General features: G+C 35.6%; 1 protein-coding gene across 1 annotated transcript; it reads right to left on the bottom strand.

Moving 5' to 3' along the window:
• Positions 1-134,677: 134,677 nt before the first annotated feature.
• LOC145243689 (cilia- and flagella-associated protein 45-like) lies at positions 134,678-271,096 on the bottom strand. The gene is made up of 8 exons (XM_080106749.1): positions 270,932-271,096; positions 230,611-230,897; positions 208,106-208,421; positions 199,674-200,021; positions 185,206-185,313; positions 162,174-162,481; positions 140,248-140,472; positions 134,678-134,887 (listed from the first exon to the last, which is right to left on the bottom strand). Exons 1-8 carry the CDS (start codon positions 270,932-270,934, stop codon positions 134,818-134,820), a joined length of 1,665 nt encoding a protein of 554 aa, XP_079962875.1. The 5' UTR covers positions 270,935-271,096; the 3' UTR covers positions 134,678-134,817.
• Between the last annotated feature and the right edge of the window lie 17,262 nt (positions 271,097-288,358).

Raw genomic sequence — 288,358 nt, 5'->3', positions numbered from 1 at the left:
TATGAGCACAATATTCAAGTTGAAAATATTTCAGATTTTCACCCTGTTACACCCAGCATCTTTGCACATATCATTTACAAACGAACTAAATTACTCCATAGACTCGAAAATTGGGTTAAGTATTCGGAATTTTTTCTTGCGTTATAATTTCGTTTTTAAATTTTTGGACTATTCCTATTTTTGAAAGGATCGGAGCAAAAATAATTGTAATAAACATAATGTGATGCTTGTTTTCTGAAACAACAAATCACATGGAAATTTTGAAATAATTCAAATTACAAAATGTAAACTTAAGATCCATATAGATGTTTTTAACGACGTTTATATGTGTTTTGGTGGAACTAACCAATGCTACCTACTAATAGACTATTCCGATCTCAATAAATACCGGAAGTCTAAACAGTAATGTGTAAGTCAAAAATCTGGTGGACTAACCCGACGGTCGTTCGTCGGCAACGACGAACGACCCACCTATTGCATATTGTTTCTTTCTTCGTTTCTTTTTCTCTCTTAGTTTCCCCTCTCTGTCCTGCTCTAAGTAAATCTGACGACCTAGTCCACAAATTCCAAAATTTCATCATGACAAGTTTCAAGAAAAAATACACGATTAAACCCGGTTCTCAAACCCCTACTACCATGTCTCCTTCTCCAACATCAGGGGTTTACGTTCTAACCTTCCAGAGGTTGAAGCCAAATTACAGGAGACTAAACAAGACCATTTATTTTTAAGTGAAACTGCCATTGGACAGGCTATTTCCCTAGAAGAGTTCGCAATTACAGGATACTCTAACTTAACTTCTAAATCTGACCCCCAAGATCGCCATGGGCATGGAATATGTGCCCATATTAAAGATAGCTTTCCATGTGGTAGGGACATCTCCAGGGAAGATCCTAACTTACCCTATATGTGCTTCCGGGTTGCTTTAGCTCACACTACTGCATTTATATTTACTCTCTATCGCCCCGACAACAGCGGAGTTACTATCTTTCAAAGCATATCTGAGAAAATTGGCCAAGTCCTATCTGCTTATCCTTCAGCTAACATTCACGTATGTGGAGACTTCAATGTTAACAACGTCGATTGGTTGACCCACTCAAACAAGACCGATGATGAGGGGAGGTTCTGTCATGATTTCTCCATTGCCTATGACCTCACTCAGATTGTTCAGGAACCCACCCGTGTGCCCGACAATGACGGCCAGTATGCGAGCCTACTAGATCTTTTTCTCACAACTTGCCCTGAACTATGTTCAGTTTCTGTTCTGTCGCCTCTTGGATCTTCCGACCACTCTGTTGTATCAATTAAGATAAAAATGAAATGTAATAAGTCCCCAGACGTACCTCTCCATCGTACAGTATATTGATACACTAAGGCTGACTGGGATAGCTTCCGTACATTTATATCTGATCTACCTCTGCATTCCATGTTTAAAAAGGATGTGTCCTCTATAGTATTAGACCTGACGGAATAGTTAATTGTAGGTATTGACCGTTTCATACCCTCTAAAAAGTTTCAGCAAAAACCTAACAGCCAGCCATGGTTCTCTCCAGAATGTGCTGCTGCCATTGTGCACAGAAATCACTTTTTCCACTGCTTCAAACGTAACAGATGTATGGAAACTAAAGCCGCTTTCAGGACTGCCAGCAACCATTGTAAGAAAGTAATAAAGAACGAAAGAGAGTTGTATGTTCAATCTGTTAAGTCCAAAGTAGCTGAGCAGCGGCTTGGTTCCCACCAGTTTTGGCAAATAGCAAACAGAATCCTGAAAAGAAGCGTGTGCTCCATCCCAACTATTATCAATGGACCTGAGGTAATCTCGTCAGCATCAGACAAAGCCAAACTCTTTGTCAAGAATTTTGCAGCTAATTCTACCCTTTGCGACCAAGGCCGCCAACCCCCAATATTTCCTCCTGTATCAGAAAACACGCTATGTGATATACGTATATCTGTACGTGATGTTGCCAAGCTAATCAAAAACCTTGATTCCAGTAAAGCAACTGGCCCTGACGGTATTCCAATTATAGTACTCAAAAAACTTCAACCTGAACTAGCGACCATACTTACAAAACTGTTTAAACGTTGTCTTAAGGAGAATAGTTTCCCATCTCCCTGGAAAATTTCATCAGTATGCCCTGTATTTAAGAATTCAGGTGATCGCTCATCCCCCTCTCAGTACAGGCCAATAAGTCTCCTGTGCGTCATGAGTAAGTTGCTAGAATCTGTGTTAAATACAGAAGTAATCAACCATCTCAACAAAAATAACCTTCTTAGTGACACTCAATATGGTTTCCGTTCTGCTAGATCTACAGCAGATGTGCTTACAGTTATATCGCATAGGATTAGCAAATCTCTCGACGGTGGCAATCTTTCTAGGGCAATTGCTCTTGACATATCTAAAGCCTTTGATAGGGTATGGCATAAAGGTTTACTTCATAAGATCGCTAGCTATGGTATAGCTGGAAATGTCTTCTCAATTATTAAATCATTTCTTTCTGATAGGTTCATAAGAGTAGTAGTTGAGGGGCAAAAATCAGAAGCTCACAGTATTAATGCTGGTCTCCCTCAAGGGTCCCAACTCTTTTCCTGATTTACATTAATGATCTTCCAAATCACATCCTTACATCATTTGTAGACATTTATGCTGACGACACTACCATTTATGGTAGCACATCTAAGACAGTAAACGACCAAATTCTCTCTGATTCTCTCTCCTCTGATCTTGAGCACATAGTACAATGGGGAAAGGAGTGGCTTGTTACTTTTAATGCATCTAAAACCAAGCTTCTCTCTTTACATCATCAACATTCTGATCCACATCTGGCATCAATTGAAATCAATGGCTCTCGTCTTCAGGAGGCCTAAAGTTTTGACAAGCTTCTGGGCTTGACCATTACTCCTGATCTTAAATGGAACATGTACATCAAATCTGTTGCCAAGGCCGCTGGAAAAATGGTGGGATCTTTCTATCGATCCGGTAAATATCTCACTGCTGATGCTATTCTCTATCTATATAAGAGCCAGGTACGTCCAAGGATGGAATACTGTTGCCACATCTGGGCAGGAGCTGCTAGAAAAGACTTGTCCTGCCTTGATAGAGTTCAAAATAGACTTCGTAGCCTCGTAGGAGATGTCCTTTTCTCCTCCTTGCAACCTCTATCTCACAGAAGAGATGTTGCGAGTTTGTCTCTGGTGTATCGTTATTTTCATGGAAAGTGTTCGACTGAGCTTCAATCTATGGTCCCCCTTCGCCAAACTTTCACAAGAAACACTCGTCTAGCTGTAAACACTATCAATAATTCCCCCCCCCACTCTTTATCTGAGCCTAAACCTAAACGTAGATTCCATGAACAAAGTTTCTTTCTTAGAACTGCACGCCTGTGGAATTGTTTTCCGTTTTCCTGCTTCCGGCTGACTACAATATGGTTGTGTTCAAGTCTAACGTAAATAAGTTCTTGATGAGCCGTTCCATATAAGTTATCAAATTTACCAAATTTTCATTACTAATGATTACTATATTGTCCAATTTCTACTGTACACTCTTTAACCCTTATCCTTGAGTGGCCTCTTGGCCTTGATAATGTGGTGATGCCTATGTAAAAAAAAAACTATGTCAGCGCACTTTTTGTTCAAAAAGTAAATACGGTTTTTAGTTTTTTTCGTCACGCTCAACATTTTTTCTCTTCAAAAAATATTTGCTTTTAAAAAATATTGAATATTTCTGTAGCCATATATATGTTGCTTATCTATCAAAAAACATTCTTTTTGGAAGAAATTATATATATTATATAAATATTCTTTTCGAGGAATTTAAAACAGTATTTCCACGTTCGTTTGTAAAGTTATTAAAGGAAACGAAATACTGTTTCCCATTCCCCTCAGTTGGTCTAAAAATACTAAAATCTGGCTAATCTGAATTTTTGTTAAATTTCTGTAAATTCAACATTATATAAAAATGAATCCCTTACAAAATACATTGGAATAATTACTAAAACTGCAAATTTAACAACAACAACAACAACAACAACAACAACAACAACAACAACGCGAGTAAACACAACAACAAACAAAGGAAAGACAACAATATTAACAACAATTATTTGAACACCTGTACACTCAGATGAAAGACAGCAAAAAAAAAAACAACAACAACTAATGAAGCTAGAGGTCCAACAATATGAAAATCAACAGCACATGAAATAGCTACTTACTCAAGTCATAAAAATAATACGTCCACCGATAATGCTACCGCATTTCCACAAGATTCAATATGGAATGCGATTGGAAATTTCTGCTACGGACCTGAAGGAGTTAACTCATTTGAAGCTTATTTTCGTTGCTATAAACATTTTTTGATATCGACTGCAAACAGTGGTCGGACCAGAAAAAGGTTCGTTTACTATTATAGAAACTAGAGACGGCAGAGCATAACAAGTTTGTGGATTCTATTTTACCACGTAAAACGTCAGAATTATCTTTTGCCGAGACGGTGGAACTTCTTACATAACTATTTAGCCCGAAAGTCTCTTTATTCCATAAGCTTTGGTCATGTCTAAATTTGCAGAAGAATGACGAAGGTGATTTCGCAACGTACGCAACCATGGTAAATAAACATTGCGACGAATTCAAACTTGCAGACAATTTTAAATGTTTAGTAAAACCAACACAAAGTCAAGTATCTGCAGAATGTCTTCTTGGTTCCTCCTCTTCTCTTTTCTCTCTCCCAACAATCGAACACAGCATATAATAACAAAACTCTAAAGCACGTCTGACAGCACTGACTTCTGCCAACAGTCTGCCCCTCCTCTTAACAACACAGGCTTTTTATATCGCAAAATCGTTCACCTCTATTTGCATATTCTTCTAACTCACGTGATCACTACTCTATAAATAAGAGTCTTGACCATTTCTTTTCTTTCTTTTTATTTATTTTTGGTGACCGACCCGCACGTGGTCTATCCAGGTAAGTCACGCATTTCTCCACACTCCCCCCTGATCTCATGATCACAAACAGGACATGCGGGCAATCGTCGTTGGCGGGTACTCCTTCGAAGAAGCACTTCCTCATTGCTGTTTTCTTCATTACCACCATCATTACTACCAGTCTGTTCCATTATCCCGTCTCGTGGTTCCATAGGCGGTGTCTCACAATCAGGGCAGGGGGGCAGTATCCGTCTTTATCGGGTACTTCTCCGAAGAATCGGAGGCGTCATCTCCTCGGTATGCTCCATCATCCCTTCTCGCTGGGTTTCGCAATCACGGGGGGTGGGCAGTATTCGTCTCTGTCGAGTATTTCGATGAGGCATTACTTCCTTGTGTCCATCGCTCTCCTCACTATTGTCATCAGTATGTCCCATCATTCCCTCATCTGGTTCTGTTGGTGGTGTTTCTATGCTCACCTGAAGGGGCAGTAAGTGATCAGGATCATCTCTGAACGGTGTGTGATCCTCCTCATCGTCCTCAGAATCAGAAGAGGTATAACAAGGGCGGATATCTTTTACGTGACGTGGTATGCCACCAATCAACATGGTCTGAGGACTTATGATTTCATCTATTTTTCCCCGGAAAAATTTCGTAGTGCACCCAGCATTTGGGGGTTTTATCCAAACAAGGTCTCCCACCTGATATGGTGTATTGACAACACTCACCACTGATGGTATGGCATCAACTCCTTTCACACGCTGTTCATATTGGTAAATCCCATTGGCTGGTGCAGTTGCTGGTGTTGCATTGTCCTTGGGTGTTATATTATACCAGTACACAGCTTCTGGAATAGAGCACTGCGTCCTGGCTGCAATTCTTTTGATGGTGCGGTGACACCGTTCTGCTATACCATTACCCTCGGGATAATATGCACACCGATAATGCATTTTAATCCCCCATTCGTGCACGAATTTCTGAAATTCTTGACATCGAAATGTGGCGGCATTATCAGTCAGAATTTCAATCGGGGCACCACGTTCAAAAAAGACGGCTCTCAACTGTTGTATAATGCTGGCTGCATCCTGTCGTGTCAACAGGCGCCATATTGTGAAACGCGTCGGGCCACAATCCGTCATGGTCAAAAAATGTTTGCCCCCATAATGTGTTATGTCCATCCCTACTCGCTGCCAGTTGCCCTCCACCTCGAGCTTCCCTTTTTGCCATTGGGATGGTGCCGGATCAATTCTCTGACACTCTTCACACGAACGTATGGCTGCTTTCACTGATGCTTTTGTAGTTGCAGGGCATACTCTTCGGACAAAATATGCAGTCCTCTGAATTCCAGGATGTCCAATCTGCTGGTGTATCATACGGATCTGGTCAGGTGTTAATTGATCCGTTACAGTCGCGCATGTTTGTTGTTGAAGATCGGATCCCTGCCTCATTGCATCGATCCACCTCTTTGGTACTCGAGTCAAGCTATCAGCCAAATTCTGCATCGACGAGACTAACGTAATGTCTACCTGCAAGCTGTATTCGTCAACTAGACGCTTAATTATTGCTAGTCTCCTTCGTACTAGCATTTCACTTGCAGCTCTAGTCTTAACTCGAGCCTTTCCAGTCAAGGTGTCGGTTAACCAATGGTAAACACACAATGAGTCAGTGTGGAGATGCACAACATTAGTCTGCCATTGCAATGCGAGATTAAGACCTTTTAACGTGGCATCAAGTTCTGCCAAATTTATATGTTGGGCATCATTTTTCGGACGAAGCCAGCATGCATCTTCCACAACAACACCTAGTTGCTCCAACACGACACCTGTAGCCAACGAACTTGCGTCAACCCATGCATTTAGTTCGTTTCCAGACACTTGCCACTCACCCCGGGCAGGGTCATTCCTATGCACTCTGGACAACATTTCAGCCATCATTTGTTGGAGAGAATCATCATCCGCAACATCGTCCCATCCTTTTGTTACTGTAGTCACTCGTCACCACTCCTGTTGCCGATCGGAGCCATCCACAGACAGGTAGATGTCCTACCAATTTACCACAGATAGAAAACACAGTACGTCTTGTTAATACATTGGGTAACTTTGGAAGTGGGCTCCCTCGTTTCCATCGCAACGTATTGCCCTCCTCCCAGACCTCGAGGCCTAGCACGGGCACTCCATCCTTTAGGCGCTTAGGGTCTTTGCTTATTAACCCAAACGCTTTCAGTTTTATTCGAACTGCATCCGCAGACATTATGTCCTCATTAACATAGATGTCATCTATGTAGGCTGAAGCAGCTTTTGCTGTGGTCTCATCCTGCATCAAAACAGTTTTAATAATGGTTGTCATAATCAAGGGTGCTACGTTTAGGCCAAAACCCAAACGTGTCAAACAATATAGTTTTCCCTTGAGTAGTACTGTCTGAAACGGCCATAATGACTCATGGACACGTATCTGCAGGTAGGCCCTCTTTAGATCCAGAAGTGCTACATTGCTCCCTTTTTGACGCCACTCTCTCAGTTTAGCAGCGCACACATCTGCGTTTCCGGTAAACGCATCAACATGCCGATTCAACTCTCGGTAATCCATTACGGGACGAATTTTTTCTTTGGTAGGTTGTTCAACAGCCATGAGCGGAATTAATCCCTTGGGTGGTCCCAGACGTTCCTGTGGGTATGGTATTAACAAACCGTTGTCAATCCACATCTGAAGTTCTTCTTCATATGCGGCCCTATTCTTGGTAGAAACTGCATACTCTGGAATCGTGTTGCACAGCCGATCTGGTTCCTGGCCCATGGCCCATTTCCACTTTGCAGTCCACACCCTTTCGTTGTCATCAAATGTAGCACAGAAGTCCTTTTCTTCAATCGACATGGCTGCACAGACGTCTTTCCCTTCTCCAAGCCTGATACCTCTAGCTGCTGTGATTGTAACGCCTCCTAGTGCTTGTATTGCATCAATTCCAAGCAACATGTCGTAGCCAAGGGGTTTCTCCTGCATCACCAGAACGTCAACTTTAGCTGTGTCACCCTTCTCAGTGCAGATTGTGACTGTCCCTTCACCACAACATACCCGTGATAAGCCATTGATGGTCATAACGCCAACTGGGTTCCTCCGCCACACCGGACAGCAATGGGCACTAACTATAGACCGGGAACACCCCGTGTCTATAAGTGCTGAACACTGCACATCATCAAGTTTAACGCTAATGACAGGCAATCCTGTGTTTATTGGTTGGCAGGGGGCAAGGGTAGCGATAGTACCTTGCCCCCAACTTCGTTTCCCGAACAGTTGCGAGATATGTGCCCAAACTTATTGCAGCGATAGCATTGCACTGGTCTCTTTGATTGTGGATATACACCTCTCCTATCACTCCGGCACTCTTTAGCAAAATGATTGGCCTCCCCACATTTATAGCACACTGGGGTGGCATGCTTATTACTATCTGGAAGAGAGTCCACATTGCCTCCATGTCGAAAACGAGCTGCTGCTGCAATTGGTTCCTGTTCCTTACAGATGTTTCGAGCTCGGGCCAATAACTCATCAGTTGACAATTCATCGATTCTTGATGATGCCCGCAACAGTTTACTGACCTCCTCGGGTAGGCCCACCAAAAAAGCACAGCTTAATATTTTATCGTTGACCCCACCAAACGGTACAGATAATTTTCGCAGGTCGGCTAGGTACACGTCGACTGTTTCCTTGGGTTGAAGTGTCCGGCTCGTGAACTGTTGCCACGCAACAAATGGATCTGTACCAAACGCTGTATACAGGCTCTGCTTGATTTCATCCCAGTCTGGTTCATCCCCGAGTTGTTGGTAGACTGCATAGGCCCCTCCGGTTAGCCTCAAAGGGATAACTGTGGCTGGTTCTTTAATTTTGCACAGTTTACAGATTTTCTCTGCCTTTTCAATCCATTCAACGACAGCCGGTCCAGTGGTAGATCCGTCGAACTCGGGTATTAAGCGAATGTCGAATCTGTCCATTGTTAGTAACCGCACACCAAGCGCCGAGATAGCTTAAAACCAACACAAAGTCAAGTATCTGCAGAATGTCTTCTTGGTTCCTCCTCTTCTCTTTTCTCTCTCCCAACAATCGAACACAGCATATAATAACAAAACTCTAAAGCACGTCTGACAGCACTGACTTCTGCCAACAGTCTGCCCCTCCTCTTAACAACACAGGCTTTTTATATCGCAAAATCGTTCACCTCTATTTGCATATTCTTCTAACTCACGTGATCACTACTCTATAAATAAGAGTCTTGACCATTTCTTTTCTTTCTTTTTATTTATTTTTGGTGACCGACCCGCACGTGGTCTATCCAGGTAAGTCACGCATTTCTCCACATTTAGTATTGACGCAAGGATTGAATTCTGGTCGAGATGCGGAAATTAGGAGAAAATGAACCAAACCTAACCCTACAAAAGTTAACAGAAGATTGCCACAAAATAGAAATTATTTTAACAGATTTGATGGATATCGAAGCTGGAGTCGAGCAGATAAAAAGTAGACAATTTAAAAAAACACGTAAAAATAAAAGACAAGTTAGGGAAAAAGGACACACATAGCCAAGAAAGAATTTGAAGAAAAAAATCCCGTCTCCGTGTAATCGATGCATTTGCCACATGCTTAATATGTAAAAATATAGGACACAAAGGTAATCATTGCAGAAATAAAATTAAATAAAACCCCGAGCGTGTTTGACAGAAACTGAAAATTATGAAGAAGGATTACGAAGATATGTGACTATAAAAATTCATGATAAAGAAATAACATCGATTCGGGTTCAGACTTTTCGATAGTAATTTAAAATACTTGGAAGAAATTGAATAACCCACAATGCTGAGAACATGGAAAACAGCAAAGGCCGATAACCGTACGCAAATTAACTTCGAAGGTTAATCTTTAGCGAACGTCACATTATTGGGAAGTACGAAAAATTAAAAGCTTATGTATTAAAGAATACTACTAACACACTCGAGGCGGACTGGATTCATGAATTTAAATTATGGAACCAGCCAATCAATAATTTTTGCAAAACGAAAATAAAAAGTACAGCAAACGAGGAATCGGCTCAATAGGTTGCATACTGAACCTAGGTCGCTGACAATAGGTCTTAATGAAATACTGTCCTTATGAATCTTTGAGACGCCGTATAGGTGTGGTAGCTTTCTGTCTGCCTTACTAGCTGTCTGTATTTTGTAGGTGGTATTAGGTTTTTGTTCTTACTGAGGATCTGTAACAGCTTCCTTTCCGTTTTCAAAGTCGGATTCTTTTTCACTTTACAGTAGCCACCAGATTCTAATAAATTTACCAATTTCTAAGAATATTCTGTTCTATCCATTTTGTAGCATTGCCTTTTTCTGCTGGTAGTATTATGATATCATTGTCGCTACTCAGTGGCTTGATAGCCAATACTTCTTCCTTTAAGATGATCGATTTTGGAGCCTTTTAATTCTCGAGCGCTTATTTCATTTTCCACTTCATCTCCTGCTTTGGGTTTATTCAAAGCTGCCTCCTCTATTGGAGCTATCATATTTAAGTATGAAATCCACTTGATGCTTGTGTCGGAGTTATGACCTTTGTTTAGCATTGATTCCTCAGAGGGAGTTAGCTGACGTTTATTATGGTTGATAATAGCTCTTATTGGTGAATGGTGGGCCTGACATCCTTAGCTTTTAGATTTTCCATTTTCTTTATTTAGCAATATTTAACTGCCTTAAATGCTTTCTTATAGGACATGTTTCGGTATTCTTGGATGCTGCTTTTGTCATCAATCCGAAATCTACAGTTTTCGATTCGTGATTGATGTTTCTTCTACCGATGTGGATTCTGTCTCGGACGAGTTCATGCCCCACTTGTTTTGTGAGCTTTTGTGTGCGCATAGAGATGACTGGTAATTTTAACGTTAATCCTAGTGGGATTAGTTTGAGGTCACAGCATCGGCATAGAAATGTGAGGTAGTTAGTCATCTTCGCCAGTTGTTGGTAGAGTTTCGAAATATATTTCCATTGCTGTATTCGGGTCCATATAGAATTGATATTACGTTTCTGGATTTTGAGATGCGGATTGGTTATTCGTATCATTTGGATTCATCGAATTACTGTTCTCATCTTGAGTGTGATTTTCACGTTTCGGTCGATGTATCTTGTCGAACTCGGGAATGTTTCTGTCGAAATCGGGAATTTGGATGGGATTTCGAGCGGAACCCTTTATTTACTTCGCGAGGATAGATTGCCTTTGTTTCGTCAGCCATGACTGGAGAGAGGTTCTAAATAATCCGCAGTTGTATTTTTCAGTTGATGAAACAGAGAATTAAACCTTCAACCTCCATGAGAATATCACTTTTACAATTGATTTTTTTCTACCCCCGAAAAGTAAATTCCGTCCAAATTCCCGAGTCCGACAGAAACATTCCCGACTTCAACAAGATACACCTGAAAAAGGTTGGAGGTTACTTCGACTGTAACGTGAAAATGACATTCAAGATGAGAACAGTAGTCTGATGAATCGGATATGCTTTGTTACATTTTTAGGAAAAAAATGTAATTAATTATTTTTTTTATATGTTCGAAATCGAGAGAGAATATGAGATTTTTTTTTATTTTCATCAATTTTGTTGTCGTCTGTCCTCAGTCAACAAATAATCACAACGAGAGAGGATGGGAAGAGATATATAGAGAGTGGACAAAAGAAGAAAAGAAAGAGAATAGCTAACGAGCGCTGGCAGAAGAGGAGAAAGAAAGAAAGAAAAAAGAAAGAAACCAGCTAGCGAACGCTGGCAGGCTGTATAGAGAGGGTGAGGTGAAAAAATATATATGGAGAGAGGGGGCGTTTTAACCTGTGCGCTTACGAAAGACACACACACACACACACACACACACACACACACACACACACACACACACACACACACAAAAGCAGAGTCTGCCCCTCGCTACCGAGCAAAGCAGTCGTCAACGGCGACACTGCGAACAGGTGTAATATTAGCAGTAATATAGTACTGTGGTTGATAAAGCCGAGGACGGCGCGCTTAATAAACATTGGAAAGGAGTCAACCTGATATATTTGGAATAAGTTTTTGCAGAAGGAAGCCGGATGAGACGGAAAAGAATTCGCTGAATATTGAAAAGGCGTCTACTTAAGCTATTTTGGAGCCAGTTTTTCGGAAGGAAATCGTATAAGAAGAAGAAAGAAGTAAAGACGCTAAGACAGTGAGTGAAACAAAATCTCTCTCTCTCTCTCTCTCTCTCTCTCTCTCTCTCTCTCTCCCTTAATCTCTTTTTTGTTTTGAACTTAGCAGACGACAATGACCAGTACGAAAATGTCGTATTTGGGTCTGGCATATATTTAACTTGAACATTTTCTCTCGATAGAGACAATTTATTTTTCTTTCACGCATTACATTTTAAACTATCAAAACAATTGCATTTTTTTTTTACATATTTCTTTTTGGCGTTGTTATAAATAAACTTTCATTCATAATTCCCATCAGCCTTTTGTTTGTTATTTCGGTTGTGTTTTTCTGTCTTGTGTTTTACCGTTGTCTCTGAAGAATTTGGATAATCCCTTCCCGTATTTATTTTTTTTTAATCCCGGGAAATTAAAAAAAAATTATTATTGTTGCGATCCTATCTCTACAGTCCCCAGTGGAGATATATATATCCAAACTCCTCGTCACTGACCGATTTTTCATTTTCATATTTTCATACTCTTTCCTTTTTCTGTCTAGCTCTTCTTGGAAGCAACACCGGCAACAATTTCTGCTTTTGATTATTGAATTTCGATTCGACAATATCTCCAACTAATGGTTTCTTTTATATCGACTAGAGAAACGACGATATTCTCAGCCCCAAAATTCGCGCGTATCACAAAAACTAAAGCAGCTTTCTTTCTCTTTCTCTTTGCAGAGACAATACAGGTCACAATCCTGTCTTTCGGATTGAAAAACATACATATGATGAGAGGCTTCCACAAACTAATAGACAAAGCGACAGTATCTACACACTGATATCCAAATTTTCCCGCACACAAGTTCGTGCACAAGGTGCCACAGGGCTTATGAAGAAGAACCTGAAATCCTACCTAACTAATATTCCTGGTGAACCAAGTGCAAAAGAGATCCAAACAATTGCACTTAAGGGAACAGCGAGAATACTAAAAAGAGCTCTCGGTTGGTTTCAATAAAAAGCAGGGTAATGTTAGCAGCTGTTTTGGCTGCCTCATGCCCAGCGTTACAATCTTCAAAGGAAGAAAATAAAATTTTAAAAGGCACACACACACACACGCGCGCGCGCCTATACTTCTATTCCATTCACACACATTTAAACGCACAAGATGCGAACCGAAATGAACATGTCTAGACATAATAACATTTTCTTTTAATTTCGTTCGTTGCCACAAACTATATCTAATTCATATATTTTTGGATATTTCAAATTTAATATAAAATATCCCGGATAGATAATATTTAACACATTAATATACCTTACTAAAACAAAACAAAAACAAAAAACTCTCTCTAAACAGAACTGTTTATCATGACATAGTGATATGCAACAAGAAGAAGAAAGTAGCAACCTTATCCTAAGGTCCACAGTGATACTTGTTTAAACAGAGACGAGAAGAAGAAGAAGATAAGTAAATTTTAGTGTCTTATGTACGACTTAAAGAAACTTGAAATTTAAGAAATATCATTATTATAGGAGTTAACATTACCTGGCGAATATACCCAGTGAACCAATTGCAAGAGAGGTCGTTACACTTGCCTACAAAAACGGTAGAATTCTAAAAAAGATCGCTTAATTATATAGTCTCTTAAGTAGTAAACGAATGTCAGACAAAAAGAAAAGGATATTAAAATGAAAATATAAAGTACACTGTGTGTATTTCTTTCTGTCTCTCTCTCTATCTGTTTCTCTCTCCATCTGAACACTTTACTTGTATTAACAAGTAAAGTGTTCAGATGGAGAGAGAAACAGATAGTAACTCGCCATTTTGCTCGTAAGCGACATCAGCATTCTTACACATTTTCTCAACGATCATTCTTAGCGCCATTTTTCGAATAATTGTATTTGCAAATTGCTTTCTAGCGACACCAGCTTAAAATAAATTTTCATTTTCGAGAATCCATCAGTCGTTCGTGCCATGCCCATTTTGTGCAGACACGCGTCCTCCCTCCCCATTTAAGCTCAATTGTCGCTGGGTTTGTTTCTCTAAATCTTTCTTCCTATGTTTTAATTGCACAAAATACATGCTTTATAGTTTTCGGATTGACTTATGTTTAAAACAGCTTCAATTTTAATTTGATTAATTAGTCGTCATTTGCCATCCAGAGTTTGGGCAACCACATTTTTAACTAATTCTTAATATCAAGCCATTCTGTAACGCGTTATCCTATTCGTAAGACAACATATAAATTAGAAAGAAAAAAAAATCTAAATTTAAAGGAAAAATATTAAACCATATCTTAACTCCTTCCAACTAACCTGTGACAAAAATAGCTGCTTCCACTGCATGAGAAACTCCAGAAACAATGTAATAGCAATGTCCCTTAATCACTTTGAGGAGTGTAATTTTTCGGTAGACATATAACATTTACATATTAACATTAACTACCCACGCTGGGTCTCAGAAATATCTGGATTAGGACCCAGGTGCAAGGCAACCCCTCTTGGTACTGATGGACCCGTAGATCTTCCCAGGTCATCCGTCTAGGAGAAGGAAAACTCTGAAGCTAAACCTAAGGGGAGGGAGGTCCCTCCAGTCTTGGAAGACATCATTCCTAGAGCTGGTGACTCAAATTACCGGTGTGCAAACCTAACCTGCTTAAGGAGTAGATAGGCACTGTCTATCGCCCGGCTTCCATATTCCTTCTTTGCCTATTAGCCAGACGTAGAGGTTTAATCACAGGGATTCGACAGAGACACGCAGTGGTCGATTTTGTTTCCTGACTAGGGCAATGAATGCCATTTCCCCATCTCCCGACACATATAATCCCCCTCTAAACTGGGCACTTATACAAGTAGATTGGGTTGACCATCGTCTGATGGGTTGAGGGTACCGGATTGACAGTTACTGGCTGCTGTTCCCGACTGGTAGTACAGGACCTAACTCTTTGGTAGCGCTTAGAGCGGCTGCTTCATCAACAGTTGAGTAATATCGGGATGTTTGTAGTGCCATGTCGTGCATGGAAGAGGACCCTGCACTTATCCCCGGTGGGCTTTCCTGAGGCCACAGTCCTAGTAGATGAAAGGTCAACTGATGGTGTACTTGTGTTGCATGCATAACCACTTGTTCAGCACACCTTACCTAAACTGAAACTCTTAAAAAAATGACAGTACAATAAAAAAATTACGCTTAAACCAGAACAAAACTCAAACAAAATCAAATTTCCTCCTCCCTTGAGGCTTGCATTTACGAACATCCATGAGCTTAGAACTAATTTAGCTGATGTTGAAGCATTTCTCCAAACAAATACCCCGGATATCTTAGCAATAAGTGAGACTACCTACACTCCTCCATCCCCTCTTTTTACATGCCCGGATATCTCCCACTCTGCCGTAAGAACACTGACAGACATATACACGGGCTTAGAGTCTATATTCGAAACACACTCTACTTGACTGCTTTAGATTTAACATTCAACATAACATTAGCTACTTTTATTTTCTCTACCGCTCTCCCTCGACCCAGGACTGTACCCTAATAAACAAAGTCTCTGACAGCATAGATACAGCACTTTCCCTCGACACTAGTGCACAACTGCATGTATTTGGTGACTTCAATGTCCACCACAACAACTGGCTTGGATTTTCTACTAACACAGACGCAGCTGGTAGCACAACACATAGCTTCTCTATAACTCATCCCCTATCACAGATGGTTACGTTTCCAACCCATTTCCCTGACCAGCAAGAGCAACACGCATCACTTTTAGATCTGTTTCTGACCACAGTTCCTGTTACGAACGCCCACAGTACACTTGGGAATGCTGATCATATAGTGATAATAGTTGAAATCACCTAAACGGAAGAACCATTGCTCAAAACAACGAGATATTATAAAAAGGCTGATTGGGAAGCTATCAGGGATCTCATCAGAAACGCCCCACGGCAAAATATCTTTCACTTCCTGCTGAACAGTGCGCAAATGAGACCACTGAATGGTTCAAAACAGCAATTGAAGCACATGTTTCCACGCGAAAATTTTATAGCAAGCCCCACTCTCCCTAGTGGTTTACTTCCACATGTGCAGCTGTCATCACGCAAAAGCAGACGCGTACCGCAGATTTAACCGGCATAAATCCAGTTCAAACAGACAGAAGTATATAGAAGCCAGAAGTAACTGTAAGAAATAAATAGTGACAGCTAAGAGAGAATTTACTGAAACCACAAAAAACCCATCGAAGCACAGAAATTAGGAACCCGTGACTTCTCGAAAATCTACAACAGTGTAGTAAATAATGGGCAATCAACTATTCCCACTATCCAACAATCATGAGGTTGTTTGCTCAGCAACTGAGAAATCTAACATGCTTGCCAGTCGGTTTGCCTCCAACTCCACACTGGACCCTGCTAACCACCCTTTCCCTGACTTTCCTTTGCGGACAGATGCCACACTAGACGATCTGAAAATCTCACCCCATCTCAGGTGCATGCTATCATAAGAAATCTTTACACTGCAAAAGCATGTGGACCTGATCTCATCCCGGCTGTGCTATTAAGAAAGTGCTTCGCCCAAGTAGCTCCAGTTCTCTCCAAACTTTACAACAAATGAATCTTGCTTTACTGCCTGCTGGAAAACTGCTTCTGTAGTACCAGTTTTCAAGAATTCTGGCAAAAGAACTGACCCAGTAAATTATCACCCCATTAGCCTCCTCCCACTTTTCGCCAAAATATTTGAGACCATAATTAACCAAGCTCTAGTCCATCACCTTACAGATGCTAAACTTCTGAACGACCAACAACATGGATTTAGGCAAGCCCGTTCCACAGCAGAATCCTAACTGTAATCTCAGAACGTATATACTAGTCACTGGACAAAGCGTGGGAGGGTAGAGCGGTAGATCTAGATATATCTAAGGCTTTTGACAGAGTATGGCATGAAGGTCTTCTCAGAAAAATCAGATCATATGGTATCACTGGAAGAATACTTAACATAATTAAATCCTTCTTAGATAAGAGAAAAATCCAGGTTGTTCTTGATGGTCGTACATCTAAACAATATGATATAAATACGGTAGTGCCTCAGGGGTCTATCCTTGGACCTCTATTGTTCCTGATATTCATAAATGACCTCACTGACAAAATTGTCTGTAGGATAGCTATATATGCTGATGATACCACGCTCTATAACAGACACGAGAGCAAAACAAATGCACACATATCTAAAGAAATGCCAGAAGCACTAGAGGATGACCTCCAATCTGTAGTGGAATGGGGGCAAAAATGGATGGTCACATTCAATGCTGCCAAGACTCAACTTTCCTTCAATAACTACAAGAAACCTTCTCTACCACCAATAGCAATGGCCAAAGACTCTTTATCTGAAAGTACATTTTTTAAACTCCTCAGCCTAACGTTCATAGGAAACATGAGTTGGAACAATTACATTGAGCGCATTGCCAGGACCGCTGTGAAAAAGGTAGATTCTGTCTACCGTGCTAGAAAGCTACTAACGCCCGAAAGTATCCTATACCTCTATAAGGCCACCATTCGCCCATGTATGGAGTATTGTTTGGGTCGGTGCATCTTCCACAAGTTTCTCACTTCCAGACAAGGTTTAAAAGAGAGTCGCTAACCTGATAGGCCCTGAACTGTCATCTAAACTTCAGCCTCTGTTCCCTCGACGAAATGTAGCATCCCTCTGCCTGTTCTACAAGTACTTTAACGGTGAATGTTCCAACGAACTGCAAGCACTTGTACCCCCTCGACGTTAATTTCCCTGTCAAACCCGTCAATCAGTAAAATCCCACCCCTTCACAGTTGAGATCCCTAGATGTAAGAGAGGCTTCTACTCCAGTAATTTCTTCCTCAGAACCGCTAGACTTTGGAATTCCCTTCCGGGTTCCTGTTTCCCCAACTGTACTGACATGTGTAACGTGAACCGACGTCTTGCTACCCAACTCCCCACATAGTACCTCTGTAGCTTGTGTCCCTAATTGTAGCCCCTACATCAAAGTGGCAATGTGCCTTGTTTGGGGTGAAAATGTAAAAAAAAAAGTTACTCATCAAGTTAGCCATTTCTTAATAATTTGCTCGTAAAAACGCATAACGCTGAGATTCGCCAGAAGAAAACGAATTACGAAAATTATTTCACTTAAGAAAATCAAATTTCATTGGTAATTTAGAATTTTATTTTTATCATTTTAATATTTTACTCTTTACAAATACAGATGCTTTTTATCAGATATTTAATAAAAAATGCGCTGTTGTACAAACTTACTAGTGAAAATATATTTGATAATTAAAAGTTTATTTTGTACATATGGTGCAAAAACAATATCGTTTTCTCACATAAATTACTTTTATATTGTGATTTCTGAATTAATTCATTGATATATATATATATATATCGCTTGGAAGTGCGTTTTTCGCTCTATCAAATTGTGTTATTTGTTACCGTTCTCAATCTGTTCATTCATGTTTTTGCAGCCTTTTCGACAGCATGGACAAAATTTAAATCAGCACGATTTTCTTGTTCCAGTTCAAACTAGGCCTAAAAGCTGTCGTGACAGCTCGTGATATCAATAATGCGTTTGCCATAGGTACCACTAATGAATTCGTGGAATAACAGTGTTTCAAGAAATTTCGCAATGGTGACGAGAGCCTCGAAGATGAAGACGGTAACGGCCTGCCGACTGCGGTTGATAATGTACATTTGAAAGCCTTAATTAAAGCCGAACCTCGCAAAACCACACGAAAAGTTGCTGTTGAAAATGAGGTCAACCACTCAACAGTCGTTCGCCATAGGGAAGTCAAAAAAGTTGGATAAATCGGTGCCGCATGAATGGAACAATAATAAAAAAAATCGTGACTTTGAAGTGTTTTTTCCTTCTGCGCAACAAAAAACGACTCCTTTCTCGAGTGGATTGTGACGTATGATGAGAAGTTGATCCTCTACCACAACCAGCGATGTTTGTCAGTGCTTGGATATCGGAGAAGCTCCACAACACTTCCCGAAGCTAAAACTGCACCCAAAAAAGTTATGTTTAGTGGTCTGCGGCCGGTCTCATCCATCACAGCTTCTTGAATCCCGGCGAAACGATTACGCAGAGAAGGACTGCCGACACATTGACGAAATGCACCAGAAGCTCCAATGTATGTGTCCGAAATTGGTCAATATGAAGGGATCAATTCTCTTCCATGACAACGCTCGCCCGCATGTTGCTCAACTGACCCTACAGAACATGAACGAATTGGTCTGAGAGTTTTCCTCATACATCATATTCACCGAACCTCTCGCCCATCGATTATCACTTTTTCAAGCATCTTGACAATTTCTTGTGCGAAAAATGCTTCAAAAACCGAAATGATGCCGAATCGGCCTTCAATGACGTCATCGCTTCCTGAACTCCGGATTTCTAAGCTAATGGGATGAATAAACTTGTTTCTCGTTGGCAAAAATGTGTGGATTCTAATTGTTCTTATTTCAGTTAATAAAGTCTGCTATGAAAGGAGTTACGATCTTTTGAAGTTCAACGTCAAAAACGACATTATTTTTGCACCAACATAATATATTTTATAAAGAAAATATGCATTTGTTCCAAAATATAAAGAAAATATGCGTTTGTTCCAAAATATAAAGAAAATATGCGTTTGTTCCAAAATATAAAGAAAATATGCGTTTGTTCCAAAATATAAAGAAAATATGCGTTTGTTCCAAAATATAAAGAAAATATGCGTTTGTTCCAAAATAAAAATTCTGTAATTGGAAATTTTGTATTTTTTGTCCATAGATAATCAAATATGTTTTATCTTTATTTAATGACGAAAATATATTTTTACCTCAAAATATTTTCCATGCAAAATTAGAAAGCCATTCTTATTTCGGGAAAAAACATGTTGATGTTTTCAGACCGTCATCTGTTTCGCTAAATAAGTATTTTAGATATATATTAATAAAACATAGCTTAGCTGTTGTAATTACTTCCCCAACAATTCTATTCCTATCACTTTGCTTATCTCTGCATAAAATAAAATAGAAACAATTATTTCGCTACGAAAAACAAAAAAACAAAGAAGAAAACATAGATTGATAAATGCAGACGTCACATAAATTCATTATGATCAGACAGGTAGCCACTATCTTATGGAAGTTTTGTGTATATTTTCAGTCCGTTATAAGAAAATCTTAGATTAATTTCTAGGAGTATTACTATCCAAACTACATCTTTGTTATTATGGTTAGCACAATTTTTTCTCTCTAATAATTTCCACCTGGCCAAGTAAGCCTCTGTTTCAATCCTACCCTAAGCCGGCCAAAGGCTTACTTGACCAAAAACGTTGTGAGACGACAACAAGTATGGATGGCAGTAATTGCTGAGAATGCAGTTAGGATATTCGGAGTTCCTATCCCATTGCGGTTACCTCCTGACGAAAGCCAGAGGAATAGTTGGCCGAAACGTCGTGAAACAACATCTAAGAAAGATCTGTATCCTTTTTCCCCCCTATTTCTTTGTTTCTTTTTCCTTTCTTTCTTTATTTTTGTCCTTCTTCTTCTTCTTCTTCTTCTTCTTCTTCTTCTTCTTCGCCTACGTAACACTGATAATTTCTTCTGGAATGCTTAAGAAACACGTTATTTATTGAATAAAGGATTTTCTCAAGTACCACTTTCGATTCTTCAGGTTTTTTTTCGTCTATTTCGTCTTCTTCATAAAAACGCTGTTTTTTAATGACTGGCAAACTTGTGGCTTTCTATTATTCTTTTCTGCTGATGAAAGTTGAAAGTTATATTATCCGAAACGATGAGAACAGAAGTCTGAAGAATCCAAATAATACATCCAAGAATTTACTAAAGATTCCAGAGTTTTGTAAAAATATCCGTCTGAAAATTTTTTAGAAGGTATATAATTATATATATTTTTAGAAGGTATATAGTTATATATATTTTTAGAAGGTATGTAGTTATATATATTTTTAGAAGGTATATAGTTATATATATTTTTAGAAGTTATATAGTTATATATGCCAACAATTAGCCAATCTGTCAAGTCGGATGCTATAGAGGATACATCCTTTTGGGACATGGAGGTATATCTGGTATATCTGGTATAAACATACGGAACATGTCCCAGTCGACCATAGCACAATGGTATATAGTGCTGTGAAGAGGCACATCTGAGGATTTGTTACTTTAGTTTTAATCTTCATCGAAGATCCCAGCGGAAACCACAGAGAATGAGCACAGTTTAGGGCAGGCGATTAAAAAAATTCTAGAAGACTTGGAAATCAGAATCGGGAACGCGTGTGGGTTCATCAACAATTTGGGTTAGATCGTAGGACACGGAAAAGTCATAAACTTCCTTCATAATTTATCTTATTTGAGTACAGCAGCTATTCAATGTGGACATTAAAATCTCCACAGGCGTGAATGTTGGCTGAGGCACGGGAACTTAGAATATGGTGAATTTGTTCAGCAATCCCCTTAAAAATGGTGACACCATCGTTATGGGGACGGTATAAAGCAAACAGGAAAACAGTGATGTAAGTGCTACTCCGAAGCACATACAGGAGTGCTTTGCATCTTCTTTAAAGATATCCCTGCCACGAGAGTTATATTTTAAGGTTTGGTTAAGATAACCTTTGATCAAGAAATGGTATAAAGAAGCTAATGGGCCAATGCCAGTTTCGCAAAGGAACAACGAGTCAGTTTTCTCTTCCGTAATTGGATTTCCATCTCTGGAAGGTTGGAATGTAGACCCCTGATGTTGGAGAAAGAGACCTGTTAGTGTGGGTCTACATTTGAAATTAGGGTTCTGGGTTCAATCTTTCTAAAATATTTTTTTTTCGGTCATAGTGAGGTTGTGAGTTTTTGTGGGAAAGGCCAGCAGAATTGTTTAGGGAAAAGCATGGAGAGATGAAGAATGAAAGATGAAGAATGAAAGATGAAGAATGAAAGATGAAGAATGAAAGTAGAGATTTTTGTGTTGTTGGGAAAAGACGAAGAAAAGCCGTAACAATTCCCACTAAAATGACATCGCATGGTCCAGGCTCCATTCACCAAATGACAATATAGCAGCCACGGTGTTTTGAACCTGCTGATAGGACAGTCTCCTTACACCAAGGTTCGAGTTCCTGACTATTACGCGGATAACGCCAGCCCAGTTTAAGACGTTTATCTCCCGCGCCCTTATTAGTGACATATAAACAGAAGTAGGGGTGAATTTAGAAAAATAGTTCAGAAGGTTACTAGTTGCTACTCATACAAAACTGCCGACCGTGTAGACAGCATTTTCTGGCTCCTTTTCTGAAACAGCGTTCATTAGCCGATTAGGACTGAGAAACAAAATAGGGGGAGCGAATATTATATGGCTGTCGAAAAAGTATTTACAAATGCCTTTTCTACTCTCCATTTGTGTAGAGACAACATATACAGGATGCCCCTCCCCCCAAATAGAACTAGTAAACCTTTTTTATTTCTTATACAAAAATAAAAGGAAATAATCCTAATTTTGTACACTCGAACCTCTGTCTCCGTAGTCTAGGATGCATTGCACAAATATTATGGTCTCTCCAGAATATGTTCCAAATGAACTGGAGACTGACTAGCAACCGTTGCATAAAATTGCCAATCACTCGCATGTCGTCCTCTTAAGGGATTTCCCTAGCTCTTTCTGCAACTGCAGTATTGAACTCACCAATTGTTTGAGGATTGTTCTGATACACATGGTACTTCAAATATCCCTACAGATAAAAACCAGGTGAATGAGTTACCTACCCGACGTCACACTTTCTGCTGCTGAGCATTTCCTGAAATCGCTCTCTCAGCCAGTCAAGAGTGTGATTCGATGTGTGAAGGGTTGCCCCATATTGCTGGAACAACCTGCGACGTCCGAATGATGCACAAAACTTCCTCAGCACTGCTACATAACGTTTGGCCCGCCTCATTTTCGTTCGATTATGCCATGTTTAAAAATGGCTACTCATGATGTGCACTTTACTGAGTGTAACGGCTTTGTAAACTTTCGCATGTGGTATTGTACTCCAATAAACATGAATTTTGCTAATGGCATGTCCTGACAGCAGAAAGTGCGCTTCGTCAGAGAACCAGACATGATCCAAAAAGTTTGGATTGTCTTCGATTGTGTCACAAACCAATCATAAATTGCAACACGTTTTGCTATGTCAGTCTCTTTGAACTTTTGCTTTATTTGATGCTGGTAAGAAAACAAATGAAGATCAGATTTGAGAAGACACTCAAAAGACTGTCGAGAGATCCCCAGTTTTTGACTACGCTGCCGAAGCGGTTTCTTTGGACTCCGTTCAACTGAGTTTCGTTCTTCATTGATGCTTCTTTCTATCCTAACACTCACCCTCCGACCAGAATGAACGTTCGTGATGTTTTTAGAATTAAAATTTTGCACAGTATCATGCTCTCTAAACTTTTTAATCCAGTCACAAATTCTGATATTTTATAGAATATTGCAACATCGAAACTCTCTCTTGAAATTTGTTTGCACGACCGTGTATGATTTGTTGACAAAATAGTCTTTCGAACAAAATACCTTTATTGATATCTCAGGACATGTTGGCAAAAAGTATGGCTCCAATTTTTCATGTTCAGTATCTACTTCATATCCTCAAAAAAAAAGGTTTGAACTACATTTATGAATTTCAGTCCAAAATATGATTTTTTCCTTTTTTATTTTCATTATATATATATATATATATATATATATATATATATATATATATATATATATATATATATATATATGTATATATATATATATATATATATACACAGTATCGGCCATAATATAACGAACGGAAAAAAATTACAATTATTCATGTATATTTCAAAAATTAGAACATGGATTTTTCTGAAATACTCAGAATAAACAAATAGAACCAATGTGTATAAACTAGTACCAAAAAAAAAAAATAAATAAATAAAATAAATAAATAAAATTACGATTCAATATTGAGAAATATTTTAGTTTAAAATTATAGCTGTGGATTTATCCTGGCCAAAAGTTAAGGAACGAAATAGAAACTTTATGTTTTTTTTTAATGCAAATGTTTTAAAAAATAAATTCATTCAATATTTAGTGAACATCCCTTTATTCTTTATGACCTCACTGCATCTTCGATCATAAGACTGGATTAGTTTCTTGCAAAATTCAGGATTTATCTTTTCCCACTCTTCCTCCAATAAATCCCACAAATGATTTTGATTTTGGGGATTCCTCGTCTGTGCTCTTTCTCCAATCATTTTCCAAACATTTTCTATCGGATTCAGATCCAGACTCTGCGCTGGCCAGTCCATTACCCTTATTTCTTCTTCTTCGAGGTAACTTATCACTTTTTTAGCTTTATGGCAAGGGGCGTAATCTTGCATAAAAATGCTTGGCTGATTAAGTGAAAGGCGTAAGCTCTCAATGACATGTTGTTGAAGGAGCTGCTTATAAGTCTCCGCATTAATCCTACCATAGATTCGAACCAGAGGGCCAACTCCTTCCGAGGATATCATTCCCCACACCATTACACTTCCCCCTCCGAATTTAAGTGTCTTTTTAACACATTTGGAGGATAATCGTTCACCTGCTTTACGCCGTACATGCTTCTTTCCATCAGATCCAAACAAATTGAACTTGGATTCATCGCTGAAGTGAACCTTAGCCCATTGTTCATCAGTCCAGACGACATGCCTATGGGCAAACTTCAAACGGTTATTTTTGTTCTTCTTGGAGATCAAGGGTTTAGATACTGGCACCCTGGCATGCAATCCAGCAGCTGCTAACCGTCGAGAAACAGTTTTTCTAGATATATTTTCCCAGTCTGTTCATTAAAATCACGAGAAATTGATGTTGCGGATTTGAATCGGTCACTAAGAGCCTGCCTTACCATAATCCTATCTTCTCTTTGAGACGTTTTAGGGGGTCTGCCGGTTTTAGGGGATGCTTCTAATGTATTTTTATTCTTATATCGAGCTATCACACGATGAACAGCACTTTTCGATCTTCGTACGATATTAGAAATTGTTGAAATTGATTTCTTATATTTGTAATTGTCTAAAATTAATTTTTTTCTTGGAGAGACAGACTTTTGCGAGTCGGTGACGTCATTTTTCTTAGTTGTGCTTATCAGCAGTTCCAATATTAAAAACTAGCTATTTTATGTAAAGCTTAGTCTCTTAAAAATAAATTTTCTATTTCGTTCCTTAACTTTTGGCCAGGATAAATCCACAGATATAATTTTAAACTAAAATATTTCTCAATATTGAATCGTAATTTTTTTTTTTTTTTTGGTACTAGTTTATACACATTGGTTCTATTTGTTTATTCTGAGTATTTCAGAAAAATCCATGCACTAATTTTTGAAATATACATGAATAATTGTAAATTTTTTTCCATTCCTTATATTATTGCCGATAGTGTATATATATATATATATATATATATATATATATATATATATATATATATATATATATATATATATATATATATATAAGATTAAAATTACAATTAAAATTACAATTAAATTTACCAAAATGATCCAAGATGGTAAAATTAAAGTATATTATAAATATTAAAGAATTAATATTTATAAAATTATCTCAGCCAGATGTAAAAGCTCAATAAAACCAAATAGGAAATAGAGCTTATAATATGAGCAAACAGTTAATAAAATATGTTAAAAAAACACTTTGAAATGAGTTAAAAACATATTTAACCTGAAAAGGAAACACTAGATAAATGGATAGTCCTTAATCCGCGGAGTTTCGAAGAAATACTTTCCTTCTCATCAGAGGAATTAGCAAAATGCGAGATCGGATTTTGCATGCAGAAGTATTTGATGAAACAACAAGTAAGTCAAAGATCTTACTTGAAAACAAAGAAAGTGAAGCAGAGGGAATATGGTGAAGAAAAAGGTGATTACACATGAATGGATAGTCTGGTGGAAGATAAAAAATCCAGTGACGGTAAAATCCAAATGTAAAACTTCAAGAAAGTTAAAAGAATTTCCATTTGTACAAGTAAAATCCAGGGAAATCCCGTAATTGGAAGAAGATGATCCATAATAATCCAAAGGCAGAAATCCATGGAATGATTCACAAAAATGTGCACAAGGAAAAAAAGAAAAGATTCCAATAATATTAATAAAAGAAAAATAAGATATGCATTTAACTCTACTTCCGAGACACAAATATAAATAAGAAAGATCCGGTAAGAGAAAGAGGAGAAAAAATGATGATAAAGTTAAATATAAAATATAAAATAAAGGGAAACACAAGTCAAAATGACACAGACAGGAAATGTTAAAGGCGCGAAAAAGATATATAGGGCAAAATGATATAGGTCAACTGAAATGTACAGGTCATTAACATGACATAAAAATGTCAGCAAGAGTTGTTAGACGACACTAAATTGAAAAATAAATAAATAACTGAATTAATAAATAAATAGAAAATAAAGAATAAATAAAGAATAAATAAATAAATAAAAAATAATTAAAAAAAAATTATTTAAGGGGAGAGGATGGCCGGTATCTGCAAATTAAGAAAAAAAAGTAAATGCATGTAGTAAAATATAAGTAAATATACATACAAGACATGAAAGTGTGGGTAGATAGATAGGAAAGTTTAAAGAATAAAGCAGAACATTTATTTTTTTTATTTTTATTTTATTTTATATTTTATTTTGTATTTTTTATTATTTTTTATATATTATATACTAACAGAAGCCTCCTACATTACTCGGGATTGAAAGATGATCAACAAATGTTTCACACTCCCATATTTTAATTGTCATCGAAATCGGTGAAATCGGTGAAAGCCACCCAATACCACTAACTCTTGGTGTTTCTATTAACGTGTCAAGTAGAACACACACCTATACAAACCGAAATTAAAAAAAAGAACTTTAAAAACAGTAACATTTTTAATAGAGAGTATACCCCAAAAACATTATGATTTAGGCTATTATTATGTATAGCATTTAAATAACTGATACCTATTTCGTCTGTATATATACACACAATCTCTTGTGTAAGAAAACTCGCGTAATAATGCATGCATCGACGATTTCAACATGCATGCTATTTTCACCCATTTCCGTTCATGTGCACTTATTTGCGTGCGCACATTCAGTTGGAGTCGAATCTTCAACATACTCCTTGCTTGCCTTTCGGTGGACGGCAAGCTAAATTACTTAAACTCGATTACTACTCTAATACAAGTTGGTCAAACCCTTTTGCTGTACATTCTTCTTTTCTTAAATATAGTTGATTTAACTATAGAGAATAAAAAATAATTAAAAAAATAAAGAATTCTAGTGAGTTTTTCCTCATTATCTCCAGCAAGTTGATTCTGATGCATACATTTCTACAACATAGCTATCTCCAATCCCGATACTCAATTTACCCAAACTCCTTTCGTTACATATTTTATACGTACAAATGTTTTATAACATAAACGAAATAATTCCTTTCGTTACATATTTTATACGTACAAATGTTTTATAACATAAACGAAATAATTCCTTTCGTTACATATTTTATACGTACAAATGTTTTATAACATAAACGAAATACTTGCTTAGACTTAAACTCAGGAACCCATGTGTACTGCGATGTATACCGTTGTTTTCAATCTTAAGCGTCTTACTAGTTTCTTTCTGTCACAATCGAATCTATTTCGATTGTGTGCTTCCGGTTCACGTCTGGCCTTCCTCTTCCAAGGCTACTGTTGGTCAGTCTATGGCCAATACTCCAAAAGACAAAAAAAAAAAGGCTCAGAAAAACGATAATCTCAGTTCAACCTATTACACCGTTACGAGTTTATTGCCGATTATAGAGATGAGAGATCATGACCAGAAAATATTTTTAAATTCTCGATAAAATATAGAACAATATTCCGTTCGAAGTAATCGCTAGGGCGACTGCCAGTCAGCTGTGTATGTCTATGTCATGCGATTGTCCAATGGAAAAACATATTGAACATGATATCTAACCTATTTTTCTTCTTTTTTAACAAGGCTTGTTATTACCAACTATTTGCAACAATGTATACGCGTTAATTGTAATGTTCATGGCTTTTAAAGTAACACGTTACATCTTGTCGGGTGAATAAACCTATTATAAGCATTGCTGTTTGCAGATTTTTCAAGCCTCAACCACTGTTTAATCAATTCATGCAATTCACAAGGCTTTATTATAATCGGAGTTTTATTGGCTTTAAAGAGTAAGAGATATGAATTGAGATATGCATTTAGATATGCATTCAGATGGATTAAGATATGCATTGAGATATAAATTGAGATATACATTAAGGTATAGATAAGATATGGAATGAGATATGGATTGAGACATGCATTGAGATATACATTGAGATATGGATTGAGATATGGATTGAGATATGGATTGAGATATGGATTTAGATATGGATTGAGATATGCATTGAGATATGGATGGAGATAGGGATTGAAAAATGAATTGAGATATGAATTGAGATATGCATTGAGATATGGATTTAGATATAAATTGAGATATGGATTGAATAATTGATGTAGATATGCATTGAGATATGGATTGAGATATAGATTGAGATATGGATTTAGATATGGATTGAGATATGCATTGAGATATGGATGGAGATATGGATTGAGATATGGATTGAGATATGCATTGAGATATGGATTTAGATATGCATTGAGATATAGATTGAGATATGGATTGAGATATGGATTGAGATATGGATTTAGATATGGATTGAGATACGAATTGAGATATGGATTGAGATAAGGATTGAGATATGCATTGAGATATGAATTGAGATATGGATTGAGATACGAATTGAGATATGGATTGAGATATGCATTGAGATATGAATGGAGATATGAATTGAGATATTTATTTAGATACATTGAGATATGAATTGAGATATGAACTGAGATATGAATTGAGATATGGATTGAGATATGAATTGAGATATGCTTGAGATATGAATTAAGATATGGATTGAGATATGCATTAAGATATGAATGGAGATATGGATTGAGATATGCATTGAGATATGGATTAAGATATGCATTAAGATATGAATTAAGATATGCATTGAGATATGGATTGTGTGATGGATTGAGATATGGATTGAGATATGCTTTGAGCTATGCATTGAGATATACATAAGGATATGAATTGAGATATGCATTGCGATATGGATTGAGATATGAATTGAGATATGCATTGAGATATGGATTGAGATATGAATTGAGATATGGATTGAGATATGGATTGAGATATGAATTGAGATATGAATTCAGAAATGCATTGAGATATGCATTGAGATATGAATTGGATAATGATTGTGATATGGGGTGAGATATGTATTAAGATATGGATTGGGATATGAATTTAGATATGCATTGAGATATGCATTGAGATATGCATAAAGATATGCATTGAAATATGCATTGAGATATGCATAAAGATATGCATTGAGATATGCATTGAGATATGCATAAAGATATGCATTGAGATATGCATTGAGATATTTATTGAGATATGCATTGAAAGATGGATTGAGATATGGATTGAGATATGCATTGAGATATGGATGTAGATATGTCTTGAGATATGCATCAAGATATTTATTGAGATATGCATTGAGATATGAATAAAAATATGCATTGAGATATGAATTGAGATATTTTTTTAGATACATTGATATATGAATTCAGATATGAATTGAGATATGAATTGAGATATGAATTGAGATATGCGTTGAGATATGAATTAAGATATAGGTTGCATTTAGATATGAATATAGGTGCATTTAGATATGAATGGAGATATGGATTTAGATATGCATTGAGATATGAATTGAGATATGCATTGGGATATGGATTGTGTGATGGATTGAGGTATGGATTGTGTGATGGATTGAGGTATTGATTGAGATGTGAATTGAGATATGGATTGAGATATGGATTGAGACATGAATTGAGACATGAATTCAGAAATGCATTGAGATATGCAGTGAGATATAAATTAAGATATGCATTGAGATATGGATTGAGATATGCATTGAGATATGAATTTAAATATGGATTGAGATATGCATTGAGATATGAATAAAGATATGCATTGTGATATTAATTGAGATATGCATTGAGATATACATGAAGATATGGATTGAAATATACATTGAGATATGCATTGAGATATGGATTGAGATATTCATTGAAATATGCATCGAGATATAGATTGAGATATGCATTGAAATGTGGATTGAGATATGCATGGAGATATTTATTGAGATATGCATTGACATATGGATTGAGATATGCATTGAGATATGGATTGCAATATGCATTGAAATATGCATTAAGAGATGGATTGAGATATTTATTGAGATATGGATTGAGATATGGATTGAGATATGCATTGAGATATGGATTGATATATGGATTGAGATATTTATTGAGATATGCATTGAGATATTGATTGAGATATTGATTGAGATATGGATTGGGATATTTATTGAGATTTTTATTGAGATATGCATTGAGATATGCATTGAGATATTTATTGAGATATGAATTGAGATATGGATTGGGATATTTATTGAGATATGGAGTGAGATATGCATAGAGATACTGATTGAGATATGCATTGAGATATGGATTGAGATATTCATTGATATATGGATTGAGATATGGATTTAGATATGGTTTGAGATATTTATTGAGATATGGATTGAGATATGGATTGAGATATGCATTGAGATATGGATTGATATATGGATTGAGATATTTATTGAGATATGCATTGAGATATTGATTGAGATATTGATTGAGATATGGATTGGGATATTTATTGAGATTTTTATTGAGATATGCATTGAGATATGCATTGAGATATTTATTGAGATATGAATTGAGATATGGATTGGGATATTTATTGAGATATGGAGTGAGATATGCATAGAGATACTGATTGAGATATGCATTGAGATATGGATTGAGATATTCATTGATATATGGATTGAGATATGGATTTAGATATGGTTTGAGATATTTATTGAGATATGTATTGAGATATGGATTGAGATATGTATGGAGATATTTATTGAGATATGCATTTAGATATGGATGTAGATATGAATTAAAATATGGATTGAGATATGCATTGAGATATGGATTGAGATATGCATTTACATATTTAGTGACATATGCATTGAGATATGGATTGAGATATACATTGAGATAATGATAAAGATATGCATTGAGATATGCATTAAGATATGCATTGAGATATGCATTGAGATATATATTGAGATATGTATTGAGATATAGATTTAGATATAAATTGAGATATGGATTGAGATATGGATTGAGATATGGATTGAGATATGTTTTGAGATAAACATTGAGATTTTGATTGAGATATGCATTTAGATATTTATTGAGATATGCATTTAGATATAGATTGAGATATGCATTGAGATATTTATTGAGGTATGCATTGAGATATGGATTGAGATATGGATTGAGATATGCATTGATATATGCATTCAGATATGCATTGAGATATGGATTGAAATATGCATTGAGATATGGATTGAGATATGGATTGAGATGTGCATTGAGATAGACATTGAGATATGCATTGAGATATGGATTGAGATATTGATTGAGATATGCATTGAGATATGCATTGAGATATTGATTGAGATATGCATTGAGATATGCATTGAGATATTCATTGAGATATGCATTTATATATGGGTTGAGATATGGATTAAGATGTGCATTGAGATAGGCATTGAGATATGCATTGAGATGTGCACTGAGATATTGATTGAGATATTGACTGAGATATGCATTGAGATATGCATTAAGATATTTATTGAGATATGCATTGAGATATGGATTGAGATATGGATTGAGATATTCATTGAGATATTTAGTGAGATATGCATTGAGATATTTATTGAGATATGCATTGAGATAGGGATTTAGATATGCATTGAGACATGCATTGAGATATGCATTAAGATATGCATTGAGATATGGATTGAGATATTCATTGAGATATGCATTGAGATATGGATTGATATATGGATTGAGATATTCATTGAGATATTTAGTGAGATATGCATTAAGATATTTATTGAGATATGCATTGAGATATGGATTGATATATGGATTGAGATATTCATTGAGATATTCATTGAGATATTTAGTGAGATATGCATTAAGATATTTATTGAGATATGCATTGAGATATGGATTGAGATATGGATTGAGATATTCATTGAGATATTTAGTGAGATATGCATTGAGATATTTATTGAGATATGCATTGAGATAGGGATTTGGATATGCATTGAGACATGGATTGAGATATGCATTAAGATATGCATTGAGATATGGATTGAGATATTCATTGAGATATGCATTGAGATATGGATTGATATATGGATTGCCCCAAGTGTTATAAGTAGTAGTATAGAGCGCTTTTGGAGTATGCGTCAAGTAATGGGTCTTATTGCCCCCTCGAGCTTAATGCTCCCTGTTACCCTAGGTGAGAGTTATATCATAGATGAGTGTTTTGTTAATTTTAACCAACCTTTTCTCCACCCAATACTTCTACTACTACTAGTCAATATTGAGCACTGTTGCCGGATGCTGAATATCTGTATACAATATATTATATCGTCTTATATCTGCATTTATGAAATAATTATATAATACACGTGATAACGCAACATTTTTTATTTCAAACATATTTCATTATTTTGTTTGAACAAAACTGTTAATCTTTTTATAACCTTAACAAGTCTTTTACGTATATTATGACATCACATTGTAGTCAGACTATATTAAATCTCTTGACTTCGTAATCCATATAAACCTATACTAATGAACAAACTTCAAAGTAAAAAAATATTTATTTAATAATATAAACACATATACATTCTTGAAAAAGTGTCAGATTCTGTTGGCAAGAAAAGCTAAAAAGATTATGAAATTATACTTTTGCCGGTTTTCTTTTCAAAATTGCAAACACTTCAACATTTCACCAAAATGGAAATTATTCTGTGTTTTTCTTTCTGCAAATTATTAGTGAAGTCGACAATCGATTAACAGTTTTGGTTTCGTTAATATAGGTAAAAATAAATTTGTTTATTTGGAGGTTGGTAGTAATAATGAAACCACTGTTTACTCTTTTTTGTTTTTCATACTAGTCTGTGAACTGTCTTCGAGGGTCCGGCTACACCCTCTGTGAAATATATCATATCAAAGAAGGCCGAAAAACTAAGGTCATGTAACCTGCTGACGTCATTGATTTTGGTCCTGTGAATCTGGTCACATGCCCCAAGAAACAACTGAAAGTAAATAACGTCTAATGACAAAATCGTTTTCGAGGATTTAGCAGAGAAGCCAACAAACGAAACAAAAAGGTCAAAGATTTAAATAACATTATATCATTATATTAAAATAATATAGTAATGTAGTAACAGTAAAACATATTACTACGATATTGTCCCATTGACTCCTACTCTCATTAACCCTCGTCCTCAACTGACCTCCGGGCCTTGATAAGCGATGATTCCTTGTAAATAAAATGAATGCTATCTAAAGCAAGATAAGTTACTCTTCTAGCTCCCTTTTTGTGTGTTTTAACGGAATTTAAAGCTTTTATTCGGTTCGAAAAAAAGAACTTGTGTTGAACTGCTAAAGTAAACATGCAATCGAAACAAAAAAAAACGCCGTTCAGGTGTGCAAATGCTTAGGCATTAGAATAAAACAAAATACTGCTAGAAATCCACCCAATAAATCTCATGAAATGCCACAGTGAAAATTTTTGGTTGGATTTCGATCAGTATTTTTTTTCCGAATTTTGAACACTTTTTGACGTCTGAAGACATGTTTTCGTTAACCGTTACATTTGGATACTTGCAATTAAAAGAGAGAAATTCTTGCAGAAAATTTGTATTTTTGATTTTAATTATTAAAAAGAACTGAAATTTCATAACGATATTAAAATGTGTACCATCGAATATATTAGTTATTTATTAAAGAAATCGTTACATGAGATGCTGCTGTTGCTATTATTATTATTATTATTATTATTATTATTATTATTATTATTATTAGATTTTCTAACAGATATTATTATTATTATTATTATTATTATTATTAGCTTTTCTAACAGATATTATTATTATTATTATTATTATTATTAGTTTTTCTAACTGAAATTATTATTATTATTATTATTATTATTATTATTATTATTATTGTTATTATTATTATTAATATCATTATTATTATTATTATAATTATTGTTGTTATTATTATTATTTTTATTATTATTATTATTGTTATTATTATTAATATCATTATTATTATTAGCTTTTCTAACTGAAATTATTATCATCATTATTATTATTATTGTTATTATTATTATTATTATCATCATCATTATTATTATTATTATTATTATTATTATTGTTATTATTATTATTTTTATTATTATTATTGTTATTATTATTATCATTATTATTATTATTGTTATTACTAATATTATTGTTATTACTATTATTTTTATCATTATTATTATTATTATTATTATTATTTTATTGTTATTAGCTTTTCTAACTTAAAATATTATTATTAATTTTATTATTATTATTATCATCATTATCATTATTATTATTATTTTATTGTTATTAGCTTTTCTAACTTAAAATATTATTATTAATTTTATTGTTATTATTATTATTATTTATTATTATTATTATTATTATTATTATTATTAGCTTTTCTAACTGAAATTATTATTATTATTATTATTATCATTATTATTATTATTATTATTATTATTATTTTATTGTTATTAGCTTTTCTAACTTAAAATATTATTATTAATTTTATTATTATTATTATCATTATTATTATTATTATTATTATTATTATTATTAGTAGTAGTAGTAGTAGTAGTAGTAGTAGTAGTAGTAGTAGTAGTAGTAGTAGTATTAGTATTATTATTATTATTTTATTGTTATTAGCTTTTCTAACTAAAAATATTATTTTTATTATTATTATTATTAGCTTTTCTAACAGATATTATTATCATAGTTGTTACTATTATTATTAATATTATTAGCTTTTCTAACTGAAATTATTATTATTATTATTATTATTGTTGTTATTATTATTAATATCATTATTATCATTATTATTATTATTATTATTATTGTTGTTATTATTATTATTATTATTATTATTATTGTTATTATTATTATTTTTAGCTTTTCTAACTGAAATTATTATTATTATTATTATTATTATTATTATTATTATTATTATTATTATTATTATTATTATTATTATTATTATTATTAGGAGTTAAACTAGGATAGAAAGCCAAGGACGAACTTTAAAGGAGGTATAGATTGCTGGGAAAGGAACGATGAACGTTCTAACAATGTTGAAAAAGAAGGTCCACACTGGTGGTATGAAAATTAGGAACTTTGTTGGAAAAAGTGTTGCATTTTGGCAGAACAACCTTTTCCGGAACAATCAGTCTCAGCTGTATAAAGAATTAAATGGTAGTAAACAGGCGGGAAATAACAACACTCCAAATGCAAAAGATGCAATGAAGTTCTGAAGTGGGATTTGGTCTGTCGAAGGGCGATATAATGAGAAGGCTAGTTGGTTGAGAGAGATCAGAGAAAGGCTATCAGAAATGCAGCAGTTGAAGAACGTTGAGATAACCATCGATGACGTTAAGGCTGGCATGCGAAGGATGACAAACCTTGTCCAGATGGAGTGATGAGCTTCTGGTTTAAACAATTTCCATGCCTTTATCCACCTATAGCTGCTGCTCTGCAAAGGGTTGTAGAGTCGGGAGATGTCCCTGCTTGGCTTGTGAAGGGAAGAACAACACTGATTAGGAAAAATCCTGCGAAAGGAACAGATGCCAATAATTATAGACCAATTACATGTCTGCCATTGATGTGGAAACTGTTGACTGGAATATTTGCGGAGAAAATTTATGAACATCTAGAGAATAATGGTGTTTTTCCTGACGAACAAAAGGGGTGCCGGAAAAGCTCGAGAGGTACTAAAGAGCAACTACTAATTGATAAAGCAATAATGCAGGATGCGAAGAAGAAGAAGAGGAATCTGAGCGTAGCATGGATCGATTACAGAAAGGTTTATGACATGGTTCCTCATTCATGGATACATGAAACACTATTGATGATGAAGGTTGCTGAGAATGTGGTAGGGCTTTTGGAGACAAGTATGGCTCAATGGAAAACGGTGCTGACAGCAAACAGAGAGGAGTGGGGCAGGTTGGCATTAAACGTGGAATATTTCAAAGAGATTCGTTAAATTTTCGTGTAAATTTTATAATGTTTTTCTTTATATATCACACAATGTAAAGTTCGAACATCTTTATAAAATACAAAGAACAAAAAAGCACACAATTCAAATCAGACTATTCCATACAAGTCCACTTAAGATATATAGCTAACCTTCAGTTAGAACCGAGGAGCACCCAACTAGATTCACAAATTTAAAAACTAATGAACACAAGTTTAAAAAAGGGTATTTCGCCAGATAATTATCTATTCACATATAAAAGGGTATAAATGCTTGAGAAGTTCACATAATCTACCATCCAAACTTTTCATGCTTATAAAATCTCTGGTGAACACCAAAATATCTCAGCTCCCTCGTAACCACAAGAACCCAGTGAGGTCAAGACTGTTATTATAAGAGGGACGAATTCAATCAATCCTGTGCTTAGGTAAGTTCTCCAACTTCGAGGAATTAAACAAAGCTGAAAACCAAATTCTGTATAAATTATGTAAGAAAATTACAGTTTTAAACGTTTGTATAAACAAAGCCTGGTGTAGGTGTCAGAAACACTCAAGTATCTGTAGATATAATACTTATGGAAAACCCTTATCAATGAGACTTCTAACCAAGTAAAATAGTGTCCTGCGATCCTCAGAAATATCCCAGCACAAATCGATCTTAACTTCAATAGCTCTTGCAATACTGTATGTCGAGGCCGGTTTTCAAAACAGGAAGCGTTTAACTTAAAAAGGAGCGACTTCATACAAAGATCTCTGCACAACCTGCAATCTCATACGTACTCAGAGAAGCTGAACTGCATACCATGTAGTCAGCAAATTCGACAACATCCATCGCAGGATTCTTTAACAAGTGACACTCAAAATGAATCTGGACGCGCCAATCCAACTTGGGTTTACTTAACTCTTTCAAAACCATTATCTCTTCAGTTGCTACAAGGTGGCATTTTGTCATATAGCCACCTATCAAGGCTATAGGATGACGGAGATTTTCTCTCCCACTGTAAGCATTAGCACTAAAAGTGATGCACAAAAGTTGCCCTTTCACACAAGATTGACTTCCTGTCTTTCACTCACTGGCCATTGCCAGAATACTGTTTCACTGTCATAACCAAGTCTCTCGATATTCTGACAAGGTTTCGGTAAATAATCAAATGTGTAAGTTTTTGAACTCGCATTGTTAACATTCCTAACATTCCACGGAAATCCTTCCATGAATTTCATAATATTCACGTGATTCGTGGCCACGCTTAACAAGTTGTGGACACGAGTGGTATCATTCACGATACATGGGAAGCTCACTTCCAATACAATATTTTTTCTGAAAATATCATTGGCAAACTCCAGTCAGAAAAATCAAACTTCAGCGCCTGACTACGCATATCCTCTGAAGTGACATTTGCAACACAGTTTTCAGATGGTGATATAGTATTTCCCAAGCCAAACTTGCCATCACTCAGCACACAGATTCAGAGTCTGGACATTTGGGCTTAGGGGTTGATGACTCGTCAAGCATCTCCCTAGGGGTTTCAAATATCACATCGTTGCGCAAAGTATCACACTCCACACCATCTGCCAACCTTGAAAGAATCAATCAAGCCTGGGACGAGAACACTATAACATTAACAGCATCCGCTTCTACAAGCGAACAGTTTACGTCCTCACGCAAGGAACGATCACCCAACAACTCAGTTATGTTATCTATCCATGATAACCATTCATAAACATTGACCTTCATTGTCATAAAGTAAGGCTTTGGTAATTCCCTCACCAATCGCAATAAATGTAAAACAACGATTATCTTCCCTAAATAAAACTTTTATTTCTTTACAAGAAATCCGAAAGAACGAGTGACTAATTTTTCAAAAGTAAGGACTACCTCCAAACAAAAACAAAACACAGGTGTTTCAATATTATACACAAAAATGCACGCAAAATGATATAACAACAAAGGTATATGTATAAAATTCCTTCTTTATGGTACAAAAAAAAAACAAACAAGTCCAATACAATATATTGAGCAGTGAAAATCTAAAGGGGAGGGGAAGTGGAAAGAGAGTTTAAATATACACCTACATTAGGGGGTGACTACATGCTTCCATCACATGTGTCACATGTGTATCTTCGAAAGAATCCAAATAACCAAATGCAAATACACGCCAAGGGCAAGAAAACGCAACTTTTATTCTCACAAAAACTTTCTTAGTATAACATAGTCTGGTAAGCAAATGGAACTCGTTATTGAAACTTTTAACTCGTTATTGAAAATGAATTTTGATTAAAAAAATATATCGTTTGTTTTGATGTTTAAAATATATTGTTATTCATTTTGATTAAAAAATATTTATCGTTTTATTTTAAGTTGATGTTTTATGTTTATGGCCTACATTCATATTTCATGTTTTGTAACATTTGATTGTCTTCTGCTTCAAACAAATATAAACAAAATTAATGACATATATTACGAAGATCATGACCTGGCTGAGTTTGGACTATTGTTTTTGGTGATCTTCTGTTAGGCTGATATATAGTTCGGTTCTAGGAGCTCCACCGTTTCAAGCTCCTTTTCTCTTTGAGAAAAGGCTAATTTATTGGTGATCGTCTAGCGATGGGACTGTTCAGGCATTTTTGCGTAGGTCAGAGTACGCTTCTTCTAGTGCGCTGGTTTTCCAACGCCTTCCACCGACTTCATATATGGCCTACTGAATGGCAAACAACAATGCAATGCAGTATATGTGGATCGATTGTAAATAATTGGCCAGTTTTGCGTTGTGGACTTGTGGACACAAAACAGCTGTTCGTCTCTATGAAATAATTTGCGATGTAACAATCGCAGAAATGTTAATATTTTTCTTTTCGTTTTGTGACTAAAGCAATGAAAAATAAAACAAAATAAAACAAAACAAAAAAACTACAACAAATAACTCTAGAAATTGTTCTGTTATTTTGCTTTACTTATTACGTTAATCAGGCGTCAAAGTAATTTAGATAATTTAGATAATTTAGTCAGAGATAATAAATCTCACAATCAGTTCTCGCGCGTTAAAATTATACAGTCGGAAGGATACTTAATTTTAATGTGTTTGGTAAAAATTATTTTTGTTGTCAATTTCTTGCCTGTTCACTATACTGCCTGATTGTCGATTTTGCTCTTGAAATTTAGGAATACTCCGACCCCCAACGATGGGACATGCTGTCACTTGTTTTATTTTTTCTGTTGCTATTGCTATCAGCAATGCACATAGAATCACCTTGGATACGCTTGGATACGCTTGGATACGCTAATGTTTAGCGGTGCGATGCTTCGTCTGAAGGCCATCTTTTATTTTTGTTCAACTGAGTATTTTTTGGCCACCCACACCTGAGCCTCTCCCAATTTTTCTCGCCAACGCTACTCCCAATATAATTCTTTTGTCCATAGATAAACAAGGGTGGGGCGTGATACTGTGAACAGTTGCCCTAGAAAAAGTAGATTTCGTTTATAAAAATCGGCCGTAGTCATGGTGACATGGAAATTCCAGTGACAAATTCTTTCTTTCTCTTTTTCTTTTTTACTCTGTATTTTACACCACCTTTCTTGCTTTCTCTCTCTTTCTCGATCTCTTTTGTCTCTTCTATCTTTCACCCACAAACTCAGTCTCACACCTCTTTTACTCTCTCTTTCGCACACACATTCATCCGTTGCTATCTCACACACATTTTTCTCACACACACACACTTTCCTGTCTCTCCCTCTTCTTTGTTTCCCATCCATTCCGCCTCTCATACACTCTGTCTTACACCTTTCTCTTAGTACACCCCCACTCACTCACTCTATCTCTCTCTCTCTCACACACACACACACCCACACACACCCACACCCACCCACACACACACACACACACACACACACACACACACACACACACACACACACACACACACACACAATCTCTCTCTCTCTCACACACACACATGGTTAAATCAGATTTTAATAACGTAAATAATGTATTAAATCAACTGGTGCTTTCTATTTGTTTTTATAATAAAATTCCTGTTGAAATAGTAAATGTCTGTCAAGTACGAAAAAAATAATTATTTCCATAAAAACAATTATTTTTTTCGGCTAAATATTTTTGAAATTAATAAAACACGTTTTAAATGTGTGTATTTAGAATTACACTGCTTTAGTCGCCAGAGCGACGTAATTTGATTTTGGCAACATTCATTTTAAAATGTAATGAGAATTGTTCCCAAAAGCAAATTATGTCGTCCTGTCGACTAAAATAGTATAACTTTCAATATATTTCAAAACGTGATTATTATTGCCAAATCGATGGTTAAATTTTTGCTCATTTTTGCATTGACTATACATCCATATTAATCCTTAATATTTAGTTCGCTGCACCTTATTATAGCAAAGGTCCACAGAAAATTTCAACTAGACCAGCACAGCAGTTTATGATAACAAGTGGAATTATAATACTAATCCTATTAATTCCTGTTAATCCTTTACTTTGCACGGAACCGACACCATACTGCTTAGTTCGATTCACCTTATCATAACTAAAAGAGGATACAAACTTTCAGCCAGATCGTCTCAGTAGTTTCAGAGAAAAACTGGAACGGGCAGACAGACTGCGAGAAATATGCTGTTGTATGAAATCATTGTGGAAGAATCGGATATTTTAATTTTACTTTGTTAAATTCGTTACTTTTTCTCCCCTCTCCCCATTAAAGATGACGAAAGGGAGGAGGCCAAGTTTCGATTGTTTAAACAATGCTTTTGATGTCTTAGTTTTACTTTTGGTCCTCTCACTTAAAACGGTTTTATATCCTTTTTTAAAACGCTTTGTTTTTACAATATGCATTTGTATTCGCTATGAGATTAAAATCGATAATGATTGCTTTGATCAACACAATTTATTTTTAAGGAAATTCATTTACGAAAAAATTCTTTTTGATTTACCTTTACTAATTTGTAACCTATTTGCATTGAAAGATTTTTTTTAATATACATCGACAAATATTGGATATGTGTTGTTTTCTATTTTATAACTCTAGCATATGTTCGTCATCTTGTCTGATAAGGTTGTTTTATTTGTATGTGTGAGAAATTTCAAAACTCATAGTTGAATCCAAAATGTCGAGTTCAAAATTACCGTATGCAAATGTATTGGATACATGACACTTTTCCGTATTTCCAATCGAAACTTAAACAGATTTTGAATATTCCAAGTATCGATCGTATTAAGATGTTCTGACCAATCAGAGAAGCACACTGTTGTTTTCAATATAATGCTACCATTCAGCTGACCTTTGATGTGCATTCTGCAATTCAAGGATTAAAAATGGCAACAACTAAAGAATTATCCAGAGAGATAGAATCATTGAATATCAGAAAGGACAAGGTTACCGAAAACCTAGCAAATAAATCAACCTGTAATTTAGAAAATAGCATCAGCAAGTATAAGAATTATTGGGACGCTACAGCAAATTTTCTAAGAAATGGAAGAGCGAGAAAAATAAATAAGAGTACTTCAAGGTGTATCAGCAAAAATGTATCAGCAAAAATGTATCAGCAAAACTGTATCAGCAAAAATGTATCAGCAAAAATGTTTCAGCAAAAATGTATCAGCAAAAATGTATCAGCAAAAATGTATCAGCAAAAATGTTTCAGCAAAAATGTATCAGCAAAAATGTTTCAGCAAAAATGTATCAGCAAAAATGTTTCAGCAAAAATGTTTCAGCAAAAATGTATCAGCAAAAATGTTTCAGCAAAAATGTATCAGCAAAAATGTTTCAGCAAAAATGTTTCAGCAAAAATGTTTCAGCAAAAATGTATCAGCAAAAATGTGAAAATAAATAAATACTTCCTTACTCGTTCTAAAATTAAAACGGATCTTCAGGGTACTGAAATTAATGTACGCTAATTGGGAGAGATCTATATCATATGTTGCAGACTTTCATTCAGAATTAGCAAGAAAAGTGTCTTTACTGAAAACCAAACATAGTAAAAACCGATTAAAGTTCGTCATAATATATGAAAAGAAAAGTATGTAGTTTGGGGAAAAGGTAACCTGATCGAATGAAACAAAAGTTGAACTATTCAAAAAAACAAAACAACAAAAACAATAACAAGTGTTTGGTGAAAAACTGGCACTGCTTTCAACAAGCACATTAATACCGCCCCCACAGTGAAGTTTATGATATGGCGATGCTTTTTAGTCAAATGGAGTTATAAGTTAGAATGGAAGGAAAGATGTATAGGGAGATTCTAGAGAAAAACCTTCAGAAATCCACAACTCATTTAAAACATTTCATGGTTCAACACGACAATTCTACCAAACACTGCAAACCTTACAAATGGACGGCCTGAAAATAATGGTATTAAAACTCTCAATTGGTCAAGTCAGTCTCTTAATCTGAATCGAAGTAAGAATTTGTGGAATATTTTGAATGTTAAAGTTCATAAGCGGTATTCGCAAAATATCAAGCAATTAGAAGAATTATGCACGTGGTAACGATCAAGTGTGAAAAACGATTGGAAACATATTCAATTGGTGTATCCAATACTTTTGCATGGGATAATTTTGAACTTTAATTTAAAAGAAATCGATGCAACCAAGTGTGTTTAATTTTTCTTTTACATAAAACAAATTTACAAGATATTACTTAACAAATAGCAAGCAAAATCGCGAACATAAACGAGATATAACGGAAAATCACATGTATCCAATACTTACGTCTCTCTCTCTCTCTCTCTCTCTCTCTCTCTCTATATATATATATATATATATATATATATATATATATATATATATATATATATAATTATTTTTTTACTATAATAATTAAATACCTACAGACACTAGTGTTTCATCCTTTCGGGAATCTTCAGTGCAGGATGTCAGGATTAACACCAGTCGACAGATTCGAACCCGGCAACACGAGCCATCTCTGTCTCGATTAGCAAAGACCGTATCCAATCGGCTACCATTAACCGAGAGAAATAACGTTGATTTTAAACATTTTAATTTTAAATGTTCTTTACGTCAGTCACAGTGATCTAATCGTACTACGATGATCTATGCATAAGAGTTAAATTGACCGACTTAATTCAACTGAAAGTGCTCAACGATAAGAAACGATTTTCTTAAAGGGGCTGACATAATTATTTTTTTACTATAAGAATTAAATACTTACAGACACTAGTGTTTCATCCTTTCAGGAATCTTCAGTGCAGGGTGTCACGATTAACCCTAACCCGAACCCGGAAATACACACACACACACACACACACACACACACACACACACACACACACACACACACACACACACATATATATATATATATATATATATATATATATATATATATATATATATATGAAACATCTTTAAAATTCGTGCACGTACTTATTCTAAGCCAAACAGTCTTTTATTGACGTTACTAAGTGACAATTTACTCAAAATCGGGATATACGTAAACTTTAAATGCTCATAAGATTCAAATAAAATAATGAATTCATTATAATCCGTGATCGTTATTTGAAAAATACTGAAAATTTCATTAAAATGTGTTAATTTCCGAATGTTTTTTTTTTAATTTTTAAGTAAAGGGAGGAGTCTAAGTGTTTATACATTTTGAGCTTATCATTGTATAAGTAACATTAATATTAAGCCTTAATTGTTTATCATTGTATAAGTAACATTAATGTTAAGCCTTAAGTATTTATCGTTGTATAAGTAACATTAATGTTTAGCCTTAATTATTTATCGTTCTTTAAGTAACATTAATGTTTAGCCTTAATTATTTATCGTTAATGTTTAGCCTTAATTATTTATCATTGTATAAGTAACATTAATGTTAAGCCTTAATTATTTATCATTAATATTTAGTCTTAATTATTTATCGTTGTATAAGTAACATTAATGTTTAGTCTTAATTATTTATCATCAGTATTTAGTCTTAATTATTTATCATTGTATAAGTAACATTAATGTTTAGTCTTAATTATTTATCATTGTATAAGTAACATTAATGTAAAGCCTTAATTATTTATCGTTGTATAAGTAACATTAATGTTTAGCCTTAATTATTTATCATTAATGTTTAGCATTAATTATTTATCATTGTATAAGTACCATTAATGTTTAGCCTTAATTATTTATCATTGTATAAGTAACATTAATGTTTAGCCTTAATTATTTATCATTAATGTTTAGCCTTAATTATTTATCGTTGTATAAGTAACATTAATGTTTAGCCTTAATTATTTATCATTAATGTTTAACCTTAATTATTTATCATTGTATAAGTAACATTAAAGTTTAGCCTTAATTATTTATCGTTGTATAAGAAACATTAATGTTTAGCCTTAATTATTTATCATTAATGTTTAACCTTAATTATTTATCATTGTATAAGTAACATTAAAGTTTAGCCTTAATTATTTATCGTTGTATAAGTAACATTAATGTTTAGCCTTAATTATTTATCGTTGTATAAGTAACATTAATTTTTAGCCTTAATTATTTATCATTGTATAAGTAACATTAATGTTTAGCCTTAATTATTTATCATTGTATAAGTAACATTAATGTTAAGCCTTAATTATTTATCGTTGTATAAGTAACATTAATGTTTAGCCTTAATTATTTATCATTGTATAAGTAATATTAATGTTAAGCCATAATTATTTATCGTTGTATAAGTAACATTAATGTTTAGCCTTAATTATTTATCATTAGTATTTAGTCTTAATTATTTATCATTGTATAAGTAACATTAATGTTTAGCCTTAATTATTTATCATTGTATAAGTAATATTAATGTTAAGCCATAATTATTTATCGTTGTATAAGTAACATTAATGTTTAGTCTTAATTATTTATCATTAGTATTTAGTCTTAATTATTTATCATTGTATAAGTAACATTAATGTTTAGCCATAATTATTTATCGTTGTATAAGTAACATTAATGTTTAGCCTTAATTATTTATCATTAATGTTTAACCTTAATTATTTATCATTGTATAAGTAACATTAAAGTTTAGCCTTAATTATTTATCGTTGTATAAGAAACATTAATGTTTAGCCTTAATTATTTATCATTAATGTTTAACCTTAATTATTTATCATTGTATAAGTAACATTAAAGTTTAGCCTTAATTATTTATCATTGTATAAGTAACATTAATGTTTAGCCTTAATTATTTATCATTGTATAAGTAACATTAATGTTTAGCCTTAATTATTTATCATTGTATAAGTAACATTAAAGTTTAGCCTTAATTATTTATCATTGTATAAGTAACATTTATGTTTAGCCTTAATTATTTATCATTGTATAAGTAACATTAATGTTTAGCCTTAATTATTTATCATTGTATAAGTAACATTTATGTTTAGCCTTAATTATTTATCATTGTATAAGTAACATTAAAGTTTAGCCTTAATTATTTATCGTTGTATAAGTAACATTAATGTTTAGCCTTAATTATTTATCGTTGTATAAGTAACATTAATGTTTAGCCTTAATTATTTATCATTGTATAAGTAACATTAATGTTTAGCCTTAATTATTTATCATTGTATAAGTAACATTAATGTTAAGCCTTAATTATTTATCGTTGTATAAGTAACATTAATGTTTAGCCTTAATTATTTATCATTGTATAAGTAATATTAATGTTAAGCCATAATTATTTATCGTTTTATAAGTAACATTAATGTTTAGCCTTAATTATTTATCATTAGTATTTAGTCTTAATTATTTATCATTGTATAAGTAACATTAATGTTTAGCCTTAATTATTTATCATTGTATAAGTAATATTAATGTTAAGCCATAATTATTTATCGTTGTATAAGTAACATTAATGTTTAGTCTTAATTATTTATCATTAGTATTTAGTCTTAATTATTTATCATTGTATAAGTAACATTAATGTTTAGCCATAATTATTTATCGTTGTATAAGTAACATTAATGTTTAGCCTTAATTATTTATCATTAATGTTTAGCCTTAATTATTTATCATTGTATAAGTAACATTAATCTTTAGCCTTAATTATTCATCATTAATGTTTAGCCTTAATTATTTATCATTGTATGAGTAACATTAATCTTTAGCCTTAATTATTCATCATTAATGTTTAGCCTTAATTATTTATCATTGTATAAGTAGCATTAATGTTTAGTCTTAATTATTTATCATTAGTATTTAGTCTTAATTATTTATCATTGTATAAGTAACATTAATGTAAAGCCTTAATTATTTATCGTTGTATAAGTAACATTAATGTTTAGCCTTAATTATTTATCATTAATGTTTAGCCTTTATTATTTATCGTTGTATAAGTAACATTAATGTTTAGCCTTAATTATTTATCATTAATGTTTAGCCTTAATTATTTATCGTTGTATAAGTAACATTAATGTTTAGCCTTAATTATTTATCATTGTATAAGTAACATTAATGTTTAGCCTTAATTATTTATCATTGTATAAGTAATATTAATGTTAATCCATAATTATTTATCGTTGTATAAGTAACATTAATGTTTAGCCTTAATTATTTATCATTAATGTTTAGCCTTTATTATTTATCGTTGTATAAGTAACATTAATGTTTAGCCTTAATTATTTATCATTAATGTTTAGCCTTAATTATTTATCATTGTATAAGTAACATTAATGTTTAGCCTTAATTATTTATCATTGTATAAGTAACATTAATCTTAAGCCTTAATTATTTATCATTGTATAAGTAATATTAATGTTAATCCATAATTATTTATCGTTGTATAAGTAACATTAATGTTTAGCCTTAATTATTTATCATTAATGTTTAGCCTTAATTATTTATCATTGTATAAGTAACATTAATGTTTAGTTTTAATTATTTATCATTAATGTTTAGCCTTAATTATTTATCATTGTATAAGTAACATTAATCTTTAGCCTTAATTATTCATCATTAATGTTTAGCCTTAATTATTTATCATTGTATAAGTAGCATTAATGTTTAGTCTTAATTATTTATCATTAGTATTTAGTCTTAATTATTTATCATTGTATAAGTAACATTAATGTAAAGCCTTAATTATTTATCGTTGTATAAGTAACATTAATGTTTAGCCTTAATTATTTATCATTAATGTTTAGCCTTTATTATTTATCGTTGTATAAGTAACATTAATGTTTAGCCTTAATTATTTATCATTAGTATTTTGTCTTAATTATTTATCATTGTATAAGTAACATTAATGTAAAGCCTTACTTATTTATCGTTGTATAAGTAACATTAATGTTTAGCCTTAATTATGTATCATTAATGTTTAACCTTAATTATTTATCATTGTATAAGTAACATTAATGTTTAGCCTTAATTATTTATCGTTGTATGTAACATTAATGTTTAGCCTTAATTATTTATCATTGTATAAGTAACATTAATGTTTAGCCTTAATTATTTATCGTTGTATAAGTAACATTAATGTTTAGCCTTAATTATTTATCATTGTATAAGTAACATTAATGTTTAGCCTTAATTATTTATCATTGTATAAGTAACATTAATGTTTAGCCTTAATTATTTATCATTGTATAAGTAACATTAATGTTTAGCCTTAATTATTTATCGTTGTATAAGTAACATTTATGTTTAGCCTTAATTATTTATCATTGTATAAGTAACATTAATGTTTAGCCTTAATTATTTATCATTGTATAAGTAACATTAATGTTAAGCCTTAATTATTTATCGTTGTATAAGTAACATTAATGTTTAGCCTTAATTATTTATCATTGTATAAGTAATATTAATGTTAAGCCATAATTATTTATCGTTGTATAAGTAACATTAATGTTTAGCCATAATTATTTATCGTTGTATAAGTAACATTAATGTTTAGCCTTAATTATTTATCATTAATGTTTAGCCTTAATTATTTATCATTGTATAAGTAACATTAATGTTTAGTTTTAATTATTTATCATTAATGTTTAGCCTTAATTATTTATCATTGTATAAGTAACATTAATCTTTAGCCTTAATTATTCATCATTAATGTTTAGCCTTAATTATTTATCATTGTATAAGTAGCATTAATGTTTAGTCTTAATTATTTATCATTAGTATTAGGTCTTAATTATTTATCATTGTATAAGTAACATTAATGTAAAGCCTTAATTATTTATCGTTGTATAAGTAACATTAATGTTTAGCCTTAATTATTTATCATTAATGTTTAGCCTTTATTATTTATCGTTGTATAAGTAACATTAATGTTTAGCCTTAATTATTTATCATTAATGTTTAGCCTTAATTATTTATCGTTGTATAAGTAACATTAATGTTTAGCCTTAATTATTTATCATTGTATAAGTAACATTAATCTTAAGCCTTAATTATTTATCATTGTATAAGTAATATTAATGTTAAGCCATAATTATTTATCGTTGTATAAGTAACATTAATGTTTAGCCTTAATTATTTATCATTAATGTTTAGCCTTAATTATTTATCGTTGTATAAGTAACATTAATGTTTAGCCTTAATTATTTATCATTGTATAAGTAACATTAATCTTAAGCCTTAATTATTTATCATTGTATAAGTAATATTAATGTTAAGCCATAATTATTTATCGTTGTATAAGTAACATTAATGTTTAGCCTTAATTATTTATCATTAATGTTTAGCCTTAATTATTTATCGTTGTATAAGTAACATTAATGTTTAGCCTTAATTATTTATCATTGTATAAGTAACATTAATCTTAAGCCTTAATTATTTATCATTGTATAAGTAATATTAATGTTAAGCCATAATTATTTATCGTTGTATAAGTAACATTAATGTTTAGCCTTAATTATTTATCATTAATGTTTAGCCTTAATTATTTATCGTTGTATAAGTAACATTAATGTTTAGCCTTAATTATTTATCATTGTATAAGTAACATTAATCTTAAGCCTTAATTATTTATCATTGTATAAGTAATATTAATGTTAAGCCATAATTATTTATCGTTGTATAAGTAACATTAATGTTTAGCCTTAATTATTTATCATTAATGTTTAGCCTTAATTATTTATCATTGTATAAGTAACATTAATGTTTAGTTTTAATTATTTATCATTAATGTTAAGCCTTAATTATTTATCATTGTATAAGTAACATTAATCTTTAGCCTTAATTATTCATCATTAATGTTTAGCCTTAATTATTTATCATTGTATAAGTAGCATTAATGTTTAGTCTTAATTATTTATCATTAGTATTTAGTCTTAATTATTTATCATTGTATAAGTAACATTAACGTTAAGCCTTAAGTATTTATCGTTGTATAAGTAACATTAATGTTTAGCCTTAATTATTTATCGTTCTTTAAGTAACATTAATGTTTAGCCTTAATTATTTATCGTTAATGTTTAGCCTTAATTATTTATCATTGTATAAGTAACATTAATGTTAAGCCTTAATTATTTATCATTAATATTTAGTCTTAATTATTTATCGTTGTATAAGTAACATTAATGTTTAGTCTTAATTATTTATCATCAGTATTTAGTCTTAATTATTTATCATTGTATAAGTAACATTAATGTTTAGTCTTAATTATTTATCATTGTATAAGTAACATTAATGTAAAGCCTTAATTATTTACCGTTGTATAAGTAACATTAATGTTTAGCCTTAATTATTTATCAATAATGTTTAGCATTAATTATTTATCATTGTATAAGTACCATTAATGTTTAGCCTTAATTATTTATCATTGTATAAGTAACATTAATGTTTAGCCTTAATTATTTATCATTAATGTTTAGCCTTAATTATTTATCGTTGTATAAGTAACATTAATGTTTAGCCTTAATTATTTATCATTAATGTTTAGCCTTAATTATTTATCGTTGTATAAGTAACATTAATGTTTAGCCTTAATTATTTATCATTGTATAAGTAACATTAATGTTTAGCCTTAATTATTTATCATTGTATAAGTAACATTAATCTTAAGCCTTAATTATTTATCATTGTATAAGTAATATTAATGTTAATCCATAATTATTTATCGTTGTATAAGTAACATTAATGTTTAGCCTTAATTATTTATCATTAATGTTTAGCCTTAATTATTTATCATTGTATAAGTAACATTAATGTTTAGTTTTAATTATTTATCATTAATGTTTAGCCTTAATTATTTATCATTGTATAAGTAACATTAATCTTTAGCCTTAATTATTCATCATTAATGTTTAGCCTTAATTATTTATCATTGTATAAGTAGCATTAATGTTTAGTCTTAATTATTTATCATTAGTATTTAGTCTTAATTATTTATCATTGTATAAGTAACATTAATGTAAAGCCTTAATTATTTATCGTTGTATAAGTAACATTAATGTTTAGCCTTAATTATTTATCATTAATGTTTAGCCTTTATTATTTATCGTTGTATAAGTAATATTAATGTTTAGCCTTAATTATTTATCATTAGTATTTAGTCTTAATTATTTATCATTGTATAAGTAACATTAATGTAAAGCCTTACTTATTTATCGTTGTATAAGTAACATTAATGTTTAGCCTTAATTATTTATCGTTGTATAAGTAACATTAATGTTTAGCCTTAATTATTTATCATTGTATAAGTAACATTAATGTTTAGCCTTAATTATTTATCGTTGTATAAGTAACATTAATGTTTAGCCTTAATTATTTATCATTGTATAAGTAACATTAATGTTTAGCCTTAATTATTTATCATTGTATAAGTAACATTAATGTTTAGCCTTAATTATTTATCATTGTATAAGTAACATTAATGTTTAGCCTTAATTATTTATCGTTGTATAAGTAACATTTATGTTTAGCCTTAATTATTTATCATTGTATAAGTAACATTAATGTTTAGCCTTAATTATTTATCGTTGTATAAGTAACATTAATGTTTAGCCTTAATTATTTATCGTTGTATAAGTAACATTAATGTTTAGCCTTAATTATTTATCATTGTATAAGTAATATTAATGTTTAGTCTTAATTATTTATCATTAATGTTTAGCCTTAATTATCTATCATTGTATAAGTAACATTAATCTTTAGCCTTAATTATTCATCATTAATGTTTATCCTTAATTATTTATCATTGTATAAGTAACATTAATGTTTAGTCTTAATTATTTATCATTAGTATTTAGTCTTAATTATTTATCATTGTATAAGTAACATTAATGTTTAGTCTTAATTATTTATCATTGTATAAGTAACATTAATGTTTAGCCTTTATTATTTATCATTAGTATTTAGTCTTAATTATTTATCATTGTATAAGTAACATTAATGTTTAGTCTTAATTATTTATCATTAGTATTTAGTCTTAATTATTTATCATTGTATAAGTAACATTAATGTAAAGCCTTAATTATTTATCGTTGTATAAGTAACATTAATGTTTAGCCTTAATTATTTATCATTAATGTTTAGCCTTAATTATTTATCATTGTATAAGTAACATTAGTATTTAGTCTTAATTATTTATCATTGTATAAGTAACATTAATGTTTAGCCTTAATTATTTATCGTTGTATAAGTAACATTAATGTTTAGCCTTAATTATTTATCATTAATGTTTAGCCTTAATTGTTCATCATTGTATAAGTAACTTTAATGTTTAGCCTTAATTATTTATCGTTGTATAAGTAACATTAATGTTTAGCCTTAATTATTTATTATTGTATAAGTAACTCGTCTTTATTCGTTTATTTATAGGCAGTCCTCTTAGGGCCGTTGGGCTTTTTCATTTGTTTTTTTTTATTTTTTACTATATTATTATCGAGCGTGTCTTGGTAGTTAATATTATTTATAGTTTAAAATCAATTAACCTCAATCACTTAGTCTTATTAGATATTATTCGTTTATTTTATTTATTTTTTTATTATTTTCTGTGGTTCTGTCATATTTTTCCTGCGGTTCTTTTAAAGTATTTTGAATTTTTATAATTTAAGAGGACGTAAATGTTAATATATTTATTCTCAGATAGTTTAAGATTTTCTTTTAATTAAGAGGAGGTAACATTTATTTCATTTAAAAAAATCTTTTTCGATTAAAAGGAGATAACTCTTTAATGATTGCGTTGATCTGTATTTGTTTTAGTGTTCTTTTTTCCTTTCCTTTTCTAATCTAAAAGCATAATTAATGTTAGATAATATATCTATTTGATGTATTGATTTAATATTCGTTCGTCTTTATTTTTTACACAGTTATTTCTTTATTATAATTTAATGTCTATTTATTTAATATTTTTTACTTCTGAATATTTACTTTTGAGGTGTTATGTGCATATTAAACTAGAGATGTAGCGGCGATTACTTCGCAGATTATTTATTTTTATTTCTTTATTTTTGTTATTGTTTTGCGGTTTTGTTTCATTTTCTGCGTTTTTTACTAAAAAATATTGGATGGTTTAACTTTTTGTAATTAGGGAAGGCAACTGCTTATAGATTTATTCTGAATAGGTTAAGATTTTTATTTAAAGGGGGATAACTTTTTTAGGTTAAAGGGGAATAATTCTGTAATAAGTTTTTCGGTCTGTATTTGTATGCGTTGTAATTTTTATAATTTTATTTAGTTTTCAATTATTTGTCTGGTGCAATGCATCCGTGATTCATGGTCTAATTTGTTCGTTTCCCTCTTGATGTGGTCATTTGATTATTATTATTATTATTATTATTATTATTATTATTGGCTCACATGGAGCTTTCACACAAGTCAACAAACGATCTGGTTGGAAACCTGTAGTGTTTGTTGGACTGTTGGTGTTCTCTTGAATCTGAGTGACAACAAGTCTCCCCAGACCTCCAGCTCTCTCCACCTCCTTCGATAGAATTTGCAAATGAATTTGCGTCATCGCAATAGCCTTTTACCATTGATTTCGCGCTTGTCCAGCCGAGGTCTGGCCAGCGCTATCTCCTCGGTCTTTCAATCCTTCTTTACCCTTCTCGGCTCTTTGGTATCACTTTTTTATTGGGAGGAACGGTGATGAGACAATGGGTGAGGGGGTGCATGGGGGTGTAGAACTTGTAGATATGCAGCTTTGGTGTTCTTCATTCCCTGTAACGCTTCTTCGTTATATTGTATTCTTGTATTATTCTCTGCATTCAAGGGGTTTCCTTAATATTTCAGTCGTTTTCATTATTGTTAGTCGTTGTATTTTTGCAGCTATTCCTCTGATTCCAATTTCTGACATGCTTTTTTCGAAGTTTTTCGGAATTGTTCCTAGTGCTCCTAATATAATCGGTACTATTTTAATTTTCTTCATCATCCAAATCCCTTTTAACTCTCTGGCTAGCTCTGTGTATTTGCTTCGTTTCTCCTTTTCTTTCATACTCACCCTGTGGTCAGCTATGATTTGACAGAATTTTTCTTTCTTGTTAATTATTACGACATTTGGTCTTCTTGCTTGGATGGGTTTGTCCGTCTGTATGTCCATGTCTCATAGGATTTTGTGGTTCTTGTTTTCGAGTGCTATTGCGGGTTTATGCTTGTATCATTTGTCTGTACGCTCAAAATGCAGTCGTTTGCACAATTCCCAGAGCACCGCCCTACCCACTTGGTCATGCCTATTTTTGTATTCCTTTTAGCCAGTTTGCTGCATTCACTTACTATATGGTTTATTGTTTCGTCTCTTTGTCTACATAGTCTGCATTTGCTGTTTTCTTGTGTTTTATCGATCCTTGCTTTGATATGGTTGGTTCTTATCGAGTTATTTTGTGCTGCAGTCGGTGTGTCAGAATTTTCGTGAAAAATAGTGAATAATTCCACCCCGTCTTTCCAAGCTTATAACTCCTCGAAAAATGTAATTGAAGCCCTAATATTTTTTTTCAATTAAAGGGGCATTAAAATTTCATTAAAAAAACATAACAAAAAAATCAAACAACGTGTTTTTTTTTAAAAGGTTTTAAACTTCGGACTTTACAGGTAAATTTCTAAAAAACACTACTTTTTTTGTTTTAAATTTGAATATATTACTTATTGACCTTTTCTCTTCAATTTGTGATATATAACATTTTGGTGAGTAAATTAATCATTTACTTTTTAATAGACATTTCAAAATGGGCGGCGTGAATTATTCGACCCCCTGTCTTTCCAAGCTTATAACTACTCGAAAAATGTAATTCAAGCCCTATTTTTTTTTCAATTAAAAGAGCAAGGACCAAGGTTTCATTAAAAAAAAAGAAAAAAACAAACAACGTGGTTAAAAAAAAGGTTTTAAACTTCGAACTTTACAGGTAAATTTCTAAAAATAAACACTACTTTTTTGTTTTAAATTTGAATATATTATTTATTCAATTTGTGATATATTATTCTTCAATTTGTGATATATAAAACTTTGGTGAGTAAATTAATTATTGGCTAGCTCTGTGTATTTGCTTCGTTTCTCCTTTTCTTTCATACTCACCCTGTGGTCAGCTATGATTTGACAGAATTTTTCTTTCTTGTTAATTATTACGACATTTGGTCTTCTTGCTTGGATGGGTTTGTCCGTCTGTATGTCCATGTCTCATAGGATTTTGTGGTTCTTGTTTTCGAGTGCTATTGCGGGTTTATGCTTGTATCATTTGTCTGTACGCTCAAAATGCAGTCGTTTGCACAATTCCCAGAGCACCGCCCCACCCACTTTGTTTAATATTGGTTTAATAGACACTTGAAAATTAGGAGGCGTGAATTAAAAAAAAAACGTTTGTCTAAAATATTATATTCGGTTTATTGGAAAGAGCATAAAATTTCACATTGACCCTGAAAATATCGTAAAAATAGAATCAATAGAAAACTTTTGATAGAGTTTTAAAGTTTAAAAATTGAAAAATATTGAGTTCGTAAAATTCATTACTGTTTTTTTTAAATTCTATTACTTTTAAAACAACTTTAATAGTTTATTTTGGAAGTATAACCCATAAAAAAATAAATAACCCACTTTTAAGAGAGAAATTACGAGTTTTTTTATATTTTATTCGTATTTTCGTGTTAGGGGTGTCAAAAATTCCTACAAAAATTCTGATAGATCTAGTGCTGCATTTATTAGAGATTCAGTTTCTCAGTTTATATGTCCTTTTCGCAGCCATGTCCAGGTGTTTTCGTTATTCTCATCTTTTGTCATTCTTATGAATCTTCCGTGGATTTGTTTCTCTTTCCAGGTCTCTTTTCTAGTTTTGTCATTTGTCTCTCTGTTTTCTGTTTTGTTGTTTTTTTTTCAGTGTCTATCGCTACCATAATTATTCTTTCAGTGTTTTGCATTATGTATTTTTCTAGTTCTTTTTTTTGTGTCCTTCACACAGTCTTCTATACAGATCAGTCCTCTCCCGCCGTCTTTCCTTTTCACGTAGTCTGTCAATATCGTCCTTTGGGTGTAGTGCATTATGCATGGTCATGAGTTTCCTGGTTTTCTGGTCGAGTTGTCTCAGTTCTTCTTTTGTCCACCCTATAAACGGTCCAGAGTATCTTACTAGTGATACTGCCCATGTATTTATACCTTTTATTAGGTTTCTGCTATATAATTTCGTTTCCAGAGTTTTCTTGTTCCCCTGTGGTATTTCTTTCCAATTTTCTCTTTCATTTCTGTTGCTCTGATGGTGTCCGCTTCCAGAATTCCCAAGTATTTATAGTCGTCTTGTTTCCCAAGTGCCCTCATCTGTTTGGTTGGGTAGTTCCACACCTTCTGTCGTTTCCAGTTTTCCCTTTCTTATAACTAGTTGTGCGCACTTTTCCATTCCAAATTCCATTTGGATATCTTGGCTTAAGATCCTGGTAGTGTTAATTAGTGTCTCTAGCTCCTTTTCGGTCCTTTCAAAAAGTTTCAGATCCTCCATGTACATCAGGTGTTTCATTTTTTCCTCTGTATTGGAGAACTTGTATCCGGCTTGGCACTTTCTCAGAATACTGTTCAAGGGCATCATGGCTATGATGAACAGTAATGGTGATAGTGAGTCGCCTCTTTGTATGTTAATTTTTGTTATGTGTTGTCCATCAGGTGTCAATATTATTGTTATTTACCTATTTATTTTAAAAATATTATTATGTATTTATTTTATTCATTTTTTTATATAATTCCTTTTATTTATTTTTGAGGGGTTATGAAGGTGTGTATATTAAACTAAAAATGTGAATCCTAATTTATGTCGACGATTTAGTTTAGGATGTAAGTTGAAAATTAAAATTTAGTCTGATATACGGAGGCATTTCTATCGGTGGCTAGGATATCTACTTTAATAGTCTTGTCCGTGTTGGTCTTATATATATATATATATATATATATATATATATGTATGGTTATGCATATGCACATAAATTAGATCAATAAAACAAAACTCCATGGTTATATCTTGATGCGTCATCAAACCTTTTCCTTTCTATAAACTTAAATTTTTTCATAAACAATGCTTTAAGCAAACTACTTTATTAAACGAGAAGTTGTTTTAACAGATAAACGACTCTCATTCGTTGAAGGGAAGTTTCATCGCTTTATTCCTGGTTGAATTTTGTGAAAAGAAACGGAATAATAAGAATTATCAGTCATTGATGAAAATAATAATTAATAATTATTTACTTATATAAAGCCAGGAATATATGAATGCATATCCATGTAGCTATTTCACTTCTAAACAAATAAGCCAATAATTATAAGTTCTAAAATACAACTGTTAAGTAAAGGGTGATAAATATGGGATCTATTTAGTTTAATTTGGCTTCATGCAACGAGGATAAAATCCAAATACCTTAGATGACGGACGCTTCGGTACTTCAGTTATATATATGACAAAACTGCTATGTTCCAACTTCAAAGATGCTATTCATCTTACAATTTATTTCTTACGTACCAATATGTTCACTTTTTACAACGCTTGTTTCGTTGCGCAGAAACAATCATATAATCATTATGTCAAATTTGAATATTTTCTGCACTGACTCATAAAAAAAGCAACTTTTAACTTTAAAAATAAAATAAAAAGAATCACATAACTCCGAAACAAATATTTGCATCATGTGTTATTGTATTAGATTCATGTTTGATTTAATAGGAAAGCTATTCACGCCTTATTTTCCGTATTAATATAACGTTTCCCTATTGTATATGGCATAATGCACGTTGACACTTAAGTTCTCGTTTGATCCCCGAAACTAAGCAACGTTGAGCCTGGGTGACCATTTGGGAATTCCAGATGCTGTATGTGCTTTCCGCTTATCTTTTCTTTTTTTTTTACATTTTCACCCCAAACAAGGTACATTGCCACTTTGGTGTACTATCAGGGGCAGCAACTACTGGGGCACTATGTAGGGATTTGGGCAGCAAGATGTTGGTTCACGTTACACTTGAACTTCTGCATGTCAGTAAAGTTGGGAAGCAGGGACCTGGAATGGAATTCCAGAGTCTAGCGGTTCTGGGGAAGAAACTACTGGAGTAAAAGGCTCTCTTGCATCTAGGGATCTGTACTGTGAAGGGATGGGATTTAACTGCTTGTCGGGCTTGTTGGGGGTATTTACGTCGTGGGGGAACAAGTATCTGCAGTTCGTCAGAGAATTCACCATTAAAATACTTGTAGAACAGGCAGAGGGATGCAACGTTTCGTCGATGGGACAGAGGCTGAAGCTTAGACGCCATCATGCAGCAGATGCACCAGCTCAGACGTGACAGCAATACTCCATACATGGGCGAATGGTGTCCTTATAGTGGTACAGGATACTTTCATGTGTCAGTAGTTTTCTAGCACGGTAGAGAGAACCTACCTTCTTCGCAGCGGCCCTGGCAATGTTTTCAATGTAATTGTTCCAACTCATGTTGTCTGTGAACGTTAGGCCAAGCATTTTGAAAGATGTACTCTCAGATAGGGAGTCACTGGCCATAGCTATTGGTGGCAGAGAAGGTTTCTTGTAATTATTGAAGGAAACCAGTTTAGTCTTGAAAGCATTGAATGTGACCATCCATTTTTGTCCCCATTCTACTACAGATCGGAGGCCATCCTCTAGTGTTTTTGCCATTTCTTTAGTTATGTGTTCATTTGTTTTCCTGTCATGTCTGTTATAGAGTGTGGTGTCATCAGCATATATACCCATCTCAGAGGCAGTTTTGTCGGGGAGGTCATTAATAAATATTAGGAACAATAGAGGTCCAAGATAGACCCCTGAGGCACTCCCGCATTTATATCATATTGTTTAGATGCACGACCGTCGAGGACAACCTGGATTTTTCTCTTATCTAAGAAGGATTTAATTATGTTAAGTATTCTACCAGTGATACCGTATGATTTTATTTTCCTGAGGAGACCTTCATGCCATACCCTGTCAAAAGCCTTAGATATATCTAGAGCTACCGCTCTGCCCTCACTCGCTTTGTCCAGTGAATGGTATATACGTTCAGAGATTACAGTGAGGATGTCTGCGGTGGAACGGGCTTGTCTAAACCCTTATTCTTTGTCAGTCAGAAGTTTAGCATCTGTAAGTTGACGGACTAGAGCGTGGTTAATTATGGTCTCAAATATTTTGGCGAAAAGTGGAAGGAGGTTAATAGGACGATAATTTGATGGATCAGTTCTTTCGCCAGAATTCTTGAATACTGGTACCGCAGAAGCAGTTTTCCAACAGCCCGGAAAGCATGATTCATTAAGGCATTTGTTGTAGAGTTTGGAGAGAACTGGAGCTACTTCGGCTGAGCACTTTTTTAATAGCACAGCTGGGATGAGATCAGGTTCACATGCTTTTGAGGTGTCAAGGTTTTTTATGATAGCATGCACCTGAGCAGGGGTGATTTTTAGATTGTCTAGCGTGGCGTCTGTCCGCAAAGGAAAGTCAGACAGGGGGTGGTTGGAAGGGTCCAATGTGGAGTTAGAGGCAAACCGGCTGGCAAGCATATTAGCCTTGTCGGTTGCTGAGCAAACAACCTAGTGATTGTTGGTTAGTGGGGGAATTGTTGATTGCCCATTGTTTACTACACTGCTGTAGATTTTCCAGAAGTCACGATTTCCTAATTTTTGTGCTTCGATGCGTTTTTTTAGTGGTTTCAGTAAATTCTCTCTTAGCTGTCGCTATTTCCTTCTGAACGTTACTTCTAGCTTCTATATATTTCTGTCTGTTTGAACTGGACTTATATCAGTTAAATCTGCGGTATGCATGCTGCCTTTGAGCAATGGCAGTTGCGCAAGTCGAAGTAAACCATTGGGGAGAGTGGGGCTTGCTTTAAAATTTCCGCATGGGAACATGTGCTTCAATTGCTGCTTGAACCATTCAGTGGTCTCATTTGCGCACTGTTCAGCAGGAAGACAAAAAATACTTCCCCATGGGGCATCTCTGATAAGATCTTTAATGGCTTCCCAGTCAGCCTTTTTATAATATCTCGTTGTTTTGAGCACTGGTTCTTCAGTTTTGGGTTTAGAGTTTAGGGCGATTTCGACCATTATCACTGCATGATCAGCGTTCCCGAGTGGGCTGTCAGCATTTTTAATACAATCCTCAGGAACTGTGGTCAGAAACAGATCTAGAAGTAATGCGTGTTGTTCTTGCTGGCAAGGGAAACGGGTTGGAAACGTAACAATTTGTGATAGCGAGTGAGATATAGCGAAGCTATGTGTTGTGCTGCCCGCTGCATCTGTGCGAGTAGAGAATCCAAGCCAGTTTTTGTGGTGAACATTAAAGTCACCAAATACATGTACTTGTGCGCTAGTGTAGAGGGAGAGTGCTGTGGCTATGCTGTCAGAGGCTTTGTTTATTATGTTGCAGTCCTGGGTCGAGGGAGAGCGGTAGAGAAAATAAAAGTAGCTAATGTTATGTTGTATGTTTTGTCTAAAGCACATAAAGGCTTCATCGTCCGTTTCTAGGTTTGTTTCTCTAGTCAGGGAGAGGGTGTTACGAATGTAGACTCCAAGTCCGTGCATATGTCTGTCAGAGTCCTTACGGCAGAGTGGGAGATATCCAGGCATGTTAAAGTAGTTAGAGGGGATGGAGGACTCACTTAGTGCTAAGATATCCGGGGTATTTGTTAGGAGAAATGCTTCAACATCAGCTAAGTTAGTTCTAAGCCCACGGATGTTAGTGAATGCAAGCATCAAGGGAGGAGGCAAGTTGGATTTGTTTGTCCCTAGGCCTGGTTTAAGCTTATTTTTTTATTGTACTGTCATCATGTTTTTAAGAGTTTCAGTTAGGTGAGGGGGAGCTGAACAAGAGGTTATGCAGGGTATCAGACATGCAACACAAGTAGACAATTAGCTGACCTTTCTTCAACTAGGACAACGGGTATGAGTGCAGGATCCCTTTCCATGCGCGACATGGCACTACAAACATCCCGATATTATACAACTGTTGATGGAGCAGCCACTCTAAGCGCTACCAAAGGATTAGGGCACTGTACTACCAGTTGGAAACCGCAGCTAGGAACTGTCAATCCGGTACCCTCAACCCATCAGAAGAAGGTCACCCTAATCTAATTGCACAGGCATGTGTGATACTCAAGCACTCCCAAGTGTCCAGTTTTGAGGGGTGGGATGTGTCGGGAGTGGGGAAATGGCATTCATTGCCCTAGACAAGAAACAGAGATCTACCACTAAGTATTTTGTCGATTCACTGTGATAGTGTCTCTACGTCTGACTAATAGGCAAAGAGCCTATCTACTCCTTAAGCAATTTAGGTTTGCAGACCGGTAATTTGTTTGAGTCACCAGCTCTAGGAAGGTTGTCATCCAAGACTGGAGAGACCTCCCTCCCCTTTGGTTTAGTTTCAGAGTTTTCCTTCTAGACGGGTGACCCCGTGTGGTTAGTTAATGTTACAGGGTTAGTTTGTAGAGGTTATATATCTAATGAATAGTTAGACTCCTCAACGTGATTTAGGGACATGAAGTGGAAGCAGTGATGTGAGCAGGCTTGTTAGTGAAGCGTTAGTGCAGATTAAGACTTTAATCTTTAACATTTAACTTTATGTTAGTTTAGGTACAGGATAACGTTATAGTGTGAGTAGGTATTAGGATTTGAGCTAAGAATTTTGCCCAGTCACTGTATATTTAGATTTAGATGTGGGTGCAGTACAGTAAGGGTATAACTTGAGGTACATTTTAAGTCATGGCGTATTCCATATGTATAATTAAGTAAAATAGATATTTGGGCAAGTTTTCTCGACATTTTTTCCAGTCATCTAGTACTTCTCATTGCTATTGGTGTCAAACAGTGCCAATTCAGAAGAGGTGTGGTTGGGATTGTGCAATCCTTGCTTCACAATTACACACGCGTCTACCCTTACAGGAATATCCATTCTTTCTTGACTCTGCACAGAGGCATCGATATAGTTATGGAATCTGTCTTTTAACCATCTCCGTAGATCCTCTGTATATTCTTGTTCAATTAGTATCAATGACTTACATTTATATACTATGTTAGAAATGATATATTTACCTTGCAAGGGACATTCATTAATATTTCTACAGTTACAAACCCAACCTCTTTTATTTCCTTATCTATTTTTTCATCGTTAGAACACATAGTCTTCGTTAAGTTAGTACTCGTTGAAAATGATAATGAAACTGTATTTCGGTTAATTATTGTTCCTAAGTTACTTTCCTTAGGGAAGTTTTTATGAATAATTTTCCAAAATTTCTCCGGTAAAACATTTTTTTGTGTGTGCTGTAAGGCGGATTTAACCATATGCAAATTCTACGTCTTTTAAAAAAAAATATTTTATTTCCGATATTACATTGTGAGTTTCTCATATTGTTTTGTCTGAGTTATTTTTACTAGTAATACTGGCTTTATTATTTATGCGACTATGATGAGCCATTGCCATAATGTATGAAATAAAATGTGATGGTTTCTTTTATCCTGATCTAACAAATGATGTGTTATAATATTTTTTCTTGTTTTGTGTCGAAATGTTCTTTTAGATATGCTAGGAGTAATTGTTTTCTTCAACTGTTATATAGTTGAGGAAAAAAAAGAGAAATTAGCGGTTGTTTATTTATCTATGGATCAAGCAATCTATCCATATTTGTATGTGCCTATCAATATATCTATCTACCTATCTATCTATCTATCTATCTATCTACCTACCTATTTATCATGCTGGCGAAGTAAACAAGAGATGAGATGTAAGGCTATTTTGATATATTATCAAAACATGTCAATATACATCAAACTTGGTGACCGATCGGGTTTACACCAGAAGCTCTTACCAGCTCATCGGCAGTAACTGTTTATCTTTCAGATGTTCTAGTAAGCTGGGAAAATAGTTAAGTTGATTGAGGACGTAACAGAAGAAAATGGTCTGAAACGTGTCTCCTTCCGAGGGAGGAGGGAATCTCAGACGTGAGGCGTATAAGAGCTAATCACCCAACGTCTGCAAATATCCACTACATGAAAGAAATAAAGATCTAAATATACGCAACGTCTTAGTTTCTCTTTGAAACATCTATGTTTATTATGTGTGTATGTATTTATGTTGACATAGCACACGCATCCACATCTAGACGAAATAGACAGTTATATATATATATATATATATATATATATATATATGTGTGTGGTTTAGATAGTGAAGAAGCCCACTATAGATATAAGTAAAATGTCACACATAATCACACAACATTGATATGAACACCACCCCATAATGTAACATATGTATGTTGGTATCGATTATACAACATACGTCTATTTGGTATCACAATGTAATACAACGATATTGGATGATTTGATTTATAGTCAATATAACATATTTGTTTGAGTTTATGGTTCCGGTTCATACGTATCGTTAATTAAGTTAAGGATGATACCTAAAAATTAACTATTTATGGTTATTTTTAAGTCAATATCTCTTACGAAGTTATACACAATTTGTTTTGTTTTCTCTAAAAGTTATCAAAAAATAGCGTATCATCTATATACCTGGTACCTTCCTAGCGATCTCCCTAAGAATATAAACACCAAGTCAGTTACCCAGGCTGAGTTTGGGGCATCATATTAATATCAAAGTTTTGTCTCCTTTCTCCAACAACATGGCAAGAAAGAAGAAAACAAAAAACAAAACAAAATTTAAGAAGATGATGATGCACTGAAATATATAAATTTCAAACAAGTAAAATACTTTTAAAAAATTAGCTTCACTTAAAGTTAAAATTCAAAAGTCAAGCATCATGGTTTTGTTGTGCTTTAAATAGAAACATGCATTACGAACGTGCTCCTGTCTTATCAAATAATCAACTGTGTATTTTATAAATTATTTTGACATCATCATCTGGCCGTACAAAAGTCAAGTATTATTGCTTAATTGTGCTCTAGAAACATTCGTTATGAACTATCTTATAAAATAATCTAGATTTGATTTTATAGACTTGGCTTTTTTAATTGTGTGCTGATAAAACTTCTCAAATGCACTTGTGATGTTAAGTTGTATAAACGTGTTAACTTTGGTCAAAACTGAATTCCTTCTTTAATCGGATTATTTTCGGACGTCGATAGAAAGCCCATGTAAGAACACTCCCGCACCCATCCAATACCCTCGTGTTGAATTAAACAAAAATCGGTCCAGCTGTTTCAGAGTCCATATGGAACGAACTCACACACAAATTCTGACGATGGTCTATTCCTGACGTCACTTCTAGTAACCAGTTTCTTCGACCTGAAACTCAAAGGGAGAAGCTCGTAACTTTACTTTGTCCTTCCGATTAAATGGTGTCTCACTCAGCCAATACACATTTCTGTGTTTTCTGTTAATATATATTTCATTTCACTGTTTAAATATCTTCTCGTTCTTTCTTAAACATTTAAACAATAAATGCGGAAATTCACAAGCACAATCCGGCTAGTGTTAATTTTGGGGGAAAAAAGAAGAAAAACATTTTCTCGAAGTTTCCACAAGTACAAGTCATAACGGACGTTGAAGAAGAAGAAGAAGAAGAAGAAGAAGAAGAAGAAGAAGAAGAACAACAACAACAACAACAACAACAACAACAACAACAACAACATCAACAACAAAAGACGCATAAAAGGAAACGAACGCATAAAAAGGGGGAAAAACGAATGTAATGAAGCAAGAATGAAAACTCAAATCGTAAGTTAAAATCCTTTTTTCTTTTCTTGAGAAAAAAATGTAAAAAACGACTCCTTTTACAAAGTGTTTTTGTAGGTTGAACTTCACAATTGTCCCCTTTAAAGAACAAAGAACCTGTCCATTTTAAAAGGCTGATCTCATTTCGCGCAGGTGTGTCACATTGATTCGTTCATTGATTTAATTCATTGCAAACTGGAAAATTGTAAAATAACATTTTTAATTTGTTCAAAATAGTTATTCTCGTCGAGTTTTTGTATATTTCTTTTCTGCCATTGGAAATGAACATTTCATTTTATGAAACAAGGAAAATAAATGTTTTTTGGATAGTTTATGTTCATTATTAAATATTTTGGACTCCCCCTTTTTATTTCGGCATTCAATGTTTTAGACCTAAAAATCTCATGTAATATATATATATATATATATATATATATATATATATATATATATATATATATATATATATATATATATATATATATAAAATATGTTTCCTCCCCGGATTTTTTCACAGTCTTCATATAAAAAAACATTTTTTTTGTCATTCGCTCGGATAAAGATAGAGAACTGGATGGCCATGTTCACACAGTTACTCAAGGCGCAGGTCGACCAAAAAAAAAATACAAATAAATAAATAAATAGGCGAACAGTTGGCAGAGTTGGTGGAAATTTTCTGTTTCTATGTCTATCCTTGTAGCCATGTCACTAGTAAGGGTGCTGGAGGTAAACGTTTTGTCTGGGCTGACGTTATCCGCCTGATAGTCAGGGACCCAAACCTTGGATTAACCACTAAGGAGGCTGTCCTATCAGCAGGTGCAAAGTACTGGGGCTGCTGTATTGCCATTTGGTGAATGGAATCTGGACCATGCAGTAGCTTCTGGTGGGGCCTCTCGATGCCATACTAGTGGGTGATTGTTGCGGCTTTACCTTATCATGTGATACAAAAAAAAAAAATTCTTCGTTTCTTTTTCTCTCTTAGTTTCCCCTCTCTGTCCTGCTCTAAGTAAATCTGTCGACCTAGTCCACAAATTCCAAAATTTCATCATGACAAGTTTCAAGAAAAAATACACGATTAAACCCGGTTCTCCAACTTCCAACGTAGACCCCTACTACCATGTCTCCTTCTCCAACATCAGGGGTCTACGTTCTAACCTTCCAGAGGTTGAAACCCAATTACAGGAGACTAAACCAGACCTTTTATTTTTAAGTGAAACTGGCATTGGACAGGCTATTTCCCTAGATGAGTTTGCAATTACAGGATACTCTAACTTAACTTCTAAATCTGACCCCCAAGATCGCCATGGGCATGGAATATGTGCCTATATTAAAGATAGCTTTCCATGTGGGAGGGACATCTCCAGGGAAGATCCTAACTTACCCTATATGTGCTTCCGGGTTGCTTTAGCTCACACTACTGCATTTATATTTACTCTCTATCGCCCCCACAACAGCGGAGTTACTATATTTCAAAGCATATCTGAGAAAATTGACCAAGTTCTTTCTACTTATCCTTCAGCTAACATTCACGTATGTGGAGACTTCAATGTTCACAACATCGAATGGTTGACCCACTCAAACAAGACCGATGATGAGGGGAGGTTCTCTCATGATTTCTCCATTGCCTATGACCTCACTCAGATTGTTCAGGAACCTACCCGTGTGCCCGATAATGACGGCCAGTATGCGAGCCTACTAGACCTTTTTCTCACAACTTGCCCTGAACTATGTTCAGTTTCTGTTCTGTCGCCTCTTGGATCTTCCGACCACTCTGTTGTATCAATTAAGATAAAAATGAAATGTAATAAGTCCCCAGACGTACCACTTCATCGTACAGTATATCGATACACTAAGGCTGACTGGGATAGCTTCCGTACATTTATATCTGATCTACCTCTGCATTCCATGTTTAAAAAGGATGTGTCCTCTATAGTATTAGACCTAACTGAATGGTTAATTGTAGGTATTGACCATTTCATACCCTCTAAAAAGTTTCAGCAAAAACCTAACAGCCACCCATGGTTCTCTCCAGAATGTGCTGCTGCCATTGCGCACAGAAATCACTTTTTCCACTGCTTCAAACGTAATAGATGTATGGAAACTAAAGCCGTTTTCAGGACTGCCAGCAACCATTGTAAGAAAGTAATAAGGAACGCAAGAGAGTTGTATGCTCAATCTGTTAAGTCCAAAGTAGCTGAGCAGCGGCTTGGTTCCCACCAGTTTTGGCAAATAGCAAACAGAATCCTGAACAGAAGCGTGTGCTCCATCCCAACTATTATCAATGGACCTGAGGTAATCTCGTCAGCATCAGACAAAGCCAAACTCTTTGTCAAGAACTTTGCAGCTAATTCTACCCTTTGCGACCAAGACCGCCAACCCCCAATATTTCCTCCTGTATCAGAAAACACGCTATGTGATATACGTATATCTGTACGTGTTGCCAAGCTAATCAAAAACCTTGATTCCAGTAAAGCAACTGGCCCTGATGGTATTCCAATTATAGTACTCAAAAAACTTCAACCTGAACTAGCGCCCATACTTACAAAACTGTTTAAACGTTGTCTTAAGGAGAATAGTTTCCCATCTCCCTGGAAAATCTCATCAGTATGCCCTGTATTTAAGAATTCAGGTGATCGCTCATCCCCCTCTCAGTACAGGCCAATAAGTCTCCTGTGCGTCATGAGTAAGTTGCTAGAATCTGTGTTAAATACAGAAGTAATCAAACATCTCAACAAAAATAACCTTCTTAGTGACACTCAATATGGTTTCCGTTCTGCTAGATCTACAGCAGATGTCCTTACAGTTATATCGCATAGGATTAGCAAATCTCTCGACGGTGGCAATCTTTCTAGGGCAATTGCTCTTGACATATCTAAAGCCTTTGATAGGGTATGGCATAAAGGTTTACTTCATAAAATCGCTAGCTATGGTATAGCTGGAAAAGTCTTCTCAATTATTAAATCATTTCTTTCTGATAGGTTCATAAGAGTAGTAGTTGAGGGGCAAAAATCAGAAGCTCACAGTATTAATGCCGGTGTCCCTCAGGGATCCATCCTTGGCCCAACTCTTTTCCTGATCTACATTAATGATCTTCCAAATCATATCCTTACATCATTTGTAGACATTTATGCTGACGACACTACCATTTATGGTACCACATCTAAGACAGTAAATGAGCAAGTTCTCTCCAATTCTCTCTCCTCTGATCTTGAGCACGTAGTACAATGGGGAAAGGAGTGGCTGGTTACTTTTAATGCATCTAAAACCAAGCTTCTCTCTTTACATCATCAACATTCTAATCCACATTTGTCATCAATTGAAATGAATGGCTCTCGTCTTCAGGAGGCCTCAAGTTTTGACAAGCTTCTGGGCTTGACCATTACTCCTGATCTTAAATGGAACACGTATATCAAATCTGTTGCCAAGGCCGCTGGAAAAATGGTGGGATCTTTCTATCGATCCAGTAGATATCTCACTGCTGATGCTATTCTCTATCTATATAAGAGCCAGGTACGTCCAAGGATGGAATACTGTTGCCACATCTGGGCAGGAGCTGCTAGAAAGGACTTGTCCTGCCTTGATAGAGTTCAAAATAGACTTTGTAGCCTCGTAGGAGATGTCCTTTTCTCCTCCTTACAACCTCTATCTCACAGAAGAGATGTTGCGAGTTTGTCTCTGATGTATCGTTATTTTCATGGAAAGTGTTCAACTGAGCTTCAATCTATGGTCCCCCCTCGCCAAACTTTCACAAGAAACACTCGTCTAGCTGTAAACACTATCAATAATTTCCCCCACTCTTTATCTGTGCCTAAACCTAAACGTAGATTCCATGAACAAAGCTTCTTTCTTAGAACTGCACGCCTGTGGAATTGTCTTCCGTTTTCCTGCTTTCCGGCTGACTACAATATGGTTGTGTTCAAGTCTAAAGTAAATAAGTTCTTGATGAGCCGTTCCATATAAGTTATTAAATTTACCAAATTTTCATTACTAATGATTACTATATTGACCAACTTCTACTGTACACTCCTTAACCCTTATCCTTGAGTGGCCTCTGGGCCTTGATAATGTGGTGATGCCTTTGTAAAAAAAAAAAAAAATAAATAAATAAATAAAAAACTCACAAAACCAGAGGAAAATGTAAAAAAACAAAACAAAATGAACAACTCTAGTTGCAATTTCAACAGCAGTTTCAGCAGCAACAATAACAACGACTTTTCCCGCAGTTGCACAAGGAGCAGAAAGAAATGCGACAAGATCGACTGTCAGAACAAGAAGATACACAGCAACAAATGCTGGAGAAAAAAATTGTTACTTCACCAAAAGGGGCAAGAGCAAATTTTCTTAAAAATGTTCAACAAAACGGAACACAATGATAACAGCGCAGTTTTTCGTTCCAAAACATCATATGGAATTCGATTGAAACGTTCACCTACGTAGCGGAGCAGGATAAGATGTTTGGCGCTTTTTATAGACAATACGAAGATTTATTCACTGTTAATTGCTAAGAATTGAGTTATGCCAGAAAGGTCCGCTTACTTTCAAGGAAACTAGGAATCACAGAACACAGTAAGTTGGTTTACTATTTACTATCCAGGAAGATGAGCGAACTGAAATTCTCCGAGACGGGCAAACTCTTATCTGAACTTTTTGGGCGGATTACAACTTTTTCACAAGAGATGGAAATGTTTCTGGCGAAATGCGATGACGAAGATTATATCATGTTTGCGTCCATTGTTAACAAGTATTGCGACGACTTTCGTCTGGATGAACTATCAGCGCATGATTTCAAATTTTTGATTTTTTGCACAGGGTCTCATCTCGACGAAAATCACCCACAAGTCTGTGCAGTCGTTTCGACGAGTAGCATTGGTCTATAGTTTGGGTTTTTACAAAATGAAAAAAATGCAATGCGTGTGGCAGAAAGGCCATAAATCGTTACAGAAAGAACAGAAAAAATAATAACAGAGGAAATAATAACAGAAGAAATAATAACAGAAGAAATAACAGGATCTGAGAAGCGAGATCCGACAATGAATCGCAGAAGAACCGGCGGGAGTATGTAACTGTAAACATCCTCAACAAGGAAGTAGATTTACAGTTGGATTTCGCTTCAGATCTGTCAATCATCAACATACAAATATGGTAAAGGTTGAAAAACTAACAAATAAGCTCGTGATAAGATAAAATTTGAAAGAGTGCTGATACTCCCTGTGGCATTGAATGTTAAAGTAAGGGTCTCTCTGACCAAAACACCCGAAAAACTCTTCGGAACTGATTGGATGGAGCAATTTAAATTCTGGGACCAACCGATAAACAATTTCTGCCATAAGGTAGAAAACTCGACTGTGGTACAGCAATTAAAGGATGAATTAAATAAACATTTCCGGAAGTTTTTCATTGGGACTAGGAAGATGTTCCAAGGCTATAGCCATATTTGAGGTGAAGGGAAACACTTTTTTCTGTTTTCAATAATAAGCGAAACTTCCCGTTTTCGGCAGTCAAGAAAATTGATAAGGAACTGGATCGGCTAGAAAAAGCCGGAATAATATCGAAAGTAAGCACCAGTGAAAAAAATCAACCAAATTCGTGTCTGTGTAGATTTTTCCATGAGACTTAAACGTGGCTCTGAAAGATTATCACTATCCCCGCCCACACAAGAAGAGATATTCAACAAACTCAATTAAGGGTTTAGTAAAAGGAGGTGTTACGTTTCCCTGCAGTATTATTAGGAAGATTGAGGGATTCAGAGCTTGGAAGTCCGAATGAATCCGTAAATAGAATTATAAAGATAGCAACCAAATTCGGGTCAGTGCAGATTTTTTCACAGGACTGAATGCGGCTCTGAAAGATTACCATTATCCCTGCCCCACACCAGAATAGGTATTCAACAAACTCAATTAAGAGTTTAGTCAAAGAAGGTGTTACGTTTTCAACGGTCTAATTAGGAAACTGAGGGATTAAGAGCTTGGAAGTTCGAGTGCATCCGTAAATAGAATTATGAAGATAGCAACCAAATTCGGGTCAGTGCGGATGTTTTCACGGGACTGAATGCGGCTCTGAAGGATTACCACTATCCCTAATCCAAAAACATTCAATCGTAAAAAGCATTTAATCGTCAAAAACATTTACGTAAAAAACATTTAATCGTCACAAACATTTAATCGTAAAAAACATTTAATAATCAAAAACATTTAATCGTCAAAAACATTTAATCGTCAAAAGCATTTAATCCTCAAAAACATTTAATCGGCAAAAGCATTTTATCGTCAAAAACATTTCATCGTAAAAATCATTTAATCGTCAAAAACATGTGATCGTCAAAATCATTTAATCGTCATAAACATTTTATCGTCCAAAAACATTTAATCGTCAAAAACATTTAATCGTCAAAAGCATTTCATTGTCAACAACATTGAATCGTCAAAAGCATTTAATCGTCAAAAACATTTAATCGTCAAAAACATTTAATCGTAAACATTTAATCGTAAAAAACATTTATTTACTTTTAAATCCACCGGTGGCATTTAAACGTCAAAAACATTTAATCGTAAAAGCATTTAATCGTAAAAAACATTTACGTCAACAGCATTTAATCGTCAAAAGCATTTAATTGTCAAAAACATTTAATCGTCAAAAGCATTTAATTGTCAAAAACATTTAATCGTCCAAAACATTTAATCGTCAAAAGCATTTAATCGTCAAAAACATTTAATCGTCAAAAGCATTACATCGTCAAATACATTAAATCGTCAAAAACATTTAATCGTCAAAAGCATTTAATCGTCAAAAACATTTAATCGTCAAACACATTTAATCGTCAAAAACATTTAATCGTCAAAAGCAGTTAATCGCTAAGAACATTTGATTGTCAAAAACATTTAATCGTCAAAACATTTAATCGTCAAAAGCATTTAATCGTCAAAAACATTTAATCGTTAAAAACATTTTATCGTCAAATCGTCAATAACATTTAATCGTCAAAAACATTTAATCGTCAAAAACATTTAATCGTCAAAAGCATTTAATCGTCAAAAACATTTAATCGTCAAAAATATTTAATCGTCAAACACATTTAATCGTCAAAAAATATTTAATCGTCAAAAACATTTAATCGTCAAAAAATTAAATCGTCAAAAACATTTAATCGTCAAAAGCATTTAATCGTCAAAAACATTTGTTTACTTTTAAATCCACCGGTGGCATTTAATCGTCAAAAACATTTGTTTACTTTTAAATCCACCGGTGGCATTTAATCGTCAAAAACATTTATTTACTTTTAAATCCACCGGTGGCATTTAATCGTCAAAACATTTATTTACTTTTAAATCCACCGGTGGCATATAATCGTCAAAAACATTTAATCGTCAAAAACATTTGTTTACTTTTAAATCCACCGGTGGCATTTAATCGTCAAAAACATTTAATCGTAAAAAAACATTCAACCGTAAAAATATTTAATCGGCAAAAACATTTATTTACTTTTAAATCCACCGGTGGAATTAAATCGCCAAAAAATTTATTTACTTGTAAATCCACCGGTGGCATTCGTCAAAAGCATTTAATCGTCAAAAGCATTTAATCGTCACAAACATTTAATCGTCAAAAGCATTTAATCGCAAAACACATTTACGTCAAAAACTTTTAATCGTCAAAAACAGTTATTTACTTTTAAATCCACCGGTGGCATTTAATCGTCAAAAACATTTAATCGTCAAAGTCATTTAATCGTCAAAAACCTTTGTTTACTTTTAAATACACCAGTGGCATTTAATCGTCAAAAACATTTAATCGTCAAAAACATTCAATCGTCAGAAACATTTTATCGTCAAAAACATTTAATCGTCAAAAGCATTTAATCGTCAAAAACATTTAATCGCCAAAAACATTTAATCGTCAAAAGCATTTAATTGTCAAACACATTTAATCGCCAAAAACATTTAATCGTCAAAAGCATTTAATCGTCAAAAACATTTAATCGTCAAAAGCATTTAATCGTCAAAAACATTTAATCGTCAAAAACATTTGATCGTCAAAATCATTTAATCGTCAAATACATTTAATCGTCAAAAACATTTAATCGTCAAAAACATTTAATCACCAAAAACATTTAATCGTCAAAAACATTTAATCGTAAAAAACATTTAATCGCCAAAAACATTTAATCGTCAAAAACATGTAATCGTCAAAACATTTAATCGTCAAAAGTATTTAATCGTACAAACATTTAATCGTCAAAAGCATTTAATCGTCAAAAACATTTAATCGTCAAAAACATTTCATCGTCAAAAACATTTAATCGTAAAAAACATTTAATCGTCAAAAACATTTCATCGTCAAAAACATTTAATCGTCAAAAACATTTTATCGTCAAAAACATTTAATCGTCAAAAGCACTTAATCGTCAAAAACATTTAATCGTCAAAAACATTTAATCGTCAAAATATTTAAATCGTCAAAAACATTTTATCGTAAAAATAATTTAATCGTCAAAAACATTTTATCGTCAAAAACATTTAATCGTCAAAAACATTTAATCGTCAAAAACATTTAATCGTCAAAAGCATTTAATTGTCTAAAACATTTAATTGTCAAAAACGTTTAACCGTCAAAAGCATTTAATCGTTAAAAAAATTTAATCGTCCAAAACATTTAATCGTAAAAAACATTTATTTACTTTTAAATCCACCGGTGGCATTTAAACGTCAAAAACATTCAATCGTAGAAAACATTTACGTCAAAAGCATTTAATCGTCAAAAGCATTTTATTGTCAAAAACATTTAATCGTCAAAAACATTTAATCGTCATAAACATTTAATCGTCAAAAGCATTAAATCGTCAAAAACATTTATGTCAAAAACTTTAATCGTCAAAAAAATTTAATCGTCAAAAGCATTTAATCGTAAAAAACATTTGTTTACTTTTAAATCCACCGGTGGCATTTAATCGTCAAAAACATTTAATCGTCAAAAACATTTAATCGTCAAAAGCATTTAATCGTCAAAAACATTTATTTACTTTTAAATCCCCGGTGGCATTTAATCATCAAAAACATTTAATCGTCAAAAGCATTTAATCGTCAAAAACATTTAATCGTCAAAAACATTTAATCGTCAAAAGCATTACATCGTCAAATACATTAAATCGTCAAAAACATTTAATCGTCAAAAGCATTTAATCGTCAAAAACATTTAATCGTCAAACACATTTAATCGTCAAAAGCATTTAATCGTCAAAAGCAGTTAATCGCTAAGAACATTTGATTGTCAAAAACATTTAATCGTCAAAACATTTAATCGTCAAAAGCATTTAATCGTCAAAAACATTTAATCGTTAAAAACATTTTATCGTCAAATCGTCAATAACATTTAATCGTCAAAAACATTTAATCGTCAAAAACATTTAATCGTCAAAAGCATTTAATCGTCAAAAACATTTAATCGTCAAAAATATTTAATCGTCAAACACATTTAATCGTCAAAATATATTTAATCGTCAAAAACATTTAATCGTCAAAAAATTAAATCGTCAAAAACATTTAATCGTCAAAAGCATTTAATCGTCAAAAACATTTGTTTACTTTTAAATCCACCGGTGGCATTTAATCGTCAAAAACATTTGTTTACTTTTAAATCCACCGGTGGCATTTAATCGTCAAAAACATTTATTTACTTTTAAATCCACCGGTGGCATTTAATCGTCAAAACATTTATTTACTTTTAAATCCACCGGTGGCATATAATCGTCAAAAACATTTAATCGTCAAAAACATTTGTTTACTTTTAAATCCACCGGTGGCATTTAATCGTCAAAAACATTTAATCGTAAAAAAACATTCAACCGTAAAAATATTTAATCGGTAAAAACATTTATTTACTTTTAAATCCACCGGTGGAATTAAATCGCCAAAAAATTTATTTACTTGTAAATCCACCGGTGGCATTCGTCAAAAGCATTTAATCGTCAAAAGCATTTAATCGTCACAAACATTTAATCGTCAAAAGCATTTAATCGCAAAACACATTTACGTCAAAAACTTTTAATCGTCAAAAACAGTTATTTACTTTTAAATCCACCGGTGGCATTTAATCGTCAAAAACATTTAATCGTCATAGTCATTTAATCGTCAAAAACCTTTGTTTACTTTTAAATACACCAGTGGCATTTAATCGTCAAAAACATTTAATCGTCAAAAACATTCAATCGTCAGAAACATTTTATCGTCAAAAACATTTAATCGTCAAAAGCATTTAATCGTCAAAAACATTTAATCGTCAAAAACATTTAATCGTCAAAAGCATTTAATTGTCAAACACATTTAATCGCCAAAAACAGTTAATCGTCAAAAGCATTTAATCGTCAAAAACATTTAATCGTCAAAAGCATTTAATCGTCAAAAACATTTAATCGTCAAAAACATTTGATCGTCAAAAGCATTTAATCGTCAAATACATTTAATCGTCAAAAACATTTAATCGTCAAAAACATTTAATCACCAAAAACATTTAATCGTCAAAAGCATTTAATCGTAAAAAACATTTAATCGCCAAAAACATTTAATCGTCAAAAACATGTAATCGTCAAAACATTTAATCGTCAAAAGTATTTAATCGTACAAACATTTAATCGTCAAAAGCATTTAATCGTCAAAAACATTTAATCGTCAAAAACATGTAATCGTCAAAACATTTAATCGTCAAAAGTATTTAATCGTACAAACATTTAATCGTCAAGAGCATTTAATCGTCAAAAGCATTTAATCGTCAAAAACATTTCATCGTCAAAAACATTTAATCGTAAAAAACATTTAATCGTCAAAAACATTTCATCGTCAAAAACATTTAATCGTCAAAAACATTTTATCGTCAAAAGCACTTAATCGTCAAAAACATTTAATCGTCAAAAACATTTAATCGTCAAAATATTTAAATCGTCAAAAACATTTTATCGTAAAAATAATTTAATCGTCAAAAACATTTTATCGTCAAAAACATTTAATCGTCAAAAACATTTAATCGTCAAAAACATTTAATCGTCAAAAGCATTTAATTGTCTAAAACATTTAATCGTCAAAAACATTTAATAGTCAAAAACATTTAATCGTCAAAAGCATTAAATCGTCAAAAACATTTAATCGTCAAAAGCATTTAATCGTCAAAAACATTTAATCGTCAAAAACATTAATCATCAAAAACATTTAATCGTCAAAAACATTACATCGTCAAAAACATTTAATCGTGCAAAACATTTAATCGTCAAAAACATTTAATCGTCAGAAGCATTTCATCGTCAAAAGCATTTAATCGTCAAAAGCATTTAATCGTCAAAAACATTTACGTCAAAAACATTTAACCGTCAAAAACATTTATTGACTTTTAAATCCACCGGTGGCATTTAATCGTCAAAAACATTTAATCGTAAAAAACATTTAATCGTCAAAAACATTTGTTTACTTTTAAATCCACCGGTGGCATTTAATCGTCAAAAACATTTAATCGTCAAAAACATTTAATCGTCAAAAGCATTTATTTACTTTTAAATCCACCGGTGGCATTTAATCATCAAAAACATTTAATCGTCAAAAGCATTTAATCGTCAAAAACATTTAATCGTCAAAAACTTTTAATCGCCAAAAGCATTTAATCGTCAAAAACATTTAATCGTCAAAAACATTTAATTGTCAAAAACATTTATTCGTCAAAAGCATTTAACCGTCAGAGACATTTAATCGTCTAAAAAATTTTCGTCAAAAACATTTAATTGTCAAAAACATTTATTTACTTTTAGATCCACCGGTGGCATTTAATCTTCAAAAACATTTTATCGTCAAAAGCATTTAATCGTCAAAAACATTTAATCGTGAAAAACACTTACGTCAAAAACATTCAATCGTCAAAGACATTTTATCGGCAAAAACATTTAATTGTCAAAAACATGTAATCGTCAAAAGCATTTAATCGTCAAAAACATTTAATCGTCAAAAGCATTTAATCGTCAAAAAATTTAATCGTGAAAAACATTTACGTCAAAAACATTCAATCGTCAAAAACATTTAATCGTCAAAAACATTTAATCGTCAAAAACATTTAATCGTCAAAAGCATTTAATCGTCAAAAGCATTTAATCGTAATACATAGTATTTGTGTATAATCTGTTTCACTTTGTAATGACGCTATTACTGTGTCTTTCAGCGGTTCTCTTGATTTCGGGATTAATCGCGACAATCCGTCTGCATGAGTTAACTTCGCAGATGTAAGAAATTCCATACTAAAATCGTAATTCTGTAGAATGGTCCCCCATCTTTGCAGTCTGTTGGCAGACCATTTTTACAGCCATGGTTATATGATGGTTATAAGCGGGTAATTGTAGTTTTCGATTTAAATTTATGATCAGTTTGTAATTTAAATTTTCGACCGTGTAAAATCGCTGGAATTTTGTAACACCGAATATCATCCCCAATGCTTCCTTTTCTATTGGGAGTAATTTTTCTCGGCAGGAAGTAAAGTTTTTGACGTATGGGCGATCGGCTTAGTGGATCAATCAGGCATCTTGTGTAGAATGCACGCCCCAATCCCATAAGAACTTGCGTCAGTTGCGACAATAATCTCTTGTTTCGGATTGAAATGAGTCAGGGATAAATCTGACGTTAATACATCTTTTAATTTCTTACACACTCCCTGACACTCAAACGTCCAGTACAATTTTTTGTCCTTTTTTAATAGTACATTCAATGGCGCACGCAATTCATGCATGTTCTTAATGAACATTTGATGATAGTTTATGAGCCCTAGAAAACTCTGCAATGTAGTTATATTATGAGGTTCTGGCATGTCTTTTATATTTATGGACCTGTCTGAATCTGGTTTTCTCCCGTCCTTATCTATGATATGACCCACGTATTTAATTCGTTCCAAAAAAATCGCATTTTGCTTCCTTCAATGTGAAACCGTATTATTTTATTTTGTCAAACACTTGAAATACATGATCTCTATGTTGTTCAACATTTTAACTACGCATAAGAATATCGTCCAGATAACCTATTGCGAAATCCAAACAGCTTAGCAAAGTATCAATTACCTGTTGGAAAATTGCAGGTGCTAATTTTATACCAAATGCTAATCTATTGAATTTATAAAGTCCTTTGTGCGTTGAGATGCACAAAAGTTTCGAGCTATCTTCCTCTACTGGTATTTGTAGATACGCCACGCGTACCTACAAATCTATGAGTCTATTTTGAAAAAAAAGTCTATTTTGGAAAAGTATTTTTCGCCATTTAACTTAGCGAGTATTTCGTTTGGGTTTGGTAGCGGCTAGTGATGGTCCTTGAACGCCGCATTCAATCCGATCGAAAAGTGCGCGCATACCCTAATCTCTTTAGATTTTTTTCACGTATACGGTGGGGGCTGCCCACTCACTTAATAGGGGGTAAAATCCCAGTGTTAACTAATCTTTCTAATTATTTTTCAATTTTTTCCCTCGAAGCGAACGGTACGCTCCGTGGCTTTTGAATATTGGTTTTACTTCGTCCAGCAATTCGAATTTACGCTTTATTTTTATGCATCATCCATATGACACTATTGGTGTCATGAATGCATGCAACGAGGTGCATATTGCGGTGAGAAGGGGTGTTTGACCGGACGGGATAAAGGAAGAGAGGGCAGAAGAGGGGGTGTTAATATCTGATTGGGACAAAACAGAAATGTCTATGGGATTTTGCCAGAAAGAAAAAAAAACAAATAATAATTGTTTTTATCTCATTGTCGTTATATATCTGTTAACATGAAAGGTTGTTTTAAAATCTCTGTTGAGAGGTATGTAGAGATCCAGAGACCCTTAGCTGATTAAGGCTGACAACTTAGAATGGGGGTCAAGGGTAAAGGTCGCCACCAAGCATTGTTCGACCTGGAATGACTAATCACTCCTAATTTGATAATAAGTAAACACCTCAGTGCAAATGAGGGTTACAATTTGGTAGAGATAAGCTCTAAGAGGAAGAAAGAAAAGGTTTTGTAACCACTCTCTGAAGGAGAGGTGGGGAAAAGGGGTTGGATTTAGAAAAAGGAATTCTAAAAAGAGTAGAGTCGTAGCCAGCAAACTGAACGGCTGGGCTGGTCAAGCGCTCCCGATTTTGGAGCTCTGGGGGCCTGATGTTATGATGTTAACTAGCCTGTGTTCATGGGAAATCTGTGACTTTACTGGTCTGGTCTTACATAGTTTCACTGCTATAGTCAGTCACCTAAATTTAGACAGTAGCTGTTATGAAGTAATGAAATTAATAAATAGTTGTTATTGTTATAAACCGGCGTTCTGTTTGTTTGTGGTGAGGACTCTTCATTTTGCAGCAAGCCGCAAGGACCAGCGGAGTGGTTGATGTACCCGGAGACTACCTACACAGGGTAGGAGACGATTAAATCGAGATGCAAAGCGCCACACCATGAAAACACAGTGGGTGAAGACGATCAATAGGCCAACTTGTGACGGGACAATGTACGATCGAAAGAGCACCTGTCATATTGGGTGGAATCCGATGAGGTTGAAGACACCCAGTGTGGTTGGTGCAGTATCAGTCTCGTTATATCCAAGATTTTCGGAGAAAACCTTTGGGAAATATTTTTTTGAAATCCTTTTGGGGTTTTTCGGCTTCGGTCGTTAGGTTTTCGACTTTGTGACAAAAATCACTCATTGGCGAGTCCCATAATTCTAATTCCTGAATAAGTTCGTTGCGTTCCTTAGAACGAAAACTTTTAGCTTTTTTTGTCGTTCTTTTTAGTAACACATTAATAAGTAGCTCACCCTCAAAATTTATTTTTTCACCAGTTACCGATCTTAGAACTTTATTCGTCTTTGTCATCGTGGGCTTTCCTATTCTCTTCCCCGTGTGAAAATTTATAATTGATAAATTCGACCCCGAATCGAGCGGCAGTTTTACTTCTTTATTTCTGATGATCACCGTAACATATTTCCTTATGTTCTCTATTGGTGAAGGGTCCACTTTTGTAGTTTTTACGTAACTTTTTTGCTACTTTTGCTCTGCAATATGAGACATTGTGCCCTGCTCGCTTGTTATTTTCCTTTGGTACTGACATGCATTGTACCCATGAGGTCCTCCACATTTGCTACAAGGGGTCCTAGGATTTTGTCTATCCTGATAATTTTGTGAAGGTTTTTTTTGCCTCTTCATTGGTAATTGCTGGAGGGCTAGTGTCCTTTATTTTTTAAGTGTATTTTTTTAATGTGAGCGACACCTGCGTTCTCTATGCTTCGGGAATCTTGCTTTATTGCCACGAGTCTTCAGTCAGTTTCTGAAGCATCAAATCAGGTTCTAATTCCAATTTATTTAGAGCACGACGTCTTTTGTTGCTATCAAACCTTGTGTGAATATTAAGCATTTGAAATTGTCCGTCGTTTATGACGACAATTTGAAATCGTCACAGTGCTTATTAATTTTAGACGCAAATGTCGTATACTCCTGACTCTCCTTACGTGTAAGATTCATGCATTACCATCTTTTATGAAAAAAGTGTCTTTCTGGACAGTATAACTCAATTAATAGTTTGACTGCCTCGTCAAACGACAATTCGTTGGTTTTTCTTGGTAAAATATAGTCCACGAATTTTTTATGTTCGGATGTACCTAACTTCCGTAGCAATAAACAAACCTTCTTTTGATCCGTCAATGCACTGCAATCAATTTTAAAAAGTCTTCAAATCTCCTGAAATATGCCTCAAACGTTAGGTTTTCCTCAGGAGCATAGTGAAATGTATCAATAGCTGACCAGATCGCATTTTGGGAAAAAGGCGCGCTGGTTTCTTCTCCGCTGTCCTTATTCACTAAGACGTGCGTTATCAAAATATTTTTTTATCTGACTGGTTTTGTTGCTCTAAATGCAATTTTTTCAATTCCAATATTTGTTCATTCATTTCTTTCTTTTCTCTTCTTCGTCTTTCTTCGATATCCTTTGTCATTTTTCAATTTTCGTAACGAGTAGGTACTGGGTTCAATTCCTTGTTTATCGTACACATTGTTTTCCTCTTTTTTCTTTAAAAAGAAAAAATAGTTACTTATCTGTGAAAGAGAGTTTATAGCGTTTATTTAATATTGGCTATTCTTTTGGATCTGTGCGGAAAAGAATCTCCTTTTCTCGTTAATACTTTATTTGTTATACTTAGCGAAATCGTTATTTTTCTGCGACGTGCAGTCCCGTCGATCAGTGAAAAATTATTTAAGGGGAGAGGATGGCCGGTATCTGTAAATTCAGGTAAAAGCGAGAAAAAAAGTAAGTAAATGCATATAGTAAAATATAAGTAAATATACATACAAAATATGAAAGTGTGGGTAGATTGATATATTAGATAGATAGGAAAGTTTTAAGAATAAAGCAGAAAATGCAGATAAAAATCGGCCATGCAAAGAAGAAATAAAGAATTGAAATAAAGGATTATTAAATTATAAAGTATTAAGAAGTATGTAGAAAAAACGATGAAGTTAAAGAAAATTTGTTATATATCTATATAAAAGTTAAAGGTAGTAACTATGTAATTTCCAAATTGCCATAATTAAATTTGGACTTATGTTTAATTTTTTTTAATTTTATATTTTATATTTTATTTTTTATTTATTTATTGTTTATTTATTATTTATTTTCTATTTATTTATTAATTAATTTATTTATTTTCCATTTAGTGTCTTCTAATAACTCTTGCTGACATTTTTTAAGCTATGACCTGTACATTTCAGTTGACCTATATTATTTGGCCCTATATTTTTTCCCGCCTTTAACATTTCCTGTATGGGTCATTTTGACATTTGTTTCTCTATTTTATATTTAATTCTATCACCATTTAATTTTTTTCTCCTCTTCTTCTCTGATCTTTCTTATTTATATTTATGTCTCGGCAGTAGAGTGAAAAGCATATCTTATTTTTCTTTTATTAATATTATTGGAATTTTTTCCTTTTTTCCCTTGTACACATTTTTGTGAATTATTCCATGGATTTCTGCCTTTGGATTATTTTGGACCATCTTCCAATTACGGTATTTCTTTGGATTTTACTTGTGCAAGTGGAAATTCAATTAACTTTCTTGAAGTTATATATTTGGATTTTACCGCCATTGGATTATTTATCTTCGACCAGACTATCCATTCACGTGTAATCACCTTTTTTCTTCTCTGCTTCACTTTTTTGTTATCAAGTAAGATCTTTGACTTAATTGCTGTTTCATCAAATACTTTTGCATGCAAAATCCGACCCCGCATTATGCTAATTCCGACCCTCTGACGAGAAGGAAAGTATTTCTTTGAAACTCTGCGGATTAAGGACTATCCACTTATCAAATGTTTCCTTTTCAGATTAAATATGTTTTTAACTCATTTCAAAGTGTTTTTTTTTACATTTTTATTAACTTTTTGCTCGTATTATAAGCTCTATCTCCTATTTGGTTTTATCGAGCTTTTACATCTGGACGAGATAACTTTATAAATATTAATTCTTTAATATTTATAATATACTTTAATTTTACCATCTTGGATCATTTTGGTAAATTTAATTCTAATTTTTAGTTTATATATATATATATATATATATATATATATGTATATATATATATATATATATTTATATTACATACATATCTATATATAATACATTGTATTCCAAAATTAATGATTTCTATTGTTTTATTCTACCCATATGGGTCAGGGGATATTTGCAAATTGTATTATGATGACTGAACTTATGCATCATGATCTGTATCTCCGTTGCCGATATTTACACTGTTAAGCTTCCAAAGCAAAGATGCCTCATTGAATCCTTCTATGCAGAAAAAATTGAACGGAACAGCATTCACCGGCGTTTGTTGAACATTTACAAAGCATTGGATGTAAGTACAGCTAGGAGATGTTTGTTCGTCGGATTCAAAGTGGCGATAGAGATATAAGTGACAAAGCACGCCCTGGACACCCATGCACAGCCACCACCTCGAGTAACTCATCCGAATTGATTAGCGGATAACGATGAATGTAATGTGCATAGATGTCATTCCTAGGATACAACAAAGTGCTATGTGGGCAAATAAAGGATCACTGACGGGATGCTTGTAATCAGGATTCCATGACCGCATCATCACTGGTGAAGAAACGTGGTGTTACGATTATGAGTCCAAACACCAATCGATGCAATGGCATCACTCACGCCTCACCCTCCGAGAAAAAGAAGTTCAAGATGCAGACATTTTTATGCAAATTAATATAGACACCGTTTTTAGATTTGACACTCAACTTTCTCCGTTATATTGAAACATTGAAAAAGCTGAAGTCCCGGGTTGCCTGTGTAAGGCCAGATAAAAGCGAAATATTCCATTTGCAACATGACACTGATGACCATACACAAGACGATGGAATGTGTGACTGGCATAGGGCCGACCGCTTCCCTAGATGAGTTCATAATTAATTGATACTCTAACTTAACATCTAAATCTGACCCCCAAGATCGCCATGGGCATGGAATATGTGCCTACATAAAAGATGGCTTTCCGTGTCGTAGGGAAGACCCTAATTTACCTTATATGTGCTTCCGGGTTGCACTTGCTTACACCACAGCATTTTATATTGGCCGTCTATCACCCCCACAACAGCAGAGTTACTATCTTTAAGAGAAAATTGCACAGATCCTGTCTGCCCATCCTTTGGCTAACATTCACATCTGTGGTGACTTTCATGTCCATAATGTGGAATGGCTGACCCACTCGAATAAGATGATGATGAGGGGAGGTTCTGTAATTGCCTATGACCTCACTCAGATTGTTCACGAACCCACCCATGTGCCCGACACTACCGGTCAGTATGCAAGCCGTCTAGACCTTTTTCTCACAACTTCCTGTTTTTTGACTTGTAATTGGGGTATGAGACGAATGGATTCGCCAATCATTTTTATAACCAACGGCTGTGCTAAACAACCAAGGAAAACGTCCCAAAATTATTATAAAAATTGTCGAATTTTGGATTCAATCAGTTCGCCGTTTACTACGTCAAGGATCTCATTTAATTCTTGGCCGCCATTATGGTTACTGATCTGAATTACGCCGCCATCTTGGTTACTGATCTGGACTATACTGCCATCAACTTAAGAAGTTAACTACGCCACGGACCGCATTTGATTCTTGGTCGCCATCTTGGTTACTGATCTGAACTACACCGCCATCTTTGTTCAACACAATGTCTCAAAACTAAACAGGTTATGCGCTCAGCCACCGTCTTTTCTTTGACGGATCGGAATCTAAATTTGAATTGTGGCAGGTAAAATTTCTGGGATATCTAAGGATTCGAAAACTACACAAAGTCATACAATCTCCAACAGAGAATCCAAACGACCCTGAATTTCTCGAAAAAAAAAAAAGCGACTGTTTTTGCAGAACTGATTCAATGTTTAGACGATAGAAGTCTGTCTCTGATTATAAGAGACGCTTTGGATGATGAGAGGAAAGCATTGAACATATTAAGAGAACATTGTTTATCAAAAGGAAAACCGAAAATAATATATATAGAATTAACGTCTTTGAAACGTAACGAGGATGAAACGATTACCGACTACGTTATAAGGGCAGAAACAACCGCCAATGCCATAAAACTCTCAGGTGAAATAATAAGCGATAGCTTGTTGATATCAATGACCCCCAAGCGACTTCCAGCCGATTTTAAACAATTTACAACTGTTATAACTCAGAAAAACAAATCCATAAATTTCAGCAAATTTAAAGTGGCATTGCGCAGTTACGAAGAGACTAATCTTATGCTCGTGGACAATAATAACTCCAGCAATATTATGAAGTTCAAAAATGCTTCTCGAAAACAGACACCACCAAATTACGCACCTCACCGCAACGTATTCTCCAAAAGTAATTTTCCCAAGAAAAAGAATAAAATTATCTGCTATGATTGTGGACGACCCAACCACAAAAGTTTCCAATGTCGATATAAACGCTCTAAAATGGACTCCGTAAAAAACGTTGAGAACTTTGAGGAAGAACATACATTTCTATTCACATGTAACTTTGACAATACCACAAACGATAAAAAATCTTGTAGATTGTGGTGCTACAGCGCACGTTATCACCAAGGAATGATTTTATTAATTTTGATTCAAACTTTAATCCTCATAGTCATTTTGTCGAACTTGACGACGGTAGTCAAATAAATGATATAGTCTTGAAAAGAGACGATGCTATAATATACCTAAAAAATAATAAAGGCGAAATCTGTAACTGTATTCTAAAAAATGCTCTGTTCATACCTACATTTAAGCAAGACATATTTTCCGTAAAGGTGCAATTATACAAGGCGCGAATATACAATTTGGCCAAAATGCATCAAAATTGACATACCCCAATGGAACTGTATTTGACATTAAAGGAAATGGCCGACTATATTATTTAAAAAGTATGATTCCCTCAAAAACTGCCTGTCACAACTTGGAAACCTGGCATAAAATTCTAGGACACTGCAATACAGCTGATATTAAAAAAATACCAAATGTAGTCGAAGGCATGAAAATAATACCTTCAGACGATCTCCCAAATTGTGATGTGTGTGCACAGGGGAAAATGACAAAAGATATAAGCCGAATGCCAGATAAAAAAGCTACGAAAATTCTCTCACTTGTGCATTGTGACTTGGCAGGTCCGATCAGCCCGATGGGGAGAAACAATCTAAGGTAAGTTTTGAACTTTATTGATGATTTTTAATTATGGTTTATTTTCTAAAAAACAAATCCGACACTAACCTCGCCACTAAGAAATATTTAGCTGATGTTGCCCCGTATGGTTCAGTAAAATGTATTCGCTCAGACAATGGGACTGAATTTACTAATAAAGACTTCGATCTTCTATTAATTAACCACTTTATTAAACATGAGAAATAGGCGCCGTACTCCCCCTTCCAAAATGGCACAGCTGAAAGGGCATGGCGAACTTTTTTTGAGATGACAAGATGCCTACTTATCGAATCGAAATTAGCGCAAAGTTTACGCTTTAATGGCAGCAGCATATATCAGAAATAGATCGTTCAATAAGAGGCTAGGAAAAACGCCGTATGAAGCGTTTTGCGGTATAAAACCTTAGATGAACAAAATGCATCTATTTGGTTCTGATTGTTTTGCATTTATAGAAAACACCAGTAAACTAAATACTAAAAGCGAAAAAAGTACTTTCGTAGGTTACGATAAAAATAGCCCGGCATACTTAATTTACTTCGCAGCTCAAAATGTTATAAAAAGGATTAGATGTGTAAAATTCAATGATACATTAAATTTAAAAAATGGTGATCCAGTGAATGAAAAACGTGAAATATTGTCTAGCATCTTAATCGATCACAATGAAAATATTAATAGCGACGACAATTACAGTACTTCTGACGAAAATATTAACCAGACACGTCGATACCCAATAGGGGAGGGAAAAAGGCCAGACTTCTTACAAATTGAAAAGATACAAGATTACGCCGTGGATTACTGTTATTCGTTGAACAGCGCCCCGAAAAGTTATAATGAGGCGATTAATTCAGAAAATCACCAAGAATGGGAACAAGCTATGGTATCCAAATTGAAAGCTTTATCTGAAAATAAAACATACGAAATAATGGCAAAACCAACAGATAAAAATATAATTTCTTCACGCTGGTTTTTTTTTCCAACAAAATCACAGCTTCTGGCAGTGAAACTTTTAAAGCAAGATTTGTGGCAAAAGGCTTCTCACAAATCCCTGGAGTGGAATATTGTGCAACATTTTCACCAACGACAAATTTAACGACAGTTAGAATTTTATTACAACTTGCCACTCAATACAATTTAAAAATACATCAAATGGATGTAAAAAATGCTTATTTAAATGCTCCGATTGACTGTGAAATCTACATTTATCCTCCAGAGGGATTTAAAATGAAAAATAAAAATTGGGTGCTGAAATTAAACAAATCGTTATATGGACTAAAACAAAGTGCACACAATTGGAATTTAACACTCCATAATTATTTAATAGAACGGGAATTCAAACAATGTCCCGTAGACGCGTGCATATATACCAAAAATGTAGGTAATAAATTGTTGATTTTGTTTTTTTGGGTTGACGATATATTACTCGCCTCAAACTGTGACAACACTTTAAGAGATGTTAAAAATGAATTAAATAAAAAATTTAAAATGGCCGATATTGGACGACTGTCACGATTCCTCGGTATAAAATTTACCTGTGAAAATGAAACTATAACTATGAACCAATCACGATACATTGAAAAAATTCTGCTCAAGTTCGGAATGCAAAATTGTAAGCCGCGTTCAACTCCCGTCGAAATGGACATAAATAAAAATATAGGGACCGAAACAAAATTCATAGATAACCGAATATACAGGGAAATGGTAGGGAGCCTCATCTACTTGATGACCACAACAAGGCCTGACATATGTTACACTGTAACAAAGCTATCTCAAAACTTATCGAAACCGACAATTAAAGACCTTAATCGTGCAAAACAAATCCTTCTTTACCTAAAAATAACCAGGGAACAATCTTTAAGATTTCAAAAAGTCTACATATCCTCTAAATTTAGAAGGCTTTTCGGATTCAGATTGGGCTAACTGAGGATAGAAAGAGTATAGCGGGGTATTGTTTTAGACTGTCAAAGACTGGACCTATGATCTATTGGAAAACTAAAAAGCAACAAATTGTTGCCCTTTCTACTTGTGAAACAATATGTGGCTCTTACTCATTCCGTGCAGGAGGCAATTTTTCTGAACACCCGTCTAAAATCTATTTTAAAACCAGATCTAAGTAAAAAAACCTATAGTAATTCATTGTGATAATCAGAGCAGTATCTTATTAACAAATAATTCTATGATTCATCAAAGGTCGAAGCATATTGATAGCAGATATCATTTTATAAGGGATGAAATAAGAAAAAAAATCTATTACTCTTACTTATGTGACGTCGACATTTTTACTAAACCTATAAAAAGAATAAAATTAAGACATTTTATAACCGAACTTTTTGAAATCTAATTATAAATAAATCTCTTTTCAGAAACCCAAAAGGAGAAGCATGAACAGTTAAAATCACAAAAAAAAAAAAAAAAATTGTAAATTGTCCCGGGTACGACGTTAAACTGCGACCATTTCTACCTTACTAACCAAATTAACCAATTAATACCTAACATAATGTTTCCAGTTTTTGTTACAAAAAAAAAAAGGAAAAAAAAAAGAAGCCTCTTGTTAAAACCCTTTTGTAAACTTCCTATTTGTCAAATAGTTCTTTTCGTATCTCTTTTTTTTTTTGGCAAACATTTGTTAAAACAAAACAAAAAATGTATATTTGTGAATTTTTGTGCATATGTTTGTATGTACTTGAAAAGTATTCTATTTGTATGTTTATATATATTTAAAAAGTGTTTATTTTTATATGTATAAAAAAAATGGCTTCTTTTTGCACACGTTATACCAATATATTAATAATTCTTTTTGTCCAATGAGAATAAAGACAAATTCCCCCAAAACCAGAAAAAGAAAAAAAAAAAACAAACAAAAAAACCCAATTATTTTATTGGTTTATTTTTCTTTGTTCATTTATTGTTATTTATTTATTTTTCTTTCCTTTTCTCAAGTGAAACCAAAATTGAATCCGAAAGGAATTTTCCATTATATCAAAAAAGGGGTGTGTAAAATATTTTCGACTTGTAATGGGGGTATATATTTAATTGATGCCCACATCAGCAAAATGTGGCACAAGGCTGGAAAGTGGGAACTCCGCAGGCTCCTCTAAAGAAGGGGCACTCCTGCAATTTTAAAAATTGCCTGAGTAACCCCGTCGGCATTCCCCGGTCGGGGCGCCTCAGGCAGAAAGCAATAAACTTGCCCCACCGGAAAGCGCGGTGGCAAGTCCGACACTTTTATAACCAACGGCTGTGCTAAACAACCAAGGAAAACGTCCCAAAATTATTATAAAAATTGTCGAATTTTGGATTCAATCAGATCGCCGTTTGCTACGTCACGGACCGCATTTAATTCTTGGCCGCCATCTTGGTTACTGATCTGAACTACGCCGCCATCTTGGTTACTGATCTGAACTACGCCGCCATCTTTGTTCAACACCATATCTCAGAACTTAAGAGGTTAACTACGCCACGAACCGCATTTGATTCTTGGTCGCCATCTTGGTTACTGATCTGAACTACGCCGCCATCTTTGTTCAACACAATGTCTCAAACTTAACATTTCCCCTATATGCTCATGTTCCGTTCTATCTCCTCTGGAATCGGTTGTATCAGTTGAGATAAAAATGAAATGCAACACGTCTTCAGACGTACCTCTCCACCGTACAATATATCGATGACTGGGATAGCTTCCGTACATTTATATCTGATCTACCTCTCCATTCCATGCTTAAAATCAATGTGTCCTCTATAGTATCAGACCTGACGGAATGGTTAATTGTAGGTATAGACCGATTCATACTATCCAAAAAATTCCAACAAAAACCTAACAGCCAGCTATGGTTCTCCCCAGAATTTGTGCTGCCATCGCGCACAGAAATCACTTTTTCCATAGCTACCAACGTAATAGATGCACTGTGACTGGAGCTGCTTTCAGGGCTGCCAGCAACCACTGTAAAAGAGTAATAAAAAATGCAAGAGAGCTATATACTCAGTCCGTTAAATACAAAGTAGCTGAGCAGCGGCTTGTTTCCCACCAGTTTTGGCAAATAGCAAACAGTATCCTTAACAGAAGTGTGCGTTCTATCCCAACCATTATCAATGGATCTGAGGTCATCTCGTCAGCATCAGACAAAGCCAAACTATTTGCCAAGAACTTTGCAGCTAATTCTACCCTATGCGACCAAGCCATCAACTACCAGTATTTCCTCCTATAACAGACAACACGCTATGCAACCTGCAAATTCATGTGCATGATGTTGCCAAGCTAATGAAGAACCTTGAAAGCAACTGGCCCTGACGGCATTCCAATTATAGTGTTGAAAAAGCTTCAACCAGAACTTGCAATACTGTTTAAGCGTTGCCTTAAGGAGAATTGCTTTCCAACACCCTGGAAAACCTCATCATTATACCCTGTATTTAAGAATTAAGGTGACAGGTCATTTCCCTCTCAGTACAGACCAATAAGTCTCCTGTGTGTCATGAGTAAGTTGCTGGAATCCATATTAAGTAAAGAAGTAGTCAACCACCTCAGCAGAAATAACCTTCTTAGTGATATACAATATGGTTTCCATTCTGCTAGGTTACAGCAGATGTGCTAACGGTTATATCTCATAGGATTAGTGAATCTTTTGACGGGGGCTACCTTTCTGGGGCAATTGTTCTTGACATATCAAAGGCCTTTTATAAGGTAAGGCATAAAGGCCTACTTCACAAGATTTCCAGCTACGGTATAACTGGAAATGTTTCCTCAATCATTATATCATTTCTCTCTCATAGGCTCATAAGAGTAGTGATTAATAGGCAGAAATCAGAAGCCCACAGTATTAATGCTGGTGTCCCTCAAGGGTCCATCCTGGGCCCAACCCTCTTCCTGATGTGGCACAAGGCTGGAAAGTGGGAACTCCGCAGGCTCCTCTAAAGAAGGGGCACTCCTGCAATTTAAAAATAAGATACTGCAATTTGTTAATAAGATACTGCTCTGATTATCACAATGAAATCAATGATCTCCTAAAACACATACCTAAATCATTCGTTGACATCTATGCTGATGACACGACCATCTATGGCAATACATCAAAGGCCATAAATGACAAAGTTCTCTCTGATTCTCTCTCCTCTGATCTTGAGTGGGTGGTACAATGGGGGAAGAGGTGGCGGGTTACATTTAGTCCATCTAAAACCAAGCTTCTATTTTTACATCATCAACACTCTGACTCCCATTTGGCATCAATTGAAATGGATGGCTTTCGTCTTGGGGAGGATCGATGTTTTGACAAGCTTCTGGGATTAATCGTTACTCCTGATCTGAAATGGAACATATACATCAAATCTGTTGCCAAGGTTGCTCGTAAAATAGTGGGATCCTTCTATCGCTCCAGTAGATATCTGATGCATCTATCTATATAAAAGCCAAGTACGTCCAAGGATGGATTACTGCTGCCATATCTGGGCAGGAGCTGCTAAAAACAGCCAATCCTGCCTTGACAGAGTACAAAATAGACTTCGTAGCCCAGTAGGGGATGCTGTTTTCTCTTCCCTGCAACCTCTCCCCCACAGAAGGGACGTTACGAGCTTGTCGTTGTTTTATCCTTATTTTCATGGGAAGTACTCGTCTGAGCTCCAATATCTGGTACCCCTCACCAATCTTTTACGAAAAACACTCGTCTAGTAATTTTCAGTAATTTTCCCCACTCTTTATCTGTGCCTAAATCAAAACGTAGATTCCATGACCAAAGCTTCTTTCTTAGAAGTGCACGACTGTTGAACTCTCTTCCATTTGCCTGTTTTTCACCTGACTACAGCTTGGATGTCTTCAAGTCCAACATAAACAAATTCCTGATGAACCGCCCCCTTAAGTAAGACACTTCATCAGATCTCCATTACTAGCGATTATTACGATATTGTCCCATTGATTACTGTACACGCAATAACCCTTATCCCCGAGTGGCCTCTGGGCCTTGATGTAGTGACTTCCTTGTAAAAATATGTTTCAGCTGACCGGTGCTGTCTTACCCACTGTGTAGTCAGCCTTCAACTTATTTGGACTTATGAAGAGGCATTACGTGCTGTCAATGTAATGCGTCCTGATAACAAGGTCATAATTGCAGCTGTAAAAAAAATGGACCGTTTCAGTGGGCGATGACTTTTATGACTGAGACATTAATGCTCTTGTTCATCGCATTTAAAATATTGGTGACTTTGTAGAAAAAATAAATTCTGAAGCACAAAAAATCGCTTGTGTTACATTATTGGTATCACTCCTGTTTTTGTAGCTTTTAAACATTTTGAGTTAAAAATAAGGGGCATTACTTTCTCGCATATATATATATATATATATATATATATATATATATATATATATATATATATATACTAGCAAAAGTGACCGTCATGGACTGGGTTCAAAAACAGCCTACAGAAAATGGACTCTGATTTATGAAAGTATGATAGGTTATGAAAAGGAAGGCTTGTAAAGAGATAGCTTCGAATTTGGGGGTATCAAAACCAAAGCAAAATATCATGAAAGTAAAAATAAAATACATAAACCCCATAATTTATTATACCATACTTGTTCACACTGAAACACTTATCACAATATTCTGTGGATCTATATTAAAAAAACCTTGTTAAATTTTGTGACATATTTCCATTCTATGGAGGTCAGGTGTGAACGAACACCCCATAATTGTATTATACCATATTTCTTCAAACTGAAACATAATTATCAAAGTATACTTACGCAGATAGATATGAAAAGTCTTTATTAAAGTTTGTGCCTATTTCAATTCTATGTAGGCCAGATCAAACATACCCATTCCTGTGTTTCGATACATCATTAGATGTAATCAGTTTTTTAAAATAGTCAACCATATAGGAGCCTATTCGTGACCACACACACACACACACACACACACACACACACACACACACACACACGCATTCAGCTTTATATTATATATATACATATATATATATATATATATTATGCATAATGTATTATATACTATTCTATATATGTATTACAGAAAAAGTATTATATATATATATTGATCTGTGTTGGTTAATAGTAATTCTTGTGTGTGGGGCATTTGCTCAGTTGGTAGAGTGCGTGCCTCGCATGCAAGAGGCTCGGTTTCTAATCCTGAGTTCGGATTGTCTAACTGATGAGCCCAAATGAAGGCGAAACTCGAGTCTTGGACTTCCGGTTTGTTGACTGTCATGACTCTTTTGGGCTGCGATGTTGTTTGGCTGTGGACTTGATTATATATATATATATATATATATATATATATATATATATATATATCCTCTATACTCCTATGAATTCGTTTTTCTTTTGTGTCTATTGATATTCATATTAAACACCCTCTTTTCTATTAGTATTTATTTTGCTTTCCCGCCAAAGCAAAATGTGACACGAGGTCGTTTTTAAAGTAGGGTTAAATGAGCTCCCCGAAAAAAAGGGAAAAGGGGCACTCTGGTTGGCACCAAAAATAATAATTGTCCTAGTATAGAGGGTTTCCCCTCCATTGACTGTCACAAATTACCTTAAGTGCAGCATCTGCAGAACAGATACTACACTTTGATCCCGGCCCGAAGGCCAAGAACAACAGAAAAAAGGCAAGGTATTTATTTGCTCCCACACCGAGCAAATTAGGCACAAGGCCGATTTTTAATGTGAGGAGTGAAGGGGAAATGGGGTCCAACTCCCCGGGGAGTAGGGGAGCTGGATAGTGACAATTGGTAATGAAGGGTTACCCCTACATTGACCAAGGTCTTATATGTGGGGCTGCCCCCACATATGGTCTTTGCTTGCAGTATCTGCTGGAACAGATGGTATTTATTTGCTCCCCCACCGAGCAAATTAGGCACAAGGCCGATTTTTAATGTGAGGAGTGAAGGGAGGGGGAAGGGAAAAAGGGGACCAGCTCCCGAGAGGTGGGAAATGGGAGATGGTTAAAGGTCAGGCATGTTGGGTTGCCCCCACATCTGGTCTTTGCTAGTCATAGCTTGCAGCATCTGCTGGAACAGATACTACACTTTGATCCCAGCCCGAAGGCCAAGAACAACAGAAAAAACGCAAGGTATTTATTTGCTCCCCCACTGAGCAAATAAGGCACAAGGCCGATTTTTAATGTGAGGAGTGAAGGGGAAATGGGGACCAACTCCCCGGGGAGTAGGGGAGGTGGATAGTGACAATTGGTATGAAGGGTTGCCCCTACATTGACCAAGGTCTTATATGTGGGGTTGCCCCCACATATCGTCTTTGCTTGCAGTATTTGCCGGAACAGATACTACACTTTGAGATATTAAAGCCTTTATTCATGTTAAAAATACATTGAAAATCAACAATGAACAAAAAACTTAAGCACATGGCCAACTCAAAAGGGGGGATTGTGGGGGTCGTTGGTCATCCTTGTCACTCCAGAACTAAACAACATCAAAAGTTTCTCCCAGCTAGCATATTCTTTCACCATAATACTGCATTCACCCTTTCATACTGAGGGACGTCCTACGTAACTCTCAATTTTTAAAACATTTTTTATTGACGTGTAAAAACAAAAAAGATAATAAAAATTGTACAATAATTCATTTGTGTCGAGGGCGGAGGGGGGAAGGGACAAAAAACAAAAAAAAAGTGATTAGTAGGACACTCCCAACCCGTCTAGTTGATAGACTGCCCGTTCCACTAGGTTTATAAAAGGAGCCTCGCTTCTGCGGGTCAGGCTCTAAGTGGAGATGCCCTCTAGATCGGGGTGACTGGAGAAAAGAAAATTTTGTGGGTAAGGAATGGGGGTTAGTTTGTATTTCTTTCTCTCCAAATGGGTGAAATTTAGAGGAGGGGGTGAAAACAAAAATTGCAAGAAGGAGGGGTGGGAATCTTGGAGGCTTCCTAATTTGGGAGGGATGGAACACACACTCAGCTAGCTGAGAGGCTACTTGTTTAATTTTACTTTACGGAACTGTGTGTTCCACACCTAGGCGGGAAACACATATTCAAATTTGGCTCCTCTTCATGTGCACAGACTTGCTACATGTATCCATCTTCTGTCAAATGCCGTGCGATGCAGCCTTCTTCTATCACATCTGATCTTCACCCGTAGTTGGTGTTTAAAGAAAGCGATCAGATGCTGATCAGAAAAAGACATCACCCCCTGGCAACCTTGCAGAAGCGACGTCCAAATCACCATTCTTGCCATGGTAACGTAAATCATTTGTCTTTCCCGGTCCCATGGCGGCCTCACGTTGTTCATGACATTGGATACAGTAATTGGGCGAGGATGCACAGGATCGATGTGAACCGTCACCTCGCTGGCATATGACCAGTACCTGCGGAGTTTGCGGCAATCGAAGAAAGCATGATCAGTCGTTTCTACGGCCATTGTCCCACAATGGGGACAACCAGGCGACTCCAAAAACCCGGAATTACATTGTATGTTGTTGAGTGGAACACCTTGATCCCGCCCCGAAGGCCAAGAACAACCGAAAAAAAGGCAAGCCTCTTTTCTATTTATTTAAATATTTATTCAAAAAAGAAATATTTCAGACTTTACAAAATTTTAAGATTAAAATGATATAAAATATGAAAAGATACTCTTTCCGAATGTGGCATGAGGCCAAAAGGGTGTGGGGGGAGAATGGGGGTCGGGGGTCGTCCACTTGGTCTATTCCCTATAACTAGTTGCAGTCACCACAATACCACATACACTCTAGGGGTTGGATCTACTTAAAACCCCAGATGATATGAACAATATTTACAATGACTTTTTTTTTTTTTTTTTTTTTTTTTTTTTTTATTTAATAACAATGATTTATTTTATAATGAAACAATGAGGGTGATGCGTATGATATATGAGGGGTGAAATTGTGATGCGTATGATATATGCGGGTGATGGGCGGGGGTAATGAGAGCCTTAAAACACCCCAAAATAAAGAAAAATAACAGTAATGGAAAATAAATGAACCAAATAAAACGTTAAGCGATGAATGTGTTAATCAGGACACACCCTTACCTATTTAATTTTGAAATGCTTCCTGTTTTCCGGTATCAGCCGAAAACAAGGGAGCACTTCTTAAGAGGGAATGGGCACAACTACGGACAAAATAAAGGGGGGGGGAAGGGGATATTCGGTGACCTCCAAGAAAAATACCATTGGGACAGGTTTGGACTAAAATAAATAAATCAGGACTGGGCTTCTTTGGAGGTATTCTAACACCTAAAATAAAGATTGGGGACCTGGAGCTCATTTATACCAACTAGCTAAGGGACTGATCCACTACGGGATTGTCTTAGTTTTGTCTGGGGATTGCTTATCCGGTCGGCGTGTGCCATGCCTAAGCAGGGAACACGTACTCAAGCCTGTTTCGTACGAACGCACATAAACTAGCGGTGTGAATCCACCTCCTACTAAACTGTGAGCGAGATAACCTCCTTCTATCGCATCTGATTTTGATTTTAAGTTGATGTTTAAAATACAAAATCAGATCCCGATGAGAAGGCGGCTCCCCCCCACGCCCTATCTCTATGCGTGAAACCCACACTACCAGTCTAGCTACGGCCAAGGTCGCTAGGAACACCATTCGTTCCTCCCTGGGCCACAAGGGATCTACGTTATAGACTACGGATGCTAAATCCAGGATCGTCACCTGATCGGGGACGATGCGAGCCGTGACCTCACTGACATACTCCCAGAATTCACGGAGCTTGGAACAAGTATAAAAAGCATGTTCTACAGTTTCTAAGCTATCTTCCTCGCACCGTGGACAAAAAGGACTAAACGTACTACCAATTCTGAACAATATGTCATTGAGGGGTAAAGCGTTTCTAACCAATCGCCAGGTCAGGGAAAATTCGGAATTATTAAGATATCCCCGGCCTGGCGCCCAATTCCATAGAGAGCGAACCTCCCCCTCCGACAGCTGCAGCCGCTCCCCAAGCGGGTCCGAAGCGGTCCCCACCACTAATCCCCGATATAATGCCCTTCTAGGCTGTGCAAGGTCTAAGGACCCTGGCATCGCTCTAAGCGCATTTCGGCATTCGTTGAGGAATCTTGACTGCCCTCTCGGCCTTCTTTGGCATTCAATTAAGTGATTGGGGATAAGGTTGGGAAAAGCCTCACCAACCGCGGGACCCCAATCACACTCCTCGATCAGAGTTCTACCCAGGAATGCCAACCTTTCGGCGTTTTTATGACTTGCCAGGTCAGGCATCCCCAGGCCCCCATCTTCAAGACGTTGAGTACAGACCTGTCTACGGACAAGCGGCCGTCGCTCATTCCACAACAGTGAGAAGAGCGCACGCGTTAAGGCCGCCATGCGGACCGCAGGCAGAGGAAGTACAGCCAATCGGTAAAGGATCAGCGGAAACACGTAAGTGGCGCATGCTTCCGCCCTGCCTTTAAGGGACAATCCCCTTCGAAGCCAAACCCTCACCGACGCTTCGACCTTGCTCTGTACTTCCGACCAGTTCTTATCTAGACACAGACCGGGTCCAAACCAAACACCCAGAATTCGGACCGGGCCATCCGTCCAGACAAATGCGCCAGGCAAAGCATTCGAGCCCCGCCAAGCGGCCAACCTCAGGCCAACGGATTTGCTGAGATTGACTACAGCCCCTGTAACTTTTTCATAACGCTTGAGAGCCTTAATCACCGTAATAATATCTACCACGCTCGAAACAAATACGGTGACATCATCGGCAAACGCGGAAACCCTGGCTCGCGCACCACCAGGAAGAGCAATTCCGCGCAGGGCCGGTCCAGCCACCCTAGTCCTCACGTTCCTAAGGAATGGTTCCAGCGCGAGGACATACAGCAAGGGCGACAACGGACACCCCTGTCGCACCGACCGAGAAACCGCGAACGGCGCCGACCGCACCCCGTTGACCTGCACAACTGCCGTCGGACGAGCATACAAAATGGAAATCCATCTGCAGAAGCCGGACCCAAAGCCGGCGGTCTCTAAAACAGCCATCAGGAAACGATGATCCACCCTATCGAACGCCTTGGACTGATCTAAATTGATCAGCGCGGCTTCAGTGTCGTCTTCTAGGTTTTCTAGGACTGTACGAATCAAATGCAAATTGTTTTGAATTGATCTCCCCTTCACAGCATAATTCTGATCCGGTTCGATCAAGTCAGTGATAACAACCTGCAAACGATTCGCCAGCACTCGGGCCAGGATTTTAATATCCGTGTTCAACAACGTGATGGGCCTAAAATCATCCAACCCCCCAACATGTGTGTCCTTCTTCTTCAGAAGTGTGACCACGCCTTTGGTAACCTGACTCGGGATAGATCCCGTGTCAAACCAGTGGTTAAACACACCCGTCAGAATCGGGACAAACATGTGCGACATCCTCAAGTATAGCTCGTAGGGCAGTCCATCGAGTCCTGGTGATCTATTATAGGCGACCTGCTTCATAGCAGCTACGACCTCACACTCTGCAACCCGACCATCGCAACTAGCCGCTCGGGCCGCCTCCAGGCGGGGCGAGCCAGCCAAATAGTTACCAAACTCCTGGACGCGGAGCCTGGACAGCTGTGCAAAACGATCTTCAAAGTGCACCCGAAACCGCTCGCAAATCCCCCGAGCCGACACTAAGGAGTGCCCTTCCGGGCTCTGAATCTTACGAATGTAATTATCCGATTTGCGCCCGAGCGAACGGACACGTTCCGATCTATCCACATTCACAGCTTCGTTGGGCATCTTTTTAATTCTAGCCCTAACTACCTGGCCCTGATATCGTTCGCTAGCCAAACGACTCAGGTCCGCCTTAGCTAGGCCTATTTCTAGGGAATCCCCCCCTGCCACCGCCCGGGATAGTCTATCCTCTAGACGCTTCTCTGCCTTGGCCCTATCTAGCGCGAGGCGTTGGCCATATTTGACAGAGAAGTCTCTAATGCTAGATTTGGCGTTTACCCACCACCTATTCCCGGTAACCGCCCCCACTAATCCCTTCTGAATGTGTTTAGTTAGCCTTTCCCGGAAGTCATCTATCTCCAGTAGGGAGGTATTTAACTTCCAGTACCCAGCTAACTTGGGGTTACTATCTAGATCTAATCTGGCCACAAGTAGTTTGTGGTCAGAGTGGCCTAACCAGTGGAACGTGGGACAAGATATGTATTCTATGTTGCCTCTTCTAACTAACAACCGATCCAAGTAAGTACTTGAAACGGAAGGCCTGCTAGAGAGCCACGTCCACATCTCCCGCCCCGGATGATCCACCCGATACCTGTCTACCAGATCGCATTTAGCCATCAGGTCCAACAGACTGGTTTCACACCCATCCGTCCCTCTAGTCCCGCCCACCTTATCTACCCTGGGATCAAGGATGGCATTCCAATCACCCACTAGAACTAACCGTTCCGAACCCCCGAGAAACACCTCCAACCGCCGGAAAAAGGAAACCCGCTCCCGTACGCAATTGGGCGCATAAACCACGACGACTCGAAACGCTCTATTTGCCACGGCAACATCGGCCACGATCAGTCTACCATCAGTATCCGCGTGAACAACGCTAACCGTTGCAGAAAGGGTGCGCCTAACTAACAAAGAAACCCCCCTACTTTGACTATCACCGTATGTTGAAAAGACATCATAATGCCCCTCCAGCACCCGATGATCGTCAACGGAATTGAAGTGAGTCTCTTGTAACGTAGCCACATCTATATTCATGGACATGAGGTCCCTCAGTACCCTAGCGGCTTTGCTTCGGCACCTCATGCCCCTTACGTTCAAACTACACAGGCTCAAGGACGTGGCCATTGTGCCTAGATATCCGCAACCACCGGCCTAAAGTCTTTTGGTCCAAGGGTGCCGCAGGATTGGGCGAGGTTGCCCGAAAGCAACTCGGACGTTACTCGTCCGTCCCGCGCAATACCTCCGACATCCAATGGGAAGGTCAATTTAAGGGCCCTATAAAAACAAGGGTGGACGTAAATAGGGACCCTCCCTTCGCACCTAGATGCCAGCTGTTTGAGGGAGTCGTGCTCCTCTTCCACCAACTTTAAATTCGGAATCGCCCCCTTCGCTTCCTCGATCATGTTCCACACATGGCCTTCGTGCGTCCAGTTCTTGTTTGACGCACAAAGGTCATGACTAAGGGGGCGTCTGGAAAGTTTTTGGGATTGGAAACCTTTTTCCCATCAATGTTCTTCATCTCCCTCAGCGGCTTTATTAGGCCCCTATGACGCTGAGTTATGTATGTGTCAGCGTGCAAGGGGTCTACATCGCAGATCCGGTCTCCAGGAAGGTAGGGGAGCTTTCTCGTTTTTTCTCTCCTTACCGGAGATGCAGATTTGGCTCTTCTGTTGTTGTTGTTTTGCATCTCTGGCCTTTCTCGTGATAGTGACCGAGCACCGGTTGGAGGGGTATCAAATAGGGATGGGGATTTTGGTTCAGCCGAAGGGGTTTGGGTGGGGGTTTTGGGTGGCTGAACCGTAGAGACAGTATTCTCTACGTTCATAGGGGACGGGGAACGGGACCCAGCCTCCTTATTCTTTCGAGCCTTTTTCTTTATTTCTTTTTTCGGCACTTGGCCCTCTGCCACAGTAGCCGGTTTTTCTCCTTGCTCCCCTTCTGAGTCGGACGAGGAGACCGGATGGTTTCTCTTTTGGCCGCTGGCGACTTCCTTGGTGGTGACTTTGGTGGTGGTGACGTTGGTGGAAGAACTCGTGGACGACCCTGTGGGAGCTGACCGACCTTGTACTTCAGGGGGCTGCTCTCTTGTGGAGGGGGTCTTCGTGATCTTCCCATTTTTCTTCTTGACCACGGTGCTCCAGCCTTCTGATGTTGTTTCTGTGCCCCCTCCGGCTGGCTTCTCAGGGGCTGCTGGTGCCACACCCTTCTGTTGTTCCGCAGCTGGTTTGGGGGGGGCTCTCTTAGGGCAATCTCTTGCCATATGGCCTACTTGTTGGCAATGCCAACAGTGCGGTCTCCGCCCCTCGACGATGACGCTCATGGTCCAGACATCACTTCTGAGCAGGGCTGGTATACTCTGAAAGCCCTCCCGGTCACAGCGCATTTTTACTGTGTAGTCCCCTACCATAAGGCTACGGGGGCCACGGGCCGGGAGGACCGCTTCGACGTCCCCATACTGGCTCATAATTGCGCCTATCTGCACAGAGTCCAGAAACCAGGGGACGCCTAAAATATTCACCGTTGTTTGACTCCTGCTCAGATACACTGGCTTAAAACGGATCTCTCTCCACTTCCAGTCACATTTGGAGAGCTTTATTGCGTCATCGACGGTCGGCAGCAGCAGATCCCACATGGCATAACTGCGACGACAAATGTACGTCGCAGGTATTTGGAGATCCCCCAGCATCTCCGCCATGATGTCTTTAGAGACCCCTGCCAGAGTTTTCTTTTTCCAGTCAGTGGTGACTAACGAAATAATCCTTGTTGCTAGTCTTTCCACGACACCTGGCAGGGGTTTGATGATATTACCGTCAGTATACTCCTTATATTTGGAGATGAACAGCTGACGGTATTCCTCAGGAGTAAGCTGGGACTGGGGTCCCCACACCTTCTCTGCTGCCGAGGGCGTTGGTGTTACTATTGCTGGAGAAATTGGAGGGGGCGGCGTTCTCTGCCCCGGCGGGATTGTTGAACACGTAGATATTGTTGCCTGCGTGCTGGTTCCTGGCAGTGAGGGCCAATCTGCTGGGCTTTCCGCCGGGGACGATGGTATTGTTACTGGTATGGCACCAACTGCCCCACTTTTTTGGTCCGTTCGAACAGCCCCCTTCTTCTTCTTGGGACGGGATGCTCTCGCTTCTCCTGGTCTTCCTTCTACACTCCCTTCTTGGCCGCTCTCGTCGCTGCTACACTGGAGATCCTGGCCCACTGTCCCGTTCAACTGGGAGTCGAAAAGCGAGAGCATATTAATGGCCTCCTCCCGGTCGTCCGGCACGTCGCTTGTAAACGCCTGATCCAGCCCGGTGGTTCTCAATGTGGAGAAATCAGCAGAGGTGGAAGGTCTTAATTCCGACCCTAGGAGTTCCGTCCTCCTATGGGCGGGAGGGCTGACAGTTAAAGCCCTCTTCCTCTGCCGATCCCACCGAGATGGATCACCTCTCGCAGCTGGCCTATGCCTACCACTGCCGGGGACAGCAGTGTCAGAGATACTCCAGGAGCCGCTGCCTAGTGCGACGGACTCCTCTACAGTGATGGTGCGGGGGACAGCACCAACTGCACCTCTACGTCTTTCTACCGGGCCTGAACCGGCGGGCGTGTCAGGGACACGCCCACCAGAACCCGGGCTAGGCAAAGAAGCGGAGCCCGGACCGCGTGGTGGAACCTTTTCTGGGCCTGATCCGGCCCCCAGATTGGGCCGAAGCCCCCTCTGGGAACTGGACCCCGGGCTAGGCATTTCTGCACTGGAGCCCGGACCAGCTACCCTCCCCCTCTGCGTCTTCTCCCTGGCTCAGACCCGCCGATTTGGCCTGGCTGAGGATTATGTTGGATGTGACTCCGAACCACCTCAGACGCAGACCGGCCAGCTATTTAAGTCGAGCCCGGGGAGAGAGACAAACCTGGAAAAAATAGAAAAACAGTTAATGGCCTCAACAGGAGGCGAAAAAACAATAAAACAAAAGCTTTAACCAGCCCAAGAGGGGCTGGTAGCTGGTCTTTGGATGTCGGGGACAGCCAAAGGTAAATAGAAAAGACAGGAGAACTCTCTTTTCTATTTATTTAAATATTTATTTAGAAAGAAAAAATTACAAACTTCACGGAATTTTAAAATTAAAATTACATAAAATGTGCAACAAGTCTTTTTAAATGTGGCATGAGGCCAAAAAGGGTGTGGGGGGAGAATGGGGGTCGGGGGTCGTCCACTTGGTCTATTCCCTATAACTAGTTGCAGTCACCACAATACCACATACACTCTAGGGGTTGGATCTACTTAAAACCCCAGATGATATGAACAATATTTACAATGACCTTTTTTTTTTTTTTTTTTTTTTTTTTTTTTTTGAACAATGATTTATTTTACCATGAAACAATGAGGGTGATGCGTATGATATATGAGGGGTGAAATTGTGATGCGTATGATATATGCGGGTGATGGGCGGGGGTAATGAGAGCCTTAAAACACCCCGAAATAAAGAAAAATAACAGTAATGAAAAATAAATGAACCAAATAAAACGTTAAGCGATGAATGTGTTAATCCGGACACACCCTTACCTATTTAATTTTGAAATGCTTCCTGTTTTCCGGTATCAGCCGAAAACAAGGGAGCACTTCCTAAGAGGGAATGGGCTCAACTACGGACAAAATAAAGGGGGGGGGGAAGGGGATGTTCGGTGACCTCCAAGAAAAATACCATTGGGACAGGTTTGGACTAAAATAAATAAATCAGGACTGGGCTTCTTTGGAGGTATTCTAACACCTAAAATAAAGATTGGGGACATAGACCTCATTTATACCAACTAGCTAAGGGACTGATCCACTACGGGATGGTCTTGATTTTGTCTGGGAATTGCTTATCCGGTCGGCGTGTGCCATGCCTAAGCAGGGAACACGTACTCAAGCCTGTTTCGTACGAACGCACATAAACTAGCGGTGTGAATCCACCTCCTACTAAACTGTGAGCGAGATAACCTCCTTCTATCGCATCTGATTTTGATTTTAAGTTGGTGTTTAAAATACAAAATCAGATCCCGATGAGAAGGCGGCTCCCCCCCACGCCCTATCTCTATGCGTGAAACCCACACTACCAGTCTAGCTACGGCCAAGGTCGCTAGGAACACCATTCGTTCCTCCCTGGGCCACAAGGGATCTACGTTATAGACTACGGATGCTAAATCCAGGATCGTCACCTGATCGGGGACGATGCGAGCCGTGACCTCACTGACATACTCCCAGAATTCACGGAGCTTGGAACAAGTATAAAAAGCATGTTCTACAGTTTCTAAGCTATCTTCCTCGCACCGTGGACAAAAAGGACTAAACGTACTACCAATTCTGAACAATATGTCATTGAGGGGTAAAGCGTTTCTAACCAATCGCCAGGTCAGGGAAAATTCGGAATTATTAAGATATCCCCGGCCTGGCGCCCAATTCCATAGAGAGCGAACCTCCCCCTCCGACAGCTGCAGCCGCTCCCCAAGCGGGTCCGAAGCGGTCCCCACCACTAATCCCCGATATAATGCCCTTCTAGGCTGTGCAAGGTCTAAGGACCCTGGCATCGCTCTAAGCGCATTTCGGCATTCGTTGAGGAATCTTGACTGCCCTCTCGGCCTTCTTTGGCATTCAATTAAGTGATTGGGGATAAGGTTGGGAAAAGCCTCACCAACCGCGGGACCCCAATCACACTCCTCGATCAGAGTTCTACCCAGGAATGCCAACCTTTCGGCGTTTTTATGACTTGCCAGGTCAGGCATCCCCAGGCCCCCATCTTCAAGACGTTGAGTACAGACCTGTCTACGGACAAGCGGCCGTCGCTCATTCCACAACAGTGAGAAGAGCGCACGCGTTAAGGCCGCCATGCGGACCGCAGGCAGAGGAAGTACAGCCAATCGGTAAAGGATCAGCGGAAACACGTAAGTGGCGCATGCTTCCGCCCTGCCTTTAAGGGACAATCCCCTTCGAAGCCAAACCCTCACAGACGCTTCGACCTTGCTCTGTACTTCCGACCAGTTCTTATCTAGACACAGACCGGGTCCAAACCAAACACCCAGAATTCGGACCGGGCCATCCGTCCAGACAAATGCGCCAGGCAAAGCATTCGAGCCCCGCCAAGCGGCCAACCTCAGGCCAACGGATTTGCTGAGATTGACTACAGCCCCTGTAACTTTTTCATAACGCTTGAGAGCCTTAATCACCGTAATAATATCTACCACGCTCGAAACAAATACGGTGACATCATCGGCAAACGCGGAAACCCTGGCTCGCGCACCGCCAGGAAGAGCAATTCCGCGCAGGGCCGGTCCAGCCACCCTAGTCCTCACGTTCCTAAGGAATGGTTCCAGCGCGAGGACATACAGCAAGGGCGACAACGGACACCCCTGTCGCACCGACCGAGAAACCGCGAACGGCGCCGACCGCACCCCGTTAACCTGCACAACTGCCGTCGGACGAGCATACAAAATGGAAATCCATCTGCAGAAGCCGGACCCAAAGCCGGCGGTCTCTAAAACAGCCATCAGGAAACGATGATCCACCCTATCGAACGCCTTGGACTGATCTAAATTGATCAGCGCGGCTTCAGTGTCGTCTTCTAGGTTTTCTAGGACTGTACGAATCAAATGCAAATTGTTTTGAATTGATCTCCCCTTCACAGCATAATTCTGATCCGGTTCGATCAAGTCAGTGATAACAACCTGCAAACGATTCGCCAGCACTCGGGCCAGGATTTTAATATCCGTGTTCAACAACGTGATGGGCCTAAAATCATCCAACCCCCCAACATGTGTGTCCTTCTTCTTCAGAAGTGTGACCACGCCTTTGGTAACCTGACTCGGGATAGATCCCGTGTCAAACCAGTGGTTAAACACACCCGTCAGAATCGGGACAAACATGTGCGACATCCTCAAGTATAGCTCGTAGGGCAGTCCATCGAGTCCTGGTGATCTATTATAGGCGACCTGCTTCATAGCAGCTACGACCTCACACTCTGCAACCCGACCATCGCAACTAGCCGCTCGGGCCGCCTCCAGGCGGGGCGAGCCAGCCAAATAGTTACCAAACTCCTGGACGCGGAGCCTGGACAGCTGTGCAAAACGATCTTCAAAGTGCACCCGAAACCGCTCGCAAATCCCCCGAGCCGACACTAAGGAGTGCCCTTCCGGGCTCTGAATCTTACGAATGTAATTATCCGATTTGCGCCCGAGCGAACGGACACGTTCCGATCTATCCACATTCACAGCTTCGTTGGGCATCTTTTTAATTCTAGCCCTAACTACCTGGCCCTGATATCGTTCGCTAGCCAAACGACTCAGGTCCGCCTTAGCTAGACCTATTTCTAGGGAATCCCCCCCCGCCACCGCCCGGGATAGTCTATCCTCTAGACGCTTCTCTGCCTTGGCCCTATCTAGCGCGAGGCGTTGGCCATATTTGACAGAGAAGTCTCTAATGCTAGATTTGGCGTTTACCCACCACTTATTCCCGGTAACCGCCCCCACTAATCCCTTCTGAATGTGTTTAGTTAGCCTTTCCCGGAAGTCATCTATCTCCAGTAGGGAGGTATTTAACTTCCAGTACCCAGCTAACTTGGGGTTACTATCTAAATCTAATCTGGCCACAAGTAGTTTGTGGTCAGAGTGGCCTAACCAGTGGAACGTGGGACAAGATATGTATTCTATGTTGCCTCTTCTAACTAACAACCGATCCAAGTAAGTACTTGAAACGGAAGGCCTGCTAGAGAGCCACGTCCACATCTCCCGCCCCGGATGATCCACCCGATACCTGTCTACCAGATCGCATCTAGCCATCAGGTCCAACAGACTGGTTTCACACCCATCCGTCCCTCTAGTCCCGCCCACCTTATCTACCCTGGGATCAAGGATGGCATTCCAATCACCCACTAGAACTAACCGTTCCGAACCCCCGAGAAACACCTCCAACCGCCGGAAAAAGGAAACCCGCTCCCGTACGCAATTGGGCGCATAAACCACGACGACTCGAAACGCTCTATTTGCCACGGCAACATCGGCCACGATCAGTCTACCATCAGTATCCGCGTGAACAACGCTAACCGTTGCAGAAAGGGTGCGCCTAACTAACAAAGAAACCCCCCTACTTTGACTATCACCGTATGTTGAAAAGACATCATAATGCCCCTCCAGCACCCGATGATCGTCAACGGAATTGAAGTGAGTCTCTTGTAACGTAGCCACATCTATATTCATGGACATGAGGTCCCTCAGTACCCTAGCGGCTTTGCTTCGGCACCTCATGCCCCTTACGTTCAAACTACACAGGCTCAAGGACGTGGCCATTGTGCTTAGATATCCGCAACCACCGGCCTAAAGTCTTTTGGTCCAAGGGTGCCGCAGGATTGGGCGAGGTTGCCCGAAAGCAACTCGGACGTTACTCGTCCGTCCCGCGCAATACCTCCGACATCCAACGGGAAGGTTAATTTAAGAGCCCTATAAAAACAAGGGTGGACGTAAATAGGGACCCTCCCTTCGCACCTAGATGCCAGCTGTTTGAGGGAGTCGTGCTCCTCTTCCACCAACTTTAAATTCGGAATCGCCCCCTTCGCTTCCTCGATCATGTTCCACATGGCCTTCGTGCGTCCAGTTCTTGTTTGACGCACAAAGGTCATGACTAAGGGGGCGTCTGGAAAGTTTTTGGGATTGGAAACCTTTTTCCCATCAATGTTCTTCATCTCCCTCAGCGGCTTTATTAGGCCCCTATGACGCTGAGTTATGTATGTGTCAGCGTGCAAGGGGTCTACATCGCAGATCCGGTCTCCAGGAAGGTAGGGGAGCTTTCTCGTTTTTTCTCTCCTTACCGGAGATGCAGATTTGGCTCTTCTGTTGTTGTTGTTTTGCATCTCTGGCCTTTCTCGTGATAGTGACCGAGCACCGGTTGGAGGGGTATCAAATAGGGATGGGGATTTTGGTTCAGCCGAAGGGGTTTGGGTGGGGGTTTTGGGTGGCTGAACCGTAGAGACAGTATTCTCTACGTTCATAGGGGACGGGGAACGGGACCCAGCCTCCTTATTCTTTCGAGCCTTTTTCTTTATTTCTTTTTTCGGCACTTGGCCCTCTGCCACAGTAGCCGGTTTTTCTCCTTGCTCCCCTTCTGAGTCGGACGAGGAGACCGGATGGTTTCTCTTTTGGCCGCTGGCGACTTCCTTGGTGGTGACTTTGGTGGTGGTGACGTTGGTGGAAGAACTCGTGGACGACCCTGTGGGAGCTGACCGACCTTGTACTTCAGGGGGCTGCTCTCTTGTGGAGGGGGTCTTCGTGATCTTCCCATTTCTCTTCTTGACCACGGTGCTCCAGCCTTCTGATGTTGTTTCTGTGCCCCCTCCGGCTGGCTTCTCAGGGGCTGCTGGTGCCACACCCTTCTGTTGTTCCGCAGCTGGTTTTGGGGGGACTCTCTTAGGGCAATCTCTTGCCATATGGCCTACTTGTTGGCAATGCCAACAGTGCGGTCTTCGCCCCTCGACGATGACGCTCATGGTCCAGACGTCACTTCTGAGCAGGGCTGGTATACTCTGAAAGCCCTCCCGGTCACAGCGCATTTTTACTGTGTAGTCCCCTACCATAAGGCTACGGGGGCCACGGGCCGGGAGGACAGCTTCGACGTCCCCATACTGGCTCATAATTGCGCCTATCTGCACAGAGTCCAGAAACCAGGGGACGCCTAAAATATTTACTGTTGTTTGACTCCTGCTCAGATACACTGGCTTGAACCGTATCTCTCTCCACTTCCAGTCACATTTTGAGAGTTTTATTGCGTCATCGACGGTCGGCAGCAGCAGATCCCACATGGCATAACTGCGACGACAAATGTACGTCGCAGGTATTTGGAGATCCCCCAGCATCTCCGCCATGATGTCTTTAGAGACCCCTGCCAGAGTTTTCTTTTTCCAGTCAGTGGTGACTAACGAAATAATCCTTGTTGCTAGTCTTTCCACGACACCTGGCAGGGGTTTGATGATATTACCGTCAGTATACTCCTTATATTTGGAGATGAACAGCTGACGGTATTCCTCAGGAGTAAGCTGGGACTGGGGTCCCCACACCTTCTCTGCTGCCGAGGGCGTTGGTGTTACTATCGCTGGAGAAACTGGAGGGGGCGGCGTTCTCTGCCCCGGCGGGATTGTTGAACACGTAGAGATTGTTGCCTGCGTGCTGGTTCCTGGCAGTGAGGGCCAATCTGCTGGGCTTTCCGCCGGGGACGATGGTATTGGTACTGGTATGGCACCAACTGCCCCACTTTTTTGGTCCGTTCGAACAGCCCCCTTCTTCTTCTTGGGACGGGATGCTCTCGCTTCTCCTGGTCTTCCTTCTACACTCCCTTCTTGGCCGCTCTCGTCGCTGCTACACTGGAGATCCTGGCCCACTGTCCCGTTCAACTGGGAGTCGAAAAGCGAGAGCATATTAATGGCCTCCTCCCGGTCGTCCGGCACGTCGCTTGTAAACGCCTGATCCAGCCCGGTGGTTCTCAATGTGGAGAAATCAGCAGAGGTGGAAGGTCTTAATCCCGACCCTAGGAGTTCTGTCCTCCTATGGGCGGGAGGGCTGACAGTTAAAGCCCTCTTCCTCTGCCGATCCCACCGAGATGGATCACCTCTCGCAGCTGGCCTATGCCTACCACTGCCGGGGACAGCAGTGTCAGAGATACTCCAGGAGCCGCCGCTTAGTGCGACGGACCCCTCTACAGTGATGGTGCGGGGGACAGCACCAACTGCACCTCTACGTCTATCTACCGGGCCTGAACCGGCGGGCGTGTCAGGGACACGCCCACCAGAACCCGGGCTAGGCAAAGAAGCGGAGCCCGGACCGCGTGGTGGAACCTTTTCTGGGCCTGATCCGGCCCCCAGATTGGGCCGAAGCCCCCTCTGGGAACTGGACCCCGGGCTAGGCATTTCTGCACTGGAGCCCGGACCAGCTACCCTCCCCCTCTGCGTCTTCTCCCTGGCTCAGACCCGCCGATTTGGCCTGGCTGAGGATTATGTTGGATGTGACTCCGAACCACCTCAGACGCAGACCGGCCAGCTATTTAAGTCGAGCCCGGGGAGAGAGACAAACCTGAAAAAGATAGAAAAATGAAGGCAGTTAATGGCCTCAACAGGAGGCGAAAAAACAATAAAACAAAAGCTTTAACCAGCCCAAGAGGGGCTGGTAGCTGGTCTTTGGATGTCGGGGACAGCCAAAGGTTAATAGAAAAGACAGGAGAACCCTCTTTTCTATTTATTTAAATATTTATTCAAAAAAGAAATATTTCAGACTTTACAAAATTTTAAGATTAAAATGATATAAAATATGAAAAGATACTCTTTCCGAATGTGGCATGAGGCCAAAAGGGTGTGGGGGGAGAATGGGGGTCGGGGGTCGTCCACTTGGTCTATTCCCTATAACTAGTTGCAGTCACCACAATACCACATACACTCTAGGGGTTGGATCTACTTAAAACCCCAGATGATATGAACAATATTTACAATGACTTTTTTTTTTTTTTTTTTTTTTTTTTTTTTTTTTTTTATAACAATGATTTATTTTATAATGAAACAATGAGGGTGATGCGTATGATATATGAGGGGTGAAATTGTGATGCGTATGATATATGCGGGTGATGGGCGGGGGTAATGAGAGCCTTAAAACACCCCAAAATAAAGAAAAATAACAGTAATAGAAAATAAATGAACCAAATAAAACGTTAAGCGATGAATGTGTTAATCAGGACACACCCTTACCTATTTAATTTTGAAATGCTTCCTGTTTTCCGGTATCAGCCGAAAACAAGGGAGCACTTCCTAAGAGGGAATGGGCACAACTACGGACAAAATAAAGGGGGGGGGAAGGGGATATTCGGTGACCTCCAAGAAAAATACCATTGGGACAGGTTTGGACTAAAATAAATAAATCAGGACTGGGCTTCTTTGGAGGTATTCTAACACCTAAAATAAAGGTTGGGGACATGGAGCTCATTTATACCAACTAGCTAAGGGACTGATCCACTACGGGATTGTCTTATTTTTGTCTGGGGGTTGCTTATCCGGTCGGCGTGTGCCATGCCTAAGCAGGGAACACGTACTCAAGCCTGTTTCGTACGAACGCACATAAACTAGCGGTGTGAATCCACCTCCTACTAAACTGTGAGCGAGATAACCTCCTTCTATCGCATCTGATTTTGATTTTAAGTTGGTGTTTAAAATACAAAATCAGATCCCGATGAGAAGGCGGCTCCCCCCCACGCCCTATCTCTATGCGTGAAACCCACACTACCAGTCTAGCTACGGCCAAGGTCGCTAGGAACACCATTCGTTCCTCCCTAGGCCACAAGGGATCTACGTTGTAGACTACGGATGCTAAATCCAGGATCGTCACCTGATCGGGGACGATGCGAGCCGTGACCTCACTGACATACTCCCAGAATTCACGGAGCTTGGAACAAGTATAAAAAGCATGTTCTACAGTTTCTAAGCTATCTTCCTCGCACCGTGGACAAAAAGGACTAAACGTACTACCAATTCTGAACAATATGTCATTGAGGGGTAAAGCGTTTCTAACCAATCGCCAGGTCAGGGAAAATTCGGAATTATTAAGATATCCCCGGCCTGGCGCCCAATTCCATAGAGAGCGAACCTCCCCCTCCGACAGCTGCAGCCGCTCCCCAAGCGGGTCCGAAGCGGTCCCCACCACTAATCCCCGATATAATGCCCTTCTAGGCTGTGCAAGGTCTAAGGACCCTGGCATCGCTCTAAGCGCATTTCGGCATTCGTTGAGGAATCTTGACTGCCCTCTCGGCCTTCTTTGGCATTCAATTAAGTGATTGGGGATAAGGTTGGGAAAAGCCTCACCAACCGCGGGACCCCAATCACACTCCTCGATCAGAGTTCTACCCAGGAATGCCAACCTTTCGGCGTTTTTATGACTTGCCAGGTCAGGCATCCCCAGGCCCCCATCTTCAAGACGTTGAGTACAGACCTGTCTACGGACAAGCGGCCGTCGCTCATTCCACAACAGTGAGAAGAGCGCACGCGTTAAGGCCGCCATGCGGACCGCAGGCAGAGGAAGTACAGCCAATCGGTAAAGGATCAGCGGAAACACGTAAGTGGCGCATGCTTCCGCCCTGCCTTTAAGGGACAATCCCCTTCGAAGCCAAACCCTCACAGACGCTTCGACCTTGCTCTGTACTTCCGACCAGTTCTTATCTAGACACAGACCGGGTCCAAACCAAACACCCAGAATTCGGACCGGGCCATCCGTCCAGACAAATGCGCCAGGCAAAGCATTCGAGCCCCGCCAAGCGGCCAACCTCAGGCCAACGGATTTGCTGAGATTGACTACAGCCCCTGTAACTTTTTCATAACGCTTGAGAGCCTTAATCACCGTAATAATATCTACCACGCTCGAAACAAATACGGTGACATCATCGGCAAACGCGGAAACCCTGGCTCGCGCACCACCAGGAAGAGCAATTCCGCGCAGGGCCGGTCCAGCCACCCTAGTCCTCACGTTCCTAAGGAATGGTTCCAGCGCGAGGACATACAGCAAGGGCGACAACGGACACCCCTGTCGCACCGACCGAGAAACCGCGAACGGCGCCGACCGCACCCCGTTGACCTGCACAACTGCCGTCGGACGAGCATACAAAATGGAAATCCATCTGCAGAAGCCGGACCCAAAGCCGGCGGTCTCTAAAACAGCCATCAGGAAACGATGATCCACCCTATCGAACGCCTTGGACTGATCTAAATTGATCAGCGCGGCTTCAGTGTCGTCTTCTAGGTTTTCTAGGACTGTACGAATCAAATGCAAATTGTTTTGAATTGATCTCCCCTTCACAGCATAAGTCTGATCCGGTTCGATCAAGTCAGTGATAACAACCTGCAAACGATTCGCCAGCACTCGGGCCAGGATTTTAATATCCGTGTTCAACAACGTGATGGGCCTAAAATCATCCAACCCCCCAACATGTGTGTCCTTCTTCTTCAGAAGTGTGACCACGCCTTTGGTAACCTGACTCGGGATAGATCCCGTGTCAAACCAGTGGTTAAACACACCCGTCAGAATCGGGACAAACATGTGCGACATCCTCAAGTATAGCTCGTAGGGCAGTCCATCGAGTCCTGGTGATCTATTATAGGCGACCTGCTTCATAGCAGCTACGACCTCACACTCTGCAACCCGACCATCGCAACTAGCCGCTCGGGCCGCCTCCAGGCGGGGCGAGCCAGCCAAATAGTTACCAAACTCCTGGACGCGGAGCCTGGACAGCTGTGCAAAACGATCTTCAAAGTGCACCCGAAACCGCTCGCAAATCCCCCGAGCCGACACTAAGGAGTGCCCTTCCGGGCTCTGAATCTTACGAATGTAATTATCCGATTTGCGCCCGAGCGAACGGACACGTTCCGATCTATCCACATTCACAGCTTCGTTGGGCATCTTTTTAATTCTAGCCCTAACTACCTGGCCCTGATATCGTTCGCTAGCCAAACGACTCAGGTCCGCCTTAGCTAGACCTATTTCTAGGGAATCCCCCCCTGCCACCGCCCGGGATAGTCTATCCTCTAGACGCTTCTCTGCCTTGGCCCTATCTAGCGCGAGGCGTTGGCCATATTTGACAGAGAAGTCTCTAATGCTAGATTTGGCGTTTACCCACCACTTATTCCCGGTAACCGCCCCCACTAATCCCTTCTGAATGTGTTTAGTTAGCCTTTCCCGGAAGTCATCTATCTCCAGTAGGGAGGTATTTAACTTCCAGTACCCAGCTAACTTGGGGTTACTATCTAAATCTAATCTGGCCACAAGTAGTTTGTGGTCAGAGTGGCCTAACCAGTGGAACGTGGGACAAGATATGTATTCTATGTTGCCTCTTCTAACTAACAACCGATCCAAGTAAGTACTTGAAACGGAAGGCCTGCTAGAGAGCCACGTCCACATCTCCCGCCCCGGATGATCCACCCGATACCTGTCTACCAGATCGCATCTAGCCATCAGGTCCAACAGACTGGTTTCACACCCATCCGTCCCTCTAGTCCCGCCCACCTTATCTACCCTGGGATCAAGGATGGCATTCCAATCACCCACTAAAACTAACCGTTCCGAACCCCCGAGAAACACCTCCAACCGCCGGAAAAAGGAAACCCGCTCCCGTACGCAATTGGGCGCATAAACCACGACGACTCGAAACGCTCTATTTGCCACGGCAACATCGGCCACGATCAGTCTACCATCAGTATCCGCGTGAACAACGCTAACCGTTGCAGAAAGGGTGCGCCTAACTAACAAAGAAACCCCCCTACTTTGACTATCACCGTATGTTGAAAAGACATCATAATGCCCCTCCAGCACCCGATGATCGTCAACGGAATTGAAGTGAGTCTCTTGTAACGTAGCCACATCTATATTCATGGACATGAGGTCCCTCAGTACCCTAGCGGCTTTGCTTCGGCACCTCATGCCCCTTACGTTCAAGCTAGCTAGGCTTAAGGACGTGGCCATTGTACCTATTCATCGTCAACCACCGGCCTAAAGTCTTTAGTTCCCAGGGTGCCGCAAGATTGGGCGAGGTTGCCCGAAAGCAACTCGGACGTTACTCGTCCGTCCCGCGCAATACCTCCGACATCCAACGGGAAGGTTAATTTCAGGGCCCTATAAAAACAAGGGTGGACGTATATAGGGACCCGTCCTTCGCATCTAGATGCCAGCTGATTGAGGGAGTCGTGCCCCTCTTCCACCAGTTTAATGTTTTCGAACACCCCCTTCGCCTCCTCAATCATATTCCACATGGCCTTCGTGCGACCAACTTTTGTGTGGCGCACAAAGGTCATGACTAAGGGGGCGTTTGGGAAGTTCTTCGGGTTGCTGGTCTTTTTCCCCTCAATCTTTTCCAAGTTTCTCAGCGGCTTAAGTAGACCCCTATGACGCTGCGTGATGTAAGTATCAGCGTGAAGGGGGTCTACATCGCATATCCGGTCTCCTGGAAGAAAGGGGAGCTTCCTTGATTTTTCTCTCCGTATTGGAGAAGCAGAGGCAGCTCTTCTGTTGCAGGGTGTCTCCGGCCTCTCCCGGGACAAGGATCTCGCAACTGCTGGGGGGGAATCAAAAAGGGGTGGGGATTTTGGTTCAGCCGAAGGGGTTGGGGATTTGGGTGGCTGAACCGTAGAGACAGTATTCTCTACGTTCATGGGGGATGGGGAACGGGACCCAGCCTCCTTGGTCTTTTTCGCTTTTTGTTTTCTTTTAGATTTCTGTTGGCCTTGGCACTCTGCCACATAAGCCTGACTGCTGCTGTCGTCTTTCTCTGCTTTCTCCTGCTCCCCTTCAGAGTCTGATGATGAGACCGGGTTTTTCCTTTTCTGGCCGCTGAGTCCTTCTTTTTCCGGTTTACTGGTGGAAGGTTTCTCACATAGCGACCTTGTGGGAACGGACCGACCTTGTTCGTCAGGGGGCTGCTCTCTTGTGGAGGGGGTCTTCGCTGTTTTTGAAGACTTCTTCACCACTGTACTCCAGCCATCAGTTGTTGTAGATGCTGGGGCGCCCCCTCCCGCTGGCTTCTCAGGGGCTGCTGGTACCACACTTTTTGGTTTGGGTGTCACTGGTTGAGGGTTCCGCTTGGGACAATCCCTAACCATATGGCCTTGCTGTTGGCAATGCCAACAATGTGGCCTTCGCCCCTCGACGATGACGGTCATGGACCAGGTGTCGCACCTGAGCAAGGGGGGAATCTTCTGAATGCCCTCCCGGTCGAGGCGCATTTTTATAGAGTAGTCCCCTACCATAAGGTTACGGGGACCACGGACCGGGAGAACAGATTCCACGTCACCGTACTGACTCATAACAGCCCCCAACTGTTTTGAGTCTATGTAACATGGCACTCCTAATATTGTAACATTTGTACGCGTCTTGCTCAGGTACTCCGGCTTGAAGCGCAGATGTTTCCACTTCAAGTCGGAATGGAAGAGTTTCAAAGCGTCATCGTCGGTTGGCAGCAGCAGGTCCCACATGGCGTAACTGCGGCGGCAAATATATGTCGCCGGGATTTTAAGATGACCGAGAATCTCCGCCATGTGATCCTTATTAATTCCGGTCAGTGACTTCTTAGTGGAGTCTATTGTGACTAGCGATATTATACGTTTCGCTAGTCTCTCCACGGCTCCCGGCAGGGCTTTTATCACATTACCGTCGGTCAACTCCTTATAAGTAGAATCAAATAACCGACGGTAATCTTCTGGAGCTAACTGAGTTTGGGGACCCCATACTTTTGCTGCTGCCGAGGGCATCTGTGTTTCTGCAGGCGTCTCCGGTGGTGATGGCGGCGTCCTCTGCCCTGGTGGGATTGTAGAACATGAGGAGTCCAGCGCCTGTGAACTCCCCGGCAGTGATGGCCAATCTGCCGGGTTTTCCTTTGGGGTCGAGGGCTTAGGGGCTGTCTTCCTACTTGGTGCGGTACCAACGGCCCCACTTTTTCGTTCAGGTTGAGCGGCCCCCATCTTCCTGGGGCGAGACATCCTACCAATTCCGTCGTGGATTCTTTGGGACTGGTTCTCGTCCTCGCTGCTACTGTCGCCGTCACTGCAGCACAGGTCTTCCTTGAGTGTCCGGCTCAAGTCCGAATCCATCATGACTAACAGATCCATGGCCTGTTCCCGGTCGCTTGGCACCGCGTCCTGTGACGCCTGATCCAGCTCGGTGGTTCTCAATGTGGAGAAATCAGCAGAGGTGGAAGGTCTTAATCCCGACCCTAGGAGTTCCGTCCTCCTATGGGCGGGAGGGCTGACAGTTAAAGCCCTCTTCCTCTGCCGATCCCACCGAGCTGGATCACCTCTCGCAGCTGGCCTATGCCTACCACTGCCGGGGACAGCAGTGTCAGAGATACTCCAGGAGCCGCCGCCTAGTGCGACGGACTCCTCTACAGTGATGGTGCGGGGGACAGCACCAACTGCACCTCTACGTCTATCTACCGGGCCTGAACCGGCGGGCGTGTCAGGGACACGCCCACCAGAACCCGGGCTAGGCAAAGAAGCGGAGCCCGGACCGCGTGGTGGAACCTTTTCTGGGCCTGATCCGGCCCCCAGATTGGGCCGAAGCCCCCTCTGGGAACTGGACCCCGGGCTAGGCATTTGTGCCCTGGAGCCCGGACCAGCTACCCTCCCCCTCTGCGTCTTCTCCCTGGCTCAGACCCGCCGATTTGGCCTGGCTGAGGATTATGTTGGATGTGACTCCGAACCACCTCAGACGCAGACCGGCCAGCTATTTAAGTCGAGCCCGGGGAGAGAGACAAACCTGGAAAAAATAGAAAAATGAAAGCAGTTAATGGCCTCAACAGGAGGCGAAAAAACAATAAAACAAAGCTTTAACCAGCCCAAGAGGGGCTGGTAGCTGGTCTTTGGATGTCGGGGACAGCCAAAGCAACAAACAGAAAAAACAGGAGACCGGTTTTTTCTATTTATTTAAATATTTATTTAGAAAGAAAAAATTACAAACTTCACGGAATTTTAAAATTAAAATTACATAAAATGTGCAACAAGTCTTTTTAAATGTGGCATGAGGCCAAAAAGGGTGTGGGGGAAGAATGGGGGTCGGGGGTCGTCCACTTGGTCTATTCCCTATAACTAGTTGCAGTCACCACAATACCACATGCACTCAAGGGGTTGGATCTACTTAAAACCCCGATGATATGAACAATATATACAATGACCTTTTTTTTTTTTTTTTTTTTTTTTTTTTTTTTTTTTTTTTTAACAATGATTTATTTTACCATGAAACAATGAGGGTGATGCGTATGATATATGAGGGGTGAAATTGTGATGCGTATGATATATGCGGGTGATGGGTGGGGTAATGAGAGCCTTAAAACACCCCAAAATAAAGAAAAATAACAGTAATGAAAAATAAATGAACCAAATAAAACGTTAAGCGATGAATGTGTTAATCAGGACACACCCTTACCTATTTAATTTTGAAATGCTTCCTGTTTTCCGGTATCAGCCGAAAACAAGGGAGCACTTCCTAAGAGGGAATGGGCACAACTACGGACAAAATAAAGGGGGGGGGAAAGGGGATATTCGGTGACCTCCAAGAAAAATACCATTGGGACAGGTTTGGACTAAAATAAATAAATCAGGACTGGGCTTCTTTGGAGGTATTCTAACACCTAAAATAAAGACTGGGGACATGGACCTCATTTATACCAACTAGCTAAGGGACTGATCCACTACGGGATTGTCTTGGTTTTGTCTGGGGATTGCTTATCCGGTCGGCGTGTGCCATGCCTAAGCAGGGAACACGTACTCAAGCCTGTTTCGTACGAACGCACATAAACTAGCGGTGTGAATCCACCTCCTACTAAACTGTGAGCGAGATAACCTCCTTCTATCGCATCTGATTTTGATTTTAAGTTGGTGTTTAAAATACAAAATCAGATCCCGATGAGAAGGCGGCTCCCCCCCACGCCCTATCTCTATGCGTGAAACCCACACTACCAGTCTAGCTACGGCCAAGGTCGCTAGGAACACCATTCGTTCCTCCCTGGGCCACAAGGGATCTACGTTATAGACTACGGATGCTAAATCCAGGATCGTCACCTGATCGGGGACGATGCGAGCCGTGACCTCACTGACATACTCCCAGAATTCACGGAGCTTGGAACAAGTATAAAAAGCATGTTCTACAGTTTCTAAGCTATCTTCCTCGCACCGTGGACAAAAAGGACTAAACGTACTACCAATTCTGAACAATATGTCATTGAGGGGTAAAGCGTTTCTAACCAATCGCCAGGTCAGGGAAAATTCGGAATTATTAAGATATCCCCGGCCTGGCGCCCAATTCCATAGAGAGCGAACCTCCCCCTCCGACAGCTGCAGCCGCTCCCCAAGCGGGTCCGAAGCGGTCCCCACCACTAATCCCCGATATAATGCCCTTCTAGGCTGTGCAAGGTCTAAGGACCCTGGCATCGCTCTAAGCGCATTTCGGCATTCGTTGAGGAATCTTGACTGCCCTCTCGGCCTTCTTTGGCATTCAATTAAGTGATTGGGGATAAGGTTGGGAAAAGCCTCACCAACCGCGGGACCCCAATCACACTCCTCGATCAGAGTTCTACCCAGGAATGCCAACCTTTCGGCGTTTTTATGACTTGCCAGGTCAGGCATCCCCAGGCCCCCATCTTCAAGACGTTGAGTACAGACCTGTCTACGGACAAGCGGCCGTCGCTCATTCCACAACAGTGAGAAGAGCGCACGCGTTAAGGCCGCCATGCGGACCGCAGGCAGAGGAAGTACAGCCAATCGGTAAAGGATCAGCGGAAACACGTAAGTGGCGCATGCTTCCGCCCTGCCTTTAAGGGACAATCCCCTTCGAAGCCAAACCCTCACAGACGCTTCGACCTTGCTCTGTACTTCCGACCAGTTCTTATCTAGACACAGACCGGGTCCAAACCAAACACCCAGAATTCGGACCGGGCCATCCGTCCAGACAAATGCGCCAGGCAAAGCATTCGAGCCCCGCCAAGCGGCCAACCTCAGGCCAACGGATTTGCTGAGATTGACTACAGCCCCTGTAACTTTTTCATAACGCTTGAGAGCCTTAATCACCGTAATAATATCTACCACGCTCGAAACAAATACGGTGACATCATCGGCAAACGCGGAAACCCTGGCTCGCGCACCACCAGGAAGAGCAATTCCGCGCAGGGCCGGTCCAGCCACCCTAGTCCTCACGTTCCTAAGGAATGGTTCCAGCGCGAGGACATACAGCAAGGGCGACAACGGACACCCCTGTCGCACCGACCGAGAAACCGCGAACGGCGCCGACCGCACCCCGTTGACCTGCACAACTGCCGTCGGACGAGCATACAAAATGGAAATCCATCTGCAGAAGCCGGACCCAAAGCCGGCGGTCTCTAAAACAGCCATCAGGAAACGATGATCCACCCTATCGAACGCCTTGGACTGATCTAAATTGATCAGCGCGGCTTCAGTGTCGTCTTCTAGGTTTTCTAGGACTGTACGAATCAAATGCAAATTGTTTTGAATTGATCTCCCCTTCACAGCATAAGTCTGATCCGGTTCGATCAAGTCAGTGATAACAACCTGCAAACGATTCGCCAGCACTCGGGCCAGGATTTTAATATCCGTGTTCAACAACGTGATGGGCCTAAAATCATCCAACCCCCCAACATGTGTGTCCTTCTTCTTCAGAAGTGTGACCACGCCTTTGGTAACCTGACTCGGGATAGATCCCGTGTCAAACCAGTGGTTAAACACACCCGTCAGAATCGGGACAAACATGTGCGACATCCTCAAGTATAGCTCGTAGGGCAGTCCATCGAGTCCTGGTGATCTATTATAGGCGACCTGCTTCATAGCAGCTACGACCTCACACTCTGCAACCCGACCATCGCAACTAGCCGCTCGGGCCGCCTCCAGGCGGGGCGAGCCAGCCAAATAGTTACCAAACTCCTGGACGCGGAGCCTGGACAGCTGTGCAAAACGATCTTCAAAGTGCACCCGAAACCGCTCGCAAATCCCCCGAGCCGACACTAAGGAGTGCCCTTCCGGGCTCTGAATCTTACGAATGTAATTATCCGATTTGCGCCCGAGCGAACGGACACGTTCCGATCTATCCACATTCACAGCTTCGTTGGGCATCTTTTTAATTCTAGCCCTAACTACCTGGCCCTGATATCGTTCGCTAGCCAAACGACTCAGGTCCGCCTTAGCTAGGCCTATTTCTAGGGAATCCCCCCCTGCCACCGCCCGGGATAGTCTATCCTCTAGACGCTTCTCTGCCTTGGCCCTATCTAGCGCGAGGCGTTGGCCATATTTGACAGAGAAGTCTCTAATGCTAGATTTGGCGTTTACCCACCACTTATTCCCGGTAACCGCCCCCACTAATCCCTTCTGAATGTGTTTAGTTAGCCTTTCCCGGAAGTCATCTATCTCCAGTAGGGAGGTATTTAACTTCCAGTACCCAGCTAACTTGGGGTTACTATCTAAATCTAATCTGGCCACAAGTAGTTTGTGGTCAGAGTGGCCTAACCAGTGGAACGTGGGACAAGATATGTATTCTATGTTGCCTCTTCTAACTAACAACCGATCCAAGTAAGTACTTGAAACGGAAGGCCTGCTAGAGAGCCACGTCCACATCTCCCGCCCCGGATGATCCACCCGATACCTGTCTACCAGATCGCATCTAGCCATCAGGTCCAACAGACTGGTTTCACACCCATCCGTCCCTCTAGTCCCGCCCACCTTATCTACCCTGGGATCAAGGATGGCATTCCAATCACCCACTAAAACTAACCGTTCCGAACCCCCGAGAAACACCTCCAACCGCCGGAAAAAGGAAACCCGCTCCCGTACGCAATTGGGCGCATAAACCACGACGACTCGAAACGCTCTATTTGCCACGGCAACATCGGCCACGATCAGTCTACCATCAGTATCCGCGTGAACAACGCTAACCGTTGCAGAAAGGGTGCGCCTAACTAACAAAGAAACCCCCCTACTTTGACTATCACCGTATGTTGAAAAGACATCATAATGCCCCTCCAGCACCCGATGATCGTCAACGGAATTGAAGTGAGTCTCTTGTAACGTAGCCACATCTATATTCATGGACATGAGGTCCCTCAGTACCCTAGCGGCTTTGCTTCGGCACCTCATGCCCCTTACGTTCAAACTACACAGGCTCAAGGACGTGGCCATTGTGCCTAGATATCCGCAACCACCGGCCTAAAGTCTTTTGGTCCAAGGGTGCCGCAGGATTGGGCGAGGTTGCCCGAAAGCAACTCGGACGTTACTCGTCCATCTCGCGCAATACCTCCGACATCCAGGGGAAAGGTTAATTTCAGGGCCCTATAAAAACAAGGGTGGACGTAAATAGGGACCCGTCCTTCACATCTTGACGCCAGCTGGTTAAGGGAGTCGTGCCCATCTTCCACCAGTTTAATATTTGGGATCGCCCCCTTCGCTTCCTCTATCATATTCCACATGGCCTTTGTGCGACCAACTTTTGTGTGGCGCACAAAGGTCATGACTAAGGGGGCGTCTGGGAAATTCTTTGGGTTGGAAATTTTCTTTCCCTCAATTTTATCTAAGTTTCGGAGCGGCCTAAGTAGACCCCTATGACGCTGCGTGATATAACTATCAGCGTGAAGGGGGTCTACGTCGCATATCCGATCTCCTGGAAGATAGGGGAGCTTCCTGGTCTTATCTCTCCGTATAGGAGAAGCAGAGGCAGCTCTTCTGCTGCAGGGTGTCTCCGGCCTCTCCCGGGACAATGATCTAGCGACCGCTGGGGAATCAAAAAGGGGTGGGGATTTTGGTTCAGCCGATGGGGTTTGGGTTGGGGTTTTAGGTGACTGAACCGTAGAGACAGTCTTCTCTACATTCATGGGGGATGGGGAACGGGACCCAGCCTCCTTGGTCTTTTTGGCTTTTTGCAGCTTCTTACTATTCTTGCGGCCTTGGCACTCTGCCACACAAGCCTCACTGCTGCCGTCGTTGTTTTCTGCTGCAACGTCGTCTTTTTCCTGCTCCCCGTCCGACTCAGATGAGGAGACCGGATTTTTTCTCTTTAGGCCGCTCACAGTCTCTCCTTTTGTTTTGCTGGTGGAAGGACTCGTGGACGACCCTGTGGGAACTGGCTGACCTTGTTCATCAGGGGGCTGCTCTCTTGTGGAGGGGGTCTTCACGGTCTTCCCTTTTCTTCCGACCACGGTGTTCCAGCCCTCAAGTGTTGTTGTTGTTGTTGTTGTGCCCCCTCCGGCTGGCTTCTCAGGGGCTGCTGGTGTCACACTCTTTGGTTTTTCTACTGCTGTTGTTATATTGACCCGCTTAGGGCACTCCCTCATCATGTGTCCTATTTGTTGGCAATGCCAACATTGCGGTTTCCGCCCCTCGACGATGACACTCATTGTCCAAGTGTCACTTCTGAGCAGGGACGGGATGTTTCTAAAGCCCTCCTTGTCGACACGCATCTTGATCGTATAGTCCCCTACCATAAGGCTACGGGGACCACGTGCCGGGAGGACAGCTTCGACGTCCCCATATTGACTCATGATGGCTCCTAGTTGCATCGAGTCAAGGAACCAGGGGACGCCTAAAATACTAACTTTTGTTTGCCTCCTGCTCAGATATTCCGGCTTGAAGCGCAGATTTTTCCATGTTAATTCTGACTTGGACAATTTGACTGCGTCATCTTCGGTCGGCAGCAGCAGGTCCCACATTGCATAGCTGCGACGACAAATGTACGTCGCAGGTATCTGGAGGTCCCCCAGCACCTCCGCCATGGTATCTTTCGGAACCCCTGTCAGGCCTTTTTTCTTCCAGTCCGTGGTTACTACGGACACTATTCGTTTTGACAACTTTTCAACCACGCCTGGCAGGGGTTTAATAATATTACCGGCAGTGTATTCCTTATATTTTGAGTCAAACAACTGCCGATAATCGTCTGGTGTCAGTTGGGACTGAGGACCCCACTCTTTCACTGCTGCCGAGGGCGTTGGTGTTGGTGTTGTTGGCATCGGCGATTTTGGTGATGGTGGTGTTCTTTGCCCCGGCGGGATTGTTGAGCAAGTTGACTGCGTGCTGGTTCCCGGCAGTGTAGGCCAATCTGCCGGGCTCTCAGCCGGGGACGATGGTTTTGGGGTTGGTGTGACACCAACCGCCCCACTTTTTTGGTCTGAACGAGCGGCCCCCTTCTTCCTCCTGGGACGGGATACTCTCGCTACTGCCACTGGACCTTCTTCCTGGCTGCTCTCATCACTGCTGCACTGCAGATCCTGGCTCACCGTGAAATTAAGCTGAGAGTCCAGCATTGATAGCATGTTGATAGCCTCTTCCCGGTCGTCCGGCACGTCGTTTCTAAACGCCTGATCCAGCCCGGTGGTTCTCAATGTGGAGAAATCAGCAGAGGTGGAAGGTCTTAATCCCGACCCTAGGAGTTCTGTCCTCCTATGGGCGGGAGGGCTGACAGTTAAAGCCCTCTTCCTCTGCTGATCCCACCGAGATGGATCACCTCTCCCAGCTGGCCTATGCCTACCACTGCCGGGGACAGCAGTGTCGGTACTACTCCAGGAGCCGCCGCCTAGTGCGACGGACCCCTCTACAGTGATGGTACGGGGGACAGCACCGACCGCACCTCTCCGTCTATCGACTGGGCCTGAACCGGCGGGCGTGTCAGGGACACGCCCACCAGAACCCGGGCTAGGCAAAGAAGCGGAGCCCGGACCGCGTGGTGGAACCTTTTCTGGGCCTGATCCGGCCCCCAGATTGGGCCGAAGCCCCCTCTGGGAACTGGACCCCGGGCTAGGCATTTGTGCCCTGGAGCCCGGACCAGCTACCCTCCCCCTCTGCGTCTTCTCCCTGGCTCAGACCCGCCGATTTGGCCTGGCTGAGGATTATGTTGGATGTGACTCCGAACCACCTCAGACGCAGACCGGCCAGCTATTTAAGTCGAGCCCGGGGAGAGAGACAAACCTGAAAAAGATAGAAAAATGAAGGCAGTTAATGGCCTCAACAGGAGGCGAAAAAACAATAAAACAAAAGCTTTAACCAGCCCAAGAGGGGCTGGTAGCTGGTCTTTGGATGTCGGGGACAGCCAAAGGTTAATAGAAAAGACAGGAGAACCCTCTTTTCTATTTATTTAAATATTTATTCAAAAAAGAAATATTTCAGACTTTACAAAATTTTAAGATTAAAATGATATAAAATATGAAAAGATACTCTTTCCGAATGTGGCATGAGGCCAAAAGGGTGTGGGGGGAGAATGGGGGTCGGGGGTCGTCCACTTGGTCTATTCCCTATAACTAGTTGCAGTCACCACAATACCACATACACTCTAGGGGTTGGATCTACTTAAAACCCCAGATGATATGAACAATATTTACAATGACTTTTTTTTTTTTTTTTTTTTTTTTTTTTTTTTTTTTTATAACAATGATTTATTTTATAATGAAACAATGAGGGTGATGCGTATGATATATGAGGGGTGAAATTGTGATGCGTATGATATATGCGGGTGATGGGCGGGGGTAATGAGAGCCTTAAAACACCCCAAAATAAAGAAAAATAACAGTAATAGAAAATAAATGAACCAAATAAAACGTTAAGCGATGAATGTGTTAATCAGGACACACCCTTACCTATTTAATTTTGAAATGCTTCCTGTTTTCCGGTATCAGCCGAAAACAAGGGAGCACTTCCTAAGAGGGAATGGGCACAACTACGGACAAAATAAAGGGGGGGGGAAGGGGATATTCGGTGACCTCCAAGAAAAATACCATTGGGACAGGTTTGGACTAAAATAAATAAATCAGGACTGGGCTTCTTTGGAGGTATTCTAACACCTAAAATAAAGGTTGGGGACATGGAGCTCATTTATACCAACTAGCTAAGGGACTGATCCACTACGGGATTGTCTTATTTTTGTCTGGGGGTTGCTTATCCGGTCGGCGTGTGCCATGCCTAAGCAGGGAACACGTACTCAAGCCTGTTTCGTACGAACGCACATAAACTAGCGGTGTGAATCCACCTCCTACTAAACTGTGAGCGAGATAACCTCCTTCTATCGCATCTGATTTTGATTTTAAGTTGGTGTTTAAAATACAAAATCAGATCCCGATGAGAAGGCGGCTCCCCCCCACGCCCTATCTCTATGCGTGAAACCCACACTACCAGTCTAGCTACGGCCAAGGTCGCTAGGAACACCATTCGTTCCTCCCTAGGCCACAAGGGATCTACGTTGTAGACTACGGATGCTAAATCCAGGATCGTCACCTGATCGGGGACGATGCGAGCCGTGACCTCACTGACATACTCCCAGAATTCACGGAGCTTGGAACAAGTATAAAAAGCATGTTCTACAGTTTCTAAGCTATCTTCCTCGCACCGTGGACAAAAAGGACTAAACGTACTACCAATTCTGAACAATATGTCATTGAGGGGTAAAGCGTTTCTAACCAATCGCCAGGTCAGGGAAAATTCGGAATTATTAAGATATCCCCGGCCTGGCGCCCAATTCCATAGAGAGCGAACCTCCCCCTCCGACAGCTGCAGCCGCTCCCCAAGCGGGTCCGAAGCGGTCCCCACCACTAATCCCCGATATAATGCCCTTCTAGGCTGTGCAAGGTCTAAGGACCCTGGCATCGCTCTAAGCGCATTTCGGCATTCGTTGAGGAATCTTGACTGCCCTCTCGGCCTTCTTTGGCATTCAATTAAGTGATTGGGGATAAGGTTGGGAAAAGCCTCACCAACCGCGGGACCCCAATCACACTCCTCGATCAGAGTTCTACCCAGGAATGCCAACCTTTCGGCGTTTTTATGACTTGCCAGGTCAGGCATCCCCAGGCCCCCATCTTCAAGACGTTGAGTACAGACCTGTCTACGGACAAGCGGCCGTCGCTCATTCCACAACAGTGAGAAGAGCGCACGCGTTAAGGCCGCCATGCGGACCGCAGGCAGAGGAAGTACAGCCAATCGGTAAAGGATCAGCGGAAACACGTAAGTGGCGCATGCTTCCGCCCTGCCTTTAAGGGACAATCCCCTTCGAAGCCAAACCCTCACAGACGCTTCGACCTTGCTCTGTACTTCCGACCAGTTCTTATCTAGACACAGACCGGGTCCAAACCAAACACCCAGAATTCGGACCGGGCCATCCGTCCAGACAAATGCGCCAGGCAAAGCATTCGAGCCCCGCCAAGCGGCCAACCTCAGGCCAACGGATTTGCTGAGATTGACTACAGCCCCTGTAACTTTTTCATAACGCTTGAGAGCCTTAATCACCGTAATAATATCTACCACGCTCGAAACAAATACGGTGACATCATCGGCAAACGCGGAAACCCTGGCTCGCGCACCACCAGGAAGAGCAATTCCGCGCAGGGCCGGTCCAGCCACCCTAGTCCTCACGTTCCTAAGGAATGGTTCCAGCGCGAGGACATACAGCAAGGGCGACAACGGACACCCCTGTCGCACCGACCGAGAAACCGCGAACGGCGCCGACCGCACCCCGTTGACCTGCACAACTGCCGTCGGACGAGCATACAAAATGGAAATCCATCTGCAGAAGCCGGACCCAAAGCCGGCGGTCTCTAAAACAGCCATCAGGAAACGATGATCCACCCTATCGAACGCCTTGGACTGATCTAAATTGATCAGCGCGGCTTCAGTGTCGTCTTCTAGGTTTTCTAGGACTGTACGAATCAAATGCAAATTGTTTTGAATTGATCTCCCCTTCACAGCATAAGTCTGATCCGGTTCGATCAAGTCAGTGATAACAACCTGCAAACGATTCGCCAGCACTCGGGCCAGGATTTTAATATCCGTGTTCAACAACGTGATGGGCCTAAAATCATCCAACCCCCCAACATGTGTGTCCTTCTTCTTCAGAAGTGTGACCACGCCTTTGGTAACCTGACTCGGGATAGATCCCGTGTCAAACCAGTGGTTAAACACACCCGTCAGAATCGGGACAAACATGTGCGACATCCTCAAGTATAGCTCGTAGGGCAGTCCATCGAGTCCTGGTGATCTATTATAGGCGACCTGCTTCATAGCAGCTACGACCTCACACTCTGCAACCCGACCATCGCAACTAGCCGCTCGGGCCGCCTCCAGGCGGGGCGAGCCAGCCAAATAGTTACCAAACTCCTGGACGCGGAGCCTGGACAGCTGTGCAAAACGATCTTCAAAGTGCACCCGAAACCGCTCGCAAATCCCCCGAGCCGACACTAAGGAGTGCCCTTCCGGGCTCTGAATCTTACGAATGTAATTATCCGATTTGCGCCCGAGCGAACGGACACGTTCCGATCTATCCACATTCACAGCTTCGTTGGGCATCTTTTTAATTCTAGCCCTAACTACCTGGCCCTGATATCGTTCGCTAGCCAAACGACTCAGGTCCGCCTTAGCTAGACCTATTTCTAGGGAATCCCCCCCTGCCACCGCCCGGGATAGTCTATCCTCTAGACGCTTCTCTGCCTTGGCCCTATCTAGCGCGAGGCGTTGGCCATATTTGACAGAGAAGTCTCTAATGCTAGATTTGGCGTTTACCCACCACTTATTCCCGGTAACCGCCCCCACTAATCCCTTCTGAATGTGTTTAGTTAGCCTTTCCCGGAAGTCATCTATCTCCAGTAGGGAGGTATTTAACTTCCAGTACCCAGCTAACTTGGGGTTACTATCTAAATCTAATCTGGCCACAAGTAGTTTGTGGTCAGAGTGGCCTAACCAGTGGAACGTGGGACAAGATATGTATTCTATGTTGCCTCTTCTAACTAACAACCGATCCAAGTAAGTACTTGAAACGGAAGGCCTGCTAGAGAGCCACGTCCACATCTCCCGCCCCGGATGATCCACCCGATACCTGTCTACCAGATCGCATCTAGCCATCAGGTCCAACAGACTGGTTTCACACCCATCCGTCCCTCTAGTCCCGCCCACCTTATCTACCCTGGGATCAAGGATGGCATTCCAATCACCCACTAAAACTAACCGTTCCGAACCCCCGAGAAACACCTCCAACCGCCGGAAAAAGGAAACCCGCTCCCGTACGCAATTGGGCGCATAAACCACGACGACTCGAAACGCTCTATTTGCCACGGCAACATCGGCCACGATCAGTCTACCATCAGTATCCGCGTGAACAACGCTAACCGTTGCAGAAAGGGTGCGCCTAACTAACAAAGAAACCCCCCTACTTTGACTATCACCGTATGTTGAAAAGACATCATAATGCCCCTCCAGCACCCGATGATCGTCAACGGAATTGAAGTGAGTCTCTTGTAACGTAGCCACATCTATATTCATGGACATGAGGTCCCTCAGTACCCTAGCGGCTTTGCTTCGGCACCTCATGCCCCTTACGTTCAAGCTAGCTAGGCTTAAGGACGTGGCCATTGTACCTATTCATCGTCAACCACCGGCCTAAAGTCTTTAGTTCCCAGGGTGCCGCAAGATTGGGCGAGGTTGCCCGAAAGCAACTCGGACGTTACTCGTCCGTCCCGCGCAATACCTCCGACATCCAACGGGAAGGTTAATTTCAGGGCCCTATAAAAACAAGGGTGGACGTATATAGGGACCCGTCCTTCGCATCTAGATGCCAGCTGATTGAGGGAGTCGTGCCCCTCTTCCACCAGTTTAATGTTTTCGAACACCCCCTTCGCCTCCTCAATCATATTCCACATGGCCTTCGTGCGACCAACTTTTGTGTGGCGCACAAAGGTCATGACTAAGGGGGCGTTTGGGAAGTTCTTCGGGTTGCTGGTCTTTTTCCCCTCAATCTTTTCCAAGTTTCTCAGCGGCTTAAGTAGACCCCTATGACGCTGCGTGATGTAAGTATCAGCGTGAAGGGGGTCTACATCGCATATCCGGTCTCCTGGAAGAAAGGGGAGCTTCCTTGATTTTTCTCTCCGTATTGGAGAAGCAGAGGCAGCTCTTCTGTTGCAGGGTGTCTCCGGCCTCTCCCGGGACAAGGATCTCGCAACTGCTGGGGGGGAATCAAAAAGGGGTGGGGATTTTGGTTCAGCCGAAGGGGTTGGGGATTTGGGTGGCTGAACCGTAGAGACAGTATTCTCTACGTTCATGGGGGATGGGGAACGGGACCCAGCCTCCTTGGTCTTTTTCGCTTTTTGTTTTCTTTTAGATTTCTGTTGGCCTTGGCACTCTGCCACATAAGCCTGACTGCTGCTGTCGTCTTTCTCTGCTTTCTCCTGCTCCCCTTCAGAGTCTGATGATGAGACCGGGTTTTTCCTTTTCTGGCCGCTGAGTCCTTCTTTTTCCGGTTTACTGGTGGAAGGTTTCTCACATAGCGACCTTGTGGGAACGGACCGACCTTGTTCGTCAGGGGGCTGCTCTCTTGTGGAGGGGGTCTTCGCTGTTTTTGAAGACTTCTTCACCACTGTACTCCAGCCATCAGTTGTTGTAGATGCTGGGGCGCCCCCTCCCGCTGGCTTCTCAGGGGCTGCTGGTACCACACTTTTTGGTTTGGGTGTCACTGGTTGAGGGTTCCGCTTGGGACAATCCCTAACCATATGGCCTTGCTGTTGGCAATGCCAACAATGTGGCCTTCGCCCCTCGACGATGACGGTCATGGACCAGGTGTCGCACCTGAGCAAGGGGGGAATCTTCTGAATGCCCTCCCGGTCGAGGCGCATTTTTATAGAGTAGTCCCCTACCATAAGGTTACGGGGACCACGGACCGGGAGAACAGATTCCACGTCACCGTACTGACTCATAACAGCCCCCAACTGTTTTGAGTCTATGTAACATGGCACTCCTAATATTGTAACATTTGTACGCGTCTTGCTCAGGTACTCCGGCTTGAAGCGCAGATGTTTCCACTTCAAGTCGGAATGGAAGAGTTTCAAAGCGTCATCGTCGGTTGGCAGCAGCAGGTCCCACATGGCGTAACTGCGGCGGCAAATATATGTCGCCGGGATTTTAAGATGACCGAGAATCTCCGCCATGTGATCCTTATTAATTCCGGTCAGTGACTTCTTAGTGGAGTCTATTGTGACTAGCGATATTATACGTTTCGCTAGTCTCTCCACGGCTCCCGGCAGGGCTTTTATCACATTACCGTCGGTCAACTCCTTATAAGTAGAATCAAATAACCGACGGTAATCTTCTGGAGCTAACTGAGTTTGGGGACCCCATACTTTTGCTGCTGCCGAGGGCATCTGTGTTTCTGCAGGCGTCTCCGGTGGTGATGGCGGCGTCCTCTGCCCTGGTGGGATTGTAGAACATGAGGAGTCCAGCGCCTGTGAACTCCCCGGCAGTGATGGCCAATCTGCCGGGTTTTCCTTTGGGGTCGAGGGCTTAGGGGCTGTCTTCCTACTTGGTGCGGTACCAACGGCCCCACTTTTTCGTTCAGGTTGAGCGGCCCCCATCTTCCTGGGGCGAGACATCCTACCAATTCCGTCGTGGATTCTTTGGGACTGGTTCTCGTCCTCGCTGCTACTGTCGCCGTCACTGCAGCACAGGTCTTCCTTGAGTGTCCGGCTCAAGTCCGAATCCATCATGACTAACAGATCCATGGCCTGTTCCCGGTCGCTTGGCACCGCGTCCTGTGACGCCTGATCCAGCTCGGTGGTTCTCAATGTGGAGAAATCAGCAGAGGTGGAAGGTCTTAATCCCGACCCTAGGAGTTCCGTCCTCCTATGGGCGGGAGGGCTGACAGTTAAAGCCCTCTTCCTCTGCCGATCCCACCGAGCTGGATCACCTCTCGCAGCTGGCCTATGCCTACCACTGCCGGGGACAGCAGTGTCAGAGATACTCCAGGAGCCGCCGCCTAGTGCGACGGACTCCTCTACAGTGATGGTGCGGGGGACAGCACCAACTGCACCTCTACGTCTATCTACCGGGCCTGAACCGGCGGGCGTGTCAGGGACACGCCCACCAGAACCCGGGCTAGGCAAAGAAGCGGAGCCCGGACCGCGTGGTGGAACCTTTTCTGGGCCTGATCCGGCCCCCAGATTGGGCCGAAGCCCCCTCTGGGAACTGGACCCCGGGCTAGGCATTTGTGCCCTGGAGCCCGGACCAGCTACCCTCCCCCTCTGCGTCTTCTCCCTGGCTCAGACCCGCCGATTTGGCCTGGCTGAGGATTATGTTGGATGTGACTCCGAACCACCTCAGACGCAGACCGGCCAGCTATTTAAGTCGAGCCCGGGGAGAGAGACAAACCTGGAAAAAATAGAAAAATGAAAGCAGTTAATGGCCTCAACAGGAGGCGAAAAAACAATAAAACAAAGCTTTAACCAGCCCAAGAGGGGCTGGTAGCTGGTCTTTGGATGTCGGGGACAGCCAAAGCAACAAACAGAAAAAACAGGAGACCGGTTTTTTCTATTTATTTAAAAAGAATGTACAATTTTCTTATATATGGGTTGTGAATTGCATTCACTAGCAAAAGATCTAGCTAATTTGCATATTCTTTTAAACATTCATTTTAATTAATTTCCTATTAGTTGTTTCAGTTTTCTAATGGGATAATCAGCTTTAGTTAACTATTACGCGCAATTATTTTCATGCAGATATTCTACATGATTTATACTTGCATAATATTTGCGTAAAAAGTTTAGAGTAAACACAAAATCGTTTCCATATATATTTATGTATACGTATATATTTTTGTTTAACAAATTTTCCCTACCAAACTCCTCCTAGAGTTTTTGGTCTACAGACATGAAACTTCATATATAAGCTATTTAAATCTATGCAAAACTTTATTTTGGGGTTTTAGCCCGGAAAAAATCGGTGCAAAACTGAAAATTTAAAAAAATGAAAATTTCCAGATGAAGGTCGAACGCCGGCATTACGAATGCATAACGTAGTAGCTATTGGTTCATGTTTTAATTTTTAGCTTTGCAGTAAACATGTTTTCATAGCCCAGTCATTGACGGTAGAGGCAAAATAAATCATGAGCTGAACGTTTTGGTTTCGATTCTCGGTGGTGGCGCATGAGTCTTTTTTTTTAAATCATTATTATATATTGCATCTAATCTATCTATCTATCTATCTATCTATATCTATAAAAGTAAAAATGTCTGTCTATCTGTCTTTTCTCTATGGTAGTTAATTATTATACAGAAAGGCATTACTTTACATATTCACACTTTTTAATATATACATATGCACATAACCTTATGAACAGTAAATAGGCCCCGAGCAAAGCCGGGCAGAACTGCTAGTATATCTATAAAAGTGAAACTGTCTTTGTGTATGTGTGTCTGTCTGTGTACATTTCCCTACACAATAACTCTGTCAATTTTCAGTCTACAGGCTCGAAATTTGATATACAGGTTATGGAGATTTGGAAAAATCTTTGTAATCCGTTTTCAGCCAGAATTTCGGCTGTTAAGGGGTCAAAGTTCAACGATTTGATTTTGGAGAACTCTACCAAACTCATCCGAGAATTTTGGGTCTAAACACTTGAAATTTTAGATATAGGTTCCTTGGGCATGGATCTAACTAAATAATTTCATTAGGGCCCTAAACAATAAATGTTAAAGGGTCATAATAGGGGTCAAAGTTAAAAAAAATTGACCTCTCAGAGAAATTCTGGTCTAAATATTTGAAATTTTGCATAAAGTGTATTTAGAGATAAGGCAAGCTTTTTAATTGGTTTGGGTCGAAAATCTTAAGTTACGAATATATAAATGTATGTATGTATGTATGTATGTTTTCATGTCTGCCCAAAACTTTCGACAAAGACGACGGATTTTCACAAGATCAGCATCGTTTTGAAGCTCGACCTTTCAGACGGCAAATATCGAAAAATTGGCTAAAAACATTAATTTCTTCACCTGCAACTGGGCACTTTTCTACAGGGAGGGGTCGCTTTTTTCGCCAATATTGTTGAAAGTCATTCCCTCTTTTCGATTGTCTTGCCTTAATTTAAACCTACGTCACTTCCTGTTTGGCGTTGGTCATAACAGCAAAGACGTCACGTTTTTCTCCATTCTTTTCCTCCTTCGCGGTACGGGTTCGAGCCTGCCTTCCTACTACCACTTTTTTTTTTTTTGCTCAACATACACATCCAAACACCCGGGCAACGCCAGGCTGAAATGCTAGTATATCTATAAAAGTGTCTCTGTCTGTCTTTGTACGTTTCCCTATGTAATAACTCTGTTACTTTTTAGTCTACAGACTCGAAATTTAGTATACAGGGTACTAATATTTGGGAAAATCTTTGTAATCCGTTTTCGGACAGAAATTTGGCTGTTAAGGGGTCAAAGTTCAACAATTTGATTTTTGAGAATTCTACCAAACTCCTCCGGCAATTTTGGGACAAAACACTTGAAATTTTCGATATAGATTCCATGGACATGGATCCTCATAACTTTTCAGATAAAATTATTTTGTTTACAAAATTTCAATATTAAAAATTTTACTTCATTAATAAAAACAATAAATGTTAAGTGGTTATAATATGGTTCAAAGTTAAAAAGATTGACCGCTTTTTTTCCTCAACATACATCTCCAAACACCCGGGCAACGCCGATCTGAAATGCTAGTATATATATATATATATATATATATATATATATATATATATATATATGTGTGTGTGTGTGTGTGTGTGTGTGTGCGTGTGTGTGTGTGTGTGTGTATAAAAGAGATTAATTCAGAGTTATAAACCACAATAGTTGAATCCAGTTGACCCATACTGTTACTGATATTTCATACTAAGTGTGTTCGAGATGAATTTTACCAAACACCATTAGATTTTTTTTCCACATGTAAAAAATTACTTAAACAGACTAGGCTTCATTATATAGTTTACACCCTCCTTCATTGATACGCAGAATGGCAGCAAAAATGGATGGAAACTTGATTGGTGAAAGAGAATAACTTGCATCATGATGATACATGATAATTATTGATTTCTTTGAAATCTATTAAATTTTATAGAAATAAAGCTTTTTTTTCTGATAAAACTGTAAAATTTATATCGAACGCTATATATATATATATATATATATATATATATATATATATATATATATATATATATATATATATGTATATAAAAGCTGAATGTGTGTGTGTGTGTGTGTGTGTGTGTGTGTGTATGTTTGGTCACGAATAGGCTCCTATATGGTTGACTATTTTAAAAAAACTGATTACATATAATGATAGAAGATGTATCGAGACACGGGAATGGGTATGTTTGATCTGGCAGAACGGTGGTTCATTAAAATTGTGGGGTCTGCGTTCGAGCCTGGTCCACAAAGTATGGAAATAAAAAATTTAAAAATATAAAAAACACGTTTACAAGTGTTTTTGATATAGATGTACATAAGAATACTTTGATAAGTGTGTTTTAACTTAAATAGGGATGGTATAATAAAATTGTTGGGTCTGCGTTCGCGCCTGGCCTCCATAGAATTGAAATAGGCACAAACTTTAATAAAGACTTTTCATATCTATCTGCGTAAATATACTTTGATAATTATGTTTCAGTTTGAAGAAATATGGTATGATAAAATTATGGAGTGTTCGTTCGCGCCTGACCTCCATAGAATGGAAATATGTCATAAAGTTTAACAAGGTTTTTTAATATAGATCCACAGAATATTGTGATAAGCGTTTCAGTGTGAATAGGTATGGTATAATAAATTATGGGGTTTATGTATTTTATTTTTACTTTCATGATATTTTGCTTTGGTTTTGATACCTCTAAATTCAACCCAAATTTACAACCCTTCCTTTTCATAACTTGGTTTTCAGAGTTCATTTTCTGTAGGCTGTTTTTGAACCCAGTCAACGACGGGTACTTTTGCTAGTATGTATATATATATATATATATATATATATATATATATATATATATAATTTAAATATTATTTAAATATTATTTATTATTAATTAATTATTACAACGTGCATAAAAATAAGTCATCTATACATGAATGTTTTGGAGTTTACTCCCCATCAACTCCGAAACATTCATGATATAGATGACTTACTTTTATGCACGTTGTATTAATTAATTAATAATTAATAAATAATATTTAAATAAAATAAGAAAAGTAAATATGTCCTAAAATGTGGGCGGAAAAAAATGTAAACAAAGTGCAAATAACTCCTTTCTTATAATAAAAACGCCCAGGGAGCGAAAAAAGAAAGAAATTAATCGCTAATAAAAAAAAAATAAATAAAATTAAACAATCTCTCTCTCTCTCTCTATATATATATATATATATATATATATATATATATGTATATATATATATATATATATATATATATATATATATATATATATATATATACTCTCAATTTTTGTAAGAGTTAAAGAAAATATCAATTTTATTTTTTTATAGCTAATCACAAAATTGTTGCAACATAATTTATGACATAAACAATTATATGTCACTTCCTGTTATCGAATCATTGTTCTCGTTTTCTTTCTCTTCTTTTCTGTTGATGTTTTACACCTTCCGCGACTTTATGGCTTCCCGTTGCACACGAAGAAGGTATTTCTCTGGAATGCCAGCGTTCCTGATAATTAGAAAAAAATATTAATATCAAAACATTTTTAGATGGTTGCTAGAGTCAGGCGTGTATCTTTTCTCGTCAAGTTCTATAGGTATTCATAGAAAACATATGCTCTCCCGTTATAGAGTTCTCTTAGCGTTTGTGGAAGTATTTCCCCCTGTAGCTGGTTTACCATTGAAGACTTTAAAAGCACAAAAGGAATTTGGATAATTTATTTTATTTGATGCTGCATTGTTTCTCATTCAACCCAGTCGTATTGAAGTATCTCACTAAATGACTTCTATTTTTTATTCATAGCAGTAAGCCATTATCAATAGCTTTTTTTTATCAATATCTATATTTTTTATTCATAGCAGTAAGCCATTATCAATATCTTGTACTAAATCGTCCGAATTAAAATAAATAAATAAAAGTCACATAAATCTTTTCAGGTAAAATTATTTTGTTTACAAAACTTCAATATTAAAAATTTTATTTCATTAATAAAAATATCATATAATTCGAATAAAAAATCGATTCCTTTCAAATTATTTTTAGTATGTAATAATTTATATTGGTTTGAAACCATCTAAATTTAACTTTAAACCCTATGTATGACCGTTTAGCAAAATAAAAAACAGAATATTAATCGCGGCTTACGGTTATGAATTCCAAATCTTCACCGTCACCCTCTTAATCAGAGCCAACTCCATAAAATTAGCTCTGATATTTTCTCATTTCATCGTTATTTCATCGTTATTCAGTTGCTTTGTGAATTCCTTCACTAACCCACAAATCGCTTTTATTCTTTCAAACCTCTCAATATTGTATTCAAATTCAATCAAAACACACACACACACACACACACACACATATTTATATATGTATATATATACATTTGTAATGACAAAACACAGTTTATATATATATATATATATATATATATATATATATATATATATATATATATATATATATATATTTAACTGTATATTAAAACAAAAAGCAGGTATGATATTATAACTTTATGGAAAAAGGGAAAGAAAGCCTTTGTTCTTTTTACATTTTTAATCGCTTTTCACCATTGATACTTAAACCTGATTAGTTTCGTTTCAACACATTTCCCGACTTATTTTATTAATTTTAATTTTTTTAACGTTTTTTTCGTTTCCCCACTTACGTTTTATACACGCCTTCCCCACTTTAATTTGAATCGCTTTCCCCATATGAACATAAAATATATAAATACTTCACTTTTCATAGGATTCTCCACTCATCTTTTTAGCTTCATTTTATACAAAGATTTGAAAAACCTGACCAGTTTCGTTTCACATACATTTTACTCGCTTTCTCCAATGGTACATGCATTTGAAACCTGTTCAGTGTCATCTTAAACCCATTTCCCCACCTATGTTAATAATTTTTAATTTTTTACTTATGTTTCCTCACTTACATACGATTCCCCACTTATGTTTTTAATCACGTTCTCTATATGTACATAAAATATATAAATATCTGAGTTTTCATAGGATTCCCTCTGGTCTTTCCAACGAGCGTTTATTTCTTAATAATTCTGACTTGTACATGTAAAAAAAGGTATAATGAAAAATTTTTTCACAGCTGACAAATTCAGCTACATTTCGAAGCTGTAAATTTTTTTTTGAAAGATAAATATTAGTTTTCTGTGTCTATTTCAAAGATAATTGATAAAGTCCTAAGATATTGCATTAAATAAAAAAACACCTAGTTTCTATATACAAATAGTTTAATTAGCCCCCCCCCCGTGAGAATCACGAATCACGGACAGAAGTTTGTTTAACATGTATTATACGGAAGCCCAAATGTCAGACAGTTGAAAGGATGCCTAAAAATGAAATGAGGTAGGGAGTGATGGTTGTCTTTTTCCCCAGCCGTGCATCCGTACATTCCTATCGTGAATATTTGTATCATTTTTACTAATTTTTAATTTAATTATTTTTCTATGTGTCTGCTTTTAAATTTAAATGACAAATATTTATTTTTCAAGATTATATAAAAATTACGTTACGCTGAAAATTTCACATTCATTCAAGCAAGCAATATGTTAGAATCTTACACATAAAAGTATGGGAAACTATTAATACAAAAAATGTAGAAATATTAATACGGATTTTTTCGTAATTTTCCTGTATAAATTCATTTTATTATTGTTATAATTTACCATCGTAAATTGTAACAATAAAAAAAGCAAAAATAAATTCATGCATTTATTTTATTACTGAAAAGCATAAGTTTAGTAAAGGTATTTTTTGCTTAAACAAAATAATACATTTCCACTAAGGTTCAGATAAAAATAATTCATTTGTTATACTCCCTGATCATTATTTAATAAATACTGAAAATTTTATCACAATGGGTCAATTTCCTAATTTTTGGTGAATTTTTAAGTAAAGTGAGGAGTCAAAATGTCCATACATTTTGAGCATCGGCATTCATTTTTCCCGAACCTAATGTATTTTTTAGTTTTCGGCTTACTACCTTTACTTTATATATCATTTTAAAGAGCGTTGATCGTTCTATCTAATCGTTGAAATTACAATTAAAACAATTATGTCTTCTTTTCAGAACATTGAATGCAAGATGGGAAAAAAGCAAATTCACAATATTTCCTTATTTCAATTCAAGCTAGGCTGAAAATCTGCTGAAACTGCTCGTGATATCAATGAAGCATTTAACCAAGGGATTACTACTGTACGGACAGCACAATGATGGTTTAAGAAATTTCATGGTGGCGATGAGGAAAATCTTGAAGATTATGAGCCGATGTTGACAACGATCAATTAAGAGCTTTACTCGAAGCTAATCCACGCACAACTGTTGGCGAATTTGCTTTAGAGTTAAACGTAACGTATACGACGATTTCCAACTACTTGAGGGAGAGATTGAAAAAATCAAAAAAAAATCTTGATAAATTGGTGCCCCATTGAAGTGGATGACAACCAAAAGAAACGCCGTTATAAAGTGTCATCTCTTCTTTTGCGCAATAAGAACGACCCGTTTCTCGACCGGGTTGTGACTTGCGATAAAAAGTGGATTTTTTACGACAACCGACGAGGCTTAGCTTAGTTGTTACACGCCGACGAAGCTCCACGACACTTCCTGATGCAAAAGTTGCACCAAATAAAGTTCATGCTGACTGTTCTATGGTCGGTTACCGGTCTCGTCCATTATAGTTTTTTGAATTCAGGTGAAAGCATTACGGCAGAGATGTACTGTTAACAAGTAGATGAAGTGCGTCATAAACTTCAACAACAACACCCATCATTAGTTGTAGCAAGGTCCCGGGCGACGCCAGGAACCTTGCTTAGATAGATGAGGATGAGAGAGAATGAGGTATGGTTAAGAGCGGTTATGCTTACACTTGGTGAAGAAAAACAGACGCCATAAAATTCCGTACATAAAAATAATATCTGTTTCAATTAAAGGAAACTATAAACCTGATAATGGAATTTCTTTAGAGCAAGGGAACTAGGGAAGGAGATGTTTTTGTATTTTTAGTTGGGTTTGGTAAAAATTGATTTTAAATAACTAATGAAATCACTGTTACAAGGAACTTAGATAAAAAAAAAAAACCCAGACATTTGTCATCAAGCGTATAGAAAAAAAAAACTATAAATTGAGGGATGACTATCTATTCAAGATTTATATATTCAAATGCCGGACCACCCGGCAAGTGGCTGATAAGCCAGTTTCTTTGGAAAATGAGTTAGAAACGGAGAAAAACGGAAAAAAGAATTGAAGAAGTTAAAATAGCGGAGGAAAAAGAGATTCAGAGGAAAAGAGAAAGGGTAATCTTCAAACGACAAAGAAAACAGAATGATCACAAAGAGTTGCGTGATTGGAATTAGATTTTAATAAAAACCCGATTGTGCTTTTAGAAATATGGAGACTTCTCTTGTTGGCTCGAGGCAGAACACATCAGCTTTTTGAGCTCAAAAGGCTGGTGGCCCTCGAAAGAGTAAAGTGAACAGAACGACTTTCCTCCTCCGACTAAGATAATTAATTGAAGAGTTTGATTTCAGTTGAGAGATTCTGCATTCAAAAACATTTTGTTTCTCTTAAATCCGAGGGAAGCCTTACTTTAATTAATACTTTTTGTGTACAAACTGTATCCAACATGATTTTATGCAATAATTATTTTGTCCATAAGAAATGACAGAGTTATTATTGATTGAATATTGGTTTGAGATTAACGCAGTTGATTTCAGATCTACCCTAAACCCGACGCCAAGTTGCAGCTGAGAAAAGCAGCATACCAGCCATTCACTAGAGCACCTATGGAGGGTGAACTTGCCCATGTGTACGCCCTAGCCCCACTGGGTTGTATCTATGGCCCCGTGAGTCGGTATTCGACGAACACGCCCAGAGGTTATAACACATAGTCAACAGAAAAGGCCCAATTCTCCTCCACAACAATGCCGACCGGACGTTGCTAACCCTGACCCTGTAAAAGTTGAACGAATTGGGTCAAGAAACTCTGCCTCATACGCCATACTCTCTAGACCTCTCATCTACCGACTATCACTTTTTCAAGCATTTGGAAAACTTTCTGCTTGAAAAATGCTTCAAAACCTAAGCGATATCAAAAACGCCTTCATCGCAATCAGAAAGCAAGATTTTTACGTTACAGACACAACTACACTTATTTTGCGTTAAAAAAAAGTGAGTTAATTCAGATGGTGCTTATTTCGATCAATAAACTTTTGTTTGAACTGAGATACATTCGTCTGAATTGAAAAATTAAAAAGCGCAAGAACATTTTTGTCAACCTGATAAATTAAATCACAATCTTTGCGCACTTCGCTCAACTTACGTTAAACTCATCACCTTTGAAAATCGAACATACGCCTGATGAAGGAAGTACTAATAAAATATTGCAACACGGAAAACACCACCTGGTCTTTTGACGTAAAGGAGAACATTCTACACGTAAATATAAAAAAATATATGTGTACAATCGCACATACAGTAGCGCTCAAAACTAAGGGACAACATTTTAAAACCTAATTTCAGCTTTTCAGAGTTGTTATTTCTAACAAATATTAGGTTTTAAAATTTTGTCCCTTAGTTTTGGACGCTACTGTATATATACGCATGTATGGAATAAATAAAAGTGAAACAACGTAACTTGGTTGTTCTGTAATTACATCTTAAGTTGCGTCGGTCTGTGTCTATCCTTAAATCCATTGTTTTGAATCCTATAAACATTTCTTTATATACACACTAAGCAATGCTTCAAGCAAACTGCACTAATCTCTTACATAAACATGTGTTTTGTTTATTTTGGCATAAAATAGTGCCTTTAAAAATTGTAATAAATAAAATGAAAAAAAAAGCGAACTTACTTCAATTCTTGCATTTTCTTTTCTTTGACCGATTCCAGTTTTTGTCGGTGCAATATTTCTTCTTCCTGGTACTTTCGACCTTCTTCAAAGAATGCCTGTCGTTCGCTGATCTTCTCCTTTTCTTTGGCAGCCATTTGGGCACGAATTTCCTTCAAATGTTGCATCGCACGGGACTTGATGGCTTCGGCGTCGCGTTTTTCTTTCTCCACCACTTCCTTATGAGCTCTGACGAAAAGAAAACATACATGCATGTATATATATATATATATATATATATATATATATATATATATATATATATATATATATATATATATATATATATATATATATATAAAGTGATGGTTGTGTAGTTCCAACGAGAGAAAAAATGTATATTTAAAAGAGTGTAGCCATCAACAATTATGGGTGTTTCAGCCATTTATCATATTTTTATTTTAAAATATTTTTATAACGCGTTTCAAGCTTTGTTTCGCTCTCTTCAGATATTTTCGTAAAAAGTTGTTTTTTTAAACGAGAGTTTGAAATGTTATTTTTACATCTGCTGATACTAAATGTGTTTTTCAGAATGATGTGATCTAAGACATTCTGTCCCCAATAGTAAGTGTTGGTAGTGTCCAGTCAGAGTTAAGTTCAAAGAGGGGTTTTTTGGTCCATCTGGTGAAGGTTTTTATGTTTTTTTATGACTTTCTTTTTTGATGTATAGCACACACTCACACACAATCACACACACATAGACATACATACATGTACATATACATATACACACGCATACGCAAGCAGGTATATACATATATACACACGCATATACACAGAAATATATGTAAGAGCATACATATATTCATACCCACCTATACACTCACGCACGTACTCACACACATCCACCCACTAATATATTACATACATATTGGTTAATTTTTTTTTTGTCTTTCCCAATCAAAACACACATGCATACATGTACTTAATCATTCAAACATAAGTACACGCACACACACACAAATAAGATGGAGAATAGGTAGGAGGTGATATATACACACATACACGCACACACAATCACATACATTAATATACATGCACACACACATATATATATACATACATGTATACACCTACACACTCACATAAATACGCATACGTATGCAGGCGCACACATATACATACACACACACGCGTATATATAGAGACATATGCAGGGACTCACACATACGCATACATTCATATACACACACGAATACATTTACCCACCCATATATATGCATACATATATATATATATATGTATATATATATACACGCATATACAGATGCGTATACATTCACCCACCCATATATGTATATATATATATATATATATATATATATATATATATATATATATATATATATATATATATGGACACACGCACCCACCATCACACACACAAATACATATTCATACACCCATACCTCACATATATATTGAAGTTTTATTTCTTTCCTAATCCAAGCACATATGCATACATGTATTCAGTCATCCAAACATAAGTGCACGCACCCACACAAACAAGATGGAGGATAGATAACAGATGATATATATATACACACACACATACATACACATACACACATACATATACACACATACACACGTATGATTTCTAATTGTTTGTTTAGTTTAGGGAAATGGTATTATACTAGATATGGATGTGCGCGCCCGTGAAAGTGTGCGCGTGCTTTATTGTGCTTGTTTTGTTTCGTGTGTGAGGTATGCATGCGTGTAAGTGTATTTTTGTGTTTTGCCTATTTATGTGTATAATTATTGAGAGATGTTCAAAGCGGGGTTGAACTTTGCTATGAAGTTTTTTTCTTGTGTTAGTAGAAGTAGTTGTCAGTTTGGAAGATGGGCATTATCTCGAATTTGCCTCCACTGCATGTGTGTATATGCTGTGATACATGCAGGTGTCTACTTTCCGTGATTTTGATGTTGGATCGGTGTAGGGCTACTCTATTACTAATGTTTTTTTTGTGGCGCCTATGTAAGATTTATCGCATGCTGCACATTTTATTACATAGACCACGTTTTTTAAGGTTTTTAATATTTATAATATACTTTAGGTTTACCATCTTGGATCATTTTGGTAAATTTAATTGTAATTTTTATTATATATATATATATATATATATATATATATATATATATATATATCGGGCAGTCCGTCGATTTCGACGATGACACGAAGGTCGATTAGTGTCCATGTTGAAGGTGCGATGTGAGTCCGATCGGAGTTCTTAAACCCCGGCCGCAGATGTGACACCTGATGGCAGGAAATCCGGGTAGTGGCGCCCGTAATTGCGCTGTTTTTGCTTTTTCTCTCGGGCAGTCCGTCAATTTCGACGATGACGGCTTCAGCAAGAGCACGCCCATCATACTCCAATCGCCTGAGTGCAGAGATCACGCCACGGCTCCCAGTCCATCAAACCTGCCTGTACGCCCTCACTCCATTGCCACAGGAGTTTCACCTCATCTCCCAGCCTAGGCAAAGTAGTAATAAGCAGCTTGCCCAGTACTGAAAGCAAAAGTACAGAGGCAAGGCCAGTCTGCACACATGCAACCAGCTGCATCCGATGGCTGAGGCAGACCTGAGTCGAGTAGTACATCACCCTTATTGACCGCGTCGGCAGTGCAGTGCTGGTTCATCCGCTGTGCAAGCCGTTGGGATTCCTTCCTTATCCACCAAGAGCATTGTTGACCAGGCTTGGATTTTTATGACCCTAAATAGGGGCTAGTGGGTACTATATCTTGCGCAAGGGTGACCCAGCACTGCAACGACTAAGAGGTATATATATATATATATATATATATATATATATATATATATATATATATATATATATATATATATATATACCGACTAAGGGGTATATATATATATATATATATATATATATATATATATATATATATATATATATATATATATATATATATATATATACCGACTAAGGGGTATATATATATTATCATATTATTAAATATTTACAGACACTAGTGTTTCATGTCTGGCTATATATAATAACAGTCACTAGTGTTTCATGATGTCTGGCTATATATAATAATTGTCGTTCATGCCATCTCAGATGACTCTGCACTCCCACCGCAGATTTGCACATCTTGAAGCAGATGTGACATACAAATTGAGCAATTTCCATCGAGTTGACTTCCTCTGCAGGTTGAAGGGTATTCCTATGAACAATCACACGTCTTCTCAGACCAGCAGTAGGCTTGCAAACTTTGCTGCATGCTAAACAGATCGTTTGGTTCGGACTAATAGGTGCAAAGTTGACCTGAACAGTTTTGTGCGACTTAAGGTAGTTGACGTAGCCAGCTTTTGACAAAAGCACTCGTTCACAAGTGTCGCATTTCAAACTCTGTATGTCATGGTTGAGACCATCAATTAAACCTTTGTTCGCTCTCGCTTTAGATTGCCGTGTGCCTGCTTTCTTTTCTCTAGAGCATCACATCTTTCACGTACAAGCTTTCGCCATTTCAGTCTTTTTAGAGTAAGTTCTTCCCATGTGTCGATGTCGATTTGTAAGACTTTCAAATTATTCTTTGTAGAGTCCTTGAACCTCTTCCTAGGCTTGTGTTGAGGGCGCTTGCCATTTTCCAGCTCCCCGTAAAAAATTGGTGTCGCACCTACAATCTTTCATTCGAACCAAGTGGCCCACCAAACGCATGTGAGATCTGATTACAAGGGTCTCAACACTAGAGCAACATGCTCTCACAAGGACTTCAGTATCGGGTACTTGTGCTTGCCACTTGATGTTTAAGATACGTCTCAAGCATTTTTGGTGAAATCGTTCAAGCCATTTAATGTGCCTTTGATGGAATGGCCATGTCTCCAATGAATACAACAGTGTGGTTAGCACACAGATCTTGAAAACGCAGATCTTAGTTTTTTCTGTGATGCCACGATCAGACCACACTCTCTTCTCCAACCTTTCAAAAGCTACAGATGCCTTCTGAATTCGCCTGTGAATTTCAGTGTTAGACAGCCATCCCTCGACAGAGAACTACCAAGATACACAAATGAGTCAGCTACTCCCAGTCTAGCACCATAGACCATGATGTTCGGCTCCACGTATGACTGGCCTGGTGCAGGAGTGAACAGGAGTGTGTGTGTATATATATTATATATATATATATATATATATATATATATATATATATATATATATATGTTCGGCTCCACGTATGACTGGCCTGGTGCAGGAGTGAACAGGAGTGTGTGTGTGTATATATATATATATATATATATATATATATATATATATATATATATATATATATATATATATATGGAGAGAGAGAGAGCGTGTCAGGAGGCGATGAAAAAATCAAATAAAGTGCTCGATCGCGGATGTGAGAGCTGAAAATACAAATATTTATTTCAAAACTATATATACATATATCAAAGGCGTATCAGTGGTTTCAATACATTGAATCAACTATTAAAGGCTGAATGGAATCAATACAATTCATCAGCGACTTTGAAAAGGCAAAAGCACACGAAGTAAACAAACAGAGAAAAACACCGATTAACGGGCGGCGTTTTATACTCGGAGTTCCTGATGTCAAGATAGACTAGGTACGGGCAAAATGAATGCCGATGAATAAACATTCCCCCCCCTTTACTTAAAAATTCACCAAAAATCAGGAATTAACCAATTTAAATGGAATTTTCAGTATTTATCAAATAATGATCGCGGAATATAATGAACTAATTATTTTTATTTAAATCTTAGTGGAAATGTATTATTTTGTTTAAACAAAAAATACCTTTACTAAAGTTATGGTTTTCAGTAGTAAATAAAAAGAATTTATTGTTGCTTTCTTTATATAAATAAAGCATCGTAGTTTGCAACAATAAAAAATAATTTTTACAGGAACGAAAAAAGGCCTAAAGTCCGTATTAATGAATTCTTTATAACTCGAAGAAAATGAAGTTCTCTAACTACCGATATTACCATTGAATTAATTGTTTATTTGATATTTTCACACAAAAAATTATAATAGCCAAAATATTTCTATTTTTTTTTAATTACAGATTTCGCATAATTTTCATATACAAGATTTTAACAATTTCCTTGCACGCAAGAATGTGAAACTTTCGGCGTAACATAATTTTTATATAATCTCGAACAATAATTAAAAAAGAAATTAATTTAAAAACAGGAACATAAAAATAATTAAATTAAAAAATGATAAAAATTGATGCAAACGTTCAGAATAGGAATGTATGGATGCATGTTTGGGAAAAAACCCCAGAAATCTGACATCCCTACCTCCTTTTACTATCATAACTTCATTTTGAAACAGCGTTTTAATTGGTTGAAATTTTGGGCTTCGGTTTACAAACTTTTATCGGTTACGTTTTAACGAACGACATAATTATTTGCTTTTTGAAGTCTAATTAAGCTGTATTTTGTATAAACAAGGTGTTTTTTTTATTTAATTTAATATCTTAGGGATTTACTAATTATCTCTGAAATAGACCCAGATAACTAATATTTATCTTTTAAAGAATTTTTACAATTCCAAATTTAGCTGAATTCGTTAGCTCGCCGTGAAAACATTTTAATAACTTTTTTTTTCACGTGTACAAATATTTTTCTCCTTTGGGAAATTAACTTTAATCTCTAATCTTTCAAATACAATCAAAAAGTAGTTGGAAACTTACTAAAAATATGATAAATCGGCTTTCAAAACTAGGTCCCCCTATTTTTGCCCGCCCAAGATAGACTTTTGTAATCGACGCTAATAGATTCTGTTTACGGAAGGAAGGGAGGGATGGCAGGAAGGGTGTGTGAGTGTGAGAGAATGTGTGTGTGTTTGTGTGTGTGTGTTTGTGTGTGTGTGTGTGTGTGTGTGTGTGAGAGAGAGAGAGAGTGTGTGTGTATGCTTGAATATGCGCACACACGCGATTGTACATTTATATTTTTGCGGGGAATGGTTTAAAAAAAAACTCTTTGCAAAGGTGAAGGTCCTGTTTAAAACGAACACATAATCCTATATATAAACATACAACCATTAAAGGTAATAAATAAATAAACATACAATAAAAATAGTACTGGAATATATACTATTTACTATCTTTAAAAGCATATCTGAGAAAATTGACCACGTTCTATCTGCTTATCCTTCAGCTAGTATTCATGTCTGTGGGGACTTTAATGTTCACAATGTGGAATGGTAAACTCACCCAAACAAGACCGATGATGAGGGGAGGTTCTCCATTGCTTATGACCTCACTCAGATTGTTCACGAACCCAGCCGTGTGCCCAATACTGAAGGCCAGTATGCAAGTCTCCTAGACCTTTTTCTTACAACTTGCCTTGAACTGTGTTCAGCTTTCGTTCTGTCCCCACTTGAACCTTCCGACCAATCTGTTGTATCAATTAAGATAAAAATGAAATGCAACAAGTCTTCAAATGTACCTCTCCATCATACAGTATATCGATACTCTATGGCTGACTGGGATAGCTTCCGTACATTTATATCAGATCTACCTCTGCGTTCCATGTTCAAAAAGGATGTGTCCTCTATAGTATCAGACCTGACGGAATGGTTAATTGTAGGTATAGTCTGTTTCATACCCTCAAAAACATTCCAGCAAAAACCTAACAGCCAGCCATGGTTCTCTCCAGAATGTGCTGCTACCATTGCGCACAGAATTCACCATTTCCATTGCTTCCAACGTAATAGATGTACTGAGACTAAAACCGCTTTCAGGACTGCCATTAACCACTGTAAAAAGTAATAAAGAACACAAGAGAGTTCTATGTTCAGTCCGTCAAGTCCAAAGTAGCTGAGCAGCGGCTTGATTCCCTCCAGTTTTGGCAAATAGCAAACAGAATCCTGAACAGAAGCGTGTGCTCTATCCCAACGATTGACCTGAGAAAATCTCGTCAGCATCAGACAAAGCAAAACTCTTTGCCAAGAACTTTGCAGCCTACTCTACCCTTTGCGACCAAGGCCGCCAACTCCCAATATTTCCTCTTTTATCAGAAAACACGCTATGTGATTGATGTAATGGAATGACCTAACATCCTATCATAGATGAAATGAACTATACTTTCTCACGTGACTGAGAGAGAAGGAAGAAAGACAGGAAAAGAATAAAACAAGATGTCCAGTAACTCTTATGTCACTTTTATTCCCTTGTAAATAAACCCCTTTGTCTTTCACCCATTATCCTGTGTTTCTTGCTGTATTCTTATTTAACGTAAGGATACAACAAATGGCGACAGGATTCGAACTCACAAAAACGCAACTTTAAGCCAAAAATATTGGAAAACGAAAAGAAGAAAATACTGCACGGATAAATTCAACTACTAGAAAAAAAGCTAAAACACACAAAATGTAAGTTATATATATTTTTTAATTCAGTCTGTTACGGTTCTACTGAAAAAAAGAAGAGAAATTGACATTTCACGAAGCATTGAAAGGAACAATTTTTGAAAGTGTCCATTTCAATTTTTTTGTTTTATAAGAAGAAAAAATACGGCGAAAAAAGAAACACGTGTAGCTGTGTTTCAGTGTCAATTTCGTGGGTGTTGCAAAAACGTTGTCTACAAAAGAATGTGTTTTTGTGGTTTAAAAAAAACTATTCAGTTAATTTATTAAATGCTTTGTGCAAGTACTGTTAACCTTTTGTGTTATTACTGTGTTTAAAAAAAATTCTCCAACATAGAACAATTAGCCGAGTTTATAAAAACGATACAATTAGCACTGGCAGCTCAGCAAAGTCAGATGGAATTTTTACAAAAAGAACAGTTAAAACAAAATGAAGTATTAAAAACAATATTAATGAAACAACAAGAATAAAAAGGATTGTCGTTCATTTTTCCAAACGATGGTCGGATGAAGAAAAATTATTTTACTGTTGCAAAAACTGGGTTCCCATGAAAATACAGAGTATACAAATTTTATACTCCCAAGGAAACCCGAAGATATTTCTTTTAAAGAGGCTATAGAAATTTTATCGAACATTTTCAGGGAACCGGATAGCTTATTTTATACTCGTTATAGGTATTTAAATATTTTGAAACAAGATGAAGACTTTATCGTCTATGCTGGGAGAGTAAATGCCCAATGCGAGTTATTTAAGTTGAAAGACCTTAAAGAGGATATGTTTAAATGCTTAATATTTGTGCAAGGGTTAATATCCTCGAAGGATAAAGAGATTCGTTCTAGGATATTATCCATTATGAACCTTACAGAAAGTTACTGAGGAATGCCAGAAACTGTTACATCTAAAACAGGATAATACTAGTATCGATGAGAAAATTGTTGACAAAATACAAAAGGTAAAGCAAGGTGACCACTATGTAAAAAATACTGTAAGACATGTGAAGAAAATAATCACTTCACAAAATAGTGCTACTTCAAAAGCAAAATATGCTATAAGTGCGGGAGTAAAGGACACAAGTCAACAGTATGCAAAAAGGAGAAATATTGTAAGCCTGAAATAAAGACCATTGATTCTAAAAAACAGTGCATGTATGGTAGAAAAAGGAAATATATTGAAGTTAGAATTAATGGCCGGAAAGTAAACTGTCTTTAGATACTAGAAGTGACATATCCTTAATTGATGAAACAACATGAAAGAAGATTGGTTTTCCAAAGCTGCAAAATACAAAGAAAATTGCTAGAGGAATGTCTGGAAATAGATTAAAATTTAAAGGTGAATTTTATATTAATGTGACCCTGAATGAAAAGACGTTAAAAACTAAAATATATGTGATACCTGGAAAAAATTCTAATCTATTCGGTATAGATTTGATGATACTTTTCAATTTATGGGAGAAACCAATAAACTCATTTTGCAAAGGAGTAAATGTGACAGGATCTGAAAGTCCCAAACTGCCAGGAATATTTGTTGAGAATTTGAAGAAGGATTTTAAAAATGTATTTTCTGAAGGTCTGGGCTTCTGTACTAAAACTGAAGTAAAATTTGAACTGAAAGATGAAGCGAAACCGGTGTTTTAACCCAAAAGGATGGTTCCGTATTCGGCATTAGGAACAACCGAGAAAGAATTAAATAGACTCAAAGAAATCGGAGTAATAAAAAAAGTGAACTACTCTGAATGGGCATCACCCACAGTTTATGTGAAAAAGAAAAATTAAAAAATCATGGTATGTGGAGATTGTTCTAAATACCTGACAATGAATACTCATAAAGGATTATTTTCCCTAAAACGATTGCTGTTTGGGTTGAAAGTAGCACCAAATTTATTCCAACAATTTATGGATGCTATGCTAGCAGGTTTGGATTTTGCAATGGCTTATTTAGACGACATTTTGATAAGAAGCAAAAATGTTGAAGAACATAAAAACCATATTCGGAAGGTATTCGAGAAAATAGAAGACTACGGATTTAAAGTGGCCCTCGAAAAATGTAATTTTGGTATGGACAAGATTGAATATTTGGGACAAATAATTAATTGGAAAGGTAGAAGACCTAACCTAAACAGGACAGAAGCAATTAGAGACATGCCTAGACAAGACAATGTAGTGAAGTTGCAGTCATTCTTGGGTCTAGCAAACTACTATAATTCTTATATCTCAAATATGCACGAACTAAGAGCACAATTAAATGAATTATTGAAGAAGAATAACAAATGGCTCTGGACAAAAGAATGTGAGGAAGCATTCAAAAAAATTAAAAAATGTTTGTTATCGGATCTAGCGTTAGCACATTACAATCCGAAAAAGGATTTAATTGTAGCGTCAGATGCGAGCGAATACGGTGCTTCTACACAGAATGGAAGATAGGTCTACTAAACCAATTTCTCCCGCCTCGAGGGTTTTATTACCCACTGAGAGAAAGTACAGTCAGATCGAAAAAGAGGGTTTGGCGAGTGTGTATGCCGTGAGAAAGTTTCATAGATTCATTCATGGAAGATCTTTCGTTTTGGAAACGGACCATAAACCATTACTATCGATTTTTGGTTCGAAAAAAAGGGATTCCTACTCATATGGCAAATAGATTACAGAGATGGAGTATTATTTTGCTCAATTACGATTTCAAAATGAAACACCTAGTGAAATTGCACATGCAGATGGTTTGTCGAGATTAATCCCCAGTAAAACTGAATTTGAAGAAACTGTTATAGCAGCACTAAAAGAAGAAAATGAACTAACAGATATATAAATAAATACTGTTAGGAAACATCCTGTTACACTTGAGAAAATAAAGAAAGCAGCGAAAACAGATAAATATATTAATAAGATAAAAAAACAAGTGGGACAAGACGAAAAGAATAGAAAAGGATTAAAAGTGTTTCCATTTTCTATGTGTGATGAAACTCTGATGTACGTAGACAGAGTGGTAATACCGCAAGTATTACAAAAGAAAATCCTAAAGGAATTACACACGGGACATCCTGGAATCTCCAGAATGAAGGCCCTAATGAGAGGATTCACATACTGGCCTGGAATGGATCAGGACATTGGGGAAATGGTGAAATTATGTAAAGGTTGCCAACTAGTCACAAGATCTCCCCCCATATGGACACAACTTTGGCCTAAAACAGATATACCCTGGACACGCATCCATATCGATTATGCAGGACCTCTGAAGGGATATTATTACATAGTAATCGTAGATAGTATGTCAAAATGGTCAGAAAATTTTAAATACAAACACCCTACAGCGGCAAACAATACAAGCGCTGGACGAGGTATTTAGTCGGTTCGGAGTTCTGAAAACAATTGTTAGTGATAATGGCACTATGTTCACAGGTCAAGAATTGAATCACTACTGTGAGGCACTGGCCATGGAACACATTACAACACCAACTTTTAACTCTCGATCAAACAGAAAAGCAGAAAGATTTGTTGATACTTTTAAATGAGCTTTAAAAAAGAATAATAACATCGACACAGAAGAAAAAAGCATTCAAAAATTCTTAGCAATATAAAGGATAACACCAAATCCAAATACAAATGATAAATTATCCCCAGCTGAAATTATGTTTGCCAGGAAAGTACGTTCGGTGTTCGACCGGTTAATCCTAAGAGAAAAAGTTAAAAAAAGTATCAAGGATAATGTAAGGTACAAGACTTACAATGACGAGGATAAAGTTTTCTTCAAAAATGATCGGGCAGGGAAGAGTTTTTGGGAAGAAGGCATAATCTCAAGAAGAATTAGGAGAATGATTTACATAAAATTTTTATAAAAGGGCAGATTTTTTTCCATAAAACACATATTAACCAACTAGAAACAGTCAGAAACCAAGAGTTACCAATGGAAGTTGTCTTAAGGAGAATTGTTTCCCATCATCCTGGAAACTCTCATCAGTATGCCTTGTATTTAAGAATTCAGGTGATCGCTCATCTCCCACTCAGTACAGGCCAATAAGTCTCCTCTGTCATGAGTAAGTTGCTGGAATCTGTGTTAAATACAGAAGTAATCAACGATCTCAGCAAAAATAACCTTTTTAGTGATACGCAATATGGTTTCCGTTCTGCAAGATCTACAGCAGATGTGCTAACGGTTATATCTCATAGGATTAGCGAATCTCTCAATGGAGGCTACCTTTCTAGGGCAATTACTCTTGACATATCAAAGGTCTTTGATAGAGCATGGCATATAGGATTACTTCATAAGATCTCCAGCTACGGTATAGCTGGAAATGTCTTCTCAATTATTAAATCATCTCTCTCTCTCTCTGATAGGTTCATGAGAGTAGTTGTTGATGGGCAGAAATCAGAAGCTCACAGTATTAATGCTGAAGTCCCTCAGGGGTCCATCCTGGGCCCAACTCTCTTCCTGATCTACATTAATAATCTTCCAAATCACATCCTTACATCATTCGTAGACATTTATGCTGATGACACTACTATCTATGGTAGCACATCTAAGACCGTAAACGACCGAGTTCTTTCTGATTCTCTCTCCTCTGATCTTGAGCAAGTGGTTCAATGCGGAAAGAGGTGGTTTCTTACTTTTAATGCATCTAAAACCAAGCTTTTATCTTTACATCATCAACGCTCTGATCCCCAACTGGCATCAATTCAAATGACTGGCTGTCCTCTTGGGGAGGCCTCGTGTTTTGACAAGCTTCTGGGCTTGACCTTTACTCCTGATCTGAAATAGAACACATAGATTACATCCGTTGCCAAGGCTGCTGGAAAAATGTTGGGATCCTTCTAACGATCCAGTAGATATCTCACTGCTGATGCAATTCTCTATCTATATAAAAGCCAGGTACGTCCAAGGATGGAGTACTGTTACCACATTTGGTCAGGGGCTGCTAGAAAGGACTTATCCTGTCTTGATAGAGTACAAAATAGACTTTATAGCCTCTTTCTCACAGAAAAGATGTTGCGAGTTTGTCTCTGCTTTATCGTTATTTTCATGGCAAGTGCTCGACTGAGCTCCAATGTATGGTTCCCCTCGCCAAACTTTCACAACAAACAACCGTATAGCAGAAAACACTATCAATAATTCCCCCCACTTTTATCTGTGCCTAAACCTAAACGTAGATTCCATGAGCAAAGCTTCTTTCTTAGAATTGTACGCCTGTGGAATTGTCTTCTTTGTTCCTGCTTTCCGGCTGACTACAATATGGTTGTGTTCAAGTCTAACATAAACAATTTTTTTATGAGCCGTTCCATATAAGTTACAAATTTACCAAATTTCCATTACTAACGATTACTATATTGTCCAATTGACTACTGTACACTCTTTAACCCTTATCTTCGAGTTGCATCAAAGCCTTGATAAGTGGTGATGCCTATGTAAAAAAAGTACCTACACATATAAAAAATATATAAATATATTAAAATATAATACATAGATTTTTATGATGTTAAGAAACCTACTACTTTCACAAAATACTCTATTACTGCCCCCACTAATAATAATAATAATAATAATAATAATAATAATAATAATAATAAAACCATATATATATAAATAATAATGATGAATAATACAGAAACAAAAAACTAAAAAAAACCTGAGGGGGGGAATAGAATTGGATTAATTGTATGGTATAAAGGTACTGAAAATAAGATTAGGAGAGGGGCACAATTTAAGTAGCCTGATAAGAGAAATGGAAAGTTTACGAGGGCCAGGGTGGTCCAAATATAACTACTCCATTTAGGATTTTCCTTATTATCAGGTGCATATATCACTGTTAGGTCAAGCATTACATAATTTTTGGGTTGAGATCAGGTAAGGAGGTTAGGTAGTGAGAAAAAAGGCTGAAATATTATTTAGAAGAGGATTCATAGGGGTTCTAGATTAAGAGGTGAATGCGGTATTTTGGTATCTTCGTGTTAATTAGGGTGTGTATAGGTTAAGTTATGCTATTATTAGGCCATTTGGCAAGGAGGAATGTTCTTTTGTGGGGACATTGTCTGAAAATCAGATTTTTAATATTCATGCAGGCTATGGATGGGTTATTGATAGCCTGTATTTTTCAGTGATGCATAAGGGGCAGGTCTTGGAGGTTGGATCATAAGATTTTTTAACATCAATGATCTTCCATTCTATTTTATATGGAGTGTTTGATTCTTTAAGCGACCAAATTGTGGTGGCTAGAGATGTGCCATATCTCTTTTCAGGGTATTTGAAGGTGGAGTTGTGTGCATATAGTGTCTGCTTGAAAGTACCCTGAGTTATCCCGATGTAAATTTCTTCTTTATTTGGTTATTTCCAGGAATGACAATAGATTTAATTGTTGCAGCCTCCTCCCAGAGTGCAAGTATCTCTTCTCCTGCACGAGCAGCGAGGGTTAGGGGAGTGGCTGGAACTGAGGGTTCAGAGGCCAGGATAGAGCCGACTGAGGGATAGCAGGAGTAGCTAGTTTTGATTGTTTTTCTGTTAAACATGTGTTCTGGAGTTTGTTGGTGGGTGGAAAATGTTTATCTATTAGAAGGAAAAATTGTCTAGCTATATTGTACTTGACATTGAGGGAGAAGGAAGTGAACCAAATAATGTTTCTGAATCTGTTGGATCTGCGTTGTCTGGTGGGTATATATGAGATATCTTCTTAGTATCCACTTTCTTAGAGAGCACTGTTGTAATATATGACACCTTGCTGTAATACCCACGGTCTTCCAGCGGCCCCCCGATTTTACCAGGGGATCACCACACTCTTCAGCACATCTATGTAAGCTTTAGTGTTGACTTTCAAGCAGACGTCGAAGATGTGAGGTTGCATGATGTGGCCCTCACTTTAAATCACACCAAAGACCATAACGGTGATAGGAAACTTTGTTTTCGTCACTCTGGGCGCACCCTCAAGCATTTAACGTTCTGGATTTGTATTTTGAGGGTGCTGACAATGGCCCTGTTGTCATAACTTGGATCGATAGAGAGCATGAATTGTACAGTGGCACATCTCGAATCTTGCTCATTGTGTCGTTTCAGACATGATAGAAGGCCAACTATTAGATGGTCTACACAAAAAAAAAAAAGAAAACTGGTTTTCATAAAACTGAAATGGAATCGTGTCGTCTTTTACTAGCCAACAATTTTAGCATTCCACCCTGTATATATATATATATATATATATATATATATATATATATATATATATATGTGTGTGTGTGTGTGTGTGTGTGTGTGTGTGTGTGTGTGTGTGTGTGTGTGATTCCTGATGCTTTTGTTGCCATTTGATTCTTTTTATAAGGATAGCTGGTACATGGGGAGACATCACATGAAGGTTTCCAATGAGCCTCAGAAAGTGTTTCTGTGTTGTTATTGTTGTCTAGTTATTTGTGTGTTATTATTGCTATATTTCTTAGTGTTGCTGTTTTATAGCTGTTTCAGTTTGTCAGTTCTTAGACAAAGTTATTTTTAGTAAAATTGATTCTTATACTTTTGACTATGATGGCATATTGCCGTTGGCGTTCTTGTATTTTCACATAAACCTTGTTTTTAACGAACAATTACTCCCGAATTGTCAATTAATGAAAACTTCAGAAACTTTTCGAATATCTCATCATTTTTATCAATTTTTTTAAATGGGCGTCCAACATGGAGACTTTAATAAAAATTTTTATCAAGACACACAAGTCACTGGAGGTTATAGATTAACGAGTTTATCAGGGTGGGGAGCAATGGAACAACAACTTGAATCCTAAAAAATAGCCTAGAAAATCCTTATTTAATAGGACGGCACAACAAAGTAATTGTTGTACCGTCATATTTGAACTTGAAAACTCCTATAACCAGCTGAGAAGCAACTCCGTTTTATTGTATGGCACAGCCGGATAGTTCATGCAAGAAAACAAATCTTTATAAAAATTTAGTAATTTAAATTTTATGACCTGAAATGGTTAAATTTCAAATCTAGAAATGTTGATTATATGCAAGACAAAGAATACATTTCAATAAGAATATTCTTCTTTTTATTGAAATGTATTTTTTGTTTTGCATATAATCCAAATTTCTAGATTTGAAATTTAACCATTTCACATTATAAAATTTAAATAACTAAATTTTGATTTGTTTGCTCTATCTAGTATAGTGAGCAATTTTTATTTAGCTGGAATTGCCTTTATAAAATATTAATGCCAATTATATTTTGTAAAAAGACCAATAATCACTGGATTTCCATACCATTATTTGCATTACTTTATTCTGAAGCTTAGAATCTTAAAGAACGAGTGGTGGTCCAACCTCGCAGTAAGAACGCAACAGTATGCAGACGCTGCTGACTTCAGAGGCTTTTATAAAGCCCTCAAGACAGTGTATGGCCCCCACAGGCCGTGTCCAGGGTCCACTGCATAGTGCGGACGGCCAGACGCTCCTCACGGATGGAGTATCTGTCCTGAACTCTTGGTCTGAGCATTTCCAAACTCTCTTCAGAGCTGACCGGAGTCCGCAATCCTTCGCATCCTTCAACTGCCAGCCAAAGTGAAATTGGATGAACCTACCTCTATGGAAGAATTCAATGTGGCCATAAAACAGTTGAAGAGTGGAAAGGCGGCAGGAATCGACGGGATCCCACCAGAGGTCTGGAAATATGAAGGCCCAGCATTGCATAGCAGACTCCACGAGCTCCTTGTCTGTTGTTGGGAGCAAGGAGAACTCCCACAGGAGCTCCGTGATGCAGTCATTGTTACCTTGTATAAAAACAAGGGCGAAATGTTAGTCTGCTCTAACTACCGGAGGATCACTCTGCTCTCCATTGCAGGTAAAATCCTTGCCCATTTGCTCCTAAACAGACTGATACCTTCCAGCGCAGAAGACCACCTCCCAGAAACGCAATGTGATTTTAGAGCAAACAGGGGCACCACGGACATGGTCTTCATCCTCAGACAACTGCAAGAGAAGTGTTGCGAACAAAACAAGGGACTCTACGTAACATTTGTGGACCTGACCAAGGCATTTGATACAGTGAAGCCAGAAGGGGCTTTGACTGATTTTGGAGCGCCACGGCTACCCCCAAAGATCCTCAATATGATAGTTCAGTGGCATGGAAAGCAGAGCGGTCAGATCAGAGTAAATAACAACCTCTCAGAACCCTTTCTCATTGTCAATGGCATAAAACAGGGATGCGTTCTGTACAGCATCTTCTTCAGCATGATGCACAAGCAGGTGACCAGAGATCTTGACGATGATGATGCTGTCTACATTCGCTATCACCCCGACAACTCTGCCCTTGTTGCCCACACCGAAACAACCTTGCAGTGTCTTACATCCTGCTTCGCAGAGGCTTCCCAGCTCTTCGGACTCGAGGTCAGCTTGAAAAAGACGGAAGTTCTTCACCAACCAGCTCCCCGGGTAGAGTACCACTCTCCCCACTCCCATTGGCGAGACTAAGCTGAAGACCGTTCACCAGTTTACATACCTGGGGTGTACCATCACATCAGATGCCAAACTCGACAGAGAAATAGACAACAGACTGGCCAAAGCAAACAGAGCTTTTGGCAGATTGTACAACAGAGTCTGGAAAAACAGACACTTAAAAAAGTGCACAAAAATCAGTGTGTACAGAGCCGTAGTACTCTCCACCGTCCTGTAGAGCTCTATCGTGGACAATTTACCGCCACCAATTATGACTCCTCAAGCGTTTTCATCAGCGCTGTCTCCGCACCATTCTCAACGTCCACTGGAGTGACTATGTCACCAATGCATCGAGTGGACGGAAATCACCAGCATCGAGACCATGCTGCTGAAGTCGGGCACGTCTCCAGAATGGACGACCAACGCCTGTCCAAGATAGTCCTATATGGCGAACACTCTACTGGCCGTCGTGACAGAGGGGTCCCAAAGAAAAGATTGAAGAAGTCCCTCGGTGATTGCCACATTGACCTGCTCTAGCTGCTGACCGTGTTACCTGGTGACGTACTGTTCATCAGGCTGTCGCCTCCATTTAGATCTTCTGCACAGAGAATCTGCAGGAGAAGCGCTGCAGGAGAAAGATTCGGAAAACCTCAACAGCCACACGTGACACGACTTTTGACTGCAGCCGCTGTAGCCAAACCTGCTTGTCCCACATCGAGCTCGTCAGCCACAAGCGTGTCTGCCGTCGACGTGGAAAATCCCCTTCATAGAATCTTCGTTTGTGAAGTGCAGCCAAGAGATATATATGTGTATGTGTGTATATATATATATATATATATATATATATATATATATATATATATATATATATATATAACTACTTCATTTACTCACATAAAATTAATAATAATAAATTCACATATAATTAATAAAGTATAAACTTATGCGTAAACTTTAAGTATTTACTTCAAAAGGGTTCAATACCTAGGTAGAGCTAGTTAGTAAGTTATAAAATATACATGGCGATTAAGCTACACTGAATATATATATATATTCATCTAGGATCCGATTGCACCAGGGAAGTTATTTGTAACAGATTTACCTTCTCTTGTTTATCGTTTATTTATTTTTTTTTTTGTCTTACGACATTCATTTAATATACAAACCAAAATTGTGTGATTTTTGCGTATAAAATTATGATGAGTTCGTGTTTTTACTGTCAGTTATGTCGGCGCATTGTTTAGCATGAATGTGTTGTATAACAAAACGTCAGTTATAGAAATGCACTAATTAACGCCCGTTTGTTTTTATGAAGGGAAGAGCAATTAACTTTTTTTCAGCAGCATCTATATTTTTTAAAGATATCTATAGGTTATTATTAAGATTTGAGTATTCTTCATGTGTCTCTGCTTTCAGTATACTGTGAAAATCTAGAGTGGAAGGAAAGAATCAATTTCCTCTATTATTCAAACTATTTCGGTAAGTCATTCTTATAATCAACGCAGATTTTTGTGTATTTCGCATTCTTTTTATCAATATAAATTTATTGTAATTTTAAAAATTAATATTTTCATTCAACTTACTTCCTTGAAAATTAATGAATACAATATTTTAAAAACGGTTTTCGTAATTTTCCCTTGCTAAATTAAATAACTTTAATTAATAACTAAATATTTATGAAAATATTGCATATATATAATGAAATAAAACAATAAAATTACAAATGAATAACACTAAAGATTAATTTTTTTAAATCGATTAAAATATAAACATGTAGTTTAGACAAACAAATAGTTATATTTAGATTATTTTAATGGAAATCGCCCCAGACGATAAAATTTATATTATATTAAGCCACTTGATAAAAGAACTAAAAATATACATTTTCAAGATCGAAATCTAGTTAACATTAAGTGTTATATGTATAGATTCCGACTCACAAAACAACAATTTTCTCCTCTTTGTCAGAAGCATCACTCATGAAAAAAGGACAAAATAAGCTAAAAGTAGAAAAAGCTTCCCAAAGTCAAAAGCCCACTTTCTACTCTCCTACTTGTTACTGTTAATGTAACGCATTTCAAATTATTAACTGATGCTGCATGATTAAGTGATGCTGCAACTAGTCTAGAAAATCTGACAATAATTTCGTTTCACAATTTTACAAAAAAAAAAAAAAAAATCGAGCAAAACCTTCTTCAGTAGCATCTTGTCGAAGTTGAAAATCTTGTCGAAGTTGAAAATCTGTATGAATTTTCGAACCGTTTATTTAATTGCTCCTTCTCATTGCATCAACCATTAAATATTTTGTAATTTTGTTCTTAATATCGCACACACTGAGAATTGAACTTAAAACTACTTATTTCTTAGCATGTATATCAATTATGATATAAACATACATTTTATGATACAAACATATATTATATGATACAATATATATTATATGATACAAATTTATATTATATGATACAAACATATATGAAACAATATATATTATATGATACAATATATATTATATGCTACAAACATATATTATACAATATTATATGATGCAAATATATATTATATGATACAAATATATATTATACGATACAAATTTATATTATATGATACAAACATGTATTATATGATACAGATTTATATCATATAATACAAATATATATTATATGATAAAATATATATCATATTATACTATATATATTATATGATACAAATATATATATGATAAAATACATATTATATGATACAAATATATATTATATGATACAAACATATATTATACGATACAATATATATTATATGACACAAATTTATATTATATGATACAAACATATATCATATGATACAAATTTATATTATCTGATACAAATATATAATATATGATACAATATATATTATATGATACAATATATATTATATGATACAATATATATTATATAATACAAACATATATTATATGATACAAATATATATATTATATGATACAAATATATATTATATGATACAAAAAAATATTATATGATAAAATCTATATTATATGATACAAATATATATTATATGATAGAAATATATATATATATATAATACAAACATAAATTATATGATACAAAATATATTATATGATACAAATTTATATTATATGATACAAATTTACATTCTGTAATACAATAAATATTATATGTTACAAATATATATTATATGTTACAATATATATTATATGATACAAATATATATTCTATCATACAAATATATATTATATGATACAAATATATATTATATGATACATTATATATAATATGATACAAATATATATTATATGATACAATGCATATTATCTAATACATATATATATTATATGATGCAATATATTTTATATGACACAAATGTATATTATATGATACAAATGTATATTATATGATACAAATATATATTATATGATCCAAATATATAATGTATGATACAAATATATAATATATGATACAATATATATAATATGATACGACTATATATTGTATGATGCAATATATTACATAATACAAATATATATTATATGATACAAATATATATTACATGACACAAATATATATTATATGATACAAATATATATTATATGATAAAAATATATATTATATGATAAAAATTTATTTTATATGAAACAAACATATATTATATGATACAAATATATATTATATGATACAAATATATATTAAATGATACAAATATATATTATATGATACACATTTATACTATATGATACAGATATATATTATATGATACAATATCTATCACATGATACAATATCTATTAAATGGTACACTATATATTATATGATACAATATATATTATATGATACAAATATATATTATATGATGCAAATAGATATTATATGATACAAATATATATTATACGATACAATATAGATTATATGACACAAATTTATATTATATGATACAAATTTATATTATATGATAAAACACATATGATGCAATATATATTTTGATAAAAATATATATCGTATGATACAAATTTATATTATATGATACAAACATATATTATATGATACACATTTATATCATATGATACGAATATATGTTATATGATACCATATATATAATATGATACAATGTATATTATGATACAATATATATTATATGATAGAATATATATTATATAATACAAATATATATCATATGATACAAATATATATATCTTATGTGATACAAATATATATTATATTATACAACTATATATCATATGATAGAAACATATTATATGATACAAACATATATTATATGATACAAATATATATTTTATGTTACAATATATATTATATGGTACAAATATATATTATATGATACAAATATATATTATATGATACAAATATATATCATATGATACAATATATATTATATGGTACAACTATATATTATATGATACAATATATATTATCTAATTCATATATTATATGATACAATATATTTTATATGATACAAATATTTATTTTAGGATACAAATATATATTATATGATACAAATATATATTATATTATACAAATATATATTGTATGATACAAATATGTATTATATGATACAATATATATGATATGATACAACTATATATTATATGATACAATATATTACATGATACAAATATATATTTTATAATACAAATATATATTATACGATACAATATACATTATATGATACAAATATATATTATATGATACAATATATATTATATGATACGATATATATTATATGATACAAATATATATTATATGATACAAATGTATACAAACATATTATTTTAACAAGTTCAAAGATTCAACTTAAAACAGTATCCTTTTTTTTTTCAAAAGTATTCAATAAAGGACTGAGCTTTATAACTAAACATTTCGAATGCCAATGTAAATGCAAGTACATTTCAGTCAGCTGTATGCCTCGTCAGGGACGAAAGATAATGAACTAAACATTTTGTGATAGGCTCGAAAGAGCATAATTTAGAGATTTTAGATAATCATTCTATCCCAAATCTGTGTCAATTACTAGCACGATCGACAACATATTTTCCTTGTTTTACCTTTCATCATATTATTCGTTCCAAACTATGTGCCGATAAGAATTCAAAGTTCACGACTCACCTAAGTATTTTTTCGAAATCAGCTCGGTCCTTTTGAGCTTGAATAGCTAGGAAATGTTCTTTCTGTTGCATCTGCTGTTTGCGGGATTCAATAAGCATGGCTTCCATCTCACACTTCTTCTTCGCTTCCAGCGCCTCCTTTTTGCGCCATTCCCGTTCCGCTTCTTCGGTTGCTCTTTTAGCGCGAAGTGCGTCTCTATCTGCTTGGTCATCGCGCGCTCGTTCCTGCATCACAAGGAGTCTCGCAATCTCACGCTGTTTCTCCACACGTTGCTTCTCTTGCTCGGCCTCGTACGCAGCTTCACGCTCCTAAAACAAAGGCAAATGCACTATATCAAAATGAACGCCATTTAACTATGACTTTCATCATAACATAATATTAATAAGACGCCAGCAGCTCTCGTGCGCACAAACATCTCCGGAACTAGTTTTCTCTCGTTCAAATGTCGATATGATGACATAAGGTAGATTATAGCGACATTAAATATAAAAATTAAGTATTTAATGAATAGAATTTAATGTGTACCCGATAACCAGGGAACAGAGTGAAAACTTAGCTGTGCCAACTTGGAATCCAGTTTCCATGGAAACACTTTCATCAAACCAACACTCGGCGTAAGACAACCAGGCAAGACATGTTTTCAATATTATTAGCAGTTAACTGCTGTGTCTAGCCCCAGAAACCGTTACTATGATATGGCCAATTAGTTATAATATTCTGATAAATACACACATGCACAAAGACTCAAACGACTACATAATTGCTTAAAACAATTCGGTTCATCCGTCACAACTGTAAACGAGGTCCAAATTTACGCCAGGTTTTTAAAATAAACGACTATTCTAGGAATTCTACGAGAGAAGTGAATAGAAATGAGATCTTCGATTATTTAGTCCGTTTTTTTTTTTTTTTTTTTTTTTGGTGTCAATAGATTTGCAGTCGTGACGTAACGAGTTTCGACTGAATGGAAAAGGTCGAATCAAATCGCGGTTTTTTATCAAAATATAAAAATAAACATTCGACTATTTTTTAATAGAAAGATCAAGTTTCGAGTATTATACATTTTGTTTTAAATACACTTGTTATTTTTGTAATTTTTATTTGGGATTTTTTTGGATGCGTTTTAATTTATCTGTATTTAAAAGATAAAGTTACGCTTAGTTTTGGTCACGACTAAGGTACTAGATTTTCTTCTTCGTATTTCCAAAGAATTAGAAAATGTTACTTAATGTCTTGTTGCATAAATAGCCAATAGGTAATGGTCACATGTAAGTTAGAGATGAGTGTCTTTCTTCTTTGCATCTTAATGTAGAAGTTCATGAAATAGGAACCTCCGGCTCACCCATGACTATTGGTACACTACTTCTACTTATCAAGTAAAAATTTATAACGCATTCAATTATACATCGGCAAGAGTTGACTTTTACCTTAACGTATATTTTCTATGGAAATCGAAAACTCGCGCCGTAGAGTTAATACCAACAAAATCAGTAAAAAAAGAAAAAAGCTTCCACCCGAAGAAGATATTACACCGACAGTGTCAGCACAATAATAATAATAATAATAATAATAATAATAATAATAATAATAATAATTCCGATTTCGCTAATGAACGTCTCTCTGGAAAGGGATGGGATCTTCAAAGATCAAGGGGTTTCCTAAGGATGTTCGTGGTACCTATAATTGCAGAGGTTTGAAGGCCTCCTAAAACATTGGGGATTTGTAGCTTTTTCGATTGTCCTTCCAGATGACTTGATACTACTCCTAGTGTACCAACTACGACCGGGATTATTTGTGCTTTAACCCAGTGTATACGCCTTATCTCCAAGGCCAATGGAGCATAATTGCTCCACTTCTCATTCTCCTTCTTTCTCACATTCCTGTCCCAAGGTACTGAAAAGTCTATAATCTGCCAGTTTTTTGAGACCTTGTCAATGACGACCAAATCCGGACGATTATGTTCCAATTGCTTGGTCGTTATGACATTTTTGTCCCACCATACCTCTACCTTGCCATCCTCACTTGTTCTCACTTCATCAGGCACCTCTTCAAACCATTTTCTAGCACACTTCACCCCAACCCTCTTACATACCTCCCCAATATATCCGGAGTCCCATGCGATCGTGTCTTTTGCGGTAGTCTCTCTGGGCCAGTCCACTACACCCTGCTGCAAGGTGCGCAATTGACTCTGAGGTCTTACCACAAATCCGGCATTCTGCAGCAATTTCCTCTCCTAGAACCACTTTTTTGAACAATCGTGTTCCTGTTCTTGTGCTGCACAAACAAAAGCTTCAGTATTCTTAGCCAGATACCCAATAATAATAATAATAATAATAATAATAATAATAATAATAATAATAATGACAACAACAACAACAACACTAGCCAGGATATCCGTATGGAATTCGGTATAGAAAAATGCGCACTGCTGACCATGAGGAGGAGAAAACTGGAACCAACAGAAGGTATAGTACTATCCAATCAAACAGAGATGAGGGCATTACGTGAACATGATAGTTACAAATACTTGGAGTGATGGAAACAGACACCATCAAAGCAACGGAAATAAAAGAGAAAATTGGAAAGGAATACTTCAGAAAGACAAGAAAACTCCTCGAAACTAAATAGTCGAAACCTAATTAAAGGAATGAACATATAGGCAGATACCCTGAGCCGTTTATAAGCTGGACCAAGAAGAACTAAGGAATCTCGAACGAAACACTATGAAACTCATACCGATGCAAAATGCACTACACCCAAAGGATGATACTGACCGACTATATGTGAAAAGGAAAGACGAAGGAAGGGGGCTGGTCTGTAAAAAAGAGTATGTATACAACACGAAAAAAAGAAAATTAGAAAAATACATAATGCAGAACACCGAAAGAACACTGAAAGAAAAATTACCGCAGCAAGAGACACGAAAGAAGCAAACAACATGGAAAATAGATGAAGAATAAGACGAGGAAAGAAACATGGAAAAAGAAACAGCTACACGGATGATTCATAAAGATTACAAAAGAAAAGACTAACGAAAGCACCTGGATATGACTACAAAAAGGAAGCCTAAACAGGGAAACTGGGTCACTATTAACAGCTGCACAAGATATGCAATTAGAACTAACTGCATCTAAGACACAAGAAAACAGAAAAAGCAAACTTTGCGGACAAAGAGACGAAACAATAAACCAGATAATACGTGAATACAACAAACTAGCCCAAAAAGAATATAAAAATAGAGACGATTAAGTGGGGAAGGCAGTACATTGGCAATTCTGAAAACAATTGCATCTTGAATGCACAGACAAATGGTACAAGCACAAACTGGCAGCAGTACAGAAAAATGAGTCATAAGATCCTATGGAACATGGACATACAAACGGATAAACCCATCCAAGCAAGAAGACCTGATATTATAATAGTTAACAAGAAGGAAAAGTCCTGCCAGATTGTAGATTTTGCTGTTTCAGCAGGCCACAGAGTGAAGACCAAGGAGACAGAGAAGCGGAGCAAATACACGGAGCTGACCTAAGAGCTCAAGGGGATCTGGAAAATGAAGAAAGTAAAGATAACATAATATGAGCACTAGGAACAATACCAACACACTTTGAAAAAGAAAATGGGAGAGATTGGAATCAGAGGGATGACTGAGAAGATACAACGGATTTCAATCAGGAAATCTGCAGAAATATTAAGGAAAACTTTTGAATGTTGAGACTAAACTACACAATATCTACACGAAAAAATAGACACAGAAACGGCTACAGCTGTAAAACACAAAGGTATATCACATGGAATCATGAAAACTGAAACTGCACAATTGTAAGATACCGTGTGTGAGTGTCGCCATAAACGGCCACCATCCAAAATAATGAGGGTTAAGGAGGATGGAAAGACCAAGCCAGACCTCCGCTGGCTGAGTGCAAAGAGGATTTGGACATTAGGAAGGCTTATTGCCACCCAAATTCCAGTGAATACCAATAGTCGCCGTCAGCGAAAAATCAATGGTAAGCGTTTGTTGCGATAACGCAATTTTTTTGCACATGCTATCGAAAGAAGAGGAGAGTACTGAAAATCTGGGAGACTTGTTGCCATTCATACTCCCGGGAACACCACATGTTGTTCTTAAAGGGGAATCTTTGATGATCGCTTATGTGTATACTCCTAGAATGTACACAATAATAATAATAACTGATTTTATTCATTTAAAAATTGTATTCAGTTTCCGTTATAAATATTTATGCACGCATTGTGTTTCATGACGTGTGACCATTTTTTTATTCAAACAAGTGACACTCAGCACATAATACATTGCTCATACTTGGTTTACGTATTTACGTACATTTTCTCAACGGGAGGGGAGCTTGGGGTTAAATATTAATAAAACAATAAAAAGAAAACAAAAGTGTCGCTCTGAAAAGATATTTTATATATCGAAAGTCTCAGCATATTTTAATATTATCATTATTATTATTATTATTATTATTGTGTTTGTTGTTGTTGTAATTAATAATAATAATAATAATAATAATAATAATAATAATAATAAGAAGAAGAAGAAGAAGAAGAAGAAGAAGAAGAAGAAGAAGAAGCGAATGTAGCAAACTAGCCCAAAAAGACACGATCAAGTGGAGAAAGCAATACACTGGCAATTGTGCAGACAACTACATTTTGAAAACACTGATGAATGTTACAAGCACAAACTGGCAGCAGTGCTTGAAACGAAAAGTGCCAAAATTCTATGTGACATGGACATACAAACAGGTAAACCTATCCAAGCAAGAAGCCGGATGTCATAATAGTTAACAAGAAGGAAAAGTCCTGCCAGATCGTAGATTTTCCTGTTCCAGCAAACCAGAGTGACGATCAAAGAGACAGAGAAACGAAGGAAATACACAGAACTAGCCAGGGAGCTCAAAGGGATATGGAAGATAAATAACGTTAGGATAACACCACTAATAGTGGGAGTGATGGGAATAATACCGAAACTACTGAAGAGGTGAAACACAGACGCAACTTAAAAACTGCATAATTACATAATTGTAAATTAGGCCCCTTTTTTCTGCTCTGTTTCTCATCAGCAGAAACTGTTGTTGCACCAAACAAAACGGAGTGTCAATGATGGAAAGATCGAGGAAAGCACTACCAGATCTTCGCTGGATGCGTGCGAGGAGGACTGAGACCTTGGGGGGCTATTGCCACCAATATCCCAGTGAACACCAATTGTCGCTTCCAATGAGAAATCAATGGCAGACGACTTTTGCAATAATGCAAATTAATTTGCAAAGGTTATCGAAAGAGATGGAAAATACTGGAAATCTGAGAAGACTTGTTGTCCATCAGACTCCAGGGAACATCATAGGCTGTTTTCAAAGAGAATTCTTTGATGATAGCCTGCGTGAAAGCTCAGTAATAAATGATTTTATATTAAGGTCGATGGGAAGACACTCTGCAGAGATCTGGATTATTGAATACAATTTTCAAGAAATCTAAATTTAAATAAAAGCGTAATTTTAAATGATAGATTTACAACAATGGCTGATGCTAATTAGCAAGACTCGATTGAAACCGATGCTAACATGTTGCTTTGAACTACTGTAATCTATCCAGTTGGCTTAAATAAACATTCCATAATCCATTAATTTAGGATTTTACAAAGGGCATACATATTATTTATGTTTACGCGTGCGCACCAATCCTTTTAAAAAGATATTTTATATAACTCAAAATTTTATGGAGCGCAATACTTTTCTCGATTAAATTCTTTGTATCAAACTTATTTTAAATCTTTTGAGGGCCGATGCGAGTTTGGATATGTGCACTCCCTTAATAGTAAATTTTATAAAAAGAAAAAAATAATAATGATGATGATAATGTGCTTATGTTGCTGAGATTATGTAATATCTAAAATGCATAATTATCTGTTCATTAAAACAAATGAATAAAACATTATATATGCACTTTCTAAATGTTAACATTTGCAAAGAAAAAAAATGCCCATGTTACTTGCTCTGATGCCTATAATATATATCCCAAATTCATAATAACCTGTTTATTAATTTAGAAGTATGTCACCTGTACACACACACACGCACGCACGCACACATACACACACATACACACACATACACACACATACGCACACACACATCTATACACGCACAAAATAATCATGCAAATGCGATCTTTGATACATTAGGTCACTGTAAATACGTTTTACAATAATGTATGCATGTTAATGTTTGTTGCGATAAGAAAAGAATTTGGCGACTGAGTGTTTGGGCAGTGCATACGCAATAAAGATAAGTATAATAACATATGGGTAGACGTAGTTTATGGTTATATGGTGCAAGTAAAATAAAGTTAATTATTCAATGTGGTTTTGTAGATGTGGTGTGGTATAGGCGAAACAAATCTTTATAGATAGACAGGGTTATCTATCTATCTATCTATCTATCTATCTATCTATCCATCTATCTATCTATAAAAAAGTGGAATTGTATGTGGGTGTCTGTGTGTGTACATTTCCCTATAAACTACTCTGTAAATTTTCGGTTCACAGACTCAAGATTGGACATAAGTGGTATTGAGATTTGGAAAAATCTTTTTAATCGGTTTTCGGCTAGAAATTTGGTGTCGAGGGGCCAAAGTTCAAGAATTTCACCTTTGAAAACTCTATTAAACTCCTCCGTCAATTTTAGGTATAAACACTTGAAATTTTAGATGTTACTATGATAAATATATACTCAGAGGCGTCATCGGCACATACCCACTGGTACTCGTCTCCCTTTACCGTTTACTTCCCGTCAACATGATACTGTTTTCCATCTATATTAATTTTCTAATGTTTTGAGCATTGTTGGAATAAAGTACAAAGTAGAACGATAAAATTGTCGCCCTAGAAAAGAAGACATGATTCAATTTCCGTTTGATGAAAACCGGTCTTCTTTTTTTGTTGCATCTACTAGTTGGCCAGTTGTGTACAAATCCCAAGAGTGATAGAAGCCTTCTATCATGTCTGAAAGTGACACAATGTTCAACGAGTGAGATCGGAGATGGGCACTGTACAATTCATGCCCTCTACCGTTCCAATTTATAACAATAGGATCATTGCCAGCACCCTCAAAATGCAAATCCGGACCATTAAATGCACAGTTCAATGAAGTTTCTGGCCACCGTTATGGTCTTTGGTGTGGTTTGAAGTGAGGACCACATCATGCCACCTCACACCTTCGAAATAGGCTTGAAAGTCAACATCAAAGTGTATCTTAATGTTCTGAAGAGTGTTGTGATTCCCCGGTGTAATCAGGTGGCCGCTGGCAGACCCTGGATGTGGCATCAGCACCAGACTCAAGCTTGGCTTCAGAAGGAGTGCTACGACTTTCCACCCTTCTTCCCCCCACCCCACGACCTAAACCCGCTGGACTCCTTCATTTGGTCATACATCGAAAACATCCCCAATATGACCTCCCTCAACACCAAAGCCAGCCTGATCGCCGACATCCGCTGAGTTCCCGCTGATGTTTGTGGAAAATGCTCCCAGTTCTGAACCTGTACTGAGGTGGCGATTGGGGCTGAAGGCGGCTACATTGAATAGATGTCAGCTCTACGACATAATCAAGTTAGCTGAATTAATGTTTTTCAATAATTTTTTAAAATAGAGCTGTAGTGTCGTTTTTTGTAGGGCGACACTTTTATCGTTTCTTCCTGTATTCATACTTGTATTGTTGCGGTTATCATCCTGGTCAGATTGAGCTTGAGCACAAACTGCATCACAGACCAGTTTCGACGATCCTGGGGCAGATGGCATGAAATGGCTAACCACTCCCGATTCCAGCGCCGGAGAACAACTATTTGTGGATCCTATAGTAATATCAGGTCGTCCTTAATTGTTGTGGCCCACCGGCGAGTTTGTGCCATCCAGGCAGGGAGGGGGAGAGAAGACCTTGTGGTTGCTCTCACCTCCTGGTCGATGATCTGCCCGTCCAAATTACCGGGGACAACGTTAAAAAAGGACAGGCCGTAAGGGCCAGTTTTAATCTTCAGCTAGTATTGCTTTTTTCCTCTTTAAGAATAAAATTAAGCCGTATTTGTAGAATCTTTTTAGTATCATTTTCGTATTTAGCATAACTTGTTTACCTTTTCCCATGCATAATCCTACATGTCTACTTGTTTTAACTCGGCTATAACCTAGCATAATTTGTATTGTTGTTTCTTTCTAGCATTTTTTAATGCTCAAAATATATTTCCGCAAAGTTATTAAAAACAATGCCTTCATCGTGTATTTATGTGGTTCTGAGACAATGTTTTCGGTCTTTTTTCAGTTTTACCTTAGTGAAAGTTCAATAAACCTAAGTCTAAAATATACTATGTCTCAGAGTTTATCTTTATTTGTTTTTATATAAAGTGTTATGTAGTTTTCAATTTTATTGGACAGTGTTTTTATGTGTTTTAAGTTTTTAGTAAACAATGTTTAATAGACCATGTTTTTATGTGTTAAAAATTCTTAATAGACAATGTGTTTATGTAAATTCTTTTAATAGACAATGTGTTTATGTAAATTCTTTTAATAGACAATGTGTTTATGTAAATTCTTTTAATAGACAATGTGTCTATGTTAAAAAATTTTAATAGACAATGTTTTAATGTTAAAAATTCTTAATAGACAATGTTTTAATGTTAAAAATTTTTAATAGATAATGTTTTAATGTTAAACATTTTAAAGATAATATTTTAACATTAAAAAATTTAATAGATAATATGTTTATATTAAAATAATTTAATAGATAATTTGTTTATATTAAAAAATTTAATAGATAATGTGTTTACGTTAAAAAAATTTAATAGATAGTGTGTTTATGTTAAAAACTTTTAATAGATAATGTGTTCATGTTAAAAAATGTAATAGATAATGTGTTTAAGGTAAAATATTTTTAATAGATAATGTGTTTATTTAAAAAGCTTTTAATAGATTATGTTTTCATGTGAATAAAATATTAATAGATAATGTTTTAATGTTCAAAATTTTATTAGAAATTGTTTTAATGTTAAAAAATTTGAATAGATAATGTTTTTATCTGAAAAGATTTTTAATAGACAATATGTTTATGTTAAAAAGTTTAAATAGATAATGTGTTTATGTTAAAAACTTAATAGATAATGTTTTAATGGTAAAAATTGTTAATAGATAATATGTTTATGTTAAAAAATTTTATAGATTATTTGTTTATTTATAAAAAAATTAATAGATAATGTGTTTATGTAAAAAAATTTAATAGATAATGTGTTTATTTTAAAAAATTATGTAGATAATGTGTTTATGTTAAACATGTTAATAGATAATCTTTTAATGTTAAGAAAATTAAATAGATAATGTGTTTATGTTAAAAAATTTAATAGATAATGTGTTTATGTTAAAAATTTAATAGATAATATGTTTATGTTAAAAAATTTTAATAGATAATGCTTAATGTTAAAACATTGTGATAAGGATTTAATGTTAAAAAATTTTAATAGATAATGTGTTTATGTTAAAAAATTTAATAGATAGTGGTTTTATGTGAAAAATTTTTAATAGATAATGTTTCAATGTTAAAACAATTTAAATAGATAATGTGTTCATGTTAAAAATTTAATAGATAATGTGTTTATGTTAAACAATTTAATAGATAATGTGTTTATCTTAAAAAATGCAATAGAAAATGTCTTCATGTTAAAAAAAGTAAATATATTATGTGTTGGTGTTAAAAAATTTTAATGTATAATGTGTTTATGTTTAAAAATTTTTTATAGATAATGTGTTTATGCAAAAATATTTTAATAGATAATGTGTTTTTGTTAAAAAAATTTTAATAGATAATGCATTAAGGAAAAAAGATTTTAATAGATAATGTTTTAATGATAAAAAATTTTAATAGATAATGTCTTTATTTAAAAAAATTAAATAGATAATGTGTTTTAGTTAAAACATTTTAATAGATAATGTGTTTATGTCAACAAATTTTGATAGATAAAGATTTACTGATAAAAAATTTTAATGGATAATGGTCTAATGTAAAACAATTTTGATAGATAATGTTCTAATTTTTAAAAATTTGAATAGCTAATGTTCTAATGTCAAAATATTTTAATAGATTATGTGCTAATGTTAAAAAATGTTAATAGATTAATGTGCTTATGTTAAAAATTTTAATAGACAATGTTCCAACGTTAAAAAATTTTAATAGACAATGTTCTAACGTAAAAAAATTTTCATAAATTATGTGTGAATGTCAAAAAATTTAAATAGATAATGTTCTAATATTAAAAAAATTAATAGATAATATTCAGATTAAAAATTTTAATATATAATATGTTTATATCAAAAAATTTTACTAGATAATGTGTTTATGTAAATAAATTTTAATAGATAATGTGTTTATTAGAAAAATTTAATAGAAAATGTGTTTATGTAAACAAATCTTAATACATAATGTTTCCATGTTAAAAAATTTAAATAGATAATGTTCTAATGTTAAAAAATTGTAATAAGTAATGTGTTTATGTTAAAAAAATTTCATAGATCATGTGTTTATGTTAAAAAATTTAAATAGATAATGCTTTCATGTTAAGAAATTTTAATAGTTCATGTGTTTATGTTAAAAATTTTAATAGATAATGTGTTTATGTTAAAAAATCTTATTATATAATGTGTTTGTGCTAAAACATTTTAATGGATAATGTATTTATGGTAAAAAAATGTGTTTATGTTAAATAATCTTAATAGATAATGTGTTTGTGTTAAACATTTTTATAGATAATGTTCTAATGTTAAAAAACTTTAATAGATAATGTGTTTATGTGTAAAAATTTAATAGATAATGTGTTTATGTTAAAAAACTTTAATAGATACTACGATTATGTTAAAAGATTTTCATAGATAATGTGTTTATATAAAAAACTTTAATAGATAATGTGTTTATGTAAAAAAATTTAATAGATAATGTGTGTATGTTAAAAAAATTTTAATAGCTAATGTGTTTATGTTAAAAAATTTATTCAATGATAAGTTTATGTTAAAAAATTTAATAGATACTATGTTTATGTTAAAAAATTTAATATATAATGTGTTTTTATGTTGAAAACTTTTAATAGATAATGTGTTTATGTTAAAAAATTTAAATAGATAATGTGTTTATGTAAAGAAATTTAATAGATAATGTGTTTGTGGTAAAAACTTTTTAACGATAATTTGTTTATATTAAAAAAATTAATAGATAATGTGTGTATGTTAAACATTTTTGATAGATAATGTGTCTATGGTAAAAAAAATTATAGATAATGTGTTTATGTTAAAAAATATAATAGATAATGTGTTTAACTAAAAAAAAATTAATAGATAATGTTTTAATGTAAAAATGTTAAAAAATTTAATAGATAATGTGTTTATGTTAAAAAAATTTAATAGATAATGTGTTTATGTTAAATAATTAAATAGATAATGTGCTTATGTTAAACATTTTTAAAAGATAATGCGTTTATGTAAAAAAAAATTATAGATAACGTGTTTATGTTAAACAATTTTTATCGATGGTGTTAAAAAATTTTAATAGACATTGTGTTTATGTTAAAAAACTTAATACATAATGTGTTTATGTTAAAAATATTTAATAGATAATGTGTTAATGTTAAATAATTAAATAGATAATGTGTTTATGTAAAACATTTTAAAAGGAAAATGCGTTTATATTAATTTTTTTATAGATAATGTGTTTATGTTAAAAAAAAATTATCGATAATGTCTTAATGTTAAAAAAATTTAATAGATAATGTGTTTATGTTAAAAAATGTAATAGATAATGTGTTTTTGTTAAAATATTTTAATAGATAATCTGTTTATGTTAAAAAAATTTTAATAGATAATGTCTTAATATTAAACAATTTTAATCGATAAAGTGTTTTTGTTAAAAAATTTTAATGGATAATGTGTTTATGTTAAAAAAATTTAATAGATAATGTCTTAATGTTAAAAATTTTAATAGATAATGTCTTAATGTTAAAAAATTTTAATAGATAATGTCTTAATGTAAAAATTTTTTTTATCGCGCATTGTTTTATGCACGATTTACTTTTTTTTACAAAGGGTGAATATTAGTTTGGTGCAAAACTAATGTCGTTTTCTGATGTTGAACGTCCTGTAAAGAATTGCATTGTTTTTGCACCAACACTTTACATTTTACATTTTAAAAATTTTCGGTAACACTTTGCAGCAACATTACACTTTACATTTTACATTTTAATAATTTTCGGTAACACTTTGCAGCAACATGCCACTTTACATTTTACATTTTAATAAATATTAGGTAACACTTTGAGGCAATATGACACTTTACATTTTACATTTTTATAATTTTAGGTGACACTTTTCAGCAACATGACACTTACATTTTACATTTTAATAAATTTAGTTACCACTTTGCAGCAATATGACACTTTACATTTTACATTTTAATAACTTTCGGTAACACTTTGCAGCAACATGACACTTTACATTTTACATTTTAATAATTTTTGGTAACACTTTGCAGCAACATTACACTTTACATTTTAAAAATCTTAGGTAACACTTACATTACACTTTACATTTTACATTTTATTAATATTAGGTAACACTTTGAGGCAACATAAAACTTTACATTTTACATTTTAATAATTTTAGGTAACACTTTTCAGCAACATGACACTTTACATTTTACATTTTAATAATTTTCGGTAACACTTTTCAGCAACATGACACTTTACATTTTACATTTTAATAAATTTAGTTACCACTTTGCAGCAATATGACACTTTACATTTTACATTTTAATAATTTTAGGTAACACTTTGCAGCAGCATTACATTTTAATAATTTTAGGTAACACTTCGAAGCAACATGACACTTTACACTTTACATTTTAATAATTTTCGGTAACACTTTGCAGCAATATGACACTTTACGTTTTACATTTTAATAATTTTAGGTACCACTTCGAAGCAACATGACACTTTACATTTTACATTTTAATAATTTTAGGTACTACTTTGCAGCTACATTACACTTTACATTTTAATTATTTTAGGTAACATTTTGCAGCAATATGACACATTACATTTTACATTTTAATAATTTTAGGTAAGACTTACATTACATTTTACATTTCACATTTTAATAATTTTAGGTAACACTTTGAGGCAACATTCCCCTTTACATTTTACATTTTAATAATTTTAGGTAAGACTTACATTACACTTTACATTTTACATTTTAATAATTTTAAGAAACATTTTGCAGCAACATTACCCTTTACATTTTACATTTTAATCATTTTAGGTAACACTTACATTACACTTTACATTTTACATTTTAATAATTTTAGGTAACACTTTGAGGCAACATAACACTTTACATTTTACATTTTAATCATTTTAGGTAACACTTACATTACACTTTACATTTTACATTTTAATAATTTTAGGTAACACTTTGAGGCAACATAACACTTTACATTTTACATTTTAATAAATTTAGGTACAACATGACACTTTACATTTTTATATTTTTAGGTAACACTTACATTACACTTTACATTTTACATTTTTATAATATTAGGTAACATTTTGAGGCAACATAACACTTTATATTTTACATTTTAAAAATTCTTTTAGGTAACAATTTTCAGCAACATGACACTTTATATTTTACATTTTAATAATTTTAGGTAACACTTTGAAGCAACATAACAATTTACATTTTACATTTTTATAATTTTAGGTTATACTTTGCAGCAACATTACACTTTACATTTTACATTTTAATAATTTTTGGTAACACTTTGCAGCAACATTACACTTTACATTTTAATAATTTTAGGTAACACTTTTCAGGAACATGACACTTTACATTTTGCATTTTAATAATTTTAAGTACCACTTTGCGGCAATATGACACTTTACATTTTACATTTTAATAATTTTAGGTATCACTTTGCAGCAATATGCCACTTTATATTTTATCTTCTCTATATAAATAAAATGAACTCATTTTTTCCCCTCCGACTTTGACGTTTATAGGACTGCACCTGTATACATTTGGTGCAGCCGTATCATTCACAAACTTAATCACGAAATCTGCCGTATGTTATAGGGTTATTACATATCAAGGATCTCGCTGATCACAGTTTCCTATATTCTGTCTGGTGAGAGTCCACTGTAAAAATCGCTTACATTTAATGGAAGTAGTAAAGTAAACTCTCTCTAACAAATTCATCCTACCACTGCCACTCACTTACACCGTACCAGAACGTTCACAGGAGACATTTAAAACCGATCACCGGTTAGAATTTATCTAAAAACTGGACTGGACTTACACTGAAACGAACCATTCTTACTTTGCCATTGGTTAGCATAAAACATAAACACAATTTATAAAGCATTTATTATAATAAAATTAGATTCAAACAGAACACAATCCGTTACCTGGAATTGAATTCACAATTACATTACTTCGATTTCGTTATAACCCGCGTGGTTAAAGTTTAATGAAAACCTGAATTGACATTTACGTGAAACGCACCAAACTTACTTACTTACACAAACACAACTTCCGTTTCGCTCTTTCCTTACGTGCTTTTTTGCTTTCTTTCTTTCTTACATTTCGTTGTCTTTTTGCTTTATGGGTGATGGTGGTGGGGGTACTTCCCTATCTTTATCTTTCCTTTCGGTCTTTCCTTCTTTCTTTCTTTTCTCTCCATTTTCTGCTCTTTCCATTGTTAAAACGAAACGAAACAACCGGATATTCCAGGTTTTACTTACACTCTATCACTCTACGACTATTACTTGTGTATCCAACTCTATTTGTGCCAGTAAAAAAAAAGTAGCATTTATTGCTTTTGGTAATAATTATTAATTGCTTATTTCTTTTGTTTTTCACCCTTTTTTTTACACTAACCATTCTTTAATCTCACTATAAATCGATTTTTCGAACTACATTTTAGTTGGGGGGGGGGGGCCATTCCAACCTCCGAAGAGGGTTTGTATTACTGTACACATAGATTCGAAAAAGTTGTCAAAAAAAAAAAAAAATACATAACAAATAAATGTTTTCAAAGCCAAGATCAGTTACTTTTCTGCAAAACTGGATATCTTTTTCGTGTTTTTATTCAATGTAACATATTTATTCGGCTCGAAAACCATACAGTGTTTACCGATGTATTCGAAAATTATGAAAGGCGTCTCACAACCTCTTTAACACCGTAAGTATAGAAAAAGGTGTTATAAATAAAAAAAAATATACAAAATACTATAAAAAACACGCCGAATATATGTCAACCTATGTCGCATTAACATGTATTGAGCGAGTTTTTATTTATAACATCTTTTCCCAATTCAATGTAACATGTTTATTCAGCTCGAAAACCATACAGTGTTTACCGATGTATTGGAACATTCAAGATGGCGTCTGATTCTCTCTTTAACACGGTAAGTATGGGAAAAGATCTTATAAATTTTGTATAGTTTTTTTATTATTTATAACACCTTCTTCCATACTTACGGTGTTAATGAGGGTGTGAGACGCCATCTTGAATTTTCGAATACATCGATAAACACTGTATGGTTTTCGAGCTGAATAAATATGTTACATTGAATAAAAACACGAAAATTATATCCAGTTTGGTTTTTGTTATATATTTGTTTTTGTTTTTTTTCACAACTTTTTCGAATCTATGTGTACAGTAATACAAACACCCATTTTGTGTTTTATATAGATAAAGTACAATTGTTGAATATTCGTTGGGGGGGACAATTAAATAATCAAGAAAGATTAAAATGAAGCGAAATTTAAGTTTCCGTTCCATATTTACAACAACCGTAAAACAGTGCATACTCAGCAAGTTTTATCGTATTTTATTTCTTTTTTTTCATAATTAATGATGGAAGTATTTTTCTGTTTATTTTCTTAACATCTGTTAAAAAAAAAATAATTTGTACATTCTCTTGAAAAAACCCCCCAAACTTTTCTCTACTTTCACATGTGTTCCATTTTAACAAACTGAGCCACAGCAACGCGTGGCCGGGTACAGCTAGTATTTTAATAATTTTAGATACCACTTTTCAGCAACATGACACTTTATATTTTATATTTTAATAATTTTAGGTACCACTTTGAGGCAACGTAGCACTTGACATTTTAATAATTTTAGGTACCACTTTGAGGCAACATAGCACTTTACATTTTAATAATTTTAGGTACCACTTTGAGGCAACATAGCACTTTACAATTTACATTTTAATAATTTTAGATAACGCTTTGCAGCAGCATTACACTTTACATTTTAATAATTTTAGGTAACACTTTCATTACTCTTTAGATTTTACTTTTTAATAATTTTAGTTAACACTTTGAGGCAACATGACACTTTACATTTTACATTTTAATAATATTAGGTTACCCACTTATGAAATTGTGTTATGCTGGCTACATAAATCTTTATTCTTTACTGTTATAAATAATATTCTCTTTTGAAACAATAAATATCTATCAGCTTCAATAATTTTAAGAAAGAAATAACACTTTATTCTTCCGTAAAAATTATTGCCACTATCAGCTAAATATTGTTTAAATTAAACTAGTGGCCTTTTCTTTCTTACTTCTTTTACAGCAATCAACGATGTATTTATATCAAAAAATGTTTTTCTAACACTAAAATTGTCAGCTAAATATTTTTTTAAATTAATAAAAACGAATGCTACTTTTTATAATATAATTATTTTTAAATAGTTTTAGTCGACGGGAGGACATAAACTGGTTTTGTAACGATTCCTTTTAAAATTGATAAAATCGATTTTTATCATAGTAACATCAGATTAATCAATAATCAGTATCATTTGCGAATCGGACATTTTTGATATGTGTGTGAAAGGCGATAACATAGGTCGGAACCTGAAATGTTTTTTTCGTTTTATAATTTTACTCTTCCAATTCCATAGTTGTGTCGTTCAAACTCCAGAAAACGGCAGCGTGTTGTTTATATAGATGCACAGTATTGTCTTCTCATAACAGTGCTATTCTAATTACTGCAGCTCTCCGAAATACTTGAAATACTTGTTTTGTTTGATGCCTGAAAGGATAGCTTAGACTAACATATTTGCCCCGTCTCTATTTCTTATATATATTTTCTGACAACGACTTCCTATCAAAGATGCCTTTCATTTTAAAAAGAAAACAAATGTTTCTTCAGAACATTGTTTATACCAACGAGCAAATTTTATAAGTTTCAGACTTAACATAAGGAATCTATGGGATATGAACCTCCTTTAAAGCTTCAAATATATTCTATTTTGATTATATTTATGTTATAAAATTCGTTGAGGAAGAAAATGGAAGGGGTTCTAGATCTGATTTTAATGAAATTCCAAACCATATCAGAGTAAAACGGATAGAGATTAAGAGGATGGTATAAATAAGTAAATAACGAAAATAAAGAACCGAAGGAAATGTAGAAAAGTAACATGTGCCTTTAGTTGAAGGTGCGAATTAATGACGTCTTTTTACTTTCAAAATTGGTTAAGGGAACTGAATGTAATACGCTCCCATACACACACACACACACACACACACACACACACACACACACACACACACACACACACACACACATATATATATATATATATATATATATATATATATATATATATATATATAAATGTAACTCTTGGTTCGTTCAGAAATAATTGTCTAAAAACCCACTGGACGGATGGCTTCCACGTTTTGGTATAATATGTTTACTATATCCATGTGTGTTTTTATATATTTCTTTTTAATTATAACATTATACTTCATTTTTCTATGATAAATAGGTGGATTTCTTTGTACCGAGAGGCCATTTTTTCTATTTAGGGACAATTATTTATTACCGCTTCCTGTCACGTGACCAGTGTTACAATTTAGCGGTTTTCCTGCTAGATCTGGAGATTTCGTTTGCAATCTGGCGGGGAAGTCTAGAAAATCTGGAGATATTTGGCACCCACACACCCGCATTAGATTATTAAAAAATGAAGAAAAGCGCTTGAAAATACTTTAAAACATAAAATAAACTCATTCATGTAAGTAAAAAAAAAGTAGCATTTATTGCCTTTGGTAACAATTATTTATTGATTATTTGTTTTGGTTTTTACCTTTTTCGACTAACCATTCTTAAATCTCACTATAAAATCGATTTTCCCAAGTACATTTTAGGTGGGGAGGGGCATTCCAACCTCCGAAGTTTACGATCTAAAATTGTAAAAAGCAAGAAACAACAGCAAAAAAAAAAACTTATACCAATACAGTAGAAGTTAATTATCTACCAACCTAAATACTTTTAATATGCTAAACAAAGTTTTTTTGTTTTTTATTTTTCTAATTTCAAAATATGTTGCACCATTATTGTGATGTTTAATTTGCAGTATATTTCAATTTAACTTTTATTATAAAAAGTTTGAGTTTATGATTTGTTTCCTGCAAAAAAAAATACCCTCTCTGAAAAAAAAACAGGCAAAACTAGCTGATAAAATATGTAAGCCTTCTGGGGAGCTAACCGCTTCAATATAATTCCAGAAACATATAGTGAGAAAACACGGAACATCTTATATATTGAATATACTATATTTATAATTTTTTTATTGTAGGAAGTCAAAATATGGATTTTTTTTAGGAGGGGGGATTGGTATTTTTTTAAATTTCAGACGATAAAAATTAAAAATCCAGCGATTTTCTGGACATTTCTTTCTCCTGATCTCGCGGTATTTTTTAAATCTCAGTTGACAACATTGCATCACTAAAAAAACACTACAGGCTTAATGTAAACAGAATGTGTTTACAATATCGATAAATATTCAATGAGTTATATTACATGATTATTGATAATGTAACCATGTGATTGAAATTTAATTTAAATTAACCACACTTGGTCGCTTGGTAGGTACAATGAATGTCGACGCTCAAAGTGTGTACACATTTTGACTCCTCCCATTACTTAAAAATTCATCAAAAATCAGGAAATTAACGAATTTTAATGAAAATTGCAGTATTTTTCAAATAATGATCGCGGAATATAATGAACTAATTATTTTTCTTAACTCTTTGTTTAAACAAAAAATACCTTTACTAAAGTTATGGTTTTCAGTAGTAAATAAAAAAACGCAAGAATTTATTTTTGCTTTTTTTAAAGCATCGTAATTTGTAATTACGATGCTTTATTTTATTTTTGCTTTTTTTAAAGCATCGTAATTTGTAATTACGATGCTTTAAAAAAAGCAAAAATAAATTCTTGCGTTTTTTTATTTACTACTGAGAACCATAACTTTAGTAAAGGTATAAATAAAAAATAATTTTTACAGTAACATTACGAAAAAAAAAACCCTAAAGTCCGTATTAATGAATTCGATATAACTCGAAGAAAAATGAATTCTCGCATACTATTCAGGAAATTAAAGATTCAATTAGATTCCTATTTCAGTCACCTAAATTATTTAGGGTGCAATGAGTTTAGGAATTTATAGCCAAACCTAAATATTTTTTTGGTAAATATCCAGATACGCTACTATAGAACACCGACCACTCTAATTTGTTTGGGGGGAGGTGATGTTAGGGCGCGCGTGCCCCAACATCACCCCCCCCCCCGCTCGCACCCCCAATGTACAAAGTAAAATCTTCGGAAAATGTTAAATGGTGTTCTAATTGGTAAATGTCGGAAAATTTGAAAATTCTATGTTCCAGGTAAAAAAAAAAACAGATAAATTACCCCCCTACTCCAACTTGGTGTGCTTTCCTTTTCTTATTTTCTTTCTTTTTCAGCTTCTTTTAAATTTTCCACCCAAAAAGCGCTATAATGTATTTTTGAAAATTAGAAAATTCTATGTCCTGAAAAAAAAATCCCCTCCCCCCAACGTAGTTTGCTTGGTGAAGTCGTCGTTTATGCTACAGAGTGCATGCGCGTAGCATAAACGGAAGCCGAAAAATGGTGGAAAGAAGTTCGTGGGTTCAGGGGTAAATACCATGCAAACGGTAAATTTGCCCCAAGTTTGACTATCAGATTCCTTGTCAGCGACCTCAATTACCTATAAAAAACAAATTAGAGTGGTCGGTGTTCTGTAGTAGCGTATCTGGATATTTACTTTTTTTTTCTTGCTTAAAAAAATAGCATTAATACAGTAAGTTAAGTAAAATTTGCATAGAATGCTCTGCTTTACGGTTGTAAAAATGGAACGGAAATTTGAATTCCGTTCCCTTTTAAATTCGGTACATTTTTACATTACGTCCAACTCATCGTTCACATTCGAAACGTCAACTTTTATAGCTTTTCGAGTATTCTGGCAAGGTTAGGGGTGTCTATTCCGAAAGTTGTTCTTAACATGGGTAGATTGGTAGGTGTGTAAGAAATTTCGTGAAAAATAGTGAATAATTTCACCCCGTCTTTCCAAGCTTATAACTCCTCGAAAAATGTAAGTGAAGCCCTATTTTTTTCCAATTAAAGGAGCAATGACCAAGGTTTCATTAAAAAAAACAAAAAAAACATGTTTTTTTTTTAAAGTTTTAACTTCAGACTTTACAGGTAAATTTCTAAAAAAACACTACTTTTTTGTTTTAAATTTGAATATATTATTTATTTATTGACCTTTTCTCTTCAATTTATGATTTATTTACTTTTTAATAGACATTTCAAAATGGGAGGCGTGAATTATTCGACCCCCTGTCGTTCCAAGCTTATAACTACTCGAAAAATGTAATTCAAGCCCTATTTTTTTTTTTCAATTAAAGGAGCAAGGACCAAGGTTTCATTAAAAAAAACAAAATAAAAAACAAACAACGTGGTTAAAAAAAAGGTTTTAAACTTCGAACTTTACAGGTAAATTTCTAAAAAACACTACTTTTTTGTTTTAAATTTTAATATATTACTTATTGACCTTTTCTCTTCAATGTGTGATATATAAAACTTTGGTGTGTAAATTAATTATTTACTTTTTACTAGACACTTGAAAATGGGGGCGAGGCGGGAATAAAAACGTTTGTCTAAAATATTATATTCAGTTTATTGGAAAGAGTATAAAATTTCATATTGACCCTGAAAATATCGTAAAAATAGAACCAATAGAAAAATTTTGATAGATTTTTAAAGTTTAAAAATTGAAAAATATTGAGTTCATAAAATTCATTACTGTTTAAAAAAATATTTCTATTACTTTTAAAATAACTTTAATAGTTTATTTTGGAAGTATAATCCATAAAGAAAATAAACAACTCACTTTTAAAGGAGAAATTACGAGATTTTTATATTTTATTCGCAGTTTCATGATAGGGGTGTAAAAAATTCCTACAAAATTTCTGATACATCTACTAGATTGGAGTGTTTATTCATTGTAAACGTACCCGACAACCTATAAATGTCGACATTTCCAATGTGAATGGTAAGCTGGAGTTATGTAAAAAAAATAACAAAAAGATATACCAAACTGACTTTTTCGTTTAAAAATGGAATTATTTCCCTTTCGTTATTAACTTTAAAAAAAAAATTTTTTTAAATAAATATTTTGTGTTTTATATACATAAAGTACAATTGTTGAATGTTACTGTTTTGATTATAGTCGTTTGGGGGGGCACAATTAAAAAATAAGAAAGATTAAAACGAAGCGAAATTTAAGTTTCCCTTCCATTTTTACAACAACCATAAAACAGTGCATACTCAGCAAGTTTTATCGTAATTTATAAGCATATTGAAACACTAAATCAACATTTTATTTATTTTTTTGCATAATTAATGATGGAAGTATTTTTCTGTTTATTTTCTTAACATCTGTTAAAAAAAATAAATAATTTGTACATTCTCTTGAAAAAAAGAATCAAACTTTTCTCTACTTTCACATGTGTTCCATTTTAACAAACTGAGCCACAGCAACGCGTGGCCAGGTACAGCTAGTATATATATATATATATATATATATATATATATATATATATATATATATATATATATATATAAATGTAACTCTTGGTTCGTTCGGAATTAATAGTCTAAAAACCCACTGGACGGATGGCTTCCACGTTTTGGTATAATATGTTTACTATATCCATGTGTGTTTTTATATATTTCTTTTTAATTATAACATTATACTTAATTTTTCTATGATAAATAGATGTTTTTCTTTGTACCGAGAGGCCATTTTTTTTATTTAGGGACAATTATTTATTACCGCTTCCTATCACGTGACCAGTGTTACAATTTAGCGGTTTTCCTGCTAGATCTGGAGATTTCGTTTGCAATCTAGCGGGGAAGTCTAGAAAATCTGGAGGTATTTGGCACCCACACACCCGCATTGGATTATTAAAAAATAAAGAAAAGCGCTTGAAAATACTTTAAAACATAAAATAAACTCATTCATGTAAGTAAAAAAAAAACAAACGACATCTTTTTTTTAAAAAAAAAAAGGTTTTAACTTCGGACTTTACAGGTAAATTTCTAAGAAACACTACTTTTGTGTTTTAAATTTTAATATATTATTTATTGACCTTTTCTCTTCAATTTGTGATATATTACACTTTGGTGAATAAATTATTTACTTCTTAATAGACATTCCAAAATGGGAGGCGTGAATTATTCTACCCCCTTTCTTTCCAAGAAAATGGGGGGGGCGTAAATAAAAAAAAACGTTTGTATAAAATATTATATAAGGTTTATTGGAAAGAGCATAAAATTTCACATTGACCCTAAAAATATCGTAAAATTAGAATCAATAGAAAAATTTTGATAGATTTCTAAAGTTTAAATTATGTATCAGGCAGAGAGTTTTCCAACATTTCAGCTTCCGACTATACATTAAGGAGGGTTTCAGTGTTGTCGCTTAACATGTTAAAGTATTTTACTGTCAAATTAATTATATTTTTATCATAACATCTCAAGGATGAAATGAGGAACACTATGCCCTCCCTGTTTCGTACATTACGAAGTAAAAATGTTCAAACAATTTTTCTTACCGCCTTTTTCCTTTGAAATTCTAACACATGCAATTCCTCAAGTTTTTCTTGTTTTTCTTGTCGTATTTTGATATCTCGAAGTTCATCGTTGGTCTTTTTTAGTTGATTCTGTCGAAAAAGAAAAAAAAATACCTTCTTTATACAAGGTGTCTGGCGATATTAAATTTTCTCACTCATAAGCTTTTATATAGAATTCGTAGTTATGGGCCGACATCTGTCGACTGTTTCTCTTGTACCAAACAGTTATAAACAACGTTTCCAGTTTCATTAAGTTTCAAATAATTGTATACTGAAAATTTTTTTTACAAATCTATTCCTTTCTACGTTCAAATCATGTTATGATTTTTAGTAATAAAGTAAATGCTTTGATTTTCAGTAATAAAGAAAATGTTATGATTTTCAGTAATAAAGTAAATGTTATGATTTTCAGTAATAAAGTAAATGTGATGATTTTCAGTAATTAAGTAATTATGATGATTTTCAATAAGAAAGTTAATGTTATGATTTACAGTAATAAAGTAAATGTTATGATTTTCAGTAATTAAGTAAATGTTTTGGTTTTCATTAATAAAAAAAATGTGATGAGTTTCAGTAATAAAGTAAATGTTTTGATTTTCAATAATAAAGTAAATGTTATGATTTTCAATGATAACGTAAATGTTATGATTTTCAGTAATAAAGTAAATGTTATGATTTTCAGTAATAAAGTTAATGTTATGATTTACAGTTATAAAGTAAATGTTATGATTTTCAGTCATAAAGTAAATATTATGATTTTCAGTTATAAAGTAAATGTTATGATTTTCAGTCATAAAGTAAATGTGATAATTTTCAGTCATAAAGTAAATGTTATTATTTCCAGTACGAAAGTAAATGTTATTATTTTCAGTAATAAGGTAAATGTTATGATTTTCAGTGATAAAGTAAATGCTATTATTTCCAGTACAATAGTAAATGTTATGATTTTCAGTAATAAAGTAAATGTTATGATTTTCAGTAATAAAGTAAATGTTTGATTTTCAGTGATAAAGTAAATGTTATTATTTTCAATAATAACATTTACTTTAATAAAGTATATATGATGATTTTCAGTAATAAAGTAAATGTGATGATTTTCAGTAAAAAAAGCCAGTGTTATGATTTTCAGTAATAAAGTAAATGTTATGATTTTCAGTAATAAAGTAAAAGTTATGATTTTCAACATTAAAATAATCAATGTGATGATTTTCAGTAATAAAGTAAATGTTATGATTTTCAGTAATAAAGTAAATGTTATGATTTTCAGTAATAAAATAAATGTTATAATTTTCAGTAATAAAGTAAATGTGAGGATTTTCAGTAATAAAGTAAATGTTATGATTTTCAGTAATAAAGTACATGTGATGATTTTCAGTAATAAAGTAAATGTTATGATTTTCAATAATAAAGTATATATGATGATTTTCAGTAATAAAGTAAATGTGATGATTTTCAATAATAAAGTAAATGTTATGATTTTTAATAATAAAGTAAAAATGTTATGAGTTTCAGTAATAATAAAGTAAATGTGTTCATTTTCAGTGCTAAAGTTGATGTAATGATTTTCATAAATTAATAAATGTGATGATTTTCAGTAATAACATAATTGTTATGATTTTCAGTAATAAAGTAAATGTTATAATTTTCAATAATAAATAAATGTTATGATTTTCAATAATAAAGTATATGTTTTGATTTTCAGTAATAAAGTAAATGTTATTATTTTCAGTAATAAAGTAAAAGTATGATTTTCAGTAATAAAGTAAATGTTATGATTTTCAGTAATAAAGTAAATGTTATGATTTTCAGTAATAAAGTAAATGTTTTGGTCTTCAGTAATAAAAAAATGTGATGATTTTAAATAATAAAGTAAATGTTTTGATTTTCAATAATAAAGTAAATGTTATGATTTTCAATAATAAAGTAAATGTTTTGATTTTCAGTAATAAAGTAAATGTGATGATTTTCAGTAATAAAGTAAATGTTATGATTTTCAGTAATAAAGTAAATGTTTTGGTTTTCAGTAATAAAAATATGTGATGATTTTCAGTAATACAGTAAATGTTTTGATTTCAATAATAAAGTAAATGCTATGATTTTCAATAATAAAGTAAATGTTATGATTTTCAATAATAAAGTAAATGTTTTGATTTTCAATAATAAAGTAAATATGATAATTTTCAATAATAAAGTAAATATTTTGATTTTCAATAATAAAGTAAATGTTATGATTTTCAGTAATAAAGTAAATGTTATGATTTTCAGTAATAAAGTAAATATGATAATTTTCAATAATAAAGTAAATATTTTGATTTTCAATAATAAAGTAAATGTTATGATTTTCAATAATAAAGTAAATGTTATGATTTTCAGTAATAAAGTAAATGTTTTGATTTTCAGTAATAAAGTAAATATTTTGATTTTCAATAATAAAGTAAATGTGATGATTTTCAGTAATAAAGTAAATGTTATGATTTTCAGTTATAAAGTAAATGTTTTGGTTTTCAGTAATAAAAAATATGTGATGATTTTCAGTAACAAAGTAAATGTTTTGATTTCAATAATAAAGTAAATGTTATGATTTTCAATAATAAAGTAAATGTTTTGATTTTCAATAATAAAGTAAATGTTTTGATTTTCAATAATAAAGTAAATGTTATGATTTTCAATAATAAAGTAAATGTTTTGATTTTCAATAATAAAGTAAATGTTATGATTTTCAGTAATAAAGTAAATGTTATGATTTTCAGTAATAAAGTAAATATGATAATTTTCAATAATAAAGTAAATATTATGATTTTCAATAATAAAGTAAATGTTATGATTTTCAGTAATGAAGTAAATGTTATGATTTTCAGTAATAAAGTAAATGTTTTGGTTTTCATTAATAAAAAAAATGTGATGATTTTCAGTAATAAAGTTAATGTTATGATTTTCAGTAATAAAGTAAATATTATGATTTCCAGTAATAAAGTAAATGTTTTGGTTTTCATTAATAAAAAAAATGTGATGATTTTCAGTAATAAAGTAAATGTTTTGATTTTCAACAATACAGTAAATGTTATGATTTTCAGTAAAAAAAGTAAATGTTGTCATTTTCAGTAAAAAATTAAATGTTATCATTTTCAGTAATAAAGTAAATGTTATGATTTTCAGTAATAAAGTAAATGTGATGATTTTTAACAATAAAGTAAATGTTATGATTTTCAGTAAAAAAGTAAATGTTATCATTTTTAGTAATAAAGTAAATATGATGATTTTCAATAATAAAGTAAATATTATGATTTTCAATAAAAAAGTTAATGTTATTATTTTACATAATAAAGTAAATGTGATTTTCAGTAAAAAATAAATGTTATGATTTTCAATAATAAAGTAAATGTTATGATTTTCAATAATAAAGTAAATATTATGATTTTCAATAATAAAGTAAATGTTATTATTTTCATAAATTTTCAGTAAAAAAGTAATGTTATGATTTTCAGTAATACAGTAAACTTCTAAATTTACTTTTTAATTAAAAAGGTGTTTTACTAATGTTTCATAAATGTTATTTAGAAAATTTCCCTGTAAAAGATTTTATATTATTGTTTTTTATTTATTATGACTGTGTGATGCAGGGGATAACGTATGGTTTCTCACGGTTTCAGAACCGTGGTGTATCAGCCAGTTTTCCCAGGTGCATGAGTATGAAATAGCTAAAGTATCACCATAGAAACAAAAAAAAACGCGTTTGAATGGAATAATGACGTAGATAAATACGTAAATCGTTAACACAGTTAGTAAAATACATTAACACTAAAATATGACACTTTTAAAATACATTGATACTTAAATATAACACTTTTAAAATATATTGATACTTAAATATAACACTTTTCAAATATATTGATACTTAAATATAACACTTTTAAAATATATTGATACTTAAATATGACACTTTTAAGATATATTGACACTGAAATATAACACTTTTTGAATATATATATACTTAAATATAACACTTTTAAAATATATGTACACTTAAATGTAACACTTTTAAAATATATTGATATTTAAATATGACACTTTTACAATATATTGATACTTAAATATAACACTTTTAAAATATATTGACACTTAAATATAACACTTTTAAAATATATTGATACTTTAATATGACACTTTTAAAATATATTGATACTTAAATATGACACTTTTACAATATATTGATACTTAAATATGACACTTTTAAAATATATTGATACTTAAATATGACACTTTTAAGATATATTGACACTGAAATATAACACTTTTTGAATATATATATACTTAAATATAACACTTTTAAAATATATGTACACTTAAATGTAACACTTTTAAAATATATTGATATTTAAATATGACACTTTTACAATATATTGATACTTAAATATAACACTTTTAAAATATATTGACACTTAAATATAACACTTTTAAAATATATTGATACTTTAATATGACACTTTTAAAATATATTGATACTTAAATATGACACTTTTACAATATATTGATACTTAAATATGACACTTTTAAAATATATTGATACTTAAATATGACACTTTTAAGATATATTGACACTGAAATATAACACTTTTTGAATATATATATACTTAAATATAACACTTTTAAAATATATGTACACTTAAATGTAACACTTTTAAAATATATTGATATTTAAATATGACACTTTTACAATATATTGATACTTAAATATAACACTTTTAAAATATATTGACACTTAAATATAACACTTTTAAAATATATTGATACTTTAATATGACACTTTTAAAATATATTGATACTTAAATATGACACTTTTAAAATATATTGATACTTAAATATGACACTTTTAAAATATATTGATACTTAAATATGACACTTTTATCATGTAACAAGCATAATAAACTCAGTAGTGACACACGTACGCATGCACGTGGTGAGTAGTCCGTCTTAATCGATTATTCTTCATTTTTCCCCATGAAGTGGAGGGCGATGGTTGGAGATTATATTTTCGGTCTAGCTTTTTCAATGTCTGTGCACAGTTTATTGTCTACATCGCGTTACACATCGTCGCCAATCCTTATCAAAATATCGGTTATGGAAAATCTGGACAATTTAGGATTTCTAGGTTTTAGAGCAAGATCAAGGATTTCTAGGTTTAAGAGCAAGATCAAGGATGTAGATAGAATAGACGAGAATCAGTCTTTGGCCAATAACTTCGATTCTGTTCAACGTCCAGATTCGCTACCCTTATCATATTTGATCCAATAAAGTTGGCATCTAGTATGACCTTCGACATTATTTTTGAAGAATTTGGTCACGATCCAATTTTTCCAAATTTAATGTATGATGTTGTTCTATTTAATAATTATAATTCCAGCATGATAAGAATAATATTTTTTGAATAATTATTGTTTTCATTGCAATAATACTTGGTAATACTTAGTACAATATGATGTAAGTTACAGATAAGATTCTGGCACAGTAATAATTTACTTAGTAATTAGAAGTTAATTTTCACACAACCTTTTCTTTAATCAATTAATTTCTGTTAGATTAATAAAAGTTGTTATTTCTGCATTTACCGATCTGCGATTTCCACGAAGTTACTCGGGTGTGCCCGGAAGATGACGGAAATAACCGGAAACGGACGATTGCAATGCGATGCGAGAAACGCTTAGGCCAATCACCATGGTAGAACTAACTTATGAGAAAGCGATATCAAATGTTTTGTCGAGCTTTAGCCAATAAGAATGTAAGCAAGCGCATTTTTAAAATATAAATTGGAAGAAAATGAAGTTAAAAATTTAAGAAAATTATTCAGAAAATCAGAAAAGAATAAGACAGTTGTACTGGATTATTGTTGTTGGAGAAAAATGATATATTTTCTTCGCCTACAGCAGATTCCTCCATCAACCAACAAACAGTAACATAAAATAAACATTTCTGAAAAAAAAAACACTTTTTTTTCAACTTTCCCATCATTTTTTAAAATCTGTTTTCATATACACAAAACTTCCTTTCTTAAAAGTTAAAAAAAAAAACAAAAAAAAACATCGAAATAAAATTACATTTATCCAACAAAATATTTTTATTACAAAAAAACTAACATTTTTGACTTATGATTTTTGTTATCTTTTTTGTATTTATTCTATTTCCATGTTTTTCGGTTTAACATTATGATTTGCTAGTAGCAGTTTATCAGCCGGCCGTTTCCGGTTATTTCCCTCATCTGCCAGGCACATCCGAGTAACTTCGTGGAAATCGCGGGTTGGTAAATGCAGAAGTATCGAAAATTGTAATCACAAAATTTCAAAGATAGCTTCACATTTTATAAGAATTTTCGTTTCTTAGATATATTAAAACGCTCATGAATTATATAGGAAATATCTCTTTTATATCTTTTATAGATATACTAGCAGACCGCTCGGCATTGCTCGGTCATAAAATATGCTTAAATATGATATTTTGATTAATGCAGATTCCGTATTTATTATTATATTATATTGAACCTAATATATAGTAATGATTAAAAAAAATGTCTCGTGCGCCACTACTGAGAATCGAAACCGAAACGTTTAGTTTATCATTTACTTTTTCCTTTGACGTTAATGCCTGAGATATGAAGAAATGTTTGCTCCAATTGAAACATGAACTAATAGCTATTACGTTACGCATATTGATAAATCCATCGTTCGACCTTCACCTAGCAAATTTCATGTTTTTAAAAATGTTCACCCTTTTGGACCAATTTCCCCCGGCTAAAATCCAAATATAAAGTTTCACATGAGTTCGAATATCCTATATATTAATTTTCGAGTCTGTAGACCAAAAACTGACAGGGAAATTTGGTATGCAAAACTTTAAAAAAATACATATACGCATACATAAATATATAGAGAAGAGGTTTGTGTTTACAATGACCTTACGCAAGTATAAATCATGTAGAATATCTGCATGAATATAATTACACGTAATAGTTAACTAAAGATGATCATCCCATAAGAAAACCGAAAAAACTAATAGGAAATTAATTAAAATGAATGTTTAAAAGAATATGCAAATTAGCTAGATCTTTTGCAGATGAATGCAATTCCACAGCCCATATATAACAAAGTTGTATTTTATTGTTAATAAATAGAAAAAAAGGGAGTTTTAATATGAATATCAATACAGAAAAAAAATTATAGGAATATTGATTTTAGGCAACACAGTGTAAACTTGAACATTCAAGGCGTTCATGTATAAAAGTTATGCTTATATGCATTATTCACTCCTAAACTAATTAACTGATTATTATAAATTTTGAAACAGAGCTGCTGTGCCTCAAGGAATATAATGTAGGCTGTATTTAGTCTGATTCAGTTTTATGCAAAAGGGTAATAATGGTCCCTTGTGTGAAAATTCATATTTCATCCGATTTTTGTGAAGTTGTATCCAAAGACATCATTTAAAAATATTCAAATCTTTAGCATTTGAAAGGTAATTTGGGTGCATCGTATGGACACAATCTGGCATTTTAAAATTGAGATATTTCACATTTGCATAGAATTTGATCCATAGTTATAATTTATACAAGGTCCTTTGCATAAAATTTCTTCTTAAGAATAAATAAAAAGCATAAAAAGCATAAAAGTGGTTCGAAAATTCATTTCATCACACCTGAGACGCCTATTCTTTACTATTCAAAACCGAGAAACAAATGGTTTTCTTCTCTTTCGATGTTTTATTTCGGTACTACGAGGAGCGTGCAAGAAGTAATGCCCCTGACCAACTTTCCATAGCAGTAGAGCAACGAAACTTGGCACAGTTATTAGTCTTTCTCTACAGAGGAATCACCCAGAGTTATGCATTTCTCACATCGTTTGATGCAGCTCTGGGGACCGTTTTTGTAAAACACCCCAGGTTGGTCCTCCAACCACGACGTGACTTCAGAAACCAAGTCTGCATCATCTGGGAAACGCTTTCCTTTCAAAAACAACTTCATGGCTGGGAAGAGGTGAAAGTCAGAGGGCGCAAGGTCAGGAGAGTAGGGAGGATGGGGCAGGATTACATAACCACACGCCCGTGGTTTTGATCAAAGTACTGGGGCTGCTGTATTGCCATTTGGTGCATGGATTCTGGACCATGCAGTAGCTTCTAGTGGGGCCTCTCGATGCCATATTAGTGGGTAATTGTTACAGCTTTATCTTATCATGTTCTACAAAAAAAAATAATAATTTCTTCCTTTCCTTTTCTCTCTTAGTTTCCCCTCTCTGTCCTGCTCTAAGTAAATCTGACGACCTAGTCCACAAATTCCAAAATTCCATCAGGACAAGTTTCAACAAAAAATACACAATTAAACCCGGTTCTCCAACTTCCAATGTATACCCCTACTACCATGTCTCCTTCTCCAACATCAGGGGTCTACGTTCTAACCTTCCAGAGGTTGAAACCCAATTACAGGAAACTAAACCAGACCTTTTATTTTTAAGTGAAACTGGCATTGGACAGGCTATTTCCCTAGATGAGTTTGCAATTACAGGATACTCTAACTTAACTTCTAAATCTGACCCCCAAGATCGCCATGGGCATGGAATATGTGCCTATATTAAAGATAGCTTTCCATGTGGAAGGGACATCTCCAGGGAAGATCCTAACTTACCCTATATGTGCTTCCGGGTACTTTAGCTCACACTACTGCATTTATATTTACTCTCTATCGCCCCCACAACAGCAGAGTTACTATCTTTCAAAGCATATCTGAGAAAATTGACCAAGTTCTTTCTACTTATCCTTCAGCTAACATTCACGTATGTGGAGACTTCAATGTTCACAACGTCGAATGGTTGACCCACTCAAACAAGACCGATGATGAGGGGAGGTTCTCTCATGATTTCTCCATTGCCTATGACCTCACTCAGATTGTTCAGGAACCTACCCGTGTGCCCGATAATGACGGCCAGTATGCGAGCCTACTAGACCTTTTTCTCACAACTTGCCCTGAACTATGTTCAGTTTCTGTTCTGTCGCCTCTTGGATCTTCCGACCACTCTGTTGTATCAATTAAGATAAAAATGAAATGTAATAAGTCCCCAGACGTACCTCTTCATCGTACAGTATATCGATACACTAAGGCTGACTGGGATAGCTTCCGTACATTTACATCTGATCTACCTCTGCATTCCATGTTTAAAAAGGATGTGTCCTCTATAGTATTAGACCTAACTGAATGGTTAATTGTAGGTATTGACCATTTCATACCCTCGAAAAAGTTTCAGCAAAAACCTAACAGCCACCCATGGTTCTCTCCAGAATGTGCTGCTGCCATTGCGCACAGAAATCACTTTTTCCACTGCTTCAAACGTAATAGATGTATGGAAACTAAAGCCGTTTTCAGGAGTGCCAGCAACCATTGTAAGAAAGTAATAAGGAACGCAAGAGAGTTGTATGCTCAATCTGTTAAGTCCAAAGTAGCTGAGCAGCGGCTTGGTTCCCACCAGTTTTGGCAAATAGCAAACAGAATCCTGAACAGAAGCATGTGCTTCATCCCAACTATTATCAATGGACCTGAGGTAATCTCGTCAGCATCAGACAAAGCCAAACTCTTTGTCAAGAACTTTGCAGCTAATTCTACCCTTTGCGACCAAGACCGCCAACCCCCAATATTTCCTCCTGTATCAGAAAACACGCTATGTGATATACGTATATCTGTACGTGATGTTGCGAAGCTAATCAAAAACCTTGATTCGAGTAAAGCAACTGGCCCTGATGGTATTCCAATTATAGTACTCAAAAAACTTCAACCTGAACTAGCGCCCATACTTACAAAACTGTTTAAACGTTGTCTTAAGGAGAATAGTTTCCCATCTCCCTGGAAAATCTCATCAGTATGCCCTGTATTTAAGAATTCAGGTGATCGTTCATCCCCCTCTAGTGTACAGGCCAATAAGTCTCCTGTGCATCATGAGTAAGTTGCTAGAATCTGTGTTAAATACAGAAGTAATCAACCATCTCAACAAAAATAACCTTCTTAGTGACACTCAATATGGTTTCCGTTCTGCTAGATCTACAGCAGATGTCCTTACAGTTATATCGCATAGGATTAGCAAATCTCTCGACGGTGGCAATCTTTCTAGGGCAATTGCTCTTGACATATCTAAAGCCCTTGATAGGGTATGGGATAAAGGTTTACTTCATAAGATCGCTAGCTATGGTATAGCTGGAAATGTCTCAATTATTAAATCATTTCTTTCTGATAGGTTCATAAGAGTAGTAGTTGAGGGGCAAAAATCAGAAGCTCAGAGTATTAATGCCGGTGTCCCTCAGGGATCCATCCTGGGCCCAACTCTTTTCCTGATCTACATTAATGATCTTCCAAATCATATCCTTACATCATTTGTAGACATTTATGCTGACGACACTACCATTTATGGTACCACATCTAAGACAGTAAACGACCAAGTTCTCTCCAATTCTCTCTCCTCTGATCTTGAGCACGTAGTACAATGGGGAAAGGAGTGGCTGGTTACTTTTAATGCATCTAAAACCAAGCTTCTCTCTTTACATCATCAACATTCTAATCCACATTTGTCATCAATTGAAATGAATGGCTCTCGTCTTCAGGAGGCCTCAAGTTTTGACAAGCTTCTGGGCTTGACCATTACTCCTGATCTTAAATGGAACATGTATATCAAATCTGTTGCCAAGGCCGCTGGAAAAATAGTGGGATCTTTCTATCGATCCGGTAGATATCTCACTGCTGATGCTATTCTCTATCTATATAAGAGCCAGGTACGTCCAAGGATAGAATACTGTTGCCACATATGGGCAGGAGCTGCTAGAAAGGACTTGTCCTGCCTTGATAGAGTTCAAAATAGACTTCGTAGCCTCGTAGGAGATGTCCTTTTCTCCTCCTTGCAACCTCTATCTCACAGAAGAGATGTTGCGAGTTTGTCTCTGATGTATCGTTATTTTCATGGAAAGTGTTCAACTGAGCTTCAATCTATGGTCCCCCCTCGCCAAACTTTCACAAGAAACACTCGTCTAGCTGAAAACACTATCAATAATTTCCCCCACTCTTTATCTGTGCCTAAACCTAAACGTAGATTCCATGAACAAAGCTCCTTTCTTAGAACTGCACGCCTGTGGAATTGTCTTCCGTTTTCCTGCTTTCCGGCTGACTACAATATGGTTGTGTTCAAGTCTAAAGTAAATAAGTTCTTGATGAGCCGTTCCATATAAGTTATTAAATTTACCAAATTTTCATTACTAATGATTACTATATTGACCAATTTCTACTGTACACTCTTTAACCCTTATCCTTGAGTGGCCTCTGGACCTTGATAATGTGGTGATGCCTTTGTAAAAAAAAAAAAAAAAAAAAGTTATAGACCGTTTCATACCCTCGAAAAAGTTCCAGCAAAAACCTAACAGCCAGCCATGGTTCTCTCCAGAATGTGCTGCTGTCATTGTGCACAGAAATCACTTTTTCCACTGCTTCCAACATAATAGATGTACTGAAACTAAAGCCGCTTTCAGGACTTCCAGCAACCATTGTAAGAAATGAATAATAAACGCAAGAGAGTTGTATGCTTAATTCGTCAAGTCCAAAGTAGCTGAGCAGTGGCTTGGTTCCCACCAGTTTTGGCAAATAGCAAACAAAATCCTGAACAGAACGTGTGCTCTATTCCAACTATCATCAATGAACCTGAGGTAATCTCGTCAGCATCAGACAAAGCCAAACTCTTTACCAAGAACTTTGCAACAAATTCTACCCTTTGCGACCAAGGCCACCAACCCCCAATATTTTCTCCTGTATCAGAAAACACGCTATGTGATACACATATATCTGTACGTGATGTTGCCAAGCTAATAAAAAACCTTGATTCCAGTGACGGTATTCCAATTATAGTACTCAAAAAACTTCAACCAGAACTAGCGTCCATACTTACAAAACTGTTTAAACGTTGTCTTAAGGAGAATAGTTTCCCATCTCCCTGGAAAATCTCATCAGTATGTCCTGTATTTAAGAATTCAGGTGATCGCTCATCCCCCTCTCAGTACATGCCAATAAGTCACCTGTGGTATCATGAGTAAGTTGCTGGAATTTGTGTTAAATACAGAAATAAGCAACCATCTCAACAAAAATAACCTTCTAAGTGACACTCAATATGTTTCCGTTCTGCAAGATCTACAGCAGATGTGCTTACAGTTATATTGCATAGGATTAGCAAATCTCTCGACGTAGGAAACCTTTCAAGGGCAATTGCTCTTAACATATCTAAGGTCTTTGATAGGGTATGGCATAAAGGTTTACTTCACAAGATCTCCAGCTACGGTATAGCTGGAAATGTCTCAATTATTAAATCATTTCTTTCTGATAGGTTCATAAGAGTAGTAGTTGAGGGGCAAAAATCAGAAGCTCACAGTATTAATGCTGGTGTCGCTCAGGGGTCCATCCTGGGCCCAACTCTTTTCCTGATCTACATTAATGATCTTCCAAATCACATCCTTACATCATTTGTAGACATTTATGCTGATGACACTACCATTTATATTAGCACACCTAAGACAGTAAATGACCAAGTTCTCTCCGATTCTCTCTCCTCTGATCTTGAGCACGTGGTACAATGGGGAAAGGAGTGGCTGGTTACTTTTAATGCATCTAAAATTAAGCTTCTCTCTTTACATCATCAACATTCTGATCCATATTTGGCATCAATTGAAATGAATGGCTCTCGTCTTCAGGAGGCCTCAAGTTTTGACAAGCTTCTGGGCTTGACCATTACTCCTGATCTTAAATGGAACATGTACATCAAATCTGTTGCCAAGACCGCTGGAAAAATAGTGGGATCTTTCTATCGATCCAGTAGATATCTCACTGCTGATGCAATTCTCTATCTATATAAGAGCCAGGTACGTCCAAGCATGGAATACTGTTGCCACATCTGGGCAGGAGCTGCTAGAAAGGACTTGGCCCGCCTTAATAGAGTTCAAAATAGACTTTGTAGCCTTGTAGGAGATGTCCTTTTCTCTTCGCTGCAACCTCTATCTCACAGAAGAGATGTTGCGAGTTTGTCTCTGATGTATCGTTATTTTCATGGAAAGTGTTCGACTGAACTTCAGTCTATGGTTCCCCCTTGCCAAACTTTCACAAGAAACACTCGTCTAGCTGAAAACACTATCAATAATTCCCCCCACTCTTTATCTGTGCCTAAACCTAAACGTAGATTTCATGAACAAAGCTTCTTTCTTAGAACTGCACGCCTGTGGAATTGTCTTCCGTTTTCCTGCTTTCCGGCTTACTACAATATGATCGTCTTCAAGTCTAACGTAAATAAGTTCTTGATGAACCGTTCCATATAAGTTCACAAATTTACCGAATTTTCATTACTAACTATATTGTCCAATTTCTACTGTACACTCTTTAACCCTTATCCTTGAGTTGCCTCTTGGCCTTGATAATGTGATGCCTGTGTAAAAAAAAATGCGAGTTATGGACCGGAGCGTTGTCCTGCAGGAGGAGAATACCTTTGCTGATCTTGCCCCGCTTCTTGATTTTGATAGCTTCCCTTAATTTCCTCAAAAGTGAAGCATAATAGGCTCCTGTAATTGTGGTACCCTTTGCCAGGAAATCTGTCATCACTACTCCGTCCTGGACCCAGAATACTGTGAGCATGGCATCTTTGGAGGTGGTGAGTCCAAGTGATTCCACTGCATTGATGTGCTTTGGTCTCTGGATCATAGTGATGGACCCAGGTTTCATCCTGTGTAATCTGTCTTTTGAAAAACTTTGACTCATCTTGGCACATTTCCAAATTCATCCTCGAGCACTCAACGCATTCTCACTTCTGGAATGGTGTGAGCAACCTGGGAATCCATCTGGCAGACACCTTATGCATATGCAAACGGTTATGAATTATAGTTTCCACAGACCCTGTACTAATCTTGACATCTTGGGCTATTTGGTGAATATTAATGCGCCGATTTTCAAAAAGGGCAGCCTCAGCTTGACGGACAGATGCTTCATGAATGGCAGAAGGGGCGCGATCAGGTCTGGGAGCTGTTTCCACAAACTTCCGGCCATGTTTTAATTCACGATGCCAGCATTTTACAAGGTCATATGATGGGGCATTATCACCATAAGTTTCTTTCATTTCATCAAAAGTCTCCTGTGGCGTGCATCCTTTCAAATACAAAAACCGGATCACTGCTTGACATTCAACAGGCTCCATTTCACACCTGACTCAGTTCAAACACCTGTAAAACAGAAAGCACAATTAGTTCAGAGCTGTAAATTGCCACATAACCCATAGAGATATAAATCATTGCACATGCAAAATTTCAGCTAGATCAGACAACTGAAAGTGGGTCAGAGGCATTACTTATTGCACACCCCTTGTAAATCATTGGTATTAGGTAAAAGAGAGAGAAGGAACGGAACTGACCCTTAATGCTAATTGATCCTGTTTTTTCTTTAAAAGTTGAGCTTCATCTTCAGCAATCAACTGTGCGACTTGCCTCCTCATCGCTTCATTATCAGCTTCTTTCTCTTCCAACTCTATCATCTTCCTTTGCTCCGTTTCCATAATTTGTTGCTTCAGTTGCTCGGCACCAATGGCCCTCACCATCTTCCGGTTCTTCTCGATCTCATCTTGGATTCGTATAGCATTCTGCCGGTCCACTTCCATCATCATGTCGAGTCGCAACTCTTCCACACTCATTTCGTTCTTGATGATTTTCTTCTCTTCAACTTGAGCGTCCAGAATTGCATGGCACTTGGCTTCATGAATCAGCTACAAAGATGAAAAAGTGAAAAAAAAAAATAAATAATGATGCAAAGATATTTCAGTGAAATATCTGTATGCTGATGTGTATAGACATATCAAATTATTTCAGATGCCAACAGTTAGAATAGTTGGTATAAGTCTCTCAAATATATATATATATATATAAAAGTGAACGTGTCTGTGTATCTATGTACATTGCCCTACGCAATTTTTGTCTACAGACTCAAAATTTGATGTGATCGGTTTTTGGTCAGAAATTTGGCTGTTAAGGGGTCAAAGTTCAACGATTTGATCTTTGAGAACTTTACCAAACTCCTCCGACAATTTTGGGTCTATGCACTTGAAATTTTAGATATAGGTTCCTTGAACATGGATCTAACTTAATAACTTGATTTGAGCCCAAAACAATAAATTTTAAGGGGTCATAATAGAGGTCAAAATTAAAAAAAATTGACCTCTGCGGTCTCTTCCAAATTACTCAGACAATTTCTGGTCTAAATATTTGAAATTTTACATAAAGGGTATTCAGAAATAGGGCAAGCTTTGTCATCAGTTTGGTCGAAAATTTTTAGTTACTAATATATAAATGCATGTATGTATGTATGTCTGTTTGCATGTCTGCCTTAAACTTTCAATAGAGGCGACGGATTTTACCAAGATCAGTATCGTTTTAAAGTTTGACCTCTCATACAACAAATATTGAAAAATTGGCTAAAAACATTAATATCTCCACCTTCAACTAGACACTTTTCTACAGGGGGGGGTCACTTTTTTGCCGATATTTTTGAAAGTTATCCTCTCCTTTAGATTTTCTAGCCTTAATTTAAAAAATGTCTCTTCTGGTTTGGCATAAACGTCAGGATTTTTCCCCATTCTTTTCCTCCTTTGCAGTACGGGTTCGAGCCTGCCTTCCTACTACCACTTTTTTTCTTTTTTGCTCAACATACACATCCAAACACTCAGGCAACGCCGGGCTGAAATGCTAGCACATCTATAAAAGTGAACGTGTTTGTGTGTGTGTGTCTGTGTGTGTGTCTGTGTACATTTTCCTACGCAATAACTCTGTCAATTTTCAGTTTACAGACTCGAAATTTGATATACAGGGTACTCAGATTTGCAAAAATCTATGTGATCGGGTTTCAGCCAGAAATTTCGCTGTTAAGGGGTCAAAGTTCAACGATTTGACCTTTGAGAACTCTACCAAACTCCTCCGACAATTTTGGGTCTAAACATTTTACATTTTAGATATAAGTTCCTTGAACATAGATTTAACTTAATAATTTGATTTGAGCCCAAAACAATAAATATTAAGTTTAAAAAATTACCGTTTTTTTTTGTTTTTTGGGGGTTTTGTTGCTCACCATACACCTCCAAACACCCGGGCAACGCCAGGCACCCATTGCTCGCATATATATATATATATATATATATATATATATATATATATAACTACTTCATTTACTCACATAAAATTAATATAGGAAACTATAGATTTATGCGTAAACTTTAAGTATTTACTTCAAAAGGGCTCAATACGTAGGTAGAGCTAGTTAGTAATTTATAAAATATATATGGCGATTAAGCTACACTGAATATTCGGCGTTTCATCCACTCTAGGATTCCTCAGGCTTATGCGCGAATTCTGTGTTTTTTATCGTTTTTATATGGTTCTCTTCTATTGAAGATTTAGTTAGCCAATCAGCTTTCTAGTATCCACCGCGCCCCTTCCTATCAGCCAATGCGCATGCATTTTATCGAACAAAGGATCTGTTTTAAAACTAGGTTAGTGGTTTAAGGCAGACATTTTCTTTTTTTTTCTTTTTTGGTGTTAGTTTATATATAAATATACATATGTGTACACACATATATGCACATATATATATATATACATATATATATACATACATATATGCGTGATCGTTTATGTATATTCATGTTTATTTAATTTATTTATTTGTTTATTTTCTATTGTTTTTGCTAGTTTTAAAACTGTTTTGTATCGTTATCCTAGAGTAAATTTTATTTTGTGAACACAGTTATTTGCTATTTCTCTTCTACAGTTTAATAGATTTTTTGGGGTTCTTTAAAGTACAGGATAGCAAATTTTTCATGAAGGCATAATCTACATGGGTCGTCTAAATGCCTACATGTGGTAGCTTGTCTTATTATTTTCCATTCGACTACCGGCGAATGTCCGCTTTCTTTGAGTTCCCAGTATTTATTCGCTAGTGTTGTTTTTATACGGTGTTTTTTATTGTTGAATGTACTTTTGTGGTCATAGTATCGGGTTTAAAAATCTAAGGAAGTCATGTCTACGTAATATTTCTTGTTATTCGGGTTTTCTTTCACAAATATTGTTGCCTGAAAAACTACGCTTTTTGTTAGACATTTATTTTGAACTGGGCAAAGTGTGCGGTGTCTACAGTTGCATTTATCTTGTTCATTATAAGTATTTTTATTTATAGTACGGTTGTTCTTGTCCGGGGTTGGTTTGTTATTATTATTATTATTATATCATTATTATTAGCAGAAATAATAATAATAATAATAATAATAATAATAATAATAATAATAAAAATAATGATAATAATAATAATAAAAATAATAATAATAATAATAATAATAATAAAAAATAATAATAATAATAATAAAAATAATAATAATAATAATAAAAATAATAATAATAAAAATAATAATAACAATAATAATAATAATAAAAATAATAATAATAATAATAAAATAATAATAATAATAATAATAATAAAAATAATAATAATAATAATAATAATAAAAATAATAATAATAATAATAATAAAAATAATAATAATAATAATAAAATAATAATAATAATAATAAAAATAATAATAATAATAATAATAATAATAATAATAATAATAATAATAATAATAAAATACGCTACACACAAGGAAGTCTATTAACTAACACAGATCAAGGGAAATCTTCGTCTCGCACAAGGTATGTGATCATCACGACATGTATGTATGTGTGTGTGTGTGCAAAAGCATGTCAGATTATCTCAAATGCCATCCAAGTTTTATTATGGCTAAATAGAAATGCATGTGTGCTGGCTCTATATATATATATATATATATATATATATATATATATATATATATATATATATATATATATACATGCGTATATATGCATAAATATAAATATAAATACATATATATAAATATATATATGTATGTATGTATGTATATATATATATGTGTGTGAGTGTGAAATATCCACATTTTAAAACGGTTAAAATTTTTTTATAGTAAACTAGATTTAGTTAACTAGATTATATGTTAACTAGATTTAGTTAACTAGATCATATGTTAACTAGATTAAATGTTAACTAGATTATATGTTAACTAGATTTAGTTAACTAGATCATATGTTAACTAGATTATATGTTAACTAGATTTAGTTAACAAGATTTAGTTAACTAGATCATATGTCAACTAGATTATATGTAAACTAGATTTAGTTAACAAGATTTAGTTAACAAGATTTAGTTAACTAGATTATATGTTTACGTTTTTTGCAACACAATAAAAAAAAAAATTATGAAAATACGTAAACTTTTTCCATCCATTGCTTTTTTTAGTTCTTTATCGCATATCTTTGCAAATAACTAATTTCTTTAAGTTATTATGTACTTTTTTGCACCACCCTTACAAGACAAAGACATAAACATATGTAATCTTTTTGCATCTATTGATCTTTTGTTTTTGTCGCATTTCTTTGCAAATCTTACATATTTTTCCAATTTGTGCTTACGTACCTCAATGCGACACACACACACACACACACACACACAGATATATATATACATACACACACACACACACACACACACACACACACACACATATATATATATATATATATATATATATATATATATATATATATATATATATACTAGCAAAAGTACCCGTCATTGACCGGGTTCAAAAACAGCCGACAGAAAATGGACTCATATTTATGAAAGTACTAGCGAGGGGTACCCGGCGTTGCCCGGGTGTTTGTAGGAGTGTGTGGTGTTAAATAAAAAAAGAAGCCGGGGGGGGGGTAGGATCGAAGCCGAACCCCTGAGGCGAAGTTTGAAAATAAAATCGGCCAGCCAGAAGTGAAAGATGTTTGAAAGTCGTCGAGCGTTACGACGACGACGATGACGATGTAAGCATTATTATAAGCGAAGTAAGAAAAGAAACTAACGTTTTAATTAAGAGGGGGGTAAAACACACAAAAAATAACGTAAGGCAAACGAACGATTAAAACAGAAAAACGAACGAACGTTACGTGAAAAATGGCTTAAATAATACAGGGTTCAATATTTAAATTTAAAAAATCGAGAAAAAAAAGACATCTCACACCACGATTCGAACCCAAAACGTTTAGATAATGAACCAAGGCCTTAACTACCTGAGCTAAAGCGGCGTATGTAAAGTTTGTTCGGTTTATCAACTATTTAAAGTAAATCAGGTCACGACGTCATGACGTCATCTGACGCATGCGTTGTTTACCCTCCCCCTGTCGAATCTGTCTAGACATCTCTCTCTCTCTCTCTCACTTCGTCTGCCTTACTCTAAAGACTGGAAAATGGCGTCCGGCTGTTTTTTATTTTTAAAAGAAACTTCGATCGTTAATATTTTTTGTAACCGTATTTTTATTTTACTTCACATGTTTGGCTTATTATTTTTCGTTTAACTTTAGTATCTACCTATTTTGAATGTGGTAATAACTTTGGTAACGTTGCCATAGCGTAGAAGTTCATAGTTTAGCTTAATTAATTTTTTTTACCGATAACAACATTTTTAAATTGTAAATTCAGACCGCCATTAGAGATTGCTGACGTCAAGATCACGTGACATGACTCAGCGGGTTTTAAATACAAGTTGACCCAAAATAAACGGCCGCGTGCATACTTCATGTAGAAGAGTTGGCGCCCGTATTTTTGGGGGGCAGTTATAAATCGATTTAAAAATATGTAATGTTTAACATTAAAATGTCACTTTTTGGGGGGGCCCTTTCAGAAAATCGATCAGTTGACGCACTTCTGATGGTCACTTTAGATCAATTTTTCGATATTTGTCGTCCGGAAGGTAGGACTTTCATATGAGACCAAGTTTGTGAATTTTTGTTGTGTCTGTCGAAAGTTTTTAGCAGACACACAAACACACATACATACACACAAACATACATACACACATTTTCGCTTTTATATATATATAGATGATAGTTTATGAAAAGGGAGTGTTGTAAAGAGATAGCTTCGAATTTGAGGGTATCAAAGCCAATGCAAAATATGATGAAAATAAAAATAAAATAGATAAACCCCATAATTTATTATACCATACCTGTTCACACTGAAGCATTTATCACAATATTCTATGGATCTATATTAAAAAAAACCTTGTCAAACTTTGTGACATATTTCCCTTCTATGGAGGTCAGGCGCAAACGAACACCCCATAATTTTATTATACCATATTTCTTCAAATTGAAACATAATTATCAAAGTATACTTACGCAGATAGATATGAAAAGTCTTTATTAAAGTTTGTGCCTATTTCAATTCTATGGAAGCCAGGCGCGACCCCACAATTTTATTATACCATTTAAAATTTAAAACATACTTATCAAAGTATTATTATGTACATCTATATCCAAAACACTTGTAAACGTTTTTTTTTTAATTTTTAAATTTTTTATTTCCATACTTTGTGGACCAGGCGCGTACGCAGACCCCACAATTTTAATGAATCATCATTATGTCAGATCAAACATACTCATTCCTGTGTCTCGATACATCTTTTATCATTATATGTGATCAGTTTTCTGTAATAGTCATCCATATAGGAGCCTATTCGTGACCAGACACACACACAGACGTTCAGCTTTATATATATATATATATATATATATATATATATTGTTCACGAACCCACCCGTGTGCCCGATACTACCGGTCAGTATGCAAGCCTTCTAAACCTTTTTCTAACAACTTCCCCTGAGCTATGTCATGTTCCATTCTATCTCCTCTGGGATCTAACGATCACTCAGTTGTGTCAGTTAAGATAAAAATGAAATGTAATAAGTCTTTAGACGTACCTCTCCACTGTACTGTATATCGATAGCTTATGGCTGACTGGGATAGCTTCTGTACATTTATATCTGATCTCCTCTGCATTCAATGTTTAAAAAAAATGTGTCCTCTATAGTATTAGACCTTACTGAATGGTAAATTGTAGGTATAGACCGATTCATACTATCCAAAAAATTCCAGCCAGCCTTGGTTCTCCCCTGAATGTGCTGCTGCTATCGCGCACAGAAATCACTTTTTCCATAGCTACCAACGTAATAGATGTGCTGAGACTAAAGCTGCATTAAGGACTGCCAGCAACCACTGTAGAAGAGTAAGAAAAAATGCAAAAGAGCTATTGTTAAATCCAAAGTAGCTGAGCAGCGGCGTGGTTCCCACCAGTTTTGGCAAATAGCAAACAACATCCTGAACAGAAGCGTGCGTTCTATCCCAACCATCATCAATGGACCTGGGTCATCTCGTCAGCATCAAACAAAGTCAAACAATTTGCCAAAAACTTTGCGGCTAATTTTACCCTCTACGACAAAGGCCATCAACTCCCCATATTCCCTCTTATAACAGACAACACGTTATGCAACATACAAATATCTGTGCGTTATGTCGCCAAGCTAATCAAGAACCTTGGTTCCAGTAAAGCAACTGGCCCTGACGGCATCCCAATTATAGTGTTGAAAAAGGTTCAACCAGAACTTGCTCCCATACTTACAAAACTGTTTAAGTGTTGCCTTAAGGAGAAGTGCTTTCCAACACCCTGGAAAACCTCATCAGTATGCCCTGTATTTAGGAAATCAAGTCATCTTCCTCTCAGTACAGACCAATAAGTCTCCTGTATGTCATGAGTAAGTTGCTGGAATCCATATTAAATAAAGTAGTCAACCACCTCAGCAGAAATAACCTTCTTAGTGACATGCAATATGGTTTCCGTTCTGCTAGATCTACAGCAGATGTGCTAACGGTTATATCTCATAGGATTAGCGAATCTCTCGAAAAAGGTATCCTTTCTAGGGCGATTATTCTTGACATATCAAAGGCCTTTGATAAGGTATGGCACAAAGGCCTACTTCGCACGATTTCCAGCTACGGTATAACTGGAAATGTTTTCTCAATGATTAAATTAATGTATCTAAAACCAAGCTCCTATCTTTACATCATCAACGCTCTGATCCCATCTGGCATCAATTGAAATGGATGGATCTCGTCTTGGGGAGGCTCGATGTTTTGACAAGCTTCTGGGATTGACCTTTACTCCTGATCTTAAATGGAACACGTACATCAAGTCTGTTGCCAAGGTCGCTGGAAAAATGGTGGGATCCTTCTGCCGCTCCTGAAGATATCTCACTGCTGATGCAATTATCTACCTATATAAAAGCCAAGTACGTCCAAGGATGGAGTACTGCTACTACATCTAGGCAGGAGCTGTTAAAACAGCATATCCTGCCTTGTCAGAGTACAAAATAGACTTTGTGTCTTAGTTGAGGGATGCCCTTTTCTCTTCCCTGCAACCTCTCTCCCACAGAAGAGACATTGTGAGCCTATCTTTATTTTATCGTTATTTCCATGGCAAATGCTCCTCTGAGCTCCAATCCCTGGTTCCCCCTCGCCAATCTTTCACGAAAAACACCCGCTTTTTACCTGTGCCTAAATCAAAACATAGAAACAATGAACAAAGCTGTTTTCTTAGAAGTGCACGCCTCTGGAACTCTGTTCTGTTTGCCTGTTTCCCATTTGACTACAACTTGGATGTCTTCAAGTCCAACATAAACAAATTCCTGATAAACCGCTCCCTTAAGTAAGACACTTTATCAAATCTCCATTACTAAAGATTACTGCGATATTATCCCATTGATTACTGTACACACAATAACCCTTATCCCGAGTTGCCTCTGGGCCTTGATATACCATGTATATATCTTTATGTATATATATATATATATATATATATATATATATGTATTTATGTTTGTCTCACCTCGTTGAGATGTTTAATTTCGTCGGCTTGTTCTTGCTTCATTTCATTGGCTTTCGCCAAAAGTGATTGCGCATTTGTCTTTGCTTCTATCTCGATATCGGTGAGAATGTGATCTGTTTCCCGCTGCAAATCCTTCTTCTTCATATATTGTTCACGTTCCACCCGTTCGCGCAGTCGGTTCGCTTTATGCTCACGTTGGAGTTCCTCCATGGCGTGTCGCTCTTCCTCCGACAGAATGCGTGCATTATCTTTGATTCGGGTGAATTCATTCGGATCCAACACGACTGTCCGCTGCGAAGGATCTTTCTCCGGGATCCTGCAAAAAAAAACAAAAAAATGAAACCATAAAAGTAGAAGTTATATTTTAAATAAAGTAATAAAAAAAAACCGTTAGAATCAACAAACTTTTGCCAACGCATAACAAGGGTATTTATTTTTTGCCAACGCATAACAAGGGTATTTATTTTTTGCCAACGCATAACAAGGGTATTTATTTTTTGCAAACACATAACAAGGGTATTTATTTTTTGCCAACACATAACAAGGGTATTTATGCCAACGCATAACAAGGGTATTTATTTTTTGCCAACGCATAACAAGGGTATTTATTTTTTGCCAACGCATAACAAGGGTATTTATTTTTTGCCAACACATAACAAGGGTATTTATGCCAACGCATAACAAGTGTATTTATTTTTTGCCAACACATAACAAGGGTATTTATTTTTTGCCAACACATAACAAGGGTATTTATTTTTTGCCAACGCATAACAAGGGTATTTATTTTTTGCCAACACATAAAAAGGGTATTTATTTTATGCAAACGCATAACAAGGGTATTTATTTTTTGCCAACACATAACAAGGGTATTTATGCCAAGGCATAACAAGGGTATTTATTTTTTGCCAACACATAACAAGGGTATTTATTTTTGTCAACGCATAACAAGGGTATTTATTTTTTGCCAACGCATAACAAGGGTATTTATTTTTTGCCAACGAATAACAAGGGTATTTATTTTTTGCCAACGCATAACAAGGGTATTTATACCAACGCATAACAAGGGTATTTATTTTTTGCCAACGCATAACAAGGGTATTTATACCAACGCATAACAAGGGTATTTAATTTTTGCCAACGCATATCAAGGGTATTTATACCAACGCATAACAAGGGTGTTTATTTTTTGCCAACGCATAACAAGGGTATTTATACCAACGCATAACAAGGGTATTTATTTTTTGCCAACGCATAACAAGGGTATTTATGCCAACGCATATCAAAGGTATTTATTTTTTGCCAACGCATAACAAGGGTATTTATGCCAACGCATATCAAGCGTATTTATTTTTTGCCAACACATAACAAGGGTATTTATTTTTTGCCAACGCATAACAAGTGTATTTATGCCAACGCATAACAAGGGTATTTATGCCAACGCATTACAAGGGTATTTATTTTTTGTATCAAAATGCTACTTCAGTCTATTACAAACTGATGAAAATGCTACTTAAATCTATCAAAAACTGATCAAAATGCTACTTCAGTCTATGACAAACTGATAAATATGCTACTTCAATCTGTAACCAACGGATTAAAATGCTACTTCAATCTGTGACCAACTGATTAAAATGCTACTTCAATCAATGAAAAACTGATCAAAATGCTACTTCAGTCTATTACAAACTGATTAAAATGCTACTTAAGTCTATTACAAACTGATTTAAATGCTACTTCAATCTGTGACCAACGGATCAAAATGCTACTTCAATCTGTGACCAACTGATTAAAATGCTACTTCAATCTGTGACCAACTGATTAAAATGCTACTTCAATCTGTGACCAACTGATTAACATGCTACTTCAATCTATGAAAAACTGATCAAAATGCTACTTCAGTCTATTACAAACTGATTAAAATGCTAGTCAATCTATTACAAACTGATTACAATGCTACTTCAATCTATTACAAACTAATAAAAATGCTACTTCAATCTATTACAAACTAATTAAAATGCTACTTCAATCTATTTCAAACTAATTAAAATGCTACTTCAGTCTATTACAAACTAATTAAAATGTTACTTCAATCTATTACAAACAAAGTAAAATGCTACTTCAATCAAACTAATAAAAATGCTACTTCAATCTATTACAAACTAATAAAAATGCTACTTCAATCTATTACTAACTGATTAAAATGCTACTTCAATCTATTACTAACTGATTAAAATGCTACTTCAATCTATTACAAACTGATTAAAATGCTACTTCAATCTATTACAAACTAATAAAAATGCTACTTCAATCTATTACAAACTAATTAAAATGCTACTTCAATCTATTACAAACTAATAAAAATGCTACTTCAATCTATTACAAACTAATTAAAATGCTACTTCAATCTATTTCAAACTAATTAAAATGCTACTTCAATCTATTACAAACTAATTAAAATGCTACTTCAATCTATTACAAACTAATTAAAATGCTACTTCAATCTATTACAAACTAATTAAAATGCTACTTCAATCTATTACAAACTAATTAAAATGCTACTTCAATCTATTACAAACAAATTAAAATGCTACTTCAATCAATGAAAAACTGATCAAAATGCTACTTCAGTCTATTACAAACTGACTAAAATGCTACTTCAATCTGTGACCAACGGATAAAAATGCTACTTCAATCTGTGACCAACTGATTAAAATGCTACTTCAATCTGTGACCAACTGATTAAAATGCTACTTCAATCTGTGACCAACTGATTAAAATGCTACTTCAATCTGTGACCAACTGATTAACATGCTACTTCAATCTATGAAAAACTGATAAAAATGCTACTTCAATCTATTACAAACTAATTAAAATGTTACTTCAATCTATTACAAACAAAGTAAAATGCTACTTCAATCAAACTAATAAAAATGCTACTTCAATCTATTACTAACTGATTAAAATGCTACTTCAATCTATTACAAACTAATTAAAATGCTACTTCAATCTATTACTAACTGATTAAAATGCTACTTCAATCTATTACAAACTAATTAAAATGCTACTTCAATCTATTACAAACTAATTAAAATGCTACTTCAATCTATTACAAACTAATTAAAATGCTACTTCAATCTATTACAAACTAATTAAAATGCTACTTCAATCTATTACAAACTAATTAAAATGCTACTTCAATCTATTACAAACAAATTAAAATGCTACTTCAATCAATGAAAAACTGATCAAAATGCTACTTCAGTCTATTACAAACTGACTAAAATGCTACTTCAATCTGTGACCAACGGATAAAAATGCTACTTCAATCTGTGACCAACTGATTAAAATGCTACTTCAATCTGTGACCAACTGATTAAAATGCTACTTCAATCTGTGACCAACTGATTAAAATGCTACTTCAATCTGTGACCAACTGATTAAAATGCTACTTCAATCTATGAAAAACTGATAAAAATGCTACTTCAATCTATTACAAACAAATTAAAATGTTACTTCAATCTATTACAAACAAAGTAAAATGCTACTTCAATCAAACTAATAAAAATGCTACTTCAATCTATTACTAACTGATTAAAATGCTACTTCAATCTATTACAAACTAATTAAAATGCTACTTCAATCTATTACTAACTGATTAAAATGCTACTTCAATCTATTACAAACTAATTAAAATGCTACTTCAATCTATTACAAACTAATTAAAATGCTACTTCAATCTATTACAAACTGATTAAAATGCTACTTCAATCTATTACAAACAAATTAAAATTCTACTTCAATCAATGAAAAACTGATCAAAATGCTTCTTCAGTCTATTACAAACTGACTAAAATGCTACTTAAGTCTATTACAAACTGATTAAAATGCTACTTCAATCTGTGACCAACGGATAAAAATGCTACTTCAATCTGTGACCAACTGATTAAAATGCTACTTCAATCTGTGACCAACTGATTAAAATGCTACTTCAATCTGTGACCAACTGATTAACATGCTACTTCAATCTATGAAAAACTGATCAAAATGCTACTTCAATCTATTACAAACTAATTAAAATGCTACTTCAATCTATTACTAACTGATTAAAATGCTACTTCAATCTATTACAAACTAATTTAAATGCTACTTCAATCTATTACAAACTAATTAAAATGCTACTTAAATCTATTTCAAACTAATTAAAATGCTACTTCAGTCTATTACAAACTAATTAAAATGTTACTTCAATCTATTACAAACTAAGTAAAATGCTACTTCAATCAAACTAATTAAAATGCTACTTCAGTCTATTACAAACTAATAAAAATGCTACTTCAATCTATGAAAAACTGATTAAAATGCTAATTCAATCTATTACAAACTAAAAAAATGCTACTTCAATCTATTACAAACTAATTAAAATGCTACCTCAGTCTATTACAAACTAATTAAAATGCTACTTCAATCTATTACAAAATAATTAAAATGCTATTTCAATCTATTACAAACTAATTAAAATTCTACGTCAGTCTATTACAAACTAATTAACATGTTACTTCAATCTATTACAAACTGATTAAAATTCTACTTCAATCTATTACAAACTAATAAAAATGCTACTTCAGTCTATTACAGACTTAATAAAATGCTACTTCAATCTATTACAAACTGATTAAAATTCAACTTCAATCTATTACAACCTAATTAAAATGCTACTTCAGTCTATTACAAACTAACTAAAATGCTACTTCAATCTATTACTAACTAATTAAAATGCTACTTGAATCTATTACAAACTAATTTAAATACTACTTCAATCTGTTACAAAATAATATAAATGCTACTTACATCTATTACAAACTGATTAAAATGCTACTTCAATCTATTACAAACTGATTAAAATACTACTTCAATCTACTAATTGAAAAACTATTAAATCAATTAAAAACTGATTAAAATGCTACTTCAATGTATTACAAACTGAATAAAATGCTACTTCAATCTATGAAAACCTGATTAAAATGCTACTTCAATCTATGATTAACTGAGTAAAATGCTACTTCAATCTATCACAAACTGATTAAAATGCTGCTTCAAATATGACTAACTGGTAAAAATGCTACTTCAATCTATTACAAACTGATTACAATGCTACTTCAAACTATGACAAACTGATTAAAATGCTACCCCAAACTATGACTTACGGATTAAAATGCTACTTCAATCTATTACTAACTGATCAAACTGCTACTTCGATCTATTACTAACGGATTAAAATGCTACTTCAATCGATGAAAAGCCGATTAAAATACTCATTCAATCTATAACAAACTGATTAAAATACTACTTCAATCAATGACAAACTGATTAAAATGTTACGTCATTCTATGACCAACTGATCAAAATGCTACTTGAATCTATTACAAATCGATTAAAATGATACTTCAATATATTACAAAATAATTAAATGCTACTTCAATCTATGAAAAACAGATAAAAATGCTACTTCAATCTATTACAAACTGATTAAAATGCTACTTCAATCTATTACCAACTGATTAAAATGCTACTTCAATATATTACAAAATAATTAAAATGCTACTTCAATCTATGAAAAACTGATTAAAATGCTACTTCATCTATTACAAACTGATTAAAATACTACTTCAACCTATTACAAACAGATAAAAATGCTAGTTCAATCTATGAACAAATGATTAAAATGCTACTTCAATCTATTACAAACTAAGTAAAATGCTACTTCAATCTATTACAAACTAATTATAATGCTATTAAATCAATAAAAAACTGATTAAAATGCTACTTCAATGTATTACTAACGGATTAAAATGCTACTTCAATGCATGAAAACCTGATTAAAATGTTACTTCAATCTACGACTAACTGATGAAAATGCTACTTCAATCAATTACAAACTGATTATAACGCAACTTCAATCTATGAACAACTGATTAAAATGCAACTTCAATCTATTAAAAACTGATTAAAATTCTTGGTCAATGTATGAAACTTGATTAAAATGATACTTCAATCTATTAAAAACTGATTAAAATGCTACTTCAATTTATTACAAACTGATTAAAATGCTATTTAATCTATGAAAAACTGATTAAAATGCTACTTTATCTATTACAAACTGATTAAAATGCCACTTCAACCTATTACAAACAGATTAAAATGCTATTTCAATCTATGAACAAATGATTAAAATGCTACTTCAATCTTTTACAAACTAAGTAAAATGCTACTTCAATCTATTATAAACTAATTATAATGCTATTCAATCAATTAAAAACTGATTAAAATGCTACTTCAATGTATTACTAACGGATTAAAATGCTACTTCAATCTATTAAAACCTGATAAAAATGTTACATCAATGTACGACTAACTGATGAAAATGCTACTTCAATCAATTACAAACTGATTAAAACGCTACTTCAATCTATGAACAACTGATTAAAATGCACCTTCAATCTATTACAAGCTGATTAAATTTTTGGTCAATGTATGAAACCTGATTAAAATGCTACTTCAATCTTTTAAAAACTGATTAAAATGCTACTTCAATCTATTACAAACTAATTAAAATTCTACTTCAATCTATTTCAAACGTATTAAAATGCTACTTCAATCTATGACAAACTAATTAAAATGCTACTTCAATCTATTACAAACAAATTAAAATGCTACTTCTGTCTATTACAAACTAATTAAAATGCTACTTCAATCTATTACAAACTAATTAAAATGCTACTTCAATCTATTTAAAACTTATTTAAATGCTAATTATATCCATTAAAAACTGATTAAAATGCACCTTCAATCTATTACAAACTGATTAAAATGGTACTTAAATCTATTTAAATGATAAAAATGCTAATTCAATCTATTACAAACTGAGTAAAATAAAACTTCAATCTATTACAAACTGATTAAAATGCTACTTCAACCTATAACTAACTAGTTAAAATGCTACTTCATCTATTACAAACTGATTAAAATGCTACTTCAAACTATGAAAAACTGATTAAAATGCTACCCCAAACTATTACGTACCGATTAAAATGCTACTTCAATCTATCACTAACTCATTCAAATGCTACTTCAATCTATTACTAACTGATTAAAATGCTACTTCAATCAATTACAAACTAATTGAAAGTCTACTTCAGTCTATTACAAACTAATTAAAATTCTACGTCAATCTATTACAAAATAATTAAAATGCTACTTCAATCTATTACAAACTAATTAAAATGCTACTTCAATCTATTACAAACTGATTAAAATGCTATTTCATCTATTACAAACTAATTAAAATGCTACTTCAGTTTATTACAAACTAATTAAAATGCTACTTCAATCTATTACAAACTTATTAAAATGCTACTTCAATCTATTACAAACTAATTAAAATGCTACTTCAATCTATTACAAACAAATTGAAATACTACTTCAATCTATTACAAAATAATTAAAATGCTACTTCAATCTATGAAAAACTGATTAAAATGCTACTTCAATCTATTACAAACTGATTAAAATGCTTCTTCAATCTATTAAAAACTAATTACAATGCTACTTCAATCTATTACAAACTGATTAAAATGCTACTTCAATCTATTACAACCTGATTAAAATGCTATTTCATCTATTACAAACTAATTAAAATGCTACTTCAGTTTATTACAAACTAATTAAAATGCTACTTCAATCTATTACAAACTCATTAAAATGCTACTTCAATCTATTACAAACTAATTAAAATGCTACTTCAGTCTATTACAAACAAAAAAAAATGCTACTTCAATCTATTACAAACTGATTAAAATGCTATTTCAATCTATTACAAACTGATTAAAATGCTACTTCAATCTATTACAAACTAAATAAAATGCTACTTCAATCTATTACAAACTAATTAAAATGCTACTTCAATCTATTACAAACTAATTCAAATGCTACTTCAATCTAATACAAACTGATTAAAATGCTACTTTAATCTATTACAAACTAATTGAAATACTACTTCAATCTATTACAAAATAATTAAAATGCTACTTCAATCTATTACAAACTGATTAAAATGCTACTACAATCTATTACAAACTGATTAAAATTCTACTTCAATCTATTACAAACTAAATAAAATGCTACTTCAATCTATTACAAACCCATTAAAAAGCTACGTCAATCTATTACCAACTAATTAAAATGCAACTTCAGTCTATTACAAACTACTTAAAATGCTACTTCAATCTATTACAAACTAATTAAAATGCTACTTCAATCTATTACAAACTAATTAAAATGCTACTTCAGTCTATTACAAACTAATTAAAATGCTACTTCAATCTATCACAAACTGATTAAAATGCTACTTCAATCTATTACAAACTAATTAAAATGCTACTTCAATCCATTACAAACAAATTTAAATACTACTTCAATCTATGACAAAATAATTAAAATGCTACTTCAATCTATTACAAACTGATTAAAATAGTACTTCAATCAATTACAAACTAATAAAAATGCTACTTAAATCTCTGACCAACTGATTAAAATGCTACTTCAATCTATTACAAACTGATTAAAATACTACTTCAATCTATTAGAAAATAATTAAAATGCGACTTCAATCTATGGAAAACTGATTAAAATGCTACTTTATCTATTGAAAACTGATGAAAATGCTAATTCAATCTATTACACACTGATTAAAATGCTACTTCAATCTATTACAAACTAATTGAAATGCTACTTCAGTCTATTACAAACTAATTAAAATTCTACTTCAATCTATTAAAAAATAATTAAAATGCTACTTCAATCTATTACAAACAAATTGAAATACTACTTCAATTTATTACAAAATAATTAAAATGCTACTTCAATCTATGAAAAACTGATTAAAATGCTACTTCAATCTATTACAAACTGATTAAAATGCTTCTTCAATCTATTACAAACTAATTACAAGCTACTTCAATCTATTACAAACTAATTAAAATGCTACTTCAGTCTATTACAAACAAATTAAAATGCTACTTCAATCTATTACAAACTGATTAAAATGCTACTTCAATCTTTTACAAACTAATTAAAATGCTACTTCAATCTATTACAAACTAATTATAATGCTATTAAATCAATAAAAAACTGATTAAAATGCTACTTCAATGTATTACTAACGGATTAAAATGCTACTTCAATCCATGAAAAACTGATTAAAATGTTACTTCAATCTACGACTAACTGATGAAAATGCTACTTCAATCAATTACAAACTGAGTATAACGCTACTTCAATCTATGAACAACTGATTAAAATGCAACTTCAATCTATGAAAAACTGATTAAAATGCTTGGTCAATGTATGAAACCTGATTAAAATGCTACTTCAATCTATTAAAAACTGATTAAAATGCTACTTCAATCTATTACAAACTTATAAAATGCTATTTAATCTATGAAAAACTGATTAAAATGCTACTTTATCTATTACAAACTGATTAAAATGCCACTTCAACCTATTACAAACAGATTAAAATGCTACTTCAATCTTTTACAAACTAAGTAAAATGCTACTTCAATCTATTATAAACTAATTATAATGCTATTCAATCAATTAAAAACTGATTAAAATGCTACTTCAATGTATTACTAACGGATTAAAATGCTACTTCAATCTATTAAAACCTGATAAAAATGTTACTTCAATGTACGACTAACTGATGAAAATGCTACTTCAATCAATTACAAACTGATTAAAACGCTACTTCAATCTATGAACAACTGATTAAAATGCACCTTCAATCTATTACAAGCTGATTAAATTTTTGGTCAATGTATGAAACCTGATTAAAATGCTACTTCAATCTTTTAAAAACTGATTTAAATGCTACTTCAATCTATTACAAACTGATTAAAATGCTACTTCAATCTATTTCAAACTTATTAAAATGCTAATTCAATCTATTAAAAACTGAATAAAATGCACCTTCAATCTCTTACAAACTGATTAAAATGCTACTACAAACTGAGTAAAATGCTACTACAATCTATTACAAACTGATTAAAATGCTACTCCAGCTATGACTAACTAGTTAAAATGCTTCTTCAATCAATTACACACTGATTAAAATGCAACTTTAAACGATGACAAACTGATTAAAATGCTACCCCAAACTATTACTAACGGATTAAAATTCTACTTCAATTGATGAAAAGCTGATTAAAATAGCACTTCAATCCATAACAAACTGATTAAAATAGTACTTCAATCAATTACAAACTGATTAAAATGCTACTTCAATCTCTGACAAACTGATTAAAATGCTACTTCAATCTATTACACACTGATTTAAATGCTACTTCAATATATTACAAAATAATTAAAATGCGACTTAAATCTATGGAAAACTGATTAAAATGCTACTTAATCTATGAAAAACTGATGAAAATGCTACTTCAATCTATTACAAACTGATTAAAATGTTACTTCAATCTATTACAAACTAATTGAAATGCTACTTCAGTCAATTACAAACTAAATAAAATGCTACTTAAATCTATTACAAACTACTTAGTCAATATATGAAACCTAATTAAAATGCTAATTACATCTATTACAAACTGATTAAAATGCTACTTCAATCTATTACAAAATATATACAATGCTACTTCAATCTATTACTAACTGATTAAAATGCTACTTAAATCTATTACAAACTAATTAAAATGCTACTTCAATCTATGACAAACTAATTAAAATGCTACTTCAATCTATTACAAACTAATAAAAATGCTACTTCAATCTATTACAAACAAATTAAAATGCTACTTCTGTCTATTACAAACTAATTAAAATGCTACTTCAATCTATTTAAAACTTATTTAAATGCTAATTATATCCATTAAAAACTGATTAAAATGCACCTTCAATCTATTACAAACTGATTAAAATGGTACTTAAATCTATTTAAATGATTAAAATGCTAATTCAATCTATTACAAACTGAGTTAAATACTACTTCAATCTATTACAAACTGATTAAAATACTACTTCAACCTAAAACTAACTAGTTAAAATGCTACTTCATCTATTACAAACTGATTAAAATGCTACTTCAAAATATGAAAAACTGATTAAAATGCTACCCCAAACTATTACGTACCGATTAAAATGCTACTTCAATCTATCACTAACCGATTCAAATGCTACTTCAATCTATTACTAACGGATTAAAATGCTACTTCAATCGATGAAACGCTCATCAAAATACCACTTCAATCCATAACCAACTGATTAAAATAGTACTTAAATCTATTACAAACTGATAAAAATGCTACTTCAATCTCTGACCAACTGATTAAAATGCTACTTCAATCTATTACAAACTGATTAAAATACTACTTAAATATATAAGAAAATAATTAACATGTGACTTCAATCTATGGAAAACTGATTAAAATGCTACTTTATCTATTAAAAACTGATGAAAATGCTACTTCAATCTATTACAAACTGATTAAAATGCTACTTCAATCTATTACAAACTAATTGAAAGTCTACTTCAGTCTATTACAAACTAATTAAAATTCTACGTCAATCTATTACAAAATAATTAAAATGCTACTTCACTCTATTACAAACTGATTAAAATGCTACTTCAATCTATTACAAACTAATTAAAATGCTATTTCATCTATTACAAACTAATTAAAATGCTACTTCAGTCTATTACAAACTAATTTAAATGCTACTTCAATCTATTACAAACTTATTAAAATGCTACTTCAATCTATTACAAACTAATTAAAATGCTACTTCAATCTATTACAAACAAATTGAAATACTACTTCAATCTATTACAAAATAATTAAAATGCTACTTCAATCTATTAAAAACTGATTAAAATTCTACTTCAATCTATTACAAACTGATTAAAATGCTTCTTCAATCTATTAAAAACTAATTACAATGCTACTTCAATCTATTACAAACTAATTAAAATGTTACTTCAATCTATTACAGACTAATTAAAATGCTACTTCAGTCTATTACAAACAAAAAAAAATGCTACTTCAATCTATTACAAACTGATTAAAATGCTACTTCAATCTATTACAAACTAAATAAAATGCTACTTCAATCTATTACAAACTAATTAAAATGCTACTTCAATCTATTACAAACTAATTCAAATGCTACTTCAATCTAATACAAACTGATTAAAATGCTACTTTAATCTATTACAAACTAATTGAAATACTACTTCAATCTATTACAAAATAATTAAAATGCTACTTCAATCTATTACAAACTGATTAAAATGCTACTACAATCTATTACAAACTGATTAAAATTCTACTTCAATCTATTACAAACTAAATAAAATGCTACTTCAATCTATTACAAACCCATTAAAAAGCTACGTCAATCTATTACCAACAAATTAAAATGCAACTTCAGTCTATTACAAACTAATTAAAATGCTACTTCAATCTATTACAAACTAATTAAAATGCTACTTCAATCTATTACAAACTAATTCAAATGCTACTTCAGTCTATTACAAACTAATTAAAATGCTACTTCAATCTATCACAAACTGATTGAAATGCTACTTCAATCTATTACAAACTAATTATAATGCTACTTCAATCCATTACAAACAAATTGAAATACTACTTCAATCTATGACAAAATAATTAAAATGCTACTTCAATCTATTACAAACTGATTAAAATAGTACTTCAATCAATTACAAACTAATAAAAATGCTACTTCAATCTCTGACCAACTGATTAAAATGCTACTTCAATCTATTACAAACTAATTAAAATACTACTTCAATCTATTAGAAAATAATTAAAATGCGACTTCAATCCATGGAAAACTGATTAAAATGCTACTTTATCTATTAAAAACTGATGAAAATGCTAATTCAATCTATTACACACTGATTAAAATGCAACTTCAATCTATTACAAACAAATTGAAATACTACTTCAATTTATTACAAAATAATTCAAATGCTACTTCAATCTATGAAAAACTGATTAAAATGCTACTTCAATCTATGAAAAACTGATTAAAATGCTTCTTCAATCTATTACAAACTAATTACAATGCTACTTCAATCTATTACAAACAAATTAAAATGCTACTACAATCTATTACAAACTAATTAAAATGCTACTTCAGTCTATTACAAACAAATTAAAATGCTACTTCAATCTATTACAAACTGATTAAAATGCTACTTCAATCTTTTACAAACTAATTAAAATGCTACTTCAATCTATTACAAACTAATTAAAATGCTACTTCAATCTATTACAAACTAATTAAAATGCTACTTCAATCTATTACACACTGATGAAAAAGCTACTTTAATCTATTAAAACTAATTGAAATACTACTTCAATCTATTACAAAATAATAAAAATGCTACTTCAATCTATTACAAACTGATTAAAATGCTACTTCAATCTATTAGAAACTGATTAAAATTCTACTTCAATCTATTACAAACCAATTAAAATGCTACTTCAATCTATTACGAACTCATTAAAAAGCTACTTCAATCTATTACCAACTAATTAAAATTCAACTTCAGTCTATTACAAACTAATTAAAATGCTACTTCAATCTATTACAAACTAATTAAAATGCTACTTCAATCTATTACAAACTAATTAAAATGCTACTTCAGTCTTTTACCAACTAATAAAAATGCTACATCAATCTATTTCAAACTGATTAAAATGCTACTTAAATCTATTACAAACTTATTAAAATGCTACTTCAATCTATTACAAACTAATTAAAATGCTACTTCAGTCTTTTACAAATTAATTAAAATGCTACTTCAATCTATTACAAACTGATTAAAATGCTACTTCAATCTATTACAAACTGATTAAAATGCTACTTCAATATATAATAAACTAATCATAATGCTACTTCAGTCTATTAAAAACTAGTTAAATGCTACTTCAATCTATTACAAACTGATTGAAATGCTACTTCAATCTATTACAAACTGATTAAAATTCTTTGTCAATCTATGAAACCTGATTAAAATGCTACTTAAATCTATTAAAAACTGATTAAAATGCTACTTTCATCTATTACAAACTGATTAAAATGCTACTTCAATCTATTACAACCTGATTAAACTGCTACTTCAATCTATTACAAACTGATTAAAATGCTACTTCAATCAATGAAAAACTGATTAAAATATTACTTCAATCTATTACAAACTACTTAAAATGCTACTTCAATCTATGACAAACGAATAAAAATGCTACTTCAATGTATTACAAACTGATTAAAATGCTACTTCAATCTATAAAAACCTTATTAAAATGCTACTTCAATCTATGATTAACTGATGAAAATGCTACTTCAATCTATTACAAACCGATTAAAACGCTACTTCAATCTATGAACAACTGATTAAAATGCTTATTAAATCTATGACTAACTGAATAAAATGCTACTTCAATCTATTACAAAATAATTAAAATGCTACTTAAATATATTAAAACGGATTAAAATGCTACTTCAATCTATTACAAACTAATAAAAATGCTACTTCAATCTATTACAAACTGATTAAAATGCTACTTCACCCTATTACAAACTGATTAAAATGCTACTTCCATCTATTACAAACTGATTAAAATGCTACTTCAATCAATGAAAAACTGATTAAAATATTACTTAAATCTATTTCTAAATTAATTAAAATTCTACTTCAATCTATTACAAACTGATTAAAATGCTACTTCAATCTATGAAAAACTGATTAAGATGCTACTTCAATCTATAAAAAACTGATTAAAATGCTACTTCAATCTATTACAAAATGATTACATTGCTACTTCAATCTATGAAAAACTTTATAAAATTCTACTTCAATCTATTACAAACTAATAAAAATGCTACTTCAATCTATTACAAAATAATTAAAATGCTACTTCAATCTATTACAAACTGATTAAAATGCTACTTCAATCTATTACAAACTAATTAAAATGCTACTTCAATCTATTACAAACTACTTAAAATGCTACTTCAATCTATTACAAACTGATTAAAATGCTATTTCAATCTATTTCAAACTAATTGAAATACTATTCTATCAATTAAAAACTGATTGAAATGCTACTTCAATGTATTGCAAACTGATTAAAATGCTACTTCAATCTATGAAAACCTTATTAAAATGCTTCTTCAATCCATTTTCAAACTAATTAAAATGCTACTTCAATCTATTACAAACCGATTAAAACGCTACTTCAATCTATGAACAACTAATTAAAATGCAAATTCAATCTATGACAAACTGATTAAATTCTTTGTCAATCTATGAAACCTGATTAAAACGCTACTTTAATCTATTACTAACTGATGAAAATGCTACTTCAATCTATTTCAACCTGATTAAAATGCTACTTTAATCTATTACAAACTGATTAAAATGCTGCTTCAATCTATGACTAACTAGTTAAAATGATACTTCAAACTATGACATACTAATTAAAATGCTACCCCAAACTATGACTTACGGATTAAAATGCTACTTCAATATATTACTAACTGATTAAAATGCTACTTCAATCTATTACTAATGGATCAAAATGCTACATCAATTGATGAAAAGCTCCTTAAAATACTACTTCAATCTATACCAAACTGATTAAAATACTACGGCAATCAATGACAAACTGGTTAAAACCCTACTTCAATCTATGAAAAACTGATTAAAATGCTACTTACATCTATTACAAACTGATTCAAATGCTACTTCAATCAATGAAAAACTGATTAAAATATTACTTCAATCTTTTTCAAACTAATTAAAATGCTACTTCAATCTATTACAAACTGATTAAAATGCTACTTCAATCTATGATCAACTGATTAAAATGCTACTTCAATCTATTACGAAATGATTAACTTGCTACTTCAATCTATGAAAAACTTAATAAAATTCTACTTCAATCTATTACAAAATAATTAAAATGCTACTTCAATCTATTCCAAACGTATTAAAATGCTACTTCAATCTATTACACACTGATAAAAATCCTACTTCAATCTATTACAAACAACTTAAAATGCTACTTTAATCTTTGACAAACTGATAAAAATCCTACTTCAATCTATTACAAACTGATTAAAATTGTACTTCAATCCATGAAAACCTGGTAAAAATGCTATTTCAATCCATGAAAAACTGATTAAAATGCTTATTAAATCTATGACTAACTGATTAAAATGCTACTTCAATCTATGACTAACTGATTAAAATGCTACTTCAATATATTAAAACTGATTAAAATGCTACTTCAATCTATTACAAACTAATTAAAATGCTACTTCAATCTATCACAAATTGCTTAATATGCTACTTCAATCTATTACAAACTGATTAAAATGCTACTTTAATCTTTTACAAACTGATTAAAATGCTACTTCAATCAATGAAAAACCGATTAAAATATTGCTTCAATCTATTTCAAATTAATTAAAATGCTACTTCAATCTATTACAAACTAATTAAAATGCTACTTCAATCTATCACAAATTGCTTAATATGCTACTTCAATCTATTACAAACTGATTAAAATGCTACTTTAATCTTTTACAAACTGATAAACATGCTACTTCAATCAATGAAAAACCGAGTAAAATATTGCTTCAATCTATTTCAAATTAATTAAAATGCTACTTCAATCTATTACAAACTGATTAAAATGCTACTTCAATCTATTACTAACTGATTAAAATGCTACTGCAATCTATTACAAACTGATTAAGATGCTACTTCAATCTATTACTAACTGATAAAAATGCTACATCAATCTATGACAAACTGATTAAAATGCTACTTCAATCTATGACAACCTGATTAAAATGCTACTTTAATCTATTACAAAATGATTACATTGCTACTTCAATCTATGAAAAAGTTAATAAAATACTACTTCAATCTATTACAAACTGATTAAAATGCTACTTCAATCTATTAAACACTGATTAAAATGCTATTAAATCAATTACAAACTAATTAAAATTCTACTTCTATCTATTACAAACTACTACTTCAATCTATTGCAAACTGATTCAAATGCTACTTCAATCTATTACAAACCGATTAAAATTGTACTTTAATATATTAAAAACTGATTAAAATGCTACTTCAATCTATTACAAACTGATTAAAAGACTACTTTAATCTATGATAAACTGATTAAAATGCTACTTCTATCTATTACAAACTAATTAAAATGCTACTTCGGCCTATGAAAAACTGATAAAAATGCAACTTCAATCTATGAAAAACTGATTACAATGCTACTTCAAACAATGACATACTGATTAAAATGCTGCTTCAATCTATTACAAACTGATTAAAATGCTACTTCAATCTATGAAAAACTGATAAAAATTCTACTTCAATCTATTACAAACAGGTTAAAATGCTACTTCAATATACTACAAACTGATTAAAATTCTACTTCAATCTATTAGAAACTAATTAAAAGGCTACTTACATCTATGAAAAACTGATTACAATCCTAATTCAATCTATAACACTCCGATGAAATGCTACTTCAATCTATTACAAACTGATTAAAATGCTACTCCAATCTATGAAAAACTGATGAAAATGCTACTTCAATCTATCACAAACCATTTAAAATGCTACTTAAATCTATTACAAACTAATTAAAATGCTACTTAAATCTATTACAAACTAATTAAACTACTACATCAGTCTATGAAACCTGATTTAAATGCTACTTCAATCTATTACGAACATATAAAAAGGCTACTTCAATCTATTACACACTGATTAAAATGCTACTTCAATCTATGAAAACCTGATGTAATTGCTACTTCAATATATTACAAGCTGATTAAATGCTGCTTCAATCTATGAAAAACTGATTAAAATGCTAATTCAATCTATGAAAAAATTATTAAAATGCTACTTCAATCTATTACAAACAGATTAAAATGCTACTTCAATCTATTAGAAACTGATTAAAATGCTACTTGAATCTATTGCAAACTGATTAAAATGCTACTTCAAACCATGACAAACTGATTTAAATGCTACTTCAATCCATGAAAAACTGATTAAAATTCTACTTCAATCAATGAAAAACTGACTAAAATTCTACGTCAATCTTTTACAAACGGATTAAAATACTACTTCAATCTATTACAAACGAATTAAAATGCTACTTAAATCTATTACAAACTAATTAAACTAATACTTACGTCTATGAAAAAAATGATTTAAATTATACTTCAATCTATTACAAACTGATAAAAATGCTACTTCAATCTATTACAAACTGATTAAAATGCTACTTTAAACTATGAAAAACTGATTAAAATACTACTTAAATCCATTACTTACTGATTAAAATTCTACTCCAATCTATGAAAAACTTATTAAAATGCTACTTCAATCTATGACTAACTGATTAAAATGCTTCTTCAATCTATGAAAAACTGATTAAAATGCTACTTCAATCTATTACAAACTGATTATAATGCTACTTCAATCAATGACTTACTGATTAAAATTCTACTTCAATCTATGAAAAACTGATTAAAATGCTACTTCAATCTATGACTAAGTGATTTAAATGCTACTTAAAACTATGAAAAACTGATTAAAATGCAACTTCAATCTATGAAACCCTGATTACAATGCTACTTCAAACTATGAAAAACAGATTAAAATGCTACTTGAATCTATTGCAAACAGATTAAAATGCTACTTCAATCTATGAAAAACTGATTAACATGCTACTTCAATCTATTACTAACTGATTAAAAGGCTACTTCAATCTATGACTAACTGATTGAAATGCTACTTCAATATATTACTAACTGATTAAAATGCTACTTCAATCTATAAAAACCTGATTAAAATGCTACTTCAATCCATTACAAACTTAGTAAAATGCTACATCAATCTATGAAAAACTGATTAAAATGCTACTTCAAACTATGAAAAACTGATTAAAATGCTACTTCAATCTATTACAAACTGATTAAAATTCTACTTCAATCTATTACAAACAGATTAAAATGCTACTTCAATCTATTACAAAGTGATAAAAATGCTACTTGAATCTATTGCAAACTGATAAAAATGCTACTTCAATCTATGAAAAACTGATTAAAATGCTACTTCAAACTATGAAAAACTGATTTAAATGCTACTTCAATCTATTACAAACTGATTAAAATGCTACTTCAATCTATGAAAAACTGTAAAAATGCTACTTCAATCTATGAACAACTGATTAAAATGCTACTTCAAACTATGAAAAACTGATTAAAATGCTACTTCAATCTATTACAAACTGATTAAAATGCTACTTCAATCTATGAAAAATTGATTAAAATGCTACTTCAATCTATGAAAAACTGATAAAAATGCTACTTCAATCTATGAAAAACTGATTAAAATGCTACTTCAAACTATGAAAAACTGATGAAAATGTTACTTCAATCTATTACAAACTGATTAAAATGCTACTTCAATCTATTACAAACAGATTAAAATGCTACTTCAATCTATTACAAACTGATTAAAATGCTACTTCAATCTATTACAAACTGATTAAAATGCTACTTCAAACTATGAAAAACTGATTAAAATACTACTTCAATCTATGACTAACTGATTAAAATGCTACTTCAATCTATGAAAAACTGATTAAAATACTACATCAATCTATTAAAAACTTATTAAAATGCTACTTCAATCTTGGACTAACTGGATAAAATGCTAGTTAAAACTATGAAAAACTGATTAAAATGCTACTTCAATCTATTCCAAACTCATTACAATGCTACTACAAACTATTACTTACTGATTAAAATGCTGCTTCAATCTATTACACACTGATTAAAATGCTAATTCAATCTATGAAAAACTGATTAAAATGCTAATTCAATCTATTACTAACTGATTAAAAGGCTACTTCAATCTATGACTAACTGATTAAAATGCTACTTCAATATATTACTAACTGATTAAAATGCTACTTCAATCTATAAAAACCTGATTAAAATGCTACTTCAATCCATTACAAACTTAGTAAAATGCTACTTCAATATATGAAAACCTGATTAAAATGCTACTTCAATCTATGAAAAACTGATTAAAATGCTACTTCAATCTATGTCTAAGTGATTAAAATGCTACTTCAAACTATGAAAAACTGATTAAAATGCTACTTCAATCTATTACAAACTAATTAAAATGCTACTTCAATCCATGACAAACTTATTAAAATCCTACTTTAATCTATGACTTACTGATTAAAATGCTACTTCAATCTATAAAAACCTGATTAAAATGCTACTTCAATCTATAAAAACCTGATTAAAATGCTACTTCAATCCATTACAAACTGAGTAAAATGCTATTTCAATCTAAGAAAAACTGATTAAAATGCTACTTCAATCTATGAAAAACTGATTAAAGTCCTACTTCAATCTAATTAAGAACCTTGATTCGAGTAAAGCTACTGGCCCTGACGGCATTCCAATAATAGTGTTAAAAAAGCTTCAACCAGAACTTGCTCCCATACGTACGAAACTATTTAAGTGCTGCCTTAAGGAGCAGTGCTTTCTGACTCCCTGGAAGACCTCATCAGTTTGCCCTGTATTTAAGAATTCAGGTGATAAGTCATCTCCCTCTCAGTACAGATCAATAAGTCTCCTGTGTGTTATGAGTAAGTTGCTGGAATCCATATTAAATAGAGAAATAGTCAACCACCTCAACAGAAACAACCTTCTTAGTGACACACAATATGGTTTCTGCTCTGCAAGATCTACCGCAGATGTGCTGACGGTTATATCTCACAGGATTAGTGAATCTCTTGACAAAGGCTTCCTTTCTAGGGCAATTGCTCTTGATATATCAAAAGCCTTCCACAATGTATGGCATAAGGGTCTACTTCACCAGATTTCCAGCTATGGTAAAACTGGAAATGTGTTCTGAATCATTAAATCATTTCTCTCCGACAGGTGCATAAGAGTAGTGGTCGATGGACAAAAATCAGAGGCCTGCAGTATTAATGCTGGAATCTCTCAGGGGTCAATCCTGGGCTCAACTCTCTTCCTGATCTACATCAATGACCTCCCTAAATACATACTTAAATCATCTGTTGACATCTATGCTGATAACACGACCATCTACGGCAACACATCAAAGGCTGTAAATGACAAATTTCTCTCTGATTCTCTCTCCTCTGATCTCGAGCGCGTGGTTCAGTGGGGAAGACATGGCTGGTTACCTTTAATGCATCTAAAACCAAACTCCTATCCTTACATCATCAACGCTCTGATCCCCATCTGCCATCAATTGGGATGGATGGCTCTCGTCTGAGAGAGGCCCCGTGTTTTGACAAGCTTCTGGGTTTGACCTTTACTCCTGATCTGAAATGGAACACGTACATCAAGTCTGTTGCCAAGGTCGCTGGAAAGATGGTGGGATCCTTCTACCGCTCCAGCAGATATCTCACTACTGATGCAATTCTCTATCTATATAAAAGCCAAGTACGTCCAAGGATGGAATACTGCTGCCATATATGAGCAGGAGCTGCTAAAAACAGCCTGTCCTGCCTTGACAGAGTACAAAATAGACTTCGTGGCTTGGTGAGGGATGCCCTTTTCTCTACCCTGCAACCACTCTCCTACAGAAGAGACGTTGCGAGCCTATCCTTGTTTTATCGTTATTTCCATGGCAGGTGCTCGTCTGAACTCCAATCTCTGGCCCCCCTCGCCAATCTTTCACGAAAAACAATTGTCTAGCCGAACCCACTTTGAAAAATTTCCCCAATTTCTACTTCACACTATTTAACCCTTATCCCCAAGTGGCCTATTGGCCTTGATAAGTGGTGATGCCTATGTAAATATATATATATATATATATATATATATATATATATATATATATATATATATATATATATATCTCAGGACGAAAATCTTTACCTCGAATATAGAAATGTGTCTAGCAAATGTTTTTCTCTTGTATCTAAAGTGTTTATCAGTTCCAAGCGTCCTTTCCTAAATAATTCAATTAATAATCTCGTTTACTTATACAGGAGATTAGATCTCTATTGTCTGATGCTGTAACCAGCGGCTGGTGTGTAAAACGAATGTTAGCTTACTGCTAATGTCCTGAAGCGCACGTTCTATAGAATGTCGCTGAGGCTGTTCAAATATTTTTTGAAAATCATGGTGCTTAATTTTTTTGGTGTGTTTTTGTAATCCCCACTCACTGGCCTTGTGTCATATCTTCCCAAAGTTGAAAGGACATAAAAGAAAACAAAAAAAAAAACAACGTAAAACTATATTTTATTCGGTAGCTTTTTGTTTCACTCTTTCAAAAACTATATAAGCAAAGTTTTACTTACGCCAGAGTCCGAATGAGATCCCTCATGATAATCATAACAGTTTCCTTTTCCTTGGCCGAATTTTCTTGCGTTTTCCTTCCCGGCCTGTTATTATTATTACTGTTGTTGTTACTGTTGCAGGTGCTTTTGCTGGCCAGAGATTTTTGCTGTTTCCATTTCACGTGGTTTGGCTCACCGAAAAGAGTCTCGTCGACTTGCGAATGGTCACTTACTGTTCGGTATTGTCGATGACGTCGATTTCGTAACGAACTCGAAGAACTGCTCACACGCGTCTGTGTACTAGCCGGCTGATAGAAACACCAAGAAAAAACACATTTAGGAAGATGTTGACAACACACACACACACACACACACACACACACACACACACACACACACACACACACACACATATTTCTGTGGAAATACATTTTATTTCCTTATAATATATACTAATCCTTATTTCAGAAGCTCAATGTAATTACAGAGCAATATAGTGAATAAATGACAAAAGACTATATTCTAAAATTCATGATGTTGACCATATTATAATTCATTCCTTTAATTCAGTTGACATTTACAATTCTTTACAGTATCTGTTTCGAAGCGCAAAATCAATCACTAAATTATTATATCAATCAATGAATCTATTTTTTCCTCAACTCATCAGAAGAAATAACAACAATAAAAAGGAAATAAAGTGCGTTTTGACATTATTAAAATCCGAAAATTGGAAGAGAAGCTGTAAATACCATATAATATGTTTCCATTACGCCATTTTGAATTTTAGGAATAAAATCTCTAAACCCATCTATTCGTACTAACATGTTCTATTAATTTATGAATATTCTGCCAAAATTTTCTATTTAATCATTAGTAAATTTATGAATTCTAATTACTGTGGGCATAGGTGTGAAAATAACATCGATAATTATAAACTATTACACATGTTTGTATATACGAAACTAAGCTAAAACAACAGTTTACAATTAACGGTTCTATTAAATTATTTACTAATTTGAATTTGAAACCATGCATAAGTTTCCTTAACTGTAATAATCAAGTTTATTACTATTCCAATTATAATTCTTAGTATTAGTTAATTTTAAACCTGTAATTACGTTTGGTTGAGATTTATAATTTCGCTAAATACTCATTTGTTTACCTTAAGCGTAAAAATAACTTGAAGTAAAATTAGATTTCACTTAAATCATTTACCTAAAATTAAAAGAACATATTATTCTGAGATTAGGAAACACTGAAACCTACCCAGCCAGCCTGAATGATCGGCCCATCATCGGCCCATTATAGTGTTTGTCGGCTGATCGTCGGTTATGTAATGGACCGATGGGCCGATCATTCAGGCTGGCTGGGTAATTACTAGGGAATTAGGATCTATTCAATGTTAAACTAAAATTATACTTAACTAAGTAACTAGTTCAAAAAAATTTTATTAATGCTAGATTGTCGAATATTAAATTAGTAAAAGTATGTGAAATGTGGAGTTTGAAATATTACTTTGAAAATAATTTATTATAATATTGATACAAAATATTAATAAATATATAAAAAAATATAAAGTAAATATTAGAACTAATTAATTTATAATTAGATATTAAGCAGAAATGAATTATAAGTTAATGAATTATGACTATCGATTGAAATAGTTTATTACTAACATTTTATATTAAACGTATTAGTTAATTTATTTATAATGTACACTTAATTAATCATTGAATAATATTAAGTGAACGACATTAGAACTGTATAAACATTACTTATTAGAGGGATATTGGTGGAAATGGGTCATGTATGATAAAAGAATGAATGTTAAAAAGTAAGTTAATATATCGATCAATTTGTTCTAAGGGAGGTAAATCTGTTATACTTTAAATTGAATTAATCTTAACTTTTTACGCTTAGTTAAACAATTGAGTATTTAGCGAAATTATAAATCCCAACCAAACGTAATTATGGGTTTAAAATAAACTAATACTAAGAATTATAATTGAAATAGTAATAAACTTGATTATTACAGTTAAGTGAACTTAATTATGTATGGTTTCAAATTCAAATATAAATTTCAAATTCAATTTCCTATACAGACTGCGATACCAAAAACAGTTCCGATTTTTTCGATTCTCGATTTCGATAGCGATTAATAATCCCAGTATATATATATATATATATATATATATATATATATATATATATTATAAAAGGGCTGTATTTCTTTCCTGCCTGTCTATTTCATAGTTTGATCACATAGTCATATAAAACGTCATAGCAGATTATATATATTACATATGTGCAGTATATGTAACATATAACACCATAGCAGACACATATGACATTATAGAGAATGACGTTTGTGGGAACATGCCAACCGGATGCTAACGTCTCCAGCATAAAAGACAAAATAAAAAATCTTCGTTTGCACATGGCTCCACGCATCGCTTCCGTTTGGAAAAAGAAAAATAAGAAACCATAAAAAGAATTATGAACCAATGGCAGAGCTCCCCGCCGAAAATAAAGGCCTAAATTATCACAGCCGCTGGGAGCCGGTTTACGACTATAAAAGGAGGGGACCAGAAAGAAAAGGAGGAGAGATTCGCCTAGCTGCGTCAGTGAACGCACGGACAGTCTTCCACCCGACCTAAAGAAATGAAGAAGAAAAAGAAAAGAAAAGGAGATTCGCCCAGCTGCGTCAGTGAACGCACAGACATTCTTCCACCCGACCTTAAGAGATGAAGAAGAAGAAGAAGAAGAAGTTCCGCTCTCACGTTATGAGCCAAGACGCCTTCAATTCTAACAATGCCTATCTTACACAAACCAAAAAAGAAAAAGAAGAAAAACACAGGAGGCAAAAACGCCGCGCCGCGCCGCTAGGTTGATAAATGTAGTCGTCGCTCTCCAGTTAAAAGCCTGACACATATCACCGAAGTAGCACGACTGTCCGCCACTTACCACCCCCCGTCGTCTGAAAAGATAAGTACGCTTTGTTTAATTATAATACCCTACAAAAGTCACTCCTGATCAATGCATACACAAGCTGGACTACCACTCTCAATTTTCCTACAACAATTATTTCTCCTCCCACGCGCGGACATGTTATGACTAAAATGTTCATTCCTTTCAACAGAAAATAAACGACCTTTATCTTATCCATTAACTGAGCCTTTGTTTCCTTCAATTCCTCATTCGTTTCATTATTCTTTTGTAACGGGATTGGGGTATATATATATCCTAGTCCCCTACAAATATGGTGACCCCGCCCCTTTATTTAAATGAGATGGATGAGGTTGAACGAAGCATGCATACACACCTACAAACATTCTAGGAACACTTTACCTCTTCTAAATAAAACTATCCAAAAAAACAAAAAACAAAAAAAAAAAAACTCCTCAACCTCCAAAAAAAAAAAAAAAAAAAAAAAAAAAACCTCTGAGCCATAAATGGCGAACCAACCAACGAACCAACCAACAAACCAACGAACCAACCAACAAACCAACCCAACGAACCAACCCACCAACGAACCAACCAACGAACAAACCAACAAACCCACCAACCCACCAACGAACCAACCAACCAACCAACCAACCAACCAACAAACCAACGAACCAACCAACCAACGAACCAACCAACCAACCAACCAACCAATCCACCAAAATCCTCTCGGGCACTCTCGGAATAGCTCCGCTATTTCGGGTGGCGATGTGTGTGGGAACATGCCAACCGGATGCTAACGTCTCCAGCATAAAAGACAAAATAAAAAATCTTCGTTTGCACATGGCTCCACGCATCGCTTCCGTTTGGAAAAAGAAAAATAAGAAACCATAAAAAGAATTATGAACCAATGGCAGAGCTCCCCGCCGAAAATAAAGGCCTAAATTATCACAGCCGCTGGGAGCCGGTTTACGACTATAAAAGGAGGGGACCAGAAAGAAAAGGAGGAGAGATTCGCCTAGCTGCGTCAGTGAACGCACGGACAGTCTTCCACCCGACCTAAAGAAATGAAGAAGAAAAAGAAAAGAAAAGGAGATTCGCCCAGCTGCGTCAGTGAACGCACAGACATTCTTCCACCCGACCTTAAGAGATGAAGAAGAAGAAGAAGAAGAAGTTCCGCTCTCACGTTATGAGCCAAGACGCCTTCAATTCTAACAATGCCTATCTTACACAAACCAAAAAAGAAAAAGAAGAAAAACACAGGAGGCAAAAACGCCGCGCCGCGCCGCTAGGTTGATAAATGTAGTCGTCGCTCTCCAGTTAAAAGCCTGACACATATCACCGAAGTAGCACGACTGTCCGCCACTTACCACCCCCCGTCGTCTGAAAAGATAAGTACGCTTTGTTTAATTATAATACCCTACAAAAGTCACTCCTGATCAATGCATACACAAGCTGGACTACCACTCTCAATTTTCCTACAACAATTATTTCTCCTCCCACGCGCGGACATGTTATGACTAAAATGTTCATTCCTTTCAACAGAAAATAAACGACCTTTATCTTATCCATTAACTGAGCCTTTGTTTCCTTCAATTCCTCATTCGTTTCATTATTCTCTTGTAACAGGATTGGGGTATTTATATATATCCTAGTCTCCTACACGTTATATATTATGACGTTATACATGGCGTCACATATGACGTCATAGTAAAAATGAATTTTTTAAAAAGCGGTCTCATTTTATGTTTACTTTATATAGGAAAGTGATTCCCCAACGCTAAAATGTTAAATTTTAATTATTTAAAAAATCCTTCTTTAAAGGCTATTGAATCGTATTAGCCCAAAAAGTAGATTCTGATTTCTTTTTAGAAGGTAAACTACGCTGGATTGAGTCGTAAAAAAATAAAAAAAATGATCAAGTTTTTTTTTTCAATAGTGTAATGAAAAATAAAGACCTTTTAAGATATTAGAAAGGTTATATTCAACATAAAATTCAGCAGGTACAACAACATGGTCGGTAACGAACGACTAAGCTGGGAAAAGGCGCCAATATCGTTCTATTTGTAAACATCTGGTGCGCATGCGCACTAGCGCTCTAAACTCACAACACTCTCCACCACATTTTATTTATATTTCGGGTTGCAGGTGATCTTCCTTCCCCTTTTTGTAGCTTCTGGAAGAAATTTGAAAACGCCCTTCTTCGAGTCAGACTGTTGCTGCTGCTCTTCTATTTCTAAATACTTTGTTTTGTCGACTGAAGAGAAAGCCTCTCCATTTGGTGAGGTATTATTCTTTGGGGTTTCCTATTGATCAATCAACTCTGGTTCGCGGATGTTTGATGGAGTAGTAGAATCTGGTGATGTACCATGGTCAGGGGAGACATGAGATTTCAAGTTTGTAGAGGAGGGGTCAGTGACAGGAGTGGGGGCTACGTCTTTTGTTGAGACTGTTGACTGACGGCCGTCAGGGAAACGAATTCTGGCAAAGTTGGGAGTTGCAGATATTATATCTACTGGTTCCACTAGGGGATCTGACTTGTGTTGGCGGACAAACTTCATAAGGAGGGCCGGTCCTCCTTGCAGCCACTCGGGTAAGGTATATCCGGTGCCCGACCTTCTGGAAAAGTTAAACATTCTCTCGTGTGGGGTTGAGTTAGTTGCTGTACAAAGTAGCGATCGAATAGAGTGCAAAGCTATGTCGAGTACTTCATGCCAGTGACGTTCGTCCAATTGCCTGGTTTTGAGTGCAAGTTTGATCGTTTTCCAGATTATGCCATTTACTCTCTCGCATTGTCCATTGCCGATTGGATGGTATGGAGTTCAGTGGGTAATCACAACTCCATGTTGCCAGAGAAACTCTTTTAGTTCACATGAAATAAACTGACTTCCTCGATCACTATGGATGGAATCTGGGCAGCCAAAAAAGGTAAATAAATTCTGGAGACAATTTATAACAGTTTTTGTTGATATGTCCTGACATGGATAGACAAAAGGATAGCGTGAATATTCATCTACAATCACGAGTAGGTATTTGAGATTATTCGTAGATGGTTTCGGTCCCATGAAATCTATTGAAAGACGTTCAAAGGGGGATCGGGAATGGATTAATCGACCTGATGGAGGTTTGAAGAACCTTGGTTTTAGTTCAGCACATATTTGACATTCAGCGCAGGTGCGCTTAGCATCTTCCATGGAGAATGGTAGATTCTTCTGCCTCACAAAGTGATAGAGTCTCGCTACTCCAGGATGACAAAGTGCTGCGTGCAGGTCCTTTAGTGATAATGAGCGCGAAGCAGAGCATGATCGAGAAAGGGTATCTGCAGAGTTATTAAGAGAACCTGGTTTATATACTATCTCATAAGAATAGTTTGAAAGTTCAAGTCTCCACCGAAGCAGCTTATCGTTTTTAATATGATTTGGTGTCTGCGTGTTGAACATAAATGATGCAGCCTGTTGGTCAGTAATAATGGTAAAGTGTCGACCGAGTAAGAGGTCACGCCATTTACGCACAGATTCTACAATGGCTGCCGATTCACGTTCCACTGCTGAATGTCGACGCTCTGACTGCGTTAGGGTTCTGGAAAAATATGCTACTGGACGTCCATTCTGGGAAAGGCAGGCTGCTAATGCTGTCGCAGATGCATCAGTTTCTATCGTAAAACGAACTTCATCCTCAATGGCTGCAACCGAAGCCTTGCAAATTTCACCTTTCATGGCTTGAAATTGATTTTTTAGTTTCTCAGTGATAGGAAAGGACGTAATGTTTAATTAAGGTGAAATCCGATCTGAGAAATTCTCTATCCATGGTGAATAGTATGAGAAGAGACCTAGAGCCCGCCTGAGTGACTTACTGCAGTTCGGAATCGGTAATTCTTTTAGTGGTGTAAGTCTGTCTGGATCAGGACTGATTGTTCCATTTTCCAATAAGTGCCCTAGAAACTTTAGTTTGGTTATACCATATTCACATTTTACAGGGTTTAGTTGCAAGTTAAGACGGTTGATAACCTTTCTAAAAGCTTCCATATCTTCGTTTAATTCTTTATTAGTTTTTCCTCCGATGACAATGTCATCAATGTAGGCAAATGTACCTTGTAGTTCATGTTCTTGAATCAGATTATGCATAATACGTTGAAACACAGCTACTGAGTTCGTTAGCCCAAAAGGTAACCTAGAAAACTCGTATAGTCCTCCGTCAGCTTCAAATGCTGTGTAAATTCTCTCGTCTCTGCGTATAGGGCATTGATAATATGCAGACTTCAGGTCCAACTTATTGAACATTTTGTACTGTGATAGTTGGCGTATGATATTCGAAATTTTGGGAAGCGGAAAATAAACCGATTTATAGTTGCAGAATAGTCAACGACCATGCGACGCTTATGTCTTTCATTTCTAGTTACTAGTACTTGGGCTCTCCATGGGGAATTCGATTTGATTATGATACCTTCTTTTAATAATTTTTGTATCTCATTCCGGATAAATTCGCAGTCCGATGCTGAGTAGTTTCTGCTTTTTGTTGCGATGGGTTTACAATTCTTTGCTAAATTAGCAAAAAGAGACGGTAGCTCGATTTTCATCTGAGTGGCGTTACAAATCTGTAAAGATGGTATCTTTCCGTTATAACGGAATTCCACCCGGTTATGCAATTGCATGAACTCTTGTCCTAGTATAATTGGAGCACACAAGTTGGGAAGGATAGATAGACGCATATTAGTGTAAATTTGTCCATTAACAGCGATGGACGCAACACAGTGTCCTAAGGTTTTGCTCGTGAGATTCGAGGAAGCCATGCTTACCGTATCATTAGAAGGTAATATACTAAAGCCGAGTGATCTCACGATGTTCATTCGTATAAAGTTATGAGTGCTTCCACTGTCTACCATAGCTTTTAAACAGGTACTATTAATTGTTGCATTTACTACAGAATATTGTGTGCATGGAGTGCATTGGGATGACGCAGTGAGGGCAATATATGCAGAACTAGTCCTGGTATTATAAGTTGTTTGTTTTATTTTAGATCGGCAAACTTTAGAGAAGTGGCCCCTCTTTCCGCATTTAAGGCAGTCAGCATTCCGAGCTGGGCAAATATTTCGAGAATGATTTTCTCGTCCACAGAATTGGCATCTGGCGAAGTGAGTCGCCTGATTATTTCTGGAAACAGCAGCACATCCATTAGTTAGTTCCAAACTAGAGTTATTTTCAGATTCATCTGCATGAATAGATGCCTTTGCTACAATTGATGTGTCATAAGCTGCTGCATTATGTTGGGCCATTTCTAGACTTCGTGCAGTTGCTACGGCATGATCTAGGTTAATTTCAAAACTTTCAAGTAATCTCTGCCTAATAGTTGAGGAAGTGAGACCTGTGATAAATGCGTCACGTATCGCTAGCTCCGCATGTTGAGAGGCAGTAACATCTTCAAATTTACAATCCTTAGAAAGATTCTTTAGTTTTAGGAGCAACTGATCAATAGATTCACCTTGATTTTATTTCCTAGTGGCGAGAAGGTGACGAGCAAACACAGAATTTACCGGTTTTACATAGGTTGCTTGAAGGATGCTAATAGCCCTCTCGAATGTTGAACAGTGAGATATAAGAGAATAGACCTTCGGTGAGATGAAATTAATGAGAATACTTAACTTATTCGGAGGATTTTGAGGATGAGCGACTGTGAGAGAGTCAATGCAGTTGATGAGGGTACGATTCACGTTCCACTGCTGATTCCATTCGTCAGTGGTTGTATCTTTTTTTTTTTTTTTTTTTACATAGTCATCACCACATTATCAAGGCCAAGAGGCCATTCAAGGATAAGGGTTAAAGAGTGTACATTAGAAATTGGACAATATAGTAATCATTAGTAATGAAAATTTGGTAAATTTGGTAACTTATATGGAACGGCTCATCAAGAACTTGTTTACGTTGGACTTGAAGAAAACCATATTGTAGTCAGCTAGAAAGCAGGAAAACGAAAGTCAATTCCACAGGCGTACAGTTCTAAGAATGAAGCTTTGTTCATGGAATCTACGTTTAGGTTTAGGCACAGATAAAGAGTGGGGGGAATTATTGATAGTGTTTTCAGCTAGATGAGTGTTTCTTGTGAACGTTTGGCGAGGGGGGACCATAGATTGAAGCTTAGTCGAACACTTTCCATGAAAATAACGATACATCAGAGACAAACTCAAAACATCTCTTCTGTGAGATAGAGGTTGCAGGGAAGAGAAAAGGACATCTCCTACGAGGCTAGAAAGTTTATTTTGAACTCTATCAAGGCAGGACAAGTCCTTTCTAGCAGCTCCTGCCGAGATGTGGCAGCAGTACTCCATCCTTGGATGTACCTGGCTCTTATATAGACAGAGAATTGCATCAACAGTGAGGTATCTACTGGATCAATAGAAGGATCCCAACATTTTTCCAGCGGCCTTGGTAACAACTTTGATGTACATGTTCCAGTTAAGATCAGGAGTAAAGGTCAAGCCCATGAGGGACTCCAGCATTAATACTGTGAGCTTCTGATTTTTGCCAATCAACTACTACTCTTATGAACCTATCAGAAAGAAATGATTTAATAATTGATAAGACATTGCCAGCTATACTATAGCTGGAGATCTTGTGAAGTAAACCTTTATGCCATACTATATCAAAGGCCTTTGATATGTCAAGAGCAATTGCCCTAGAAAGGATGCCTCCGTCGAGAGATTCGCTAATCCTATGAGATATAACTGTAAGCACATCTGCTGTAGATCTAGCAGAACGGAAACCATATTGTGTGTCACTAAGAAGATTATTTTTGCTGAGATGGTTGATTACTTCTGTATTTAACACAGATTCCAGCAACTTACTCATGACGCACACTTATTGGCCTGTACTGAGAGGGGGATAAGCGATCACTTGAATTCTCAAATACAGGGTATAATGATTAGATTTTCTAAGGTGATGGGAAGCTATTCTCCTTAAGACAACGTTTAAACAATTTTGTAATTTTGCTAGTTCTAGTTGAAGTCTTTTGAGTACTATAATTGCAATACCATCAGGGCCGGTTGCTTTACTGGAATCAAGTTTTTTGATTAGCTTGGCAACATTACAAACAGATATACGTACATCACATAGTGTGTTTTCTGATACAGGAGGAAATATTGGGAGTTGCGGCCTTGGTCACAAAGGGTAGAATTAGCTGCAAAGTTCTTGGTAAAGAGTTTGGCTTTGTCTGACGCTAACGAGATTACATCAGGTCCATTGATGATAGTTGGGATAGAGCACACGCTTCTGTTCAGGATTCTGTTTGCTATTTGCCAAAACTGGAGGGAACCAAGCCGCTGCTCAGCTACTTTGGACTTGACGGACTGAGCATACAACTCTCTTGCGTTCTTTCTTACTTTCTTACAATGGTTGCTGGCAGTCCTGAAAGCAGCTTTAATCTCCATACATCTATTACGTTGGAAGCAACACATTCTGGAGAGAACCATTGCTGGCTGTTACGTTTTTTCTGGGACTTTTTCGAGGGTATGAAACGGTCTCTACCTACAATTAACCATTCTGTCAGGTCTGATATTATAGAGGACACATCCTTTTTAAATATGGAACGCAGAAGTAGATCTGATATAAATGCATGGAAACTATCCCAGTTAGCCATAGTGTATCGATATACTGTACGATGGAAAGGTACATCTAAGGACTTACTAAATTTCATTTGTATCTTAATTGATACAACAGAGTGGTCGGAAGATCCAAGAGGCGACAGAACAGAAACTGAACATAGTTCAGGGCAAGTTGTGAGAAAAAGGTCTAGGAAACTCGCATACTCGCCGTCAGTGTCGGACATACTGCTGGGTTTGTGAACAATCTGAGTTAGTTCATAAGCAATGGAGAAATCATGACAGAACCTCCCCTCATCATCGGTCTTTTTGGAGTGGGTCAACCATTCCACATTGTGAACATTTAAGTCTCCACATACGTGAATGTTAGCTGAAGGATAAGCAGATAGGACGTGGTCAATTTTCTCAGATATACTTTTAAATATAGTAACTCTGCCGTTATGGGGGCGATAGAGAGCAAATGTAAACGCAGTAGTTTGAGCAAGTGCAACCCGGAAGCACATATAGGATAAGTTAGGATCTTTTCGGGAGATATCCCTACCATATGGAAAGCCCATGGCGATCTTGGGGGTCAGATTTGGAAGTTCAGTTAGAGTATCCTTGAATTACGAACTCATCTAGGGAAATAGTCTGTCCAATTCCAGTTTCGCTTAGAAATAAAGAGTCTGATTTAGTCTCCTGTAATTGAGTTTTAACCTCTGGATGGTTAGAATGTAGACCCCTTATGTTGGAGAAGAAGACATGGTAGTGGGGGTCTACGTTGGAATTTGGAGACCCGGGTTTAATCGTGTATTTTCTCTTGAAACTTGTCATGATAGAGTTTTGGAATTTGTTGACTAGGTCGTCAGATTTGCTTAGAGCAGCACAAAGAGCAGAAACTAAGAGAGAAAAAGAAACAAAGAATTTGTTTCTTTTTTGTAGATCATGATAAGGTAAAGCCATAACAATTACCCACTAATATGGCATCGAGAGGTCCCACCAGAAGCTACTGCACTGTCCAGAATCCATTCACCAAATGGCAATACAGCAGCCCCAGTACTTTGCACCTGCTGATAGAACAGCCTCCTTAGTGGTTTATCCAAGGTTCGGGTCCCTGACTATCAGGCGGATAACGTCAGGCCAGATAAAATGTATACCTACCTCCAGCACCCTTACTAGTGACATGGTTACAAGGAGAGACATAGAAACACATCTCTAACGTTCATGCAAAATATTGCTAACCTAGAATACAGCTTTTTCTTCTCATTTGTCAGAAAAATCACTCATTAAAAAATGAGGACTGAGGGACAAATAAAGAGAAGCGAGAGTAACAGGAGCTGCCGATAACGCATCCACAATGCGTTCTCTACTCTCCTTTAAAAAAAAAAATATTAAGCATTGTACTTATATTTTATATTTATACTAGCAAAGATACCCGTGCTTCGCACGGAGCTTTGTTGCGCACTCGGGTACCAAAATCTGTGGGCACCTTTCCAGTAAGTTGATGTTGTAAGAGCAACGATTGCATAAGGTGATTAACATTTTAACTACCTCTTGTAGTGACTGAAATTCAATCAGGAACTTCACAAAACATTTTCATCAAAAAGGAAGGTTACTTGATGTTACATAGTAAATTTTTCATTGAAGTAATTTTCAACTCTTACTTAAATTTTATCTTGCACATTCAATACTAAAAACTTACCACAATCAGATCATGTCAGTTTTTCCTCATATCCATTTCTCGAACTTTTCACTGAAGAGCCTCAGGGTAAACTACATTTCTGCTGCTTTGATTTGGAGCCAGAATGTAGAGTTTTTCTGAACTTCCTGTCCGGCTGATGGAGACGTAGAACATACCGTGACTGAAGCAGTCTGATGTCAAGTCTACGCCAATGGTGTTAAATGTCTGACCTTGACTTTTGTTTATGCTCATTGCAAAACACACCTTCACAGGAAATTGGAGTCTCCGGAATTTAAATGGAAGTTCTGAGTCCGATGGAACTAAGGGGATCCTTGGCAGTAGAACGGTTTCGCCTTTGTAGGGACCACAGGAAATGGTGGCCTCAAGTACATTGGTATGCAATCTGGTGATAACACATCTGGTTCCGTTTGTTGTTTTTGGCGGTTCCAAGGATCGAAGAATCATGATTGGCGATCCAATTTTGAGATTTAAAATGTGTGGAGGCATTCCAGATATCTCCAAAGAGGTTAAAAACTCCACAGGGTAGTGAACAGCTTCATATTCATTAGTAGCCGAATCAACTGACTTGTATTGCTTTGTGTCTCCTGGAAATTCATCCATTATTGAATTGTTCAAATGATTCACATTGCTGTTTAATGGCGAAATAATAGCCCTCTCAGCAAGCCAATCCGGTGATTTTCCATTGTTTTGCAGGTTTGGGTACACTTTGTCTTTCAGTTGCTTCTGATTACCGACACATTTACCAAGCGCAGTTGGAATCTTAATTGTGTCAGGTGAAGAAGTGATAGGAAACTGACCATTACCGATTTGGAGAAGCAATTTTGAGAAGTCTGCTGCAGCTGTGTTATCAGAGATATAGGCTCTCATATTAGTAGTCAGTCTCTTCACTATAACGTGCCTCCAGAGATAGGATTGTTTCAAACTTGCATTGACAATCTTAGCCCTTGTGCCATTTTTAACCACTGGGAGGATTTGACGGAAATCACCGCAAAATAAGGTTGGAATGCCACCCATGGGATTCTTGTTTCCTGTGATGTCTTGCAGTGTTCGGTCAATTGCTTCATAAGCACTCTTGTGCGTCATTGGGGCTTCGTCTACAATGATTGCAGAGGTGTCTCTAATTACATTTTCCAGGGCTGAGTTACCAGTAATTTTGCAAACTGGCTGATCCATTCGATGAGTATCCAAGGGTACTTTAAAAGTGCTGTGAAGAGTGCGGCCACCTTGTAGTAGAGTAGCAGCAATGCCACTGGATGCTGTTGCAAGCACAATCTTTCTCATGGATCTAATCTTTGCAAGGATCAAATTGATTACAAAAGTCTTGCCCGTACCACCTGGAGCATCAAGAAACATCATGTTTTTGTTCATTTCACCTTGTGCTTCCAACATTGCCATGAATGAATTGTAAACTTCTCTTTGAGAATCGGTCAGTTTTTCTTGCATATTTTCTGCTTGTAGGGAAAGTTCTTCAAGATTATAAGTAACTTCACGTTGATACTCTCTCGCGAGTCTTTCATCTCTCCCTTGTGTTGGTGCAGGTTATCCATAGCTTGCCAATGGTTGACCGCACATAAGGAGAACTTTTTCTTCAATTAGACAAAGAGTTTTATTGTAGATGTCCTCATTAAAATCTGCTTCTGGATTGTTAACTTCTTGCCTGTATCTGTGAAGAATGTCTTCAGATATTACATCACGAAAAGCCATCCAGATCTCAAGAGGATTTCTTGGCTCACAGGCTGTTAAAATTATCACAAATAGGCTTCGCAAATTTGAAGGTGATTGAGTGGCACTTGCCTCTCCTACTGCTTGATGCAAGTGATGGTCATTTTCTAGAAGGCCTCGAGCAAGGCACGCTGCTCTGTATGTTTCAAACACCTGACCATTGTATGCTCGCAAATTTTGAAATGAAGTTGGACCAGCAACCTCATTGAGCAACAGGCGTAAGAAATAACACTCCCCTGCTTTTGGACTAATCGTGTAGATTCTCCCAATGCATGGTGCCTTCCATACATCATCATTTTCAGTACCTTCAACTTGTACCCCACGCATTCTTCTCATCCATTTCTTTGTCGATTTGTTCCAAGTGTAAAACTCAGGGACTTCTACGTATTTGAGACCCCTTGCAAAGTCATCCTCATGGCAGAGTTGAAAAAATGCTGTCAAAGTTGTGGCAGGCGGTGGACCTTGGGCTCGTTCCAGAGCAGTATCAGCTGGGAACATGACACGCTGCCCATTTTCAAGATGAACAGAAAGTTGCACAATTGGGGGGAAATGTTCATGGATGGGATGTTCCAATATCCTCCAGGCCGCCTCTGAACTGCCGACATACCTTGCATTCTGGAACTGCTGGATCTCATCCACAATGTGACTTTGTACTTGGCCTTGTTGGTTAGCTGCTCCATCAGTTCTTTGTAGTTCAAACACTGCTTGATCACATCCTTTATTCACGTATTTGAGGACATATTTGATGCTTTGGATCGAGCTGCAAATTTCTACGTTAATGTGAGCGTTGAACTGCTGAAGGAGGACCTTGTTGTACGGAACAATCCACTGGTTTGTTATTTCTTGATTAACATACCGACCATTTCTCTTCATCCTTATTGTACCAGTCTGGCCTCCATCTTCTGGTTTTCTTCGCCTGTACTTGGGGTAAGAGTCTTGGCCTTGTTCGGTACACTGAAGAAATTCTTTTGGGTATTTTTTGGAACATTTGTTGTCAATCATAAATGGACAATTTGGATTAAATGGTCCACAAGGTCCATGCACCATATGTGCCATCACTTTAGCATGAAGATCAGGATCTTCCTCTTTGTCAGGGATCTCTGCAGATATGCAGAGATCCATTTTTTCTGGTAGAAGTTTGTCCTCTGGGGCCTGCCAGGTGAGGATGTGTGCATGCGGCAGTCCTCTTTTTTGATATTCAATACTGTACAGGAAAGCCCTCAACCTGCCAAATCCTCCCTTTTTAATAAATTCAAGTAACTTTTTTAGCTTCTGCCTGAAAACCCTGGCAACAATATCTGGACGATCCTGAGGGTCTTGCCCTTGAAGACAATTTTCTGTAATTTCTGTCCACTTTGGATTTGTTGTGAACGTGATGAAGAGGTCGGCTCGGCCCATTCGCCGAACATATGCCATGGCATCACTTTGACGCTCAAACATGTATCGAGGGCCTCCTGTATAAGTTGCCGGAAGTACAACTCGTTGACTAAACTGTTCTGGATTCCCATCCTCCCTAAGAATTGAATCTCTCAAGTTGCTATAATTGTCAGCTCTCAGGGTCTGTTGCTCACGCCTCAGGAACTGTAAACGTTCTGTTTCAATCTTGCAGTACACATCCACCAGCCATTGTTGAAATAGCCTTCGGTACCAGAGAAAATAGTTTTCAGGCCGAGTCATTAAATGGTACGAATAAAATTGCTGTTGGGTAACTTTTCGCCCATTGGATGCCTTCATGTAGATGTTGTAAGATGGAGAACCATAGGGGTACATTAACGGGTACATTAAAGTATCGTAGAGGGGATGTAGTTCGGAGATCCATTTTAATCTATCATTTCTAAAACGCAAGACAATATCCCGGTTAGCTGTTGGTTCATTCTCCATTAATATTACAATCTCATACGTTGTTGTTGGAGCATTGAATCGCCGTGGATGCTCTTCTTGCGGCCTTCGGCCTTCCCTTATGACAACTTTATGTTCTACCAAGTGTTCTTCTTCAATCCTCTCCTTTGTTGTTTTCAGCTGACAAATGAAGCTGTTGTTCTCATGTAAAAATTCAGTCAGACTTTGGAGAATGTCTCTATTGAGTCTACTGTCACGTCCCCGATTATGTAGTTCCTCTTCCAGACTATCCAAGAAGTAGACTTGAATAAACTTTGCTGTTTCATCTTCAGGTGGTAAAAGACTCCCAATCTGGTGGCAAACCTGGCCTCGAATTCTAAAAGAAGGATTCCACCCATGTACTGCCGCAATTTTGTGACCAAATGATGTCATTGCAAAACAATTGTTATAACTGCGTAGATTTTGCAGAAAATCTTTAGAGATGGGACCATTGCCGGAGAGCAAATCTTGAAGCAACTGAGGCAGTAGTGGAAAGCTATCAAGCACAACTTTGCCAGAAGAACAACAACAACCAGGGGTTTCTCCTTTAAATTTTACAGCTGAGCAATGTTGACATACTTTGTCCATTTTTCCTATATCAGCTGTAGTGAGAGAGTCATTTTTGTTGTAGAGCAATCCTTTTCTATTGCAGTGTTCTATTTCATGGTGTCTCAAAGCAGTCATTCGTTGTCTAGCTGCCTCGTTTTCTGTCAGTTGCTGGGGCAAAGTCATACTCTCTCTCCATGCAGCCTCTCGTTGTTGCCCTTGGTATAGGCGAAAGCTTCATTGGGTTTCCGATTCATTCTGATGTCGTTGAGCCACTCTCAACTGACCTTGTGTACGTCTACTTACCTCATATAATTCATTCGATCGTAATATTGCTTCTCTTTCCAGTGCATATCTTTGCCTTTCTTGAATTTCATCTTGTGATGAATTTAACCGCCTTACAGCATGTCTAGTTCTGTCAGCTTCACGTTGGGTTTCTCTTTCCAAATCTGACAGTATTGCTCTCCTTTCTCTTTGACGTATCCTGTTAAGTTCTAGACGTCTTTCTCTATCTGAATTGTTTTCATTGGAGCGAATTGCAGCAACTCTTAGTCTATTAGCTTCCAATCTTTCCATTCTTTCTTCCTCACTTTCGTTTCTACTTCGTTTGGGTGGCATAATTTCGGTTTTAAACGGAATTGTTTAACGATATTAATGATTGTAAATTAATTAAGCGAAATTAAGGAAATGTATATTAACTGAAATGGACGAACTATAAATAATATTTCTGAATAGTACAATTATAAACAATTATATTGTACCTATTTACTATGCCTCCCCACGGGACAGAGTTAGACACCAGGGTCGTTTTTTAACGTGGAGAAAAGGTACAAAAATAAAAATTGTCTCAGTCGTGAAGGATTTCTCCTCCACCGAAAGAGAACAAGAAAATGAAGTGCCGCATCTGAAGAACAGATACTACACTTTGATCTTGACCAAAAGGAATGAATAAAAGCGACCTACGTGTGACTCATTACTTCCGGGTGTAAACGTCACAGTCTAAAAGTAATAATTAAAAAAAAAAAGTAAATGTAAAATAAATGTAATACCAACTTAGGTTAACTAAGTAAACAGTACAATTAAAACAGTTCTATTAAAACAAATAATTACTAAGATCTAGGTAATTGTTAGTCTCATTGTTATGGTTTTAAAGAAAAAAAATGTGTAAAAAAAGTTCTGCTTTTGTGAGTACGTGTATTTCTTTTAAATTACATAACCTTTTTATTTTATTATTTATATCTCTTTTAAATTTATATATTTTGTTAGTAAACTGGAAGAAATTCAGTTGAATAAAACCTTGTTCGTGTTCTTTACGTTAAACTCATATTTTTATAAAAGGTTCATCCGGTTTAAAGAAAGCACTAAGTTTAAATAAGACTGGAAATAACTAATTCAATATATAAATAGAAAAATGAAATAAATATAAGCTTTAAGTCTTAAGATAGTAATAATCAAAATGTAATAAATTATTTGTAGTTCAAATCTATGATAAGACAGGCTTTCGAAATAGACTCGATCAGAAAGATTAAATTGGAACGAAATTATAATCTCCGTGCCATTTTCAAAACAACCCCACAAAAGTAACGGTATCCTGCAGTTGGTTAAATGACAATGGTTGTAAGAAAAATGTAAAAGAAAATGCGCTTATCTGTTTATTTTGACCTGTTTTATTTAATTAAAAAAAAATTGGCTATAACTGTAAGAGAGCGTTATGTTTTGGGGGGTTGTTTAAAAAATAGAATGGAAATAAAGTTAGTTCCGTTTTAATTGTCTTTAATTGCGGCAAGCGCTAACAAAATCGAAAAATCACTGTTTACATTCGAAATGTTAACTTTTATAGGTTTACAGGTTTGCTGACAAGGCTGGGGGTGTTTAATACAATTATTTTACTAAATTGATTTTTTTCATTTAAAAATAAAATTATTTCTTTTTTAATAAAGTATAATTTTAAAATATTTGTTTTTGTTTATTTATAAAAAATTACGATAGTTGAATTGTATTCTTTCAATTATATTGGCAAGTAAAATATAAAAGATTAAAACGGAACGAAATTGAAATTTCCATTACATTTTCAATACAATCCCAAAACATAAAGCTTTCCTCGCCAATGAATTGTTTTGATAATATACGTAAAGTGAAATAAATCGAATATAAAATTAAATGAAAATATATTAAATAATTAAATGCTAAATAGATTTTGTAAATAGTACAGTTGAAATGATTAGAATATTTCCAATATGTAATAAGGTCGAGGTAATTAGTTAAAGAGATTTAATATAATGTGATATGCAAATGAGCATAAGTCATTCGATATGGGGGTGATTTGTAGACTAGTATATAAAGAAATTAGGCATAGATTCTTATGTCTCCTATAACAGAAACATCCTAAAATGAGTTCTAATGTTTCTCTACCAGGAGAGATCTACCCTCTTACCTCCTTTATATTTCGTTGATGATGGAGAGCTGTACACACAGACAGAAACACACGGACCCTATTACTTTATAAAAATATAGATTTAAATCAGTATTTATTTATTTGCAAGGAAAACACGTTAAAATAAATTAAAACAAAAAATATTGATGATCTTGTGTATGCTTTGAATACTAACTGTGAATTTTAATATCGGACAAGGCGACCGTGGAATAGATAAGCAGATGCATGTTTTGAAAGCGGAAGTCACAAACCGGATGGACGATTTAAACACCCAAGCAAGCAAGCTGATTTGAGTTTTATAATTAGATAGCTAGCTAGCTAGCTCATCGAGTTAAATTACATTTATTTGTAAGGAAAACACGTTAAAATAAGTAAAGACAAAACATATTGTTGACCTTGTGCATGCTTTGAATAACAGCAGTGGCTTTTATTATCGGACTTAAAACAGGGCGGCCATAAAATAGATAAGCAGGTAGATAGATATTTATATTTAAATCATTTTTATTTTAACTAAAGGAGGTTTAAAATCATTTATTTTTAAGGAAAACACGTTAAAATAAGTTAAAACTAAAAACTTTAACCCTGTGTATGCTTTGAATAAATTATTAAAGTTGTTTTTAATACCGGACTTAAGACTTCTCCGTTGTCCTGGTTGACAGTACGAATAAACAACTGCGATTAAAAAAAAAAAGAGTTCTACAGAAAATTTCCCAAAGTCGATGAGATATAACCTGAAGAAGACTGGGAGTTTTATCGGTTAAAACGTTGTGTGAATATGATCCAAGATGAAAACAATGGTCAAAATAATATAAATAACACAACTTATCAATCATAATCTAATTCTGAAATAATTTTAAATGTAGGTGCAGAAGATTCACTTCTAAACTAAGTAACCGGTCACTACGCGTAAGAAGTCGTAATATGGGTTATATTTCATTTAATTTAGTTTTATGCAAAGCTGGTAAAAATGGCTTACAATCCTTTCATTGAAATTCACTTCTGATGTTTTTGTGAAATTTTAGAAATGACTATTAGATTCATAAATATTGTTCAATTTTCAGTTTCGTTTGAAAAATTTAAAAAGATTTTTAGAGGCCATGTTATTGGCAAAACCTTTTGAACATTCAAATATTTCTGATTTATATTGGATTTGATCTATAGATATTTGATACAAATTAAGCAAGATTTTCTGAATTTCAATTCATTCTTTAGATCTCTTAATCCTAAGACTTACATTTTAGACATTTCTCAGAATTAAATTCAGGTAATGGGTTTTGAAAAAAATTGATACCAGTATTTTTGACATAAAATTTCGTAGTATTAAATTTTTATATTAATTTTCGGGTCGAATGTAATATTGTTATCGCACACAAGGATAGAGCCTCTATGAAAAAAGTTAATAAGCTACAAATCTGTGTGTAATGCGATGTTTCTTCCCTTTATGAATTACAAATTTAAGTACTTTCCTTAAAGCAGAATTATCTTACTATTAATGAACAATATAATATTTAAGGCTTAAAATAAGACTATAATTTATAGCTGCAAACTCGGTGGTATTTAAAGCAGACTAGTGTAAATATTTTTTATTTTATTTTTATTTAATTTTGTCTTTAATTTAATTTTCGTTTTATCTTTAAGTTTTAGTATAATGCCATGTGTTTTAATTTTATAATATTTTACTCGTAATATAAAATTGTCCATCTGTCAAATTATTCATCTGTTTGACCTTTCTGTTACAACTGCATATATATATATATATATATATATATATATATATATATATATATATATATATATATATATATATATGCATATATATATATATATATGTATACATGTAATTATATACGTACATGTATATATGTATCTATATGTGTGTATATGTATATATTTGGTTTTAATCAATCAGCACATATGCTCCAACGACGACTAATCTAGATGAGATGAATTACAGGTTCTATAAATAAATAGAAAACCTCCTGACAACAGTTCCCAAAGGAGATAAATTATTCGTTCTTGGTGACTTTACTGCTAGAGTTGGCGCAGACTACCAAACCTTGGAAGGAACTATTTGGTAGAAATGGAGTCGGCAAGTTTAACTAATGGATTGCTGCTGCTAAAAGCCTGCATTGCCCATGATCTTCTAATTACCAATACTGTGTTTCGGCAATCAAATAGGAACAAAATCATCTGGATGCACCCAAGATCCAAACACTGGCATTTCATTGACTATGTAATCCCCAGAAAGATAGACAGACAGAATGTTCTAATTATCAAGGCCATATGTGATGCGGAGTATTGGATGTCTTTCAAGCGGCAGTCTCAGGGGAAAAAGATGGCCAAGCACATTAACGTTTCCAAACTAAAAAGGGAAGAAAATGCAACCTAGTTGTGAATAATTTCAATGCAAAACTACCTGAATTACTGTTTGATCATTCTGATTGGACAGCCTTCAAGGAAGCTGTACAAACGTCATCACTGGAAATGCTTGAGCCATCCAGAAGAAGGATCAGGATTGGTTTGGCGAAAATGATGAGAAAATACAGGAACTACTCACAAAAAAAGTATGAGTGTCACAACACACTTCAGCAGGATCCAAACTCCACTTTAAAAAAAAGAAAGCATTTTCGAAAATCCGCAGTACAGTCTAAACAAAACTGTGCAAAATACGCGATAAATGGCTCAATGATAAATCTTTGGAAATACAGAAACATGCATGTATGCACGATTCAAAGAAAGTCTATGACTCCCTCAAAACAATATATGAACCACTGGCTATCGGCGCTTCTCCTCTGCTAAATGCTAATGAGACGAAACTGATAAGAGAACCAGCCAATATTTTAGACAGGTGGGCAGAGCACTTCAACTCTGTACTAAACTTCCTCAATGTGAACTATGCTCATCATCTTCAAGACTCACGTAGATGCCAGGAAACCATCATTGTGTTGTACGTTCAGTCGTGGTCCCTTGGTCAAAACGCTTCGTTGATATCATAGCCTAGTAGGGGATGCCCTTTTCCCTGCAACATCTTTTCCACAGAAGAGACGTTGTGAGTTTGTCCCTGCTCTGTCGGTATTTTCACGGCAAGTACTCGTCTGAGCTCCAATATATTGTTCTTACTTATACCAAACTTTCACGAAAAACACTCGTCTATCTCAAACTACTATCAATAATTTTCTCCACTCTTTACCTGTACCGAAACCTAAACGTAGATTCCATGAAAAAAGCTTCTTTCTTAGAACTGCCCGCCTGTGCAACTCTCTTCTGTTTGTCTGCTTTCTACAATATGGTTGTCTTCAATTGCAACCATAACAAGTTCTTGATGAGCTGTCTCCTTAAGTAATCCAATTTACTAAATTTCCATTACTGACGATTACTACGATATTGTCCTATTAACTACTGTACACTCATTAACCATTATCCTCGAATGACCTCCGAGCGTTGATAAATGGTGACTCCTTTGTAAAAAAAACCGTTTTGGTATGCATGTGCTCTTAGCTCAGATGATAACGAATATACTAAAAGGTTCTGGTTTCGATTCTAGCTGATGACATTCAAATCATTAAACATTTTTTGAAATCACTACTATATAATGGGCACAATATAATAATCAATAGAGAATTAACTCTATAAAAATAATAGTAAATATATTTTAAAATGTTTTATAAGATCTGTGTTTTGTATTTCTGCGTCGCCATTATTAATTTCTCATTTTTTTATTCTTTTATTATTTTGTGACGTTCAACTCAAATTTTGTTCGTTTTATGCAGTGTTTATATGTGATTTAACCCCTGATCCTTCCTCTACAATATAAAGTTAGAATTACGATGAATTAATTTCATGTTACTGGAATTTGCTTTTTTCTTATGTGTATCGACAATTAGTGTCATGACTATTAAATGATAAATAGTCCGAATTCAAGGGAAATTTGAAAGTAATTTTGAACCTTTAAACTGTCAACCGAAAATTTATTTTTTTATTAAATTAAAGTGCATAGATCAATGTCTAGTATTATAAATCTGTTTTGCTTCACCCCTCCCAGAAAAAAAAGTGTGTTACTATTTGATTATAAAATTCAAAACTAAGTTGTAATCTTTTAAATTGACGATAAGAAAATATTATCTGGCTTGGATATATTTCACGTATTATGATTCAAGTATATGTTTAAAGCTCAAACAAAACACCATTCTTGATAAATGTCTAGAATAGTTAACACTCTAGACAGAAAAAAAAATGGCTACTTGACGGCTTCCGAATTCGAACGAAACTAACAAGTGGTGTTTATCAAAAAAATAGTTACCCATGTCAGGTAGATGATGTCAGGTGATACAAACGACTTGTTAATTGCAGTCAATGGTTGAAAATGGTAAAAAATTGATTATTTAATAGGACTGCTCAACGACAATTTGTTAACATTGTTTTCAAGTGAAAACAACCATGGTAAAGTTTGTGTTGGAACAATTTGTAAAAAAATAAAAATAAATAAATAAATTAGCAGTAAAAATCGTTTTCACCCGTTAAAATTAGTCAGGTTTAATTTAAATCATGTAAATAGTAGAAATTGGTAGATAAAATATATATTTTATATTTTCATAATATTTTATGTGGATAACTTTATTATTATTATTATTATTATTATTATTATTATTATTATTATTATTATTATTATTAATAATAATAATAATTTATTATTATTATTATTATTATTGATAATAATAATAATAATAATAATAATAATAATAATAATAATAATAATAATAATAATAATTCTTCTTCTTATTTCGTTTATGAACGTCTCTCTGGAAAGGGATGGGATTCATTTCCAGAGGATTTCCCTTAATCCCGGCTTCAAACCAGGAGCTTCAAAGATCAAGGGTTTTCCTAAGGATGTTGGTGGTACCTATAATTGCAGAGGTCTGAAGGCCGCCTAAAACATTAGGGATTTGTAGTTTTTTCAATTGTCCTTCCAGACAACTTGACTCCTAGTGTTATCCCTATCTGGCATCAATTTAAATGGATGGCTCTCGTCTAGGGGAAGCCCCATGTTTTGATAAGCTTCTGGGCTTGAACTTTATTTCTGACCTAAAATGGAACACGTACATCAAGTCTGTTGCCAAGGTCGCCGGGAAAATGGTAGAATCCTTCTACCGCTCCAGAAGATAGCTCACTACTGATGCAATTTTCTATCTATATAAAAGCCAAGTACGTCCAAGGATGGAATACTGCTGCCATATCTTGGCAGGAGCTGCTAAAAACAGCCTATCCTGCCTTGACAGTACAAAATAGGCTTCTCGGCTTAGTGGGGGATGCCTTTTTCTCTTCCCTGCAACCTCTCTCCCACAGGAGAGACGTTGCGAGCCTGTCTTTGTTTTATCGTTACTTCCATGGCAAGTGTTCGTCTGAGCTCCAATCCCTAGTTCCCCTTCGCCAATCTTTCATAAAAAACACCCATCTAGTTGAAACCACTGTCAAAAAATTTCCCCACTCTTTATCTGTGCCAAAACCAAAACGTAAATTCCATGAACAAAGCTTCTTCTTAGAAGTGCACGCCTGTTGAACTCTCTTCCGTTTGCCAGTTTCCCACCTGACTACAACCTGGATGTCTTCAAGTCCAACATAAACAAATTTCTGATGAACCACCCCCTTAATTAAGACACTTTATCAAATCTCAACACAAACGTACTGTACACGCAATAACCATTATCCCCGAGTGGTTTCCTGGCCTTGATATGTGGTGACCACCTTGTAAAAAAAATAGGCCAATGGAGCATAATTGCTCCACATCTTATTCTCTTTCTCTCTCACATTCCTGTCCCAGGGTACTGAGAAGTCTACAATCTGCCATTTTTTTGAGACTTTGTCAATGATGACCAAATCTGGACGATTATGTTCCAATTGCTTGGTCATTATGACACTTTTGTCCCACCATACCTCTACCTTGCCATCCTCACTTGTTCTCACTTCATAAGGAACCTCCTCAAACTATTTTCCAGTACACTTCACCCCAACCTTCTTACACACCTTCCAATATATCCGGAGTCCCCTGCGATCGTGTCTTTTGCAGTACTCTCTCTGGGACAGTCCACTACACCCTCCTGCAAGTTGCGCAATTTACTCTGAGGTCTTACCACAAATCCGGCATTTTGCAGCAACTTCCTCTCCTAGAACCACTTTTGTGAACAATCGTTTTCCTAATGCCTGATCGTGTGCTGCACAAGCAAAAGCTTCAGTACTCTTAGCCAGATACCTAGCTCTAAGCCATTGCCATGATCTTTCATCAGCCACTTCTGCTATATCCTGTAAGAATCTCCCCCATGCATTTTCTTCCTAGCCAGTTCCTCTGCCCTTTTTCTAGCCATACGTTTCACATAATCATCCTTGGTCTAACATACCTCCACTTCATTGGCCACAACCTTAAGCATCCACTCCTCACTTCTAACCACATGCTCCTCCCCCGCCAACTCCTCGGTTCTAACACAATATTTTACACTTTTCAATCCTCTCCCACCACCTTTCCTCTTTTGATACAGCCTTGCTACATTATTTCGAATGTGAAATATACCAAACATTGTTAAAACTTTTCTTGTTTTGATATCCATGGCATGCAAATCCTTGTCAGACCATTCTAAAATTCCCGCATTGTATCTAAAAACACTGACAGCCCATGCATTCACTGCTTTCATTAGGTTTCCTACATACAATTTCGACTTTGAAATTAGTTTCACTCTTCTAAGATACTCCTTCCTGACTTTTTCCTTCATTTCTCTGTTCATGATGCCTACACCCTCCAACACTTCCAAATACTTATATCCTGTATCTTCTATTTCTTTCATGATTTCTCCATTTGGCAGCACTATTCCATTTGAATGAACCTTTATTCCTCTTTTCATCACCAGCACCACACATTTACTAATCCATCTCAATGACTTCTGAGTTCTACAAGTTCTACCAGTCTCTCCATTTCCTTTTCATTTCTACCAAATATTTTCAAATCATCCATAAACAGTAGATGGTTGAGACGTCTGTCACCAGATCCAAAGTTATACCCCAGTTTTTTCTCTCTTCAAGAGGATGCACAGTGGCATCATTATCATTACAAAAAGAAGTGGCGATAATGAATCTCCTTGGAATATTTCATATTTAATACCAACTTGCCCCATCTCCTCTTTGTCTGCTGTCATCACCGTTTTCCATTGAGCCATACTTGTCTCCAAAAGCCCTACAACATTCTCAGTAACCTTCATCATCAATAGTGTTTCACGTATCCATGAATGAGGAACCATGTCATAAGCCTTTCTGTAATCGATCCATGCTACGCTCAGATTCCTCTTCTTATTCTTCTTAGCATCTTGCATTAATGCATTATCAGTTAGTAGTTGCTCTTTGGTACATCTCGATCCTTTCCGACACCCCTTTTGTTCATCAGGAAAAACACCATTACTCTCTAGATGTTCATAAATTTTCTCCGCAAAGATTCCAGTCAACAGTTTCTACATCAATGGCAGACATGTAATTGGTCTATAATTATTGGCATGTTCCCTTTGCAGGATCTTTCCTAATCAGTGTTGTTCTTCCTTGCACAAGACCATCAGGGACATCTCCCGGCTCTATAACCCTTTGCAGGGCAGCAGCTATAGGTGGATAAAGGCATTGAAATCAGAAGCCCATCACTCCATCTGGACTTCCTTACATCTTTTTTATTTGGAGTGTTGTTATTTCCAGCCTGTTTACTACCATTTAATTCTTTATACAGCTGAGACTGATTGTTCCAGAAAAGGTTGTTCTGCCGAAATGCAACACTTTTTCCAACAAAGTTTCTAATTTTCATACCACCAGTGTGGACCTTCTCTTTCAACATTGTTAGAACGTTCATCGTTTCTTTTTCCAGCAATCTATACCTCCTTTAAAGTTCATCCTTTGCTTTCTATCCTAGTTTAACTCCCTTTCTTATTTCTTCGATTCTACCAATGTCTTTAATACTTTCTTCAAGCCGCCTCTTCCAGTGTGGCCTTCTATCCTTCATTTTCCCTTTTTCTTCTGTAATAAGACAAGACAATTCGCAATAACGTATAACGCTGCATACAGAAGTCTGTTAAGTTCCGTAATCGAGGTGTTCTTTCTTATGATGTTGTGAATTACTCCTTGAATTATTTTTACCTCGTTTTTAACCTTCCGCCTATCACTACTCTTCATACTTGGAATGTCTATGATATCGTCTCTAAGAAGAACCTCTCTTAACTTCTGAAGTACTTCTTTTTCTACAGAAGTCAAAGTTCGAACTTCATCACCACTTCTCTATACATCTGCTCCTTTCACTGGTTCTATTGTCTCAGTGTCAATGATCTCATCTGCCTTAGATCCTTCAAACTCCTTCTTATCACTTCCCCTAACAATAGGATTCCATACCTCCTCAGTTGTCCGCTTCTCATCATCACTTACATTTCCCTTCTGCGCTTCCACTCTCTCAATTCTTTAATCAGAGCTAATTTCATCAATTTTACTTTCGTTATTCATTTCATTCCTAACCATCCATTCAATATCTTCTCTTGCTGAAAGTAGGTTGTTATTTTTAATTTGTTTTAACTGGGATACAAAACTCGCGACACTTCTAGCTCCTCCTCCTTCTCTCGATTCCCATTCTTTCCTTCACTTCCGGATATATCCACCAGATTTGATACTTCAACTTCTCACAAAGCATTCCCACAGTACTCTTCTTTCCTCATCCGTCCACGTTTTTTTTTTACATTTCCTGTTCCAACTCCCTTCGTGTCTTGGGACCCTTTCTGGCAATTCTCACTCTCCCTATATCTAGCCACATCCTCAGAATCTCGAACAGTTGTATGATGATGACAGGCCCACTCTGTTGATCAGTGGGACACCTATCTGACGTGAGACCATCACAAGATGTTCCAGCCTCATTCATGTCGTTATTTTCAATATTTTGATTTGACGTTCTCCCATAAATTGGGTTAGTGAATTTTAGGTTACACCACCACCGATAATTTTATCGAGGCATCATCTTTAGGAAAGTTCCCCACCAAGGTCAAAGATCCCCTGCCGACCTTTCTCCTTCATCACCACCACCATTACCACCACCAACAATAATAGAAATAAGATCTACAATGATAATAGTAATACTAATATTTTTTTTATTTTTTTTTTTAATTCAATTTTCACCCCAAACAAGGCACAGTGCCACTTTGAAGCAGGGGGCTACTATTAGGGAATTAATTAGCGGGGTCATTATGAAGGGAGAAGAGTAGAAAGATGTTTGTTAACATTACACTTGAACTTCTGCATATCATTGCAGTTGGGAAAGCAGAATCCAGGAAGGGAGTTCCAAAGACCCGCAGTTCTGGGGAAGAAACTACTGGAGTAAAAGGCTTTCTTGCACCTAGGGATCTCCACTGTAAAGGGATGAGACTTAGTAGTTTGTCGGGTTTGTCGGGGGTAGTTACGTCGGGGAGATAAAAGTGTTTGCAGTTCGTCAGAGCATTCACCATTAAAGTATTTGTAGAACAGGCAGAGGGATGCAACATCTCGTCGATGGGACAGAGGTTGAAGCCTAGATGACAGTTCAGGACCTATCAGGTTGGCGACTCTTTTTTGAACACTGTCCAGGAGCGAGAGACAAGCAGCAGATGCACCAGCCCAGATGTGACAACAGTACTCCATACATGGGCGAATGGTTGCCTTATAGAGGTATAGGATACTGGCAGGCGTAAGTAGTTTTCTAGCACGGTAGAGGGAGCCAACCTTCCTTGCAGCAGCCTTGGCAATGCTCTCAATGTATCTATTCCAGTTCATATTCCCTGTAAACGTTAGGCCGAGGAGTTTAAAAGAAGTACTTTCAGGCAATGTGTTCTTGGCCATTGCTATTGGTGGTAGAGAAGGTTTCTTGTAGTTATTGAAGGAAACAAGCTTAGTCTTAGCAGCATTGAATGAGACCAACCATTTTTGTCCCCATTCCACTACGGATTGGAGGTCATCCTCTAGTGTTTCTGCCATTTTCTTGGATATGTGTTCATTAGTTTTCCCCTCATATCTGTTATAGAGAGTGGTGTCATCGGCAAATATACCCATCTCCGAAACAATATTATCAGGGAGGTCGTTTATGAATATCAGGAACAATAGAGGTCCAAGGATAGACCCCTGAGGCACTCCCGCATTTATGTCATATTGTTTGGATGTACGTCCGTCGAGGACAACTTTGATTTTTCTATTACTTAAGAAGGATTTAATTACGTTATGAATTCTTCCAGTGATCCCATATGATCTAATTTTCCTTAGAAGACCATCGTGCCATACCCTGTCAAAAGCCTTAGATATATCAAGGGCCACCGCTCTACCCTCCCCTGTTTTATCCAATGAACGGTATATACGTTCAGAAACTACAGTTAAGATATCTGCTGTTGAACGGGCTTGCCTGAATCCATATTGTTTGTCAGTCAGGAGTTTAGCAGCTGTTAGGTGCTGGACTAGGACTTGATTAACTAAGGACTCAAATATTTTGGCGAAAAGCGGGAGGAGGCTAATGGGGCGATAATTTAGTGGGTCAGTTCTTTCACCAGAATTCTTGAAGACTGGTACCACAGAGGCGGTTTTCCAGCAGTCGGGAAAACAAGATTCGTTAAGGCATTTATTGTAAAGTTTGGACAGAACTGGAGCAACCTCGGCAGAGCATTTTTTTAATAGCACAGCCGGGATGAGATCTGGTCCACATGCTTTAGAGGTGTCTAGGTATTTTATAATAGCATGTACCTGAGAAGGGGTGATTTTCAAATCGTCAAGTGTGGCGTCTGTTCGCAGAGGAAAATCAAGGAGTGAGTGGTGTACCGAGTTCAGTGTGGAGTTTGAGGCAAACCGACTGGCAAGCAGATTAGCCTTGTCAGTTGCCGTGCAAGCAACCTCATGATTGTTTGTTAGTGGGGGAATAATTGACTGTCTATTATTAACTACGCTGTTGTAGATTTTCCAAAAATCCCGGGTTCCTAATTTCTGTGCTTCAATGCGCTTTCTGGTGGTTTCAGAGTAATCTGACTTAGCTGTGTCTATCACTCTCTTACAATTATTTCTAGCTTCTATAAACTTCTGTTTATTTGAGCTGGACTTATGTCGGTTGAATCTGCGGAACGCATGCTGCCTTTGACAAATGGCAGCTGCACAAGCAGAAGTAAACCATTGGGGGGAGTGGGGCTTGCTATAGTATTTCCGTGCGGGAACATGTGCTTCAATAGCAGTTTTGAACCATTCAGTTGTCTCATTTGCACACTGTTCCGCTGGAAGAGTAAAGATATTTTGCCATGTGGCATCTCTGATGAGCTCCCTGATGGCTTCCCAATCAGCCTTTTTGTAATACCTCATTGTTTTGAGTAGTGGGTCTTCAGTTTTAGGGCGAGAATTTAGGCTGATTTCTACCATTATCACAGCGTGATCAGCATTCCCGAGTGGGCTATGGGCATTTGTTGTACAGTCATTGGGAACCGTTGTCAGAAAGAGATCTAGAAGTGAGGCATGTTGATCGTGCTGGTCTGGGAAACGTGTCGGAAATGTAACCAATTGAGATAGGGAATGAGATATAGAGAAGCTATATGTGGCGCTACCAGCTACATCTGTGTGATTTGAGAATCCTAGCCAGTTACTGTGGTGGACATTGAAGTCACCAAATACATGTATTTGTGCGCTAGTATCGAGGGAGAGTGCTATATCTATGCTGTCTGAGACTTTGTTTATTAGGGTACAGTGGTTTTTCGGTAGAGAAAATACAAGTAGCTAATATTGTGTTGCATATTTAGTCTGAAGCACATAAAGGCCTGGCCCTCTGATTTTAGTTTTATTTCTCTAGTTAGGGGGAGGGTGTTTCGAATATAGACTCCAAGACCATGCATATGTCTGTCCGAGTCCTTACAGTAGAGTGGAAGATAACCAGGCATGTTAAAGTGGTTAGAGGGAATGGAGGAGTGAAGGTTAGTTTCACTTAATGCTAAGATATCCGGGGTGTTTACAAGGAGAAATGACTCAACATCATCTAAGTTAGTTCTAAGCCCGCGGATATTAGTAAATGCAAGCCTCAAGGGAGGAAGCAGGTTGGTTTTCTTTGAGTTTGGTCCTGGTTTAAACGTAACTTTTGCTTGAGCTGTCATTTCATTTTATTTTATTTAAAAGTTTCAGTTAGGGTGGATGAGTGAGGGGGTGCTGGACAAGTAGTTGTTCAGAATACCAGACATGCAATACAAGTAGACCATCAGCTGTCCTCACCCACAGGATTGTGGCCTCAGGAAAGCCCACCGGGGATGAGTGCAGGGTCCCTTTCCATGCGCGACATGGCACTACAAACATCCCGATATTTTACAACTGTTGATGGAGCAGCCGCTCTAAGCGCTACCAAAGAGTTAGGGCTCCTGTACTATCAGTCGGAAACAGCAGCCAGGAACTGTCAATCCGGTACCCTCAATCCATTAGGCAAAGCCAGCCCAGTCCAACTGCACCGACATATATGGCACTGAAGCACCCCACTGTGTCCAGTTTAGGGGGATGGGATGTGGCGGGAGTGGGGAAAAGCGGCGTTCATTGCCCTAGTCAGGAAACAAGGTCAACCACTGGGTGATTCAGACGAGTCCCTGTGATAGTATCTCTACGCCTGGCCAATAGGCAAAGAAGGAGTATGAAAGCCGGGCGATAGACAGAGTCTATCTCCTCCTTAAGCAGTTTAGGTTTGCCAACCGGTGATTTGTTTGAGTCACCAGCTCTAGGAAGGTTGTCGTCCAGGACTGAAGAGACCTCCCTCCCTAGGTTTAGTTTCAGAGTTTTCCTTTTCCTAGACGGATGGCCTGGGAAGACAAGAGCACATTTGATATGGAGTACAGTTATACCTGATAGATATAGGTTATTGCATATTCTGTAAGTATAGTTAAAGTATAGATGGATGGATAAGTAGTATTGTATACAAATGCATGGAATTTTAGACAATTTGAGTAAGTTGCCTTTAGACTACAACGAAGGAGAATGACTTCGCCTTTCTCTTAATATCCGGAAGTTTTTATTTCAATGAGTACCGGTTTAGTTTGTGTAATAATTATTGCAATACTATCTCTTAATAAAGAGATATTAATGGTTACTGTTCATTATAGATTACCTTAAGTCAATGTATTGGACTATGGCTAGTAAGTATTTACTTAGAAGCTTGGTTATGGGTTGGGAGTTATAATCAGGAGCATGCCTAGGAAATTTTAGGTGTAAATGGGTATCGATTTACGAGTTTGTTAGGGTCAAGGGCGGAGAGCAAGGACCCATCTAAGTTACGTGAGACGGATTAGGTTTAGTGTCAACTTAGGAAATAGAGCAGTTTTGATTTGTTAGTGATCAGGAGAAAGAGAATTTAAGTAAAAAATAATAAGGTTTGTCATGCAAAACAGACAAGGCAGTCATCTTGGATGTAAAGTATCTATAGGAGGTACTTACTTAGTATACAAGCAGCAGTATTTTGTAGTTTTGAGAGGAATTTTAGGTACAATAGTTTCATGGCTTATTGCACAAGTCCGTAGTCAAGGTGAGGGACGATGTACTTCTAATATTGAAACTGGGTTTATCTAATTTTAAAAGTAGTTGACTAGAGTGTTATTAGGTGTTCTACTTAGCTTAGGGATAGAATAAAGATTTAAGGTAATATTCAGGGTGATATAAGCAATTTCATGAGGATTAGATATATGATCACTGGATGTTGAACTGCTCAGGAGGATTCTTGTATCAATTAAGAAGGATGTCTTGGTGATATAAGATTTGAGAAATTAAGAGTCTGGGGATACAGAGAGTTTTGAGCTGATGAGGATTCAGTATAGGCGATTGTATATAGGTAACAAAGGTGGTTTAGTTTAGTACGCACGTATTGTACATATTAAGTATACTGCTTCAGTATATCCGTAGCAATAATAACAACAGTAACAACAACAATAGCAATGACAGAAAAAAACAACTACAACAATTATAAAAACATACTACTACTACTACTACTACTACTACTACTACTACTACTACTACTACTACTACTAATAATAATAATAATAATAATAATAATAATAATAATAGCAACGATAGTAAAAGCCAATAAAGGAGAGGAATTTTTTGTCACTTTCTCCTTTTCTTTTTCCTTTCTTTTCCTCTTCTTCTTTTTCCCCTTCCCTCTCTTTTTCTTTCACCTTTTTTTCCCTTTTACTTTTACTTTCCTTCGAATTAATTTAAACAGTGAAATCTCAACAAAAGCCATGCATTTTTCTGTGACAAGGAACAAATTTACACACCTCTATGAGTAAATAAAATAAACAAATTCTGTACATAAAAAAAACTCTCCGGATAATAATAATAATAATAATAATAATAATAATAATAATAATAATAATAATAAAATAACAAATAATAATAATAATAATAATAATAATAATAATAATAATAATAATGATAATATTAATAATAATAAAAAAATAATAATGATAAAAATAATAATGATAAAAATAATAATGATAATAATAATAATAATAAAATGATAATAAAAAATAATAATGATAATGATAATAATTAAAAAAAAAAAATAAAATAATAATAATAATAATTCTGATTTCGCTTATGAACATCCCTCTGGAAAGGGATGGGATTCATTTCCAGAGGATTTCCCTTAATCCCGGCTTCAAACCAGGAGCTTCAAAGATCAAGGGTTTTCCTAAGGATGTTGGTGGTACCTATAACTGCAGAGGTCTGAAGGCCACCTAAAACATTAGGAATTTGTAGTTTTTTCAATTGTCCTTCCAGACGACCTGATACTAATCCTAGCATACAAACTATGACCGGTATTATTTGCGTTTTAACCCAGTGTATACGCCTTAACTCCAAGGCCAATGGAGCATAATTGCTCCCTTTTTGGTGTCCTTCTCTCTCACATTCCTGTCCCAGGGTACTGAAAAGTCTACAATCTGCCAGTATTTTGAGACCTTGTCAATGACGACCAAATCCGGACGATTATGTTCCAATTGCTTGGTCGTTATGACACTTTTGTCCCACCATACCTCTACCTTCCCATCCTCACTTGTTCTCACTTCATCAGGCACCTCCTCAAACCATTTTTCAGCACACTTCACCCCAACCTTCTTACACACCTCCCAATATATCTGGAGTCCCATGCGATCATATCTTTTGCAGTACTCTCTCTGGGACAGTCCACTACACTAATAATAATAATAATAATAATAATAATAATTCTGATTTCGTTTATCAACGTCTCTCTTGAAAGGGATGGGATTCATTTCCAGAGGATTTCCCTTAATCCCGGCCCCAAACCAGGAGCTTCAAAGATCAAGGGTTTTTCTAAGGATGTTCGTTGGACCTATAATTGCAGGAGTTTGAAGGCTACCGAAAACATCGTGGATTTTTAGTTTTTTAAATTGTCCTTCCAGACGACTTTATACTACTCCTAGTGTACCAACTACGACTGGTATTATTTGTGTTTTAACCCCGTGTATACGCCTTATCTCCAAGGCCAATGGAGCATAATTGCTCCACTTCTCGTTCTCTTTCTCTCTCCCATTTCTGTCCCAGGGTACTGAGAAGTCTACAATCTGCCAGTTTTTTTTAAATCTTGTCAATGACGACCAAATCCAGACGATTTGCTTGGTCGTTATAACACTTTTGTCCCACCATACCTCTACCTTGCCATCCTCACTTGTTCTCACTTCATAAGGCACCTCCTCAAACTATTTTCCAGCATACTTCACCCCAACCCTCTTACACACCTTCCAATATATCCAGAGTCCCATGCGATCGTGTCTTTTGCAGTACTCTCTCTGGGACAGGTGCACAATTTACTCTGAGGTCTTACCACAAATCCGGCATTCTGCAGCAACTTCCTCTCCTAGAACCACATTTTTGAACAATCGTGTTTCTAATGCCTGCTGTTATGCTGCACAAACAAAAGCTTCAGTAATCTTAGGCAGATACTCAGCTCTAAGCCATTGCCATGGTCTTTCATCAGCCACTTCTGCTATATCCTGAGAAAAACCCTCCATGCATTTTCTTCCTAGCCAATTCCTCTGTCCTTTCTATATCCATATGTTCCACATAATCAGCCTGGGTCTCACATACTACTACTACTACTACTACTACTACTACTACTACTACTACTACTACTAATAATAATAATAATAATAATAATAATAATAATGTGTGTGTGTATGTGTGTGGTTGTGTGATAGCCCTTTGTGGCATATCAGATAAAACCTCGACAAAGCTTGTGTCACCATTAATCCACCTAATCAACATTGATTTCGCCGATGACATTGCACTAATTAGCCAGTGCCTTGCAAATCTGCAATCTCTTCTACATTCTCTTGTACAATTCTCCAACTGTTTTGCCTTGTACCACAATGTCACAAAAACTGACTATATAAATTAATGCTCTTCTTCCAACTCAGATCACACTCAGAAAAGAGGCGCTTATGTACATGGATCATTAAATCTAAGGGAGATAACCAGCATAGACATAGCAAAAATAAGCATATTTTGCAAGATATAATTTGGGACGCCGAAATAATCAGTACAACAATGAAAGGATGTTAAAAAAATGATAACACGATTACTGTAGCCGAATTCCGGAAATTGCTGAAGCAATTACGAAAACGAAACAAGTTAGCGAAATTAATCAATAGCTTAAAATATAACAATGTTAAGTAACAAAATAAACTTATTAACAAAAAAAGTAAACTGTTACAATGTAACAATGTTAATTAATCCACAACAAAAATTAAATAAACTTGTTAATCAACGAAAATAACGAAAAATTTTAAAACCATCATTTTAATTTTTTTAAACGAAAATAAAAAATTAAAAAATAAGAAATTTGTTTTTCTTTATTTTAGGTGATTAGTCAGGATGATTGAAACATTTTTGAAAGATATTTTGAAGCATTTAAACTGTCAATGTAATTTTTTTTAAACGAAAATAAAAAATTAAAAAATAAATTTGTTTTTCTTTATTTTAGGTAATCAGTCATTTCTGTCTATGATTAAAGTTTTTTGGGCTTTTTTACTATTATGTACAAATGTATATTAAACAAAAAAGAGGAAAAAATTCTGCACAAGATAAAGTATTCGTTTTTTTTTCTCTTAAATAAGGGAGGCATTTTTCATTGGCTAATTGGACAACAACTTCTTGCAGGTATAGTATTCGTGTAATCATATTTTTTTCTCTTTTTCATTTAAAATTCTTTCATTGTTCTACTGATTATTTCGGCGTCCCAAATTATATCTTGCAAAATATGTTTATTTTTGTTAGGTCTATGCTGATTATCTCCCTTAGATTTAATGATCCGTTGAGATAAGCGCCAGAAAACATTGAAATGAAGGTATTTCCTCCCTATTTCTGTGAAACCTACTTTCCACCCTAAAAGAAGAATGCTCACGTACCAAAATTCCAATGTATAGGGCGCCAATCTTCTCGACTTTAATTGAAAGATTTAATATATATATATATATATATACCAATCCTTATTTAAGAAGCTCAATGTAATTACAGAGCAATAGAGTGAATAGATGAAAAAAGTCTATATCCCAAAGTTTATGATGGTGACCATCTTACAATTTATTCCTTTAATTCAGTTGACACTTACAATTCTTGACAGTATCTTTTTCGTAGCACAAAATCAATTACCTTATTATTAGACGAATCAGTGAATCTATGATGCCCTTAACTCATCAGAAGAAATAACAACAATCAATACGTCAAAAGGAAATAAAGTGCGTTTTGACATGATTAAAATCCGAAAATTGAAGAGAAGCTGTAAATACCTTATAATATGTTTCCATTACGCCATTTTGAATTTTCGATTGCAAAATAGATTCACTGATTGATATAATAATACAGGTGATTGATTTGTTGCTACGAAATTTCCATTACTAATGATTACTACAATATTATCTCATTGACTACTGTATACTCCATAACCCTTATCCTCGAGTGGCCTCCGGACCTTGATAAGTGGTGACTTCTATGTAAAAAAAAAAACAAATACTGGCAAGAATTGTAAATGTCAACTGAATTAAAGAAATAAATTGTAAGATGGTCAACATCATGAACTTTTGTCATTCATTATATATATATATATATATATATATATATATATATATATATATATATATATATATATATACCCCGTGGCAGAATCATATGCAAATCGATATTTTTGTTCTAACTTCAATAGTTTGCAATGAAGATTTGTGAAATTTAACTCGTTATATGACAACACTAACACAAGTGCATATCTAAAATTTTTAGCTTATCTGCATGCACAGTAATAAACAATTGACAGCCAATTTGGTGATTAGCATTTTTTTCAGCATGCCAACTTTATATGCAAACCAATATGGTGAAGTACTAAAAGATCATCGAAACATTGATTATTCTAGGAATTTGTAAATTGAGAATAACAATAATAAAGAACAAACAACTTCAATATGGTTTCATAGTACAATCAATATCTTATATAATTGCCATTTTTATTGACAAGAGCTAAAAGCCTTTGGTCAATTAAAGATGTCAAACTTTCGATTTCATCTGATGAAATGTCTTTGGCAGCAGTCAGAACAGCATTCCAGAGGTCATCCTTGGAGTTGTACTGCCTTTCTCTGGAGTAAATATTTTGTTTCAAGATGCTCCACAAATTTTCAATGGGATTTAAATCTGGGGAACAGGCTGGCCATCACATTATTTTCCCATGTCTCATGTATTCAGTGGCTATCCTTGCAGAATGAGACGGTGCATTATCATGCATGAATACCATCTTTTTCCGGAATGCCAAATTCTTCTTTTTGTGCCAGGGTTCCAAGTGTTCCTTAATGAAGTCAAAGTAGAGTTTGGCAGTAATTTTCACTGCATCTATGACTCTGAATGATCCTACCAGCTCATTGCCAATGATTGCAGCCCAGAACATCACACCACCACCTCCTTGTTGACGTTTGATCCTTTGGGGACGTAGACCCTCATTATGGTACCATCCTCCCCTCCAGCCATTGGGTCCATCAAGGGTCGTTCGACACTCATCGGTGAACAAAACAGTTTGAAAATTTACCTTCATGTGATATCTTTCCCACTCCATTCTCTTTTTTTTTGTGGATATCCTTCAATTGAGGGCGGACCTCTGGCTTTCCAAATTTTGCAATCGTCCTCAGGATACGGCAACCGAGTTGATTTGGGCACATCAGGAACGCCAGCTTTTTCAAAAACTTGTTTCCTAGTTTCAAGTGGGTTACGCCGAACTTCTCTCTTGATCTTGCTCATTGTTCGACGTGACAGATATGATTTCTTACGAATTTTCCCTTTGTCAGAACGTCCGTTGCAAAGTTGAGGGTTAGTATAATATTTTTTGATTGCACGATTATCACAGTGTAATTCTTTGGCAATTTCTAAGGTAGAAATCTTATTATGGAGCCTTTGAACAATTTTAGACTTCTAAGCTTGACTTAAAGCACCTTTACGTTCCATCTTGCATATAAAGTTGGCACGCTGAAAAAAAACTGCAAGTCACTAAAATGGCTGCCATTTGCTCGCTATTGCGCAGATCAGCTTAAAATTTTATATCTGTGCATACGTTGCATATGTTGCCATATAATGTGCAAAGTTTCACGAATTTTCATTGGCGTTAGAACAAAAATATCGATTTGCATATAATTCTGGCACAGGGGTGTATATATATATGTTGCAAAAACTTGGATCATGATGGTCATCGTGAACGCTGGATGACGTCAGAAAAGGCGAATCACGTAAAGAAATAGGTCAGGAAAGAGAGAGAGAGGAGGAAGAGAGAGAGAAAGAGAGAGAGAGAGAGACAGAGAGAGAGACAGAGGAAAACGGAGAATAAGATACAGATAAGAAAATAATTAGAGATATGGAAAAAAGAGATGAGGCGAAGAGTGGATAGAAACGAATAAATATATATACTTCGAAATGAAAGAAATCACAGAATTAGATTATTTTAAATTTGCATAAATCTTTGTACTGTTTGTCTTTTATGATGTCATTTGCTTTCAATTAATGAATGGCAAAATCAAACAAGTACATATTTTAATAGTTACACACACACACACACACACACACACACACACACACACACACACACACACACACACACACACACACACACACACACACATACACACTAGCAAAAGTACCCGTCGTTGACTGGGTTAAAAAACAGCCTACAGAAAATAGACTCTGATTTATGAAAGTATGATAGGTTATGAAAAGGAAGGGTTGTAAAGAGATAGCTTCGAATTTGGGGGTATCAAAACCAAAGCAAAATATGATGAAAGTAAAAATAAAATAGATAAATCACATAATTTATTATACCTGTTCACACTGAAACACTTATCACAATATTCTGTGGTTTAAAAAAAAACTTGTTAAACTTTGTGACATATTTCCATTCTATGGAGGTCGGGCATGAACGAACACCCCATAATTTTATTATACCATATTTCTTCAAACTGAAACATAATTATCAAAGTATACTCACGCAGATAGATATGAAAATTCTTTATTAAAGTTTGTGCCTATTCCCATTCTATGGAGGCCAGGTGCGAACGCAGACCCCACAATTTTATTATACCATCCCTATTTAAGTTAAAACATACTTATTTAATTATTATTATGTACATCTATATAAAAAACACTTGTAAACGTTTTTGTTTTTTTAATTTAAATTTTTTTTATTTCCATACTTTGTGGACTAGGCGCGTATGCAGACCCCACAGTTTTAATGAAGTACGATTATGCCAGATCAAACATACCCATTCCTGTGTCTCGATACATCTTCTATCATTATATGTGATCAGTTTTCTATAATAGTCAACCATATAGGAACCTATTCGTGACCAGACACACACACACACAGACGTTCAGCTTTATATATATATATATATATATATATATATATATATATATATATATATATATATATATATATATGTATATATAGGAAATTTATTACTGTGAGTCCAGAATGAGTTTACAAATTGTTTCAGCTAGAGGAAAATCCTCAAAGAGAGGAAGAAATCCAACTAGCATCGTCATATACTGCTCTGACTACACATTGAGCAGTTGAGCAGTGAGCACTCTAGTCCGGTTTTTTCACCACTGGTATATATATATATATATATATATATATATATATATATATATATATATATATATATATATATATATATATATAACTACAATAGCAACTACTGACCCAATGGGTTCCAGTTAGTTTTGTTTTCAATAATTTTAAATAAATTGCAATATAATATGCTAGCATTAAATGCATTTTGTTTTAATTACATCGGACAATTTCTTAAAAGTTTTTATGTAAGTGGGATGGAATTATGAGTGTAGGAGGACGTAGGGCGATAATTATGTATGTTGGGTGCGTACTGCGTCTCTGCGTCACTTTTGCTTAATGCTCCGGTATTAGTTAGCTTTATCGTCCTCGCTCACTCGGGTAAATAATTATATTTGATTTACTTACCATTCTTGCTTATTATATTGAGTATTTCTCTTTTAATACGTATCTTTTTTATTATAAATTTCCGTGTTGGCAACCGTTTAACATTCGATCTTTCGTCGTCTTGTTTTGAACAGTTGCTATGGCAACAATACAGTCATGTGCGATGTCAACAATACAGATGACTGTGTTTAAAAAGGGAAGTAACTCACAGTTACAATCCAGACAAAGTTATTTCCCTTTATGAGAACTTAAAATTCGCTTCACAACAACTCAAGCGGTTCTTAATGCGCAGAATATCCAGCTTCTCACAAAAGAGACACTCTTGATTGGCTTCAAAATAAGAACTGTCTCAGTCTTAAGGATTTAAGAAGAGAGGATATACTAAATTGTTGTTTTTTTTTTGTTTTTTTTTGTTTTTTTACTTATATAATTGTAGGGCCTACTGTGAATTATAGAACCATGCTTACAGGGACACTTTCAGTAGGGAATTAAGCAGCAAGATGCCTATTAATATTGCATTTAAATTTCTGCATGTTAGTAGGAACAGAGAGGGAATTCCACGTTCTAGAAGTTCCAGAGAAGAACTTTCAGAATAGAAGTGTTTTGGACATCTGGGGATGTGAAGGGGTCTGCGATTTTGTAATTTATTGGTTTAGTCGGGATTTTTATTTACGTCGAGGGGACACAAGTGAAGAAGCACATTCTATTAACGTTCAAGTATGAAACATTGCGGCGATGGAACAGATATTTTGAGCTTGTGGACAGTGTGACTTGCGTAATCATTTACTAATTGTGTGACGCTTTTTTACTTATTAGTATACAAAGTTTAATTATATTATTATTATGATTGTTATTATTATAAAAAATTACATTCTTCTTTCAGTATTATTATTATCATCATAAACAGTATGCTACGTTTATTATTATTATTATTATTATTATTATTATTATTATTATTATTATTGGTTCATAAATAGCTTTCAAACAGGTTATCAAAGATCTCTCCTTGAAAACATGGTGTTCCCTGGAAACTGAGTGACAACAAATCTCCTCAGGTTTACAGTACTCTCCACCTCTTTCGATAACATTTGCAAATAAATTTGCATTATCCTAACAGCTGCTTTCCATTGATTTCTCGTTGGCAGCGACCATTGGTCATCATTGGAATTTGAGTGGCAATTAGCCTTCCTAAGGTTCCAGTTCTCTTCGCACTTATCTGACGAAGGTCTGATCAGTTCCTTGGTTTTTCCTTCCTCCTTGACTCTACTTGGTTATTTGGTCTCACTCTTTTTAGGTGGGGGGGGACAGTAATATGGCAATGGGGGATGGGGGTGGAGTTGGATTAGAGAACTCATAGATATGCAGCTTGAGTGTTCTTAATTCCATGTAGTGTTTCATGTTTTGCCTTTGTAGTATTTTGTCTGGCCTACGCTTTTTGCTCTTCCGTGTTAGTTTCCACATTCAATTTTTTTCCTTAATATTTCAGCTGTTTCCATTATTGTTGTTTGTTATACTCTTCCAGTCATTCCTTTGATTCCAATTTCTCTCATTCTTTTGTCAAAGTTTTGGGGGATTGTTCCTATTATAGATATTATTTTGATTTTCTTCATTTACCATATCCCTTTCAGCTCTCTGGCTAGCTCTGTGTATTTGCTCCATTTCTTGTTTTTCTTTGATATTCACCCTGTGGTTAGCTGGAACAGCAAAGTCTACGATTTCACAGGACTTTTCTTTCTTGTTAATTATTATGACATCCGGTCTTCTTGCTTGGATGGGTTTATCAGTTTGCATGTCCATGTCCCATAAGATTTTGTGATCCTCGTTTTCAAGTACTGTTGCTAGCTTATGTTTGTACCACTTGTCTGTGCATCTGAGATGCAGTTGTTTGCATAATTCCCAGTGTACTACCCTTCCCACTTGGTCATGTCTGTTCTTGTATTCCTTTTGGTCCAGTTTGCTGTATTCACTTATTATATGGTTTATCGTCTCGTCTCTTTGTCCACAGAGTCTGCATTTGCTGTTTTCTTGTGTTTTGTCGATCTTTGCTTTGATGTGGTTGGTTCTAATTGAGTTGTCTTGTGCTGCAATTATTAGGAATTCAGTTTCTCGGCTTATGTATCTTTTTCGCATCCATGTCCTAGTGTTTTCATTATTCTTATCTTTTGTCATCTGTATGAATCTTCTGTGTAGTTGTTTTCTCTTCCCAATTTTCTTTTCTTGTCTTATCCTTTGTCTCTCTTTTTTCTGTTTTATTGATTTTTTCCATGTCTCTCGCTGCCATGATTATTCTTTCATCATTTTGCATTATGTATTTTTCTAGTTCTTTTTTGGTGTCATTCATATAGTCTTCTATACTAACCAGTCCCCTCACGCAGTCTTTCCTTTTTACATAGAGTCGGTCAATCGTCTTTCAGGTGTAGTGTGTTGGGTATTCTTCTTCTTCTTTTTCTTTTTCTTCTTCTTCTTCTTCTTCTTCTTCTTCTTCTTCTTCTTCTTCTTCTTCTTCTTATTATTATTATTATTATTATTATTATTATTATTATTATTACTTACTAACTTACTTACTAGGAGTTTTCATGACAACAACTTTTCCTTGATAATCATCATTATTGCTTATTAAAAGTTCTCACACAGGCCATCATCAAAAATTTCTCTTTAAGAACAACTTGTGGTGTTCCCTGGAGTCTTAGCAACAATAAGTGTCCTTAGATTTCTGGTACTCTCCATCTCTTTTGACTTATTAACATTATAAGTTAACAAAACTATCTATTTAGTAAACTATTGAATGAACCATTATAGACAATCGGGAATATCGCCACAAGTATTAATGCTATTATAATATAGCTGGAGAAATAAGAAGGGCATGTAGATATAACAAAAAATTACTTGGCAAACACAGTTTTACTGATTCAAAAAATCTTACCCGACTTTAATAGTAGATCCGATGGGCCATATGATTTCCTAGGACACACACACACACACAAGTATATATATATATATATATATATATATATATATATATATATATATATATATATATATACGTGTGTGTGTGTGTGTATGTATATATATATTATATAAGTGATGGGACGATTTCAATATTATTCCCGATTTCAATATTATTCCCGATTCTAATACAATTACCGAATTTATTTCTGATTCCAATCCAATTATCGATTTCAATTCTGATTCTTTTAAGATCTCTTGATATTTATATTATTTTTTTATTTTTGGAGGAGGTATTGCCGTAGAAATCCATGTAATGTCTGCACATATTTTCGCAAACGTAAAAAATATGCTAAGATGTTAATCTTTCTATTCGTTAATTGCCACTAATTTGAAGAAAGAAATGAAAAATGAAAATAATGTAATTTGCTGATTTAATTTGTTAAAAATTTATTTTTTATTAAATTTATTTTAAATTGAAATTACTTTTTGTCAGGTCTTATGAAAAAAAATAAAATGCAGTTATCTCCCTTAGATTCCCAACCCAGTGTACAATGGCCCGAACATTCTGCAAGGCTTGACTTGCAACTACAAATAGAAATCCAGTCAGCCAGCAATATGTTCTTTATTAAAATATCCTCTCACCTGTCTTATTTTCCTTAACTTTTTACCTCTTCCTCTTGCAGGTATTCAGATGGAGACAACCAGCAAACGACCGCGACCTATGCTGTGAATACGCAAAAAAATTAACACATATTTGAGGTGATTCTAAGCTAAGTCAATCTATATCTTTAAAAATGGATTACATAATGCGAGAAAAACATGTTTATGCCTTTGAAATTGCTAAGAACGTTTGAAGAAAAAAAAACAGACCAACATCCTGTGTAGCGATATCCAAAGCAGTGGTCATATTGGAAGATGCAATACAATATGCTTCGATTATCAGCATCAGTGGGAGGAGGGATTCTGTGAGACCGTCGAATGTTAATAAATATGTGAGATCAGATCCGTTCAATTTAAAAGAAACTGACGACGGATCCACTGATATCATTCCTTTTGGGGGGTGGTTCGATCAACTCCGGATTCGTCGAAGATGATTCCAATCAAATTGTGTCCAGTAACCATAGACTATTCCAGTCGGATAAATATTTGGAAAAAGAGGAGAGTTCAGATAGAATTGGTGCTCATTCGACCTTCAGTAAACAAATGTTCGTTTATTATCGATCAGCAGAAATGGATTCGAAATCTTCAGAATGCAACAAAGACAAATCAGAGATGACATAAGGAAATTGAATTCTCATTTTAGGATTACATGTGTTTATAGCAATCTTTTAAACACATCAGATTTTTATTGGCCTCTCATTGCTTAAAATTTTGAATACGAGTTTCTTTGTCCTATAACGTCTTAGTAAAAAAATGTGCTTTTGTTGGTCTGTCATACTGGAAATTTAAATATAATTTTCGCTGGTCTACCACGCTGTAATTGCTGTCTTGCTATACATTCAAAGCATCATTTTCCTGAGAAGCTTTAGTTGCAGTTTATTCATTTTTCACTCGTAAAATTCGAACATATTTTCATACTCCTGTCGAAATTTACTACGGATTATGTTTGTATTACTATACCATTTTTACAATTTGAAATATCATTTTTTTTACTATGTCACACTTTGGTTACACATTGGTCTGTCATACTTGGAATTTAAATACCTTTCTCTCACACATTAGTTAATCTGTCATTTCTTAAATATTAAGATTCTATTTTCGTTGCTCTTTAACGTTTATTTGTTTTGCTTTGTCATGCATAAAATGTGAAATACCATTTTCGGTGCACCACATTAGTTGCACATTGTATCTGCTTTAAATGGGAAATATTGTATTCCTATTTCTATCACACTTTAATCACAAATTGTATTTTTGTTGTCATGCTTTTAATTTCAAATATAATTTTCCTTTGCTCTATCAAGATTTACTTCAAAATCCTATTTGTGTTCATCTCTCATACATTGGACATTTTTTTGTCACACTTTTGTTAAAAACTTGTATTTTTCTTAATATTCCATGCATACAAGTTAAAATATAATTTTCTTTGGCGAAGCGCGTGGCTAATAAATATAATGGCTCATTATAAATCTTATAAAGGCTTTAGAAAGCTATCTTGTTCTAACTCGATTTTAAAGTATAACCCTGAAATATATATATATTTTTAATATAATGCCTGCATTTTGTTACTGGATTTTATTTTAATTTCAAGATATGCATTGTTATGGCTGCCCAAAAGATATGTCATTGATAATTTCAACAATGTATTTCACCGATTATAACATTTGCCGGGATAATAACAGGGAGACTAACGTCATTGTTTCATATTGAATGAAGATCACTACGTAGGTTTTGCTATGTTCTTAGCACCATATTTTTTCTTATGTTAGAATGCATTGTCCATCAATTATTTACATTTGATTTTATATTCTTGCTTCCACCAAGGAATTTATGTTAGCTATTGAATTTTTTTGCTGGTTTGTATCTATGTTTGTATAAAACCAAACGTATTAGATCAATCATCGCCAAACTTGATTAAAATATTGGCTTTAGAATGATTTCATTTTAGGATATCTAGGTCAAAGATCAAGGTTATGGAAAAAGTGAAAGCTACACTTTTGGCAATACCTTCGGTTCACTTCATTATAGAGACTGGGTCCATAGTGTAGCCAATGAAGTCCATCATCTTATAATCTTGTTTTTACGGATTTTAAGTATGGATTTTTAAAATATGATATAATAATCTAATGTTCTTTTCATAACAATCTCTGTAATATAATAATTTACATATGGAGAAATAAGAGCCACATAACATTGTTTTTGCTATTTTTCTCATCGATCCACAGATTATTTATATTTATGTTTTATTTTAATTTTTTTCCTCCAAGTGCAACTGTTCCTGAGAAAACGTGTCCATGTGATGAATCAAAACTACAAGATCCACAGGATAAGCTATCTATCCGGGACTACCTGATGATCATGTCGATATTTTTGGTCACTTTTATAACGTACAGACACACAGTTGCTGTCGGTTATGATTATCGAATAGTAAGATGAATATCCTCAGTCAGCATCCTTAATTTTATACATTCTAAATCTGTTATATGGGTGGATGAGTAGATTCGGTAAGTTGGTGTAAAAATGAATCCAGCTAAGAAAACAACAGAAAAAAAAAGAAAATTACAGAAAAATTATGTAGTCACCGAAAAAAAGAATTACGTTAATGTTAGTGTTTTTGTGTCTGATAATATGTTGAATTCTTGCTTTTTGTATTTTCTTTCCTTGTTTTTCACAATGAATGGTGAAATGTAAAATATTATAACTCCATTATGCTTTACATGTAAACGCATCTAGTTCATTATAATGTACTAAGTGGATTTATTTTAAATACTCATTTTGAAAAAAATATATAAGTAGCTGCAAAACGATGCTGTTTGCGAACCAGATCATCTGTTTGTTGATGAGTATCTCTAAAACTAGTGTTAGTGAAATAGCAGGATTTTTCCTCAAGTTTTATTCTTCTAGATCTGTTGTGTTTTGCTCTGCTTACGCATATTATCAGCGTCACTGTTGTGGGATTATCCCTATTTAGATAATAGATGGACTTTTCTTATAAGCATATTATTATTATTATTATTATTATTATTATTATTATTATTATTATCATTAATAATAATAATAACTAGCAGGGCCTGTGGAAATCCCAGTGGCATATTTCATATGTAATATATCACTGCTGGGCATTCTGTGGGTGATCAACAAGAATGAAGATACCATCATTATTCTAGCTCTTTTGTTAAAACTGTATCGCCCCCTCCCTTACTAAAATAATAACTTTGATATATTACCTGGGCTGATGATTTCATTACAAACACACCAATCAATTCACTCGCATTTCATCATTTTTCATAATTCTTGGATATGTTACTAATTTCGACAATCATTTAAAAAAATATTAAGACACATTATCGCCCCTCCCCTTACTAAAATAATAACCTTTTATACATTGTGTGGGCTGATGATTTCATTACAAACTAATACAGTACAAACAAATTTAGCTAGAATGAAAGTCTGCCAGCTTCCCACTTCCGATATGACCTTAAGAGGAGTAGGTCGCTGTTTCCAGACTCTTAAGCTAAGGTTAAAAAATGTTTCTGTCTAACTTTTGAACCTAATTTGTGCTAATTATCGCTAACTGTTTTCTTATTACAGCTTTTTTTTTTTGACACAGTGATCACCACTTATCAAGGCGTGGAAGCTACTCAGGGATAAGGGTTATTGCAAGTACATTACGTTAGTGTGGAGATTTGATGAAGTGTTTACTTAAGGGGGCGGTTCATTAGGAATTTGTTAACGTTGAACTTTAACACACATCCAAGTTGTAGTCCGGTGGGAAGCAGGCAGAGGGAACAGAGTTCCACAGGCGTGCAGTTCTAAGAAAGAAGCTTTGTTCATGGAATCCGTGTTTTGATTTAGGCACAGATATAAAGTGGGGGAAATTTTTCACAGTGGATTCAGCTAGACGGTTGTTTTTCGTGAAAGATTGGCGAGGGGGGACCAGAGATTGGAGTTCAGACGAGCACCTGCCATGAAAATTACGATAAAACAAGGATAGGCTCGCAACGTCTCTTCTGTAGGAGAGAGGTTGCAGGGTAGAGAAAAGGGCATCCCCCACTAAGCCACAAAGTCTATTTTGTACTCTGTCAAGGCAGCAAGCTTTGACTGAAAAACTCGTAACTAAATTTTACCTATCTTGTCGTGTTTTTTTTTTTTGTGAAATCTTTGTCAAATATGCTATAAACCAAAATTGTCTTGTTACATGTAAAACAGAAAGAAGAAAAAAAAGTCACCTATGAAAACGAGAACCTCCCAAATGAAAACCTTGAATAATTATCTAAACTCAAATGTAAATTAATACTAAGCCGACTTCACAACTTGATAAAAGTTCATTATTGGATTTTAATTATAAGGGGAAGCTCGAATGATTACAACTCGAGATAGATAACGCCAAAAACATCCACCCATTAATATGGGAAGGGAGATTATCTTCAAAAGCGTCCTGAATTGATAATTGAGCACAGGAATTATACTAAGTAGATTTTAATAAGCCTCTTGTACCCATTTCCCCCTATCTTTTTTTTTTTAATGGAAAGTAGATAATACAGTGGATGTGTTATCGGCAGCTCCAGTAACTCTCGCTTCTCCTTTTTTGTCCCTCAGTCCTCATTCAAATGAGTGATTTTCTGACAAAGGGGGAAGAAAAAGCTGCTATAAAGGTCAGTAGTACTTGGTGAACAGTAGTCTGAGAAGTCGGAAATTTTTCTGTCTCTATGTCTATCCTTGTGGCCATGTCACTAGTAAGGATGCTGGAGGTAAGCGTTTCGTCTGGTCTGACGTTATCCGCCTGATAGTCAGCGATCCGAACCTTGGATTAACCACTAAGGAGGCTGTCCTATCAGCAGGCGCAAAGTACTGGGACTGCTGTATTGCCATTTGATGAATGGATTCTGGACCATGCAGTAGTCTCTGGTGGAGCCTCTCGATGCCATACTAGTGGGTAATTGTTACGGCTTTACCTTTTCATGTGCTACAAAAAAAAAAAAAAATCCTGTCTTTTTCTCTCTTACTTTCCCTCTCCATCCTGTTCTAACCAAGTATGCCGATCTGTTCCACAAATCCCAAAACCTCAACATGAAACATCTCCAGAAAAAAACTCGAATAAACCTAGAACCTCATCTTCCAACGTAGACCCCTACTACTATGTCTCCTTCTCCAATATCAAGGGTTTACGTTCCAACCTTCCAAAGGTTGAAACCCAATTACAGGAGATGAAACCAGACATATTATTTCTAAACGAAACTGGAATAGGGCCGACCATTTCTCTAGATGAGTTCATAATTAACGGATACTCTAACTTAACATGTGGCAGGGATATCTCTAGAGAAGATCCTAACTTACCCTATATGTGCTTCCGGGTTGCACTTGCTTACACCACTGCATTTATATTTGCCCTTTATCAGCCCCATAAGAGCGGAGTTACTATCTTTAAGAGCATATCTGAGAAAATAGACCACATCCTGTCTGCACATCCTTCGGCTAACATCCACATCTGTGGTGACTTCAACGTCCATAACATGGAATGGCTGACCAACTCAAATAAAACGGACGATGAGGGGAGGTTCTGTCATGATTTTGCCATTGCTTATGACCTCACTCAGATTGTTTGCAAACCCACCCGTGTGACCGATACTACAGGTCAATATGCAAGCCTCCTAGACCTTTTTCTCTCAACTTCCCCTGAGCTATGTCCATGTTCCGTTCATTCTCCTCTAGGATCCTCCGACCACTCTGTTGTATCAGTTAAGATAAAAACGAAATGTAATAAGTCCCCAAACGTACCCCTCCATCGTACTGTATACTGATACTCCGTGGCTGACTGGGATAGCTTCCGTACATTTATATCTGATCTACCTCTGCATTCCATGTTTAAAAAGGAAGTGTCCTCTATAGTATCAGACCTGACCGAATGGTTAATTGTAGGCATAGACTGATTCATACCATCTAAAAAATTCCAACAAAAACCTAACAGCCAGCCATGGTTCTCCCCAGAATGTGCTGCTGCCATCACGCACAGAAATCACTTTTTCCATAGCTACCAACGTAATAGATGCACTGAGACTAAAGCTGCTTTATGGAACGCCAGCAACCACTGTAAAAGAGTAATAAAGCACGCAAGAGAGCTATATGGCCAGTCTGTTAAATCCAAGGTAGCTGATCAGCGGCTTGGTTCCCACAAGTTTTGGCAAATAACAAATAGGATCCTGAACAGAAATGTGCGTTCTATCCCAACCATTATCAATGGACCAGAGGTCATCTCGTCAGCTTCGGACAAGGCCAAACTATTTGCAAAGAACTTTGCAGCTAAGTCTACCCTATGCGACAAAGGCCATCAACTCCCCATATTTCCTCCTATAACACAGAACACGCTAGGTAACATACAAATATCCGTGCATGATGTCGCCAAGCTAATCAAGAACCTTGATTCCAGTAAAGCAACTGGCCCTGACGGCATCCCAATAATAGTGTTAAAAAAGCTTCAACCAGAACTTACTCCTATACTTAAGAAACTGTTTAAGCGTTGCCTTAAGGAGAAGTGCTTCCCACCACCCTAGAAAACCTCATCAGTTTGCCCTGTATTTAATAACTCAGGTGATAAGTCACCTCCCTCTCAATACAGACCAATAAGTCTCCTGTGTGTCATGAGTAAGTTGCTGGAATCCATATTAAATAGAGAAATAGTCAACCAACTCAGCAGAAATAACCTTCTTAGTGACATGCAATATGGTTTCTGTTCTGCAAGATCTACCGCTGATGTGCTAACGGTTATATCTCATAGGATTAGTGAATCTCTTGACAAAGGCTTCCTTTCTAGGACAATTGCTCTTGACATATCAAAGGCCTTCGACAAGGTATGGAATAAAGGCCTACTTTACAAGATTTCCAGCTACGGTATAACTGGAAATGTTCTCTCTATCATTAAATCATTTCTCTCTGATAGATTCATAAGAGTAGTGGTTGATGGACAAAAATCAAAGGCCTGCAGTGTTAATGCTGGAGTCCCTCAAGGGTCCATCCTGGGCCCAACTCTCTTCCTGATCTACATCAATGATCTCTCTAAACACATACTTAAATCATTCGTTGACATCTATGCTGATGACACGAACATCATTCGTAGAAATTTATGCTGATGGCACTACTATCTATGGTAGCACATCTAAGATCCTAAATGACAAAGCTCTCTCTGATTCTCGCTTCCCTGACCCTGAGGTTCAGTGGGGGAAGACGTGGCTGGTTACCTTTAATGCTTCTAAACCAAACTCCTATCTTTACATCATCAACGATCTGATCCCCATCTGGCATCAATTAAAATGGATGGCTTTCATCTAGGAGAAGCCCCATGTTTTGACAATCTTCTGGGCTTGACCTTCACTCCTGATCTGAAATGGAACACGTACATCAAGTCTGTTGCCAAGGTCGTTGGAAAGATATTGGGATCTTTCTACCGCTCCAGAAGGTATCTCACTACTGATGCAATTCTCTATGTATATAAAAGCCAAGTACGTCCAAGGATGGAGTACTGCTGCCACATCTGTGCAGGAGCTGCTAAAAACAGCCTATCCTGCCTTGACAGAGTACAAAATAGACTTTGTGGCTTAGTGGGAGATGCCCTTTTCTCTTCCCTGCAACCTCTCTCCCACAGGAGACGTTGCAAGCCTGTCTTTGTTTTATCGTTATTCCATGACAGGTGCTCGCCTGAACTCCAATCTCTGGTTCCGCTCGCCAATCTTTTACGAAAAACAACCGTCTAGCTGAATCCAGTCAAAAACTTTCCCCACTCTTTATCTATGCCTAAATCAAACGTAGATTCCATGAACAAAGCTTCTTTCTTAGAACTGCACACCTGTGGAACTCTGTTCCGTCTGCCTGCTTCCCACATGACTACAACCTGGATGTATTCAAGTCCAACGTAAACAAATTCCTGATGAACAGTCCCTTTAAGTAGACACTTTATTAAATCTCCACACTAACATACTGTACTTACAATAACCCTTATCCCTGAGTTGCTTCCGTGTCTTGATAAGTGGTGACCACCTTGTAAAAAAACAAAGACAAAAAAAACACACCAATCAATTAACTCACATTTTATTATTTTTAAAAATTCTTGGAATTGTTACTAAATGAGACAATCAGTTTTTCATAATTAAAACCAACATTATCGCCCTCCCCTTAATAAAACATTAACTTCGATATATTTTCTGTGCTGATTATTTCATTACAAACATACTAATCCATTCACTCATATTCCACAATTGTTCATAATTCTTGGATATATTACTAATTTCGACAATCACTTTTTCATAATTTTGACTCACATTATCGCCCCCTGACTAAACTTTGATATATTGACTGATTTTTTCATTATCAATCCACCAATCCATTAACTAACATTTCATCATTTTTCATAATTCTTGGATATGTTACTACTTGCAACAATCATTTTTCATAATTTAAACCCACATTATCGCCCTCCACATTACTAAAATAATAACTTTGATAAATTGCATTGCCTGATGATTTCATTACAAACACACCAATCAATTAAATCGCATTTCATCATTTTCTTAATTATTGGAAATTTTACTGATTTCGTGAATCATTTTTCATAATTTAAACCCACATATGCCCTTCTTACTAAAATAATAACCTTGATATATTAACTGGACTGATTATTTCATTACAAACACATTAATCGATTAACTCACATTTTATTATGTTTAATAATTCTTGAATATGTTACTAATTTCGACTATTATTTTTCATAATTTAAACCAACACTATCGCCTCCCTTACTAAAAATATAACTTTAATATATTGTCTGAACTGATTATTTCATTACAAACACACTAATCCATTAACTTATATTTCATCATTTTTCATAATTCTTGTATATGTTACTAATTTCTACAATAACTTTTTCATAATTTTGACTCGCGTAATCGCCCCTTACTAAAATAATCACTTTTATATATAATGGATCGGCTGATTATTATATTACAAACACTCCAATCAATTACCTCGCATTTCATCACTTTTGATAATTCTTGGACAATCATTTTTCATAATTTGCGCCCACATTTTCGCCCCCTTACTTAAATAATAACTTTGATATATTGCACGACACTGAGTATTCTGCTACTATATTATTCCACCTATCTAATTCAATCCTGGACGAGGCTGGGTATTCTGCTAGTATATATTGGCACTTGTCTCATCCAATCCCGGGACTGACATTATATCCGCCACTCCACTGTAGAAAATATGCATGAAATAAATGTTTAAATCTTAAACTCTTTCAGCCATTTCCGGGATTGACTTTATATCCCCCCAACCCATTGTTAAAAAATATACATGGAATAATGTAATGTTTAAATCGTAAACTGTTTCAGCCATTTCCGTGACTGACTTCATATCCCCTACCTCACTGTTAAAAAATATATATAAGATAAAGTAATGTTTAAATCGTAAACTGCTTCAGTCATTTCCGGAGTGGACTTCTTATCCACACCCCACTGATAAAATATATATTAAATAAAGTAATGCTTAAAACGTAAATCGTTGTAGCCATTTTCGGGAATGACTGCTATTTTTATTAAAACAAACGTTGTAATGATTTATTTTTAATTATTTTTTTTTGGGGGGGGGCGGCTTTTCAGTGGTCAATATCCGGAGAATAGTTTCTTCTCTTTGTAGCCCTTCTGCAGAAATATCTGGTGGAGAGGGTATCACATACTTCTTCTTTGGGGAGGGGCGATTACATTTACATGTTTTCATCCGTCCTTTTATTTTTGTTGTGGGTATCCACGTTTCCCATGATGAAAATGATTAGTATACAGGTGTGTTTCAAACGGAACTTCATGTCAATCCAGGCAACGCAGGGTATCCATGTAGTATATTATTTGCATCTTTTTTACTGAAGATAATGACGTAATGACCGGAAGTAAACACGTCATAAATATATTATATGCATCTTTTTTAACTGAAGATAATGACGTCATCACCAGAAGTAAACTACTCGAAAAGAAAGAGGGATTATGCCTGAGATCTCATTAAACACTTAACAAATCCATCAACTCTCATTTAGTATAATCTATATATTAATACGATAGCGTGTGTTCTTAAATCTCAACCAATGAAATTTGCCGGAAAGTGTGACACACAAAAGTACACATACGCTATCATATTAGTAGATAGATTAGCGACATCTTTCATATGTAATATATTGCTGCTGGGTATTCTGTGGGCGTTCAGCAAGAAAGAAGACATCATCATATTATTCTACTTCTTTTGTTGAAACTGTATCGCCCCCCCCTCACTAAAATAATAACGCTGATATATTGTCTGGGTTGATAATTATATTACAAACACGCCAATCAATTAACTAATATTTCATCATATTTCATAATTTTTGGATGTGTTACTAATCTCGATAATCATTTTTCATAAGTTTAACTCACATTATCGCCCAACCTTACTCAAATAAGAAATATATATATTGTCTGGGCTGATTATTTCATTACAAATATACTAATCAATTAACTCATGTTTCATCATATTTCATAATTCTTGGATGCGGTACTAATTTCGACAATTATTTTCCATAATATAACCCCACATTATCGCCGTCCCTTTGCTTCAATAAGAACTTTGATGTATTGTCTAGGCTGATTATTTTATTTACAAACACACAAATCCTTTAACTGATACTTCATCATTTTTCATAATTCTGGGATATGTTACTAATTTCGACTATGATTTTTCATAGTTTTTAAACCCACCTTATCATTGCCCCCTTTACTAAAATACATACTTTGATATATTGCCTGGGCTGATTATTTCATTACAAACACACCAATCGATTAACTCACATCTCATAATTTTTCATAATTCTGGGATATGTTACTAATTTCGACTATCATTTTTCATAATTTAAACCCACCTTATCACTGCCCCCTTTACTAAAATAAATACTTTGATATATTGCCTGGGCTGATTATTTCATTACAAACACACCAATCAATTAACTCACATTTCATCATTTTTCATAATCCTTGGATATGTTACTAACTTCGACATTATTTTTTCATAATTAAAACCCACATTATCGCCCCCTCCTTACTAAAATAATAACTTTGGTATATTGTTTAGGCTGATTATTTCATCACAAACACACTAATCAATTGACTCGCATTTCATCACTTTTCATAATTCTTAGATATGTTATTAATTTCGACAATCATTTTTCATAAAGTAAACTTACATTATCGCCACCTTACTAAAATAATAACTTTGTATATTGCCTGGGTTGTTTTTTTCATTACAAACCCCTCAATCAATTCCGGGTATTCTCATAGTATATATGTTCCACCTATCTTATCGAATACTGGGTGACGCCGCATATGCTGTTAGTATATATCTTCCACCTATCTCATTCGATCCCGGGTGACGCTGAGTATTCTGTTTCTATGTGTTTTCCACCTATCTGATTCAATCCTGGGCGACGCTGGGTATTCTGCTAGTATATATTTGCACTAGGTTTGACTTCATGTAATCCATCCCACTGTTAAAAATGTACATGAAATAAAGTAATGTTTAAATCGCGAACTCTTTCAGCAATTTCCGGAATTGACTTTATATCCCTAACCCACTGTTAAAAATATACATGAAATAATGTAATGTCTAAATCGTAAACTGTTTCAGCTATTTCCGAGATTGACTTCACATCCCCCATTCCACTGTTAAAAATAAACGTGAAGTAAAGTAATGTTCCAATCGTAAACTGTTTCAGCGATTTCCGGGACTGGTTTTTATGCCCCACCTCACTCTTAAAAATATACATTAAATAAAGTAATGTTTAAATCATAAATGGTTTCAGCCTTTTCTGGGACTGATTTCATATCCCCAACCCACTGTTAAAAATATACTTGAAATAAAGTACCGTCAGACTATCATACCCCTACTCGAAAAGAAGGAGCAGATTATGCCTAGGATACGATAGCGTGTGTGTTCTTCAATTCTCAACCAATGAAATTTGCTGGAAAGCATGACACACAAAAGAACACACAAACTATCGTATTAATATATATAACATATATATAATATAGATATAACAACAACAATAACAACGACGACAACAACAACAACAACAACAACACTAATAATAATATTATTAATAATAATAATTCGAAGGGTTATATTTTATTAGTTTTTTTTCAATGAATTTTTCTCATCAATAAAACTATTCTCAATCAAACTATGAATTATTTGTGACATTTTACAGCGTATTTTTGTCCTTGATAAAATATGATACATTTTTGTGGCTTCATTAATGTCCACAAGAAATTAATTTTTGATTTTGAAAGTTAATTTGGTATTGCTGAGGCATATTTTCGTAAACGGGCAAAAACAAGCAAAATTAATACCGAATTGATCTTAAGATCCGAACATGGCGCTGTTCCAACAGAAAAAAATAATGAAATTAACAACAACAACAACAACAACAACAACAACAACAAATATTTAGATCTACACGTATATTAATTGTCTGTATATCATTTTGATCTACATGTTCATTATTTTCATTAAATGTTTATTATTTTCATTAAATGTTTATTATTTTCATTAAATGTTTATTATTTTCATTAAATGTTTATTATTTTCATTAAATGTTTATTATTTTCATTAAATGTTTATTATTTGCATTGAATGTTTGACTTATTTTCAAAATTATTTATATTTTCATTTCACGGTATAAAACTAATTTACAATTCAACTTGTCCTTTTTATCGTCTTCTGATTGAATAATCGCTCCTGTATCCAGATGTTTACGTAAACAGTTTAAAATAACCGAACGAAAAGTCGGTTTTGTTGAGTCCAAAAACATAGCCAGTACCATGAAGCTTCCTTCCAGACAAAACATTTTTTCTGTAACTTTTTTACCAACCAATCGTAGACTAAGTGTGACTTTTTGTTTTCATCCAAGAAATTATTTTTTATCTATTAATGCTCAATTCAGTTTACTATACGAATATCAGTTCTGAATTTAGAGAAGAGAGAACAGTATCTGGTTATTAGTGATGATGATGCAATCTTCCCATTGATTACCTTTTTTTTTCTCGGAGAGCTAATATCATTTAATTAACTAATTCGTTATCTAACTTTGTATCAGCCGAGGGCTAATCCTGGGGTCACACTCTAGGGAAACCTTAAATGTATTTAGCAAAGGGTATCTACACTTAACTTCAAAAGGACATTTCTATTACTACCGTTTTTTCACGACGAAACAATTCAAAAGAAAAAAAAAAAAAAAACAATATTGTTATCACACGCGACAACCATCAAGTCAACTAAACAAAAAACATAAGTCGAACACTTCCGTCGACAACTCCCGAACAACGCCGATACGATCCGATACGATGTGAATAATTACGTCAATACGACCCGACACACTTTCAGAGAAAACTCAGCAATCACTATTTGAACGACCCTGGCGTCCTCTTTTTCTAGCACTTCAGTTTTGTCGCAGGTTGACCCGACTAAGACACTGACACACAATTCTTGAGCACTTCCGCGGATGCCTGTTACACTCATCCCTAATTTTGAGATCACACAAATGGCAATATGGGGCAAGTTGCTTTTCCCTAATACTTTGTCTTAATGGTAGGATTCTAGGAAATTCCCAGTGGAGTTTTCGTCATTGAATTCCTGCCTGCCCTAAATCATTTGGTGCATAACTCTCTGAGGAATTTTGTTCATGTTATTGTTCATAAAGCAGTCAGACATCGGCATCTGAGGGAGTAATGTCGTCACGGTTAGAGCAATCATTTCGACACACTGGGCACACAT

This window comes from Euprymna scolopes, chromosome 22, assembly GCF_053919585.1.
Source record: "Euprymna scolopes isolate OS-2025 chromosome 22, ASM5391958v1, whole genome shotgun sequence".
NCBI classification, from domain to species: Eukaryota; Metazoa; Mollusca; class Cephalopoda; order Sepiida; family Sepiolidae; genus Euprymna; species Euprymna scolopes.
The sequence above is the reverse complement of the archived record's forward strand: the minus strand, read 5'-3'. Positions and strand labels throughout refer to the sequence as shown.

What these genes read in the sequence shown, in the direction of transcription:
- LOC145243689 (XM_080106749.1), bottom strand. An exon ending in AGGATCAATTAGCATTAAGG is followed by an intron (nt 185,314 to 199,673) that starts GTCAGTTCCGTT and finishes CTTTTTCGACAG; the next exon opens with AATCAACTAAAAAAGACCAA. An exon ending in AAGAAAATGCAAGAATTGAA is followed by an intron (nt 134,888 to 140,247) that starts GTAAGTTCGCTT and finishes TCTAATTATCAG; the next exon opens with GAACGCTGGCATTCCAGAGA.